The 245,063-nt window shown below is 35.7% G+C and overlaps 6 protein-coding genes across 27 annotated transcripts; 3 read left to right on the top strand and 3 right to left on the bottom strand.

Annotated features, from left to right (window-relative positions):
• Positions 1 to 8,056: 8,056 nt before the first annotated feature.
• On the bottom strand, positions 8,057 to 36,268 carry tfeb (transcription factor EB). Its single transcript, XM_051122754.1, is given in 11 exon segments — positions 8,057 to 11,597; positions 13,537 to 13,684; positions 13,779 to 13,854; positions 14,366 to 14,422; positions 15,194 to 15,311; positions 17,948 to 18,040; positions 18,757 to 19,044; positions 23,265 to 23,444; positions 23,447 to 23,532; positions 33,847 to 33,939; positions 36,137 to 36,268. Coding segments are annotated over 9 exon segments (1,518 nt in total). The 5' UTR covers positions 23,468 to 23,532; positions 33,847 to 33,939; positions 36,137 to 36,268; the 3' UTR covers positions 8,057 to 11,060.
• Positions 36,269 to 51,105: 14,837 nt separating this feature from the next.
• On the bottom strand, positions 51,106 to 56,148 carry tmem183a (transmembrane protein 183A). 2 transcript variants are annotated; one of them, XM_051122761.1, is made up of 8 exons: positions 55,816 to 56,148; positions 55,617 to 55,706; positions 55,051 to 55,215; positions 54,638 to 54,797; positions 54,294 to 54,474; positions 54,137 to 54,217; positions 53,903 to 54,058; positions 51,106 to 52,244 (listed from the first exon to the last, which is right to left on the bottom strand). In XM_051122761.1, the coding sequence occupies exons 1-8, from the start codon at positions 55,877 to 55,879 to the stop codon at positions 52,059 to 52,061; spliced, it is 1,083 nt and encodes a 360-aa protein (XP_050978718.1). In that variant the 5' UTR covers positions 55,880 to 56,148; the 3' UTR covers positions 51,106 to 52,058. The 2 variants fall into 2 exon arrangements, with proteins under 2 accessions (XP_050978718.1, XP_050978719.1); XM_051122762.1 differs by lacking the exons at positions 55,617 to 55,706; positions 55,816 to 56,148 and adding an exon at positions 55,294 to 55,384.
• Positions 56,149 to 57,440: 1,292 nt separating this feature from the next.
• On the top strand, positions 57,441 to 188,313 carry ppfia4 (PTPRF interacting protein alpha 4). 13 transcript variants are annotated; one of them, XM_051122747.1, is made up of 30 exons: positions 57,441 to 58,397; positions 139,172 to 139,273; positions 141,748 to 141,912; positions 143,507 to 143,581; positions 146,423 to 146,506; positions 152,576 to 152,797; positions 154,396 to 154,530; positions 155,944 to 156,078; positions 158,454 to 158,537; positions 160,640 to 160,771; positions 163,031 to 163,093; positions 163,582 to 163,673; positions 164,519 to 164,651; positions 164,960 to 165,165; positions 168,624 to 168,852; positions 168,979 to 169,014; positions 169,225 to 169,355; positions 171,641 to 171,759; positions 173,552 to 173,633; positions 175,307 to 175,388; positions 175,581 to 175,781; positions 177,105 to 177,167; positions 177,538 to 177,564; positions 179,691 to 179,866; positions 179,951 to 180,048; positions 182,672 to 182,847; positions 183,019 to 183,087; positions 183,170 to 183,350; positions 183,616 to 183,709; positions 186,418 to 188,313. In XM_051122747.1, the coding sequence occupies exons 1-29, from the start codon at positions 58,149 to 58,151 to the stop codon at positions 183,672 to 183,674; spliced, it is 3,606 nt and encodes a 1,201-aa protein (XP_050978704.1). In that variant the 5' UTR covers positions 57,441 to 58,148; the 3' UTR covers positions 183,675 to 183,709; positions 186,418 to 188,313. The 13 variants fall into 13 exon arrangements, with proteins under 13 accessions (XP_050978704.1, XP_050978700.1, XP_050978699.1 ...); XM_051122743.1 differs by having other exon boundaries at positions 164,939 to 165,165; XM_051122742.1 differs by having other exon boundaries at positions 164,939 to 165,165; positions 183,613 to 183,709.
• Positions 188,314 to 189,403: 1,090 nt separating this feature from the next.
• myog (myogenin) lies at positions 189,404 to 192,738 on the bottom strand. The gene is made up of 3 exons (XM_051122763.1): positions 191,480 to 192,738; positions 190,166 to 190,271; positions 189,404 to 190,037 (listed from the first exon to the last, which is right to left on the bottom strand). The coding sequence occupies exons 1-3, from the start codon at positions 192,014 to 192,016 to the stop codon at positions 189,919 to 189,921; spliced, it is 762 nt and encodes a 253-aa protein (XP_050978720.1). The 5' UTR covers positions 192,017 to 192,738; the 3' UTR covers positions 189,404 to 189,918.
• An 18,363-nt stretch (positions 192,739 to 211,101) lies between these two features.
• On the top strand, positions 211,102 to 220,322 carry LOC127173104 (uncharacterized). Of its 6 annotated transcripts, XR_007828716.1 has the most exons (6): positions 211,102 to 211,361; positions 211,673 to 212,124; positions 212,236 to 212,300; positions 215,175 to 216,501; positions 216,749 to 216,846; positions 217,099 to 220,322. XR_007828716.1 is itself a non-coding variant. In XM_051122756.1 (4 exons), exons 1-4 carry the CDS (start codon positions 211,181 to 211,183, stop codon positions 215,719 to 215,721), a joined length of 1,245 nt encoding a protein of 414 aa, XP_050978713.1. In that variant the 5' UTR covers positions 211,102 to 211,180; the 3' UTR covers positions 215,722 to 220,322. The 6 variants fall into 6 exon arrangements, 1 of the variants encoding a protein (XP_050978713.1); XR_007828715.1 differs by having other exon boundaries at positions 215,175 to 215,926; positions 216,151 to 220,322; XR_007828714.1 differs by lacking the exon at positions 216,749 to 216,846.
• On the top strand, positions 215,732 to 229,725 carry LOC127173105 (zinc finger protein 660-like). Of its 4 annotated transcripts, none has more exons than XM_051122759.1 (5): positions 215,732 to 220,500; positions 220,659 to 221,104; positions 221,208 to 221,272; positions 227,633 to 227,705; positions 228,427 to 229,725. In XM_051122759.1, the coding sequence occupies exons 1-5, from the start codon at positions 220,320 to 220,322 to the stop codon at positions 228,589 to 228,591; spliced, it is 930 nt and encodes a 309-aa protein (XP_050978716.1). In that variant the 5' UTR covers positions 215,732 to 220,319; the 3' UTR covers positions 228,592 to 229,725. The 4 variants fall into 4 exon arrangements, with proteins under 4 accessions (XP_050978716.1, XP_050978714.1, XP_050978715.1 ...); XM_051122757.1 differs by having other exon boundaries at positions 227,633 to 227,754; positions 228,427 to 229,724; XM_051122758.1 differs by lacking the exons at positions 227,633 to 227,705; positions 228,427 to 229,725 and adding exons at positions 225,418 to 225,534; positions 226,733 to 227,587.
• The last annotated feature ends 15,338 nt before the right edge of the window (positions 229,726 to 245,063 follow it).

Raw genomic sequence — 245,063 nt, 5'->3', positions numbered from 1 at the left:
CTAAGGCATCTACCTGAAGGAAGAGGTGAAAATAGATGTCTAGCTGGATGTTAGGAATCTTTCAAGATTGTTAGACCTTTTTTTTTCTGCAAACGTGAAACATAGATCTCATCAATAGTGGGAAGATCACACCCAATAATCTTTGAAGCAGCCTGAGTTGTTACTAATCTGACTTCTTTGCGGAGCTACCAAACCACACTATAACTGAAAAAGTCAGCACACTTTCAATGACAGATCTATAAAAGTTGAACATACCAACTTTAGATATGCCAAACTATTTAAGCTGTCTTAAGAAAAAAAGCCTTTGATGAGACTTTTTAATAATGCCTCTTAGGTTGTCGTCCCACTTTAACGTTGCAGAGATGGTAGTCCCGAGAAACATTTTCAATAACCTGACCATTAATAGTCAAGGGCAAAACAGCATTTGTCCCCCATCGAAAATCAAATGCCATTTCCTTTGTTTTTAGGACATTCAACTCCAGATTACTATATGCATCTTTAGCAATCTGAGTCTGAAGGTAGGTGAATAATCATGGGGCAGGACTTGAGAGAAGGCAGACCACCAACAGTCCACACTCGCACAGGACTTTCTTCATGCCAGTGTCCAATTTGATGCAGATGGTGGCTCGAAGAATGAGTGTGTGAGCTTGTATGTTCGTCCAAGTGCACAGCAGGAGGACACTCCACAGTTTTAAAGATACAATCTCCAACACCTTTTACTTTGAGAGATGAAAAATAGACCACTCTTTCACTGTTGGACATTATTTTAGTGAATAAAAAACTGCACGCATATTCTACATACAGTACAATGGCCATTTTTCCAGGTCCAGTCAAGTTTCAAAAGTGCTATTCTTTTATGTTTTTTTTTTTTCTTTCTCTCTGTTTTGCAGATTCCCACACTCCATGGGAATCTGGACAAATGGCAAGACTGCTGGGGTATGCCAGTTTTTATTTAGTTTTTAAAAGGCCTTTTAGAATAACCGTACATGTCCACCTTCGGGTCATGGCACATTTGTCGTTTTGCAATAACCTTTGTAAGTAAGTTTCACTGGACTAAAGGAACTTTTTTTTTGGATTATCACTTTTTTTTTTTTTTTTTTTTTTTAGAAAAGTCATGTTAAAATGTAAATAAAAATATGACTTTTGTTTTTTGATTTTGAGGAATGTTTATTTGTACATCACTAATCATCATTGTATTGCACTGCATTATATGTTTTGCCCCCACAATGAAAACTACAAAGATTTGATTATAAAACATAAAACAAGCATTTAAATATCATCATAATAACACATACAGTTGTACTCATAAATTTACATACTCCTTGCAGAAAATGCTAAATGTTAATAATTGTAACAAAATAAGAGGGATCATGAAAACTGTATTTTATGAATGTAACATACAGTATGAATGTTTTCATCTTTTGTAATAGTTATGTATGAGTCCCTCAGTTGTCCTCAGTGTGAAAAGATGGATCTCAAAATCATACATTCAATTTCGGAAAGGGTTCAAATATGCAGATGCTGCTGGAAAACCAAAGAATGTGCAGGAGCAGTAGGATTTTTCTGAAGAACAGCAGGCAGCTGAACTGCTTAGGGCCAACAAGGGATTCATGAACAACAATCACAAAACATAAAAATAATTGTGGATCATCCAAGAAACAACACAAAGTATTATGCTTCAAGGGTATGTAAACTTTTGAACAGTGTCATTTTTATTAAATATATAAACATCTGTTATGTGAAATAGCTTATTCAGGACAATAATAAAAAAAAAAATAACATGCAATTTTCATGATCCGTCTTATATTGTTCAAATTATGAATATTTTGCATATTCTTCAAGGGATATGTAAACTTATGAGCACAACTGTATTAATAGTAGATATAGAGTGACAAGTGATATTTGTATGCGTTTTTTTTATAAGTAGCCTGTTATTAAAATATTATTGATCTACATTACAAGCTACCAGAATTTAATCCTTAAATCCTTTTTGACCACTGCCGAACACTGTACCTGTTGTACTTCACTGTAATTTGAAGTCATATTTAATTCTGAAATACTGTAAAGTATTTACAAAAACAATATTTCATAACTGCTCCACTACAGGAAGTGGGGGCAAAAAGAGAATAAAAAGCGTGTAAACACTGGAAACGGGAATGAAAATGTTTTTCTATTTTTAAACAGACTATTTAAAAAATCAAATAAATAGGATTTTATATTGTAAAAAATGCTTGGAATAATAATAATACATTTTACATAATAATAAGTAATTCTTTTATTAACAATAATAAAATAAAAGATAAGTATGTGTTACTTGGTAAGTCTGTTTCCCACGCATAATAGTGATTAAATAAAATAGCTGGAAACACTGATGTAAAAAATGTAAGAGGAAACTGGCCAAATAAAAGTTCGGAATGTAGTAGGGATGAAGTGATCTGACAGCTCAGCAGCACATTCCCTTCCATGAATAGATTCCCTTGTTGCTTGTTTTTTTGGGGCAATACAACGACAGGTTTGATTATTTTCTTTTATGTGTGTTTACATACGTGTTGTTCTCCTCAAGCCTACTTCCGCATGCCATCTGAAAGCTCTTCCAGAGCACCAAAAGAGGCTTTTTTGCCAAGTGCCAGAGCAGGCAGGAAATTTACAGCCTGCCCAGGCCACCTCCAGGGCAGACATGCTTTAGCCGTGCTAAAACCTTGTGGTGTAACACAAACCCTCCTGCACCTTAATATGTGTTTTTTAAGTTTGATTTTTCTCCTCCTCACACCTACAAGGTTTTTCGCCAGGAAACCACCTGGATGTATGTGTTGGTCAGGCATTTTCGCATGTGTTTTGACAACGAGGAGCCGGGGGAGGAAAATGAGTCGAGAGATGAATGAAGGAATAAAGGTGTATGTGTGTTGAGGGGGGTCGTAGGGGGATTCCAACAAGCGAGCCATAACATCTCCACACTTCAAATCTACAGGGATTTATTAGATATGGAAGTCCATTAGCATCATAAAGAACAAACAGAGAATGGCGTTTCGGCAGGGCTGGGGCCTGAGGAAGCTTAAAGACACATGGACGTCTGAATCTGAATAAGCCGATTTGTCTTAATTTAAGCCTGGGAAGGGCTGTTTAACTCAGATATGCATCTTCAGCAATGAGTCTGAAGGAAGGTGAATAATCATGGGGCAGGACTTGAGAGAAGGCAGACCACCAACGGTCCACACTCGCACGGCAGTTTCTTCATGCCAGTGTCCAATTTGATGCAGATGGTGGCTCGAAGAATGAGTGTGTGAGCTTGTACATTCGTCCATGTGCACGGCAGGAGCAAATTCCACAGTTTTAATAATACAATCTCCAACACCTTTTACTTTGAGAGATGAAAAATAGACCACTCTTTCACTGTTGGACCTTATTTTAGTGAATAAAAAAACTGCATGCATACTCTACATACAGTACAATGGGCATTTTTTGTAGACCACACTCAATGGGAATCTGGACAAATGGCAAGATTGCTGGGGTTTGTCAGTTTTTATTTAGTTTTTAAAAGGGCTTTTAGAATAACTGTACATGCCCACCTTCGGGTCATGGTACGTTTGTCATTTTGCAGTAACCTTTGTTAGTAAGTTTTACTGGACTAAAGGAACTTTGTTTTTGTTTTTTTGATTATTATTCTTTTTTTTTTTTCCATGTTAAAATGTAAATATGATTTTTGGCTTTTGATTTTGAGGAATGTTTATTTGTACATCTCTAATCATCATTGTATTGCATTGCATTATATGTTTTGCCCCCACAATGAAAACTACAAAGTTTTGATTGTAAAACACAAAACAAGCATTTCAATATCATCATAATAACACATACAGTTGTACTCATAAATGTACATACAATATGATAAATGTTAATAATTTTAACAAAATAAGAGGGATCATGAAAACTGTTTCCTGTGTGATCCACAACTGTTTTTATCTTTTGTGATAGTTGTTCATGAGTCCCTTGTTTGTCCTGAACAGTTCATCTTCCTGCTGTTCTTCAGAAAAATCCTCCAGCTCCTGCACATTATTTGGTTTTTCCATCTTCTGCATATTTGAACACTTTCCAAAAGTGACTATGATTTTGAGATCGATCTTTATACACAGAACAGTTGAGGAACTCATACATAGCTATTACAAAACACTGTAAAACCCAATAGTTTACCTTACTTAGTTACAATTAGTTATCTTTACTTAGTTACTATACTTACTAGGTTTTATTAAGTTACAGCTACTTTCAAGGCAAATAAAACAATTTACTTACTTGCTTTGAGTGATGTTTACTTAAAATATCCAAGTATCCACAAAGAAACCAATGACATTAATAAACCAGTGAGAGGCAGCAGTGCACTAATATGTTGCTAATGTGCAACATAACAACAGAAGAAGAAGAAAAAGTTTTTGAGATGGGGCAATTTTTAGTAGACTTTTCACTCACATCTTTCTTTCACTACTTGAATTCACTCATTTCCCAAAGTCATCTTGAATGTTGAATTTTCAATACAACTGAAATATTATAGAGAACATGACAATTTTTTTTTTTTTTTAATACTCACCATTATAGTGAATAGTGTTACTTTTGGTTGGGCACTTGGAACTTTGTTTATATTACTGTAGTGTTCTTTCTATTGTTGCATCAATGCAACATGAAATCAGAGTTCTTTGATTTCAAAGAAAGAAAAGTAATAAATACCTTGTTTTTAGAAGGTGAGCTATATTCTAATTAAATCATTAGGTTGCATACTTTTCATGTTGATTAATGATCTTTTATGGTTTTACTGTTTTTCTATTTTTTTTGAACACTACAAGAAGCTTGTATCTGTGTTGATACAATCTTTTAATATTTGGGGTAATGTGCGTGAGTCACACACAGACTTCAACATTCAGCATGTGAATCACAACAATGGTAACAACTCAATTTTATTTATTTTTATTAACTGTATCAATAACCATTTTATGAGCTTTTTTTTTGTTTGTTTTTTGTTGTGCTACTACTGACACAAGACAGCAAATGAAATTGGCAAATACAAACAACAACAGTAAAGCAAAGCAATTGCATAATTTATTCATGTCGCAATGCACTCTGGGAGTCAGTGAGTACCTATTAGAGGAATGGAGTAATTAGATAAATTAAAAGCATTAAGTAAATTCAACTTAAAATGGTTGTTAAAATGACTCTTATATTTAAGTAATGATTACTTCAAGTTTTCCAGTAAACGTTACTTAAATTTTTTAGGGCAACCAGTTTCCTTAAGTTTTTTAAGTAAATTCAACTTAACCGGGTTTAGAGTGAAGATGAAAACATTTACTGATGCTTAAGAAGGCAACACAATACATTAAGGGGTAATAAATGAACAGGATGATGATGTATACATTTTTTATGTTAATAAATCTTATTTTATTTAAAGATTTTTTTTTTTCATTTAGTATTGCACTTCAGAAGCTACGTAAATATTTACATGTCTCCCAGAAGACAATATAAGTACAATTTACCCTGATCATCCAATTCAAAAAGTGTACACTCCCCAGCTCTTAATGCATTGTGTTGCTTTCTTGAGCATCAGTGAATGTTTTCATCTTTTGTAATAGTTATGTATGAGTCCCTTAATTGTCATCAGTGTGAAAAGATGGATCTCAAAATCATACATTCAATTTCTGAAAGGGTTCAAATATGCAGATACTGCTGAAAAACCAAAGAATATGCAGGAGCAGGAGGATTTTTCTGAAGAACAGCAGGCAGCAGAACTGCTTAGGGCCCACAAAGGAATCTATGAAGAATGATCACAAATGCAAAAATAATTATGGATCATCCAGGAAACAACATAAAGTATTATGCTTCAAGGGTATGTAAACCTTTGAATTTTATTTTTAAATTTGCTCTCTCAGTTTGGACTTCTGAATAAAATTGTGGTGCCCCCCACTCCATATTCTCAGTGTATCACACGATATGAGCCATAAAAGCCTAACGTATCAAATATGAAACAAAATATAAAAGATAACTATTATTGTTGTTATTATTATTTTAATATTCTGTTTGGTAAACTATTCAATTTTTAAAAATATTCCCCCCATTTTTCATATTTTTATGTCAGGTTTTACAGGGATAAACAACTGATCTTTATCATTTTACAAACCTTCTACACCTTGAATCATAAAACAGCTTTTTGATTAATGTTTAAAAAAAAACTATTTGGTAATATTGAATACATGTAACATAATACAGAACGTATATGAATAATAATAATCTACAAATGCATTAGTCATTTAGAGTGTGAATACAGTGTGCATTTGTATTCAGTTAGCATGTTAACCTCGGTCTAGATCAAGGCCTGTACCGCTATATAGTGATAATTGGATGTGATTATGTTTTCTTATATAAGCACTGAGTCATGTTTATCTTTGATACGTGTTGAATTCCTGTTTGTTTTCTTTAGTTGATATATCAAGAGGTCAGTTTAATTGACGGCGTGCATTAAGAGCACATTAATTCTTTGGTTCTTCTGAGTCTCTGTTTACAGTTAACTCATTTTAATGAAGCAACACAGTTCTCGGCCAAAGCGTTTCATATGCATGAGGTAGCAAGATGACTGCAAGCTAATTATTCCTCACCTCGTCCTATTTTAAGCCTATCTTTATCTGGGATAAACTGCCCTAATAAAATGGTATTTAAAAATAGGTTAATTGCATTGCAGTGCTGTTTCTGTAATTGTTACAGGAAATAAATGAGGTTGCACTGAGGGAGTTTCACGGTTCTCTGGTGCCCCCTAGAGGATACAGCCTTAGTTTTTTTTCCTGACTGGTTCAGTCATACTTCCCACTGAAGATGATCTCTTGAATCAGGAGTGTAGGGGAAAATTAAGTGGTTATGGCAGATTAGCCAAGACTGATGCTTGAATTAAGTAATGAGTCCAAGTCCACATATAATATCACTAAAACATTAATAATTTGTGCAAAACCAAATAAGTATAGTGCGTAAGACATCAAGCTGCTGTCGATTATAATAAAAAACAAAAATTCAGATATAAGGAAATAGGTGGGTAATATTGTCATAAAGCACAAAACAAAGAGGTCAGCTCATGAAAAACCATTTCCTCTAATATTTTACGCTGATAGTTAAATTTGTATAAAACCTCAAAAGTGTTTCCCAGGGTATATTTTTATTTCTTCCTCCATTTGTTGTATATTGTTCCTCTTAACAGAGCTTTCCTTATTAAAAAAAAAAAAAAAATAATAAAAAAAAGAAAAACATTCTTATAACTACAACTAAACCTACAACTGTTTTTAGTATTTTTTAAAAAATTTAAATACATGAAAAATTTAAACTTAAAAAGTAAAACTGAAATAAAAATTAATTAGAGCTATGTAGAAAAAACAAAATTAAATTAAATTAAATTAAAATGTAAAATCATAAAAGAAACTATAATTAAAAATTAATAAATTATCTAATAGTATATAAATAATACTAAAATAACACTGTTATCTACTTCATTTGCTAAACCTGGATCTTCTTAATATTTCCTAACTCATTTGATTAAACTTCCCGGAAGCTAAACATAAAATTGAATTGGAAATATCTGTGTAAAGTAATACATAATACTTAAAATGACCATTTACTAAATGAATTAAACATGCAGTGTGATGAGATCATGTGACAATTTATCGTCTGAAATTTTTGTTAATACATTATAAACATACTATTATTATTATTAGTATGCAGTATACAGTCTATACTGTTCCTAATTCAGTCAGCATTGCTAACATGGTTAGTCATTTACCTGTTTTAATTCATTATGCTGGTGTAGAGCTCCCTCTCATGGCATCGCAGAGAATCGTATGACCATAAAAACCCATTATAAGTGCAAAAACTCAAGCCAGACAGTATACCATCAACTAAAATACATTTAATGTGAGGTGTCATTTACTTCCAGAGATTTCTGAAAGAGCAAATCCCATAAACATGACACATCCACAGTACTGAAACATTCTCAAGGCCTTCAGAGGGTTTTGGTAAAAACTTGAGACACATTCTCCCTGTATTGTCTTTCAGCATGCTGTAAAATGAACTGCCAAAATGTGTTTTTTTTTTTTTTTCCTTAATCATCAAGATATTTTACCAAAGCATACTCTTTACTTCAAGTGATTTATCTTCATTCTTAAATGGCAAACCTTCTCATTCCTGGTGCATGGCTAAAAACCAAAAAAAAATGTCACACAAGCAAAAGTAGAAGCCCCTTCCCATAATGCTATCTAAAATGCCCTTGCTTATTTGCTACGCTATGCCTGTTCTAGCTAACCAAGTCAAAGATTTGCATAGAGTACCCAAGTCTCAACAAGAGCTGTCGGGTTGTTTTAACTTGGCTGAATTCTGTGCAACATCCAGGCAGTTAGTCATACACCTGCGATAATAATAATAATAATAATAATAAAGCATAAAATACACCTGTGGTGTCTCTCCTGTATTTTCAAAACTAATTCATGAGGTTTAAACGATGCCATTTTAGCACCTATGAACCGTACCTTTAAAACAATAAAGCAGTAAAACAGGGAGAGGTGGTTAGGGTAATAAGACACTGGAGGTGCATCATACGGCGCTTAGGTTCTATTAAAGCTCATGTTCAACACAGGCAGTTTTACAAGCCACCTTGATTTAACTGTACAATATGTAAAATTCACATTCTCAACGGTTTAATTAAAATTGAATGAAAACAATGAATCATTACTCAACAGTATCACTTTTCCTCAAATGTCTTTTTCTTAAAAAAGGAATAAAATCAATATAAAAACAACATTACATATGTTCTTTTAATTTCAAAGCCTAATGTGTTTTAACGATTTTGTACAAAAAAAATTGAAAAGAAAAATATATGGCTCTGCACTTGCCATTTATATAATAGAATGGCAGAAATATCTGTATATTTCTATGGCTCGGCAGTGATATAATAAAACTAGGTTTTAGAAACAAAAATAATACAATGAAAACAGATAAAGTACATTTAAGTGGCTTAGTGGCATAAACATTTGAAATTAAACTCTCTTCATAAAATCTTTATAATATCAATAAAATTAAAACAGTTTTTTTTTTCCAGTGCTTTGGGAAGAGAGAGAAAAAAAGAGAGAACCTATAATAATACATGTATATTTTCTACATATTCAACTTCTTTCACTGTACAGCTCAAAAGCTGGATCAAATTTCATGTTGATCCAGATTTCCTGAAAGGCACCTTGGGCTGTATGAACTTCAGTTTGGCAAACAAGGCTCACAGCTGTCAGCTTTATTTTACTGAGTACCAACACGAGCATTTGAGAGTGTGCTTCTTGAAGAATCTGGCCTTGGCTTTAAGGCACCTCATTAGGAGTGTGTGGCAAATAACAAGTTAATTTATACTGCATTCTGCTGTTCCGTCTGCTGAACATACTGTCTCTCACACGAGCACCTGGTCTGGCCTGTTATATAAACAGAACAGCAGCTACATAAAAAAGCATGTGTAACGCTAATGCTAGGGTGATATGGCAGGTTTCTTTTGATAGATATCTCTGCTTGTTTGTGGAGAGTCACACCTGAGTATGAACTAGTCTAAGCATACTGATGTTTTTTCCTGTAATTTTTTTTGGATCTGTTGTTGTTAGTAGACAAGGACCTTTAAGGACTGTTTTGTGAATCTATTTGGCTGATTCATTTTAATGAACCAAATCAAAAGAATGATTCACTCACAGCTGACTAAATTATAGGTTTTCTTTCCAGGTTTTCCATGGCTGTGGGAACCCTTTCCTTCCTACTTATTGATAAGCTTTCGAAAGACATTATTGATATTGATAAGCTGCCTTTGCATATTGCTCTGATACAGCAGGCGTTGTGTTTAAGAGCTCAGATGTGGCGGTGTATTTCAAATTCTCCAATAATCATTAATGTCTGGATTTAGAGGACATTAAGTGAGTGTGACAGTCTCACATGGGGAAATGGCTGACATATGTTAAAGCAGAAAAATATAATTCTACAGAGAGAGAATGTGAGAGTGTGGTTTGGACTGTAAAAGTGGTTATCTGAGTGTAAAAGCTGACTCAACATTTTTCACAACCTTTGAAAGGATAGAGTTCACCCAAAATGGAAAGTTTGTCATCATTTATTCACCCTCATGTTGTTCTAAACTAAAGAAGTTTGGTAACCAAACAGTTACCAGTAGCCGCTGACGTATAGTATTTTTTTTTTCAATACTATTGAAGTCAGTGGCTACAAGGAACTGTCTGGTTACCAACTGTTTGTGTTAAACAAAAACACGAGGTGAGAAAACTGACAAAATTATCATATTTGGATTAACTACACTGTAAAAACAAATTTGTAGAGTCAACTTAAAATAATTTGTAACCTGACTGCCTTAAAATTTTAAGTTCAGTCAACTCCAAAAAAGTTTATTCAACTTGAAATGTTAAATTATACTAAGTGACAACTTAGATATTTGAGTTGAATCAACTTAAAATTTTAAGGCAGCTGGGTTACTTACCTATCTGTTAAGTTTAGCAAACACAAATATCTAAGTTGTTACTTAGTACAACTTAACATTTCAAGTTGACTAAACTTATTTTAGTTGACTGAACTTAAAATTTTAAGGCAGCGGGGTAACAAATTATTTTAAGCTGATTCAACAAATTGTGTTTTTTATTTTTTACAGTGTATCCCTTTATGGCAATCTGTATGTGTCTAAGGACATATTTTTGTACAAAACATCCAATATAGGCTAATTCTCTGTGACAGAATTCAAGCATCTCAGTTCTGTTTGTTCACTTAGTCTATATTGCATTTATCAATATATGCATATTTTCATTTCCGTGACAAAAACTGTTGCACTAAAACCATGTTTCTTGTATTGCATATCATTCTTAAAGGATAAAAAAAGTAGCTAAACTTTCATTTCAGGATGGCAGGGTGCATCAATATCGTACCTTTCCCTATTAACAGTGTGCCAGACTAAATGCAACATCTGTGTATGTGAATACATGTCGCATCATATGCGCATTGTGCAGCGACATCTAAGGCTGTCCAGGTCACAGTATGTCTGAGTCCTCAATGCTGAAGCTGCTACGGCGGCTGCTGTCCACAGAAGCCTCAGGGGACATGGCGGACAGTAGCGGGTCTCCTCCCAGCGGCGACAGGGCCTCTTCCATCAGCAAGAAGCCCAGCTCGCTCTTCTTTCCCATTGGCGCGACACCTCCGCCCAACGAGCTGAGGTCCCCAATGCCCCCCATGCTATCCTGATATCCTGGGATGCCGCCGTCGCACAAGTCCAGCGACTGGGCATAGTCAAAGTGCTGGGAGCTGCCCACGGCCGGGTACTGCAGCGGGGGCTGGGGGTGAAGGTGCTGGTGTTGGTGCTGGTGGAGCTGAGCGTGGGGCCGTGGCTGCGGCTGACCCTGGTGCTGTTGATGCTGGGGGTAGTGAGGAGGGAGATGGGGCTGGTGCAAGAGGTGGTTCTCCTCAGGACTGTTCTCCTGCTTGATGAAGGGGTTGAGAATCTCAGTGTTGTTCAGACCGGATGGAGAGGTGCTGGGGAGGCCATGCATCCGGGCCTGCCTCTCAAGCTCCTGAAGAATGAGTACAATAAGATCACAATAAAATGATCAGTCTCTTAAAATATATACCATTTTGGTTTTGCTGCAATTTTGTTTTATTGATATTATTTTTTGTCTGTAGCTGCTTTTCCATTACCCTTCAAATTGCACAAACTGAAAATATGCCCAATGGAAACTCAAATTCACAAAAACTCCAAAACTGCAAAAAAGCTTTTACGCTCACATGAGGTGGTTTTTCAGGCAATTCAAAACAGCTGCAACAGAAAGTATATATATATATATATATATATATATATATACACCGCACTAGGCATTATATCTACCAACATCCCTTGCCATGACTTCTCGCAAGAGGAAAAATTTACATTTTAGTCGCATAATATCGGTTAATTGAATCAATCGTTTCAAAATTTTTTGGTGCTTTTTTGAATTAAAATTTTGATACACTCTTAAAAATAAAGATTCCAAAAGGGTGTTTTGTGATGCCATAGGAGAACCATTTTTGGTTCCCCAAAGAACCTTTCAGTGAACAGTTCTTAAAAGAACCATTTTGAAGAACATTTAAGACTATAAAGAACCTTTGAAAGGTTCCATGGATGTTTAAGGTTTTTCATGGAAGGTCCATTGATGCCAATAAAGAACCTTTAATTTTTAGTGTGTAGGACAGTGTAGAGCTGACAGGAAGCGAAGTGGGAGAGAGAAGGGATGGCATGTGGAAAGGTCCTTGAGCCGGGATTCAAACTCTGGACACCTGTAGTGCAACTTTTGGCGCAGATTTTTCGCTGTATTTTTTTTGTTGACACTTACAAAATATCACAAAAGTTTTGCGCAAATTTGTAATGGAAACACAGCTAGTGTTATTTAGGTATAATTGAGATTTATTATAGTTGATTGTAGTTTATTATAATTGAGATATATTATAGTTTTATTAATAGTTTGAATCATTTTTTTATTTTACATTTCTATTTTATTTTTTTTAAGGTTTTATGTTTTTATTGTATCTATATAATTTTTTATTTCAATTTTAGGTATTTTCTGGTTAAACTAAAAGAAAATGAAAATGCTTCCTTGGCATCTAGCTGAAATACAATAAGTATTTTATATTTATTTCTAATATTTAGTTTAAGTAACAAAGGTATGTATGGTTTTAGTTTTAGTTAACTATAGTAGTCAACATTTGAAGTGGATCAAAACCTTTCATCAAAGTTGTCCTAAAACCAAAACAATACCCATTTCTTGTCTTAGATGACTTTGAACTTTTTTGATCCACTTCAAATGTTGACTACTGTATGTCTATAAATTATTTGTGCTCAATATCATATGGATTATTTATGCTGGTATTTAATGCTTATTTAAAGCTAATCTTGTAAGTAACAAAAAATTAATTAACGCTGGTTAAATACTTTTTAGCGAATCTAAAAATGAATAAGAAACAATGCCTAAATTCATCCAATCCCATCAATATTGATCTTATTTTTAGTGTATTTTTTTTCTTTTTTTTTTTTTTAAGTGGCCATAACAGTAAAAAAGAAATGAGCAGATTGACAGTACTTTCGAGGAAACCTTAACACTTCTTTTTCAGTACTTTGTGATGAACAGGAAGTAAAAAAAAACCCCAGCAATTACTTGAAATAGAAATCTACTGTATAAATGTCTTCTTTACTGTCACTCTTGATGCAACCTTTCCAAAATGATGCAACGTTTGCAAAAGATGAATTTCTAAAATAAAAAAAAAGACCCCAAAAGTTCTTGCATAAGCGAGGAAACAAAATAGGAAGAACTAGAAACTGATAAGTGACTCAGAAAAAGCTTTATACTAAGGACATGTTAAACGTTCATCTTGTTGCTACGTAAAATGTTGTAACAGGCTATTATTCTTAGTGAATCCTATAAGCTTTAGGTTTTATTTTTGTGACAAAGACCGTCACATAAGTGCTGAATGAATGATCACCTGAATGCGGAGCCACAGCTGTTTGTTGGCCATCTCCATTCTCCTGAAGTTGTTCTCCACCTCTCTGGTTCTCTGGATGTCCTTCTGCATGCGTTTAATATACTCCACAGAGGCCCTCAGAATAGTGCCTTTATTCCAGCGCACATCCCTGAATGCAAATGGATGACGGTCAAGTGTTTATCATTGAAAATCTCTGACAAAATATGGCCATCGTTTATATGCTTGAATGAACAAAAACTTACAGGTCATTGGTTTTAGGGATCATGGTGCCCAGCTCCTTAATTCGATCATTGATGTTAAACCGCCTCCTCCTTTCAACTAAAGAAAAAAAAAAGGAGAGAATGAGCAACCAACCACATACAGACACTCAATTCCATAGCATTGCTTCTTTCTTTTTGTCAGACCTTGACCATTGTGTTTTTTTATTTGTTTTCTGACTTGATCTTTTGATTATGATGGGAAATGAGGCAACCGGTTCTACGCAATACCATCTCTGCGTGTAAATTGTTTATGATGCTCAAGATATGGAGCTATATTCCATTCTAAGCCAAAGTATTTGGGAACGGGCCAAGCTTAGCAAAGCTCTGCAGAATTACTGTCCTGTTGTACAACTCCAATACTTGTGAAATGTCACAGGCAATTACATTTTAATGCCACGGCAGCAGGATCTGTCCGAGTTAACGATAGACCAAAGTGTAGTGCGCTGTCAGCTGAATTTGCCCGGAGGTGACAGGGGGTGTCAATGGCAGGGCACTAGCGGAGCAAGTGTACTTTAAACTGTGAGAGGTTATAAACTGAAAGAAATGAGGGGGAAAAAGCGCATACTCACTCAGGTTGTGATTGTCTTTCTTCTGCCTCTCTTTAGCCATTGCACGAGCTTCAGCATCTTGCCAAAAACAAAAGGCAATACTGTGAATCAACTACTACCATTAACATGTTATGCTATACATGCAAATGCCGTCTGTACTGGATTTATGAGATTTTGTAATAGCGCTGATCAGTGGCATTTCCTCTGAAACTCTGCTTAGCTTTTATCCAGCAGGGTTATATAATAATGTTTCTCTCATATTTTTCAGTTGTAAAGCAGTGTTGTTCAGTTTTCTGTTTATTTTTTGTTGTTTCTATGTCAACACATTATAGTAAAACTTTGCATAAGGTTTCTTGAGATGTAAACCATAAAGACAACACTGTTTGAGTATAATTTACATTTCTTAGCCATTTCCCGTTGTTTGCCATAATTCATGTCAGTCATGTCACTCTTAATGGCATACAGTACTAAGTAAACATTTAGATAATCTTGACTAAATGTGTTTTTTATATCATGTACATTGATAAAGATATGATAAAGATAAGATAAATTTTAATAATTTCTACACATGAAGTTCTAAGCAAAAACCAAAAATGTAAATGTTTAATAAATTGTTTTGTTCGACCAAACAGAAAAAAATAATCAGACAACAAAACAAAACAAAAAAATGTTAAAAGAATTCCAAAATTATTATTTTACTTTACAAATTGCATTTTTAATTGTGTTATTTCACATGACTTACTTGTTGACCACTATTGTTCTAAAATGGTAGAAAATAGTGTTAATGAAGATGCTTCCAAACTTTTTATGCCAAAACAAACTTTCGTATGACTCTAGAGATTGCTCTACCTGACAGTTCTCTCTTGATGGCTAGGTTGGCAGGACAGGAGTTGCTGGTCATGGCGATAGCTGATCCGGACATACCTGGCCCCGTGTACACATCCAAATGGCTGCTGGACAGTGGAAGCTAGGAGTGCACAAAAGAGATATATGCGTCTAGGTGAGTTAAAAGACAACAACAGACAATTTTTTTTTTTTTTATAGAACTGAATAACAACTGAACAAAATCATGAACACAGTAAGCTTTAAACTGTATTAAAATTCTGATCAACATAATACACTGTACTAAAAGACTAATGCATGTCCTTACTGCAGTTTATGCATTCGTTACTGGACAAGATACAACTAGTTTGTCTTGCAAATGGCACTTTTATGAAGCTATATTCAGTGTAACTCTGGTAAATCATCACAATCACTAGATACCCAATAAACACTCAGCTTATCTCTAGCGAAGCCATAAACGCTAGAGATACTGGAGATAAACCGCACAAAATATCACACTCGACTATTGCTTCTGGGTGAGAGAAATGATTGACTATGTTCTTTCTTATCTGGGTCTTTATGGTTTTACACCAGTTGTATCTTTTATTCCATCTTGGTGTCTCAGTGTAATTGTAAGCAAGCCGGCTCTGAGCTCCTAATGAGCCATGACAGATAATTCAGCTCAGATACCTTATCACAGAGGCTACTGTGAAGCAAGCCAAACAAACACAAATCAACAGTAAAAAGTCAGTGATGGAAGCCCGTTATACAACGTATGTGATGATTTGAAATGTGTATGCACAATGCAAAATGCCCTACTGGTTTCGTGAATTCCATCTCTAGAGGCTTTAATCACTGATCAAAGAAACAATGATCAAAGGAGGGACATGGTCAACAGGGTCAGAGGCGGCCTTTTTAGCCTCATTAGGAGTCTGAACCCCCATGTCTCTTCTGACCTTCAAAATCCCTAATGTCCCTCTGAAAAATATCGTTTTCACACTAAATATTAAACGAACTGGCCAGTGCCCATCATATGCATCACATCTGAGACTATTCGCCATCGTTTGCACTTTTCAATGGCCCTATTACAAATCCACGAGGATTAGGGATTTAATAGCTCTGTGGATAAGCATAATAATGGCATTTATCAAGGAAAACCTTTGCATGCAGAGAAAATAGCAACATCCAGGATGGATTCAGGTAAATATGCTTCTGGTAAACAGAAGAAAAATAACAATGGCACTTCCTGATATGATGATTGCTAAATGCAGATCAAGTCAGAGAGTCTGGAAACAAAGATCAATCATTACAATGGAAAACAGATCTCCAAGAACGCTGATCAATCGGGAAATCAATCAGATGCATTCACTCAATACTGCAAAAAACAATACTGTTAATAAAGTAAATCAATAAAAATTCTATCAACATTTACTTTATTTCAAACATTTTCTTCCTTCTCTCGAACACATTTTCTGTACAATGAAAATCAGTGCAGTTCAAAACAACTCTGAACCCCATTTACTTCCATTGTGTGGACAGGTTTGAAATGCCATGAGACATGAGAAATTTTAATTTATGCATGAACTCACTTTTAACAGTTGAAACAGTTGCTTTCCTGCAGGTCCACTTAAACTACAGCCATAAACAATGATCCATTTACAGATATATGAGTACAACATGCTACTAGCCTATGGCTTAATAAGTGTTGCAAGGTTACCGGTGTCCTTAAAGTGCCCAAGGCATGTGCTCTTTCTTTCTAGCCCCTGGAGTTTCCAGGAACAAGATGCACAGAAACAAATAGCTGCAAGACTAAACAACCCCCCCCACCCCACACTCAATACAAGGAGAGTGATGGGAAAAAGACGGCCTTACCAGCTGAATCTTTTCTCCATCGATAACCTCCACGATTGCATATGTTTTATTTGTGTCTTTCATACTGGCCTCTGAATCTCTCATAGCTGCACGGTCTTGTCGTTCACCCTCGACCTCCCCGGAGAGACTAACCTGAGCCGCACCGGGACCTTCTCTCTTCTACTTTCTCTTAACAACTAAACACTGAACTTTCCCCTATCTGGACTTTCAGCCTCCCCTCCCCAGCTCTCTCTCTCTCCCAAACCTCCCCCCTGCTTCCCCACCTTCACGAAATGCCTTGTAAACAAGTTGAACTCTAACTGAGAGCGGCTTAATTGTTAATGTCGGGCAGTTACTTTAAATACAAAGCACAGTGCTCCCACTTTCCTGATTCCCAACGCAATGTCTTTCCTTGAGTGAATCAGGCCACAATTTTAAGTCAATTAAACACTTTAAATACTTAAAACATTTCCCCCAAGGCATGCCGAAGAAAGCTAAATATCGGTTATCCAGTAAATCGAGCACAAAAAAATCACCAGCCAAAGTTCTCGATGAGTCCAAACAGAAAATAAGTTGTTTCGAGGTCGCATGAGAGAAAAACAGTTGCATCATTTTACTGAGACGGTGCTTTGCTATAATTAGACGTGACTTTTGGTAATCAGACAAAGATGCTTTTCATCCCTATAACCCTGATAAAAAACAGCACAACAAATGGATCCAGTATAATTCCTCCATTGTTAAAGTACAAGGTTGGGGGGGGTTTCAAAAATAGACCTATTCATCGGCAATAAGACGCAGCCTGTACATCATAAACAGGAATTATTCACTCAATTTTCTGCTTACCTTCTGGGATTCAGCGATCTGTATTAGTCACAGTGATCAGTAATGTCAACGACTAAGAGGCCTGAAGTGAGTGAAGCAGTTACTTACTGTGTTTGGCATCTGGACCACAGGGTCAATATAAGCCTGGATGTCATCATAACTGGACTGCAGGCTGATGATGTCATCAATAACCTCATCCATCTTGTCCAAAACAAACACATAAGAAGAATTTAGACGCTTTGTGCATTTGCGTTCTACACCTTCCTTTGATCACTAAAGATTTTCTCTCATTTAACCCTATTTCTAAAGAGCATATTTCTAGAGAAAATTAGAAGAAATTACCAACGAAAGATGTATTCCTCTCAACAGTCCTACAGACATAATCCCTGTGTAGTTTAGCTCACAAAAGTAGTAAGTATGCCACAAGCACACATTCACTTAGGATCCCATAGGATCTGTTGGCATTGGAAGCGGAGGAAGGAAGGAAGGACCAAAGTCTGCTACGTTCCAAAGGGCCGTCCTGCCTAAGGTTCCCTGTCACTCTTTAATCTGTAATTATACCTCCACGGCCATAATTGGCCACTTAAACTCCAATGACAATGGAGTTAAGTTAGTTAATACCCTGACCTTTGTGTGCACATGGGGAAATAACACCCACCAGGGGTGAGAAATGTTTAAATCATAAAGGTTGTGGTGTATGAGAGATGAGCCAGACTTTGTCATTTACTGAACTTTAGGTTTCTGCGAACGCAAAGAGGAACTACGGTGCTAAATATAAACCTGTAACATATATACTAACTGTAAATTAAATATCAACAAAATGAATCACGATGAATGTTGTGAAAAGGGTTTCTTTCAAACATGCTTGAACATGCTTACATCCACAACCGTATGAAAAATAAGAAATGCTGAAATACCTCATTCTCGTGGCTGGAGCCGATGTTGAGCATGGCCATGGGACTGTTGGGTGCGCTGTTCCCAGCAGAGGTCATGAGCTGATCGGTGCGCATGCATGGAGAGGGCATGGGTGGTGGGACGGTTCCTGTCTGAGCCTGGGGCATGGTGGGCGGAGAGGGCTGTACCAAGCTTGTGACTGCATGTACAGCCTGCTTGGTGGCGTACGTGGTGGACAGGTACTCCTTGACCTGCTGCCGCTGAGACTGTCGAATGTGGTAGTCTGTGGGGTTCTCAAGATGAGTCTGTACCTGTAAACATTATATTACATTATATAATATTAAAGTATTTTTTATTATATATTTTGTCTTTTAAATTAACATTGTTTTATACATATTTTGGACTATGGGGGGGCGCCATTATTTTAATGAGGTGAAATGGTTGCACTCAGTAAGCTACAGGTGCTACCTGTTGCTATAGTTATCGCAACACAACTCGAAAAATAAAATACAATATACGTATGAAAATATGATACGATGACCACAGCTACTAAAAGAGCTTACAGTGATGATGGATATAAGCATAGGCTTAAACCAAATGGCGTACTATCTTTTTTTTTTTCACACAAATTCCCCTGGATATCGAGAAACTCCTTCAGTGGCTGCGGCATCATGACAAGCGTCGGCATGTTTACATTCTGCCAGGATGGCATCTAGCGTTTCTTGTCTCTGCCATTTGTAAGCTCTTTCAGTAGCTGTGGTCTACTTAAAGCCTCAAAGGCATCAGGGCTAAAGTGGAGAGAACAAAGACACAGGTCTTTAGGAAGTTTTATTAGTCCACAGGCATCTTCCCATTTTTTTCTCCTCTTCTTATCACTAAGAAAGCAGTGAAGACTTCTCTTGTTGTCCTTGATGCCACACAATGTGGCATCTTATCAGTATTTTGTTTTCTGAGTTGTGTTGCGGTTAAAATAGCAACAGGTAGCGCTCGTAACTCACCAAGTGCAACCATTTCATGTCGTCGAATTAATGGCGCCCCCCATTGACCAAAATATGTATAAAATGATGTGGATTTTTTAAAATATCATACATCTTTCATGGGTTTTCTATTACATATTTCAGTAAGAGACATAATTTACGTTATATTAAGCCATACAAGTTTTAATACCTGGGGTCTCTTTAAAGAAATGAATACTTTTAGTCTGCAGGGATGCATTCAGTTGATCAAAAGTGACAATAAAGACATTTATAAGGTTACAAAAGATTTCTATTGCAAATAAATGCTGTTCTTTTGAACCTTTTATTTGTCAAAGAATCCTGAATAAATATGTATCATGGTTTCCATAATTATATCAACTATTTTCAACACTGATAATAAGAAATATTTCTTGAGCATCAGCATATAAGAATGATTTCATGTGACCCTAAAGGTGTAATACTGCATTTTAAAACATATTGAATACAGTTCTTGTAAACTGTAATAATTTTCCAAAATATTGCTATTTTACTGTATTTTCTAATCAAAGAACTGCAGCCTTGGATGAGAACAACACTCTTTTTTTCTAACTTTTGAATAATAGTGGAAATTTGGCTGATATAAAACTGTAAGTTGGATATTTTAGCTGATATAAAACTGTAAGAATCCACACACTGAGAAATAAACAGAACAGAAGTATTAAAAAAATAACAGTATTATTAAAAAAAGTGCTCGCACAATCTGGCATCATCATATCTCATGACTTACTCTTCCAGTGGAAAAGTACAGTGTTTTTACTGTCACCATTACACATTACAAATGAAATCAAGCCAAAGCTTCCAAGCTCAGCCAGCTATGTTTCAGAGTCACAGTCATAGATAGTTATGTAACTGTGGGGTTTAAAAGGGGTCATGAACTGCCTTTTTATTATTTTGTACTGTTGACTGAGGTCTACTTACAATGTTAAGATTTAAAAAAAAAAAAAAAAAAAAAAAAAAAAATTATATATATATATATATATATATATATATACACATACATATATATATATATATATATATATCTTCTACTGTGGAGGCAGTGTTTAGCCACACTATAATGTCATAAAGCGGCACTTTCCACAGCCTGTTGTTTTGGCAGATTGGCGTCAATATAAGCTGTTTTTAGACTAATGAGAAAGAAGTTCTGAAACTTACAGGATGTTTTTATAGTACAATGACCAAAAGATCAAGGGGATTTTGATTTCTCAGTTCATGACTCCTTTAAATCTAGGCATGTATGGGGCATACAAGGGCCAGACAGAGCCTCCAGTGCTTCACTGAATCACACAGGCACCTGCTGATGGAGTTACAGAATAGTTACAAGTTACATCTGACCAGACCGGTCTCATTCTTTCACTTCAAACCGGGTGATTCAGGACACAAAATTGACACATGAAAGTGCAAAAGATGTGCACTGATAAAAAAAAAAAAAAGAAAGAGATTTAAGTTTTAATAAAACAACATATTGTCTTGTGCATTTATGCACAACTGTGCTTAAATCCGAGCAAGCATACTTATCAACAAAACTTTGTCTGTATACTGATGGAAAACATTAGCCATAATACCACATTCCTGAATGAAACCAAGCTCAGGATTAGTGGATGAAAGCCAGTCCGAGCACTTTCACTTTAACATTAAAAAATATGCTGGAGCAAGTAAAACTTTTACAGGCTGGATACAAGACTCCAATTAACACACAAGCTGTAAAGTTGGGACACTATCTGGGAGGACATTTCCCTGCTGTTAAATCCCTCCATGAACACTATATGAAGGCATTTTCGGGTAGGGCCAGTTGCTCTGAACTCTCAGAGGTGAAATTACAGAAGGTTAGTTGTGGTTAGAAGTTCATCTCACATGGAGCTCTTCATTACAAACTTTTATTCGATCTAGGAATGGTGGTGGTAAATGTCCAGCTAAATGATACAGCACTTTGTGAAACAAGAGTTGCTGTTGCTTGATCCTGAGATGACACATGGTTGGCGGCATGGGAAGGCCGCAACAACATGCTAGTGCCTAAAGTGCCACTTGCAATCAAGAAAAACAACAGTGCAACTTATATATATCAAAGAATCCTGGAAAAAATGTATCCACAAAAAAATATTAAGCAGCATGACTGTTTTCATTAATCATGGTTCATGATGATATTGAAGACTGAAGTAATGACTGCTGAAAATACAGCTTTACCACCACAGAAATAAATTACATTTTAAAATTAAAACAGAAAAGAGTTATTTTAAATTATAATAATATTTCACAAATTTTTGATCAAATGAATGCATCCTTGGTGAGAATTTTTTCAAAAACATCTTACTGACCCCAGACATTTAAAAAAAAAAAAATAGTGCAAGAGTTTTATTTCTGCGTTTTAGTTTTAATAATATTTAGTTTTAATAACATTGGCAAAGTGCCAGTCAAAATGATTGTCAGTCTCAAAACTTCTTAAATCTGATGTTCAGTTTGAATGATTCGGTTAATTTGTCAGAGATTACTGTTTTGGAGGAAGTTGAACAAACCTTGACAATGTTTTTAGTTACACAAGCAAAGTTGTTGAGCAAGTAATTTAATTGAAAACAGAGACTTTTACTGTCTATTCAAAGGAGCACAAGAAGCTTTACAGTTCCAAAAAACTGTGGGGCTTTTTGTCAAGCGTTGAAATCAGAATGAAAGAAAAAAAAAAACATCTGGCAAAAAACCTACTGTAGGTGCAGTACAGTTTCATAACATCACACACATGCAAACTCAAAATTCCACGTGTACACTGAGGCTTTCTTTAAACTAACTGATAACAATCCAGGAAAACAATGGCAGAATCACAAAGAAGCATGTCATTTCTAAGAAAGTCTTTGTGTGTGTTATCTCTCAATACGTTATGTCACACCAGCCCCTCTTTTTTCTGTCTTTTTCCTCTTACCTGGCTGCAGTTCCACCGCATTCTTCTACAAATGTTCCTCGCTTTGTTTTTGATCTTGGTTGTAGTCCGGCACACTAAAGCTGTGGTCAGTCCTGCACGACCCACTGACACCTGGACTTTGCCCACTACTCTTTCACCGCAACACGAGAGGAGATTACAAGTGCACCTAATCTTGCCTAATTTGGTCTTCGTGCACTCCTTACAACTCATTCATCCTGTTGGGACCACTAGGGTGGCCGGAGCGCTGAACTACCCAATGGAAGGCAAGATTAGGGTCTCATGGGGAAGCTCATTTATACTCCAATATACAGAACCGCACAATAATCAGAGGGATTTTGGCGGAATTTATGGGAGAGGGCATATCCCACTGATAATCAGTCTCTGCAAAGTATTTTCACAAAAATGTACCAGTATCACAGTTCTCTTGCACTCATGACAGGTTTCGATGAATGACTCATACTGGTTAATGTGGTCACAAGACCTGGCATTACTGCTGGCTCTTCGACGAATTGCAGAACGAGTTGTTCTGGATAAATTGTCTGCTAAATGCATAAATGTGAAAGTAATGTAAACTGCGCTTACATAAGCTGATGGATATGCCTACCTTTAATACTTCGACAGGCACCTGCATGGGTGCCTGGAAGTGTGTTGGTGCGCTGATGGCTGGCGAGGGTGTTGGTGGGCCTGGCATGCGTTGCTGCATGTAATGCATGGATGCTGCCTGCTGTTGCTGCCGCTCCCGCTGCTCCTCCTGCTGCATTTGGTCCCGCATGAGCTGCAGGCGCGCAGGCCGATGCGTGACGACATGGCTGGGGGACGCGGGGGGCGGGCTGCTGTCACTGTGCAGTCCAGCCCGAAGAGTGGTGGGGTGTCTGTAAAGGAAATAGTTAGAGGAAGTGAATATGAAAGAAAGAAAGAATCCTGAAAAAAAGTATCTATTAGGGGCCAAGATGTATATATCCGATTTCTTTTTCTTCTTATTCCACTCATGGTGTCTATGGCGACCCATAGAACCTCTTGAGGGTAAGTTATGAAGTTTGGCACTCAGATAGAGGACATTCTCAATATTAACCATAGCGAATTCGGAGTCTCTAACTCAAACTCTCTAGCGCCACCAATAGGCCAAATTTGCAATCATAATTCTGCTAATAACTTTTGAACCATAAGGTCTAGAAGCAAAATTCTTTTTTCCTCTGATTCCTTGCCGAGTCAAATGTATAACAAAATGTAAATTTCAATGGGTGAAGATTTTTCGCAATTTTGAATTTTGCGAAACAATTACGTTTTTAAACTCGTCCTAGACAGTTTGTCTGATTTTCACTAAAATTTGCTCAGATCATTTTCAGACAATGCTGGCCAACAGTTATCAAAAGCTTTTCGTATACCAATAAACCGTTTCCGTAAAGTGTGTTAACAAAATTGACAAAATGCACGCAAAAACTGCGGGCCAAACTTGGTTTGTGTCATATCAAGCATGACGTAAGGGGACATGAATAGTTTCAGGACAGCGCCACTTACTGGTCAAAAGATCATAATCATTTTGGGTTTTGTAGTAAAATTTCTATAAACAAATGTCTTTAAAGGATTAGTTCACTTCTAGAACAAAAAAATATACAGATAATGTACTTACCCCGTTGTCATCCAAGATGTTCATGCCTTTCTTTCTTCAGTCGTAAAGAAATAGTTTTTTGAGGAAAACATTTCAGGAATTATCTCCATATAGTGGACTTCAATGGTGCCTGCGAGTTTGAACGTCCAAAATGCAGTTTCAATGCAGCTTTAAAGGGCTCTAAATGATCTCAGCTTGTCTTGTCTAGCTCTGCGATGTGCATGCATACTCTGTGTAATCTGGGTCAATAAAGTTACGGTAAAAGTTAAAGTTACGGTAAATCGAAAAACTCCCATCTTATTTTCTCCTCAAAAATTCAAAATCCTACATCGCTGCAAAAACTGGGTCGGCACTTTTTTACGATTTTAAAGTTGGAAATAAGGTGGGACTTTGTCGACATACCCTAACTGTATTGCACAGAGTATGCATGTGCATGGCAGAGCTAGACAAGACGAGCATTTAAGGTTAAAAAGTATATAATGTTTTATTTTTTTTAGAAAATGACAGATCGTTTCGCTAGATAAGATCCTTATGGGACATTCAAACTACCAGGCACTGATTTAGCATTGAAGTCCACTATATGGAGATAATTCCTGAAATGTTTTCCTCAAAAAACGTCTTTACGACTGAGGAAAGGAAAGGAAGTATGAACATCTTGGATAACAACGGAGTTGTTAACAAAATGGCGATTTACCTTTTCTACATAAAATTTTTAATCTGCATTTACAAAAATGATGAATAAAGAATGTGCATCATTGTGTTTTTGCTTTTTTTCTGTTTTTTATTCAGTTTATCAAGGTGATGTAAACTGCACCATTATATATTCTATGGTAATTATACAATAATATAATATTCTGCATATGTAACATAGTTTTATTGTACATTACAAAAAAATAATCATTTTATTAATTTCAACAAATTTACAGTCAATATGGATGCTGCATTTCTATTGTCTTGCATCCGACACGTTTTTTCACTGACACGCCCCCAACTCGGAAACTCGGGGCTTAAAGAAAATGTAGAGTTTCCCACTCTTTGAATTTCAGTTCAGGGTTGTGCGACACTCAATCGCCATTTACGGATACCATAGGAATGAATGGGAAGTAAGCTGTAAGCTGATTCCCACCTGTCCCAAAAAATCAGTGACTTCTCTTATAAAACGGCATTTTTTTCTGCATAAACTCTAAAAATAGTTCAATCCAAAAGTATTGTTTAGTGTAAAACATGTTGAAGATTAGCCGATAGGCTGTTGATTCAGTAAATAATAAGCTATTTCCTCTAAAAAGATGTTTATTCAGCATAGTGAAGCCTCTCCTTCACTGACTATTTCCCTGCCCCGCAGCGTTAGCTTTAGCCATTACGTTTTTTTTGGTTAAAGGTTGCAGGCTTGCCTTCTAGTGGCTTTGGTTCAGGGCTACTTCACTGGAACTTACCTCTGCAGAAAGCAGTAGCTCTCTTTATTGAGTAATTAAAGACAGCTCCTTCGCTCTTCACTTTACCGCTGTTGTGCTTGGGCCTTTAATTGCTGTTTGCAGTTATATTTATATAATTACTTGAAGCCATCTTCAAAAAAAAACAAAAAAACAACAACTTTACCAGTTGCACCAGCAAGCTGGTTGCATATCTCTTTAATAATACAATAAGTCACTTGTTAAATAATAAAGTTATTTAATAAGTTATTAAGTTGTTTAATAAGTATTTGTAAGGTATAATCATAATAAAAAGCCTGCAGTTAAAATGGAAAACAGAATAACATGTATACATAAGGAACCTAAATATAAATCATACAGATTGGCATTTCCTAAAATAGAAAAAAATCCCATTTAACCACCATTTGATGCATTTATTGGCATTTTCCTCAAATTGCCTATAAGATCATCAACAGCCTATGGCATTTCTTTAGAGCTGTGCTCCATTCCACAAGGAGGCCGATGGCTCAAAATAAATACAACTCAGAAGTAACGATGAGTGTGATGGGGAAGTCATGTGAGGGTCAGGTGGTGTTTTTCTTTTTTATTGAAGCTCATGTGAGTGGCCTTTTCAATTTGGAAATGCCTCCTAAACATCCACACCCCACAAAACAGAAAGGTCCACACCCTGTTTCTTCTGCGGTCCTGGGGAGTCCCTAAATGGAGAAGTTCCTCTTTTTGGGGTCCTACAGAACACCAATATGCAAACAAGCATGACTTTGCTGTTATTTGACATATTGCAACTAAGATACAAATATGAAGTGGAATTTAGGTGTACTTCTTGAAAAAGATGGGCTGCTGAGTATGCACGCTAGTGTCTGGTGGATCTCAGTAGCACCATATCACAAACTATACTGTAGATAGCCACGAGGTGGAAAGGACAACCCAGAGGGACTGGTCAGCCTATGGAGAAAAGCTTATTGTACTAGAGGTACAATTAGCAAAGCAGCTCCTATTGAGATGGCACTGAAGCAGTATTTAGCCCACAGTGTACATTTCAGCGGTGGAGGGGGGCACACACACTACAAGCTTTGTGGTTCACACTGGTCAGTGGACACTTTCAGGCTTTGTCACCAGGGCAGTTGCCAGAGGTTGACTCAGTTCCAAAAGAGCAGAGCTTTGGGACGGACTGTCTCGCAAACAGCAGAACCAGATCACCGGGGTGGTTGATAATCTGCTGGTATTTGATTTCATAATTAGCGAGGCAAGATCAAATACGGATGTTGCACCAGAGCTACATTATTATTTTTCTAAAAACACTCCAATGCCATGTGTCTTTATATAGACTGTTGAATGCTGCTCAGAGGTGGCAAGAATGCATTTACACAGTAATCACAAATGTATACTTTAATACTAAGGACTGAGGTAGGTCGGAGCTGGAATAATTTAGTCTGGCTTTTATCTGACATTGAGTCTTTACACTGAATTTTGGGCAAACACAGGGCAGCCCTAACTCAACTGTAGAGGTGAGCAATATATCAGTAGAAATTTGTCAGCCGGTAGAGATTTTTGACTCACATGACGTTGCTGTTTTGAAGCATTGTGACTTCAAGCCTTCAAGTGACTTCAAGCCTTTGAAACGCAATCAGCAGCGAAAGAGAACTCATTTCACTATATGCGTGAGCTGTCTGAGAGACTGTTTCTGAGTGCTGACAGAGAGGAGCGTGCAAGTGAAGACAGAGCTCGTGGGAGTATTAAGCTGAGGTTTTTTTTTTTTTTTGCCCCTTTATAGGCCTCGCATGGTTAAATACACACATTTGTATGTGTCAAAATGCCCGTTTTTGCAAGTATCCTTATAACCACAATAATTTAGGTCATTAGTGGAAGCAAACAGCTGAGAAAGAAAATGTGTAACGGTATATTGGATTAGGGCAGCTCTTAAAGTGACAGCAGTCTAATATTCCTGCTGTCTGTCATTCATGTTAATCAAAAGAACAAAAGAGAAAAATTCTCTCACTGCTCTTGAATAACTCACTTTTGTAACTTTAATAAGAAGAAATAAATATATAATTTACATAAAGAAGACTATGCAGTGTTTGTATACATTTGATTACTTTATGCAATGTATGTTGCATTTCTTATTTATTTGTTCTACTGTAGTTTTTTTGTCCTTTTGCTTGTAACTAGTTTCTTTTTTTAATCACTGGCTCTTTTCTTGTCTCCAGTGAGCTTTAGGTTTTAGGTTTAATTTTTCTGTGATATCGGCAGTGGTGAAAGGAATTACGAAATTTCTATGGTATCAAAAATTTTGTGAAGACCTTTGGATTTCTGTTTGTATATGATATGATGGTGTTTTTCTCAAAAGTAACGGTATAATGTTCATGAACTGACTCTCAGAGATTGTTAATTTGTTCATGTCCTCACACTCTGAGGTGGCAGAGGCTGAAAACAGCACAAGCATCACGTGTTCTTCAGTATGTGTGTATTAAACGATACTGCACATTCGCGCCATTGATTCACACAGAGACACACAGAACATGCAGAATTCATACTTAAAAAGGGAAATTCCATGATATTCCGTGTTATACAGTAAATTCTGTTTTTATGACTGGATCCCGCGATAAACAATGTTTTATTCAGGATTTACGATTCTTATTAAAATGCATTCTTAAAATACCAGTACTAGTAAAATGCGGAATCGTACTGTTTTTAAAAGCAGGTTACCGCGATACCTTTTTAGTACCGGTATATTGTGCAACACTAATATCGCCCACCCCTACTCAACCGTGTAAAGACGCCTTAAAATATTCTGGTTTATATATATAACACGTGTAAAGGTGTGGTCACATTTACTGTTGTTTTGGTGAATTTTAATTTAAATAAATTTCATTTTCCAATGAATATTTCATAATGGGTTCAAATTGGTCACAAATATTTGCTGCATTGATCGACAATAGATCTTTTTACCTAAGAAACTGTGTTAAAATTTTGCTAATGTGACTGTATCTTAAGAGTATGCAAGATACTTTGCTCAAATGCAAGTCTGACTGCTTGGAAAAACAATCTAACCAAACTGCCATTGGTTAACAGTTAGTCCCACCCGCAAACTCCCACCATTGGTTGAGTCAGTGTTGTTATGTCCGGCTGATTGGGATTCTCAAACAAACAGAGCAATGTTTTGATAGTATCACAGAGCCACAGTATTTACACTCACAGTATAGATAAACAGATCATTATTTTTTTATGATCTATACTAAAATGATATATTATTTTGTCTAAAAATAAAACTTTAAAAAGTAAAATCACTCACTGCATGAGCAATTGCTTTACCAAACACTACTACTGAGTAACTGATCATTTAGAACTGGTCAAATAATTGGTAAACATTTCTCAGTTCTTCCAGTGATGAAACAATCTGATAACTTGACTGTTTCTCAGAAGTCCAAGTCAAGTCAGAGTTGGGGCGTTCTTGTATTACTGTTGTATCAACAGAGCATTTGCGGCTCAGCTCTGAACATGGTGACGTATACACTCGGCATATATTGACGCTGCTCTGTGCATACGCCACCTCCTCCAGTGACGTTGCTCTCCCACATCGCCCATCGGCGAATACCAGGCATACACTGCCCCGATGGAGACGCATCCAAACAGAGCCAGCTATCAAAGTGCCCTATTGTCACAGCCGCCAATGAATTTGTGGCATCTCTACATCAAAGGATGAAGAAAAAATAGAAAAAAAGCGGGCCACAAAGCTTATTCACACACATAAACACACCTGCAGTGCTTACTGTGTGCCACAATTAATGCATCAAAGTACTATAAAGTATTACAAAAAAAAAAAGTAAAAGTATCTATTATGATAGAATTTCCAGGTATTACTGTAAATTAAAACCTAATAAATTGTTACATTTTTAATAAAAAATATTAAAGTAAATAAATATATTTTCTGGAAAATGAAATCAGTTTTTAAAAAAATCAAATTATGATTCTTTAAATATTATTTTACTATCAAAATTATTGGCGCCGTTGAAAATATAGGCCAAGCAGACAGAAATAATCTTTACTGTCATACCCTGAGATTCTCACAGACGCATTTCCAGCCATTTAGAAGCTTTGATTGCAAACATTTATTTGCACAGTAGAAAAGTACAAAGACAGTGATAAATGAGAAAGGAAACAATAGGGTGGGCAGAGAATCAGGAAATTACAAACACTCAAACTCACACTGCCTGCACGAGCGCCATTGTGCAACATATCAAAGCACATGCACTAACCGCCAGGCCAATACCTCAACAAATGTCCTAAACACAACAATTCTAAGAAACATGCAAATCTGATGCTCTCAGAACACGAATACATCCCGTGGGTCAAGATTTACAAATTGCTACTAGATTGTAAATAAACCAAAAACTGGTGATTCAAAAGTGTATTCAAAACGGAGTTAAAGTTTACAAAAACGAACACCACATCCTACAATGCAAATAGCATTAACCAACGTAGTGTGCAGAGGAAACAACTGATCATTTAGAAAACAATTCTGCAATATTCACAGCTCTGAGATTTGGTGAGCAACTGCTTATATGCAAATATGAATATAACGCTCAGGCTTCGTTGGGGTTTTGGACACTGCATTAACCTGCACAGGACAGGGGTCTGGCAAAGAGCCAGATTATGTTGGCTCCTCTGCCCCTTCCCACTCTTGATTTACTACCCACCCTGTCTAGCAAGTCAGTGAGGCAAGCGGAACCAAAAATAACACCCACACTTTCTGTTCCTGTTTGCAGAGACACCCTGTTCCCTCGGGGTAACAGCCTGCCGGTGTGTAAACTCAATGCCTCTGCAGCACACAGTGAACTTTCCATACTCTGGCCAACTCATCTGGCATGTTCTAAGGATTCACACTCGCACATGGGATTAACACTCGCCGGGATAGCATTCGGTGGGATGGGCAGGGGAAGGACGGCTCTCAAAGTAGGAGGATAAACCTTCTGGCAGTGTCTTCACAGCACCCTTTTCCTTCCTCTTTTGCCTCAAGATAAGCAGTAGCGTCAGTTCTAGGAAAAGCAGTTCTTCTTTGGGTTTTGATTTGGTACAAAACAGATCACAAACATTTCAAGGAATTAAACTGGAGCTGATAATGACAAATAGCAGACATTAAAATTCTATGCTATCGTTGAAAAAAAATGAAAACTAAATAGTAAAAATGGCAATGAGTTTAAATGCTGCAAGTGAATTTAGGCATTATATGGAAGCTTATTTCACAATTATGACTTTTTTATTTATTTGTTTTATTTATTTTATTTTTATTATTATGTGGAATGGCGAGATATAAACGTACTATTTTAGTGTACTTTTTTATACAATACCATTTTATTTTTTTAATTCCTCTGTGAAAATGACAACTCACATTTGTGAAATTAAAAGTTAGCAATTATTATTATTATTGTTTTTTTAATTCCCTGATGGAAATAAACATCCATAGCAATATAATGTACAGCATTAAAAACTGATATTCATATTGAAATTATTTAAAAGTGTTATTAATTGTAAAAGTTGATCATTACTGATATGATAAAAAAACATCTTCAATAAAACTTAAATATGATAAACGATATGATACCAATATATCACACATTTTTGTTTAAATACTGTACAATAAATTACAAAGATGACTGAGAAATCTTTTATAATAGCACAGAGCACTTCGGTTAATGCTCTGAATATTATGTGGGGTCCCATGATTTCAAGAAAATAATTAAAAAAAAATCCCCAAATGATGCTTGTGTCATGTGCCGTGCAGTCATGCTTCTTGGCCTCTCATCAACTAAGCGATTACCTCACTCGCAAACTCATGCAATCAAGTAAATAAACATCAGTCAAACTTCTGCTTTTTCTGCTGTCCTCATTCCAAAAGTAATATATGCTGTTTCATTTAACCATGGATTGACAATGAGAAAAGAGAAAATGTCAATTCATTAAATATCAAAAGAGAACAGACACTTTGAGGTTTTCCGGCTTTCACATGAGCAAGACACATTCATGACCTCATTTACTTTTAAGTAAATGCTGGTCATAACCTAGATTAAATGCCCTTTAGTCCAAGAGACAAAGACAACTTAATCCCAGTGTTGCCAAATCCTGCGGAATTGGGCTGTTGGGTTGCTTTTCATGTCCGTAAGTTGAAGCGACCCCATTAACATGATTTTTATTCATGTTAGGAATGTGTATTTTACCAGGGGAACCTCGCTAAAAAAATGTGTATTTTACCCCCCGGAATGCAGGGGGAATTTTACTTGGGGACAGTTTTTTGAGCTAGTTTTAAATAGCAAATGAGTAGAAATTTTCCCAAATATTTCTTATTATCAGTGTTGAAAACAGTTGCGCCACTTACCCATTTTTTTTTTTTACCACATTCTTAGATAAATACAAAGTTCAAAAGAACAGCATTCAGCATTGTTGATTCATTTTATTTTCTGTTGTGAAGATAGAGAAAAAAAAAAGTGGAAATACACATGCCAAGTTCTGTCATGAAACTCTAGGTGGAGTAGGCTTCCGGGTTTTTAACACAAACTAATGATGATCATAGCTGCGTATATTACTTACAAATTGTAATCCAATACTGATTACAGATTGCATAATAAAAAGTTTAGTTGGTAACAATCTGGGTTATTCATTTTAGGTAATGTATTCTGACAGTTTTTTAGATTACTTTTTTTTAATCAAACTTGTTTTAAACTTAACATCAAACGTACCATATAGATATAAAAAAGTGAAAAAAAAGAAACATAGAAATTCTTAAACATAGAAATCAATGACATTACACAGCTAAAGTCTTCCAGATTTGAAATATTTTTGTCCAGACTTCCAGAGAAATGCTATTTACTATTAAAATCTTAAACACAATTTAAAATTTTTTTGTAGGACATTTGTGTGTATATTCAAAGCTAAATGGTATGACACAGTAGCGTTTTTAGAATCAATAAATTATAAATAATTCACTGCTATTGTGTAAAATAATAATAAGTAATCTGATAAGCATTTAAAAATGTAATATACTCTAATTACAAGTACTTAATTTTTGGAATCTGATTATGTAATCCAGATTACATGTATATATCATCTGATAATGATATTCACAGTGTTAAACTACTTGGCACAAGCGGATTGGTTTCTTTTGCATACGCATACGCAGCCAATGAGCTTGCTGCTTTACATTTAAATGGCTGGTTAGCATTCACTAGAGCATTTCGAAACCCTCCACCTCCCCAGCTCCACCTGTATAGATCTGCTACAGGTTATTTTATATGCTACATGTGCAGCAGCAGTATGTCTTAAATACTCACAGTAGTATGTATTGGCAGTAGGAAGTTGTTGTACTTGCTATGTGGCAGCAGCAGCAATAATCTACAATAACCAACAGCAGTTCAGCAGCATAACAGATCTATTCCGCCAAGACCAAATACAGTAACACTGTCATATCCATTACCATAGTAAAATCTTCTGAGAGCTGTCATAATAGAAATGAGAAACTCCTACCTTCCTGAAATGTCACTGTTTTGCATATGTATCAGGATAAAATCTAGAGCATTGTCAACCTCAGTTATGTGCTAGTTTAACTTGATTAGAATCTCATTTATTTAGCAACTACAATGACCTGTGGATGACTTGTTTCAAAATGTTCAAAACACAAAAACAACACAACTGCTTCATTTCTACTGTCTTTGGCTAATTATTGTCTGACCTCTTGACTTCGAAGCATAGGAAAATATATTTGCTGTAGCGTGCAGTCAGAGACATGTGCAAAGATTTTCATGGTTTGGAAGGACCATAAATAGTTGTCTGCCATACAGTGTATGATTAAAAACAATGTCAAATATGCACATTTTCTTTATATAAACCTTTACTTGGGTGATTTTATACTGAGAGGGCACTTTATTTACTCAACCCTTGTCAGTGATTGCTCTCTCGTTCAACAGGAAATCACAACCCCGTAGCGACCCAATTCAACTTCCAACTTTGACGGCGCTTACGGGAAAATATACAAACGACCGAATGGATTTTCCTAACAGACAGGCCCAGCTGCGTTCGGACACGCACTGAATAGTGTATTCTCCACGGCTTTCTGTGCCTTTATTCATTTCTCTCTGTGAGAAATATCTCACAATTACCTCTTTGTGTAGAAAGTGCTGAAAGTGATCTGGGTGTCCTCCACGCGCTGCTCTCTACATGACTGGGTGCCTGCCTATGAGTGGGCTGAAAAACTGGAAAAGAAACACAGAGATTTGTATTAGTGGCCATCCTTTGCCCGGTGAGTAACATGAAGAGGTGTCTGTGGCCGGATGAATCGGAGTGATGACAATGCTGCAGATAGTTGCGGCTGTGCTGTTTCTAGCGGTCAAAGTAACAAGGCAACAGGTGCAGATATCTATTTATATGTCCATTTGATATCTAGGTTAAACCATGAAACATCTAATTAAACCTCTTTTCAAATTGTGAGAATTAAACTTTAGCAGTGCATTTGTATTTATAGACCCAACAAGTGAGGAAAGTTATTCTACACAATGAGGTGTACAAAGGTGTATGTGTATCTGTTGATGATGAAGATACATTAATATATCTAAATACAACCATTCTATCCAATGAGAGCAAACACCTCCATTACAGAAAATACACGCATGTTGTTGTTGGACATAAAAATACCTTTCCAGGGATAAAAGTTGATATGTATATGTTGATATGTTTTAGTTAATGCTGGTAATATTTAAATGCTAATATTTTTAGGAAATTGTCCCTGTAAAGTAAAATAAAATAAAATAAAATAATAGGCACTCTAGCTGAAATGTATATCTTAGTTAATACAGCTAATTTTTAAATCCTAATATTTATTGGGATTTGTCCCTGTAAAAAATAATAATAATAATAAAAAAATAAAATGATAAAATAAAATAAAATAGGAACTACAGTTGAAATGTAACTCAGTTAATACTGCTAACATTTAAATAATAATATTTATTGGGAATTGTCCCTGTAATAATAATGAAAACAACAACAATAAAGAACCAAAAAATTACCCATTTACATTTCTGTCTAAAATTTTGAATAATTTTTAGTTAATACTGGTATTATTTAAATGCTAAGATTTTTAGGGAATTGTCTCTAAAAATTGTCCTATTGTCCCTTAATAAAATAAAATAAAATAAAATAAAATAGGCACTATCACTGACATATATTGCTTAGTTAATACAGCTTATATTTAAATGCTAATATTTATAGGGAATTGTCCCTGTAAAAAAAAAAAAAAATATATATATATATATACAAAATAAAATAAAATAAAATAAAAAAATAAAATAGACACTACCACTGACATACATATCTTAGTTAATACAGCTAATATTTAAATGCTAATATTTACAGGGAATTGTCCCTGTAAAAAAAAATTGAAAATAAAAAAAAATAATAATAAAATGTTAAATTAAATTACATTTAAATAAATTAGGCGTTACAGCTGAAATGTATCTCTTAGTTAATACAGCTGGAATTTAAATGCGAATATTTACAGGGAATTGTCCCTGTAAAAAAATAAAAAATGAAATAAAATTATAAAATAAATTAAAATAGGCACTACAGCTGAAATTTATCTCTTAGTTAATACAGCTAATATTTAAATGATAATATCTACAGAGAATAGTCCCTGTAAAAATAAAATAAACTAACATAAAATAAAAATAAATAAATAAATAAAATAAAATACAGCTGAAATGTATCCCTTAGTTACTACAGCTTTAAATGCTAATATTTAAAAAATAATAACTAAAATAAAATAAAATGTCCCTGTAATAATAATGAAAACAACAACAAAGAAAAAAAAAATCACCCATTTACATTTTTGTCTAAATTTTTGAATAATTTTTTTATGCTTTTTTAATTTAAATTGTTTATTTTTTTGCTGTTTTTATTGTTATAGCCCTATTTTCTGAGTGCTGTGAAACAGCCCTAAAATGCATTGCATCTTTCTCCAAAGTACAACAATGTAGGTAAGCAACTGTCATATCCCCATCTCTGTTAAACACATTTTACTACATTTAAACCTAATCTGCAGATTTTTGTATTAAAATCAGCACAGAAAATACCACAAAAGTTCACTGATTCCATCCAGGTTTATGGATCTCTGCCACTTATTTATCTCACAAAAACAGACCATCACAAGTTAATACCAGTCGAAATGACGCATGATCTGTTTTATATAGCTACACAACCATGTTAAGAAACATGCTTAACAAGAACCTAAAGCAACACTTGACAAGCCAAGCAGATCTCAGTTAAGTGTGAGACTTCCAATAAAACACGTTTCCCAACCACTGAATATGTGTGTCCAACAAAGTGAATATTCAATCCTGTTATGGATCGTTGATATCAAATTATACACAAATCTTGGTAATGATTTACGCTCCATACCTTATACGCAGTTGTAGACAGGCAGTGCAAATGAAGACAGCCGGTCAATGATTATCTCGTCCTATCCGTCACAGATACACAATCCTCAAGTAAGTCTAAACCCCAGTGGCGTCCTAACAGAATACTGAGCCTTCATGTTTAAGCATGGCTCTTATACTAGAGGCTGACAGCGCCGCCACTCGTGACCAACAGACACAGAGAAAAAGAGAGGGAGAGCGATCAACAGTCACAGGGAAATCCTTAGTCATGAAGTCTTACAGTACAGTGTCCACAACTTCTCCTCTTCTGTCTATTACCCCCTTCAGTTCCCCTAAATGACCTAAAATCCTGTGAGTGTCCGTGAGAGAGGAACAAGGGGACTTCATTGTCCCTCATCCCTTTCCTTAAGTCTTCTTCCATCTCATCTGACTGTGCCGCTGAATGTAATGAGACTGGAGGAGTGTGGTGAATCACTGGTTAGGTTGGGTCAGCAAAAACTCATGCGGACATCTGAAAACACACTTCACACGTCACGCATTAATACTTTTGGGTTACTGTAAATTATAAGGGAAGTCACTCTTAATCGTTGCACGGTGTTTTGACTGCAGGTTGAAACGTGCAGATAAACGTGAATGTCATATGATTTCATTCGGCTGAAGATTTTATGCAAAGAGACTTGCATTCAAGGTATTTTTTTAACCCATGACACTCAAGTTGCTATCACTATGCTCTATCAGTAGCAGACGGTGCTCTGACATTGTCACATGATGATGATTATGGTGGTGGTGGTTAAAGGGATAGTTCACCCAAAAATGAAAATTTTATGTTTATCTGCTTAACCCCAGGGCATCCAAGATTTGGTGACTTTTCTTCAGTAGAACACAAACAAAGATTTTTAACTCAAACCGTTGCAGTCTGTCAGTCATATAATGGCAGTCAATGGCTACCAAATCTAGGAGAGTAAAAAAAAACATACACAAACAAAACCAAATTAAACCCTGCGACTCTTGACCGTACACTGATGTCCTAAGACACCAAACGATCGGTTTGTGCAAGAAACTGAACACTATTTTTGTCATTTTTTACCTCTTATTCACCGCTATGTCCTACTGTCCTAAGTACATGCACAGCATCTGGCGTGTGAAGTGTACGCGCTCTGGTATACGCAAGCAACAAGAACACCACCAGTTTTGAAGAGATCTCTGTCTCCCATCTCTCTGACTTCTTGCTCTGAGCAATTGTGATCTACTGAAGAAACAAAGTCACCTACATCTTGGATGCCGTAAGCAGATAATTTTGGGTAAACTATCCCTATAAACCTTCGAAAATTGAGTTCAAAAGTTTGGGGTTGGTTAGACTTTCTACTTTTTTTCTTTTTTTTCTCTCTTATGCTCACTAAGACTGAATTCATTTGGTAAATACAATAAAAACTGTAATAATACAATTTAAAAATATAGCTGCAAGCAGTGATGACGGGCCCAAGCCATCAGTGCAACCACCACCCCGGTGGCTTTAGAAAAACGGTGCACAGCGGGCACATGCATTTACAGTAACCCTCTGGCAGTCTGGTTTTAGGGTTTACAGCCTGTGATGGCAACACCAAAATTTCAGCAGTCACATTATCCTTTACAAATCATTCTAATATGCTCATTTGATGCTTAAAAACCATTTTTAATTAGCAATGAACATAGTTGTGCTGCTTAATATTTTTGTGGAAACCGTGGTACATTTTTCAGGTTTCTTTAATGAATATAAAGTACAAAAGAACAATTTATTTGAAATAGAAATCTTTGTAACATTATAAATGTAACATTTAATCAGTTTAATGTATTTTCAGTTAATCAGTTAAAAAGTATTGTACAATTATTGTAGGTGAAAACAAAAAAGTTTTTTGTTTAGAATGCAGAAATTCTGTCAGTGCCTATAGCCTAGTAGTTAGCACACTGACATATAGCGCAACTGTGTCTCTGGCCGACCTGGGTTTGGATCTCGACCCAGGGACCTTTGCCGATCTCGCTTCCCCCTCTGCACCTAGCACTTTCCTGTCAATCTTTACTGTCCTGTCATCAAAAAGGCCAAAAAAAAAAAAAAAGAGAAGAATGCAGAAATTCCCACTCACATGTCTAAATTCAGTCAGTCTAATTGAGTCACACCCTTACAATGATTGAGACTTGCTTCCTTGTGTCAGTCAGAACCCATTTTCTTGTGTGATACACAAAATAATGTGTTTAATATCAAAACACATTATCAAAGCTGCTCATTCTGTCATTTACTCAAAAGAAGATACAATGAATGCCACTGGGATTCACTGATGGACCCCTTGTTCTTCAAAATACCTTCTTTTGTGTTCTGCAGAAGAAAAAAGTCATAGGGGTTTAGAGCAACATGAGGGTGAGTAAATATTCTGGCAAAAATGTGAACCTTGAATGTAGCTTTGGATAAAAGTATCTATTAAATGGGTCATTCTATGGAAATGTCTATTTTTCTGTCCCTAGCCTTTACAGAAATATTACACTTGAACAACACTTTAGGATTACAATTTCTTTATATTTTAAAATGAAACAATATGTTATTTGAATAATTACACCTTCATGAGCAATTAATGTGGCAGTATTTGTTTTTAAATTAATTATACAGAATTCAAAGAACCACAAAACTGCTCATCCCCACAGCCAACGTGCTTTATTTTGAGGTCAAAAACCTTTTCTGTATTTATAACTATCAAATATATGATCTAAATTGCATTAAAAAAAACAAAACAAAACAAAAAAAAACTAAATGCTGAATAAATATTATAAAATATATAATAAAGTAGTGATCCCCTGGAGTTGTCACTGGTGTTACTGTTTAACAAAAATCGTTTATTTTGAAATAAAAATCACATTGATGACATCACTTGACTTCCTTCTTCCTATTTCCTAAAGATCTATGAAAAAAGGCCCATGTCAAGTCCTCCGTCTCTTTTCAGTTATAAGAAATTTTCTCACTTATCTGTAAAAAACGAAAATACAAATGGATTAAACTACTTAATTTAGTGAGTATACCATGATTGACAACATGTGGTTTGATACCTTGCAGCAGCATTTTGTAAAATGCATTTTTTTCATGAAAATTGTCACTGGTGTTACTGTCACTGGTGTTACCTTCCTTGCAGTAATAATCAGTGTATCAGGTCATATGTATGTCACTGGTGTTACTGTGTTTTTTTGTCACATTAAATAAATAAAACATAATCTCCTTATTTCTTGCATTTTCATTCTTTTTTCTATAACTATGACATGTGCTGAAAAATAATATTTTATAAAAACCTTTAATATTGCCAAAGAAGGTAAACCTGTGACAAAAAATGGTACATGTGGTCTTTAAATAATTGGACAAAAAAGATTAAAAAAAAAAAAAAAAAAAAAAAAAAAACCTTAAACACTAAGCTGCCATTTATATGTATTCATAAAGTCAAAAGGGAATCTAATAATGTGGTCTAAGTTTAAATGTTAGAAAAAGAAATATATTTTAAGACATCTTGCCATACCAAAAATGGACATTTCTGTAGAATGACCCAAATTGCAAATGCTTTGTCATTTAGGTAGTGGGAAGAGTGGTGAAAAGTCATATGTAATGGAAGTTGCATTGCTGGAATGCAGGAAACGTGATACACTGAGAGCTTTCCTAACACGTTAGACCTTAAGAAATGTTACATGAAACAACTGCTTTTAGAATAAAAATAGCAGCTGTTACATTGTGTCTCCCCCTAGTGGTCATAAAAACAGACATGACATATTATTATAAGCTGTTTATATTCTGTAAAATGTTCTATAAAGTGCATTTGGTAAAAGGGCAGATGCATTTTAAGTAATGACACCAAGAAATAGTCCAATGTGCATTCGGTGGACCATCATTTTACTTACTCCACATAATGAATTACACTCAGACAAAACAAAGTCTGATGGAAGGGTGAGTTAAGAGGAAGCGAGATGTTAGTTACAAGAAATGAGTATTGCATTATGCCTGAATAATTCCCACCTCTGCTTTAGATCATGTGCGCATAAAAAAAAAAAGATTTCTGCATTATGGGGTTATGTGACATTTAGATTGACAGGATCAAGCTTTATACTGACATTTTAAAACTTACAGTTAAATGTCTTAAATTGTCATGAATAGCATGATTTCCAGTATAACAGTAATTCTCTAACAGTTTTGTCTCAGGATCAAAATTTTACACAATAGCAAACTTGTTAATTATAGAAAAGCCAAAAAAGTTCTTTTTAGGGAAATGAAAATGTGTTAAATTAACTATGTATGATATACTTAAGTATTTTACTGTATTTTGCAAGGATGTATTAAATTGATCTAAAGTGACAGTAAAAACATATTTCAAAAACCTATTTCAAATAAATGCTGTTATTTTGAACTTTATTTTGAACAATCTTAAAAAAATGTATCACGGTTTCCACAGAAATATTAAGCGATATTAAACTGTTTTCAACATTGATAATAATAATAAAAGAAAAGTTTGTTGAGAGCTGAATAAATTATATAATAAATACATACCAAAAAGTTATTTTACTGTATTTTTGATCAAATAAACAGCCTTGTTGATCATAATAATAATAATAATTCACAGACCCAAACTTTTTAACAATAGTATAAGAATGCTAATATGCACATGGATTATCATAGGCTAGGTTAAATAGGAAAGCTGACAAATTTGTAAATGCATAAACAATATAGGTGTTAATAACCGACCTAACATATGGACAAACGCTGAAAATGGAAATTGGTAAATGTGAAGTGTTTTAATTGCCATTTTTGCTGCTGTCCATGACCCACAGTACAAATCCGACAGTTGAGAACCACTGTATATGCCATATTCATGACAAACTATTCCAGTCTGTCTGTCTATGTGGGTAATTTCCAGGAAAAATGCATTCTAAAACAAAGAACTACTTTGTAATTGTATGTGTGCATTACTTTCTAAAGGCTAAACATCAATTTAGGCCACACAATGAAATGACACATAAAACAAGACCATGGCCATAAACCAAGGTTACCAGAATTACAATGAGACAGCAAAATGTCTGTGGACATTTATGGAAGTTTACAGATTTTACAGTTTTAATGCCAAACTAACATGAAACTGCCCACTTGTGATATAATGAAACTTTAATAATGACAAACCAAAACAGTTTATTTTCAAATGTTCATAACCCTTTTTCTCCACTGTATCCAAGACTTTTGTGATCAATTCAAAGCTCTATTTTTTCCATTGCTTTGTTTGTAAGGTGCATGATGGGAAATGAAAGGCCGGATGGCATGTGTTTCCATTCAGGCGGTGTGACCTCTGCAAAGTGCTCAAACCACCAGTGACCTTTCCTCCAAAAAGACCTCGCTGGGGGGCTTTTAAAACGATAAACACAGATAGAAAGCGTTTCACAGATGCAAACTGTAGCAAAGTGGTTTAAACGGCTTGTTGACAGTCAACGTGCGAGACAAGACCGGCCTTGTGCATGCACACTGAGGCAGTTTAATAAACTAAATACAGACAACAATGTATTTACAGTAGTATTTTGGGCCATAGAAGGAGCGCCAGACACAAAACTGCATTTCATTGGTCCAAACAGCTGCGGGCCTGTTGCACTGCTCTAGCTCCTGTGTAGGAGGCCATGTTTATGACCAAGGAACTGTTGTGTTCCTGACAATAGCCTATGGAAAGGAGGATATTTCTAGACCCTGACTATGTCTAAACCAGCTGGGCTGGCATTTCTATTATTTTCCATCAGCTTTTCTGATCAGGAGGGAACTAAAAACTTACTCATGCATTTTGCAATGACATTAAGATGTATAAGGGGAATCCCAAAGTTACATATTCACAGTCCGCTTGATGAAGAGTGTTTTTGTAATGAAGTTGTTTTAGCAAGACTAGAAAGAAAAATAGGTCACCTACATTTCTTATCCCTCTTGTGGTCTTTGGTCAAGTGTCGAATTATTAAAAAATTTCACTTTAGCGGAAACTTGGTAACTTTTGTGGCACTTTCTATATGACCACAAATTAGTTGAATATTCTAAGTAGTCTTTAAAAATAGTGACACTTGTGATCTTCATATAGGAAATGAATTTAAATATGAAAATACAGAGCATTTGTTGTACAAACGACAAATCAGCCATGATAAAGTAGTTTTAGATAATATCTAAATACATATCTTAACCTATGTAACTATGGCTGATAATACTCTTACATGGTAATGTATAATTGTGATTATAATAATAATAATATGACTTACAAATTATTTTATGAATAATACTTTATTTCTCCCACCAGATAACACCATATCTGCCTTACATGCTTTGAATTTTAAATACCTATGCTATATTCTTTAAATAATCACTGTATTCATTGAAAATATATATTTTTTCTAATATTTTGTATATTTGTTCCATATTTGCATTGGACGCTTTGGATTTTAAATACCTTTGCTATATTTTAATGTAATCACTGTATTGATTGAAAATATGATTTTCCCCCCCTAATATTTGTATGATTTAATACAGATTATTTAATACATATCTGCCTTATATGCTTTGGATTCTAACGTAATCACTGTATTCACTGAAAATATTATTTTTTCTATTTGTATTATTTAATAGACATGCTGCACAATTAATTAATTAATTAATTTATTTATTTTATTAGTGTTTTGTTGTGTTCAAATTTGTCTATATAGTTTTTATTCATTTTTTTTTATTTCATTTTAGTTTTAGTTACATTAGTACATCAAGTTAAATTAAAATAAAATGAGAAATTTTGTCTTGGAAAATAGCTAAAATAAAATGTTCACCTTTTTTTTTTTTTTTTTTTTTTCAGTTTAAATTTATTTCAAGTAACATTTTTTATGGTTTAATTTTAGTTTACCTAAATAACAAACATTATTGAAACAAAATATATTACATAATTTTTTATTATTACTATTATTATTTTTTATGTTACTACCTTGACCCCTAATACAAGAGGGTTCATTTGTTGGCAGTGGCTTAAACAAGAATCCTTAGAGATCAGCCATGGCCAAAGGGGTCTTTAGGAGATATGTTGTGAGATTAGGAGCGTTGGTAGAGGCAGAACAGTGTTTGCGATTGTCAGCGTCACTTATGCTGCATTACAACGCAGGATCCACCTCCCTCTCTGGCTCCCCCACTCAAAACTAGCAACGTTTTACTCGACGGTATGGCAACTATGCCCGCCTTTGGCCTATCTGGCATGTGTATGGAGAGAAAAAGGTTGGGAAAGAGAGACAGGATGCTTTGGGACCTTAGTCAGAGGGTAAAGAAAGCAACCATGTCCATGTTTAGCTGTGTGAGAATTACAGGGTGACGCTGACATAAACATTGTACACGCTAGTGACAGACAATGTGGAGATGAGAACAAACACATTTCAATTGTTTTTATTATACAAAATGTTAACTGTAGACAACTGTACACTCTCACAAAAAAAAGTACAAAAGTTGTCACTGGGGCGGTACCCTTAAAAAGGTATACCTCTGTAACTTATTTACTCATAAAGGGTGCATATTTGTACCTAAAGTGTTCTAGTAAAAAACTGGTATAAATTAGTACCTAGAGTGACCCATATCAAAGGCCTAAACTCAGTTTTGTTTTAGAAAAATCAGACTGGAACTGGAGATTAACCAACACTTCCCATTTTTTATGCAATAACATCAGATGGTCAGTAAACAGACTATGAGTGAGTCATAGATTCCTAAAGTTTTTGACCCCATGGCCTGTCATTGTCAAAGACAATATTCAAAGGTCCCCTAAGATATTTCTAGCACTTGTGGTGTAATGACAAAGCTGCTCATTTTCTAAAATAAAATAAATAAAATAAAATAAAATGTACCAAATCTGTCAATATATTACAATAATTAAATAAATATTTATAATAACTACATATGATTAAAGTACTATATTAAAAAATAAAAAAAAATAAATAATTCAATTCCATAATATTTTTCTATATTTGTGTCTTCATTAATAACCGTATTACTATGTGCTACATATTTGATCTCATAATAGGGTATTATTTTATATTTTAATCACCAACTTCATGAGTATTTTAGGGAGATAAGATACTGACTAGAAAAACCGTCGAGTAACATCAACAACAAAGCATTGGTCTGTTGGGTAAAGACATTACGTAAGCTTAAAATACATTTGCGTATCACTGTTACCCTTTTTTAACTGTCCTAGGGCCAGGGGTACAGCTACAATAATGAACAGCTATAAAGGGGCAGGTACAGGGTACATCATTCTGCACATCCTGATCTTCACATTCCCCAGTACACTGAGTACACTACACCTCTTACTGTTTCCACACTGCCTATGTTCGCTTGAATATACCTTTATTTCCTGAGGACTACAACACTAGCTTAAATACTCTCCAAGAAGTGCAGCCACTTACTAATGCATACAAGATGAAGCTGGAGTTAAACAGGATATTACGCCTGTATACATAAGAACAGGACCGCCTGGTCTGGTTTCAGGTTGGATTGCACGCCAGCAGCTACCCGGAGTCCTGAATTTGTCTGCTACACTATGAAAACGAACTATTATGCAATTTGCACATTCATTACATAATAGATCAAATCTGGTACACCAGTGTTGGTTTAGCATTTTAATTATTACTTCAAAGGGGTTTTAAAGTTTATTATTTTGTACTGTTCTGAGGTCCACTTCTAACTTTGAAAAGATTTTTACATCAAAAAACATAATTTAGAATAGGCTATTTTCTGTCCTGTTTTGACCCCCCCCCCCCACTCTTTACTAACATTGGGATCAGAAGGAAGGCAAAGACTGTGTTTTTCCACAACTTGGTGCTGCACAACGTCGTCTTGTCTTTGAAACCATCTATATCATTTGGTTTCTGCGTAGACCTGCCTTTCGTTATTTACACTACATGCAAATCAGTGGGCGAAGCTAAACAAGCAGTGATGTAGAAGCAGGGATTGATTGTTGGTTAGTCAATCGATAGTCGATGAGAAGAGGCTTGGTTGACCAAAATTTTATTAGTCCCTTAGTTGCAGAAAAAAAAAATTCTATAGTCCGTGACGGACAGATCGTTAACGACTGGTCCATGTGGTAATATAGTACTAGGGGTCGGCCGATTATCGGCACCGATATTAGGCATTTTTATGATTATCGGTATCGGTCATTTTCAAAGCCGATTCGCGATAGAATAATTTAATTTTGAAATGCGCTATTTGGCTCTGATACTGATGCAGCCTGTTGGAACTCACCACTCTGTGGCCGAGAGCAGTCTCCACCCACCACCAATCTGATTTGTTGAGAGTCACAAGTCCGACCAATCAACACGGAACACTCTCTCACACCGAAAGTGCTTGCTAACCAGAGGCTTCAGTGAACACTCTCACTTCAGTTGTCTTTCAAAGTTAAGGCAGCAGCAGATGTTGCTGAAGTTGCAATAAATCTCAATCCACTAACGACATGCTGAAGTTGCAAAACACCTCAATATTATCTGATTTCTGCGATGCGGAAAGCGCGGATGGAATCGCGGAATTCAGTCATAAATGTAATTTACTGTACCACGCAGAATGTCATGGAGTTTGTCAAAGTTTGGATGAGTTCATCAAAAGTAGGTCAGCAGTAGTGCTCTTAGCCTAGATTGAATCGCGATATGAACTAGTGTCTGTGAATATTAAGCCATTTAAATATGCTTAAATACCATTTAAATATGCATCCTGCATGTTCTGCGTGTCTCTGTGAATGTGAATGGAACAGACGCAGGGTTTTGTTTATACACATATGGAAGCGTGTGATGATGCTCGTGGTGATTTCAGCCGCATCTGTTGTCTCACTAAATGAGGACATAAATACATGAACAACATCTTCAGATCTGCTCTGAGGGTCACTTCATGAGCATTCGACCGTTTCACATGAGTAAATCTATCGTCATATCATATAATAGGCTACAGAAACTCAAAAGGTCCTCATGGCAACCCATCAAAATATAAGTTCTGTTTAGCTTAAATAAATTGTCAGAGATATATTACTGTGGTGCAGTAGAATATACGTAATACTACTACTACAACAATTATTAAATTTTTTTTTAAAGAATAATCATCAATTTTAATAGTAAACCCCTTTGTTTGTCAAAAATAAAGAGTTTAATTCTCATTTGATTAAAAGATAAATGAAATTGTTTTATGCCTTCATTTGCACTGTACTCTAAATTGAAATTTCTAGTGTCACATAGGCACAAAATGAAGACAAAACTTTATACATTTCAATAGGCTATTGAACTAAGTGTGCCTATAATAAACTTTTATTGTGATTGCAAAGCATCAACTATTTTTGTCCATTCAATTAAAGTCAGTGAGGTCCAAGATTTTGGACAATCCTCTCTATCGCGGTTACATGCTAATGTGACGTTGCTGTGCTATGTGGTGATGAAAACTTATTGTTTGCATGCATTTTTAAGCATTGCAGTTTAAAACAAGTGATTTTTAGCCATTGAAACACAATCAGCACTAAAAGAGAACTCATTTTGTTGTATATGCGCACTGTCTGAAAGACTGTTTATATAGAGTGCGGGAGTATTGGAGTTATTTTTGCCGCTTTGAACGGTTAAATACACACATTTGTATATGTCAAAATGCCCGTCTTCGCAAGTATCCTCAGAAAACAGTAATTTAGGTCTTAAGTGAAAGCAAACAGCTGAGAAAGAAAATGTGCAACAGTATATTGGATCCGGGCACTTTTAAAGTGACAGCAGTTTAATATTCCTGCTGTCTGTCATTCATGTTAGTTAAACAACAAAAGAGAGAAAATCTCTTACTGCTCTTGACTAAATCACTTTTGTAACTTTTATAAGAAGAAATATATATTTTATTTACACTGTGAATAATATAGTGTTTTTATACATTTGATTACTTCATACAATGTATGTAGCATTTCTTATTTATTTATTTATTCTACTGTAGTTTTTTTTTTGTCCTATTGCTTATAATTAGTTTCTTATTCTTTTTTAATCACTGATTGTTTACTTGTGTTCAGTGAGTTTTTTTTTTATTTATTTATTTTTTTATCATTAAGACCTAATTTAAAGCAAAAATAACTATATCGTGATATATATCGTCACTGTGAATTAAATTACTCGTATCGTAATATAGGATTTTGGTCATATCACCCACCCCTAAGCAACAGTAAATGTGACTGCACCTCAAAGTCTGCGTAAATCTAAGTTGTGACCAACTTCACTTCAGTATTGTGAAGTATTTCCAAGTGAAACAGAATATTGAATGAGAAAAAAGCAAAAGGTGAGCTCTCTCTAGCTCATTGCAGACTGGCCAGAGGGGAGTTTTTAAGGATGTCAAACTGACCGAATCATAGATTGAACACCATTCAAGAGGGGAAACAAGTCATATTTTGACTAAAGATTACAAAGACTAACTTGCATTGATTAATCGTCCACCATAAGACTAAAAATCTGCACCAACAAAGTAAATAGTGCCAATTTTAATTTCATATTCGACTTTATGACCAAGATTTCTTCCAAAATGCAAGAAATTGTGACCATGTAGCGCTAAGTTGACCAAGACTGCGGATTTTTTTTTTTTTGTCTTTGCAACAACCAAAGAAACCAACAATTCCTGAAATCAGTCCCAGGCGGTAAACCTTTGGCCCAAATCTGTGCACCGGGCTTTCGAAACAGAATGGGGAGCTGTATTTGTACACGTCCACTGACCGTACATTCTGCTTTTCTTAGTCAGCTATGCCTCCGTCATTGTTGAGAACAGCTGTTGCATTAAATGGCCCACTGCTCTTTCTCTCCCTCTCTCTCTCCACGCTCCATCAGCTTTAAGTATCGCCTCAGAGTAGCATTGTGAAAACAAGCAGAGAGGAACAAAATTTGGTTTCACATTTAAAGGAAAGGGTTACATCTACATCACATCGCATGATTTGGTGCAAGATCTAGCTAAAAAAAGCCACATCTTGGCGTTAAAGTGTTGAACATAGTGTGCTGGTTGTTCAACCAAACAATGCTGAATTACAATTACATCAAATGTTGATACTACACCAGTCAATTTTATTTTCCTTACATCACATGAAAAAAGGAAGGAATTCAAAACATTGTTCATTTGTGTACACCGACGTATTGTTCCACTAAAGTACCTTCAGTAGCAGCTCATTTTCAGTCAAGACTGTGGAGTCATGTCTAGAATTAACGCAAGTGTAGTTTATGTATAACTAAAATGCTCGACTCGGAGGCAGCGTAATGGAAACAAACCAACAGCAAGCCAACCCAAACACCAATGCGCAGCAACAAATGTGTTTACCGTTGTCCTCGCTGCTGGGTGTTTATGTGTCTGTGAGTGTGTGGGAGAGGTGAGCGTTCCGGAGTTACCTTTTATCAGCCATACTGTCTTCCCTTTGGTGCATATCTGATTCAAGTCACTCAGTAGCATCAAAACAATCACATAACTGCCGCCTAATGCCCTGACTTCGATTGGATTACATGCACCGGTCAAACGTGTCGACGCGTGTGATGGACAAGGCTGCGGTGCCACACCTGCGATAGGACCGTGTGTTTATCTCTTACTATCTGAGGAGAGAGATAAAACCTCCAGCTCTCTGCTGTGTTCTGATATAACCTGTGGGTGAACTTGATTTTCTGGCATGTCAGAAAATCTCTCTTATGGGTGATTCAGCTTAACTATAAAGAAAGCAGCAGAGACAACATTTAGACAGGCCCAGCCAATTCACTGAAAAGCACAAAGCAGAAATTTCCACTTCTGTGAAAGTCAGCAAAAAAGGAAAAAAAAAAAAAATTTTTTTTTTTTTTTTTTTTTTTAACTGTATAGAACTTAGTTTAATGGAACCATCTTTACTTGTCTAATTTTTTTTTCTGACTAAAGATGTATTTCAATATTGCATCAACTACCAATGTTTCTCATTTGCCTTAGTGGAGGTTTGTGTACTTGGATGGCAGAAGGGAAAGACACGCAACAACAAACTAACAAAGGATTGGCTTGATACTATCAGTTTCACTGAGCCAAAAACCTCTATACATTGTTCACGTCTTTGCTCTACTAAATCTGAATACGGGATTATATGTAACCATGTACCGGTTTTTATTGTCAGGGTTATCTGATATTTGAATAAACTAAACCAATGCAATCTTAAATACCCATAGCTATTACAGCTAGATCTTTAAAACAGCTCTGTGGTTAGTATTGTCAAAATATTGAACTAAAAAATAACAATGACTGCATTTACCTGCACTAGAATATTCACGTTAATATTGGTGCGTTTTACATGTATATCTTCGTTTTTTCTTTAATATGGATCTGCATACATAGCCGTACTGAAGCTGTCTCAGATAGACTAGGAAGTATATTCACAGGCATTACTTATGCTGCCTATTAATAACATGCACACTATATTTGTACGCTACGTGTAAATAACTAACACTTTTATAGGGAGCACATATGTGAGGGTTTGCGTTGCGCTGTTCGCATTACATAAGACATATCGCCAACGCTGTTTATACATATTTAGAGTTTATGCATATCGGGTATCAGTAAAACAGCGGTATATGGCTGTGCGCCAACTATAAAAGCACATCCAACTTGAAAGGTTTACGTATTACATTAACTCATAAGCAGCATTTAAAATGTACTTATATACAATATTTACGTCAGGGAGAAAATATAACTTATCATTTTAAGCAAAACTGAGTTTATCATTATACAGTTTTGAGTCAGTTCTCTCTCCAGCCAAATTCAATGACTTTCAAAAAAGGGAAAGCATACGCACCAGCTTGGGTTCTGTTTTCTGTTAACATGTAGGCTAAGCGATGTATGTAAATACTGTCGCTATGGAATAAGCTGGAAATGAATACAAGTCGAGCAGAGGCAGACTTATTTAGACACAAGAGTGGAGCGCAATGGGCTGTATCACTTACCCGCTGAAGGTCAGAAAGTACAAAGTTGGGACGTAGTTTTTGGAAAGGAGCGGCAATTGTGCAGTCTTAAAGTCAACCTGGTATCAGTTCCCTCTACGTTCGTATGGAAGCGAAACTGCAAAAGAGCACCGTTTACAACTTCTCGATAATTTCAGCAGAACTCACTCCCCTGTGTGATGTGCGATTTGTTTTCTGACTGCGCTGTGTGATGTGACAGCGCTGTACACCAGTCACCTGTAGGCTCTTGTGACAGCCGTAGTCACCAATCACAGCGCTCACAGAGCATTGTGGGAAATGGAGTTCAGCTTCATGTAAACGTTAATGAATTAAAAAAACAATTCAAGTCTAATCTGAAAACATTTTTATATAATTGTAATATTAATTCTTATTAAAAATATATTTTTTTTTCGTATATCTTAGTTAAAAACCATTTATAGTAGAAAGTACACATTTTATATTGTTTTTTAAAGAATTCTTTTCTGCTCACCAACCCAGCATTTATTTAATCCAAAATAAAGCAGTAATATTGTGAAACATTACTATTACTAATATTACTATGAATTACTATTTAAAATATCTGCTTTTTATTTAAATACAGTTTAAAATGTAATTTATTCCTGTGTTTAAATCTAAATTTTCGGGATCCTTACACTAGTCTTTAGTGCCACATGATCCCTCAGAAATCATTCTAATAGGCTGATTTGCAGTTCAAGAAACATTTATTATTATTATCATCATCAATATTTAAAACAGTTAAGCTTTCCATTAATCCAGGAAACCTGAGGAAATTTAGTAAATCAGAATATTAGAAGAATTTCTGACTAGAGTAATGATGCTAAAAATTCAGTTTTGTCACAGGAATAAACTTAGTGGTTGGGTTCAGAAGTTGTTTCAGATTAGCCCACAGGGTGTCAGTATTTATCCCATTCCCCCCCTCCCCCTCCCCCTCGAATAAGGAAATACATTAACTTTGGTTTTATCTATAAATTTAATAACTCCTCTTGGCCAGAAACAATAACATTCTCTTAACTAAAGACACTTTAATATCTACAACATGTAGAAACTCCCTCACCAATGCAGTCAATCAGACGCAATTTAACTAGGCAAGCATGCACAGTAGCAAAACTGAACTCAGAAAGGCCCCACAGATAGCACAGATTACGTAAAATCTTAGCCTTTTCTCCCTAAATCTAACACCAAGCTAAAGGGTATTCAAAATGAGTTACACTACACCTCTTCAGAGCTGACCAGCCTTTTATTTAATTCAGAGACTTCTTATTTTTAGATTGAATGGTCATCCTGTTTACGGATTTAGAAATTTGCAGAGACAGAATAAGAAATCTACAGAGTTAAGGTGAATCTTGGGAATGCTATTAAAGAAAAAAACAAAAACCAGCGACAACTGACTATTAAATCACATATGATTCAAGATTAGAGTCATGCAAACCCTGCTATGCAATAGTTATAAACCACTCAAGGGGCTAGAAAAGCATACCGTGTACTGGAGTAGATGCCATATTTAATTTGAAAAGATTTTTGCCATAAAGACTGAAGGCGGCATACAGAGTCTGTTCTGAGGGTCGTAATGTTGTGCACTTGGAATTTGATCATTCAAGTGGAGAAAAAAATAAAATAAATGGATTTCTAAGGGAACATAGCAACATGACATATTGAGCCTCCCATCTTGTGTACCTTTATCTTGTAACCAATTTGTTTTAATTTGTATCGAATTAAATATGGCAGCCACCCAGACTATCAAATTCAATCGCCACATACATTGTCTTGAGACCTTGAGTTTGGACAGATCAAAACTAAAGAGTCCATAAAAGCAGCACACTAAGTGCAAAGTGTAAAATTCAACAGAAAAAAAAAAACAAAACAAGATTGCCAAGCCAAAACACAGGGTTGGTCGAAACGGGCCTGAATTGTCTTCTGCAATGTTTCTGCAATTGAGAAGATTGGAGTTCATCATTCTAATTGTATGAGGATGTTGGGTACTGAGGGTGCCACCAGTCCATGAGGCGCACACTGTGTACAGGGTCCAGCACTACCTGCACCCCCTGTTCACCCCGAAGCTTCTTCCCTCGAATGACTGGCGAATCCTGGAACTCCAGGCGCACTCGATGGTGCCTCATGTCTGTGCTCACATTAATGGTGAACTGAAAGACAAGGAGCAAATGATTCAGTGCCACTTATGACATCAGCATGACTTGTAGTGAAAATACAAGTAAAACAGCTGGGTCTGGAATGCGAAGCATCATCAGTTATGACTTCCACTTTCTAATAAGAATACAATGCTGAAGTTCATGAGACTACAGATTCAAACACTAGGCATCATACACTACCAGTCAAAAGATTTTGAACAGTAAGATTTTTAATGTTTTTAAAAAAAAAAAAAAAAAAAAAAGAAAAAGAAAAAAAGTCTCTTCTGCTCACCAAGCCTGCATTTATTTGATCCAAAATTTAGCAAAAGCAGTCATATTGTAAAATAACTGCTTTCTATTTGAATACATTTTATAAATGTAATTTATTCCTGTGATCAAAGCTAACTTTCCAGCATTGTTACTCCAGTCTTCAGTGTCACACGATCCTTTAGAAATCACTCTAATATGCTGATTTGCAGTTCAAATGATAGAAATCAATAATTTTATTTAGCAAGGATGCTTTAAATTGATCAAAACTGATATTTATAATGATAAATGATAAACATTTATGTTACAAAACATTTCTATTTCAGATAAATGCTGTTCTTCTGAACTTTCTACTCAAAGAAACCTGAAAAATTCTTCTCAGCCGTTTTCAACATAATAATAATAATAATAATAATAATAATAATAATAATAATAATAATATACTACTATTAATAATACCTTTTTTGAGCAGTAAATCAGAATATTAGAATGATTTCTGAAGGATCATGTAACTGGAGTAATGAGGTCAAAAATTTAAATCACAAGAATAAATGACATTTTAAAATGAACTCAAGTTAAAAGCAGTTATTTTAAATAGCAAAAATATTTCACATTTTTACTGTTTTTGCTGTACTTTAGATCAAATAAGTGCAGGCTTGGTGAGCAGAAGAGACTTCTATACATTATATGTATCAAAAATCTTAAAACTAAGGCTCACACACTGTCAGACTTGTTTTGAGTGTGTTCCAAACCCACTTCTCTCTTTTTTTTCTTCCCTTTTTTGTGTGAAACCATTGCATGTTTTGAATCTCACAGTTCTGACTTTCTGACAACTGCAAGCTTATAACTTGCAATTCTGACTTTTATTTTCAGAATTTTGTGATACAAAAATTACAATTTTGAGTTATAAAGTCAGAAAAGCGTGATATTAAGTTGCAATAGCGAGAAATAAAGTCAGAATTGAGATATAAATTCACAATTGTCTTTTTTTTCTTGCAATTGCAAGTTTATATTTGTGAGATAAATTCACTATTGCGAGTTATAAAGACTTAACTCAATTCTGACTTAACTCATTTGCTCAGTAATAAAGTCAGAACTGTAAGACATAAACTCACAATTTTGAGATATAGAGCTGAAATAGCAAGATATAAAGTCGCAATTGTGAGAAATAAAGTCAGAATTGAGATATAAACTCACAATTTCAAGTTTTAAAATCCAATTCTGACAGAAAAAAAAAAAAAAAAAATCTTGCATTCTGACTTTATTTCTCAAAATTCAAACTTTATTTTTTGCAATTGTAGTGTATTCCAGCCTTAATGACCTGATAAGAAACCCAGCAGCATGATTACGCATGTTAAAATCCTGTAATTCAACAATGTGAAATTATATGATATCTCATCACTTACCAAAGTTAATGTCATGCCCATAACAACAGAAGTGAAAATGAAATTGAGGGTAGTGACCCGCAGCAGATAACAGTCCGAGTCTGGATTAGTGTGAACATCTTTATACTGCTTGGGCAGCTGAAGATTCAAACCACATCCGTTTTTACCCTTGGTTGGCTGAAAAAGAAAAACCAACCAAATTAAAACAGTGGAATCATCTCATATTCTACTTTTATGACAGTGTGGTGAACATACCAGTTTCACAAACTTGAAGTTGAATTCCCACATTGGCTCTGACCTACTTCCAGATACTTTGTTGACCCAAAACAACAAACACTGTGGGAACAAGAAAGACATCAACACAAAAATCCTCACATTAAATGGGTTTAAAAATTACAGTACATCTACACACCTTGGAATTGAGGAGTGTGGTAGGCGTAGATTCAGGCAGAGGAGGGCTTTTGGACACCCGCAAACTAAAGGGCTCATATAAGTGAAAAAGCGAGCGAATCACACGAGCACGAAGACAACGCATCTTCGCAATAGAATCAGGTTGAAGGCGATCAGGGAGGTCTGCATCAAGATTATAATGCCTGGGTAAAAAAAATAATAATAATAATAAATTATATATATATATATATATATATACACACATATACACACACACACACTTTTTCAGCAGCCTTGGCTCTGGAAGTACTTTTCCCCCATTCAGTCTTTGTTTTAAGAGTTTAATACTAGTTTTTGGCTGCCTACCTTTTGTAGAGTCGTGTCCAAAATGCAGCCGTGCACGTCGCAGTCCAAGCATTCTTGCAGATCAAAGAGAATCTGCAGACGTCTTCTGGCCGAATGTATGCAGCAAGCAGAAGCCAAATATCAACAGGATACTCCTCTCCATCTATGCTCTCGCTGTTTTCTGACATTTGTAATGAGAGAAGTTTTTTAAAATCTCAAACTCAAGAATTGCATATTCACTGGTGTTAATGGTCAAATGACATGCAGGTAAACAAATGAACTGTTTTTATTAAATCTTTGTTTGTATTTTAACTTTACATTTTAATTCTATTTTTCCTCAACTCACAAACCCTAGTTTGGGATTAACCCTAGATCTTAACAAGCCCTACATCTCTGCATTAACACACTCACTAGGCCAATCACTCTTCAGATACCTTTGCGTCTTTTGTTTTTCTTTTTGCGGGACCCTTTGATTTCATCCCCTTCCTCTGAGTCAAGTTCATCACTGCTCTCACGGGCTGCATTACTCACACCAACTGCAGAGGAGAGCACTTCCTGCACGGGACCCTGGGATGCCTCAAGCCCACAGAGTAATTTCACTAAAACAGAATAAAGATTTTGAATATTTTGTATTTTAAAATGTCAAATGGCATAAAAGAAATTTATTTTGAACATACTGGATAAAACCATCTTCTAAATGAACTGAACCAGCTGTTCAGACCTGCTTTTGGAGATTTTGGGTTTTAATCAAACACACCTGTATCAGCTAATTAAGCTAATTAAAGGTGTTCAGTGGTCATTGTAAAGTACAGGCAAGGAATATGAGAGCTAAACTGAGGAGCTTCAGGAGCAAGAGTGAACATCAAGTCTAATCCAAGGCCGTATACAAATTATGACATGAAAAGTCACAATTAAGACTTCTGTCATAATATTTACCAAAACATTTTTTTCGTTCTTAAGTAGCGGAATGGGATTGCATACGTGATATTTCTGAATTTACCTTCTTTTTCAATTGCGTTAGCAACCGCCTTTTTAACTCTCCCCGACTTCACGATGGCGGGATCGGCGTTGGCATAGTCAGCCACAGTTACTGTAAGAAAATATTAAGGAAAACAAGAAAAGTAGATATCCTAAGAATGGACTTTGGCTATAACACGCAACACACATCATAACATCAGCCCGCCTCGCTCTGCTATTACCTGACTCCGAGCAAACATCCTCGGCCTTAAATTTCAGCCGTTTTCGGTTCCCTTTCTTGGGCATGACGACAGCGGGGGTCTATGGCCGTTTATCGAGGCTGTGTGCCCTGCCATCTTTCCAGCAGAGGTAACGAAAATCCGATAAAAATGAAGGTGAAATTAAAGAAAGCTCCTCCAGGATCTTCAGCCATCATGGAACTGACGCTCAAGGTCGCGTACATCATCGCGAGATCTCAGAGAGCAGACGACTCACCAGACTGACCGCTAATTGGACACAGAAATCATATGTGAGAAGATTCGTCCAATCAGACGGTGTATATTCATAACCTCAGGCTACAGCGAAAAAATGGTTACGTTTAAGAAGACAAACCATGACGTAATCTCAGCTGTTTTTTTTTTTATTGTTTAAAGTGTCTTGAGGTACCGAAAATAGTACAAATAAATATACTGGAGAATCTCTTTAAACAATAAAAAGACTATCGAAGCTCAAGAAAAGTCGCATGTAATTTGAATGGAATCCTTTTAGATTAGGTATTTCTGATAAGATTCATGAAATGCAATAAAAGATGATTCATTATTCCTAAGGCTTTTGTAAGCACATTTGATTAAAAATAAATATTGTTCGTTTCGCAAGGGATAAGAAACATTAAGTTAAAATCATTTTCTTTTAATTTTTGAGGAAAAAACTCAGAGTTGTGTTTTCTGTCTTTTCTCTTATTTATTTATTTATTTATTCTTCCATCCATCACCTCTGGTCAAGAAAATATTAGCTGCAGACAACGTCCATATACATAAAAGCAAATGTGGCTAAATGTGTTTATAACTTTTTTTTTATTAAAACGAGCAAACAGTATTTAAAAATACAACAAAGTTGGAAAACATAAGAATAATAGGATATGAGATTCTGACTCTTCTTTGCTGTTACTTTTTTATTGTTTAAACTGTCTTGAAGTAGCAACAATGGTACAAGTAAATATACTGGAGAATCTCTTCAAACAATAAAAAGATTACTGAACTTCGAAATTTTTCACATTTTCAGTATTTCTGAAAAAGTTCATGAGATACATTAAAAGATTATTCATAAGGCTGTTGTAAGCACATTTGATTAAAAATAAAAAGGGTTCGTTTTGCATAAAGGAATCAAAAGCATTAGGCTTAAATTAATTTTGTTTTTATTTGAGAAAATATTATTTTATTTATATTGTTATATTTATCTATCTATCATCTATGTATGTATGTATGTATGTATGTATGTATGTATGTATCTATCTATCTATCTATCTGTCTATCTATCTATATATCATAATCTCTAAAATATTAGCTGCAGAGAACTTCCATATTAATAAAAGCCAGTGTGACTAAATGTGTTTTATAACCGTTTTTTATTATTAAAATGAGTAAACAGTACTCAAAAATACAACACAGCTGAATAACATTTAAGAATAATAGAAATATGAGATTTTTAAAAGATAATTAGATTTCCTAACAATGAGAAAATTTCGTTTTTGGGGTTTTTGATTAAAAAAAATACATGGGCACTTCATGATAGGTCCGTCGTTTCTATGAACCTGCCTGCCGCCAGAGGGAGCTGCGCATGACACCATTTCTCTCACTGGCCTCTCGTGTATGACAGTCATGTAGTCGCGTGGTGCTGATGTGAGGAACTCCGGTTTTACGCTGTTTGGACGAGCTTTATAGAGCCACGCCGGGTGGATATGATTTTCGCCGACGACGTGGGAGACGTTTAACCTTGACGTCCACCAAAGCGTCGGTGCAGTTATATTTTAAAACATGCGCGAATGTTTGTGGAGATAGCGGAATCGCTGTGTTCCAAGCGGGAATGAGCTCGTAGAGGGAGGAGCGCTTCGCTCGGCTCGCCGTGCAAGGAGATGATGATGATGATGATGGTGGCAGAGGGATCTGGAGGATGCGGCAGACGCGAATTTCACCGTTTTCTGAAAGGCTAATGGCAACTGGTGGATGTTAAAGCGAAGGGCGCCGAGGTTCAATCAGCTGAAATCGGAATATGTGTGCCACGAGTCCTGTGATGAGCGTCCAGCGAAATGCATTGAGTTCCAAGTCAAACTAGGTGGATAATGTCAGAGCGGAAAAGGCCGACAGTCATGGACCAGAGAGGTCAAGGTGTGTGAAGAATCTAGACAGGGATGCAATTAGTCCAATTAGAGGATGCATTTTCATTTAAAAATACTCGGACATGTTTAATGTGCATTTATATGCCACTACATATTAATAGTGCACTTCAAATCTGAATTAAAAAAAAAAAATCAAAGCAATTTCTAATTTGACTTAGACTTCATAGAACACCGAGCAATATGATGTGTGAAGTGATGCCAACCATAAATGAGGGGGACTCGGTGAGTTCCCAGAGAGGCTCTCAGAACGGCACGGATGCCGAGTCTAATTTTGAACAGCTGATGGTGAATATGTTGGATGAGAGAGATAAGCTGCTGGAGTCTTTACGGGAGACACAGGAGACCCTCATCCAGTCGCAGACCAAACTCCAGGATGTGCTTCATGAAAGAGATGTGCTTCAGAGACAGCTCAACTCCGCGCTACCGCAGGTAAACTCACATACCTGACACAGGTACACAGGAAGTTGCGTAATGGCTTACTGTGGAGATCATTATTTACGCAAAAAAATGTGGTTTTACTGTAAAACTTTAAACTACTGGAAGTTAAAAAAAATGCATGAAGCTAGCGCTGATGTCCTTTTTATGAACAGCTAGCTTAAGTTTAACAGTAGATTAAGAATAAAAGTTATTTTCAGCTCATTTATTTGATATCGCCTGAGAAGTGTGTTCTTTCTTTAAATGTCTTTCTATAGTTATCTTTATATGTTTATATCTTTTTATATATTTGATGATGTATTTCATGTTAAAACATGAATGTTTTTGGTTCTGGAGGTGTTTTTCCCAAATAGGGATTTTAAAAAAGTTACTAGCCAAACCTCTCAAAAAATGCTGAGTTAAAAACAACCCAGCGCTGGGTAAAATATGGACAAACCCAGCGATTGGGTTGTTTTAAATGTTTAACCCAACCTTCTGGGTAGCTTCATTTAACTCAACTATTACTTAAAAATTAATGTATTTCTTGCTTAAAATGAACCCAAATTAAGTTGGAAATTAACATGTTAATATGTGATGTGTTCAATAAATGAACATTTCTTAATAAGTTGAATAAATAATAAATAAATAATAATTTTAAAATTGATCATTAATAAATGTTCACCTTTTGATTATTGTTGATGCCTTTAATAATTATGTGTCTGATTTTAAGCCAGCTATGTAGTAATTTTTAAGCAACAGTTGACTTAAATACAGCTGGGTCAAAACAACCCAATCACTGGGTTTGCCACTATTTCACCCAGCGCTGGGTTGTAATTAACCCAGAATTTTTTAAGTGTATGAGTGGAATCGCATGAATACAAACTTTGATTTGAAACAAAAAAAGTGGGAAAAAATTCTTGTTAAACATTGTGAATGGGGTATTCTATTCCATTATCAATTAGCTTGGCAAACATTTTTCCTCAGTCTCCACCCAGGTCAGGAATCTTGGTGTTATTGTGGATTCTGAACTCTGCTTGACCAAGCAAATAAATGCAGTTGTTAAGAATAGTTTTTATCAGTTACGGATCATTTCGAGACTGAAATCATTTTTGTCTTTTCAAGACCTGGAGAAGGTCATTCATGCTTTTATCACCTCTCGTCTTGATTACTGTAACTCATTATATTTGGGTCTTCCTCAGTCATCCATTGCACGTCTACAGTTGGTACAAAATGCTGCTGCAAGGCTGTTGACCAGGGCAAAGAAAACTGATCATGTTACACCAATTTTAGCTTCTCTTCATTGGCTCCCTGTCCATTTTAGAATTCAATTTAAAATGTTGTTGTTTGTTTTTAAAGCTCTTAATGGTCAAGCCCCTTCTTATCTCACAGATCTGCTTACTCCTCTTTCATCCTCTAGATCTTTAAGATCTTCTGATAGGGCTTTTTTTAGTTGTCTCTCGATCACGATTGAAAACAAAGGGTGATAGGGCTTTTTCAGTCGCCGCCCCCCCGTCTTTGGAATCAATTGCCACTGGATGTCCGCCTTGCACCATCTATTACAACTTTTAAAACGATGTTGAAAACACACCTTTACTCCCAGGCTTTCTGATTGGATTTTGTTTATGTTTTACTGTTTTATTGTTTTACTCTTTGTTTTATTTGTTCTATGTTTTTATCTTTTGATTTTGTTAAGCGCTTTGGTCAGCTCGCTGAGAGAAATGTGCTATATAAATAAACTTTACTTACTTACTTACTTACTAGTACGTGTATTAAGTCTCCATAATTCACAGTGCTTCATGGGAGTGGATAGGCGCAGTTTACTCATTGGTGGGGATTTCTTTGCAGAATCACGTGTAATGTAGGTTTTCACTTGGAATTTTGTCGTTGAGCATTATTATTTTAAAAAATGATTTGAAATAATGCAGGCTGATGACTTCAACAAAAGCAAACACCAACCTTGTAGCTCACAGTAGGACTGCCTTTAACAGTTATTTTTTAAAATCAAATCCCCTAAAATGAATGGATTTTTACTTCTGGATCCCAACTGTTGCACTGTGTAAAATGTTCAGTTATCACATCAGTTTGTACTGAAAACAATTAAAAAGCGAATTTTCTGTGGGTTGGTTCGCTTGCTGATTTTGCCTGGGTTTTTGAAATAGTGGGTTTCTGATGTCTGTGGTTAAAATTACTTGTGAATTTTGAAGCTGCTTTGTTAAAAACAAGATTTTGTGAAAACTGTCAGTGTAGCCAAATGAATATGGCAGTGAGAAAACTGAGGGCTTAAAGGGATAGTTCACAAATGAAGATATTTTTGATGAAATTTGAAAGCTTTCTGACCTTGCTTAGACAGCAACGCAACTGACACGTTCAAGCGGTTCAACCTTAATGTTATGAAGTTACGAGAATACTTTTTGTGTGCAAAGAAAACAAAAATAACAACTTTATTCAACAATTTCTTCTCTTCTCTGTCAGTGTTTGACACATGTTCACAAAAGCACCACTGCTGTCACGTGGACTATTTTAACAATGTCTTTACTACCTTTCTGGGCCTTGAATGTATCAGCTGCGTTGCTGTCTACACAAAGTCAGAAAGCTCTCGGATTTAATCAGAAATATCTTAATTTGTGTTCTGAAGATAAACTAAAGTCTTACGGGTTTGGAACAACATGAGGGTGAGTAATTAATGACAGAATTTTCATTTTTGGATGAACTATCCCTTTAAAGGTTTCCTCATTGTTTCTGACTTAAGTAACCATTAATATGGTATTATGTGGAGGAAATGTCCAACAAATATGTAGTTATATAAACTAATTGTCTCAGAAGAAATGTTCCCAGATTAGCTGTTTTCAGCAGAAGAGCTAAAACTGATCTATTATTCATTTTAGGTTTAGCAGTTTCTCAGACCCACTCAATTATGAGATGCATTGTGGTACTGCTGGTGCCAGGTAAACGCTTGTTTTCACAAAGGTGCATCATTTACTGGAATTTCCTGTGTCCCAGAAACATCAGCGGTGGTGATTGTGCTTGTATCCCAGTCAAATAATGGCAACAAGGTCACAGTTTAAAGAAAAGTCTTACATTTTTGCATTTCAAAATGATTTAATTTTTCCTTCTGAGGTGTATGCACTTGAGTTGTAGATAAAGCTTCGGTTCAATGACCGTAGAGGGTTTGCACTAGTGTCTCTTCTTCTGTATCATGTTGCTCTTTTTGGTCATTCGCCAAGGACACAAGTGATATATATCGATTCATCTGAGTATCCCGCCCCATCCTTCCTCCCGTCTCCCTCCTTCCAATTTTACCTTCCAAATAAGTGATGCAAAAGCAGCTTACTTCTCAGTTTACGTCACCCAGCTCATCCAGCCACTTAATAGGTGGGATAATATGAATCTTCAAGCACTCTGTGCCTGTGGGAGATTTTTAAGACTCTGTTACTTGCAAACTAGTTTTAAAAGGAGGTGACTGAACCCTGGAAACGGAGACTGGGACTAGCTTTTGTAGTTGAGAGATGCCTCACTCGTCTGTCTCTAGAGGAAAATTGGACTTCCTCTCTTGCTGCTTGCATGTCTAGGACAGTTCAAAGCAAAATGCCTGCTTTCATCTGATGCTCTGAAGCATGTGAGACTGTTGCTAAGAGGCCAATTAATCTAGTTTACAGCTAGCGTTTACATTGAAAACCACTGATTTAACTTATTGCCTGTATAGTCTTATCCTCAGATGACACAGGACCTCAGAGTGTTTGCACTTTCTTGACCTGGCAAGCTGTAATCTTATTGGCTGTCTTGATGCAGTTTCTGGGAGTAAGGGCATGCAGGGCTTTTTTTATCTGAGTCATGTTTATAAGGTATTGAGATGATGCATGCAAAGAATGCTTTTGAGGATGATAAGCTAGTTAGTAGTAAATTGTGGTTTTTTTTTTTGTTTTTTTTTTTCAGTTTTAATTTTTCTGGATTCTGTTTTTCCCATTTTAATTTTTCTGAACTCGCTCTCTTTTTTTTTAATTGTTAAATTACATTTTATTAATCAAAAAGCAAGTTTAATTAATTACATTTATGAAACTTATACAATTAACATTTATTCAAAGTTTAAAGGAGAACTCCACTTCCAGAACAGCAATTTACAAATAATTTACTCACCCCCTTGTCATCCAAGATGTTCATGTCTTTCTGTCTTCGGTCGTAAAGAAATTATGGTTTTTGAGGAAAGCATTTCAGGATTTTTCTCCATATAATGGACTTCATTGGTGCCTCATTGTCAAGGGGATGAGTACATTTATTTGTGAATTGTTGTTCTGGAAGTGGAGTTCTGCTTTAACAAAAATGATATGTTTAGGGCCCTGAAAAGGTGAAGACCTACTGGCATCTGGCTCTCTTTATGTTATTTATTTCCTTTCTGTTTGTGACCTGAGTTGGATGCATGCTTAAGTACATTTTCCTTGTGCGATCCCCATGTATGTGGATGAGTGTATTGACGCATGAGGTTGTTTTATTAAACTCAGGAAAAATCCACCATTTTCTCATCTCCCGTGCCTTATTAGCACCACACAGTTTTCTTGTCTGGGCTGTTAAACATTTAAACTCGGTATTGTAGTAATGTTGTCTCTGGGTGTCTTATCTGTGTGCGTTCATGCATTCGGAAGGCGTGGCTTTGGACGGTAATTTGCCGGGAGGGTGGGATGTTCACTCTCAGTGCTATCAGGCTAAAGTTAGCATTTTCCAAGATCTCCTATTGCGCCTTTAATAGTCTGTAGTAGTGCTGTCAAATCAATTAATCACATCCAAAATAAGAGTTTTTGTTTACATATGTGTGTACTGTACATATTTATATGCATATGTGAATGTATACACATACATGTATATATAAGTTTTACTGACCCCTTTTAAAGAGTAGAATATATTTTTAATAATCAGTAGTAGTGCTGTCATAACAAAGTTTATGTAATAAATGTGTGTGTACTTAAGAAATATTTACATGTGTGTATGTATGCATGTATGTGTGTGTATATTCTGTGTGTATATTCTTAATACTGTGTAAGGTTACCTAGATGATCTACGATGTTTTTTTTTGTTTTGTGATGGTTGTTCATGAGTCCCTTGTTTGTTCTGAACAGTTAAACTGAGCACTGTTCTTCAGAAAAATCCTCTAGGTCCTGCAGATTTTTCAGTTTTCCAGCATCTTTTGCATATTTGAACCCTTTCCAGCTGTGAATGTATGATTTTGAGATCCATCTTTTCACACTGGAGACAATTAAGGGAATTAAACACAATTTGGGTTCAAACATTCTCTAGAAGGAAACACGATGCATTAAGAGCTGGAGGGTGAAAACTTTTTGAATTTGCAGATTTGAAGGTAAATTGTACTTAATTTGTCTTCTGGGAAACATGCAAGTATCTTCTGTTGCTTCCGAAGGGCAGTACTAAATGAAAAAATAATGATATTTCAACAAAATTTGGACATCTTCATCCTGTTCAAAAGTTTTCAACCCTTAATTCATCGTGTTTCCGTCTGGAGCAGTTTGAACCTTTTTTAATAGTTTGGTTTGAGTTCCTCAATTGTCTTCAGTGTGAAAAGATGCATCTCAAAATCATACAATCACTGCTGGAAAGGGTTCAAATATGCAAAAGATGCTGGAAAACTGGAGGATTTTTCTGAAGAACAGTACTCAGTTTAACTGTTCAGAACAAATAAGGGACTCATTAACAACTATCACAAAACAAAAAAACAGTAGATCATTCAGGTAACCACACACAGTATTAAGAACCAAGGGTTCCCGAACTTTTGTATGGGTTTATTTTATTAATTTCAGCTATTTTTTTGTCTTGTGGATTATATGTAAACATCTTTAATGTAAAATATACATTTTACTCAGGACAGTACTTAATAAAAAATAACATGCATTTCGTATGATCTCTCTTATTTTGTTAAAATTATTTACATTTTCACAGATTCTGCAAGGGTTTCCCAAACATTTCTATATGATTTATTATGTCGTGATTAATCAATTTGACAGCACTAATCTGTAGTAAATGTTTTTGGACAGATAGAAATTCTTATCAGAAAGTCTCACTTTTTAACATTAATTTCACTGTATTTTATTTAAAACAACCAAGCCAGTCTATTACTGTGTAGTTTAATTCAGTACTTGACTCTCAAATCAGGTAACACAGAAAATTGTACAAATTTTAAAATATCAGTTCTTTCACTTCAGCCTCTTCATGATTCAGTGAATAACTCCCCGTTTGTATTGTGCTGTAGTTTCATAGACTGCTGTAGGTGCAGTAGACTGTTTCTCTTTGATAGTCATTTAGAGCACACAACCTTTTATTTTGTCTGTAGTGTATGAAGCTAATTATGCCTTGCCATGGTTGATCACTTCTGTTTTGGTGGTCTGTAATTGCTGTCAGGCAGCTAATATGGGTAGGTTTGCAAACACAAAGCTGTGCTTTTACTCTTAGTCAGGTCTTGGAAATTCATCAGCACTGTGTTATCGATTATGAGTGTATTGGTAATGCAGAGCATGATGACAGTATTGATGATGGTGATGATACATGAACAGTATACAGACTTGATTCTGCAGAGTCATCTTAAAGACAACTGGCGAGGACAGCTGACTGAAATATGTGTCCTGTGCACTCATGGGGTTTGCCACAGTGCAGAGTTAGCATCCTCCTTCTCACTCTTAAATTATAGTCTATCAGGGATGTTGGCTTCTCAGCAGTGCCGTCAATCAGACGTGTTTGTCCATTCAGGGAGAACTGGAGTGCAGATGAGGGCTGGTGAACTGGCCGAATGCCATGCAGTGAGCGGGGAGTAGAAATGCCAGACTGTCTCTGTCTGCTGGAGGGAGGAGCTCTGTACCCTGTTTATCTGTGTGATGCTCAGAGGAACTGGCATGTGGAGATGGTCCCTGAGTTGAGCAGTTAAATCCTGAGTCATCTGCTCACTTGTGTAGAATGGAGGTCAAGTGTGGGATTGTTTTATTTGTCCACCACACCGAGCAGTTGTTCCAAGAATCCCTTGAATAATCTGCTGTGGTAAATAGCAAAAGAGATCCGTTTGATCACCCTAACGCTATGTGTGATCTGTGACGGGGTGGATTCTGCAGCAGTCTATGTCTGAAACACGAGAATACTCTGTCAAGTCCTGCCCAGGAGAGTTGAGACCAACTATTGAGCATTTCTGCTTTTTTGTGCTTGGGTATGTGATGAATACTGCCTTTTTATGTCATTTTCCCTGTTTAAAATAGATTAAAATCAATTTCTTTTTAAAACTGTCACAACGGCAGTGTGATTTTCAGCTTTTTGATAAAATTTGAAGTTTAATGGCTTCAAAGAGTGACTGGTTACAATTAGAGGAACCAGCATTTTAACCACACAGGCAGTGTGGCCAAGCAGATTCAGAATGTTGAATGCAAGGAGAAAAATGCAGTAAAAAATCTAGTTAAAATAAAGCAATGAAAATACAAAGAAAAATATTTAATTTTTATTTCATTTAAGGCAGAAAAACGCTACCAGTCAGAAGTTTTTGAACAGTAAGATTTTTAATGTTTTTAAAGAAGTGTCTTATGCTCACCAAGCCTGCATTTATTTGAGTACAGCAAAAACAGTAAAAAATTTTTTACTGTTTAAAGTAACTGTTGTCTACTTAAATATATTTTAAAATGTAATTTATTCCTGTGATTCAAGCTGATTTTTAGCATCATTACTCCAGTCTTCAGTGTCACATGATCCTTCAGAAATCATTCTAATATTCTGATTTGCTACTCAAAATGCTACTTTATCATCACCTTTGATCAATTTAAAGCATCATTGCTAAATAAAAGTATTAATTTCTATAACATATGTTATCCAAACTTTTGAATGGTGTAATGTATAATGTTACAAAAGCTTTTTATTTAAGATAAATGCTTAAATTTGACGATAACATTGGCAGGGAGCGGGCAACAGAGCGGAGCAGGGAGTGTGTGAATGGGTAGGTGTCTGAATTCAGAAAGGCACGGAAAACAAATAACATGTTCAAATAAAATAACATGAGCCAGTAAAGGGACATGGTTAGCTGCTTGCTAGCGTAGGCTGTTACATTACAGTATATAAAATTTCACTTACCACATAAACACAGTAAGGAGAGATGACTGAGGACAATAGTGAACAATTTGCAGATCCTGAGCACCACTGACAAGCATCTAATCTTGTAAGATTTGCGGCAAAAACTGCCGCTCTAATATACACAGAGCATGTGCGATCGCAAATCTCGAAAGTGAAAGTAAAAAGCAGTTGTGCATTAAAAAAATAAAAATACACATACAACCTACTATTATATGTAAAATATCTATGATACTATCTGAGCACCACTGACAAGCAGCTAATCTTGTAAAATGTTTGGTAAGTACTGCCACTCTAGTAGGCCTATACACAGAGCACATGCGATCACAAATCTTGAAAGTGAAAGTCAAATATGATTTCAAAAGCAGTTTCAATGCCCCGTGTATTAACTTTTTCCCCGCCATTGAGATATCTCATCAATTAAGAGTCCGCATTCTAGGTGTGTTACGGTAGAGAAAGCCCTGGCGCATTCCCCGAATGAGTTATGGGACTTCTGTGTCTTCCAGGTGCGAATACAAGATGATCGGCGTCAATGGAAGGGTCAGAGAAAATGTAGACCATATTACATATAATAATGAAACTAATAATGAAACATCTAAACACCTAAACAGACACTGGAGTTGTTGATGGACTCAAACTCTGATCACCCATGTTTTAACCATTTTGAATCGGATATGGAAGAAGTAGTCAGTGAGGGAGATGCCTTAATAGATACTGAAACTTACAGTTGTGTCGTAGATAGACCGTTAACCTGGCGATTTGGATATGTATATGTATGTATGTTTGTATATATGTGTGTGCGTGTATATATATGTATATATATATAGAATATGTATTTATGTGTGTGTGTGTCTGTTTGTTGAATGCAATTTCAATTATTCATATAATTATTTATAGGTGAAAGAATATGACATCTGAATGATTTTGCTTGAAAATGCACTGCTTTGATAAAAATGCATTTTTCTCAGTTATTTGTACAAAATGTATTTCTGATGAAAACTATCTGCACTAATAGGATGATAAAACATGAACACATGAAGATAGAATAAAATAGTGTTTTTGTTTAAAAGCATAGGCTCGGATCTTTATTTTGATATATAAAATGTTTATATATTCATAGCAGAAAATATTCTGAGGGCCATCAAATTTAGGTGAAAATCACCAAAAATGCTGGCGGTGGCTGGCAACTTTTTTAAAAAAGACTGGCGGGGAAAGAGTTGCAGGGTCAGAATTAAAAATATCTTAATTTGTGTTCTGAAGATAAACAAAAGTCTTACAGGTTTGGAACATGAGGTAATTAATGACAGGATTTTCATTTTTGGGTGAACTATCCCTTTAAACATACATATTATTAACTGAAGTGATTTTTGTACTTTTTTCTGAGTGTACAGTATCTTAATCCTCACATTAATGCGTTTATGACAACAGACCCCGGAAGATCCTATTAACCCCTAGAATAACATTAGCTGTACTTCACTGACAACCCAACTGCTCTTCCTCACCCGTCATTGAGCGACTCAGCATTCCCCAGCTCTCAGTGATAGATGAGCCTGATCAATAGATGCTATTTTCTCATCACTGCCTCATTGGAGGATGTCTCAGTTTTGCAGACTCTCTGAAAATTTACACTCTACTCTCAGAGAACAGTGCGATCCAGCAGACAGTTTAATTTTAGGCAGCTGGGCCAATATTATAGAGATAACATGATGCAGAAAATGCCACTGTTGTTTCTCACACACAAAATTGACAAATTCAGTTTGCGCTTGTTTATAATATGAGAAAGAAACAGTACTGGCTTTGTTTTCTTAAACTAAATATCCTCACACCATTGCAGACTGGTACCGTGCCAGCACAGGTGTGAAAACAGCATCACATGGCTTTTGGCAGCTGCCGTAATCTCCAGCATGACACCTCTGAGCCACCGGACCCTCCCCCAGCAGCTGCAGGCGATTTGTTGATTTAACCTCACACATGCACACGATTCACTCCATTTCTTTGTTTGGATGAAGCAACACTCTATTATTATTGATTTATGTTTACTGATATATCGGAACAATATGTCAAGCATACGTAAATCCATTTGCTATGTATTCTTGTGTTTTTCAGAACAAAATTTTTTTAAGCCAACCACCTTGACATCAGAGTATGTCAGGCATTTAGCACCGGAAATCTTTTGGGTCAGCTGGCTCGTGGTTTCTATTGCAGCTGATTGAAAGGAAAAGAAATTTGGATCCGCCCCTTCACGTCATTTTTGTTCTGCTACAAAATCGCACTGATTTTTTTTTTTATGTGCATGTAATTAAATTAAAATGGAGCACCCCGAAGCGTGTGGCCGGCTTATGTCTGAAGTCATTTGCGCACTCGAGCTTGTACCGCACAGCTGACTGTACAGAAGTGCTGGAGGAAAGGACAATATTCTCAAATGATCTTCAACAACACTTTCACATTAAGGTCTTTTACCCAGACAGCTTTACAAGTGCAATTAAATTAGAGGAGCCATGCTCCTGTGTTCCTAGACAAAGTAACTTGTGTCAAGCTGCTTTTATCGAGTCTTGCACTACACTCTTAAAAATAAAGGTTCAAAAAAGGCATTTTTTGCAGTGATGTCAGAGAACCAGTTTGCTTTCTCCAAAGTACCTTTCAGGGAACATTTTTTTTTATTTAAAAAACAAAAGAACGTAGTATAGAGAAGATTTTACCAATTTAAAGGGATAGTTCACCCAAAAATGAAAATTAAATATGAAAATTGTCATTAATTACTAAGGAATTACTAGGAGTCCTAGGAGTAATTAATTAGTAATCTAATTAATTACATGATGTTTCGATTAATTAATCTAATTAATCGCAAAATAAATTTGACTGTGAAAATACCCACAAAAGATTAAAGTTATTTTTGTGTTAAATGAGAAAGTATCAAGTAGACATTACAAATTGTAGCTTTAGAAATAATCTTTTAATTTGATTTAACATAGAATTTATTACACATAAACATTTTTTTAGTGAACTATCCCTTTAATGTTTTTATTTTTATTCCACTTTTTTTTTTTTTTTGAAATGATACTCTAAACAAGAAACTAAATCTGCCAGCAGGTAGGGGTAAATGTCTTTATGTGTCCTTTATTTATTCATTTGGTTTGTTCAAATGGCTGATTCATTCAGGAATGAAGTAAATGGCTCTCTTTATGAATGGGCTTTTGAATCATTGATTCACACGATTCGCTCAAAACGCTGATTCATTCAGAAACTAAACGGCGCTGTGTTGTTTGGAGACGCACAACAATTCTGCTATGGCTACAAAGGTAATATGTTCTCTGCAAAATTGAGCAAAAACATAATATTGTGTTTAAAATATAACACAATATCAACTTCTTATTTACTGAACTGTTGTATAAAATCATATTTAAGTTTGTGATAGATTGGGACAAAATTAGCACTCATGTCATATTGCTCTTGCTGCGATATTGTGTGATATGTGCTATATATAAATAAACATACAGGGGCATTTTTTGTACATTTTAGGGCATAACTGAATTTTTGGAGTTTGTTGGTCTGCATCATATTTGTCAACAGTCAGCTATATTAAATATAAGATGATGTACAGGTCTGGGGGCGGGGCAGTGTGTTAATGGTGTTAAAACATTTTAATCACATTATTTTTTTTATAACTAATTAATTAAGTTAATGCATTAAACTGACAGCCCTGTTAATTACTCATGTCGTTCCGAACCCGTAAGACCTTCAGTCATCTTCAGAACACAAATTAAGATATTTTTGATGAAATCCGACAACCTTTGGACCCTGCATAGACAGTAATAAGACGATCGTTTGGCATTAAAAAGTATATAAATTGTATTATTTTTTAATAAAATAACTGATCGTTACGCTAGATAAGACCCTTCTTTCTCGGCTGGGATCGTTTACAACCGCATTTGGGATCATTTGAAGCCGCATTTAAACTGGATTTTGGAAGTTCAAAATCGGGGCACCATATCAGTCCATTATATGGAGAAAAATGCTGAAATGTTTTCCTCAAAAAACATAATTTCTTTACGACTGAAGAAAGAAAGACTTGAACATCGTGGAAGTTTTACCGTTTACTGCACGTTGTTATTCTTCTCATTATTTCCCTACAGCTGATAATGACTGGCAAGTCTCACCCATAGGCTTACTTCTGCGTTGAAGAAAAAGGTGGATAAGTCATTTTGCTATCTATAGCTTAATGTTAACATCAGCTGTGAGAAGAGACAAGGGCCCTTGATATAATAGAAGGGAAATTGATTTGCAATTTCTCAAGGACCCTTTTCTTTAAGACTTTAACAGCCGAGGACAGAGTCTGAGCATCTCTTGTAGGGGATTATGAGATCTAGGCTTGTAGAAGCAACCATATAAAAATCAGGAAGATACAGTCATGGTGGTCTGGGTTTATGATTGTCATGCCAAAGTTGGTCATGTACGGGCCCTTGAGGAATTATATGTGAAACTGGTCTGTAATCTTTGGTGTGTTTTCCTCCAGGCGTGATATGAGCGTAATGCTGCTCAGATGCTGTGGCAGGGGATTAGGAAGAAAGCTTTGGTGACTTGACAAATAGTGAAAGAGTGTAGCAAAGTGAGAGGAAGAGAGTCACAGAGCAAGCGAGAGAGTTTTTGAGTATCTTAAGGGATTAGTCTGAGGGCAGTTACTGTGTGCAGAGGGGGAAAAAAACTGTGAAATGTTGGAGACAAGGTGAGAATTACAGAGCTTGGGAAAAAGTGCGGTTTGACAGCTTTTTCTAGGTCACGCTAAAATGTTGACTTGTGTCACAGGCTAAAAATGAAAGCGTTTATGTATATTTTAAGGACACTTGCACTGTATAGGCGAGCAAAGAGGAGAACGTGAGGAGTGTAGCCTCGCATGACTTGCTCTATTTTTATTTTTTGAGATGCTGTGACTTCTTTTTTTGTATGTGTGTGTGACTCATTTTATGGCAGCATTTGTATAGGTAGGAAATAAAGAGGCAAAATATCTGCCTATTTCGACATTGTGATAAAGTAAAGTGATCAAAAATATGGGGAAAATCTAAAATCGCTGTCTCCTGTTTGAAGCAAGGGGTAGGACAACCCGTGAAACAGATGACAAGACAGTGTTTTATGAGAGAATATATTTATTATATCTCCCATGTCTCTGTGTTGAGTATTTGCTGAGTTTTAGTTCCTTTTAGTGACGCATTTCTTAATGACGATCACAGCAGACTGCACACCCTGTTTATTTTCTTTATTTCACAAAATCACGGAGTGTTGTTGTTATTATGAGTGTACACAAATAAAAGTAGATTCCTTACAGATTTGATTGATGTATTGCTCTTATCTGTACGATCAAAAATGACAGAGTAATTGAAGTTCTTTTTGGCATTATCAGAAAAAATTTTTTTCGACCCCAGAGGGTTAAAAGAAAGAGTACAACTTACCGAAATCTGTATCCGTGGAAAGACATTAATTTAACAGTTCATAAACGTCACGTAACGTCACATTTACCTCGTCACATTTATCTCAGAAAACCATATTCGGTGACCATACATTTTTAATCAGATAGAAAAATGAACTCTAGAGAGTAGTGTTTTGCTAAATATATGCACAATATAACATATTCACTCTTATTTTAACTGTTCTTCAATGTTTAATTTATGTTTGAATAAATCCTTCAGGTTTTTATGACAGCCACCATATAAATGTTTGCATTTTAAAAAAACAAATTGGAGTAAAAATATAAATATGTAATTGAAACTATATTATTATAAAACTTCATTGAGTGTAATTTAAGCGTTTGTGTACAAATCAGTAAATTTCAACCTTCAATATTATAGTAATGTCATACTAACTGACTCTCATGTATATTTTACAGCATTTTTTTTCCCCTTGAGATAATTTGGCATGTACTGTACCTGATATATATCCAAAATAATCAATATTGGATCAAACTGGAAAATCGAATAGCAAGTTTATATATCAAAATCGTATAGAAACATGAAATTTGTGTGAAAACCCAGCCTTAAAATGTATATAGTCTAATCATGTGTGAAAGTAACAGCACAACAACCCATATTCAACAAACTACTTAGTCAATACCAGTAAAGTTACATGATTCTTCATAGGAACATACTACAAAAACAAATATGCTATTAAAAACAAGTAATTAAGAATTGTAAAAAGACAACCAATACAAACACAACAACAATGATGCAAATGATAAACCATCCATTGCTTTTTCTAATTTTAGTATCAACGTACCAATACTTTTGACATCCCCATTTTAAGGAGTAATTCATGTCGGCAGCAGAAACAGGGCTGGTCAATTTAGTCGCCAGGCTTTAGTAGTAAGGGTTAAGGTGGTTCTTTGTTGTCTGTGCCGCTCTGCCACTTCTGTGTCTCACTGCCACACCCACGGCTGGTGTCTCGTGATGTCCCTGCTGTGCCGCACACAACCCTAGCCAGAGTTCACTCCTTTGTGCGTTCACGTAAAGATAAGATTCTTGAACACTAATGAAATATTGCTGTGAGTGCTTTCACGCAGCTTGATGCCGTGTCTTAGCCTCTGTAGGTTTGCCAAACCATCTGCCACCAAAGGCTCTCAGCGCGATTAGCGCACCGAGATGCCAATTTGTCCCTTCTTGCCATCAGACGGGGTGAATATTAGCAGCAACATGGAAACTGTCACACCTGAATGAAGAGCTATAATTCGTGGGATTTTAAAAGATTACCACTTTGCATAACCTTTTAAGAACCCATTTTGGCCTATTTATCTTTAGCAAAACATATAATTTTTGTGTGTATTTCTTCATACAAATTCCTCCTGATGCATTCCTGAAGCTTTCATTGTTCAGCACTTACCCTTCACTAGTAAAACCATAAGCAAAATATGCTGTGTCATTATATGCTGTTCTGCCTGGTAAGCTTCCAGTGTATGATCTGTCAGTATAAATGTCCAGCCTTATATTACAGAAGCACATAATATGTCAGGCATGTTGATCTGTGTGCAGTACATTAACTTCAGCTGTCCGTCACTCAGGCCAAGAACAAGAAAGCATTTCCCCTCTAGAGCTTAACTGTCAGTGTGACTGCAGTTTTTCAGAAAACAGCCCGTCTCGAACCTTCTGCAACGCTCCGGCAACATCAATGGAGTGCCAACCCCTTCTGAGGCCCAGCGCTCTTTAAAAAGTCATAGTGGTAGCATTAGCGCATGGTGAGGAGGCTGTATGTAGGGTATTTAAGGATAAGATGTATAATTAATGCTTATTTGATTTAGCATGAGAGTTCTGAGAGATGGATGGAGAAATCAGATGAGGATATTGGGGGAAAAATACACTGGAAGAGACTTATGAGCATTTGACAGAGATGGTTTTTCACTTGTGCTTGCTCTTACACAGTCCTGTTTGCTAGGAGAGAGTTATAGTTTGATTTACAGCTAGTTTTTATCTCATCTCACCTTGTCTCAATATGTCAGTTCTTCTCTTCTTCTATCATTTGTCTTTCTCTTTCTTGTCTCATTGCATTTAATCTCGTTGTCCCAAGATTGAAATGATTTCTAAGATAAGAATGGCTTTGTTCAGATTAGGTGTGGGCGGTACCGGTAGAGACAATTAACCGGCACAAATGTGTCAACTAGTAGAAATTTTAGACTTTCGTCTCTATCATGGTTACATGCTCACGCGACGTGGTCATGAAAGCTTATCATTTGCACACGTTTTTAAGCATTGCGGCTTTAAAATGAGCATTTTAAGCGTTGAAATACAATCTGCAGTAAAAAAAACTCATTTTGCTGTACCTGTGCACTGAGAGCACAGGAGTATTGAACATAGTCATTTTCACTACTTTTTAGGTCTTGAATGGTTAGTACACACACTTGGATGTGTCAAAATGACTTGGCAAGTATCCTCATAAACACAGTAACTGAGGTCTTAGGAAAAAGCAAACAGCTGGGAAAGAAAACGTGTAACAGTATATTGGGTCCGGGCAGCTCTTAAAGTGACAGCAGTCTAATATTCCTGCTGTCTGTCATTAACGTTAATCAAACAACACAAGAAAGAAAATCTCTCACTGCTCTTGACTAAATCAATTTCGTAACTTTAATAAGAAGAAATATATATTTCATTTACATAGTGAAGAATATGCAGTGTTTTTATACATTTGATTACTTTATACATAGGGTTGAGTATCGAAAACCGGTTCCATTTTAGAGTATTTCGGTTCCGCTTAACGATTCCTGCGCTCGCATTTTAATGTGATTTTAAAGATTAAAAACAAACGATTTAAGCACATGAGGGGAAAGAAGTTGTGCACCGTTTGTGTGCAGCGCACACATCCGAAGCGCGAGCAAACAGCGGCCCTGGTGCGGGTTCTCAAACTGTTCTGTGCATTTCCACTGAAGAAAAGGTTGTTCCAGGCAGGATCTGACTTCTCTTTGACATTTACCACCCAATATGCAGAACAGTGCGTCAGTATATCATTATAAACACAGCCGTTTTTTGCCGAAAGTGAAAGTAAATGAATGAGAAAGAAAATGCATTTGTAACAGTATTTTTAAACCAAGTGCGTTCGGTGTTAAAGAGACAGCAGCTCATTAAATGTGCTTCCAGTCATTAATCCAAGAACAAAACATTCACTGATCTTGACTGAATACCTTTCGTAACTTTAATGAGGATTAATGTATGTTTTATTTATGAAAAGAAAACTATGCTGTGTTTTTAAACTTTTGATTTAAATTTCTGTACCTGCAATTTGTTCAGTTGTATTTATGCTACTGCTAATTTATTTGATTGTTCCTATTTTATTACTGACTGTTTACTTGTCTTTAACAATTTAATGTTTGAAATTTATATTGGTCTAGTTGTTTTTGCTGTGGTATTTTTTGTTAAAACCATAGGCCAAAGCTCCTCTTAGGCCTAAGTGCTCTTATTCTTTTTTAATCGCTGACTGTTTACTTGTCTTTGATGAGCTTGAGTTTAGTCTAGTATTAGTTTTTTGTAATATTGACACTGGTGACAAGATTTATGAATTTTCTATGGTATCAAAAATGTTGATATCATAAAGACCTTATTTAAAGCAAAAATAACTGTGCTGTGATATACACTACCGTTCAAATGTTTGGGGTCAGTAAGACTTGCAATAGTCTTTAAAGAAGTCTCTTATGCTCATCAAGGCTGCATTTATTTGATTAAAAATATGGAAAAAAAAAACAGTAGTAGTAAAAAAAAAAAAAAGTAGTAAAATAATGTTTTTTATTTTAACATACTTTAAAATAGAATTTATTCCTGTGATGAAAAGCTGAATTTTTATCAGCTGTTACTCCAGTCTTAAGTGTCACATGATCCTTCAGAAATCATTCTAATATGCGGATTTATTGTTAGAAAGATCAATGTTGGATAATATCAACAGTTGTGCTGCCAAATATTTTTTACAACCTGTGATTTTTCATGAATAACAAGTTTAAAAAATACAGTGTTTATTCAAAATATAAATATTTTATAACGTAATGTAAATTATTTATTATTAACTTTTAATAAACTTTTAATTATTAACAATACATCCTTGGTGAATAAAAGTATTAATTTCTTAAAAAAAAAAAAAAAAAAAAAGAAACAATAAAAATGTACTGACCCCAAACTTTTGAACGTAGTGTATATTGTTACAGTGAAATAAAATTACTCATATCGTTGTATAAGATTTCTAAATCCCTGGTTCAGATGTAAGGGCCTGTGAGTTAATGTTGTGAAAACAGATGTGATCTATTTCCTCTAACTCTATTTTCTTTCAAACTTTCACGTATCATCTTATTGTAAACCACAATTCTCTTGAAACACAGCGTCCAAATCCTTAACTCTGTGATGTCTCTGCAGAGAGACACATCTGCCTTAAGCTCCACATTGTCTATTGCATTATTTATAATGTCAGATGATTACTCAGGATATTCACCCCACATGTCACATCTCTTTGAGCTAGGCCTCTGGAGAAAAAGTCAAGAGAATGCTGGGTACCTTTTGGATGATATCTGCTGCTGCGATGCACTCGTATTTCCAGGCCAGCTAAAGGTATACATTGACGTCCTAATAATGGTACCTCCCTCAATAGCTTATCAATACCTTTTGTGGTCTACAGTGTCATTCAGACACCATTATCCTCATCCATGAATTTCTGTTTTCTTCTAAACAAATTGCAGCACAGTAGTAGCTCACTAATGCACTAGTGTGCATGTGCTGTAATCAAAACACCCAGTTCAAAGCATAATCTGTCATTGTTTGCTCGCTGCTGCATGAGCGCATAGTAAAACTATTTCAGTGTTTGACAGCACTGTGATTAATCGCTCAATGTAGTCATTGAGGCAGTCAATTTGGAGTCCAGTTACAGTAATATCATCGGCCCTCACAGCCGCCCCCACAGCTAAGCCAAACATGGATGTGATAGCCTCATTTCATTGAGGAGCCAATAAAAAGCAACGCCATTTGTTACTGGACTGAAACAAGGTGACAAGGAAGATTTCATACACAAGATGGACCATTTGAAGTTGCTTCGGATCCTTTTAGGGGGTCGAGTGTGACTCATAGTGGCATCTATTTTAAAACCGGATCAGTGGAGAGTGGGTCAAGGGCAGGAGGGGATAGTGGGTAAAGATGTGTCAGTGGGTAAGCGCCCCTAAATTTAGCAAACTGTGCACATTTTTTTTCAGTGTCTAGAAAAGACTCATCATACACAATTAAATGAGAGATACATGTGACAAAAATGATGTACATTGTTTTTAGTGCTGGAAACATCACTTTTTATATGACAGATTAAATTAGTTTTATGTCAGAGCAAATGGATACTGATTTTAAAAAATATTATACATGTTGGTGAATTGCCAATGTACAAAACCATGCAAATTATTTGGCTAAAGGTTAGACATGAATTATTAAATGAAGCATTTTTTTCCAAAATGCTAGCTTGTGAGTGCTTTGGGATAAGCTGTGCCAGTGGTTTGTTGCTGATTCGGAAATAGTATTACAAATACTCCGTTCTGAATGTTACATTTTCATCTGTCTAAAAATGCAAATTAAACCGAATGCAAAATAAGCATTGGGAACATGGCTGAGCTCTATCTATCTGTCTATCTGAAGAAGTCATGTTTTTATGGTCCTAGGTTAAATAGTCTTTTCTAACTTTAGTTGATAGTAGGCATCCTGAAATATCATTTGGATTATTACTTTAACCTCTGTCTGATCTGTCGTTTCTCCTTGCTTTGAGGACAACTTAAATACAACTTGGGACACTCAGGACTTGCACATACATTTTTGCTCACAGGAGAAAATTCACTGTCCATCAGGTATATTTTACTGGACTGTAATTCTTCTACGCCTTTAAGGAACTTGTTTTATTCTGTTGATAATTTTAAAGGGAACCCTGGATATTAAGACTTGTATGGCTTGATATAACATAAATGATGTCTCTTATTGAAATATGTAGTGGAAAACCTACGAAAGATTTACGTTATGTAATAAGTCCACATCGTTTTATACATATTTTGGTCTGTGGGGGCTGCCATTATTTTGATGACGTGAAATGGTTGCACTCGGTGAGCTACTGGCACTACCTGTTGCTATTTTTATCACAACAAAACTCGGAAAATAAAATAATAATACGATGCCATATTGTGCAGCTTTTGGTTGTAATTTTCAGTTGAAGAGCAACAAGCAATGTAAGTCTTTACTGCTTTCCTAGTGATAAGAAGAGAAAAGAATGGGAAGATGCGATGAATATGTGGATGAATTAACTTCCTAAAGACCTGCGTCTTTGTTCTCTCCATTTTAGCCCTGATGCCTTTGAGGCTTTAAGTAGAACACAACTACTGAAAGAGCTTACAAATGGCAGAGACAAGAAACGCTAGATGCCATTCTGGCAGGATGTAAACATGCCGATGCTTGTCATGATGCCGCAGCCACTGAAAGAGTTTCTCAGCGTGGATTTCACTCCAAGGATGTTTTCATACTGGTTTAGAGTCCTTGTGGGGAAAAATCTATGGTACAGTATGTGGTTTAAGCCTACACTTATATCCATCACCACCTGTAAGCTCTTTCAGTAGATGTGGTCATCGTATCAGTATTTTATTTTATAAATAGTGACAGTTAGCGCCAGTAGCTCACGGAGTGCAACCATTTCACATTACCGAAATAATGGCGCCCCCCATTGTCCAAAATATGTATAAAATGATGTGGATTTTCAAAATAACATAAATCTTTCATGGGTTTTCTACTGCATATTTCAGTAAGAGACATAATTTACATCATATTATACAAATCTTAAAGGATTAGTTCACTTCCAGAACAAAAATGTACAGATCATTTATTCAGCCCTTTGTCCTCCAAGATGTTCATGTCTTTCATTCTTCAGTCGAAAAGAAATTATGTTTCTTGAGGAAAACATTTCAGGAATTTTCTCCGTATAGTGGACTTCAATGGTGCCCCCAAGTTTGAACTTCCAAAATGCAGTTTAAATGCAGCTTCAGATGGCTCTAAATAGGGATGCACCGAAACGTATCGGCCGAAATGCTTGCGCGTTTTGTCAGTAAAGCCGGTTCTGTAATCAGCGGTAAATGCCATCAGGTGCGTGATTTCACACAGCCGTTGTTCACTGACGAGCTGCGCAAATTCACACTGATAATGAACATGGATTTGCGCAGCTCGTCAGTGAAGAACGGCTGTGTGTAGTATATACGGCTCAACGTGAAATCACGCACCTGATGGCATTTACCGCTGATTACAGAACCGGCTTTACTGACAAAACGCGCAAGCATTTCGGCCGATACGTTTCGGTGCATCCCTAGCTCTAAACGATCCCACCTGACAAAGAAGGGAAACGATCGGTCATTTTCTAAACAAATTGACAATTTATATACTTTTTAACCTCAAATGCTTGTCTTGTCTCGTCTCTGCAATCCGTAATCCTGGTCATTACAGTTAGGGTATTTAGAACCCTGAAACTCCCAACTAGTTCTCTTAAAATTCAAAATCGTTCTACATTGCTGTTTTACCTTTTTTTTTTGTAAAGGCGTTTGATCTTCTTTGCATGTTCACTTTGTAAACACCGGGTCAGTACTTCTGCAGCGATGTAGGATGATTTTCATGCAGTTCACGCAGACCTAGACAAGATGGCCGTTTGAGGTTAAAAATTGTATAAATTGTCAATTTGTTTTGAAAATGACCTATCGTCTTGCTAGATAAGACCCTTCCTTCTCGGCTGAGATCTTTTAGAGCCATTTGAAGCTGCATTTAAGCTGCATTTTGGAGGTTCAAACTTGGGGGCACCATTGAAGTCCACTATATGGAGATAATTCCTGAAATGTTTTCCTCAAGAAACATAATTTCTTATCGACTGAAGAAAGAAAGACATGAACAACTTGAATGACAAGAGGGTGAGTAAATTATCTGTATATTTTTGTTCTGTAAGTGAACCACTCCTTTAATGCCTGGGGTTCGCTTTAAAAATGTTTTAAATAAATAAATCTTAAATACTTTTATTTTTGAACAGTTAAAGCTGGTAAAAAAAAATAAAGAATACGACTTGGGTGGCAGAGTTTACCCCTCTCTCTCCTAATTCTTGGGCAGACACATCACTTGTTAAGTTTTCTTTCTAGATAGCATCTGTGTTATTTTCTTACACGTTAACGATCCCTCTCTACGACAGGCTTGTATTTGTGAGTTGGTATTATCTCCCACCAGCCTGTCCGTTCACTGAGCTGGTTTACTGTGGCATGTCATGGAAGACACAACAATTATAGGCAGCCACAGCTGAATATTCAATTAGACGCTGTCTTATTTCCTTCATGACTTTCACGGGGAAAATAATCCAATTTAATTACATTAAGATGAGCTCTTTTTTCGCCTGTCATAGACATTGTTTTGCTCACGCATGCAGTGGGAAATATGTTTACTTAATAGTATTCGAGTGTTTTAAAGCATTTCCAAATCCTCGGCTAATACGCGTAGCTCTGGCATATCCTTGAAAACAACCCCCGAGACATCAAGACGCGCACGTTGCCAAGAAGGTGCCAAGCTGGACTCAAAAATCAATGGAGAGGAAAATATCTCAAGGAGGTTCAAGTAAATTTCGCCTCTGTCATGCTAAATAGGTCATCCACTGAGCCAGACGGCTCAATTTTAGCATGCCCAAAAGGTATAGTAAGAAATGAAGAGAATATGAGCAGTCAGACAAGCTCTGTTAGATGAACCGGTTGGTTTATGTAGCGTAGCGCTCGTGTGGACCATTACTAGGCAACATGGGAAGCGTGGGAGTGTGGCCTAAGATGTTTGATTATAATTGTTGAATAATTTAATTCTTTAAAGTCAGGCTAAAGAAATCTACCTAGGCAGGCGAGACTTTTAATGAGGTCTTAACTAGGTTAATGATTCCCATTGGGAGAGAAGACGTAGAGGAGATGTTACCACTTCAACTTTTTTATTGTATTTTGTTGAATTTTTGGCCTCAAAAATATGTTTGTGCTACAACATCATTCAGCTTCTTCCCAGAGCACCCAGTGCCGCTTTTGCATTTACTGGCAGGAAAGTGCTTCAGTTGCAGCCAGAGCCAGTAACACGCTGCTGACCCACCAAAGCTTCAACCTCCAACTGTCCTCAGGAAAAAAAACACTTGGCAAAATTTAATACTTAGTTTTTCCACAGTAACATAGTTACTTTCTCTGCATCACATGCACAATGATGGATGCTTCTGTTCGTGCCAAAGCAGTTCACTGTGTAAAGAACTGCCAAAGTCCAACACAGTCCTTGTAAGCCAAATAGCCACCCCCTGGCAGCTATTTTCCATGTAGGAAAAAGACATTCAAGTACAGCTGCGGTGAAAGAATGAAAATTCTGTCATTAATTACTCACCCTCATGTTGATCTTAAACCGTAAGTCCTTTGTTCATCTTCACACAAATTAAGATATTTTTAATGAAATTCGAGAGCTTTCTAAACCCTGCAGCAACACACTACCATGTTCAAGGTCCAGAAAGGTAGTAAGGACATTGTTAAAATAGTCCATGTGACATCTGAGGTTCACAGTAATGTTGTGAAGCAACGAGAATACTTTTTGTGTAAAAGGCGAGCCTAAATAATGACATTTTTCAACAATTTCTTCTTATCCGTACGTTCACGACAGTCCCACAACAAAGAATTTTTTTCTTTGCACCCAAAAAGTATTCTTGTAGCTTCATAAAATTACAGTTCAACCACTGATGTCACATGGACTATTTTAACAACAACGACAAAGAAGTTTATTCAAGTTTGCTATTAGTATATTTCTTTAAAACTAAAAATAGGAAAGTATACTTTGTCTACTTTTTATGTACTTCTCAGAAATGTGTTTTGTATACTTCAAGTATACTTAAAATTACATTTAAGTATACTTGACTTGTACTTAGAAAAAGTCTAAATATATTTGAGCTATGCTTGTGCTCTGAGAATCCATATTTTCACTGTTATAGGCTAGGGGCACTATTACACATCTTCTGTACAGAATTTTCAAAACACAAGTAAAGAAGAAACCGTAACAACAGATGTTTCCACATGTAATCTAAAACAATCGTCAGACATAAAACAGCATAAAAACCGTGGATATGTAAAACTGTGTAACTTTATGTAATAAAATGTTTACGCATGAAGAGGTAATAATGACTGTCAAGCTAAGGGGTGTTGATCAACTCCATCTGTTTATTAATTATTTATTTATTTATGAAACCCAGGTGTTTATATAAAAAAAAAAGAATGCATGAAGCTAGAATAAAATGTTTTTGTTTACAAGTAGATACCCTGTTCTTTCTCTTGATGTTTTGTATGTTCAGATATTCGTGTAACAAAATATATACAATTAAAGCCTAAATAGGGACATAGTAGTATACTTAAAGTATGAGGTAAAGTTCACTTAAAGAAAACTTATGAGTATACTAGCCATATAAAACTACTGAACTAATAGTTTATTGAGACTATACTTCAAAGTGTAATAAAAATGCATAAAAAAGTATTTAATTAGTATACCTATAAATTCAGTTTTAGTATACTTGCAGTACAAACCAAAAACATAGATGTAAACTTGTGTACTCAAACTATAAGTATACTTTTATATACTAGAAAGTGGGTCAATTTAGTCCCAAGGAGTATTCAAATAGTACACTTAAAAGTATACTACTAGTACATTGATATTTGTATACTTCCTACATAAACTATGCTTAAAATATACTTGAACTTTACTTAAGTATAATTAATAAAATAAACTTGAAGTATACTTCTTTTTGGTAAGGGAATGTCCATACTACCTTTCTGATTCTTGAACGTGTCAGTTGCGTTGCTGTCTATGCAGGGTCAGAAAGATGAACGAAGGTCTTACAGGTTTGGAACAACATGAATGTGAGTAATTAATGACAGAATTTTCATTTTTGGGTGAAATATCCCTTTAAGAATGCATTTCTATAGCATGTCAGATCTACAGGTGTCATAAATTTAGCTTCTTATGCTACATCATGCTCTTAACATTATTTTCCAGAATGGTCTAGCTAATATGCATGTGTATTCTATTGTGAAAGAAAAATGTTGATACCCCTATCAGAAGGCATTTGGTTCCATTACCATAATAAGTATCGTAATACATTTTTCTTTGAGCTTTGCTGTCTGCTCTTCCTCATACTGTCTCTGATATCACTCACCAAGTGGTTAAAGACAAAGTCTTTTTTTAAGCATGTCAGTCCACCCAGTGGCCTTGGTAACGCTCTCAAGCAGCTATTTTCATTCATAGAAACCATTTAGCTCGTATTTAGGCTATTTGAACAGGCAAAAAACTGTTTCTCAGTTTAAAACAGTTTTTTGAGATTGAGTTTTAATAATATGATTTGTGAGATGACAAAGCACCATTAAAATGTATGATAATAATTTATATATTTAATTTTATATAAAGTTTTATATGTTTTTGTGTTCCCAGACAAATTAATTTCTATAGATACTCTTTTTAGTTTTCAGTTTCTATATTTGTTATATTTATGTATACATTGCAACTTTTCAAAAGCTTGGTTTCTGTAAGATTTATTTTTTTTTAATGAATACTTTTTTCATCAGCTATGCATTAAATTGATGAAATGTGACCTTAAAGACATTTATAATGTTACAAGTTTTTTTTTTCCTAAGTTTTTATTCATCAAAGAATCTGGAAAAAAAATGCATTGCTCTTTTCACAAAAATATTGTTTTTTTTTTTCATTGATAAAAGTAAGAAATTAATCTTGAGCAACAAATGAGCATTACAATGATTTCTGAAGGATCATGTGACACCAAAGACTGAAGTAATGATGCTGAAAATTCAGCTTTGCATAACAGGAATCAATTACATTACACAATATTCAAATACAAAAATATTTATATTTTCACATTACTTGTTTTACAGATCAACTAATTGCAGCCTTGGTGAACATAAGATACTTCTAATAAAAATCTTACAGACTCCAAATATTTTGTGGAAAATAAAAAAACAAAAAACAAACAAAAAAAAACAAAACAAAACAAAAAAAATTGCATTGTAGTCATTAAATATTTGCTTGATTGTCTGTATAGATAATTTGTGTATTTTCTACAGATGTAACGATATCAAAATCTCACAATATGATTATATTTCAATACAATATTTATTTATTAAGACTTAAAAATAGAAGAATTTAACTTTAAAATGTACAAGATTTTCAATCTATGCACTTTGAGAGTTCAAGATTAAGGGCTGCAACCCATGTTCTTATCTAAGAAAACTTAATAAAAAAATAAAAAAGTCAGTGAATTGACTTGTACCTTAACTTTAAAGGGGACTCTTTATTTGTGGTATACTGTCTCAGTCTAAATTACATTAATTCTGTTGTTTTAGAAAGCCAAACAAATTTAGAATACAATAATAATAATATAACAATTTTATATTAGTGTTATTGACAGTAATAGCCGTATATTGTAAAACAGTTGCACTGTAAAAATAAATTCAAATTAATTTTTCGTAGGTATATTGTTTTTGCTTTTTGCTACAATTGAAAGAGATGTTTTGAATTTGGACTGCAGTAATGTTACCCATTTAAAGCACTAGGTGTCAGGAATTCATACTGCCCTTTTAAGCTTTTATTATGACGGAAATGACAGTAGAGCTGTTATTTTGAAGGAAACTCAGTGAAAACAGGCTTACAAAAGCGCATCTCAAACTCATGAAATGCTGTAATCATCTGCCGTGAATGTAAAGCATGAACGGTGGGCGTTGTGTTCCCAAAAGCGCGATAAACTCAAGGCACATGCAGTAATGGAGTTCACTGCATTCACTGTGAACTGAGCCGTTCTGAGGAACGGAAAACAACGGATCATGAGCTGATTGCCTGGACGAAGTGCGTGCTTCCCTTTGAAACATGCAGCGAAAACAGACTTGATGTAGGGATTAAGCCATATTGATCCTTCGGTTTTAGTTTGACAGATACTGTGCCTGAGCATAATAGCCTGAAACACAACTTTAAAGACCTTTTTATGTTAGAATAAGAAGTTTAAATATATTTTAAAAGCTACAGTTTTTGCCTGGAAGACCTATAGTTTCATATCGTCATGTGACCACGATGATATCAAGACCGTTTTGCTATCGCGATACCATGATATTGATAATAACGTTACATCCCTAGTATTTTTTAGCTCATACAGTAAGCTTGGTGCTATATATGGCAATGTCTGCATGAAGTGAATGTATGAACTGATAAAATGTGTATCTTGGATGTAATGTAAGTTGTGTTCAGTAATTAACAAGGCCGTTTGATAGCTCAATCTTAGTCATCTTTTGATTTCAGTCTTTTTGAGTAATGACTGGTGGCTTAGGTAATGTAAACTTGTTTTAGAATACTAAAAGGCACATGAGATTAAACTCGTGGCTTCTGGGCCCTCTGAAAATCAAGCATACCAACAAGTAAAGAAGAAATTAACTTAGCTAATGAGACTGTTAACCTGCTCCACTAAAGTCCATGCAATAAGCCATGTGATTCATTTGATTAGGGGTGTAATTGGGATGTGTAGCGGCCTTAGCTGTGCTAGCAGGGCTTCCTGAATGTGCCCAGCACAAGGCTTGTTAAGAGAGACGGCCTCAGTAAACATTGTGTCAGGCCAAGTCATGTGTACTGGGAATTCAGTTTGCTGCAATAAAACTGAAAACTAAATTTTTTGCATTCTGGTTTTGACATTAGAAAGATTTGCCTCCATACAGAAGTGAATGCATTTTAATGCATTTTTAGGATTGTCAATTGAATTCATTAATTTGATTTAAATGAAATAGTTTAAAAAATAATAATAATAAAATTAACACAATCATTTCCCCTCCATTGCTTGTTTGACAGGACGTGAGCTATAATCTCAGCCTTATGTAAATGTAACATTTATGAGATGTTTATTTTGGGTCTTCTCATTCAGTACGCTATTTTGGACCTCCAGGCTTGCCCAGAAGATCAATACAAACCCATTCATTCACTGTCCAGCTTTGGTGGGTCAATATAGATCTCAACACTTGGCTCCGGTCCTCAATGTGAGAGAGGAAGGACAATACAGCCATGAAGGAGATTAAAAGGCGGGAAGTGACAAAACTGTGTGCATTTCATTAATAACAAATATTAGCCCTTGAAAATTTACAGTAATCCCCTCATGTGACCCCTTCTCCTGCCGCCATGAATGTCAATGTTGTTTTCCACAGTGTCCCAGTCACCCGAGACGCTGGGCCTCTGTACTGTATTTCTCAATCACACCGCACTCTTTTTAACTACCTCTTGAGATGTTTTGCTTTTAATAGAGGCAGAAACATGGCCCCTCCTTCTCATAGTTTCACTGTGATCTCTGTGGGAAAGCACACTTCAAACATTCTCTGAAATGTAATTTTCATATCAATCATTAATATGCTACTTTATTGATAGTTAGCATCTATGAAATATAAAGTCCTTGTCCACATTTTCTGGGCCTGAATAAGACTTTCTTCCTTCAGATGAACACAGTGGGAGTTATATGAAAAAATGTCTTGGCTCTTCCAAGCTTTATAATGGCAGTGAATGGCTGTTGAGATTTTGAAGTCCAATAAAGTGCATCCATCCATCATAAAAACTACTCCACACAGCTCTGAGGGGTTAATTAAGGCCTTCTGAAGTGAATCGATGCGGTTGTATAAGAAAAACATTCATATTTAAAACAGTATAAACCGTAATCTCTAGCTTCCGCTAACTGTTGTACGCCGTTCACGATATTGGCGTTCCAGTGGGTGAAGTAGGATACAGAATATGCTAATCTCACGAGAACCAAGTTTTGTTTACAGCACAGGAAAACAGGTATGCTCTTGGCTTATATTGCATTCCTTAGACATTTCCTTTACAAATCCTCGTTTTGTAACTAATTTGTGACTGGTGTTTTGTTCAGTATCAATGCCCCACCCTTTTGTTTTGACAACATGATCAAAATAAAACGGTCATTTCTAGACAAAGCATTGTGAAATCATTTACTTACAGTTTGCGATGCAGCTGCAGTCAGATCTAATACTGCTTTCAACAAATGTTTCTTTGTGAACTCTCCATGACACTGTGCCTCGATTACAAAACAACATGCTCAGAAGTACGAACAATCCTCTGACACGACTCAGGATGCCATTACATATGAGCTATCCACTTGTTTCTTACGCTGGATCCTTCTGAAATCTGTACAAAGATGCGAACAAGCTGTTTAAACCAAACGCGTGAAAGCGAACATACTTTCACTCTGTTTGTCCAACTGACAACAGACTCAAGTGCGTGAACTGTGTCAGAAAGTGAGCGTGCATCTGTATATTGTATCCAGTGTAGACAAGATAGCGGCAGTGATTGTAATTGGGGTTTCAAGTGCGTAACGCTGAAACCCTATTGTAATTGTTAGAATGGTCACTGATCAGCGATTTCCACATAAAACTGATCATGCAGACCAAACCGCGAGTCATAGAGACTTTAAACTTGGAGGGATGGTAGTACTCACACCCTTTACAGTGTGACCAAGGCTTGCCCCAATCAACCTGACGGGGGCGCTACAGCGATCAAAAGTATATAAGTATATAAAAGACCATAACTCCTAAACTACTTCTAATTTGTGACTGGTGTTTTGTTTTCCTCTCTCCACTGTTCTTGAATGTTTGTCATCTCCACGTTTGCTTTTTTTTTTTTTTTTTATCTAACATGACACAGGCAGCAGCTTCAGATTTATTGCATAAAAGTCAAAGGAAATTCCTCTCTCTGTCAGCAGTACCTGCATGTGATCACACAAGAACTCTTCTCATTTTTGTATTTCTTTAGCTCTTTTACACAGATTTTTCACTGGCCTTCTCTCTAGGTCTCTCAGGGTTAATCAATGTTTTCCTTTTTGTACGCACAGGCATCAGGGTGTCCTTTATCTTCAGGGCAGACACACAGGCATCAGGTCACTTCCACATATTCACTTTCTCACACACATACACACAGGGCAATGCTCTTTAATTGTTCCAGATTGAATGCGGTCACTGGCATGTAAACTAGAGACACTGGCAAGGCGCAGGGAGGAATTGAAGCATTCCTCTGATTCGTGCCATTCTTTTCCGCTCAGATTGCCCGACTTAATTGGCATTCATAAGACTCACGTGACTTGTGTTTGTGTGTGTGTGTGGTCTTGTAACCACTACAGTTTAGACTGAAATAGACCTGTTCCAATCTAAACATATGCCTGTGTCTTTTTGCCTGTTATGGATGATAGTTATTACATTTCCATATTAAAAAAAGACACAGTATATGGAATTTTAGTGTGGCCTGCACGAATAAACATGGCCCGATGACTTCTTGGCATAAGCACCTTTGCTCTTTTGTGATAAAATATATCACCGTCTGATCCTTGCAGTGCCAAACTGTTTCCATGGTAGCCATCTTAAGATTAATACGGCTCCAGGCGCTCTCGACGGCATCTTTTTTAAAACATCTGGTGACTAGGCTAAAAGCGACTATGAGCAAGTGTGGCAGGATGGGTTTCTGCAGACCATGGCATGTTTGAGATCACTTTAAATGATGCTCATTTGGAAGTCAATGTTAATGATTATGCATTAAGCATCCTGACCCTTAAATAAGGAATTTTAGGAGAGAAGTTAAATATGGAGTTGTAAAAATTGCTGAAATTTAGACTAAAAATGTTTGTGTAATATGTATTCTTAAAGAGGTCATGACATGGATTTCTTTTATTATTTTAATATGTTCCTTGAGGGTTTATTTCTAGTGTTAATAAAGTTTTTTTTTTTTTTGCTCAAAAACAAATAAACAAATAAATAAATATGTCAAATTCTGACCCTTTCTCTGAAACAACCTGCTTCAAGGGGCAGGTCCTTTAAGACTTCAGTCAGTCATCCACCACTATTATGATTGACTAATGTCATTGCATAGAAAACAGTATCAATGCCCCGCCTTCTCGCTATTGCATGAGTGTTTTGACAACATGATCAAAATAAAACAGACAAAGCATTCTGAAATCATTTGCTTACAGTTTGTGATGCAGCTGCAGTTAGATGTAGTACCACTTCATCTTTCAGCGAATGTTTCTTTGTGAACTGTGCCTTGATTACAAAACAACATGCTCCGATAGTCCGAACAATCCTCTGACACGACTCGGGATGCCATTAAAAATGAGCTATCCACTTGTTCCTTATGCTGGGATCCTTCTAAAAATATGTACAAAGATGCAAACTAGCTGTTTAAACCGAAAGCATCAAAGCAAATGTTCTTTCACTCCATTTGTCCAACTGACAAAAGACAGCATATGAACTGTGTCAGAAAGTGAACACGAATCTGTATACTGTATCCAGTGTAGACAAGATAGGGGTAGTGATTGTAATTGGGGGATCAAGCGCGTAACGCTGAAACCCTATTGTAATTGTTAGAATGGTCACGGATCAGCAATTTCCACATAAAACTGATCGTGCAGACCAAACTGTTTAGTACTCACACCACCCACAACGTGACCTGATGAGGCGCTACAGCGGTCGTGAAATTTTCGGGTATTTTGCTTGTATTTAAAAAACCTACGGTTGCGAACTAGTCTTAGGTTTTTTTTGCCTGATCAGAACCAAACCAGTGCAGAAAGATTCTCTGGAGAGTGAATATCATTAGTTATCAAAAAAAAGTTGAGCTTGCGCCTCACCGTCGCAAAGGGACGCCAAAATGTTCGAAAGGGGCAGGGCCACTTTTAGTAAAATGCCTCCTGAAAACTCCTGAATGGAATGAGATATCTTCGCCGAACTCAGAACACTCAGGTAAGAGCTCAATCTGAGGTCACAGAAAAAAAAATGCAGAGCTTGGCCACTTGGTGGCGCTATTAGAGGGAAAAAACATAAAAATGTCTTTAACTGCGCCACTGTTTGTCCTTTCAACATGAAAATCTGTGTGCACAGTATTGGTGTCTACGAGGACATTTGCATATCTCAAAAAACATGGCCGCCACTGACCGATGAAATTTAAGCACCTGTTTAGACAAGGTTAACAGAGGCAAACATATTTTCAAATACATTCCGAAATTCCGTGGGCCTGTTCGACTCATGGCCCCAAAGGTCTGAGAGAAATTTGAAAGAAATCGGCCACTGGGGGGCGATATCACATTTTTCAAGGACGTAAACAATTGTACGTTGTGGAATTTTTCACTCATACGCGCAATATTTGTATAGTTCGATAGAACTACTTTGAGCAACTTTGAGAACCACTGCTCTCAATCAAATCATTTGTTAAATGATTGATAAGATGTCAAAAACCTACTTTTGCAAACTAGTCCTAGGTTTTTTGCTCAAAAAAAAAAAACACAGAAGTATAATTCTCTGGACTCTCTAGGTCAGTAATTATCAAACAAATGTTGAAATTTACCCTTTGGGAAGCTATAATGGGGTCATTCAGAAAAGGGGCCGGTCCACATTTACCCAAAATCACATAAAGCCTAAAGGAAAACTCAGAATTTCACAAAAACTGGTGAGCACATGAGAAAGATGACTCTAAACAGGCATGCAAAGTTTTAAGGAGATTGGACAACAGCTGGCACTATAACAGTCATAAATGCTAAAAAACATTTTTTTAGTGTTAAATTACCTGGTTTTGCCAAAAATGCTTTTTTTTTTTTTTTTAATCGTTAATTTAGGTGGTTACAGGCTTACTACATAATATCTCTTCTCATATGTGCTTAAAGGGGTAATCGGATGCCCATTTTCGACAAGTTGATATGATTCGTTAGGGTCTTAATGAGAAGTCTACAACATACTTTGGTTTCTCAGTGGTAGTGTAAAAAACACCCTTTTTACCATGTCAAAATCAGCCCTTTTTAGAGTGAGCCATATTTTTTTTATTCAGTGTAATCAAGTGTCAGCCACAGAGTGACTAAACACCAGTGGGCGGGGCCTATGGTGAGAAGATGAACATTCGTCGATGTCTTGCTCTGGAGGCGGTGTTTATGCAAACGACAGCACCCGGGTGATGTCACCCTGGCACGCTGGATCCAAACGAGCCGTTTATGGACCTTGATTACATAAATGCTTTGTTTATAATGAGGAGGAGGTTTTAAGCTATAAAACATGCAGGATGTTTTAATGGTGCAAAATCCTCTTATATGGCAAAAGATCAAGGCAAATTTGATTTCTCATGACCCCTTTAAAGCCCACATAAACACTGCAAAGTTTTGGGAATGAAAGCTGCATTCAAATGTAGATGTGAATCCCCTAAATTATTATGCAAATGTGTGTATAGTATAGGAGTTACTCCTGAACTCACAATGGCTAACATTAGTGGTGATAAGTGGTGTTTTGGTTATGAACTGTGTTTTTCTGTATTTTTGAAGAAATCTTTTAAGTTAATAAATCCTTCTAGTTTACATGCAGTAACTCATTTTTGTTCATTCAAGTTTCTTCATTTTAAAGCTTGTGACTGCTTTCAAAGCCTTACTACAGTGAGGATTTGAGTATGTGCTGTGTGTGTGTGTGTGTGTGTGTGTGTGTGACTGTGTGTGTTAAAGGGATAGTGCACCCAAAAATGAAAATTCTGTCATTAATTACTCACCCTGTCGTTCCAAACTTTGTTCATCTTTAGAATACAAATTATGTATGTATATGCTCAAGGACCAGAAAAGTAGTAATGACATCAATAAAACAGTCCAGGTGAAATCAGTCGTTCAAACCTAATTTTATGAAGATACGAGAATACTTTTTGTGCACAAATAAAACAAAAATAACGACTTTAAAATTTCTTCTCTTCCGTGTCAGTCTTGGTGCAGAAATTTACATTCGCATCCTAACTAGTAATGCACGAAATACCGGTACTTAAAAAGTATTGCGATATCCTCCCTACCTTTAAAAACGGTACAGTTCCGCATTTTACTAGTACCGTTACTTTAAGAATGTTCTTTTTTTAAAAGAGCCGTATTTCTGCGTGTCTGTGTTAGTGAATGGCGCAGATGCGCAGTTTTGTTTACTACACACATTCACGTGACACTCGCAGTGTTTTCAGCCTCTGCTGCATCATGATATGACTACATGAACACATGAACATAATATCTAGAACTGCTCTGAGAGTCACTGTTTATTTTGTGGAAAACTATGATCATATAATATACAAACAGAAATCTAAAGGTCTTCACAGAAACCCATCAAAATAAAAGTTAGGTTTAACTTGACAATCAGAAATATATATTACTTAATGTAAAGATAGTACTACTACTACTAATAATAAAGAAAACATATTATTAAAAAACGTTTAAGGAATATTTACCAGAAAAAAATATTCACCAGAATTTTTTTTTATCAAATCCAATTTATCAAATCCAATTTTATCAAATCCAATTATTCTTTATAAATTCATTAGACATGCTTTTGATTATTAAAATTATTTAAAATAGAATCCAGAAAATTTATAAAGAAAAATAATAAAATGTATTATTTTTGTTAAACTTTTAATAAACTGTTAAATGCTTTTGATTATTAAAATGTAATGAAACATGCTTTTTGATAAAATTTTTAGAATCCAGAAAATTCATTAAAACAGAGATTCTAGAAAAATAAAAATGAATTTGAGAAAAAAATAAAATGTATTTCATAGGGCCTTAAAAACGTAATTTTTGTTAAACTTTTAATAAATTGCTGTTAAATTCTGCAAGTTTCATGATTTGAATTAATTAATAATAAAGATAAAATAACAAAAAAATGACTATGTCACAATATAAATTGTTGTTGTGAAATAAAATGACTATATCATGAAATAAGATTTGGCTTTATACTTTCAGCTAACTTACCAATATAGCAAAGATCTCTACTCTTTTTAGCTCTCTACATAATCCTGTGTTGTGGCACTGGCATGTGATTATTATTTTTATTATTATAATTTTTTTTTAAGGGGGGATGAAATGCTTTGTTTTAACAGATAACTATGATCTCCATTTGGATCAACTGTTATTCAATTACTTTTCCTGTTGTTCTATGTGTTTTTCATAGTATTAGTTCAGTAGTAGTATTATGATATTTTAGGCAGGTATAGTATCGAAGTCAAAATTTTGATATCGTGACACCACTAATCCTAACTCAAGCTACTGTCAAATGTGCATTTCTAAAAGACAAAAAAGTAATATTGTTAATATTTCAGTATTATCACTGTAAACTGTGCTGAAGATACACATCATCAAAGTCAGGCGACACAAACCTGTATAATGATTTGGAACAATATCACTCATTAGAACATGCAGAAACTAGAATATTAATTTCTCTATTAAAGAATTCAAAAACGTGACTTAATTGTCTTGTTCTCATAAACAGTAGTTTAAAACCACAGTTAATAGTCTTGTTTCTACAACTTTCACTTAGGAACAAAAATCAGCCTTTAAACTTTAAAGAAATAAACATTTAAAACATATTCTGATAATTATCAGTATCGACTGATATGAAAAATTTTATCACGGTAATTTTTTGGCCATATCACCCAGCCTTATAAAAAGTGAAGTTAATTCTTTTTAGTCAGTGTTTTCCCTCCAGTTTGTTTTACCGTTGAAGTGCCTAAAAATGCAGCTCTAAATCCTCCACGTTGTCCAATTAAACGGTTAAATACAGTCAGTGCTCTCGCTCTGTCTCTTCCTCTTCCCTTCCCTCTTTCCCCAGATCTCTGTGACTAATGTTCTTTACCACACAACAGTAATCTCCATTGTCGGTGTAATGGGCTCTTGTTGTGTATAACTGATAGTGGGTGTGCTGATCGGTGTGCCAGACAGGGATGGGCTGTAATTAAAAAAAAAGGGGCATGTGTGGCACCACAGGCCGTTCTGGAATGGCCGTTGCTGTCTGGATTGGTGCTCAGTGGGACTCGATGACAGGGTCATGTCATTCGTGCTGCTTCTGGGAAATAGTGCAGGAGGTTAGGATAGCGGCACTGCTCTGCCAGGGGCGTTTTCGGAGGAGGTTTTGGATGGGAATTCAAATGTAGGCCGCGTAAAGAGTCATTAAAATTGGAAGCAGTTGTTGGTTTTGAAATAGCGAGGTGCATATATAGTCTAATGTTTTCTCTTGAGGAAAGCGTTGTATTGTTTTGATGGAACAGTTGAGCACTGCCCTTATGGGCTATTTAAAGCTCACGACAAAGAGAGGCTCGTCTATTTAAGCGTACACAGTATGTAAACACGACCGGTATAGCATGACTCTGTATATTGGTTAGGTATGCTGACCGTTTCACTATTCAGATGTCATATTTGGTAAATCGTGCCCTGCCTCTTTGCTCTCTGCACATTTGTCTCTCTCTTTCCTTGTTTTTTCAAATGGCTCGTGTCCAGGGGCCCTGAAAAACCCGTCTCCTTGGAAACAGCGAGACGTTGTGGCAGCTGAAGTCAACTTTACATCTCCCATCTACCCCAAGAGGTGCAAACAGTCAGCGACTTCCTTTCACAGATGCACACACGAGGAAACAACCTCACCAGATTTTACTATTGATGGGTTTGTCTCATGCTAATATTGGCCGCCAGCATGTCACATGTCAGAAAAATGCAATCAGGTATAGACAGAAAAGAAAAAAAATCTGTCAATATTTACTTACACTTCAAATGTTTCATATTTTTCATCTAGGGGCCGTCAAGCTCCAAAAAAAACCCTATAAAATAGCAAAAAAGCAGAACAAATGTGTCATCAAAGTAGTCCATACAACTTCGCTCCGTATTTCATGTCATTTGAATCTGTATGATATAATTCTGTTTGAGGAACAGACCAAAATTAATCAATCTTGACAACATTTTTGGATCTGTACATGGATGCAAACTCGAGTAACAAGTAAAATGTCAGTCTGTTTGTTACACAAAGCTGTCATATGCATTTGGAAGAATTGCAATGTAATGTTTGAACCATATGAAGTACTCTTAAGATTTGTTTTGTAGCATTTTTGTCCATTTTGGAGCATTGAAGATGATCACTGTGAACTGGCATTGAATAAGAAGCATAATAATTCTTCAGAAAGAGCACCTTGGAGTAGTAATATATTGGCAATTCTACAGAATTGGTCTGAAATCAGAGTTGGAAATGTCTTTTTCCAAGAAATTGTATATGCAAATTGTATAATATCCAAGGTACATATTTCTAATTGTACAGTTAATTCTCCTCTTTTTTTTTCAGAATGTTTTAGAATATTTGTCCTCTCCCCAAATTTGTCACCACTGAAACACAGTAATAAAAATTTAATTAGAAGGGTTATATTGATCTATTAAGATTTGCTTACTACAATGTAAATATATTTTTTTGCTTTTTTATTACAATTTGTTTCAGAGGTAAATCAATAGCGATTACATTTTTAACAACATTTCAGGTGTAATGTATTAGATTTGTTATATTTTGAATCCATTTTTTCTTTGTAAAAGGCAGAAAGTTGATCATACTGATTTTAAAGTTAAGGATTCATTAGTTTGAATATACACTGAACCATCGTAACATCTTAGTTAATAGTTCAGAATACTTTATACTTTATTTTTGACAAAACATCCCTGTTTCGGTATCGATTGCACATTTTCAGTAGTGACAGTAATGCTTTGGTAGCGACCACATCACATTATAGAATTTTAACTTGCATACTAAAACACTACTAAAACAAACTAAACTAAAAAAAAAAAAAAAGCATAACTGTACTAAAATGTTGTTTATTTCCCTCCAAAATAAGGATTAGTTGTTTCCTTTTGTCACTACCCAAACAATGATGACATATTTTGGCCCAAAAAAACAAAGATGCCACTACCGAAACGCCACCAAATGTTTCGGTAGTGACATTTTTAGATACTTTTGAACCTAGCTTAAAGATGCTAATCAGTACATGGCTCTGAACAGTTGTACACACATAAAAACTAAATGTTATCGAATAATTTCCAAAGAAGTGTGCAGAAAAGAGGTGCTTGGTTACACTGTTTCGGTAGTGACATGAAAAATGCGGGACACATTTTTTTACATAAAGTTTCATAACTTACAAAGAAAATATAAAATAAATTTTGAATAAATTTGAACTTCAAAAAATACTTTTAAAAACAACAATGGAAAAAAAGTCGATATCATTTTCCTAAGTTGAAATTTAAGTGATACCCAGCTGAAAGTATCCAATAAATGATGATTTTATGTATTTTAAATATTATTATTGGTTTCAAAAGATAATCTAAACATCTAAGATTTGAATACTTGAATGCTTTTAAATATGTTTTTTTGTCATTAATTACTCACCCCCATGTCATGTCCAAAACTGTAAGACCTTTGTTTTACACCATAAAAATACCGGCTCCTGCGTCAACAGCACCACACGCATATGTCGTGGTACTCTTTGCCCACAAAAGTGTTCTCGTAGCTTCATAACATTGCAGTTGAACCACTGATGTCACATTTATTGTCACTATTTTATTGATGTCCTCACTACCTTAATTTGTGTAGCGAAGTCGAACGAAGGTCTCGTGTTTGAAACGACATGAGGGTGAGTATTTAATGACACAATTTTCAATTTTGGGTAAACTAAACATAAAGGTGAGTAAATAAAATAATTTGTATTTTTGATAGAAGGTGCAACACATATTTTCTATGCCTAAATGTCAAGTTTTAAGGCTTTTTTCGGATTATAGGGGCAGAGCGAATTACATCATTCTCTTTGTGCCATTGTCTGCATGTTGATCGTCAGCCAAATTCTGAGTGCATTTTTGGGACACGGTCAAAGTGAATTGCACATAAAATATGAATCCTGTGGAAGAATGTAGTTAAAGATCCGTGAAATGTTTGATTCACACTTCCTAAATTGAATGCTTAAACTTGGAGGGACTCATGAATTATTCAAAGCGTGATTATTTATACTGTAAGACATTTTCCTTAAAGCTTTTTACAGCTAATGCCAAGAGTGCGTTATGTATGCGCTGTGTTTATAAATGTGCCATTTTAACCCAGTTAGCCTGAGGTGCAATCATACATTTACATACAAACTGGAAAAAGCAAATAAGGGACAATCTTTTTTGGATCCTTCATTCAATTAGGCATACTGCACTTGTAGTATGCAATTTGTGAGTATTATATAACACGCGTTGTTTAAGTGGGATTCATTTTTTCATCATCCTATATGAGTACTGGATCAGTTCTGTTTTTATAGCTGTCCTGTCCGGACTGATATAGTCGGTCGTGCATGAGTGGGGTGTGGTGTCTCTAGTTTCAGACACAAAGAAACAACACTGTCTGCCAATTGCAGTGCCATGCCAGTCCAGTAGGGGGTGACACGGAGTTGACATGTGCTCCGACCACACCTCTGTACTGTATCTCGGTGTGGTCTTGCTCGCCCATAGAGGAGAGAGTTGTTAGATTACATTTTGCCACCTCATGAGGTGATGTTTGAAGTTTGTCGCACTTTGATATTCCAAAGACGACTTTTGTAGCTCCAGTTTACGATATTTATGTTGGGAATTTGGAAAGTAAACTGGCCCAGTTTGGGGCCGACAGAGGGAAATTTTTCTTCCAGCCTTGAGAGATAAAGACAACGTGGTACATAGTAAAAAAAAAAAAAAAAAAAGCGCTACATCGCTCCAGAAGCATTACATCATACTAATGCTAATCCACAGTCTGGCTGAGTACTGTGTCTCTTCATTATTCATGGAGTGAGTGCAGAGGCGCTAGAGCTGTGCTCATGGGCTGTGCTGTCAGTATCACGAGCTACACCAATCCTGGGCCAAAAATACCATCCAGATGCCTCGGTTAAGACCTTGAACTGAAAAAAGCGCAAATGTATGACTTAAAGATGAAATTCAAAGGAATGTCCATATCTGTTCTGTAGTGGAGAGATTTTAACAGTTTCTTATAAAATAATTTTAAATTCCACAAGGATGGTATTTGCAAATTAGATATTGTTTTGAATTCATTGCTCTCAGATGACCCCTTTTGGACATTAAAACCTAATTACTCCATAGGATTATAATGTAAAACAGACGCTGGCAGTTTGAAAAAAGACGCTAAGTGTGAACATAGCCTAACTGACCATGTTTACTTATAAATGCACATTTTTGGTCTTGATTGATATTGATATTGGATATTATACTTTGTATTATAATCTTTTGATGCCTAAATTAGTGTTAATTTAGTATTACTTATCTTTAGTATAATTTTCATTCTATCTGTTGTTCTGTCGTTCTATCTGTCGCTCATTCTATCATCCATGTATCCATTTATCATTCTGTTGCTCTATCTATCCATCTGTCTATCTGTCTATCTATCTATCTATCTATCTATCTGTCTATCTATCTATCGTTCTATCGTTCTATCTTTCTGTCGGACGTTTTATCTATCCATTTATCCATCCATCTATCCATCTAGCATTCTGTCGCTCTGTTGTTCTGTCATTCTGTTGTCCGTCTGTCTATCTATCTATCCTTCTATCTGTTGTTCTGTCGTTCTATCTGTCTGTCTGTCGCTCGTTCTATCGTCCATGTATCCATCTATCATTCTATGTCTATTTATTGTTCTGTCTATCTATGTATCTATCTATCTATCATTCTGTTGTTCATCTATCTATCTATCTATCTATCTATCTATCTGTCTATCTATCCTTATGTTGCTCTATTGTTCTATCATTCTGTTGTTCATCTATCTATCTATCTGTCCGCCTGTTATTGTTCTATCTGTTGTTCTGTCGTTCTGTCTGTCTGTCTGTCGCTCGTTCTATCATCCATGTATCCATTTATCATTCTGTCGCTCTATCTATCATTCTATCTAGCTATCTATCATTCTGTTGTTCATCTATCTATCTATCTATCTATCTGTCTATCTATCCTTATGTTGCTCTATTGTTCTATCATTCTGTTGTTCATCTATCTATCTATCTGTCCGCCTGTTATTGTTCTATCTGTTGTTCTGTCGTTCTGTCTGTCTGTCTGTCGCTCGTTCTATCATCCATGTATCCATTTATCATTCTGTCGCTCTATCTATCTATCTATCTATCTATCTATCTATCTATCTATCTATCTATCTATCTATCTATCTATCTGATTGTTCTATCATTCTATCATTCAATCCATCATTCTATCGTTTTATCATTACAACACTGACCTAAATTCATTTTTAGACTTAAAGCCATTTTAGTTTTTACTGTTTGATTTTACATTTATCTAGAAAAAAATAATATAGAATTTTAATATTGACCATGTATTAGTTATCAGCCATAATTTTTTTATTGGTTATCAGCTATAATATTTTCAGCCATGATTTTAATATCAGTGAATCCCTGTTTGTAATCTTTATTTAACTGTAATATAATGTATATTATCTTTTTAAATCGACCCTGAACTTTTGTATTTCTCATTGAATATCCTGTTTCACTTTTAAATTCCAAAGTAAAATGCATTGCAAGCTATTTTATTTATTCATTTCAAGAAAATTTGTAATAAACACTGGACTGTATCTTACATATGGGAGATGCTACACAAATCTTCTATTATATGAAGTATAAGGGTTTTTTTTACTTGCAAATACTGTCCTTCTATAATGAAGGGTGTTTTGACTAGACAGCCCTCAAGGTCACATAACTCATCACTTGTCTTAAATGGAGAACTTCTCAAGAGTCCCAGCTGCACCGCTTGGCTGTCCTCCAGAACGGTCCTGTAACAGTGTAAGGGCTTATAGGATCACTTTGCACAAGTTCACATGTTCACATATGCTGTCGTGAAAGCAGAAATACATGCACGCATAATTTATTATGCTCATATTCTCTTCCCCATCTCTTCACTCACACCCAGACTTCTTCATCCACCTCCCCCAGCCTCCTTCTCTCTCATTGGACAGACACACAGAGAGCTGCAGAGTGCTTTAAATACAGCTCTGAAGTCATATGTCTCAGATGTCTCTGGGTGGCCGTGGCGGATCTCAGCAGCACGGCTGTAGCTCTCTCCCTCTCGGGGAGCGCGTCTGATTTATTTATTAAATGTGATTTTTCTCTTCCGGCTGGGGAACTGAAACTTCTCGCAGGTTAGCGCTGTTGTCTAAAGGCTGTCCGGCGTGAATGCCGTTAAATCAAATAGACTGAGGTATGACAGACGCTGTGAAACAGGAAATAGCCAGACCGTTATGGCCAGTGATTTTATTCCCAGCTCTTTTACCTCACAAGTTACAGTTAGCAAGAGGGCCATTAATATTCCGCAGCATCAACATAACCGCTTTTTATTGATGTTAGAAAAATGATATGGGTTTTAATGAAGTCATTTCTTTGAAAAATGATAGAGCTTTTTGTGTTCTAATGGCCTACGAAAAATATGTCTGACTCAATGAGTAGGACGCTACAGTCACTGAAATAAATGAACCCCATTGAAGCACATGCATTATGATCAGCATTTACCATTAGTCAAGTGCTTAAAGTGATAGTTCCTAAAATATGTATCGATCTGTCTATCTATCTGTCTATCTTATCTGTCTGTCTGTCTGTCTATCTGTCTATGTGTCTGTCTGTTTACTTCCATTTGTCTGCCTGTCTGTTTTTCTATCTTTTTTTCTCTTTTGCTTTTCTTTTGCTAGTTCTACCTTTCACTCATTCTTTCTTTCTTTCTTTCTTTATAAATTCTGCTTTGTGTCTGTCTGTCTCACTTTGAGTTTGAGTGATGTGAGAACTTGTGGGGAGAGACAATTTAAAGGGATAGTTCACCCAAAAATGAAAATTCTGTCATTAATTGCTCACCCTCAAGTTGTTTCAAACCCGTAAGACCTTGGTTCATCTTCAGAACACAAATTAAGATATTTTTAATGAAATCCGAGATAGACAGCAACACAACTGACACATTAGTAGGTCTTATGGGTTTGAAACGACATGAGGGTGAGTAATTAATGACAGAATTTTTATTTTTGGGTGAACTATGCCTTTAAGTCTCTTTTAAAAACATATCTGTTCTCCATGGCCTGTTATTTTATTGTGGTTTTTCTGTCTGTAGTTTGTCTTTAAGTGTTTATATCTTCATTTTATTTGATCTTTTTGTACAGCGGTTTGATCAGTCTTGTGGCTGTTTATAAATGTTCTCTATAAATAAATTGAAACTTGAACTTGATTTTTCTCACAAGCTATTATATGGCTTTGGGTGTAAAGAAAAAAAAGAAGAAAAGAAAATAGAAAATAAAGTTGAATAGCTACATTGACCCTGTCTGCGCCACCGCGTTGCAACAGCTTGAGCTGCTGTTGCCAGTCCATTAGTTGTTCATGTCAGAAGTAGCACAAGTGTCATAAATAGAACGGGGCATCAGTTTACTGTCGCATCGCTCTGCATCCAGTGTCGTCAGAATCACTGATTATTATGGACTCCATTGGGTTTTGTCATGTTATGTCATGCCATGCTGCTTGCATCCAGTGTGGACACTTTGGTGGAGTTTTGGAGTGACGTGTTACAGATAAGTTGGTGATGAAGTGTAGGACTGCGCAGGACTAGTATTTGGACCGAGAGCATAGCCGAGGATGAGTAGGGCCATGCTAGTGCTGTAATGTCCTAGAAAGGACACTCTGTCATCTAGGATGTCTCCTGGGGTTTATTTGAGGTAATGACTGAATTACTTTTGACCAAGATGGAAAGAGCGTGAGAGGGGGAGGTGGTGGCTGGGAGGTAGAGGAGCTTAGTCTTGTCAAGGATAATCGTGAGGTGATGAGTAGTCATCCAGGTCAATATGTCAGGAAGGCATGCCAAGACCCACTCAGAGAATGTAGAGGAAGGAAATGGGATGCACAGTATCATCAGCTTATCCGTGATAAGAGAATCCATGCAGTTGGATAACACTGCTAAGAGATCGAATAGATTGAGCCTTTCCAGCTAACTTAGTGTGAGCTGAACTAGGCAATAAACCAGGAAAATGCAGATTGAATAATATTCTGCAAGCTCAAGTTCAAAAGTTTATTATTAATTATAGGCAGTGGACAGATCCAAATAAATCAATACAGAGTTTACTAAGCATGTTCTGGCTGATAATATAATTATGTATTAAAAACATTAAAGGGGACATCAAGATGCCCATTTTCCACAAGTTGGTATGATTCTTTAGAGTCTTCATGAAATGTCTGCAACATTCTTTGGTTAAAATTCCTCAATGGTTGTGTAAAACAGCACCTTTTTTACGACCCATTTTGGTGCATGTCTCTTTAAATGCTAATGAGCTCTGCTCACCCCGCCGCTCTCTTCCACTTTTGTGCGTTTGGTAATGCGCTACCGTTAAAAAACAAAATGCTAATACAGGACAGTCAAAAAAATCAAGCTGAAGCTCAGAAAAATCAAAACGGCTTGATAATAGAGACTGTTTAGGTATTTTGGGGATTAAAAAAAGGAGTTAATGGATATTTATCATTGTAGGGTGGTTGTGTCCACACACTGCTAAGACACATTATATGCAAACTGGTGGTGTCAAAATTAATGCATTAACGCAGGCAAATATATATTTTTTTCAATTTAACGCGTTAAAAATATTTAACGCAATTGACGCAGGGGTAGGTTTGGCCATCCCACTCACACCTGGTGTTGCACGATATATCGGTACTTAAAAAGTATCGCGATACCCTGCTTTTAAAAATAGTACGATTCCGCATTTTACTAGTACTAGTACTTTAAAGCTGGGGTCACCAGACCCGGTCCTGGAGGGCCGGTGTCCCTGCAGAGTTTAGCTCCAACCCTAATCAAACACACATGAACCAGCTAATCAAGGTCTTACTAGGTATACTTGAAACTTCCTTCAGAAATATATGAATATATTACTTAATGTAAAGATAGTACTACCACTACTAATACAAATATTATTAAATCAATGTTTAAGGAATATTTACCAGAAAAAATATTTACCAGAATTTATTCACCAGAAAATTGTAAATACACAACACAGTATTTCTGAAAAAAGAAATAAATAGCCTATAATAAATTAATTCTTTATCAAATCTAATTATCCTTTAAAAATTCATTAGACATGCTTTTGATTATTAAAATGTAATAAAACAATTAAAATAAAATCCAAAAAATTCATGGAAAACAGAGATTCACAAACAAAACTGAATTGGAGAAAAATAAAAACATGGCCTTAAAAACATGTAATTTTTGTTAAACTTTTAATAAATTGCTATTAAATTGTTCAAGTGTAATGATTTCAGTTAATTAAACATGCTTTTGATAAATATTGTTTTTTAATGTAACCATTAAATAGAGTCTAGAAAAATTAAAATGGAATTTAGGAAAAAATAAAACAGATTTCATAGGGCCCTCTTTATTTCATTTGTGTCTTTGTTTTATTGTAGTTGTCCTTTAGTTTGTTACTTGCATCTAGGTTCTTATTATTAATAACAAAGATAAAATAACAAAAATGACACTGTCATGATATAAATTGTTGTTGTGAAATAAAAAGACTATAGCATGAAATAAGATTTGGCTTTATCGTTTAAGCTAACTTACTAATATGGCAAAGATCTCTACATACCTGTAGGCTTGGTAGTTTTTCACCATAATCCTGTTTAGTGGCACTGGCATTGATTAGTATTATTTTATTATTTTTTTATTTAAAAGGGGGGATGAAATGCTTTGTTTTAATAGATAAAATAACTATGATCTCTATTTGGATCATCCATTATTCAGTTACTTTTCCTGTTGTTCTATGTTTTTTTTTTCGCAGTATCAGTTCAGTAGTAGTATTGTGATATTTTAGTCAGGTATCGATCAGTCAAAATTTTGGTATCGTGACAACACTACTCACAACTGCTAAAGAATTGCATTTATTTAGACGCGGATCGTCTTTACGAGCACATCAAATGGGAGACTTTTGTCAGGCCATATGTCAGTAAAAACGAATCTCCCTGTCCTGTCAGCGGTTATACTGTGCTCGTTACACACACGTGGTCTTCAAGTGCACACACAAATGTACCACAGCGTGCTGTATTAGACTATGTTAAGGCACTGTATCATATTCAAACCCAAATGAAACTATGAGTATGTAATGTCTTATGTCGTCAGTTAAGTCATAAAGTTGCTTAAAAGGCGTCTTAAAAGCTGCCTTAAAACTGTGCATGTAATTACTTATTATTTATGAGTCACATTTAAAGCAGTGTCAGATCTGCGTCAAGTTAAGCAGCGGCAGCTTTTCAAAGTAACAGCAGCCAAAATATCCTAATAACCAGCTGCTGTGATGTCTGTTAATCAAAAAAATTAAATTAAAAAGAGGAAATCAATAACTTCTGTAGTTTTAAGCTTTATCTTTATTTAATTTAGAATGAAGTGTTTGATAACTTTATTAAATTAGGATATATTTTCTTGAAGAAGGGCACAGGTAGCTATATGACATTTATTATAATGGGTTTATGTGAAGATTGTTTTTAGTTCAATTCAATTAGAAGTTATTTTGTAAAGTCTAATAAATGTTAAAGTGATAGCTCTCAATTATACTGTAATGTTGAATGGTTATAGTTAATAGTTAAATATTAGTGGAACAAAAATCATAGAGACATGAGCTGGTATCAGTGATATTTGCCTTCAGTCATAAAAAAAGATGGCATTAAACAAATATAAAAAATATACATTCTTTATGTTGTTTATACATTAATTTGAAGATTGAATGTGAGATTATTGCAATATAAAAGTATAATACAAACTTTAATTTTAGGTGGTATTAATTGCAATTAATCGCAATTAATTTCAGAAAAAAAATGCGTGATTCATTCATTTGTTTTCATCAATTGACGCCACTAATGCAAACACCATGTAAAATTGAATTTTGCATTCAATATACTCTTTAATATCCCCTCCGTCTTAGAACGGCATATCTGAGGACGTGTGCAATTTAGTAATTCTTCCTGTCCAGCAAACTGTCAGACAATTAGCAACCATCTGATCAAATATCGACAACAATCTAGTCAATTCACAATGGACAAAATACCAAAAGAGACCTGCCCCACAGTTTTCCACCATTTGATAGGCCATTTCACTTACATGTACATCACAATATGTGAGAAAAAACAATTGCAATTTCAATTTCATACCAACTTTAAGGATTCCAGTTTTTATGAAGAAGGCAAGTGTGATTGATAATAGTCATGCAGCTTGTTTTCAACAAAGGTTGACATTTAGTTGAAAGCAGCGTACTCCAAAGTTTGGACAGAGACTGTCTAGCAGACCTTGATAATAAGGGAATCGAATTTGGGTTTCTCCATCTTAAAATGTCATTCCATTAAATAAAACATCAAACCGAACAGCACATTTAAAGAAATGTAGCAGAACTTTTTTTTTTGTCAATCATGCAAAGGTCACTAGAAATCAAAATGACACACAAATGTTTACAGTGAGATGTGTTAGCATCTGTATAATATTAATGAGAAAGAGTGTGATGTGCAGACATTAGAAAGAGTAAGGTCGCAGCACCACCCTAGCTTCCTGCCACATGACCTTCTCCTTCCTCTTCAAATCCCATAAGAGAGTGTAAGGTTTCATCGCAGCATACACGTTCTTGCGGTGCCCCTGGGAGGATGCGAGTAGCTGTAGACTTGACCTCTTCTTTATGTCCCAGCATTCACTTCCATAAACACGCCTATATAAAGACATCAGTCCGACCATGCGCACTATACATACCCACAAACGCTGTGAAATGTGTCTTTAACCACTCTCGCTTGAGTGAACTTCCTCTCTCTCACCCTTCCTCCTGTTTCATCTCTTCCCCCTCCTTCCTCTTCTTGATAAATGCGATGCAGGTATCAGATCATGTCCTGTATCAGATTACACAGCGGAGGCTGTTCACTAATAGCACTCACAGATTACATTGGAGAGAGCGTTCAGTGATATTAAAATCTGATTTACTAATGAAATTGAGCGTCTAGATAATAAAATGTTATTTGGAGTGACATATGAAAAGCTGTATCAATGGGAACAATTATCACCAGGCAGATCCACATGGAATCTGTGCACGTTTTGAGGGAAAATGTGTGGAATTGTAAAATTGGATATTTTGAGTCTGTTTGACTCAGATGAGATGATACTAGGGATGTCACAATTCTCAATATAATATCGAACCGTTCCATACGACATCCACAGTTTAATACGCGCTTGTGAATTGCGTTTTTTCGGTTTTGCATTTAAATAACTTCCTTGTTTTATTTCTCTCGGAATTTGCTGTATGTGTTCCCGCAATTCACGTACTGAAATGAGGAAATGCTTCCCCGCTTATATTTGAAAAAGCAATACACGCAGAGCATCTTCCATTCTAATGACATGCAGTGATAAGCCTTTCTAAACCTGTTGTCTAACAAAAGAGTTATAAAAACAAGTTATGAAAACCATTATAACTTGTTTTTAAGTCAAGTGTTTGAAATAACTTCCTTATGTGATCTGATGTGGATTCTTATCACAGAATGAGGCAGACAACAAATACTGTACTCATTCCATGTATGTTGATTAGCAATGGCTTATGAAAATACACGAGATGACTTGAAGAACACAGATAAACCATATATTATTGCAGACGAGTGTTAATTGTCCTTACATTTCATCATTCAAAACGTTTAACGTTATATTTTGTTTTTATTCAGTTACAGCGACAGCGATGCCTTTATCCATATTAGAGAAGCTGGAACGGAACGTCATCAGTGATACTTCTTTGGCGCATATGTGGATTTTCTGCACGAGGGCGCCATCTGGTGTCCAGTATGAATGAAACCCATTCTATTTTGCCCAAAAATAAAAAAAATCATACTTCTCTCAAAATAAAAATTAAGCAGACATATACTAAAACACGCTTTTTCTACTGTACAGAGGTTTACGGGAGTATTTTGTTATTTGTTGCAAAAAAAAAAAAAAACCCCACACTGAAGTGGCAAGGTATCAGAACCGAACCGAACCGAAAACCACGGTTAAAAAGCGAGGTACGTATTGAATCGTGGACTAACTGTATTGTTGCATCCCTAGATGATACTATTTTAATGTTTTGGCAAATAACCAATACAAATAGCCAATAAATGGCCAGTGTTTCCACTGAATTCCACGAAAATATTAAGCAGCACAACTCAACCTTCAGAACCGATCATATTAGAATGATTTCACAGAAAACACAAGAGACAGTTTTGTAAATGACAGTTTGTGTGGAAATCTGTGGATTTACAAATTCCATGTGATCCTTTAAAAGGGAAAAATGTTCAACATAACAGACCTCAAAAAGCATAAGTGGGAATTTCACATGCATTCCTGCGCTCGGTGATTGTCACAAATTTGGACAAGCTCTTGAAACGGAAGGGCTTTTTTTTTGTGCTGTTATCTTGTCTATTGATAGCTTCTCCAGCGTTGTTGTTGGCTTTTCAATGATTGAGGCTTTGAAAAAGGCAATTTTACTATTTGGCTTTGGAAACACAAAAAAAGATTTGGAGAAGGAAAGGAAAACACACATTCGCACACCCTTGAGAGCTTTAATGGCTTGGCCATGTACTTGAAAGTCTTTTTTAACAGATGACACAGTATGCATGTGTAGAAACTGCTGGGTAGATATAAGAGTCAAAGAAAGAGAGAAGGTGCACAGGAGATGCACATGACAGCAAAGAGACGGTTGAACCGTCTCTTGTGATAATTGCATGCGACAACTGGATAGGAGGGAATATGCCATTTGCTTGGATGTGTCTGAGCTGTTTTGACTTATGTAGTTCATTGTGTGGAAATGTGTTTGTGTGTTATGAGTCTGCATGAGAACGTAGGCATATTTGTTAGTGGCTGGCAAATATACTTTTTTTCTTAATGTTTAATGCTGATATCTAATATATATTGTGAAGTGTAGGATTACAAGTACAAAAAATAAATAAATAAATAATAAAAAAATGAACATTTGGAGGGGGAGTAATGGCAATAGAATTAATAGAATTGAATAGAATCTTAGTTTTGGAGAAATCTACAGTATCTTTATTGTAAAATCTAAGACTAGTTCTAAGACTGTTTTTCTAATTGAATAGAATTTTATTTTTGGAGTAATGGCTGCTGAAAATTCAGCTTTGTCAAATATACATTTTTGTGGGCAAATATAAATTTTTGTATTATTATCATTACTTTAGTGCTGATATCTACAGTATCTTAATTGTACAGTCTAAGACTACAACTTTAGCCATTAATATGTTTTTTAAGATACTGGAAAAGCACACGTCAGGACGTGTCAAAACTTCTCCAGGGCCCCAAAACACCCTCAGATCCCAGGGGTTTAAAAAAAAAAAATATATATATATATATATATTTCTAATTGAATAGAATTTTAATTTTGGAGTAATGGCTGCTGAAAATTCAGCTTTGTCAAATATACATTTTGGTGGGCAAATATAATTTTTGTAGTGCTGAAATCTACTGTATATTTATTGTAAAGTCTAAGACTACAAATAAAAAAAAAAGAAACTATTTTTCTGATTGAATAGAATTTTATTTTTGGAGTAATGGCTGCTGAAAATACATTTTGGTGGGCAAGTATACATTTTATTATTATTATTATTTTTAGTGCTGATATCTACAGTATCTTAATTGTAAAGTCTAAGACAAGTAAAAAGTAAAAAAAAAATCTAAATGAATAGAATTTTATTTAAGTAATAGCTGCTGAAAATTTAGCTTTGTCAACTATACATTTTGGTGGGCAAAATATATATATTTTTAATGCTGAAATCTACAGTATATTTATTGTAAAATCTAAGACTACAAGTAAAAAAAACTATTTTTCTAATTGAATAGAATTTTAATTTTAGAGTAATGACTGCTGAAAATTCAGCTTTGTCAAATATACATTTTTGTGGGCAAATATACATTTTTGTATTATTATTATATATAAATATTTTTTTAGTGCTGATATCTACAGTATCTTAATTGTAAAGTCTAATACTACAAGTATGGATTGTTCCTTTAAATGCAAATGAGCTCTGCTCGCAACGCATCTCTCTTCTCTCTGTGGAGTGACGAGCTGTGCTCAGAGAGATTGTTTACTTTAGCCACATTTAGCGCGTTTAGCCACAAAACTTGCTAACTAGCACGTTATTAGGAAAGGTGATTGCAGAGATTCATTAAAAAACCCTTGTACTCACTTCTGCTGTAGGTGAAACTGGATCACGAATGATTTGCGCGAACATAGACACATTTATGTAGATCGGGAGGCGCATTCCCTTCACAAACAAACGTAATCTACTGCATCTTCAGCAGCTCAGATGTCAGGAGTAAATTACGACCACTATGTTCATTATTACATCCAACAACAGAACACCTCAATGGCTCAATCTGAGATATTCTTGTCTAACTTACATCCCTGCTCCGGCATCGATGCAGCGCAGAGAGCCATTTATAGGATGCTTCAACAAGCCGTGGGGCAGCTGGTATAGACAAGCATAGAGTGGCCACATCAGACCTGTAACGTGACGCAGACGTGTGCAGTATAGGGCGTCAAAACACATGCCTTCACTAGAGTGGCGATCAGCTCCAGTGGCCACGCCAGAGCTGTAACGAGCCACAGACGTGTGCAGTAAGAGATTTATTCATCATACAGTGTATTTAGCTTCACTTATAACGCAAGTGTTTTTATAAAATGCGTAAACTTGCACTAGACTAGGCTAGGCTAATCAGTGATGATGTTCTTTGATAATGTTAATGTTCTTTGCTCGTTTTCTGTAGCTGCTTTTTGAATAACTAAGGAAATGTAAGCATTATAATTAGTAACTTACAATGTTTTTATCATGTTTTTGTCATGTTAAATATAAATTAAGTCATATTAAAAACATTAGGCTACTTTTAGCTGGTTTCGGGCAATGAAACTATGTAAATAATTAAATAAATTAACATGATAATATCATGTCGCAGGCTGACGAAAGGACCCAACACTACTGTAGCGTATTATTTTCTCACCCTTCATGCATCCTAGGTGTATATGACATCCTTCTTTCAGGCGAATGCAATCAGAGTTATATTAAAAAATATCCTGGCACTTCCAAGTTTTAGAATGGCATAGATGGGTGTTTCTCTTCATCAGTCCAAAACAAGTCCAATAAAGTGCATCCATCCATAATAAAAAAGTGCCTTACACAGCTCCTGTACCGATGCGTTTTTGTAAGAAAAATAACCATATTTAAAATGTAAGAATCACTTTAATCTAGCTTGTGCTAACAGTTGTACACGGAACTTGATGCTTTGGCAAGGGGCGTGGCAGTACTGAAAACTGTCGAAGCTGTTCGCCAATCGCAACGCACTGGGACAGCTAACTAATCACAACACATTTAGGTTTTTTGAACCACCAAACATGAGAGCATATTCTAGTAGACCCCCAAAATAAAATCAAGACTTTGTAAAAGAGCATAATAGGACCCCTTTAAATAAATTAACACTATCATGTATCAGCAATCTGGCAGGCTGACGATGGGACTGAGAGCATGAGAGCATGTTCTAGTACACCCCAAGAGCATAGTAGGACCCCTTAATAACATCATGGACACCCAATAACCTTCTCGTGCTAAAATAAAATAACTCACTCACATCCTGTTCTCTGCAGTACAGACTACGAGTGATTAATGGTTTGCTTATGCCATTTTGCAATGATGGATGGGTGGTTAACCAGCATCTTTTCTGACAGACGTGATGCACAGAAATCGTACTTTATGAGAAGATATGAAGCTTGAGCAGTCCCTGAAATCGCAAGGATAAATGTTTTTTAGCAGGTGAATTGACCTGACCAGAGCCACCTCAGGGTGTGGCTGCAGTTATTGTGTGCCTGTGAGTTTTATATGTGGCTGAGTCTCCGTTTTTGTGCTGACACCGGCAACTGGGCGTTAACGTGCATGTGCATGTACAGTATGTTCCTTGAGAACCGTGCTGAGCTGTAAAATGGCTCCCCAGTCATGCAGTCACCGAGTCCAGCATAAGGAGATTATCTGGAGAGGTGCTTTAAGAAAAGCCACAGGAAAGAAAGATACGTGGTGAGGGGTAAAAGAGATGAGAAAGGGTGGGAATAGATGAGCGAAAGCTCTTGCTGGAGCTGCTTGACATCATGCTGCCTTGTGGGGAACCCTGTCTTCTTATCAGAAATGTGTCTCTTTCTTCACCTTATGGTGACGAGACAGAAGGAGTGATGGGAGTCTCACCAATGTTTATGCAACTAAAGCACTTACTAAGAATATTTATAAAATGCCAGTTATTTTGTCCTTGTCATAGAGCTTTGTTTTCTCATCATCTGTCTAAAAACCCATAAGAACCTCACTCATCTTCTAAACACAAATTACGATATTTTTGGTGAAATCCAAGAGCTTTCTGACCCTGCATAGACAGCACTGCAACTGACTCATTCAAGGCCCAGAAAGGTAGTAAGGACAACATTAAAATAGTCCATGTGACATCAGTGGTTCAACCTTAATTTTATGAAACTATGAGAATACTTTATTCAACAGTTTCTTCTCTTAAGTGTCAATCTTTGTCATCTTGTAGCTTCATAACATTACAGTTGAACCATAAATAAGCTAATTATTTTAGGAAGAGTGTCATTTGCAGCAGGAAAGGTCGGGGGAAGCATATAAATATAAAGACCTCAAAACACCAACGAACACTGGACTAAAAATCACATAACTGAAATTTCATCATGTTTTTAAGGGTGTCTACTGGAATTTTATCTGCTCTCAGTCTGTTTAGAGCATCATGGGAAGTGTAGTCAGAAACGGTCCCCTCTACGTCAGCACTTGCACCTCCTAGTCACAAGGGGGCCTAGTCTCATTACAAATGATGGAGCAGGTCTCCAACGGTGGCTGTAGGGGACAGGCAAGACCTGAGGGGAGATTTTCATTTTTCATGTCTGAACTTTTACTTCACTGCTTTTCAAAGTGAGGTCATGGTGATATTCTCCTCTCACCCGTTGCCTTTGAGTGTCCAATGACAGCAATCTGTTTTACTGATGCATTACTGTACTGTACTGCCAGAGCCCTCCAGCATTGGCCCAGTCTGGCCTCCAGCCCAAACATGCTGTTGTTATTTCTCATTAGATAAGTTGCTTCACTAAAAGCTATGTTGGTTAAGTGTCCTTATTCAAGCTCAATTATTCCTTCAGTGACTTTCTAGAGCTCCAGTAACAAGTTCAGGATAAAGCTGCTCATTTAGCTTGGTATGTTCATTGTGTGTGTTTTTTAATAGAGACTGTAGTGCTGCTCTCCTGCAATCTCCGTTTCTCAGAACCAGATTCTAACTTGGCATAGATTTGTTACTGTTTCCTTGACAACTGCATTTAAGTGCAGTGTGTTTGAACTGACTCAACCAGCCAGGATGTTCTGAAGATGTAAGGTTGGTAATTAGTTCTCGGTTGAACTAAAACAACATTTTAGATGAGATTTTGCCCTTTCAAAATACCGCTTGTGCTGTGATCTTACAATTGTTTGAAATTGTTTAAACTAGTTTTAATGTCATCCTGCATCCTGATTGACTGTACCGTCATTTTGTGAGTGTAGCACTATTTGTTAACTTTTACAAAAACATTTATGTATTTATTTATTCTTTTTTTTATTTACTCATTGCACTTTCAAATTGGTAAATCTGATCTGAATCTGTGGTTTTTCATGAATCAAACCAGAGGTTTTAAATAGATAGTTTACCCAAAAAATTAAATTCTGTTTTTACTCACCCTCATGTCGTTCCAAACCCGTAAGACCTTCATTCATCGTCGGAACGCAAGTTATGATATTTTGATAAAATACAAGAGCTTTTTAATGACTTTATTCTAGGACTACAACGATTCCCGATTCTATTAGAGTATTTGATTTTAAAAAATCCTCGATTGCATTTTGCTTGGGAAGAGTAATCGGCAAAATTCCGGAAGTGGCGTATTCCACATATTAAACCCATTTAAAAATCATAACGCATAATGCTATTAAGAATGGTACAATTCAATTAAATATATGCAATGCAAGTTTAATATATGCGCTTTAATTATTTACATGCGTGCAGGTTACGTTTGTGCATCTCAGAGCAGCTCCGTTCACAATAAATGCTGCTATACAAACTGTTATCATTTACATGTATGGAGCATCTCAAACTCTGCGTGTTGTTGTTGTGAGTTTATTATAACGTTCATCTGGGAACGCAATGTGCGCCATTTCATCAGATTTGTAAGGTAAATCATATATAAGCCTACGCGAACACAGGAGAATATATCAGTATCTTTCTCAGTATGCTAACTGTTAATTGCAATTTCAAAATAAAAGCTCAAACCCTCACTCTGAGTTTACACGTTTTGATGTCCACATGTTCAAGGAATTACAGTGGTTGCAACATTTCTTTCATAAAGAAATGGGCAATTATTATTTTTAGATTAAGTGGACATTTGAATTAAGTTTTGCATCAATAATACACAAGGATCAGATTGCGCTGTAACGTAGTGTGTGTGTGTGTGTGTGTGTGAATGTGAATGTGTGAGTGTGTCCCAGCGCTGGGGTTGCATGGGTTAGTGCACTCTCAGGGCTGGGTTGCAGCAGGAAGGGCATCCGGTGCAAAACGTGTCAGATCGGCTTTGTGGATCACTCCGCTGTGGTGACCCCTGAAAAGGGCTGCAAGCCAAAGGAGAGAGAGAGATTGCGCTGTAACATGTAAAAACAATCGCCAGGCCGTTGTCGCCCTCTGCAGGCATTTGTTATGATGCACAATGTACATTGGCTCTATTGTTTGTAAAACATTATGGTTTTTTAACAGTTTTTTTCATTAAAATCATATGCTTACTTGATTCTGATACTTTACTTTTAATAATTATTATTGCCTCATCACTATTATATGTGTAACGGAGTGCGCAGAGATGAAGCGTGAAGCGGGCAGATCCAATTGCATACTTTTATTTAAAGGACGAGACAAAGACATGGTCAAGACAGGCAGGGTCAGACAGAGGCAAACAGGTGTATAGACAGCAAGACAAAGAGTAATCCGTAACACAGGCGAGGGTCAATCCACGGCAAACGTTATCCAAAGGGCGAGACAATAGAATAATCCAGACAGGCGAGGGATTCAAAAGGCAGGTGGCGAAGCAGACATGACGATATAACAATGCAAAGGATCAAGACTCGGATGAATAGGAAGAAGACTAGACTAGACTAGTAAACACGACTGAAAATAGACTGACTTCGGATCTGTACAGTTGCTAACACACACACATATAGTGTTAAACGCAAACCAATACTCGGCAGTGACTGACAGGAAGATCGGGGTTTAAATAGTGTCTCTGATTGGTTACAGGTGATGGCCACAATGGCTGATGGGGAACGTAGTCCGGGATGTGGTGTAACAGTTAGTGAGATGTAAATGTCATAGCGACCTTTGGTGGCAGACAGACTGACGTTCAGGTGTGGGTTCGTGACATATGCATTTATGTCATTTTTAGGCTATTGTTTACTTAGTTCTACAAATAAAATAATTATCGGATTACTCTATTAATCGGCAGAATAATCGACAGATTACTTGATTACCAAAATAATCGTTAGTGACAGCGCTACTTTGTTCAGCACTTTCATCTCTTCTAAATCAGTCTTCGATACGCGTTAACGAGAGTATCACAACGTATACGTGTGGTGCTACTTTTGCAGGAGCCTGTGTTCTGATGTAGAACGTTCATCTCTCTTAGTTCATCATCTGTATATTCTGGTTCAAATAAGTCAGGCTTGGCAAAAAATTGGAAGTCATCCTCGCTGTCGAAATCTTCAGACATTTTTACCACTGTTTTATGTACAGGTTCTACATCAGAACGCCGGCTCCTGCATCAGCAGCACCACACGCATGTCGCGTTACTCTCTTGAACGCACGTCGAAGACTGACATGTAACAGAAGAAATTGTTGAATGAAGTTGTTATTTTTGTTTTCTTTGCACACAAAAAGTATTCCCATCGCGTCATAAAATTAATTTTGAATCACTGATTTCACATGGACTATTTTAACTTATTTTAACCTTGAACGTGTCAGTTGCATTGCTGTCTATGTAGGTTAAGAAGGTCTTGGATTTCATCTAAAATATCGTAATTTGTGTTCTAAAGATGAACGAAGGTCTAATGGGTTTGGGATGACATGAGGGTGAGTAATTAATGACAGAATTTTACTTTATGGGTGAACTATCCCTTTAAATTATAGTCATAATACAAAAATAATTATCAGGATTTTGGTATTGGCTGGAATTTTAGAATTTTATAGTTTGCATAGCAAATTATCTGCTTAGCCAAGATAATTTGGTTTTTGATATTGATCTCCCTATTGTTTTAACTGGGATCTGTTGAGGCTGGGATACCCTCATCTTCACTGGAACTACTTTGGCTTTCCTCCATTGATCTGGTTCTAAGTGCACGTTCTTGTACCGCCCTGGTAAAAATCTTTGTGCTTTCCTTTATTCCAGCCATTAACAGCCACATGTGGGATTCTCCAGTGTCAGGCACCTGTGATATCCAGTGCTAGTGCATCCCATTGGGTGTTTTGTTTTGCAGTTCCACTTCCTGTTTTTCTTACCTCTCATCCAGTCTCCTCCACAGCATGTCTCTTAGCCTAATCATGTCCCCACATGGTCCCAGCAGACGTCTGTCACTCTTCATCTTCTCTCTAACCAAACACACTTCTCCCAGATCAATTTAGCCTTTCAGCACACGCAAGTCTGGACTAGAGGATCTTCTCCTGCTTTTCCTTAAACATCCGGACTGTTTTCTGTTAATTTCAAAATGCTAAGCATCTACAAAATGTGGAATTCTAGTACTTCTATGTCTGTTGGGTGAAATGGTGTGGTTTAAGACATGACAGTGGGAAGAAAAACAGTAGAAAAAGACACACAAATAAAGATGAAGGGCTTATTTTCTGCAGAGTGAGCTCTGCTTCAATATCCATTCACATCTTCTCTGTGCCTTGGAACATGGTTAGGGTTTTTTCTTCTGCTTCTTGGAAACTTTTTTCCGGGTAAAGCTTTTGGGAGGACCATTTTACTGTCACATTTACTTAAAAAAGCCTTTGAGCTGTGTGTTGTGAGCTGAACAGTGCCTGTATGTCTAACCCAGAAACAGAAGAATATGATGCTAATCCCCTTCCCTTTATAGCAGCTTCTGTTTTTGTTTGCAGACAAGTTGCTGTATTATTGGCTTGTATATCAGTGCAAGTATATGTCTTGCTATAGAACTACTGCCTAATGTCATTTGAGGTTTTTATGAAAGCAATTTTGTGTTAATTAACTTGGCTCGGGGCTTGATTCGTCACAGATCCATGTATCACGTCAGATACTGGACCACTTCATGCACTTGACACATTCTAAGAGTTAGGGTGCACTTTTCCCCCCCTTTATTATTATGTAGCACAGTGGAGATTTTGATTCAAAAACAGAGGAAGAGAGAGGATAAAAAGTGGCTTCAGGACATGACCCAGGTCATTACTCTATTGCTCCTTGATCTATTATTGTGGTGTCATTCATGTCAGATTTACCTGCCCCTAAATGTCACATAAAAAACAAAACAAGCTAGGGTTGGTCATGTTATATGTTGCTCAGTCTCTTTCTGTCTAAGTGGGCAGTTCCGATTCATACTGTGTGAGAGAAATATTAAGTGAGATCTCATTAAAAAGATAGTTCACCCAAAAAATGAAAATTAGCCCATTATTTACTCACCCTCTGGGCATCCAGACAAATGGAATCAGAGTTATATAAAATGATCCCGGCTTTTCCAAGCTATATCTTGCCAATGGACGGGTGTTTCTCTTCAACAGTCCAAAACAAGTCCAATAAAGTGCATCCATCCATAATAAAAAGTGCCTCACATGGCCCCGGGAGGTGAATAAAGGGCTCCTGTAGCGAATCAATGCATTTTTGTAAGAAAAATATCCATATTTATAACATAATATTTACTTTAATCTAGCTTGAGCCAACTGGTCATACATGGAAGCAGCTCCGGGAGGATGACGTAGGACATCGGTGGTGCACATGTGCCTGTCTTGTCTTGTGAAAACCAACGTTTGTTTATAGGAGAAAAGGAAGCAAATTTTCCCTACTTTAGCAAAGGAAAACCAGTCTCCTCTTGGTTTATATCAAAATCCTCAGACATTTTCCTTGCTTCCATGTACGACCAATTGCATTGATTTGCTACAGGAGGCTTTTTTATTCATGCCCCAAAGCTGTGTAAGGCACTTTTATGGATGGATGCACTTTATTGGACTTGTTTTGGACTGTTGAAGAGAAACACCTACCCATTGCCAGCTTGGGAGAGTCAGGATAATTTTTAATATAACTCTGATTGCATTCGTCTGAAGGAAGGAAGACATATACACCTAGCTGTCTATCTATCTATCTATCTATCTATCTATCTATCTATCTGTCTGTCTGTCTGTCTGTCTGTCTGTTTATCTATCTATCTATCTATCTATCTATCTATCTATCTATCTATCTATCTATCTGTCTGTCTGTCTGTCTGTCTGTCATTCTGATCCATCTATCTGTCTATCTATCTATCATCATCTATCTGCCTGTTGTTCTTTTCTGTCTGTCTGTCTGTCCGTCCGTCTGCCTGTTGTTCTGTTCTGTCTGTCTGTCTATCTGTCTATCTGCCTATTTATCTATTTATCTATAATAATAATAATACATTTGACACTGCGCAATAAGTTACAAACAAGACAAAAGATAACAAACAAGAAATCCCATATACACAGACGAAACTTAGAAATGTAGGAGTAAACAATTAAAATTTAGGTGAGATATGCAATTGTAAACAAATAAGACTTGAGTCTGGATTTGAAAGGAGATAGTCAATATTTTTGATGTCTGGTGGTAGTGAATTCCAGAGCCGGGGAGCAGAGCAACAAAATGCCCTGCTGCCCATAGTAGAGAGACGAGCACAAGGAACAGTAAGATGAAGAGAGGAAGCATATCGAAGAGAACGAGAGGGAGTATGGATGTGGAGAAGATCAGAAGATCGAAGGGGCAAGATCATGAATAGCCTTAAAAGTGAACAAGAGAATTTTAAAATCAATCCAAAACTTAACCGGAATCCAGTGAAGTTGCTGCAAAACAGGGGTGATGTGGTGAAAGGGGGGGGATTCTGGCGATAATACGGGCTGCTGAGTTTTGAAGAAACTGAAGCTTATAAAGGGATTTGTGGGGAAGACCAAAAAGAAGAGAATTACAATAATCGATGCGGGAGATGACAAGACTGTGAACAAGAATAGCAGTAGTAAGAGGGTTAAGGGAGGGGCGAAGGCGGTTAATATTATGCAGTTAAAAATAAGCGGACGGGGTGATATTGTTAATATGTGATTGTAATGACAGTGTACTGTCCAGGATGACACCCAAACTCTTAATCTGAGTGGAAGGAGCAACAGTGGAATTATCGATTGAAAGAGAAAAAGTCTTGGTTTTGGATAACGTTGATTCAGTGCCAATTAGAAGAAATTCCATTTTGTCACTGTTTAATTTGAGGAAATTGGAGGACAGGATTTAAGCTCAGTGAAACAGTCAGCGAGGGCAGAAGGAGGGAGAGTGGAATTAGGTTTGCTGGAGAGGTAGAGTTGGGTGTCATCTGCATAACAGTGGAATAGAATGTCATATTTGCGGAAGATATTGCCAAGAGGAAGAAGATAAATAATGAAAAGAAGGGGTCCCAGGACAGAGCCCTGAGGCACACCAGTATTAACGGGGGAAAGTTGGGAACTAAAAGATTGTAACTAAACAAACTGAGTGCGCCCTGAAAGATAAGATTTAAACCAGTCTAAAGGTGTGTGAGTGATGCCAATAGAGATTAGCCTAATGAGAAGGATGGAGTGAGAAATAGTGTCAAAGGCCGCACTCAGATCAAGAAGGATGAGAATAGTGGCTAAACCAGAATCGGCTGCCATAAGGAGGTCATTAGTGATTTTTATGAATGCAGTTTCTGTACTTCTGTATATTGATTCTGTTGATCGGTCTGTGTGTCTGTCTATAATACAATTTTAAATCTTTTTTTGGAAAAATATATTATAATTAAATGAATATTAAATATCAGAAATATTCTTTGTAATTTTTATCATAAATGGATGGATTGTTTTTTTATTGTAAAAAAAAAAAAAAATAAATAAATAAATAATAAAATAATAAAAATGGCTGCCAGTAGAATAAGATAATTGTGCTTATTCTCTGGATTCCTGGAGAATATAAACAGAATAAAATATAAATAGTCATAAGATCAAATTCATTGTAAGTTAGAGTTATCAAAATGCTCTTGGTTATTTTGTGCATTTCTGACCTTTTGGGAGTGGAATAAAATATGTAATAAGATCAAATTCATCCTAAGTTATAATTATCTAGCTATTATTATTATACTATTATATGGTATGATATTATACTAGTGTCACAATACCTGAGGAGGAAGGTGCAACACAACGATGGAATGCAATGTAAAGTATTTAATATAATCCACACAGTTAAATCCACAAAAGGGAGACAGGAACATACGTATTCATTGACGAGACCGGACACAAAGCATTGAACTCAAACAACTTATAAAGGGTGGCTAAGGATACACAAACAGGTGATGGTGATTAAATAATAAATGACAATAACAAGGACAGGAACACTATATATGGGCACATGAGGGAAAAAACAATACAGATAGTACAGGGGTGTGACAGTACTCCCCCCTCCCGGAAGGCGCAAACTCGCACCGTAGAGAACAACAACAACAACAACAACAACAACAACAACAACAACAAAAAAAACAGGGATGGACGGAGGGGAGTTAGGAGGTGGACAAAGGAATGGACGTGGGATGGCAACAGGAAGTCAGTGTAGGAGGAGGCTGTGGCGGAGGACGGACTCCCGGGAGGAGGACAACAAACAAAGTCTATGGTGGTGACGATGGAGGGAGGAGCCAGGGAGTAGACAGAAGGGTCCAGGGTGGATCAGATGGAGGAAGAAGCCAGGGAGGAGAAAGAGGGGTCCAGGGCGGATCAGCCATGATGGCAGCCCACGGCGGAGCCGACAGAGCCATGGTGGAGGAAGGGCTGACGACTCCAGAGGGGCGACCGACGGTGGCGGAGAAAGTGGAGGTGGAGTCCGAGGCGGAGACGGAGAGTCCAGGCGGAGCCGGAGTGACAGAGGCCTGAGGCGGAGCTGGAGGGAGGGAGGAGCTCAACAGAGCCGGTGTGACGAGGCGCAGCCAGAGGAGTGGAATCCTGAGGCGATGGCGGGACGACGACCGACCAAGGCGGAGCCTGGAGGGACGTGGGAGCCCAGTGGTGCTAGTGGGCCAACGGGCGACGGTGGAGACGAGGGAGCCAGGAGCCGTGGTGAGCCGTTGGGTCTGAGGGCCAAAACTCCAGGACTCAGAGGCGGAGGCGAGGGATCCTCCAGCCACAACGCGCCAAATAAAACTGGTAGACCCGCGGCGAACCCACCGCACAGATGGTGGCCTGGGGGTGAGCAGTGAGGCTGTCAGAAGACAGAGGTGGTGTGGCTGAGGCAGGGATAAGTGGATGAGGCAAGAGAGGGAGGGTGGGATGGGAAATTCAGGCAGGCAGACAGAGTGTTCAGACGAGGATGGGAGAAGGATGGGTAACTCGCTATCAAAGTCTATTAAAACTCCCGAGTCCAGGGTTTGCCCATGCCCAGCGGCGGTGTAGTGGGCGGGGCTTTCCACAGCCCCCTCACGCTCCACTGTAACTCCCTCCATCACGTGTGATGTAGCCAGCTCTCGCACCTGGTCAGACAGGACGGGCTCTTGCTCCGCAGCGATCCTCAGCTCTGTCGCTCCACTTGGGGATGGCTTGTCGGTCGTGTTGGGCTCAGGCTGTCCGTGCGTGGTGGGCCGGGCTCATGCTCGAGGGTGATGGTGGGCTGGTCCTCTGGGTCAGGAGTGGGGCTGGTGTCGTCGTCCGCGATGTTCACAGTCAGCGAAGATTGGCAGAACACCAGCACCCACACCACAAAGGCTGCAAGGCTCTCTTAAGGACCGTTCTGGACAGCTGCGCTCGTGTGGCGGTGTTAAGTCCAGTGTGATAGAACGTGCAGAAGCAGCTGTCCGGGTAATGTGTTAGGTTGGCCAGAAACACAAAGTCTGTGGTGTGGTCCAGCAGGAGGACGAGGACGGCAGGGTCATTCATAACAGCAGGGAAAAAATAAAACACTGATTGAAAACGAAAAAATAAAATACGCTGCTTTACTGTTTGTGGTCCGGCCTTCTGTCACAATACGTGAGGAGGAAGGCGCAACACATCGATGAAATGCAATGTAAATGCAATGTCTTTAATATAATCCACAAAGGGAGACAGGTACACACATATTCATTGACAAAGCATTGAACTCAAACAACTTTTAAAGGGTGGCTAATGATACACAAACAGGTGATGGAGATTAACTAATAATGACAATAACAAGGAAAGGAACAGGAACACCATGTATGGGCACATGAGGGAAAAACCAATACAGATAGTCCAGGGGTATGACAACTAGCAACTCTAAATGATCTAAAAATATATATATATATATATATATATATATTTTTTTTTTAACTTTGACAGCATTTAAAACATTTTGTAAAGATGTCCTTGCAGCCCCTGCACCCACATTTGAATACCTCTGTGTTAGAATATGGAAATATTTTGGTTCATTATAAACTGTTTAAAATGTTTAGGCTTAATTTAGGATGAACTGCTTCCTGCTTAAGCCTGTCTCATGTCTTTTTTTTTTTTTTTCTTTGGCTTATCTGCACTTTGTGCACAAATGTGAACTCCTAATAAAGGCCGCATGACAAAGATGGTTGTCCATCTCCAAATAAAACCATGTCAGTCGACACCAATGCTGGTCAGAGTAGAGTAGAGTAGTCCCTCCATGGGAATGTTTTGATGAAGCCATTACAAGATTTGGATGTCAGTGACGGGAGGCCAGGTTTTGATCTCTCTCTGTCTCCATGTAAGCAGTAAACGCTCTATTAAAACTCTCTGTTTGTGTCCCTCCTGTCTTCATTCTCTGTTGTCTCTCTCTCCTCCGACACATCTCTATCTTTATCCTGTCCCTAGTTCTATTTCCCTCTCCGTTTGCACTGTGTAGCATCCTTTTTTCCTGCTCCACTCCCTCTCCTACCCCTATTTACTCACCCCCTCCATGTCTCTCTCTCAGTCTCTTTCTCTCGTTTCCATGTGGGTATCAGTCCGCAGAGTTGTGCGCCGCTGTCTGCTAGGCAGAGCCGGCATCGAAGACTTTAATTTATTCTCTAGCTTACTGTCATCCATCAGGGATTTAGAGACAGAGTTCTGTTCTCTCTCTGTCTCTCTCTCTTTCTCTCTCTCTCTCTCGGTTTCCACCCTCCCCTTCTCTCCTCGCTGCGGGGGGCTCGCAGATCCAAACCAGATTCTGATATGATTCTTGCGAGATGAACCTCACCTCTCCGAAGATCCAACTACACAATGGGATCTACTTTAGCACATACATGTATCAGGTAGGTGAGGGGCGGTGACCCATCCTGCCATTGGCTGGCTGCTTAAACATGCACGAGGTGCTTCTGAATGGTGCGTCAGCTGTCCGAGGTGTTCCTCGTTAAAGCCTTTTGCCTACATGGGAATTCTTGTGCGGAGTCATTTCGAAAAGAGTTTGCAGAAAGGAACGCAGACTAAGTGGCTGTTTGACTTGCTTACATTGCAGGTTCAGGGAGCATTAATTAACTCAAAGCAGGGAAACAGGCCACTCTCAATGGCGTATTTAAACTTTAGTGTGTGAAAGTGTGTATGTGTGTGTTGAAAGTGTTATGTGTGAGGTATTTATGTTTGTATGGTTTCCTAGTAAAGATATAATCCCTAAACAGGATATAAGGCTTATTTAGAGAATCTCTTCTTCTATTTTTATTTTAAACTTAATTGGTTTGTTTTTCATACCTAGTTGACAGATTTGTTGATTTATGCATGAACCTAACTAACATAAACTTGAGATTTAATTTCCTTAAAAGTCTTAATATATTATGCAGTTTTCCTTTTCAAGTAAATTGATCTTGTATTAAAGGGATAGTTCACACAAAAATGATAATTTTCTCATTAATTAATACCCTCATGTTTTTCCAAACCCATAAGACCTTTTAATTAAGATATTTTTGATGAAATCTGAATGGTTCAACCCTAATTTCATGAAGCTAACGAGAATACTTTTTGTGGGCAAAGAAAACAAAATGAACAACTTTATTTAACTTTTTTTTCTTCATTCTTTGCTGTGTGTGTGTGTGGTGCTGCGAATTTTTTTTTTTTTTTTTTCCCCATAGTTGACAGTCTTGTTCACAGTTGAGCTCAACTTTATATAAAGTGGCCTTTTGAGTATCTGTACACACTGTTCCATACTGTCATTATTACCGTGCCAGATCCACATTTAGGCCCAGTTCAGTGGCATCTTTCGGTGTCCAGTATGTGTGTTACTGCTAATTAAAGACAAGCTGTTGTCTTCGGTGCTATGCTTCTAAATGACAGCTGTCTGTATGTGATGTTGACTGTTGTGTGTAGGCTTGTTACAGTGCTTGCAAGGCAATTAGCAGTTGGTCTTTTCATTGTTAACCTTCTATAGCCGCCCTTACAAAGGACTGGTGTTGCATTATGTGTCATACACAGCTGAAACAAGTTGCACACTAATGAGTGTCATGTCAGAAGCAATGGAATAAACATTTAATTTACATAAAGCCAAAGCCTGAAACTTAAAACTTGCTGACCAACATAGTTTTCTTGGAATTATACTGACATGTATTGTCGTGAGAATAAAAAAAAAAATCACCCATAATTATTTTATGCATTATTTTTTAACTGAAGAAGACCAATTGATCTATAAAAACATCTCTGAAAGTAAAGGTTTCTCTGAGATTTTAATTTTAATTGACATTAATTGTATCTTTTTTAAGGTAAACGTTTCTAGCAAACCTTAAAGAGATAGGGACATTTAAAGGGATATTTCACCCAAAAATGAAAATTACCCCATGATTTACTTACCCTCCTAGGTGTATATGACTTTCTTCTTTCAGACGAATACAATCAGAGTTATATTAAAAATATCCTGGCTCTTCCAAGCTTTATAATGGCAGTGAATGGGTGTTGAGATTTTGAAGTCCAATAAAGTGCATCTATCCAGCATAAAAAGTACTTCACATGGCTCCGAGGGGTTAATAAAAGCCTTCTGAAGTGAACTGATGTGTTTGTGTAAGAAAAATTCCCATATTTAAACCTTTACAAACTCTAATCTCTAACTTTCGCTAACTGTCGTACGTACGCTCACAAGAGAATGATGTTCCAGTGGATGACGTACAACATAGGCATAGCATAAGCTCTGGTGAGAATATGCTAGTCTTTGGAGAACCAAGTTTTGTTTGCTTATATTGAAATCCTTCAACATTTTTCTTTACAATTCCAATTTTTTTTATTTCTAATTCATGACTGGCATTTTGTTTTGCTCTCTCCTCTGCGCTTCCGCTTCGCCTACGTCCTAAGTCATCCGCTGGAACGTCACTCTCTCAAATACACGTACAACCGTTAGCGTAAGCTAGAGATTATGTCTTATAAAGTTTTAAATATGGATAATTTTCTTACCAAATGCATCAGAAGGCCTTTATTAACCCCCCCGGAGCTGCGTGGAGCACTTTTTCTGATGGATGGATGCACTTTATCGCACTTCAAAATCTCAAAACCCATTCACTGACATTATAAAGCTTACAGGACATTTTTACATATAACTCTGATTGTATTCGTATAAAAGAAGAAAGTCATATACACCTAGGATGGCTTAAAGGTGAGTAAATCATGGGGTAATTTTCGGTTTTAGGTGAACCATCCCTTTAAAAGCCAGCAATTAAAAATTCGACAAACATGTACACTGTAAAAAATGACAGTGAATTTAACGGTAAAAACTGTAAAAATGCTACAGTAAAAACCTGTTAAATGGTTAACGGTAAAAGAGCATAACATTTACAGTGAATAACTGTAAATTGTCATTTACAGAATTCCCTGTGTTACATTTTTTTAAATTTGATGTTTTTTTGTTGTTGAAATAACTCTTTCTTCTTAGTTTTCCTTAGCTGTTTTGTACATTAGGGTTGTATGTTACATCTAATGTTGTTAAATTAATGTTTATTTCCTTATTTCAGTTTCATGTGTGTTACCATGATGGTTTTTAGTGTTTGTGTGCATGATACTGTGCACCTATACACTGTAAAAAATAAAGAACACAATTTGTTGAGTTAGCTTCAAATAATTTGTTACCCTGCTGCCTGAAAATTTGAAGTTCAGTCAACTAAAATAAGTTTAGTCAACTTGAAATGTTAAGTTGTACTAAGTAACAACTTAGATATTTGTGTTTGCTAAACTTAACAGATGGGTAAGTAACCCAGCTGCTTTAAAATTTTAAGTTGATTCAACTCAAACATCTAAGTTGTCACTTAGTATAATTTAACATCTCAAGTTGAATACATTTTTTTTTTAGTTGACTGAACTTAAAATTTTAAGGCAGCTAGGTTATAAATTATTTTAAGTTGACTCAACAAATTGTTTTTTTTACAGTGTATATGTTAATATTTAAAAGCTGTTTATGGTGCGCTTTGGTTCATCACCACCTGCTTTTGGTGGTTATCTGTGTATTACAAAGGTACAAAACAGATTTCAGTGCTTCAGTAGGTTGGTACTAAAAATATATCAGTTAATGAAATTACGGTATTTACCTGTAAATTGAAGTGAAAACCAGAAAACGTAAAACGTTTTTTTAGCGTAGATTTTACAGTGTAGTTTTGTATTACACTATGGCTCTAACTGGCTAAGCCACAAATGCCATTATGTCTAGCGATGCCCCTGGTGGTATGATTATGGATATGCTTTTATATAATGTAATGCTAATATGCTAACAATATTCACAACAGCTTGTCCGTAAACCTCTTTGCTGCATGTTTCTTTGTACATAGAGACGCAGTGTCCTGTTCCAAGACGCATTCTGAAGCCATACATACCGCAGTGAACTTTTTGAGCTTTTTCTGTCACCTGGATCCCCAGAGAGAGATACACAGAGAGAGAGATTTGGAGGGAGTCCAAGCCAGGTTTCTTGAGAGAGAAACGTTCATTTTGTTGTTTAATAATGAGGAATACATGAATGAAGTTATTTTGGTTGAGGCAGAGAACAAAAGGCGAGATGGAGGAGGTGAGTTGATATGAAAGCTGTTGGGGAGAACTGACGTCGGCTCTGTCAGGAGTTGCCATCTTCTGTGTTCTCCAGTGTATCTGATGACGGATATTCTCTCTGTGTCTCACCAAAGGCACTTTTAAGCTTGTCAAAAACAGAACATCTGTGATGCATGAAAGAGCGAAACTCTAGACAATTTTGGAAGAGCTGATTGTGTGGATGTGACCGTTCCCTTGGTCATGTTCTGTCACATCACCTGAAAGATTCGCTTTCAGTATTGGAGGCTCAGTTCAAGTCTTGTTATATCTTTACCTGTAATCCTCTCAGGCAGACTATCTAGAATGTGTATTTATATTCCTGCCGAATGCAAGTTCATGAGTTTGGTCTTGTTCTCGGTGGCCCTGATGACTGTGCTGGACGTTACTGGAGTTCACAGATGAGAATGACATCTGTCAGCACCTTCACAGCATCTGCCTCCACTGGAGTGTGACTGACAGATTGGGTCTGATGAGAGATATATCTGTTTGTGAACTCTATGTTTCACTTTCTCTGTATGTGTCTCTCTGTATGTGTTTCTCTGTCTCACTGTCTATCTCACTCGCTACATTTTCACAGCACACATCCAATATTTTGACACATATCCAGATTCATCCAATCTGTTTATACTCCGTTAAATCTTAGGTAGTGATACGCACATTCTTGGCTAAACCAAAATTTCTGGACACACTGGGATGAAAACCAAAAATGCATCATTACTCCAGTCTTCAGTGTCACATGATCCTTCAAAAGTTATTCTAATATGCTGATTTGCTCCTCAAGAAATATATAAAAGGAATGCCGGCTCCTGCGTCAGCACAAAAGCATTCTCGTAGCTTCGTAACATTACGGTTGAACCACTGACGTCACATGGATCATTTAAAAATGTCCTTACTACCTTTCTGGGCCTTGAATGTGATAGTTGTGTTGCTGTCTATGCAGGGTCAGAAAGCTCTTGGATTTCATCAGAAATATCTTAATTACGAAGGTCTTATGGGTGTGGAATGACATAAGGGTGAGTAATTAATGACAGAATTGTTATTCCTGGGTGAACTATCCCTTTAAGTATTCTAATTATGTTGCATTTGAATTTGGATTCAGTCAGACAAGATCCGACCTTTGCCAGATTTAGATGTAACTATCAGAGTTGCTTTACAGTGTGGCCTCACTGGCCTTTGTCTGTGTGGTTTTCTGTTCTTATCCTCTCTCTCTCTCTCTCTCTCTCTAACGCTAGCTGTCTCTCTCCATAATCTCTGCTTTGGGCTGTAGGATCAGAACCGGTCCCATTGAGCCGTGTCCCTGTGTCTGTGATACACTTCAGTAAATGTGCGTCCTGGCACTTTGTCAACTCAGCTTTTGTTGCCTTTGCTCCTAATTAAATTTGTGTAAGACTGATTCATACTTGAGGGCCTGTGCCAAAACCTTTTTCAGTTATCAGGTGCCTGCCTCTTCTGACATTTTTCAGAGCCACACATAATTCTATTTTTTTTTAATTACATTTCTTGGCAGATCTGTAAAGGAATGAATAACTGAGCTGGATGTTACTAAATATTTTTGATGCATTGACTTGTTCAGTGTAATGTTGCTGTTGACTTCAGTGGGTAAGTGAGATGGCAAACAAAGTTATGTGAAGGGTGATGTATGGTCAGCAAAAAGAAAAAAAAGGGTGATCAGACACTTAAAAACACCCAAAAAAACTTTTTAGAGCTTTTTCAACTTTATCTTATTTTATTATGTAACTAGATTGAATACATATATATATATTTATATATATGTTATATATATATATATGTTATATATATGTGTTATATATATTTTTTGAGTGGATCTTGTATCATCCTGTGGTGTGATTTGTGTGATTTATTAAGCAATAATGTCCGTCTGACTGTATATTATTCTTATTAACAGACTAAATATATATTTTCTGACTGTATATTATCCTTATTAACCAAAAACAGGAACATAAAAATAAAAAAAAAAGGTAAATGTCCTCACAGAATTTTACTGACATTTTCTTTAACACTAAAACACAACATATTTCTATGTGATTCAAAATATAGATAAAACACCTTTGTGATTATGAATTCCTTAATTTTAATACTGTATATTTGGGTATATTTGGTCAGTATTTTGGTATACTTACTTTGGTATACTGGTTCATTAGTTAACATAAACTAAGAATAAACAATACTTCTACAGCATTTATTCATTTTAGTTAATATTAATTGCAACGTTTACTAATGCATTTTTGGTTGCGTTTGTGAACATTAGTTAATGCACTGTGAACTAATATGAAAAATGATGAAGGACTGTATTTTTATTAACTAACATTAACAAAGATAAATAAATGGTGTAATAAATGGATTGTTCATTGTTAGTTAATGCATTAACCAATGTTAGGGAACAGTTTAGTAGTGGCACAGGCCGTTCTCTGTTTCTAATGCACAGAAAGTTCAGGGAGGCGTCGCTCTCTGCTGCATTGGCAAGGGTGATAACAGCGGATGTGTTCAAGCCACCGTTACCATGGTACTGATATAACACCTCAGAGGGAAGTGGAGGTGCTGAAAACACTCATTTGTATTTACATATGCATCCTGTTTTTTGATCAGCTGAGTCTCTTTAGCATGTATTGAATTAGATCAGCAGTGTTATGGGACAAATCTGATCCTAGATCAGCACCATGCAAACATGTTAGAGATACACATTTCAAAGACATGTTGTACTTACATATTCGATTAGTTCACTTCCAGAATAAAATTTCCTGTCATGTCCTGTTCCTTACGTTTTCTTTCTTCAGTCGAAAAAAATTAAGGTTTTTTGAGGAAAACATTCCAGGATTTTTCTCCATATAGTGGACTTCAATGGGGATCAACAGGTTGAAGGTCCAAATTGCAGTTTCAGTGCCACTGCAAAGGGCTTTACACAATCCTAGTGAAATAAGGGTCTTACTGTTTCTAGCAAAATGATTGGTTGTTTTATTAAAAAAATTAAAATGTACATACTTTTTAACCACAAATGCTCGTCTTGCACTAGCCCGACGTCACTCATTACGTAATCACGTTGGAATGGTCACACATGGTTAGTTCTGCGTCTGTGTATTTCGGTTCAGAAAGGTAGGGTGAAAAACTTAATTTTCTCCTCCAACTTCAAAATCATCCGACATGGTTGTTTTTTTTTTTTGTGAGGGGCCTTTGACTTTTTCTGTATGTTCACTTTGTAAACACTGGGTTGGTACTTCTGCCTATAGATGTCACATACAGAGGTTGTGGTAGACTTGAACATTGTCTAATTTTAATATATTCTAATTTTTATGAGCCAATATCGATTTGTAAATCCTAATCGATCTTTTGGTCTATGCTGTTTGTTTTCGGTTGATGATTGAACAGTACATAGTTCGCCTCCCATCCAATAAATTGCAAAAAAATAGGCTAAGCTTTGTGTTACTTCTGATATGAAACAAAGTCTCAGATTTCAAATTCTGTCCATTTCATTAGATATTAGAAATTTGAGCAATAAATACCGTTTTGGCGCTCTTTAATGTGACGTGATAGATTGTTGTAGCTTCTGTGTACTCACCTGTGCATGATCAAACGCATAGCAAAGGATTTGTGACAGTTTCATTTTTATTCTGGAGAGCACTCGCCACCAACTGGACAGGGGTGGGAATTACAGTTACAAGTTACAATAGATCACCCTAGTGTAATCTGTCAAAATGATGGACGACCTTTAGATTTTTCCGTCACTGATACAGAAATTCCGTCAATGACGGACAGTTTTCGGTTAATGCGACCTCTGGTCACATGTGCACTTTCTAAAATGACTATGTACTGCGTGAAGTCGGGCTACTGCAAGATAAGCATTTGTTAAAAAGTATATAAATTTATTTATTTTTTATAGAAAATTACTCGTTTTGCTAGATAAGACCCTTATTCCTCATCTGGGATAGTGTAGAGACCTTTTAAACTGCACTGAAACTTTAATTTGGACCTTCCCCATAGAAGTCCGCTATATCGAGAAAAATCCTGTAATGTCTTCCTCCGAAACCTTAATTTCTTTTTGACTGAAGACAAGAAGACATGAACATCTTGGATAACAAGGGGGTAAGTAAATTATCAGGAAATTTTAATTCTGGAGTGAACTAATCCTTTAACCTTGGTAAAAATGACTGTAACACATGACCTTGAGTGGCTTAGCGATTTATTCTGTCCTTCAGTGACATTTTATAGTTTTTTCTGCAGTGTCAGGTTTGATGTTACTCCATATTGTCACCCAAGGGACTCGCTGTTGCCAGTGATTTATAACTTTTCTGTGACCCTGACCTAGACAGAAGTCTTTGCGTCAGGTCAGGGTTATCATTAGCCCACATTTGACCAATCAGGGAGGAAAGTGACGTGCATATTTTGCATCTTTCAGTACTTTAAATACTGCAGTGATGAGTGATTGGTGTAATTTTCACATCAGTTTGTCAGTGAAACCATCTGTGCTGCCAGCAGTTGATAGAGCGTTAACTGCTCTGCCTTTACTCTCGCCTTTTCTTTTCACATTTCATATTTGTGCCATGTCATAACTGAGCTGGCATGAGTTTATTTTCCATGTGTTGTGTCAAAGACTGAGCAAAGTGACAGAAAGTGGTCATTTTTTTTCACTTTAGCTTGGAAAGGTTGAGAATAAAATCCTTTTAGGAAATGATTGGTGCAAGATGTTGGTTTCTGACTACAAATGAATTATTCTAAGAGTGTCTTGATCATCTAAAGTATGAACCCACTGCAGAGTCATTCAGAATGCAGTGGGACTAAGATGAGCTCATTAAATGCCTTTCTAAAAGTCTAGCCCCTCGCCTCTGCTTCACCTGTTCCAGTGCCCACAGGCATCCTGTCAGCATTCAGGCCACTGTTGTCCAAACCCTTGCATGCCTCTACGCTCTGCCCGACTGATTCCAGCTCTGGAGCGCATGGCCCTAATCCGGCCCGATCCCACAGGAGATGCGTGTTTTAGAAGAATCAATCCAGTAGCGGCTAATTGTGCACCAGGTTCTGCGTATTTTCCAACAATTCCCTCTTTACACTGGGCCAAGGGGAAGATGAGCCAAAGAGAGCAGCTGTGGCATGAAATAAACCAACATCAGGCCTTACTAACCCATCAACACCAAGCCAACAGATTCAGTCTGCTTTTTATACTCTGGAATGCCAACTGGAGATGAGCCATCAAGATGTTAAGATATTTAAAGCGATATATCCAAAACATAAAAGGCAAAATTAGGAACATTGCAATGATTTTAATTTCATTGTTGGCTACTCGTATCGTGACTTGATTTTTCAGTAGTGCCTTTGATTTAAACTTTAGTTATTAAAGTGTTTTTTTTTTTAATTAATTTATTTCTATGAATCAGTTCGGTGTGTTTTAGTGAATTGATTCATGTGATTCTGATTCAGCAATTTTTTTTGCCCTGTTCAAGCACACACTTTGCTAACAAGGTCTACATTGAAAGGATAGAACATGTGGTTTGGACACCTGTGCTATTACAGTACGATTTATCATATTTCACAGGCTTTCCAGCATGTAAACAAGCTAATTGAAGCAGACGCCCACTGAGCAAAATGAAGATGGAATAGATTGCTAGTATGAGCTGACCGTCTGTACATTGTGCCAGATAGCCATCTCACTGATAGCTTGAGGTGATTAATTAAAGCTAATAGCTCTAATTTCCCTCCCATCTCCAGACATATTCACTTATTCAATTAGATGACTGCTAGATGTTGGATTATTTTCTCTGCGAAAAGAAATCATGATGATTTTTAAGATGTCACATCTTATTTGCTAGCTAAGTTCCCATGATATTTATTGTTTGTGGGACAATAGTACAACTGCAAGTTAATGAAGCTTTATTTGCCGTCTTGTGTAGAGCTTCACAGTTTGGTATGGGAAACAACAATACAGTCTCATGCCAATTCATAACTAGTTTATGTTTTGGCAAATTGGTGGCTAATTTGTATGAATTTGTAGAATCTCACTTGTATGTTTTCGTAAGTTTTCTGCTGACGCCCCCAGTGACCGTTAGTTTGACTTTAGTGCTTCTTTAGAAAAATCATACATTTGTAAAATTCACATTGTATGAATTCATATGAAATCACCACCTTTTTGAAACATTTTTATGCACAGAACAGCTGGTGTCTGTGTATTTGTTCATTATGTTACAGAAGTTATGGGCTGGTGAGATGACCTGTGGACTGGCTATCTAAACTCAATTCATATATAAACATTTAATGGGAGAAAAAAAAAGTTTAATAATTCACAGCTTGAGCCTTCGATCACCAAAACACATCATATTTTGACATTTATGTAATTTAATAATGTGAAGTAGGTTGTGATGGTCTTAATAATTTACTCACCCCCATGTCATCCAAGATGTTCATGTCTTTCTCTGTTCAGCTGCAAAGAAATTAACGTTTTTGAGGAAAACATTCCAGGATTTTTCTCCATATAACAGACTTCAACAGGTTGAAGGTTCAGTTTCAATGCAGCTTTAAAGGGCTCTGCATGATTCCAACCAAGGAATAAGGGTTTTCTCTAGTGAAACGATTAGTCATTTTCTTTATATACTTTTACTTATATACTTTAATTATATACTTTTTAACCACAAAAACCTGGCAGAGCAACAATGTCAGATGATTTTAAAGTTGGAGGAGAAAATGAGATGGAGTTTTTCCCACCCTACCTTTTTGAACCGAAGTACACAGGCGAAGAACTAACTGCGTGTGACCTTTCCATCGCGATTACATAATGCGTCGCAGATGCGCATTGCAGAGCTAGTGCAAGATGAGTATTTGTGGTTAAAAAGTATATACATTTTTGTTACATTGCATTATTACATTATTGACCAATCGTTTCACTAGATAAGACCCTTATTCCTCGGCTGGGATTGTGTAGAGCCCTTTGAAGCTGCATTAAACCTGCAGTTTGGACCTTTAACACATTGGCTCCCATTGAAGTCCACTATATAGAGAAATATATAAGAATGTTTTCCTCAAAAACCTTAATTTCTTTGCGACTGAAGAAAGAAAGACATGAACATCTTGGATGACATGAGGGTGAGTAAATTATCAGGAAATTTTAATTCTTGAAGTGAACTAATCCTTCTTAATAAACATTCTTCACATTATTTTTTTAATGTCATTGAGTGCATTTACACACATTTACATTTGCATCTTAAACCAGATATGGTTAAGCCAACATTATATTCTTTCATTGTGGTCACTAATGATGTCTGAAAAACTCAGCGGACACATTTTTGCTCATTATCCTGATTTAGTTCTGCATTTTGACATATTACATATGCACACATTTGATTGCGGCATCAAGACTCGAGCAAAAATCTGATGTAAACAAGTTTTTCTTGCATTGTTGGTAATTCATTGCCATGTAAAAACAATGAGGTTGTTACGATGAGCTGATTTTTGCTAGCTTTTTGTTGTGCGTGTAAATGTGCTCATTGAGTAGGAAGGCTTGACTGATTTGTCTCAGCAACAGAGAGCAGCTAAAGATGAACAGATGTTTGTTGTTAGTTGAGAGGCCTTTCTTCTCAATCCTTGATTGTCAACATGTTTCTTTATTCAAAACCCGTTTAATGTACAAGAAAACAACATTGTTATGGATTTGGGGTAGACTATGAGAAATTGGCTTACTGTAAGCATGTCTGGTGGAGGTCTGGAAATAGTCATGTGCTTTATTACTTTTGATATGAAACAAAGTGTCAGATTTCAAATTCTGTCCATTTTATTACAACATTCAAACAATAGATGCCGTTTTGGTGCTGTTAAATGTGAAGTGACAGATCGCTGTATTGCCTCAGTTCGAGAGCACGAAGTGCACATGAACTGATCTTCTCCTCTGCTTTAATATGCGTTACAGCACAAAATAAACATGGCTTAACATTTGAAGGTATGTTAAAAGAAAAAGTACAACTTATCGAAATTCGTATCCTGCCTCGTGTAATCACTCAATTAGTGTTTCAGCTGCAGATATTATCAACATAACAGCTTGTAAACAATGTCACATAATGTCACATTTACCTCAGAAAAACATATTCAGTGACAGTAATTTATGTTTGAATGAATCTGTCAAGTTACCAAGAAACCATTTGTGGCGTATTGAATAGTCTCTCTATAATGTGTGTGTAAGTGTTGTCTGTTGGTGTTTGTAGTAATACAGACTGCAGTATGACTTAATCCTGTGCTCAGAAACGCTGCTGTATTTGGCAATATTCCTTCCATTCCTTAATCCCAAGGCTTTTACCATTCAAACAGAGAAATCCCTGGAGCTGTCTGAGCTCAAGACTGCTCACCTGCCGACAGTCGTTTCACAAGGTCACACCTTCTGGCCGACACTTTGTGGATTTTTCTTTCTTTCACTTTTGCAAAAAGTTTTGACATTTTAGAAACCCCTTAGTGAGTTTAGCTGCAGTTTCTTGATTTGAAAGTGTATTTTCTGGCCTAATTTTTTTTTTTTTTTTTTTTTGCCCCAAAAGTGTTTTAAATAATGCAGGAAGGTGGTTTATAACTGAAAAAAAAATATGGGTTGTTAAGTTTGTATCTAGCATTTTAAGCACTAACAGGGAGCAAGAGTGTTCTCATGAGACAAAATGATACAGAACAGCACTTACACCTCATATGTTATCACCTGATAAAAACTATAATTTCACTGTTTTAACATGATAGATAGCCGTAAAATGACCTGTAATTAGCAGTGTTCCTTTCCTGTGGTGCCTTTTTTTTCTTTCTTTTGAGGAAAATGGTAATTATGCCAGCCTTATAATTTCCTCTGCTGATAAAATGGTTTTGAAACACAAAGACAAGTTAACTGTGGTACCTACAGTGGAGCATAAATGAAGATGTGTTTCCAGAGGCACAGCTTGCGAAATATATCTCAGTTAGATTGTCACAGAGTTTTCTTGTTCTATGCTTGTCAAGGAGATAGAGTTATCACAGCTGTTGCAAAAGTTTTACTACCAGTAATATTTAAAGGCACCTTTTTAGTGTTTGGAGGCTTTTTAGTATGCATATATATGTTAGGGAAGTACAATATGTTGATAACATATCAGTAATCAGCTATTTTTATGTTGCAGATTGCATTACCGTTATCTATGGAATCCCATTTTTCTCAGAATTGTAATATAAATGAGATATGAACTTTCAATTCTGAGAAATGAAGTCAAAATTGTGAAATATAAACTCGCAATTCAGAGAAAAAAAGTCTCAACTCTGAGAAAAAAAGTCAAAATTGCGAGATATAAACTCAGAATTGTGACTTTTTTTCAGAATTGTGAATTTATACCTGACAATTTTGACTTTATAACATGCATTTGCAAATTATTAAGTAAGAATTGTGAGATATAATCTCGCAATTCTGAGAACATATCGGTCTTTTTCCCCCTCAGAATTGAACTTTATAACACACAATTGCTAGGTATAAACTCAGAATTGCAAGAAACAAGTCAGAATTGCAAGATATAAACTTGGAATTGCAAGAAAAATCAGAATTGCAAGATGTAAAGTCAGAATTGTGAGATATAAATTTAGAATTGCGAGAAAAAAGTAAGAATTGCAAGATGTAAATTTGGAATTGTGAGAAAAAAAGTCAGAATTGCAAGATATAAACTCGGAATTATGAGAAAAGTCAGAATTGCGAGATATAAATTTAGAATTGCGAAAAAAAGTCAAAATTGCGAGATATAAACTCAAAATTGTGGAAAAAGTCAGAATTATAAGGTATCAATTCGGAACTGTGAGAAAAAAGTCAATTGTGAGATATAAACTCGCGTCTGTGAGAAAAAAAAGTCAGAATTGCTAGATGTAAACTCGGAATTGCGAGAAAAAAGTCAGAATAGTGAGATGTAAACTCAGAATTGCAAGAAAAAGTCAGAATTGCAAGATATAAACTCAAAATTGGGAAAAAAAAAAAAAAAAGTCAGAATTGCAAGATATAAACTCAGAATTGCGAGAAAAAGTCACAATTGTGAGATACAAACTCGCATCTGTAAGAAGTAAAAGCCAGAATCGCAAGTTTTTATCTCGCAATTTTTGACTTTATAACTCGGAATTGTGTTTATGTCATTTTATATAATTTCAAATGAAGTCAGAATTGCGAATTCTGAGGAAAAAACAAAATAATGTACACTTTTTTTTTTTTTCAAAATTGCGAGATTTGTGACTTTATAACACATTTGCGAGTTATCAAATCAGAATTGTGAGATATCTCACAATTTTGAGACCATATCAGTCTTTCCCCCCCCTCAGAATTGAACTTCATAACTCTGTGAGGAAAAAGTCAGAATTGCAAGATAAACTCAGAATTGCAAGGAAAAAAAGTCGGAATTGGGAGATATGCAATTCACAAAAATAAATAAAGCAAATTTTTCTCACAGGAATTGCGAGAAAAAAAGTGAGAGTTGCAAGATATAAACTTGGAATTGCAAGAAAAAAGCTCAGAATCGCAAGTTTAATCTTTTATTTTTAATTTATTTCTTGCAATTCCGAGTTTATATCCCGCTTTTTTGACTTTGTAACTCGAAATTATGAGTTTATATCATGAAATTCTAAGAAAACGTCAGTACTGTGAGTTTATATCTCGCAATGCTCACTTTATAATTTGCAATTGCGAGTTTAAATCATAGAATTCTAGGGAAAAAAAGTCTAAGAAAAACATTTGCGAGATGTGAACTCACAATTGTGAGAAAAAAAGTCAGAATTGCGAGATATAAACTCAGAATTTCAATAAAAAATGTTAGAATTGTGAGTTAATAAAGACTTGCACATTTTTTTATTCAGTGGTGGAAACGGGTTATAATTCAGTAACACCTTAAAATGTAATCCTTAGCAAATACAAAAATAATATTTATTTTTCATATTGTACAGTAGAATATTGTAATGCCTGCATTTCCTTGTAATATTTAGGAAGACTTTTTTTATTTATTTATTTAATGTATTTATCTATATATATTGACAATTTATTTATTATTGCATCCCTCATTCACACAGCAGGAAAACTTCTGGATTAATCACATGCAAGTATTCATTACCAGATATCATAACCACATTTGAAAGCCTAAATCGAACACAAAATCTGATGTGGTATCAGTCTGTGCCACATTGCAGTTTAAAGTACCATTTTTGCAAAGAAACTAATTTGTTGCATTGATAGTTGTTGGGGTGAGCTGAAAAGTTTACTGCAACCACATCTGAGCAGTACCACAAGTTCTAGATGAGAAAGTAAGTTCAATACTGAGGGGATTTCAGCTTTTCACGCTCAAAAGTCACAATACAAATATAATCCTGGTTTTAAATGCAAAACCTCGGCACAGAAAATCCTCTTGTGTTACTTCTATAGTTGGGAGACACAATTTACCTTTGAATTCAGCACTGAAACAGCAATCTCTGATGACAAACGCCAAATACATGTTTCCAATTTCTTTTTGTTTATTCTCAAGCATAGATTGAGGAGCCATGGCAGATCGAAATAGAATTGCTTTTCTTGATACAACATGTTTTTAGTTTTATTTATTATTTTTTTTCCACCCATGCCTTGCTATGTTAGAAAAATGCTTGGGGTTTTTGGAGACGGTTGCAATGATTGAAAGAGGCGGGAAGGTCCAACATCTGTTTGTGGATTTGAACTTGCTTCCTGCCTATTCCTCCACTCCTGTGAAAAAAAAAAAAAAAAAAAAAAAAAAAAATCAAATGAACGCACTGACCCATTTTCCTTTTCCTCTTCCCCCTCCCGGTCCTTTCTGCCCCTACGTTTCAGTCAAGCAGCGTTATTCAAAAAGCAGAAAAACAGCACACTAACACAATGTGCGACCTCAAAAGTGTTCATTTAGCATAAAAATCATAGCTGACTGAATAGCCTAAATACAGTTTTTTAATATACACTCACTGTCAGTGTGGTCATCTCTTCATTAGTAAGAATTAACAGTCATTAAGACATACAGAACAGAGGTTTCCATATGGACAATGTGATGCTCAATTAAAGGCACAGTGCACCCAAAAATGAGTTTTGTCATCATTTACTCATGCTTATGTCATCCAACACCTGTATGAATTTCTTTTTTCTTGTGGAACACAAAAGAAGATATTTTGAATGTCTCGGGTGTTTTTGTCCTATAATGAAAGTCTTTGGGGTCTAAAACAGCAACATTGGACCCCTTTGACTTCCATTGACAAAGTCATTTTATGTTCCACAGAAAAGAGAAAGATATACAGGTCTGGAGCAACATGAGGGTAAGTAAATCATGACAGAATTCTCATTTTTGGGTGAACTGTCTCTTTAAGAAAGCATTTATGATCATGTTATCCTGGGTGGTAAATCCTTATGATTTATTTTCAAAGCTGAGGTTATTTTATTTACTGTAAGTCATTATAATATTTAAACCTCAAACATCCTAGGATTTTTAATACTCTACTATCGCAAAAGAATTTCTTATCCCCCCGTTGCCGCAGCATAGACGACAGTTCTGTCCATTTCACCATCTGTGGAAGATCCATGTGACTCTTTTTTTCAGCCCCCTAGTATTTTGTGCACTTGAATTAAAGAGCGTATGAATGCATGTATGCTGAAACAGGAGGGGGTGTTGACATGCTTCAACAGTGCCCTGAAAGTTTCCCAAAAGACTGCGATGAACAGCTGGGTTAACTGGGACTAGTGCCAGAGGCCCGGCCGGGGCACTTCGGAGAACAGAGCAATTGAGCCATGCAAGACTGCAGCCCGGATGCCGGCGGGACTGAGAGGCAGAGAGCTGAAATCAGAGTGTATTGTTTGTGTCTGTTTAAAAGAAAATGAATAAACGAGGTCTATGGATGACTTATTAGTCATATTATCTTTCTGTGAGCAGATCCATATAGTCCTGAAAGAATAGTTCTGAAAAAAAATAACAAACATGTCAAACCGCATTAGGAGTGTTGCGTATTAGTTTGCTATAACAGTACCATATTAGTGTGAATTATTAATTTCAAATGAATGAATTCATCTTCTTTTTTTTCCTCTCTTCTTGAAGGAGTTTGCTACCCTGACTAAGGAGCTGAATTTGTGTCGAGAGCAGCTTCTAGAAAAAGAGGAGGAAATATCTGAGCTTAAAGCAGAAAGGAATAATACCAGGGTGAGTATGTACTCTGTGTGTTGAAGGATTAGTACACTTCCAGCATAAAAATTCCCTGATAATCTCACCCCCATGTCATTCATGATGTTCATGATGTCTTTTTTCAGTCAAAAAGAAAAATTCCATGATTTTTCTCTCTATAGCAGACTTCGGTGGGAGCCAATGGGTTAAAGGTCCAAATTGTAGTTTCAGTGCAGCTTCAAAAGGCTCTACACGAGGAATAAGGGTCTTATTTAGCAAAACAATCTGTCATTTTCTTAAAAAAAATATATATATATATATATATATACTTTTTAACCACAAATGCTCGTCTTGCACTAGCTTCGCATTACATAATCACGTTGGAAAGGTCACGTACAGTTAGTTCTTCATTTGTGTACTTCAGTTCAAAAAGGCAGAGTAGGGCGAAAAACTCCATCTCAGTTTCCCTTCCAAATCTTAAAAATCATCTGCGTTTGATTTTCTTTGCATGTTTGCTTTTTAAAAAACTAAGTCGGTACTTCTGCATACGTCACGCGTGACCTTTCCAACGTGACTACTTAATGCGTGAAGTCGAGCTTGTGCAGGACGAGCATTTGTGATTAAAAAAGTCTATAATTTTTAGTGGTTTTTTTTAGAAAATGAACAATTGTTTTGCTAGATAAGACCCTTATTCCATGGCTGGGATCGTGTAGAGCCTATTGAAGCTCTGCAGTAAATTGTTAGGAAATTTTTATTCTGGAAGTGAACTAATACTTTAAGGTGGCCAGACATTCCAGTACAAACAGTACAGTCTAGACAGCTATGTTTTGTCCCAGTATTTAGTTTTAGCTTTTATCTAAGGTTTTCTGTCATGGATAAAAATGGCTATAGAGCAGTGATAAAATAATAAACTGTAAAAGTTGTCATTTTTTCATTATTATCAGCTGTTACAAATTAGCTCTTGTAAGGATTATGTACACTACTGTTCAAAGGTTGTGGGTCAGTTTTGGGTCACTCAGCAAAGACTAGTGTTAGTTCACCCCAAAAAATGAAATTTTTTTCATTAATTAATCACCCTTGTGTTGTCCCAAAAGTTTACAGGTACCTGTTGTCATCCAAGATGTTAATGCCTTTGCTTCTTTAGTCATAAAGAAATTATGTTTTTTGAGGAAAACATATAATGGACTTCAGTGGTGCCCGCTAGTTTGAATGTCCAGAATGCAGTTTAAATGCAGCTTCAAAGGGATCTAAACAATCCTAGCCGAGGAATAAGAGTCTTATCTAGTGAAACTAAATGAAAATGTATATACTTTTTAACCTCAAATGCTCGTTTTGTCTAGCTCTGCCATGCGCATGCGTACTCTGTGTAATCTGGGTCAATACAGTTAGGGTATGTTGAAATACTCCCATCTCATTTTCTCCTTCAACTTCAAAATCGCCCTACATCGCTGCAGAAGTAACAGCCCAGTGTTTATGAACATGCAAAGAAGGTCAAACGCCCTTTACAAAAAAGGTAAAACAGCAATGTAGGACGATTTTGGAATTGGAGGAGAAAATGAACTGTATTGACCCGGATTACGCAGAGTTTGTATGCGCATCACAGAGCTAGACAAGACGAGCATTTGAGGTTAAAAAGTATTTAAATGTTTGTTTGTTTTTTAGAAAGTGACCAATCGATTTACTAGATAAGACCCTAATTCCTTGGGTGGGATCATTTAGACCCCTTTGAAGCTGCACTGAAACTGCATTTTGGACGTTCAAACATCGCAGGCACCATTGAAGTCCACTCTATGGAGATAATTTTTAAAATGTTTTTACTGTATTTGTGATCAAATAAATGCAGACCAAGTGGGCATAATAGACTGCTTTAAAATATTTTAAAATCTTACCGGACCCACACTTTTGAGTGGTAGTCTGTTTTCTAGGGAGTTGCAAGACTACGCATTTTTAATAGTCAGCTACTTCTCCTGGAAATTAGTCGATGGGTAAATGTTCATGTAAATGCTTCGCCATACATTGTGCCGCATCAGCGGTCTTTATGTTTCTGGCAAAGCTGATGCTGTGAGATTGTGTGAATGGCGAGGATGTTCACACAGCTGAGATGGTGCATGTGAAAAATGGAAGTGTGCATATCTCCATTGCCAGATTCATGCTGCTGCATTGTCATGAACATTGCAAAAGATGTTAATTCGCTTGTAGATTCTCTTAGCCCTTAGGCCACACTTGACTCGCTACAGGGAGATTTGCAAGAATTTTGGCTTGTACGGTATGTGAGCACCCCAGTTGAACTCACACCATCTATTGTCGCAGTGTCAGTTTGTTTTGCTTACAACATGCTTTTCCAATGTAAAACACCCAAAGTTGACTATATTTTCACTCTTGAGTGATTCTAAAATGTACTGGGCTATTACATATAGTTGTAGTAACTACAACTGAAAATGCACAACTGAAATCATGAGATGGAGATATGTTAACATGTGCTTGTGTGTAACTCCATTTTTATTGTTCTATAGCTTCTTTTGGAGCACTTGGAGTGTCTGGTGTCACGTCACGAGCGTTCGCTGAGGATGACTGTGGTGAAGAGGCAGGCTCCACCGCCGTCCGGGGTTTCCAGTGAGGTGGAGGTGCTCAAGGCTTTGAAATCCCTCTTTGAGCATCATAAAGCTCTGGATGAAAAAGTGAGACTTTTTAAATTAATTTTGTCTGGTAATTAGGGATGCAAGATACTGAAAAAACTAATGTTGTATTTTGGTTTCCTATGAGATATATATTGCAATATGAAATATGAAAAATACAGACATTTTTCCCCAGATGAATCGTTATGTTTGAAAATAATTATTCACTAGAGGTGTGATTTTATTGGAGAATATATCTACATAGAAAATAAGCATTTAAAAGCATTTAAAAGGTGAAAATGGTTTAAAAACGTTATAATAAGTTAGAATAAAGTTACATAAGAAATACGTTTCAGTAATATTGTCAAATTATATTAAATACTAAATAAAAAATGAATTAAAAAAACAATTCACTGTGAAATTACATTACTAATATTTACATCTTAATTTCTTTGTTTTTAAATTGTAAACATCTACTGTTTTATGCAAACGTTTGGGAGCCCCTTGCAGAATCAGTGAAAATGTGAATAATTTTCACAAAATAAGAGATCATACAAAATGCGTGTTATTTTTTTATTTAGTAATGTCCTGAGTAAGATATTTTACATAAAAGATGTTTACATATAGCCCACAAGACCAAAAAATAGCTGACATTATTAAAATAACCAGCAGTGACTGTATGGTTTTGAGATCCATCTTTACACACAACTTTTCAGGACAATTGAGGGACTCAAACCCAACTATTAAAAAAAAGGTTCAAACATTCACTGATGCTCCAGAAGGAAAACTTTTTGAATTTGAAGATTAAGGTAAATTATACTTAATTTGTCTTCCGGGAAGCATGCAAGTATCTTCTGTTGTTTTGAAGGGCAGTACTAAACGGAAAAAAAATATATTTCAACAAAATAAGAAAAATTTGGACATCTTCATCCTGTTCAAAAGTTTTCACCCCCGGGCTCTTAATGCATCGTTTTTCTTCTGGAGCATCAGTGAATGTTTGAACCTTTTTTAATAGTTGTATTTGAGTCCCTCAATTGTCCATAGTGTGAAAAGATGGATCTCAAAATCATACAGTCACTGCTGGAAAGGGTTCAAATATGCAAAAGATGCTGGAAAACTGAAGAATCTGCAAGACCTGGAAGATTTTTTTCTGAAGAACAGTGCTTAGTTTAACTGTTCAGAACAAACAAGGGACTAGATCATCCAGGTAACCACACACAGTATCAAGAACCAAGGGTTCCAAAACTTTTGAAGGGGCTTAGTTTAATAATTTCAGTTATTTTTTGGTCTTGTGGACCATATGTAAACATATTTTTATGTAAAATATCTTACTCAGGACAGTACTAAATAAAAAACAACATGCATTTTGTATGATCTCTCTTATTTTGTTAAAATTATTCCCATTATCACAGATACTGCAAGGGGTTCCCAAACTTTCGCATAAAACCGTAGATTTTATTTTAATGCTGCGATACCGATTTTATTTCAATATATCATGCAACCCTACTAGTAACATTTTAAAGAAACAAATTAATGCTTTTCAATAGTACAGTTCAGTAGTTGATCACATGACTGGAAGTGGAATGGATGTTGATGGGGCTTTGTTGACACATGTAAATTTGGCTATTAAAGTGTCTTTTGTTTTTCATTTGCACAGGTGCGTGAAAGGTTACGGGTGGCTCTTGAAAGGGTGACTACATTAGAAGGACAGCTGGCAGCCGCCACTCAGGAGGTACAGCAGTTTTGTGTGTGCGTGTGTGTTTAGGTATGCATGCACACTGGTATAGATTTGCTGATCTCATTAACATCTGTCCAGTGAGCACCTGCCTCCCGCTGTCAGCCCATGCAAGAAATGCACACTGTCTGTTTCCATCACTCACATGCTACTGAGAATTCAAGCAAAGCCAATGCACTTGACGTACTTTAGATTTACACTGATAAGAAAAAAGTATTGACACTTATTCACTCATATTCAGTGCATTCTGTTTTTGTAGCTTATACGTTTTGAAGTAAATATGGTTTTTATGTACCAAAATTCATGGGTTTTTATTTTAGGGGCAAATTGATCTCTATGTAGCCTCACCCCTTTTTTTTAACTTCATTAATTTGTGTTCATTTAATTGGTGATGTAACATTTGTAAATAAAACTAAATATGAATTTCACCTGCTATTCATTTTCATTATTTTAAAATGATAAAAGAATACTAAAAAATGTATTTATTTTACTGTCAAAATTAGCGCGTTAATGCAGGCGATTAATTTTTCCAGTTTAATGGCGTTAAAAATATTTAATGCAGTAACACAGGGGCGGGGCTAGGACCACATCAAACGGGAGACTTTTCAGACGCGCACTCCAACTTTACTTCAGCACCAGGCGCTAGTGAAACGTGTGTGGAAATGGTACAGGTGCCGAGGGAGCTTCAGCAGAACAGCAGTGAACTGCGGTCAGATGAGATGTTGTCAGGCCATATGTCAGTAAAAACAAATTTACCTGTCCTGTCAGCTGTTACACTGTGCTTGTAGCACGCGCCCTTCAATTGCACACACAAATGTGGTGGCACGCGCTGTAGCCTGTTTCATTTCATATTAAAACGTGAATGAAAATACGAGTATGCATGTCAGATCTGCGTCACGTTCAGCAGCGGCAGCTCTAAAAGTAATAGCAGCCAAATAACCTAATACCACAGCTGCTGTGATGTCTGTTCGTCAAAGAACAAAATAAAAAAGAGGAAATCAATAACTTTTGTAGCTGTAAGGATTCATCTATTTTTAATTTTGTATTTAGTTTTCAATAACTTTATTCAATTCCTGTATTTTTCAACTTGCTGAGAGGCACAGATAAATGTTGGGTTTGTGTGAAGATTGTTTTTAAGTTCATTTAAATTAGAAGTTATTTTTTACAATTATTTTGATATCTCTCAATTATACTGTAATGTTAAATGGTTATAGTCAATGGTTAAATGTTAGGGGGAAAAAAGAACATTTTCCTAGAGACATCAGTAATATTGGTATCAGTGATACCTTCAGTCATAAAAAAAATATTTAACAATTTTTAAAAATAGCCCGTCTTTATGTTGTTTCTACATTAATTTGAAGATTGAATGTGAAATTATTGCAATATAAAAAGATATTTAAAAAGGTTAATGTTAGGTGAGATTAATTTTGGAAAAAAAATGTGATTAATTTATGTGTGTGCTTTTTTTAATTAATTGACAGCACTAATTTATTTGTGTTCTTGTGTTCTTTCTGTTCTTTTGGGATTGATATGACATGAGGACTTTCTGGGTGAATTATCCCTGTAATATTTAACTTAAAACCTGAAGTGGGAGGCATATACTAAATATATAGTGAAAAATACAAATAAAATGTAAAATACAATACCTTTATTTAAAACAAACAAACAAAAGGCTTTAATGGCTCAGTTTTGCGCTCTCCCATTGAATAAATCTTCACATCATTCATAACTGTCTAGTGCGGGTCAGTCACCATGTGTGAACACATTGACAAAAAGCAATTTTTCCATCATCCGCTGAGTAAGAAGAGTCTTTGGCTGCAGCCCGCACTGCAGAGGCGAGATGTGAGGTGGCCTCTGGGTGTCATGATGCTGTGTTTAGACCAACGGGAAGATTTTATGCTGTCTCAGTACAAACAGGACCTAATGCTGCAAAGGGAAACAAAGGAAGTGGTCATAACCCCTGTTGGGGGAATTGACTAATTCGAAATAGTTAAAGGGATAGTTCACCCAAAAATGAAAATTCTGTTATTAATTACTCATCTGCATGTCATTCCAAACCCATAAGACCTCCATTCATCCTCAGAACACAACTTAAGATATTTTTGATTAAATCCGATAGCTTTTTGACCCTACATAGAAAGCAGAGCGACTGACACGTTCAAGGCAAAGAAACTGTAACACTGCCTATTCTTCAGTCTGTTTTGTAGCTGTCTTGAATATTGCACTCATACAGTAGAGGGTTTTGAAGGATTTTTATGAAGCGGTATCGCTCGCTCTGTCTCGTCAGTCTCGTCTAATGCTCTAACACAAACGAGCTGTAATAAAAAGAGCCTTGTGAATATGTAAATCACATTCCTTCATCCAAATACTGGCATGCAAATGAATGTGTACATATTTTAATTGTCTTTCTCCAATTTTCACATTCAGTGGGTCTGATATGCGAGGATTCAAATGCAAATGGCCCACCAGTATTTCATTAATACCTTAATAACATGCGGCTTTTAAGCACAATGATAAGTTAATTCCACAAAATGGGTAGTTCGTATAATCTTATCTCCCGCAAGACTCCTAGCCTGCCTTAAGAAGACAGGAACAGTGCTCAAATGCTATTAAAAGGAACGCTATTAAATCCCACTATCACCCAAAATGTACATCTTCATAAAATGCAATTGAAAAAAAAAATGGAGAAGCGCATCATTGCCTCTGCTGTGCTTTGTGAACAGTAATCATGTGCTATGCCATATTAAATGTAGCATGAATGTTGTGTGGTATTGTGGGTTTAACATATTAAACATATCTGTATAAAGAGTGACTTTGTTTGTTTCATTGTTTATCTAGGTGGTCATGTTGAGACAGAGAAAGGATGGACAAGCAGATGGGGATGCTGTGGACAGGATGGACAGCTCTAAACCTACATGGAAGGTACATGTGTTGTACTTGCTTAATGTTGGATTAGCATAAATTTAAATATTTTAAATTTGGATAGTTCTTAAAATAGCCTTGTGTGCTAAAGCGTTCTAAAGTACATTTCTGCAAGCATTTAATTTTTTTTTTTTTACATTTTTAAGGCGGTTATATCATTAATACACCTTTTTACTGAACTTCAGGATCAAAGAGACTGAAAATAGTCATATAAAGTAAAACTACATTGTGAGAGGGAGGAAAATAGTAAAAACTAAATGTAGGATAAGACTTTTTAAAGCTAAATCTTTAATCAGGACATTCTGTTTTTAAAATGTAACATTTTAAATCTATTTAAATAGAAAAACTATTTTCAATTGTACTATTATTTCACAATATTACTGTTTTACTTTATTTTGATCAAATAAATGCAGCCTTGGTGAGCATAAAAGACTTCTAAAAATTAGTGTATGACCCCATAGGTTTTATCATTACTTACACCTTGTAACTGTTTCTATCTGAGGCACTGGTCCAAAAGGAATCCCTCCTGCTTCAATACCTTTCTTACAGATGGTATTTTCTTCGCCACTGAGAAATAAACTGCATTGATTATGCGCCAAGTGCTTTTGCCCTTCAACCCTAAGCACAGGCTGCTAAATTGTCTCCTGTCTCTGAGTGTGACTCACTTCTAGCAGTCAGCCAGCCAGCCAACAGGAGTCTGGTCAATATGAGAATTGCGAATCGCTCTTAATCTTTGATCCTGTGGTTCGTTGTTTAAATATCACCTTATCTTTTATTTATGTATGTGAAATGTTATTGATTGATTTTTCTGAAGCAAGAGATTTATTTTCAATGCAGCATTATTGATTTGCTCATTAGTACACCAAATTAGTTTGGGAGCAGATATTAGATGGTGGTTTCATTATAAAAGTCAGTCTTTAAAGTCAGCATGAAAGAAAAATTCACCTTATTTTCTATCCGTTTTCTTTTTATAGAGCTTATTGTGTTTAATATCATTAAAACTATCATGTTAGATCTGACACTACTTCCGTTTCATCAGACCTTTAAAGACAAACCTAACAAACACAGCTTTCTTTTCATGTTGATGTATTTCCTTTTGAAACAGGAGGTTGTGATACAACATATTTAAATTAATTATATTTATATTTAAAGCTATTAAATGTGTAATATTTAATATTTAATTACTAAGACATTGACTGTTTTTATTAGTTTTCAGGAGTGAAATAGCACTGAAATAGCAATGTCATTAATTACTCACTCTCATGCCGTTCCAAACCATTAAAGGAGAAGTCCACTTCCATAACAAAAATTTACAGATAATGTACTCACCCCCTTGTCATCCAAGATGTTCATGTCTTTTTTTCTTCAGCTGTAAAGAAATTATGTTTTTTGAGTTAAACATTTCAGGATTTTTCTCCATATAATGGACTGGTATGGTGTCCCGATTTTGAACTTCCAAAATGCAGTTTAAATGCGGCTCAAACGATCCCAAATGCAGTTGTCGAGGAAGAAGGGGCTTATCTAGCGAAACAATTATTTTCATTAAAAAACTAAAATTGAAATACTTTTTAATCTCAAACACTCGTCTTGTCTTGCTCTTCCTGAGCTCTGTGTATTCTGACTCAAGACAGTTAGGGTATGTCGAAAAACACCAATCGTATTTTCTCCCTCAACTTCAAAAATCAACCGCATTTGGGATTGTTTGAAGCTGCATTTAAACTGCATTTTGGAAGTTCAAAATTGGGGCGCCATACCAGTCCATTATATGGAGAAAAATCCTGAAATGTTTCCCTCAGAAAACATAATTTCTTTATGGCTGAAGAAAGAAAGACATGAATATCTTGACAAGGGGTGAGTACATTATCTGTCAATTTTTGTTCTGGAATGGACTTCTCCTTTAAGTCGTCCCAAACCCAGGGTCAGAAAACTCTTGGATTTTATCAAAAATATCTTAATTTGTGTTCTGAAGATGAACGAAGGTCTTACAGGTTTGGAACGACATGAGGGTGAGTAATTAATGACAGAATTTTCATTTTTGTCTGAACTATACCATTAAAGAGCAGATTCAACATCATTTCCTCCAATTTTGTTGACTGTCAGTTAGTGTTGTGTGTCAGCATTTTTCTGAAAGGTTTCTGATTATAAAAGGGTAGCTAAAATGTTACTGCTTCTAATGAGGAAGAACATTGCCCTGCTGACTGTTTGATACTTCACTGTGTGATTCACTGTCTGTTCACCAGTCTGTGTGTGCATAAAGCTTTTTAAGTTCTCCACTTGTGCCATTTATTAATAGAGCTCCTCCTGATGTCCACTCATGGTCTGGCTTTCCAGTGTTTATTTTAGATCATCACTGTCAGGTATTTAAATAATCGGAAGCTTAGGAAATGTGGACTGCAGAAATGCTTGTTTTTTATACTTTTTCTGAAAATACAAGAGTTCAAATCATCCTGATGGTTATTATTATAATTTATATAATTGTATTTTAATAGAACAAGAGCAGAACATGTTCTGGTGGATTTCTCCTGGGAATTGTTAGCACCTAAAGGGTAGCGTTTCGTAATATTACACCTTCAGAGGAAGATAATGAAAATGAAAGGCCTGCAGGCTTTTTCCAAACATACCTTTCTTGTGAAATGTACAATTTTAGCAGAAACGTCTTTTTTAATGTAAATTTACAGCTTCAAACTGGATGTGTGATTAGAAACAATGAATCATATAGAGCTGGATGGAGAGGCTGAAAGCAGACGGCAGACGTGGTCCAGACTGTGTGTCTCTCTGGAGAGCTGGCTCAAGCCTCCCTGGAGGGCAGGAATATGGCTGATAGTCTCTGTGGTTCATGGCTCATCAAATACTTAAAGCAAAGATTAGTCTGTCAAAGGCCAAAGTGGGTTTTTCTGCCAGTAAACTCCCAGAAGAGTGACCAAGAGGGTTCTGCAAAATTTCTGATAAGGCCAAGGAAGTCAATGATCTTAGCATATGAGGGAGGTTTTAACTATGGCCCCTCTTGGGCCATGTGGATTCTTCATGTGAACGTTAAACTCTCATGAAACACGCGTTTCTGTGGATATAAGTCAGTGTAATTTCCACCACTTTTCAGGTTATGTATTGCGCTTATGGCACTCCTTGATAAAAGGTGGTTGATATTTATACAGCAGTTCTTACTGGTCCTGAAATCTGATTGAGTGTAAGGAGTGCAATATTCTAGTGATAGCGGAACTCCAACAGTTTCACTGTTGTTTGAATTACTCCATTTATATTTCTCAGGTATTTCTCACAGTGAGTGTCATGGCATACGCCCAAATACACTATAATTTTATAAGTAATACTGTTTTTGGTCACAAAATGTAGTTTTAAGAAATAATGTCTATTTGAGAAAATTCCTCCATTGTTTTCGGAGATGTGAGTTTGAGGGTGTCAGCGGCCGTTCAGCACCCTATGAGATCAGCCTTGCCTTGGCCAGATCTTCTGGAATTTGCCACTGGCTCTGATGTCTCTATAGTGGTTGAATATAAATGCATAAATCTAACAGTAAGTCTTTGGTCTCATTAATCTATTATTTGTGAGGGCAAAATCTCATCACGTTATATTTTATGCAAATGTATATCACTCCTGTATAGCGCTGCCTTTGTACTTTTGACTGAATTGCCTAGCAACTTTTGTGATGGCTGTTGTTGTTTATTAAAAATTATTATTATCAATTTTTCTTTTATTTTCTTTTATTTCTTTATTTTTCTTTTCTCAGATTCCAGATTCAAGTATCTTGGCCAAATATTGTCCTATCCTAAAAAAACATACATTAAACGAGGAGGTCACTTCCAGAACAAAAATTTACAGATAATTTACTCATCCCCTTTATCCAAGATGTTTGTGTCTTTCTTCCTTCAGTCGTAAAGAAATTATGTTTCTTGAGGAAAACATTCCAGAATTTGTCTCCATATAGTGGACTTCCAAAATGCAGTTTAAATGAAGCTTCAAATGGCTCTAAATGATCCCAACTGAGAAAGAAGGGTCTTATCTAGCGAAACGATTGGTCATTTTCTAAAAATTGAAATTTATATTCTTTAAATGCTCGTCTTGTCTCATCTCAGTGTGTTAGGGTAGATCAAAATCGTCTACATCGCTGTTTTACCTTTTTTTTTAGTTTGACCTTCTTTGCACGTTCACTTTGTAAACACTGGGTTGGTACTTCTGCAGTGATGTAGGACAATTTTGAAGTTGGGGAAGAAAACGAGATGGGAATTTTTCAACATACCCTAACTGTATTGACCGTATTGACCTGGAGTTCACACAGACCTAGACAAGACAAGAGTGAGTGAGGTTAAAAATTACATAAATCATCAATTTGTTTTAAATCTTGGATGACAAGGCGATGTCAAGGGTGAGTAAATTGTCTGTAAATTTATGCTCTGGAAGTAAACTTCTTTAATGAAAATTCAGCTTTAATATATAAATCTCCAAAAACAGAAACAAAAAAAAGACTCTTATGACTAGTTTTGTGGTCCATTTTTTTCAAAATTGAGCTTTATACATCATCTGAAAGCTGAATAAATAAGGTTTCCATTGATGTATGGTTTGTTAGGATAGGATCTTGAATCTGACGGTGCAAAGAAAATCTAAATATTGACAAAATCACTTTTAAAGTTGTCAAAATGAAGCTCTTACTAATGCATATTACTAATCAAAAATTAAGTTTTGATATATTTACAGTAGGGATTTTACAAAATATCTTCATAGAACATGATCTTTATATAATTTCCTAATGAAATCAATAATTTTGACCCATACAATGTATTTTTGGCTATTGCTACAAATATACCCCAGCGACTTAAGACTGGTTTTGTGGTCCAGGGTCACATATGTATATATATATATATATATATATATATATATATATATCTGATCCTGGACCACTATTTGTGGACCAAAAAACTAGATAAGAGTTCATGTTAACAATTCATGTTAAAAATTATATATATATTTAACATGAATATTAAAGTTTCTTTTTATTTCACTTTGTTTGGATCATCAGGGTTTTGAAAAAGCATTTTTTTTACAACCATTTGAAGCACAAATACATGTTGAGGCAACAGAATAAAGTCTTTTGGTAATTAAAATGTAACTGTTTTAATAAAAATAAAATGTAGTTCTTTTTACTTAAAGATGGCACTTGCCAATCAAATAAAGTTTTCTGTTCAGAATGTAGGCATATTTTATGATTTTAATGAAAAAGGAAATAGGTTTTAGTGGCACTGTATTAAATTAGTACATAAGGGGTAAATGTCATAAAATGTGAGCGACAAGAAACTGTAAATTAGTTGTCTCTGGCGGACTGCCTGTTGTGCTTCTGAATCTCTGAGCCCTCTCTGAAGAATTGTGTAATTAACAGCATATAATTCAGTTTAATGCCGAGAAGTACATCAGTGCCAATCAGCATTACAGACATTCACAAACAAATATGTCCAAAACCACTTCAGAAAGGCCTCTGTAAAAGTCCCTGTCTTGGCTGATACAGAGCCAAGCACATCATTGAAGCAAACCCCCCTCACTTTAGACAGCCATGTAAAATGTCCTCATTAAATATGCCTCTATGTAATTTTCTTGTCAGCCCCAAACTAGACATTTCAGTTTTGAGAAAGCAGCCAGTTTTGGTGGGCGGGGCGGGAGGGGGGGTGGTGTTGGGGTGGGGAGGGATCCATCTAACTCAGGTTGTATTTTTGTTTCCAGTAGTGTGCAGAGGAACCTTGAGTTTCAAGGCTGGCAAAATCACTAGTCTGGAGGTTTTAATTTACTTGGCTGATGGATGAAATGCACGGTCACGATATGATGCATGCGAGAGAACCTCTGAACTCCTGAGGCCATAATTGCAGTCAGGCTGTTTAACTTGCTGAGCGTGTTCTTTAGACTCTGACTCAGCATATTTTGTCTCTCTGAAAATTATTTAGAAGTTTATTTTGCCATTCTGAAGCTTATTTAGAACCCTAAGTGGAAATCAGGGGACCGATAAACAAGTTTTAAAGTTCTCAACTAGCCCTCCATTGCATCACTAACATTTCTTTGTGTTTGTGACAGAGGCTTCCCAATGGCTCCATCGATGCCCATGATGACACCAGCAGGTGTCTGGAGCTGCAGGAACTGCTGGATAAGGCTAATAAGGAGCTGGCCCAAAACAGAGAGCGGATCAGTGGCCTGACTAATCGCATGTCTGAGCTTGAGACGGAACTGGCTACCGCCCGCAAAGACCTGCTGAAGAGCGAGGAGCTGAGCGCCAAACACCAGAGGGACATACGCGAGGTTAGAATGATTGGGGAGAGAGGAAAGGGACAGAATGGGGACAGAGAGATGAGGGCTTGTCTCAAGGACGATAAAACATCAGGCAGTAAGGACATTTTCTCAGCTCGTCTTAAGAGAGACAGAAGGTTGCAGATAATGCAAATGTGACTTATTCCTGGGCAAGGTCTAAAGTTTTAGGCTATTTAAAGGAACAGTGCCCCCAAAAAATCATTTACTTTGTAAACCAGTATAACTTTCTTTAGTGGAACACAGACCAGAGGTCCCAGGCTCAAATTTTAGATTTTGTTAATTTTTTTCTTTTTAGATAGACAAACATATATAGTGATGAAAGCCAAAATATTAAATGTCACAGATGTATATTTACTGAGTAATCCTCTGTTTTGTAGAGGGGGGGTCAAAATGACAAGTTTCATCTGAGATTTGGAGCTAAGATTTGGTGGCAATTCAAAAATGGCAAAAAGGCCTTGTGTTTTTTGCCTCAAATTTCGTATGTCTGTTAAACAAGAAGTATTAAAGATATCATAATATCCTTTTAAATTATGGTTTGTAACAAATTTTTCTTTTGGTGTTTTCATTTTAAAGGCCCTCAATGATTTAGTCCCAGAGAACTAAGAGATCTTAATGTGGCTCCATGAGTAAACTGGATAACTGTTCACATTTTCAGTGGTCAAAAACCAAATGTGGGTCACTTTGCATTCAGCTGATACTTTTTTTCTTTTAAAGAGAAATGTCTAAAGAAAAAATAATGTTAAAACTAGAAATGAGTATCATTTTGATGATGTGAAATGGTTGCACTCAGTGAGCTATTGGCGCTACCTGTTGCTATTTTTACCGCAAGAGAACTCCGAAAATAATATACTGATGCAATGATCTCAGCTACTGAAAGAGCTTACAGGTAGCGATAGATATAAGCATAGGCTTCAACCAAATACCGTACCATCAAATTTAATCTAAATACCCCTGGATATCGAGTGAAATCCACGCTGAGAAACTGTGAAGTGTCGGCATGTTTACATCCTGCCAGGATGGCATCTAGCATTTCTTGTCTCTGCAGTTCGTAAGCTCGTTCATTAGCTGCGGTCTACTAAAAGCCTCAAAGGCATCAGGGCTAAAGTGGAGAGAACAAAGATGTGGGTCTTTAGGAAGTTTCATTCGTCCACAGGCATCTTCCCATTCTGTTCTCATCTTCTCTTCACTAAGAAAGCAGTGAAGACCTACATCATTTTTCTTGTTGTCTTTCAACTGAAAATTACAACTATAAGGCACACAATGTGGCATCGTATCAGTATTTTATTTTCTGAGTTGTGTTGCGGTAAAAACAGCAACAGGTAGCGCCAGTAGCTCACTGAGTGCAACCATTTGATGTCATCAAAATAGTAGTGTCCCCATAGTACAAAGTATGCATAAAGTGATGTGGAATTTTACATAATGTAAATCTTTCATGGGTTTTCTACTACATATTTCAGTAAGAGAAATAATTTATGTTATATTAGACCATACAGGTTGCAGCAGTTGTTGTAATCTGTTAAAGGTTTTTAAACTTCCCAAGGGTTTTTGTTTTCTCTTACTATGTGCCTGTTTGACAGGCGATGGCACAGAAGGAGGACATGGAGGAGCGAATCACAACATTAGAAAAGCGTTACCTGGCCGCCCAGAGAGAGACCACCTCAATCCATGACCTGAACGACAAGCTAGAGAACGAACTGGCCACCAAAGACTCGCTTTACCGACAGGTACGCCAACCTTGAATGAGGCCTGGGCTGATTTAAAGTTCATTTCAAGTATGAGCGCTGTAGGTCAGTGCTGGTTGATGTCCCATAATGCAGTTGAGATGTTCTGAGAGTCATGTTCCATCTGTGCGTGCGTGTTTGAAGGGCGCGTGTTAGTCAGAGGGGGTTTAATTAGCCCTAGAGCAGCAGACTCATGCTGGAATCCTTCAGCACGCTGAGAAGAGGCATGCTGAGAGGAAGCAGGTACCGCCCGACTGTTTTAATATCCAGATCCATCAGCTGGAGAAAGAAAGAGGATTCCCAACTGCATTGATGTTGGTGCCAGTTTGGACAGCGTGTTTGTTATGAACACAGTGGGTATAAATATCTCAAAAGAGATAGAAAAATCAAGACATCTGCTCTTGTATAGACGGCATGTGTTTTGTGATTTTGCGCTGTGGGCTGGGCTGTCGTCAAGGGGACAACCAGGAACGTTACTTTGGGTCCTAGCCCACTTATTGGGCAGACCTAGTAAATATGTGAATATTCACAGTGGCCCTGTTTAAGCAAATGAGAATGGAAAACTGCATTACATCACATTGATTTTACAGTGTTAGATGTACACTTCTGTTAAAAATTTGGGGGTTTGTAAGATTTTTTAAAGAAATGGATACTTTTTTTAAATCAAAGATACACTAATTTGATTAAAAGTGGCAGTAACGACATTCATAATGTCGCAAACAATTTCTATGAACTTTCTATTCATCAAAGAATCATAAAAAGAAACTATTAAGCAGCATAACTGTTTTCAACATTGATAATAATAAGAAATGTTTCTTGTGCAACAAATCATCATATTAAAATGATTTCTGAAGGATCATGTGATTTTGAATTCTTGAGTAATGGATGCAGAAAATTCAGCTTTGCTTCACAGGAATAAATTACATTTTAAAATATATTGAAATAGAAAACAGTTATTTTAAACTGTAAAAATATTTCACAATATTTGCTGTATTTTTGATGAAATAAATGCAACCTTAGCGAGCACTTGGTGAGAAACATATATATTTTGCCAACCCCCAAATTTTGAACAGCAACATATAATCCAAAATTGATCATGTGTATGTATTTTGTGTGTATATGTGTGTGTGTGTTTGTACACTGGTGGTTTGTTTTTATGTGCACTTATTTATTTCTTATTGTATGTGTGCTTCCTTTTCATATGTGTGGTATGTTTTCGTTCATGTGCGTATGTTTTGAGTACTGTGTAACTTTGTGTGGGTCTTAATATCGTTTTTGTGTGAATACATATATTGGGTGTATTATATCTCAATATCTGTATGTTCTAAAATTGGGGTGTTTATGGTGTCTACATGAGTGTACACCCTCTGTTTGTCTTATTTTTGTGCGGTTTGTGTGCGCGTGTCTTCTTATCAGAGCGAGGAGAAGGTACGACACCTCCAGGAATTGCTGGAGTTGGCGGAACAACGGCTACAGCAGACCATGAGGAAGGCGGAGACTCTGCCCGAGGTGGAAGCTGAACTGGCCCAGAGAGTGGCCGCGCTCACTAAGGTGAGTACTCAATCACTTCCTCCAGACAACAGCAGTAGAAAACAAATGAGAGAGTCAGTTCGTAAGATTATTTTCTGTCAGGAAAACACCCTCTGAGATGTGATGAAGGAAAATGATAAGGTAAAGAAGGGCGGAAACTGACATGAAAAGATAACACAGCAGGATTAGATAAGAGATAAACAACATAAGCTGTTCAAAAGATGTTTTAGCCAATTGAGACATGATTTAGAGAAACATCAAAGTTCTATAATGGGTCAAGACCAAAATTTGGGTAGCAGGTACATTCAAATGGATCACGGAAGTGAGGGACAAAAAATGCCCAAAGCTAAACAATTAACATATTAAGCAAATGCCATCATGGTTTAACACAAACTATATGTGGTAAAAGTAAATACACCCCACATTACATTCGGTTTGGTCCCATTTTAGTTTTAGTAGATTTGTTTTGTCATTTTGTTAAAATTTGAAGTTTATAATTATGTATTTATTTACTTACTAATTTCAGTTAAAGTTTTTCAGTTTAAGTTTTAATTGAGACTGACATTGGCTCAACAGGTAAATAACATTTTTGTTTATATCATGTTAAAGGGATAGTTCACCCAAAAATGAAAATTCTGTCATTACTCACCCTCATGTTGCTCAAACCTATTAGACCATTGTTTATCTTCGGAACACAAATGAAGGTATTTTTAATTAAATCCAAGAGCTTTCTGACCCTGCATAGATAGCAACGCAACTGATACGTTCAAGGCCCAGAAAGGTAGCAAGGACACCATGTAGTCCATGTGGCATCAGTTTTTTAAAGCTACGAGAATTCTTTTTGTGCACAAAGAAAAAAAAACTTATTTTATTCAACAATTTCTTCTCTGGACTAATTTAACAATGTCCTTACTAACTTTCTGGGCCTCAAACATGGTAGTTGCGTTGCTGTCTATACAGGGTCAGAAAGCACTCAGATTTCATCAACAATATGTTCATTTGTGTTCCAAAGATAAACAAAGGTCTTATGGGTCTGAAACAACACGAATCAATGACAGAATTGTAATTTTTATGTGAACTATCCCTTTAAGAAGTTTTAATTTTTTGGACCTGTATAGTTCATAGTGATTTGTGACCCTGGACCACAAAACCAGTCATAAGGGTCATTTTTTGAATGAGATTTAATTGATTAAATAAGCTTTCTGTTGATGTATGGTTTGTTAGAATAGAACAATATTTGTTCGAGATACAACTGTTTGAAAATCTGGAAACTAAGGGTGAAAAAATTTAAATATTGAGAAAATGGCCTTGTCTTAGTAAGTTCTTAGTAATGCATATTACTAAACAAAAATTAAGTTTTATATATTTACGATAGACATTTTATAAAATATCTTCATGGAACATGACCTTTACTTAATATTCTAATGATTTTTGGCATAAAAGAAAAATCAATAATTTTCACCCATACAATGTATTTTTGGTAACTGCTACAAATATACCTGTGCTACTTAAGACTGGTTTTGTGATTCAGGGTCACATTTATGTTCTGATTTAAGAAGATTTTTGTTTTCAAGCAGTTTTGGTGAGTTTTTACTCTGTTGGCTTTCCACTTGATGTCCAAAGTAAAATCTGGATCTTGAAGTAAAACCAGTTTAGGATCACTGATAAAAGCCATATGTATTGGTCCTGAGGCCTAGCATCACCTAACGTGTTTTCCGACAGTTTAAGTCTGGCATTATTTCTTTATCTTGTTTCAACACCTTTTCCCATCAGTTGTGTCCCTTCTCTTGTTAAAAAAAGAAAAAATACAGCTGTACTGTATATAACAAAGCACTCCATTGCATCAGCCATCAAAAATCCACAGGTAGAGCAGATATTTCTCTTCTACAGGCTTCCATCTCCTTCTTCTGCCAGTTTAGATAATCCTCACTCTGTAGCAGTCATGTTTCATCTGAACATCAGTTGAAATTGTGCATGACAGTGTTTTTTCTGAGGCAGCCAAATGTCTTGTCAGAGTAGTAGAGAGGCAGTGGGGTTTTGTTTATAGTCTCGCTAATGCAGCTAATTAAAAATGGCAACTTTTGTCATTCTCAGTCAGTAGCATCCTGTCATACACCTCATGTTCCTGATGATACAGATCCATGGCTGGCCTTAAACCAGAAACTTTTCCTTCCAGAGATCCCATTTATATGCCATCATTGGGCTATGGACCTTAGTCTCACAGCCTTATATTCATTTTGAATGTTTTATAAAAACAGATTTTTCCAAATAATTACAAGCATGTTTCTTCAATAAAATACAAGCAATTTACAGTTACATCTTAAGGTAAAGTGTATAGTCTGTGAAGGTTTTAGCTCTGCTGTTGCTCTTTATACTAATGTCAGTGTTTCCTGCAGGCGGAGGAGCGTCATGGCAACATCGAGGAGCGTTTGCGCCAACTGGAGGCCCAGCTGGAGGAGAAGAACCAAGAGCTGGGCAGGGTGAGGACTGGGTTGGGGTCATAAGGCCAAATGAAAAATGGGATGCTGATTGTGTCACTGAATGAGTGAATGTTGGATAGAGGAAAGATGAGATTGCTTAATTGAAGGATGATGGAAGGAAGTAAATGAGGGAGTGTGAGTGGTTTGGTGCTTCATTACGCTGCGTGCATGTGATTTTGATTTGTTTAAGTGCACATAAGAATGAACACTATAAAGTGTCACCAGTGTTTTTTGTGCGGATGTTCATATGTGTGGCCACAATGTCTAAACAAATCTTGAAATTACCTACCTCAGATGGTTCCTGTTAGGGAAAAAGCTTAACAAATGTACTAAATAAAATATTAAAATGAAAATGTAAAACAGCAAATGATTTGGCTCAGTTTTAAAACAAAAGAAGCTATATTGTCCCAAGCACTTGCAAGTAACACTTCACAATGAAGTCACATTTGTTAACATTGGTTAACTACATTAGTTAACATGAACTTGAATGACAAGCTAGAGAATGAACATAAATTTATAAATCTTATTTTACTGTATATTAATTCTAACATTTACTAATACATTATTTCTGTTCATTTACTGATAACACTTCATGATAAGGTTCATTAGTTAACTTGTACCAATAATGAACAATACTTCTACAGCATTTATTAATCTTAGTTAATGTTAATTTCAGCATTTACTAATGTGTTATTAAATTAACAAGTTGTTTGTCAACATTAGTTAATATAATATGCATTAACATGAGCTAACAATGAACAACTGTATTTTTTTAACTAATATTAACAAAGATTAATAAACAGTGTAATAAATGTATTGTTCATTGTTCCTTCATGTTAGTTAATACACTAATGTTAACAAATGATACCTTTTTGTAAAGTGTTGCCATATTATTTAATGAATCTGTATTTTTAATAACTAACATTAGCAAAGATTAAAAATACTTGTGTGTTAATGTTAGTAAATGCATTAACTAATGTTAACTAATGGGACCTCACTGTGTTACCTTAATGGATTTTAAATATATATTTTATTTATGCTATGCTAAAACAATATAAACTAAGTCTATGGTCCTAATTTCTTAGTAAGTATGTGTTTGTGTGTGTGTGTTAAGGAAGACATGTACCTGTTGCACAATAGGTCTTGACCAGGCCTGCAGGCGGTGTGTTTGACCCCACTGTAGGGACTCTGAGGGCTGACCGCTCTGATTAGCCTGTGCTACTATGTGTCTTCTTGTGTTTTTTCCACACACCACAGAGGCACACGAAGATCGATAAGCTAGCACTCCTGTACAAACACGTTCACATACTCATGCTGCTGCTCTGAGAATATGGGACATTTTTTAGCTCATCTTGCAGATGAATTTCCCCACCCCCAGTGAGAGAAGAGCTGTAATTGGCTGCTATATTTGGATTTGGAATAATTCATGCATGGTTAATTTCCTCCTGTGTGCGAGCTGATGGTTGTAATGACTTAAAGCAGTCAAAGAGAGTCCTTATGCTCCTTCAGCCTTAATTAAACCTTGATACTTACACCTCAGACTGGGCTTTAGCTTTGGTTCTTTTCTGATAATCACAATGCTCCGTGCTGACTATGTTTTAAAGACCGTTGCCACCAAAAGAAAATTAAGATTTTGTTGCCAGGCAACTGAGTGCCCATATCCCACCGCAACTGTGTTTAAAAGTCATCACCCTTGCATTCAACCACAAGGACAGTCATTATTCATTTTCTAGAGGGATTATCACAAAATGCACGCCAAACACCCATAGAAAAATGTGAGAAATTAGTATGAAATGCTGAAGCAAAATGTGAACTCTTAGAGGCAGCTATGTGTTTTAATATCATGAACTAGATTTAAAAATCAGCCAAAACTCCTAAAATATGATCACAGTACTTCAGGGTGTAATACTGCCCTCTATTGGTACTACCGTGTGTAGATCATCAGAAAAACAAAATTCTATAGGCATCCCATATACCAAGCTATATCTAGGAGCCAGATTATGTTCTGAAAAAGTAAAAATCTAGTTGTACTCTTAAAATAAAGGATGTTGTTTCATGTATTCATTTTTTTTCTCTTTTTTTTCCCCTTTGCATTCCCTCAGGCTCGGCAGAGGGAGAAGATGAACGAGGAGCATAACAAACGTCTGTCTGACACTGTGGACCGCCTCCTCACCGAGTCTAATGAACGGCTTCAGCTGCACCTGAAGGAGCGCATGGCTGCGCTGGAGGACAAGGTATAGATTTTACCAGACCCACCTGCACATACTGTACACATTTGAGCAGTATCATCTGCTTTAAACGCATTGAAACAAACTGACAAACAATCAGTTTTCTCCAACCCACGGGTTTCATTACTGACTGGTTTCCCAGGCCTAATTACAGCAGATTTCAGATTTACTAAAATTACTCAATTACTAAGAATTTTTTTTTTATTTAAAATAAATTATGAACAATGCACATTTTATAAGAATGAAATGTTCATTTATTTGCTTAATGCACATTAATCTTAAGAAATTATTTAAATTATTATATAAATTATTCACTAAATTGAAAATTCTAAGTATATTTATATTCTGCCTTCATCCTAGATTATAGAGGTCGGTGATATGACCAAAGTCTTTTATCACGATATGAGTAATTTTATTTCACAGTAATGATATATCACAGTATAGTTATTTTTGCTTTAAATAAGTTCTTTACGATATAAACATTTTTGATGCCATAGAAATTTCATAATTCTTGTCACAGCGTCACAATATCACAATAAACTAATACTAGCCTAAATGTAAAAAAAAAAAAGAAAAAAAGAAAGAAAAAAACTCACTGAAGACAAGTAAACGGTCAGCGGTTAAATAAAAATAAGAAACTCATTACAGGCAATAGGACAAAAATAACTATAGTATAATGAATCAATAAGACATGCTAAGTATATTCTATAAAGTAATCAAATATATAAAAACACTGCATATTTTTAAATAATAACATTAATTTCCTCTTATTTAAGTTACAAAAGTGATTTAGTCAAGAGCAGTGAGTAGGGCTGGGTGATATGGCTGATAAGAAAAATATGAATATTTTTCTTATCAGTCAATATAGATAATTATCGCGATAAATATTTTTATTTTTGCTACACTGTGAAAGTTCTAAAAACCATAGTTAATTGTGGCTTTAAACCATTCTTTATCGTCAGATATGACAAACACTTCACGTTTTCGAATTCTTTACACTTTTTCCAGTCATTTTTCCTTAAAATAAATATCTTAATAGAAAAAAAATATTTCTTAGTTCTGCATGTTTTAATGAGTTTCAAATCAAGAAACAAGTTTGTGTTGCCTGATAATATTAATAATAATGTAACATTTTTTTTTTGTCTCTTAGAAATACACATTTGATAGTAGCTTTAGTTAGGATGCAGATGTAGATTTATGTTTATTAGAAAAATCAGTAATATCAGTAAAAATTGTACCAACCTAATTTTTATATGGTGAAATGTAATTATTTTTTAATATATATATATATATATATGTTTTTTATTAACCATTGCTCTTCCATAGTAGCATACATTTATGTCATGATAATAACAGTTAAAACCACAATTATAGCACTTCAACACCATGTTAAAAATGTAATATGGTTTCTAGGTATTTGTCTAAAAAAACAGTAGGCTAAATACATTTAGTATACATTAATAAACGCTATTGCTTAATCACAAAAAATACTGTAATTATATTCGATTACTCCTCCTTCAATAGGAGACTCATCAGCAAGTAAGCACATCTGCCCTAGTAAGTTCATTTTTCGTTTGAACTTTGATCCGAGCGGATAAACGGTCCGAGTGGTGCGCTTTAAATGACTAGTGCTCTTTCGTTCCACTATTGCTGCAAAAACATTACATCGAACATTTATCGAACTCTTGTTTATCGAGGAAATTTATATCGCACGATAATTATCGTTACTGATTTTCTCTCTTTTGTTGTTTGATAAACATGAATGACAGACAGCAGGAATATTAGACTGCTGTCATTTTAAGAGCTGCCAGGATCCAATATACTATTATACATGTGTTTTCTTTTTTTTTAGCTGTTCGCTTTCTTTTAAGACCTAAATTACTGTATTTATGTGGATACTTGCAAAGACGGGCATTTTGACACTTACATGCGTTTTTAACCATTCAAGCCCTTTAGTCGAAAATCTCTACCGGTTGACAAATTTCTACTGGTTAATCGTGTCTACATATATCGCCCACCCTTACTAGAGAGTGCACAGAGTGCGGTTCCCCTATTCACCTTGAATGAATAGAACTCAGTTCTTCTCTCTTTTGAGCTGTGAGCTGAGAGGACAGAACAGACTGTGATGGAATGAGTGGCCAGATGTGAAGGGACAGGCTGAAGCACCACACGGAGAATGTGCAGGTTATCTTTGGCACAACCTGCTGCTTTAAGCTTATTCTCAACTTTGTTTTGTTTGTCTGTTTTTCCCATTTCCCCATCAAGAATGCACTCATCCATGACCTGGAGAATTCCCAAAAACAACTGGAAGAGTTCCATCATACCAAGGTACAGTACTACTGCTCATTAGTATCACACAGATCTGCAGAGCAAGAGCAGCAGCCAGAGGTGTTACAATTTTAAGCAAAAACTGAGGAACATAACGTGTCCATGGATTTAATTAACATCATGAGTTTTGGTCTTGATTTGTTTAGTTTTGTATTTTAATATTTTTTAACATTAAATTTATTCCTGTGATACAAAGCTAAATTTTCAACATCATTACTCCAGTCTTCAGTGTCACATGATCCTTCAGAAATCATTCTAATGTGCTGATTTGCTGCTAAAGAAACGTCTTATTATTGTAAATGTTGAAAACAGCTGTGCTGCCCAATATTTTTTGTGTGAATATTTTTGTCAGGATTTTTTGATGAATAGAAAACTAACTAAATATGTTTATTGGTCTCAACTGTAATTTTCATAATAATTCTTGAAATATAAAAAAATTATATTGCTTTGAGATTGTTTGATTATTCAAGTGTTTTCTGGTTGTTTAGGAGAGGCTTATTGGTGAGATTGAGAAGTTACGAGCTGAACTCGATCATTTGAAGCGCAGGAGCGGGGCATTTGGAGACGGAACGCATCCTAGGTGACATCCAGATTTAAAACAATGATATATAAATATACTAAAATTAAAGCCCTGTTTTTATTCGCTCATTAAAAAAATAGTTCACCCAAAAATGAAAATTGCCTTATGATTTACTAACCCTCAAACCATTCTAGGTGTATATGGCTTTCTTCTTCTAGATGAATACAATCAGAGTTATATCAAAAGAGGTCCTTCCAAGCTTTATAATGGCAGTGAATGGGTTGAGATTTTGAAGCAAAATAAAGTGTGTCCATCCATTTTAAAAAGTACTCACATGACTCCTAGCGGTTAATGAAGGCGATGTGTTTGTGTAAGAAAAATATCCATATTTGAAATTTCCAGCAGATGACATAGGACATAAGCGTAGCATAAGCTCTGGTGAGAAGTGAACATGGAAGCGCAGAGGAGAGAGCAAAACGAGGATTTGTAAAGAAAAATGTCGGAGGATTTCAGTATAAGCCAGGTTTTCCTTTGATAAAGATTTAAATATGGATATTTTTCTTACTCAAATGGATCAATTTACTCCAGAAGGCTTTTATTAACCCTGCAGAGCTGTGTGGAGTACTTTTTATAATGGATGGATGCACTTTATTGGACTTCAAAATCTCAGCACCCATTCACTTCCATTATAAAGCTTGAAAGAGAGGACATTTTTTAAATATAACTCTGATTGTATTTGTCTGAAAGAAGAAAGTCATATTTACCCAGGATGGCTTGACGATAAGTGAATCATGAGGTAATTTTCATTTTTGGGTGAACTATGCCTGTAAAAGTCATATTGCTGTATGTCCTAAATAAGGTGTCTGAGCCTCTTTATCTGTCTCTCTCTGTTGGCCCTGTCTCAGGTCTCATGTTGGCAGTGCCACAGACCTGCGCTTCTCAGTGGTAGAAGGTCAAGGTGACCACTACTCCTCCACAGGAGTCATACGACGGGCTCAGAAAGGTCGACTGGTGGCACTCAGGGATGAACCCACAAAGGTGTTAATGTCACACCTGCACCTCCATCTGTTACCGTTTTAAACTAAAACTGTTCTAGCATGTAATATGTACTATACTGGTGACCTTTGCCTTGTTATAAACTAATTTCTCTGTATTCTTTTTTATTTGCCTCTTTGGATGTGTTCACTGTAAGTTCCGGGTTCTCTAATCCACAATAAAAATGTTTATAGGAATTTGAATCTTACTAAAACACTAATATCTGAAAGTCTGATTTGTAAAATCTACAAAGTATTGGTTTGTGCCCTCATCCATGTCTTTATTCCCAGATCCTGGCGATGGTGGAGCAGGACTGGGATCGCTCTCAGCCTTCCAGCTTGCGGGCCAGCCGTACTCACCTGATGGGAAGCGACACTGAACTGTCTGACCTGGACGATGAAGACCGCGAGACCATTTTCAGCTCAGCCGATATGTTGTCCCCCAGCGGGCACTCAGATGCCCAGACGCTTGCCCTCATGCTGCAAGAACAGCTGGATGCCATCAATGAAGAGATTAGGTTAGGATATAAATTATTAAAAGTGACATAAAATAGAAATCTTTTTGTTTTGTTTTGTTTTATCTTGGCAGCAAGCTTTGCTTGAACTATCCGCCACTCACATTTTGTTTCGAAAGCTGTTTAAAGCTGTTGAAGCGTACAGTTTATGACTAAGTGGTCGTTCAGAGTGCATCATAGTTAAGATGTCAGAACTATCAACACATTAACATGTGAACACCCATGTTTATTTATCAACACTTATTCAGTATTCATCGTTATGATGGGGGTGTCGTTACTCATTTAACTTGTGAAGACGTTAGCCCATCGACAGAAGTCATTTGCATAAGTCTTAAAGGAACAGTTGCTAAAATAGGCTGTTTAATATGTTGCTGCAAATGTGTTGCATATAGGCCGTATAACTACTGTCAGCTAAACACACTCTTAAAACAGTAGAAAAGCCCTTTAACAGTTCAGGGTTATACTTACAATACTTGCTTTAGTATATGACTGCTTCAAATCTGACATATCTTGCGACTTGTGTGAAACCTAATCATCTGCCTCAACTACATCAGCTCCTTAAATGTCACATTCATTTGTCTTATTGATCCAAGCTTGTGCTTTAAACACATGCTTTGTTGAACACAGTCTGGAGAGTTACAGCCAGAGCCAACTTTCTTCTCAAACTCAATGACCTTTTTCGATTTCAGAATGGCTTAGACCCTGCAGGCAGACTAAAAGAGCACCTGCGTGTCTCTTTGCTCTGGCGGCCCGCAGATATACCCAGAACGGTAACAGAAACTGTCAGGCAGGCCAAAAACTTCAGTCTAAATCCAAACAGTGCTCTGAAGCTTGTCCTGATACTGAGCTGTCTGGATTCCTTACAGCAGCTCAAAGCGCTGGAGGTAGACCATCTGTCATATATGACAATATTTGTGAGACTGTAAGTTGAATATGCCCATCAGACAGATTGATTCTGAGTTGTGGATGAATATAAATGCCAGACAATAGCAGAGCTATCACCTGGAATGTGCAGCAGTGTGCAGATAGTGATGACTCAAGACCTGAGCTGTGGCTTAAACTCATGAGGTTTCAACAGACTATACTTCCACTGCATGAATATTAACATATATCAACAGTAAGACAAGTCCCGTTGGCATTTTCTTTGAAGGCTGAATACATAATACACTATAAAGCTATTAGTAATGCATTTTATGGCTTCACTAAATTCTAGCCACAGTTATAATATATGCACCGTGTATATGAGCAATATCACACGAGTAGCAGTGAGATATGGCTGTATAGGCCATAGGCTACAGGCAAGGCTGCTCTCGGCCAGCTCATGAGTGCTAAACGGCCGCTGATGCCCTGGAGCTGACATCTCTGAAAACGTTGAAGCAAATTTTCAAATAGACGTTATCTTCATTAACAAACCGCATATAGTCTAAGCAAGTAAATTCTCGCCTAAAAGACTCTTATAACTACATTCTGAGACAATAACAGTAGGATTTATAAAATTATAGTGGATTTGGGTGACCACCGTGACACTCGCCATATCACTCAGGAGTGATACAAACGGTGAAACCGTTGGAGTGCCGATATCACTAGAGTATCACTCCTCTCGGCCCATCAGATTGGAGGACCAGAAAGAACTGTAAGTAATTTTGTAAGATTCATTCAATAATTTGAATGATACTAAATTTAAAAAACACAAGCCAATAAAATAACCATACTTTTACAGAAAATAACACAATACAACTGGACAGAAAATATAATATTAAATATCAATATATTATTTTTATTTAGTTCTGTACAACAGAATCAGGTACAACTTTTTTAACTAATTATCCAAATAATCTATAGTCGTACAAAGCTATTATTATTAAAGCTACTATTATAAAGCATGTGAGCAGAGCATAGCACGGGAGCAGATCAGAAGGTAGGGTCATTTTACTAGCGTTGCCCAGTACAGCTCTACTACAGCATGTTACAGCAGAGTAGTGCGACTGCAAACAGAAACAAGTATACTACATAGAAATTTCCTATTGGCACGCTATTTGAGGTGACTTTGCTTTTCCGGTGAGCATGAGCGAGCGGTACACGAGTGGAATGCACATTCATACAGCAGAATATTGAGTGAACGATGGCTAGAAGAGAGAGAAACTTGCGTGAACACTGCCAGGCGGTGCGGCCGAGCGCAATATATATAGGCTTATATATTATTCATCTAAATATTTTCGCCTCATGTTTTCAGCCATTTTTGTCTTTCAGCTGAAAACCGAAAATGCAATTATCAGCCAATAATTTTCGGCAGTTGAAAATTCGGTGCATTCCTAATTTTTAATACATTATATTAATTAAAACTATAAATCAGAGTAAATTTTAAAAAATGTGTAGTCAACATTAATATTTTGTAATTTTGTACAACGTTTGTAAGATTTTCTTGTTTTATAATTATTATGCATGCTGACTTTATATTACTTCAAAGACTTAATCAAATAGTTTTTTTTTTTTTAAATTAACACATCATTTGACTGTTTAAAATGAACTATTAAAAGCAACAACATTATTTAAAATGGCAATTAAAATGAAATTGTAACCAGTCACAGTATGTGAAACACTTGCTCTTTTCTCATATAAATAAATATATTATTATGTTATATAATATATAATATAATATATATTATATATAAAAAAAATATTATGTTATGTTATTATGAAATAATTTAAGACTATATTATTAAAAATTCAACAATAAATAAATATAACATTAATTATAATGTTTATTTATTATGTTTTTTTTAATACTGTCCCAAATGATTTCAAATATACATTTTAATTATAGTTTTGAATTATTTCTACAGTTGCATTTGGATGTGTGATACTGACAAAGAAACTGGAAATTGCATATACACTACCAGTTAAAAGTTTTGAACAATACGATTTTTAATGTTTTTTTTAAAGAAGTCTCTTCTGCTCACCAAGCCAAAATACAGCAAAAGCTGTAATATTTTGAAAAAGATTTTAAAATGTAATTTATTCCTGTGATCAAAACTAGATTTTCAGAATCATTACTCCAGTCTTCAGTGTCACATGATCCTTCAGAAATCATTGTAATATGCTGATTTGCTGCTCAAATAACATTACTATTTTACTCTTTTTGCTGTACTTTTGTTCAAATAAATGCAGGCTTGTTAAGCAGAAGAGACTTCTTTAAAAACATTAAAAATCTTACTGTTCAAGAACTTTTGACTGGTAGTGTATATTCTCTTGGATGAAAAAAGACAAAAAAAAAAAAAAGGTTGGAAAGGATGACAGATGTGCTTATGCTCTTCAGACACACTGAAGATTTGAGTTTGGCCTTGATTTGAAGTGTATTCTTCAGAGAGTATGTGTTGTCTGGGGATATTTGTGTATATTTAATGTAGGGCGTTTGAATTCTTCCTCTCCATGTGCTGAGTCTCTCTCTCCTTCTGTTCCAGAATGATCCAGGTAGAGAGGGAATCAGCGGAGCTCCGGGCGGATGAGATTGAGAGTCGAGTGAACAGCGGCAGCATGGATGGCCTCAACGTGACCCTACGGCCACGCTCCTCCATCCCCACCTCCGTCACCGCCCTCTCTCTGGCCAGTTCATCACCTCCCGTTAGCGGCCGATCCACGCCCAAACTGACATCCGGTTCAGCGGCCCACGAATTGGGCATCATGACCCTGGTGAACCTTGCTTTGCAATGCTTTTATTGTATTAACCCTGTTAAACTGCCTTTTTCTAACACTGACAGCACATAATCATCTGTCACCTTGCATCTTCCTCTCTCTTTCTTCCTGCTAACACTTCAGCCTAGTGATTTAAGAAAACATCGCAGGCGAGTGGCTGTAAGTGTGTTTTTATCTCTTAAAGACTTCACCGAAGACCGGCTTGCTTGTGCTGATTTAGTGTGCCTGCGTTAGATAAAAAATATGAAAGTGTGTATGCGTGTTTTTATGTAGGTGACTAAGTATTAATGAGTTTGTACTCAGGGACATGTGGGAAATGTCATTTTTTTATCATGAGGCAATGAGTTTGTTTGTGTGTTTTTGTCCCAGTCCCCTGTAGAGGCCCGAGAGGACAAGGCCACCATCAAGTGTGAGACGTCGCCCCCGTCTTCGCCCCGCAGTCTCAGACTAGACCAAATGAACTTCGCTCAGCTGACAGGAAGCCTTGAGGATGGCCGAGGGTAAACACACACACAAATCTACAGACGATCACGTCTCAGGTGCTAATAGATCCCTCTTTGATTGAACTGGATGAGGCATAATTTTCCCAGCAGGCACACTTGAGGACAGATGAGAGTTTGTTATAGCCAGTGATTCTCCCACACACACTCAAGTGCTCTTGAGACTATGACACTATGAACTAGTTAATTACTGTCAGCTTGCCTTTGTTTAAGTCACGTGCATCCCACATTTGTTCTGCAATACACCTCCAGGTGTGTCATGCGCAATACCCCACAGATTTGTGAACCAAGTAGATAACGTAAATCTTTAAGATGAAGTAATACGTTGATTATTGTAGGTTAAAAAGGGTTTTCATTTCAATTTAAAGGGATAGTTCACCTAAAAATGAAAGTTACCCCATGATTTAGTCACTCTCAAGCCATCCTAGCTGTATATGACTTTAGATGAATGCAATCAGAGTTATATTAAAAAATATCCTGGTTCTTCCAGGTTTTATGATGCTAGTGAATGGGTGTTGAGATGTTAAAGCAAAATAAAGTGCATCCATCCATCATAAAAAGTACTCACATGCCTCCGGGGGATAAATAAAGGCCTTCTGAAGTGAATCGATGTGTTGGTGTAAGAAAAATATCGATATTTTAAATAAAAACAATATCACTATAGTCTCACTCACAAAGTAGTGCTTTTTTGGTGGGAAGCATCATATTTAGCCGTCATACTGTGTTTTTAATTATGTTGCTCCAGATGTTCTCTCCAGAGCTTCATCTACTATTTAAGCTCTGTGAGGTTTTAGCTGTGTGTGGATGTTTAATACGGCTAATTTTAATGATGAACTATCATGGGTATTGTCGAATACAAATCACACTTTTGTAGTCTGGCTAATTTAATTTAACTAAGAAGGTGTCCTGCACACATTGATTTGAATCAAAGCAAGAAATCAAACCTAAAGTGTGGTTTTTCAGTCTCGCTGTGTCCTTCCTACTCCCACATCACTGTTGGGGAGTTAAACTGCATCTCAGAGCAGCCCAGCTCTATCACGATTGAATGCTTCACACAGATTTATGGTGATGTCAGGGGAGGAGTGATTTTAGTACAATTGAATCGGCTTTGATAGAACCAAATAAGAGTACAGGAATAACAAAGCATTTCTCAGCAGGGCAGCCAGTTAGTCTGATTAAAAGACTGCAAACAGAAATAATCATGCTTAAGGATGTTATACAGTGCAAGGCAGCTTTTTTTAAGGGATAGTTTACCCAAAAATGAAAATAGGATGTTTATGTGCTTACCCCCAGGGCATCCAAGATGTAGGTGAAGAAACAATTCTTTAGTAAAACACAAAGATTTAACTCAAACTCAAAAATATAATGTCAATCTAATGTCAGGCTTTGAGAGTCAAAAAAAAAAACATACACAGACAAACCCAAATTAAACCCTGGAGCTTGAGACGATAAATTGAGGTGTTAAGACACAAAACAATTGGTCTGTGCAGGAAACAGTATTAGTATCTTTTTTACTTCTGATCCACTGCAATGTCCAACTGTCCTGAGCGCATTCACAACAGCTGGTGTGTGAAGCATCAACGTGCTTTGGCAAAAGTTGGGAGTCAGTGAAAAGTCAACACTCCTGGATGAGTTCACGCAAACAAATGTGATCTTTTAGTTTTTAATTGGTTGCAGCAATCAGAATAAGCAGTTACCATTATGAGTAGCCATCGTACCCACAGTCTCACTGTATAAACAATGAGTGACGTATACGCAAGACAGAGGTAAAAAAAATGATATAAATACTGTTCTGTTTCTCACAGAGACTGATTGTTTCATTGTTTAACACCTCAATGTATCATCACGAGCCGCAGGATTTAATTTGGTTCTGTCTGTGTATGTTTTTTTGACTTTTGTTGTCAGTGATTCAGTGATTTATGTCAGTGTGAATAGCCCTTAAAGGGATAGTCCACCAAAAAAAATAAATTCTGTCATCATTTACTCACTTTACTCACCAATGTCAATTCAAATCTATTCAAAGATATTTTAAAGAATGTTGGTAACCAAACAGTTTTAGTTGTCATTGACTTCCATTGTGTTCTTTGTCCGTATAATGGCAGTCAATGGATACGGAAACTGCTTAATAACCAACATTCTTCAAAATTTCATACAGTAAATCATACAGTGTCATAAGGTTGAATAAATGATGACAGAATGTTTATTTTTGGGTGTACTATCTCTTTCAGATGCTTTACGTCACACATTGCATCTCCTTCTCACTTTCTCTTTTTCTCTCTGCTTAGGGGCAACAAAAAGAAGGGCATAAAGTCCTCTATCGGCCGTCTCTTTGGCAAGAAGGAGAAATCACGTTTAGATCAGCCTTTGAGCAAGGATGGCCAGTTGACACCACCTGTCATTCCAGGTAGCATGAAATAAACATACACACATTACATGCAGAAAATACCATGTTTGTATCACTATTGCTGAGAACTACTTCAAAAGTCTTAAAGGGATAGTTCACCCAAAAATGAAAATTCTGTCATTATTTACTAACCCTCATGTCGTTCCAAACCGTAAGAGCTTAATTAGATCTTTGGAACACAAATTAAGATATTTTTGATGAAATCCAAGAGCTTTCAGGCCCTGCAATGCAACTGACATGTTCAAGGCCCAGAAAGGTAGTAAGAGTAGTATGGAGTTCATTCATAAAAACTATAACACAGAATGTCACGGAATTTTCCAATTTTTGGAAGAATAAATCAAAAGTAGGTCTGTCACTTAATTCGAATCGCAATATAGACTACTGTCTGTGAATATTAAAATGCATAAAAGTTGTTTTAAATATGAATCCTACATGTTCTGCTTGCCTCTGTATATATGAATGGCGGAGACGCGGGTTTGTTCACATCACAAAACAGCAGCAGGAGTCTGATTTAATTTATCAAGTGAGTCGAGCTGACTGATAAGAAGAGTGAGATGAGTGACTAAATGCAAAAGCGCCTGTTTGGCAATATTTTGGATTTTGAAAAACCTGTTGCCTTTTGCCGTTTATCTAAGGTGATTTTGGAAGGTTTTTTTTAACTATTTGGGTTTTTTTTTTTTTTATTTGATTCCACAGTGTTTGCTGCTTTTTTCTTTATTTAAAGTTTGTGTAATTTACGTATTTCATTTTACATCAATGTTTATGTGGTGCCTTCAAGCTTTCTTATTCGTTTTGCTAATAAACGGTCTATGTTTCTTGTTTATTTGGTTCCACAGTGTTTGCTGATTTTCAGTTACCTAGGCTATTTAAAGCATAAATAATTTCTTATTTTCTATTAGGCATATAACATGGTGCATTTTTATATTTTTATTTTTGTTGATTTTGTTAATCAAAGTTCTGAGTTTGATGTTGTATTTTGTTGTTGCTTGAACTGAATCGACGGCGAATTGCCACTAATTTGAAAGTGAAAGTAAAATGCACACAGCGCTTTTACAAGCTATTTAAAAGTGAAGGAAAGTGAGGAAAAGAGGAAAACCAAAATGAACACTTGCTTGAATTGCCGCAAATTTGAAAAAAGAGAAAGAAAAGGAGGAAAAGAGGGAAAACTCAAACAGACTAACCTGTTTTGGGCTTATTTTTAAATTAAAGAAATGTTTTTGTTATTACACAGAGAGTAATGTACCGAAAAAAGGTACCAATACCGGTACCGTACCTGTTAAAATGTGAACGGTACCCAACCCTACTTCTGTGTCAGTCTTCGACACGTATTCATGAGAAGGTCCATCTCTCTTAGTTCATTGTCTGTATATTCTGGCTCAAGTAAGCAAATATGGGCAAAAATTACAAGTCATCCTATCTGTTGAAATCTTCGGATATGTTTATGAGTAAATGCATTATTTTTGTTTTCTTCGTGTACAAAAAGTATTCTCAAAGCTTCATAAAATAACGGTGATTGAAGTTATTTTGAAGGTCAGTAATTGATGACAGAATTTTAATGTTTGGGTGAATTATCCCTATAAATTCAGTTTTATCAAATTTAAGGCTATTAAAAGTCTTAAATACCTTAAATGGTATTACTAAAGTCTTACTTCAGACAGCATTTGTTTCATTTGTACAGGTGTTAAAAAAGTAAATTAAATTTGATTTAAATACTTCAGACACCCTGTAACGAAGTGAATGAAGATCGTGTACTCTTTAACTAACTGTATTTTAATATGTTGTGACACTTTAGATTTTGAGATGAGCATTGGAGATACCATGACCTTGAGCAAACTGGGCACACAGGCAGAGCGAGACCGCAGGATGAAGAAAAAGTAGGTCTTCTGTGCTTTCTCCCTCACACAGCTCCTTCACTCTGACTCCCATCAAATCGCCCTGAGACATTCGCTAATCTGACCTAATCCTTATTACCTAATTACACAGCTCAATTAAAGCAAATGACCAATCAATTGGATGGCGAAGTGCCATTTCCTGCAGATAAACAAGTTACAAATAACGCTTAATAGTACACTAATAACATGGCCTCATTTGAGTGTACTTTTCCATCTTGTAGAGTCTGTCCTCATCTCCACATCTTATCTCTGTCCCCTGACCATTAGCGTGACAGAAAAAATAGGTTTCCTAATTAGCACCTGCCATGTGGATGAGTTTGTGTGTGTGTGTGTCCATTCTTTGGCACTGTGCTTAGAACAAAATGTGCTTCTTGTTTGGGTGTTAGACGAGGAAAAGAAATTAAATAGCCTTTGCAGTCTAATAAAAATAAATGATGTTAGAAGAATAGCCTAGTGCTGTTCTCTAATACAGTGAAAATCTGATTCAAGTAAGTTCATATAAATGAATAAAAAATAATAAATAGATTTATTCAAATAATTGAGTAATAAGTAATGTCTCCTGAAATTTCAGCGTTGCCATCACATGAATTAATTATATTTTAAAATAGAATTAAACATAAAACAGTTATTTGAAATTGTAATAATATTCCACTATATTAATGTTATTACTGTATTTTTGATCAAATAAATGCAACCTTGGTAAACATAGTAAATCTTACAGAGCTCAACTTTTAAATGGTAATGTACATAATATTATATTATATTATATTATATTATATTATATTATATTATATTATATTATATTATATATATTATATTATATTTTATTATATTATATTATATTATATTATATTTTGATTTAAATGAATTAAAAATAAAACTAAATAAATACATCCAGACTTGAGTACTGGCCACTCCAAAGTTTAGTTTTGCCATTACAGGAATAAATTACATTCTAAAATAGAAATTAAATAGAAAACAATTATTTTAAATTGTAATAATATTTTACAGTATTGATGTTATTACTTTATTTTTCGAATAAATGCAGCCTTGGGGAGCATAACAAATCTTACAGAGCTCAAACTTTTAAAAGGTAGTGTATATAATAAAATAAATTATTATATTATATTATATTATATTATATTATATTATATTATATTATATTATATTATATTATATTATATTATATTAATACATCAAGACAAGTAATGGCTGCTGAAAATTCAGCTTGCCACCACAGGAATGAAATTACATTTTAAAATAGAATTAAACAGAATGAAAAAGTCATTTTAAATTGTAATAATATTTCACAAAATTAATGTTATTACTGTGTTTTTAATCAAAATAATGCAACCTTGGTAAGCATAATAAATCTTACAGAGCTCAGACTAAGTGGTATTGTATATAATAAAAATATTTATTTTATTTTATTTTAGGTTAGGATTTGAACCTAGGTCCACTTTCATGCTATAACATTAAAAATTTTAATGTGACATTTGAATGGCAGTGTATATCAGCCAGAACTGTAATGAACACTGGCGTTAAAATCCACATTTCATTTAACTGTATATTAACATATGTTCAGACTGATGTGAATTTGATGTTGCTGAGGTTGTGTTTCCTCTAAGCTCTGACCTTTCTTTGTCTTCTATGAGACATGAGCTGTTGGAGGATGCTAGGAGGAAAGGGCTTCCTTTTGCTCAGTGGGACGGCCCGACTGTGGTCTCCTGGCTCGAGGTACAAAGACATCAGCCACCATCCCTCCCACAGTGCAGTAATGAGCACAGCACTCATGATCTCCATGATTATAATCACACAAATCATGGGGGGGGATACGGATGACAATAATTACGATAATTACTTACTCGTCTGATGATGATAGAGATAACGAAGATGCATCTTGACGGTCTTCTCTCTGACATCCTCCAGCTGTGGGTGGGCATGCCAGCTTGGTACGTGGCGGCGTGTCGTGCCAACGTGAAGAGCGGCGCCATCATGTCGGCACTGTCGGACACGGAGATTCAGCGAGAGATCGGCATCAGTAACCCGCTGCATCGGTTGAAGCTGAGGCTGGCTATTCAAGAAATGGTGTCGCTGACGAGTCCGTCAGCTCCTCTCACCTCACGCACTGTAAGAGTCCTGCTCATTTTCACATATACAGTCTCAAACTGAAAACAAATATGAATCAAAAGTTAAGCAGTGATAGTCATGTTTCCATCGCCCTGTTTTTATGAGCATTTTGAAGTATCACATCAGAAACGAGTGATGGAAACACCAAATTTTGGGGAAAAAATCCCTTAATTTATATTTTATTTATTTACTTATTTATTATTAAAATAATTTATAATAATTAATATTTATTTATTGTTTTAATATAAATTCATAGTAATTCTATATTTTATTTCATTATTATTTTATAAATGAAATAATTTTTAGAATGACAGTTTATGTTAAAAAAATTTAATGTTTGTATACATTTTTTTATTTTATTATTTTAGAATTAATTAATACTTATTAATAAGTAACTAATTAATTAATTAATTAACAAATAATTCATTATAATAATGAATACAATTATTGTTGTTTTAATTTGTTATTTTTTTACTTATTTGTTGTTTTATTTATTTATATAAATATTATATAAATCATAATTTTATAAATTAAATCTTTTTATTATAACAATTTAAAAATAATTTGTAATTATTCATTGACAAGTTAATAATTAATTGTATTGTATTGTATTATTTTATAAAATTTTTATTATTAAAGTAATTGATAATGAAAATATGTATTTTTTTATAAAATCATAGTAATTTTATATTTTATTCAATTATTATTTTATAAATGAAATAATCTTTATAATAACAATGTATGTAAAAAATGTAATGCATTTATATAGAATGTATTTTATTTTATTATTTTAGAATTAATTAATACATAATTTATTATAATAACTTATAAAATTATTGTAATTTTATGTCATTATTATGTTAATCATTATTTATATAAATATTATATAAAAATTGTAATAATTTATAAAATGTGTTATTTTATTTGAAATAATTAATTTACAAATGGTTAATTATTTATAATGATTTATAATTATAAAAAATTGAGAAATATTTTTGTTTAATTAGTATTTTAATAATTGGTAAAATAAAATAATTATATATAATTATATATATAATATTATATATTAATTATATATAAAATATTGTTATCAAAATTATTTTATTTGAACACAAACTCTTAGTGATTTTGGTCCCAATTTTGATTAAAATAGGCACCTGCACACCTAAATAAAGACACAGAAAATAATTGCCTGGGACTGTTAGTAACCTGACTGCCAACTGGACCAACTTGCCTTAAAGGGACTTTGCTGTAAAGGTGCTTATGAGGACTGTGCCATGTGTGATCATTTATCTGTGTGTGCGCCTCTTTTTCTCTGTTCAGTCTTCCGGAAATGTGTGGGTGACTCACGAGGAGATGGAAAACATGGCAACCTCGACCAAAATGGTTAGTCCATCTGGGTGACTCCCTTGTGCCCGCGGTGCCATGCATATGCCACGCTTCCGCAGCCCTCACAACCCCCAGCCTGCTGCCCCTGAATCCACCCCCATCCCCCTCTGCCCTGCAAACTACCTAAAGAGTGCGCTTATTAATCCTTTTGCATGTTTCAGTGTGACTGCTGTCCTGTTGCTTTGCACAATTTTTCCATATTTAACTGCATTTGCGATAAATGTTACTTAGTAACAACCACAGACGCTGTTGCTTGGTATGCACTTCATCTGCTCTGACTGGACTGAGCTTGTTTAGCTGGAAGAGAGCATTGTTAACACTCTCCTCTGTGCTCTAACATGCTGACACTCTGGCCTTTGACTGACAGGAAAATGAGGAAGGAAGCTGGGCTCAGGTGAGAGAGCAACCAAGAGCCTTCCAGTAACTTCTTTTATGTGGTTTTCACTTTCCATTCATTTTGAAAGTCTATTAGCTTGATATGTTAATGACGTAGGCTTTTGATATGTTTATGGTGTAAATATTTACAGTCTTTTCATATGAAATTTTTGGGAAAAACTCAAATTGTTATGGAAATGTATGCAGATATTCTGTATGTGTAAGGAAAACAGCAGTATTATGACATTTTTATGGATCAAAATACATTTAAGTTATATAATTAAATATATAATACATATAATGAATTATTTATATAATAAATTATTATTATTATTAACATTATATGAAATGCTAGTATTATTTATATATATATATATATATATATATATATATATTTATGTGTATTTATAATTTATAATATACGTATTTTTTATACAATAATATAAATATAATAAATAACAATTTATTATATTTTTATATATAATACTAAAAATGCTATATATTAGAATTATATTTAATATATAGTAGATATACTGGATAATATGGAGGCCTGTTTCTGCAACTGAATAAAAAAAATGTAAAAACTCTCAGGATTGCATGATATAAACTCGTAGTTCTGACTTTATTCTCAAATTGTGAGATACAAACAAAAAATATCAGAATTGCATGAAATAAAGATTTTTTTCTTGCAAATGTGAGATTATATATCACAATTCTGACTTTTTTCTCACAAATCTGACTTTTTTCTTAGAATTGCATGATATAAAGTCAGAATTGTGAGAAAAAATTTGCAAATGAGTTTATATCACAATTTCTTCACAATTCAAATTGTTTTCTCTGAACTGCGTGATATTAACTCACAATTACGAGAAAAAAGTTGAAGGGTCGCAACTGACCCTTCGCAAAAATCAGCCCTTCTTAGTTACTGTTGCTTTATCCGCTATATCCTGCAATGCCGCTCTTACACTAAACATCATATTCTCACTATTGCGGAACAAATAGGAAACTGACAGCGATGTCTTTTTTTAAGAAATTCAAACAATAAATACCGTTTTGTGGCTCTTTAAAGGGGTCATCGGATGCCTGTTTTCCACAAGTTGATGTGATTCTTTAGGGTCTTAGTGAAAAGTCTCTAATATACTTTGATTCAAAATTCTCAATGGTTTTGTAAAACAACACCCTTTTTACCGTATCAAAAGGAGCTCTGCAAAAATCTTCTCATTCTAAGGGGTGTTCCTTTAAATGCAAATGAGCTCTGTTCACCCCGCCCCTCTCACCGATCGTATTTTTGTCTTTAATTAAAGCACGAAAAAAAAAGAATGAATATCAGAATGTATTTTATCTCATCTATGGAAAGACGTCAATACACACAGTTTTTCAAGTTTAAGTCCACCAATGTTAATACACTTTCCTATCTGAATGGCAGATTCAGTGATATGATTGGTCAGATCGCCTGCAATGTTTACGAAAAGGCTATTTACGAAAAGTCAATTCTGACTTTTTCTTGCAAATGCAAGTTTATATCTCACAATTCAGACTTTTTTCCGGCCTGTGGTCCCCACACTGTTAAAAAATTATTAAAAATAGTAAATGATGTTTATCTGAAAATGTAACGATGCAAACATGTTTCCTGTAAGGGGTAGGGTTAGGGTTAGGGTTGGGTTAGGGGATAGACAATATCGTTTGGTCAGTATAAAAACTATAGAAGTCTATGAAAAGTCCCCACAATTCACAAAAACAAACATGTGTGTGTTTGGTTTATATATCCTGGTGGGGACTTAAATACACACACACTTATGGGGACTCGTGTCACGGTGGGGACCTAAATTAAGGTCCCCATGGGTACAAAAGCTTATAAATCATACAGAATGAGTTTTTTTGAGAAAGTAAAAATGCAGAAAGTTTCCTGTGAGGGGTAGGTTTAGGTGTAGGGTTTGTGTAGGGCGATAAAAAATATGGTTTGTACAGTATAAAAACCATTACGCCTATGGTTACAAGGATAGCTGACCAGACGTGTGTTTGTGTGTGTATTATTTTTAATAGTAACATTTTTATTCATATGATGTAATTAAAATGACTAAACTAAACCCATATAGGATCCAGTCGACATTGTCACAGTGAAATAATATCTCTTTTCTTTCTTAGACGCTAGCATATGGTGATATGAATCATGAGTGGATTGGGAACGAATGGCTGCCCAGTCTCGGCCTGCCTCAGTACCGCAGCTACTTCATGGAGTGCTTGGTAGACGCTCGTATGCTGGACCATCTTACTAAAAAAGACCTGCGGACACATCTCAAGATGGTGGACAGCTTCCACAGGTAAACAATAGCAGTGATTGCTCATTTTTAACAACCACAGTGTAAACCACGGAATGGAATGGTATATTCGTTATATCCTTACAGGGCTAGTTTGCACTATGGCATCATGTGCTTAAAAAGGCTGAACTATGACAGGAAGGAGCTGGACCGAAGAAGGGAGGATTTTCAACATGACATCAAAGGTATGAATAAATGATCAGTGCACTCTCTGGGCTCATTACTGAAGGGAAGAGCACTATCTAGTGGCCGTACCTGTTATTTGCATTTTGGTGGCAGGAATGCGTGAGGTCAACAGCTGAGCTTTTTAGTGTCAAATCCATTTAAAGGGACGGCGCCCGGCTGAACTTCAGCATAACACATGAACTTGACACAGCTGTCACAGCTTTTTAAAATCTTTCATCTTCATCGCTAAGGACACACGCACCAACTGCTTAAGACACACACACTTAAGCACATTACGCTCAGGATTGTACAAACAAAAAGCAGGCTAGCCAGCTGTGCAAAATGATCACACTCTACATATACTGTTACCTAAACACAGATATTTCCAGTACTGGTATAAACACAGACCTCTTCGAAGATTCGCTTCATTAATGTTTACTGCATGGGCTAGAGGTGGTCTGATCAAAGTCATTTCATATCACGCCAACTGTATATCACAATACGCATGTTGTTGAGAATTTAACATTTATGTTTTATAACAGGAGTTCCCAAACTTTTTGTCAGCCGAACCCATTAGATGTCAAATATTTCCTTGAAGTATCCCCTGAGATTTCAATAATTTAATGACACATTCACATTCATGGACATGCATGTTTATTGCATATTTAATCTTTCTTTAGTTTTTATTTGAATTTTGACATTATTAGCTGGATATTTTGTTTAGTTTTTTTGTGACAGTGTCGCAGTTAAAATACATTTATTTCATACTAAGTATACTTCAAATCTATTAACATTTAGTGACATATGACTTAAAACTTCTATTATATTGTGATATTAAATTATAATTAAACTTCATTTGGGGTATTTCTTAATATTATGCTTAAAATGTGTTTGAATATCACTATTAAAAAGGATTGTATGATTTCTGTATAACATCAGTCTTCAAATGCAAGATATTTAAAGTGTACCTGAAGTATACTTGCAATAGTTCCACTTTAGCAAAATCAAATATACTTAAGTATAACTTTAGTTTGACTTCAGCACTACTTCTGCACAATTAAAGTGCATTGAGCACAAAATTAGTTGTTCCAATTTAGCAGACATTAGGTATACAAGTTTAGTATACCAAAATGCAGGGTATTTTTATTAACCATATAATATTCAAACGTATTTGTAGTATACTTGGCACAAAATAATTGTATTTCAAATACATTTTATTTTATTTATTTATTTATTTTTTAAATTACATTTTTTAATTATTTTTTTATTATTATTATTATTTATTTATTAGGCTTTAACTGTGATTTACAAAAATGAAGAAAGAAATATAATACTGTACTGTAAAAGAAAATATTATATTATCATTTATTTATTTATTTTATGCTTTTTTAAGTTATAATACTAATCTTGACTTTCAAACACTGAAAGCTTTAAACTTTTCAAAAATTTCTACAATCATTTCTACACTACCAGTCAAAATTTTTTGGACAGTAAGATTTTTAATGTTTTTTAAATAAGTCTGCTCACCAACCCTGCAATAATTTGACCCAAAGCACAGCAAAAGTAGTAAAATTCTGAAATATTTTACTATTTAAAAGAACTGTTTTCTATTTGAATATATTTTAAAATGTAATTTATTATTCCTGTGATTTCAAAGCTGAGTTTTTAGCATCATTACTCCAGTCACATGATCCTTCAGAATATTCTAGAAAGATCATTCTAATATTCTGATTTGCTGGTCAAAAAACATTTATTATTATTATTATTTTATTATTATTATTATTATTATTATTATGTTGAAAACAGCTGAGTAGAATTTTTCAGGTTTCTTTGAGAAAGTTCAGAAGAACAGCATTTATCTGAAATTGAAATCTTTTGTACATCATAAATGTCTTTATCATCATTTTTGAAAAAAAATAATAAATAAATTACTTTATGCTTTTGAATGGTGTAGTGTATAATGTTACAAAAGTTTTCAGATAAATGCTGATCTTGAACAGCATATCAGCATATTCGAATGATTTCTGAAGGATCATGTGACACCGAAGACTGGAGTAACGATGCTGAAAATTGAGCTTAGATCACAGAAATAAATTATATTTTAGAATATATTCAAATAGAAAGCAGTTATTTTAAATGGTAAAAATACTTAACAGTATTACTGCTTTTGCTGTGTTTTGGATCAAATAAATGCAGTCTTGGTAAGCAGAAGAGAATTCTTTAAAAAACATTACAAAACTTTTGACTGGTAGTGTGTTTTGTCAGACTTCTGAATATTTTGTAAATAAATATGTAAATATTTATTGTGTTCCCAAATGCATGTTAAACTTGCAGCACAGTTATGTAATTCATTCATAGCCTTTGATTTGATAGCTGATGTATGCTGTATCAAGATCATTGTGCAGGGCGTTACATTAAATTAAAAAAAATAATAAAATGATTGCCTTTTCCCTACTGTAGGGAACTCCCTACAGTTCCTTCACAAACCCTCAGGGGTTTCAAGAACCCTGTTTAGGAAACTCTGTATGTAATCTAAATAATATAGCTCTATAATGAGTCCTGAGTCAGTTTAATATGAAACCAATGAACCATTTTGTGTCTAGCAGTCATAATAGCAAATGCATGTATCATTGTCACTCTCAGATACCCTGGTGTGGACCAATGATCACGTGATGCAGTGGGTTCAGAACATCGGTCTTAAAGAGTACAGTAATAACCTGCTGGAAAGTGGTGTGCATGGAGCACTCATTGCCCTAGATGAGACGTTTGACTTTAGTAGCTTGGCCCTCATCCTACAGATCCCCATGCAGAACACTCAGGTGAGGAGCACACAGATGATTAAAAGTAGTTCAAAGCCACTAGCTGGTCCATACCTCCTGACCACTCTTGGAGATCACAGAATGATGCTCTAGCATAAAAAACTCACTTGTTGATATGGAGGTTCAGAATACTGGGATCTTTCTAAAGTCCTATATCTCTGTGTCTTCCAGGCCAGGCAGATTCTGGAGAGGGAATTTAATAACCTCTTAGCATTAGGAACGGATCGACGTCTGGAAGAGGTTGGTGAACACTTGGATTCTGCAGTCATAGTTTTTGAACAGTATCCTAACGCAGTTGTTGTGATGTCATCCCTTTCAACAGTGTGATGACAAGTCATTCCGAAGGTCTCCATCGTGGCGTAAGCGCTTCAGGCCGAGGGATGGTCAGGGCCTGGGTATGATGCCAGGGTCTATAGAGACTCTTCCCGCTGGCTTCCGCCTCAACACCATGTCCATTCCCCCTTCCATGGCTGCTGTGCCCAAGAAACAGCTGCAACCAGAAGGTAGAAAGGGGGGCAGGGTGTTACAAGGGTGAAATGAGTTCAGCAATGCCATTAACACATTGCTTTTTAATGGTTGCGGTACAGTACTAACAAGTAGTGCCTTCTCTAACTTTTATACAGTATAATATAACACTAATGGCAAAACGTGAATGCATATTGACTGTGAAAGCATGTGTTTCAAGTAACTAATAATAATGGCGCAGGTCAGGGTCCTTCACTTTGTCACTGCATGTTTTCTCCCTTCTGTGTCTCTGTGGTTCAGCAGCCGGTCCCCCGGCCCCGCAGAGACTAGACCCCTCAGCTGTCAGGACTTACTCCTGCTAACTTGCTTTTACTAATCACTGCACTCACACTAACAGGTAAGCTGGTCACTGCAACCTTTCAGCTCAGATGGAAATGTTTAATGATATTCATATTCATTTGTGGTTGGCTTTTTTTAACTTTTTGTACACTCTAAAAAATGCTGGGATAAGAACAACCCAGCGCTGAGTGAAATATGAAAAATTTTGACCCAGCATTTGGGTAAATATATAACCGAACCTTCTGGGTCATTTTATTTAGCTCAGCTGTTGTTTAACTATATTACTATATATGACTATGTGATTATTCTATGTGGTGACAAAAAATACAACTGAAATAGGAAGAAAGGACGGTACATATCCAGCAGTCCTGCCCCCTTTTTAGTGTTTCGTTTATATCACAGCTTGGCCCAGAGCCGCTGAGCTCAGTAAAGCCGCATTTGACAATGGCAACCACAATCTCATTCAAATATATGTCAAATATGTCAAATATATCATTCAGTGTAGAATTCAAATGGGTCCGATACGTTTTATGGGGACTTCCTGGGGACTTAAAAACGTTTATTATTTTATGATGATTTTATTTTTATGATCATTTATTGAACATATTAATAAATGTTAATTTCCAACCTATTTTGGGTTCATTTTATGCAAGAAATATAGTAGCTTTTAAGCAATAGTTGAGTTAAATAAAACTACCCAAAACAATCCAAGCTGAGTTTGTCCATATTTCACCCAGCGCTGGGTTGTTTTTAACCTAGTGTTTTTTAGAGTGTACAGCATATGAATCGTCACTTTTCTTTTTTATGAGTTAATGAATGCAAAACTTATAGGATTAGTTTACTTCTAGAACAAAAATGTACAGATAATTTACTCACCCCTTTGTCATCCAAGATGTTAATGTCTTTCTTTTTTCAGTCGTAAATAAATTATTTTTTTTGAGGAAAACATTTTTCCTCCGTATAGAATTATCTCCATATAGTGGACTTCAATGGTGCCCCCAAGTTTAAACTTCCAAAATGCAGTTTAAATGCAGTTTCAAATGGCTCTAAACGATCCCAGCCGAGGAAGAAGGGACTTGGGGGCACCATTGAAATCCACTATATAGAGATAATTCCTGAAATGTTTTCCTCAAGAAGCATAATTTCTTATTGACTGAATAAAGAAAGACATAAACATCTTGGATGACAAGGGGTGAGTAAATTATCTGTAAATTTGTGAAAGTTCATATAATCCTGGCAACACACCAGGAACTTCCTAGCAGCCAATAAAAACATAATTTGCTATGCAGCAACTGCATAGGAACAGCCTGGAATCCATAAATGTCATACTAATTGGATTGCATTACTGCACTTCATTATTTTATTTCAGTTTTTAATGTCTTTTAATGTATATTTATTCAGTCTCATGGATTATATGAACATGAGCTCATTACCTTTTTTCTCTTTACATAATTTAAGCATATATTTAGTTTGTGTGATTATATATTATTGAAATGTCACATTTTATAATTATGTTTGTGTAAAATGTTCTTCTGGGTTTGGTACAAGCAAAGCTAAACTGTTAGAATTTGTAGCATAATGTTGGTCACCACAAAAAATTATCAACTATTTTAAAGCAGAAATTGAAGCTATACGAATTGGCCTTTTTTCATTCCACTTCCCTGCTTTTACATTTTGTTCTTTTTTATGCTCTAGACGGACATGTTTGACACTTGTGCTTGCATCTTTTGCAGTGTCTCCTGCATGACACAGCATTTAAATGATGTCTCTTACTGAAATATGTAGGGGAAAACCCAAAAAAGATTGTTATTTATCGCTTTATACATATTTTGGACTATGGGGGGGCGCCATTATTTTCGATGACGTCAAACGGTTGCACAAGGTGAGCTACCTGCGCTACCTGTTGCTATTTTTACCGCAACACAACTCAATAAAATAAAATACTGATACGGTGCCACATTGTGCAGTTTTGGGTTGCAATTTACAGTCAAAGGGCAACAGGAGAAGCAATGTAAGTCTTCCCTGCTTTCCTAGTGATAAGAAGAGGAGAAAAGAATGGAAAGATGCCTGTGGACGAATAAAACTTTCTAAAGGACCACGTCTTTGTTCTCTCCACTTTAGCCATGGTGCCTTTGAGGCTTTTAGTAGAGCACAGTTACTAAAAGAGCTTACATACGGCAGAGACAAGAAACCCTAGATGCCATCCTGGCAGGAGGCAAACATGCCGACACTTGTCATGATGCCTCAGCCACTAAAGGAGTTTCTCAGCGTGGGGGGAAAAAAAAATTGTACGGCATTTGGATTAAGTCTATGCTTATATCCATCACCACCTGTAATCTCTCTCAGTAGCTGTGGTCATCATATCAGTATTTCATTTTCCGAGTTATTTAAAAAATGTGGTAAAAATAGCAACAGGTAGCACCAGTAGCTCACAGAGCGCACCCATTTGATGTCATTGAAATAATGGCGCCCCCCCATAGTCCAAAATATGTATAAAACAATGTGGATTTTTCCAATAACGTAAATCTTTCATGGGTTTTCTACCACGTATTTAAGTAAGAGACATAATTGATGTTATATTAAGCCATACAAGGTTAGGTTGTAGGTATTGCCAGTAATCAAAAGATGCATGATATGAGGTGGTTTTGACTGCTTTTTTATCATCTGACATGCGTTACATGAACTTGTATCGAACCCTGAACATACATATTTAAAAGACTTCAAAAATATGATTTTGCTTCTGTTATCCTCTCATTTCCCTGCCAGTGCATTCCCACTACCTGTACGGACACATGCTTGCGGCCTTTCGAGAATGAAATATGCCAAAATCTGGGGACACCTTGAAAGGACAAGGGAAGGGTTAACCTCCGCCCCTCCCCCTGTCCTGAACAACACCAGAGCTTTCTTGGACACCGTGCAATAGAGGGGGACAGAAAGATGACTTTCAAACTCTGAGCGAGTGGAACGCGTAGAAATTTCGTCATATCAGTCGTTTCCCAGTAATCCCGGTTCTATAGTCTTTGTGGTGGTCGTACTTAACTGGTGTACTTGGCCCTGTAGTCTGTCAGTGCTAGTCTGCTCCTTTGGGTGTGCCGTTGGCATTTTACTGTATAAGGCTTTCTCCCCTTTGGTTATGCAAGATATTAATCAACGTCTCTGTATATATGAAAAACAGAAAATTACGCTATTATGTTTTTTATGGAAATATATATCAGACTTGTATATGGAGATGAATATATCATACAAATTTTAAAGTCTCAGTTGTGACTGTTTCCTGTCAGTTAGACAGCTCCATCTGCTAGAACGCTGTTGTAGTCGGTGACTGAAGAAACGTGCGTTTGTGTTCACATCAGCAGTGCTTATCCACCTAACACACTTCCAGGACTTCGAGAACTATAAAGCCATGATGCTAAATATCGTCGAGCATCAGGGAAAGCAATAGACTTCAGTTCACTTAGCATCAGGAGAAAAAAAAAGATTTCCAGCACGTACTGTAGGAACATGTGATCTCCGCCACTTGAAATTCAGCATCACGACGGAAGCAAATGATTCTCGAGAAACCTACCTACCAAACCGGTTAAGAGCGCGTGTCAGTGTTGGGCATTTCTTCATTTTTTAAAAAACAGTATTTTCTGTAATTCACAGGATGTATCGTGCTATTGTGGCAGCTACTGTACTGTGTGGATATGTGTGTATGTGTATTACAAGTGTTACACAATGCTGACAAATCATGTTCTTACTTTAAAAAGTGCTCTCTATTAAAAAAAAAAAGAAGTATTAATATAAGTGACTGTTTTTTCATTTTATACACAAAAAGAAATCATCATCATTCTTACAGTAAGTTTGTCCTATGAAATGAATGATTGAAGTCTCGTTTGTGCTGTGTGGGTCACTGTTGGCATTGGGGCGTCCGGTGGAGCATGCATGCCACTAAACTTGACAATCACTGTAGCATCTTATGCCTCTCTTTCTCGCTCTCAGTCGACATTACCACAAACCTAAAGGAATATGTCATAAATCAAACACTTGAACTTGAAATCCTGTGGTGTGCTGCTCTTTTTTAAGCCTCAATCTGCCAATTGTGCCTAGCTTTTCACAGCCAGTTTAGTTGGTTCTGCTTCATTTTTAATGCCTCTTTTGTGTTCAGCGGATTCGCTGATCTATTTGATCTTTAAGTGGCTTGCTAAAAAAATGCCTTGACGAGGACCAAGTTAGTACAATGACGAGACGTTTCCCTGATGCGACGGTGGTGGAGAAACTGAAGCCTCTTGCTTTGCAGCGTGTTCTCTTGTGATGGTCATTTTTACGCTAATTTGTTTCTGTAGCTCTTGACAGTAATGTGAACTGTAAAACAGGTGCAGGTCTCTCTCTCTTTCTCTCTCTCTCTAGCCCCTTCACAAGCTCTCTTTTCTCTTTTGTGTGCATGTAAGGTTTAATGTGTGTGTAAATAGCTGATTTATGTATATAATTCTGTATAGAGTAGATGCAGATTCCACATAAAGCATGTGGTTGAACAAGTGAGATTTTTTTTTCTTTTAATGTGATGTTTGTTTAGTACTGCTCAGAGTTTTTTTTTTCCACTTTAAATGTAAAAAGCTGTCACAAATAAATAATTCTATATGAATATATAAAATAAATATTTACCTTATGTATTATAAATAATTTCATGGATTTTTATTGGTGTTTCTAATGCTTTCTTGCACACAAGTCTAAGGCTGAAGCATGTTTTAAAGATGAATGGAAATTCTGGGAGAGTACTTACCAACTAGGGATGTCAATTTTCGATCATTCCCGTGATCGATCGATGAATTAATCGATTAATCGTTAACATTAATACTGCAAAATGGGTCTATTGCAAAACAGTGTTGCTCATATGAAACATTTTTATGTGAGTGTTTTGACACAAGTGTGGTACAAAGCTTTGTTTATAAGAGAAATAATGGCTAAGCAGGCAAATGTTAGCCTATATCCTATATCGCGACCACGCTTTTGGATTCGTGCCGTTTGAGCCTATACATTTAAAGCCATACGCGGCTTTTTGTTCTGTTTTGTCGGTTGGTCACGAATTTAATAATATTTATTGTTTCTTTTCCCAAATCTATTTAATTCCATCATCTCACCCTCTAATTTCGCGTGTTTATTGTATTGTCTTCACTTTTAATCACTGTTTTCGCATCTCTTACTGTTGTAAAGGTGGGTGGGAAATGAAAGGTTTCGTGGCCATTAATTAAGAATTCGTCCCTACGACTTATTAATTCGTTCCTTTATCTTAGTTAAATCATGAGCTATCTAGGGAACAAAGCATTGAAACATTGACAGTGGATTACATCACTTATCCTGCTTTTTCTTAAGGTAAGAGTAGGCGCGGCCATTTGTAAATGTTATGGGTCTGGCTTCCGGTCTGCATCCAGCTATTTTTAGCTGTACAAAACAGCTGGTTTTGCTGCTTGATATTGCAAATTGGTGTGTCTTACTGTGTTATTTTAATGTGTTATTTTCATTATGAACACACTGGTCTGTAGTGCAAACTGTTTTGCTGTTTACTGCATGTTGTTATTCTTCTCATTATTTTCCTATAGCGGCTAATGAACCGGAAGTCTCACCCATATTCTTACTTCTGCGTTGAAGAAAAAGGTGGATAGATAATTCATTGATTGCTGATTAAACGCTGACATACCTATTTCCAAAAAACCCCGATAATTTAGATGATCAAATCGGCAAATAAAAAAAGAAAACAACATGAATATATACAAATACACAACAATCTTTATTATAAAAGTCAAATAAATTATTCCAAACACCGAAAAATACAAAATAAAATAACAAAACCACTCTGTAGAAAAGAGGAACATATTTACATGACTGGCATTCGGAACTAGTTTAAATTAAGCAGAAATTGGTCAAAACCAGAAGTAAAACATTGGACCCACAAATGTTTTTTTTGTTGGTAAGCATAAAGCACACACAAACAGAATGCAAAAATAAAGGAATCAAGAGGGAAAAAGTACAAACTATGAAATTATGTATCGGCCTGTCTGACTGTCTTAAGTTTAAACAGGAATTAGGCTTAAAATTCGTTCTTATTCCCACAAAGATAAGAAAGATTTGGAAATATATTCATATGGACCTCAAGATTTGTCTGGAAATTAAGCCCCCAAGGCTTTTAGGACTTTTAAAAGGTTCTTTGTTCACCTTGGGTGTCATACATAGTGCTGTTATGGTCGGTGAAAGCTGGTCTGAACATAATGGTGCCATCACCCTCCTCGTTTATTTGCTTATGTCCACTGAATAGGCAACCGGAGTCACCTCTGTTCCTGTAATGCTGTCCACAATAGACGTCAGGGACCTCAGGTTGGTTTGCTCTGAGGAGTCGTCGTTCAAGAGATCTGAGGGAATTACAGAGCAGAGCACTGTCACATATCTGCCAGGCAAGTTGTTTAAACCTCACTTTTAATGTAAAGTTAATAGATGTTTTCAAATGTCAGGCTAGTGAGTGTAAATGTGGTGGTCTTACCCTCATGGGTGGAGCTGTAGGCGGGGGCGCAGTGCTCAGACGCACTGCTCCACTCTGGACTGCTACAGCAGGTGCTGCCCGAGCCCTGATCGCTAGAGGACGACACCTGTTACACACAAACACACATTACTGTCAGTCACATTATCAGCTATGCTACAAGACCCTAACAACCGTCATAAACCAGCTGTGAATCAAGCACTGTACACGGCAACCTATTATCCTTCACACATTTGATTTGATTGATTTTAAATGGACATTCTAATGTTTACGAAAATAGAATTTGCAAATTATTGTATGACAATATGGACAATATGACAAACATAAATAATTTTTGTAATTAATAAATTAACTTTAGACATCTTGACAAACACTCTCAATAATGAGTGAATGAGAAAATCTAATTTAGTTATTTTTTAAGGTAAATTTATTTATTTATTTATGTATTTATTTTATTTTATTTTATTTTATTTTATTTTATTTTATTTTATTCTTTTGTAAAGCATTCTGCATTTAAGGCTGTATTTAGCCTTAAATTTCTGACATCTTCACAAATAATCTCAATTGTTGAATGTATTAAAAAATTAAATTCAATTTAGTTTTTTAAATTTCGATTTCAATTTATTTTGTAATTTAATTTTTTTCTTTAATTGCAATGCATGCCCATTTCTTATTTCTGCATTTAAGGCTGTATTTAGCCTTAAATATCTGACTTTACTGCCATCTTGACAAATAATCTCAAACAGTATATGAAATTTTTTTTTTAAATTTAAATGTATTTATTTATGTATGTATTTATTAATTTTTTGTAGTTTTTTTTGTTGTTGTTTTGTTTTATTTATTTTTTACATTTCAATATAAATACATGTTTTTTTGAGACTGTATTTAGCTTTAAATTTCTGACTTTACCAACATTTTGACAAATAATCTCGATTATTGAATGTTTGACGAAATGCAAACAATTTTTTTTATTTCAATTTAAATACATAATTTTAACATTATATACACAATTTAAATGTTTTATTTATTTTTTTGCAATGCATGTTCATTTCTGACTTGAAATTTACTGTCATTTTGACAAATATTCTCAATTAATGAATAAATGACAAAATATGAATTTGTTAATTTTTTTATACTATTTTTTTTTTTTTTTTTTTACAATAGAAAAATGAATTAAATACCTTAAAACTATATGATTAATTCATGTGAATCCAATTATCGTGCCGGTTACAGAAGTGCAGTCCTTTTTGACAGCGTATATGTCATTGCAAATAAGCCCACCATACACCTGCCCCTGATTCCCCAAGCTTCACTCACCCCTTGAGGAGCCGCGGCTCTGTAATGCAGGTTTCCCTGCTCATGTTCCTGCTGGTTGAGAGAGCTGACCAGCGCCTGGAGCCTCTCGATGTACTGGATGGCGCTACGCAGGATTTCCACCTTCGGCAGCCTCTGGTTGGGATTCATGAGCGTGCTTCTCTTAAGAGCCTCAAAGGCCTCGTTGACTTTCTTCAACCTCCTCTTCTCCCTCAAAGTGGCGGCTTTCCGTCGATCCATGGTCACAGACTTGCGCTTACACACCTTGCAGGCCCAGGGCAGACACTGACCCGGACAGTGCTGCTGCTCCTGGTGAGGAGACATGGACAGAGCGAGGCTAGAAGATGGAGAGGGTTTGTCCTCCAGCCCCACTCCGTTTGACAGCAACCTTCCGTCTCCACACAAGCCCATCATGGAGCTTCGGTCCTGATATCCAGCTTGGTCGAAGCCTCCGGTCAGCCTGGACTGGAAGTAGTTATCGCCGCCTTCGTAAAAGCGCTGGTCTGCGAAGAAGTAGGGGTTGGTCTCGAAAAGCTCCATGTCTTGCTGGAATTAGAGTCCACTGGCTCTGCTCTGTCTTCTCTGAAAGCGTTATAGGTCCTTTGCGGTTCTTGCGAGCGTGTGTGGGTGTTTCCCCCCGGAGCTGAGCTCGTGCTGAAGAAGATCTGTGGACGACAACTGCTCCACACCAACTGCAGTGGTGGCATTTAAACTCTCTGCCTGGTGTTAGATCAGTAGGTTAAATATAGCCAGGGCTCTGAGAAACCTGACCCTGCGTTTAGCTGTTGCCACACATCTAAACTTTACATCTCTTTTCATTCCCCAATCTTCTGGGGATTTGGGACCCGTTTGCTTCAAGAACGGCGTCAGGCCGCTGTTGAAAGTCCAGGAACTTGATCTGGGTGCCATGGAAATCAAACAGACTACAGCAGATATGAAAGATCCACTATGGCTCCTTAATTAACTGATCTAAATCCTTGTCAGACAGGATCACCTTCTCTTCTAAAGCAGAAAAAATGTGGCGCGACATTTTTTCTATTGTTAACAGTTTCTAGTCTCTGTAACAATTCATTATTAAGGCTGTCTTTTTGAAAAAAACATCAAGATAAATTGGAAATTTTAGATAATATTGAATATAATAATAAATAATCTCTCTCGTGCTCTCTCTGTCTCTATTTTTTTATTTGTGTGTGTGTGTCTGTGTGTGTGTATTGATGTATATATTACATATATTACACACATATTTGTCTAAATTTTCTGCTTTTGTCATGCCAGTCTTCGAGAATTAGTCATTATTTGCTTATCTAGTAATAATTTGCTGTAGTTCTAATAATAATAATAATAATAATAATAATAATAATAACAATGCTTTTTAATATACTATAAAATATAATAATATAGTCATCAATTATTTAATTATATATGAACAAAAATGTTTAATAATGTAATAATGGTGATGATAATAATAATAAATATACATTAATATATAAAATAATATTCTTATGTCATAATACATATATATATAATATATATATAATAATATATAAAATAATCTTCTCAATCTTAAAGTGCTATTTATATATTATTTTTTGTAAATATATAATATAAAATACTTAAATAATTATAAATAATAATAAAATATAATAATATATGAAATCAGATCAATCTTATGTACTGTGAATATAATAAATATTAAATTTTAATAATAGTATATTCATATATGAAATTTTTAAATAATAATAATTATATATTAATATATTATCTTGTCAATCTTATAATGTACTGTGAATATAATAAATATTAAATTCTAATTAAAAATTGAATATAGAAATAATATATTAATATATAAAATATTTAAATTAGTCATCTTCTAAATCTTTTCCAATTGACTCATAATTTGCTATTAATTAAAAAAATTATGATGATGATAAATAGTATAAATTAATATATTAATAAATCTAGCAAGAATACTAATTTTTTTTTAAATAAATATTTATAAATAATAAATACATAAATATATTTTAAATTATCGTCTTCGTAATCCGTATTCTATTAACAAATTTTATTAACACTTTGGGGTTTATTTTTGTTGTTGTTTTGTTTTTTGGCTGCATGTTTCTGCTAAAATCTTCATAGTAACTGATGTGTCTATACATTCCCCTGTAATGTCCGGCACTGCCAAAAGATAGACCTTTGTTGTCCCTGACCCCTAAAAGTGAGGTAGGCTCTCCGGATGCTGGAAATCCCTAATGGACTCGCCTGGGCTCATTGCTCACATGCTAATTCAGAAGAGCTTCCGCTATGTCCCCTAATGAATCCACAGGCTTATTTATGGTTACTGACACCACCACAGCTATTCGAGGTTCATGTAGTACATGGTGAAGGGGGTTTTCACTATGATATTTTCCCTAAGTGACAGTATGCTGAACACTTCTACAGTGTCATTTGTGAAAGTGACCCTTGAAAACTGTGATTGTTTCCTTACATATCTATGGTTGAAGTGGGGGACCTGTTTCAGAACTTAAAGGTACCTTCTGCCCTTGTCCAGGACAGGTTCGAGACGGGACATCCTGTGGTGCTCTCGTCATGGTAACCCAAGCTTCCATCCCTGGCAGGATTAGGAGGCTGTGCAGTTGGTTGTCAGGTTAAAATGTGATGGATGATCACTGATGGTTGAGGAGCACAATGGGGCCTCTGTGGCTGTCCAGGCTGCAGGAGAGCAGTGTGTCCGAGTCACTCACCCCGGACCTTCCCTCAGCCTACTGTCAGCAGAAACAGAGGATAGCAGGGTGACAGGTCCACGCAACTACAAACACACACACACACACACCACCCAGGAACTCTTTCTGAAGAGGAAAGCACTTTCTCAGCATTTTTAGTAAAGAGGTCAGGTTGCTAATGATATAACACAGTTGTCTTGCTCAAAAAGGGTATCACAAATAAGAATGTCTGTGATAAATATCTTTTGGGGAAAAAAATATTAGAAATGTACTGCATTCTTTGTTTTCACATTGTTTCACCATTGTTTCACATGTTTTGAAAAACAATTATTGTATTTACTTTTACATTTTGAATACAGTACATGAATTACTGAATACTTGATCTTATTTCATTTTTTAAATTATGATCTTAATTATTTTCAAAAACACTTAGTTTAAACACATTTTTTGGAGAAAAACTTTTTTCCTAAACCTTTTTCTCAGTCTTTGAGAATTAGAAATTATTTGCTTTAGTAAAAATAATAATATAATAACAACAACAACAATAATAAAATGCATTTTAATATATTTTAACATACTAATATAGTAATTCATAATTTAATAATAATATATTAATAAAATGTCTATTAATAATAATTAATACATAATGTAAATAATAATAATCATATAATTATATTAATATAAAAAAGAATCTCAATCTTATAATTTGCTGTGAATATATAATATAAGTAATATAAATGATTAAATTACATTTAATCATTTAAAATTTTTATATAAAATATTAATATAAAATATAATATAGAAAATATTTAAATTGGTCATCTTCTCAGTCTTTTCAAATTTACTCATAATTTGCTATTAATATAAATATTAATATTAAATAGTGTAGTTTAATATATAAATAAATAGAGCAATGTAGAATATTATATTCTAAAATAATAAACATTTAAAATAATTATAAATAATACATACATTAATATATTTTAAATGATTGTAATCTTTGTCCTATTAACATAATTTGCTGTGCATTTTTTTTTCTTTTGGCAGCATGTTTCTTTTAAAATCTTTTTAAAAAGATCTCTATGTTATCCTGTAATGTCTGACATTGGTTGATCTTATAATTATTGATTGATTGATTGATTGATTAAGTCACTTTTTTAAACACATTTTTCAAGTTAAAACATTTTTTAACCCTTTTCTCTCTTTGAGAATTAGTCATTATTTGCTTTAGTAATAATTTACTCTAGTTTTAATAATAATAATAATAATAATAATAATAATGCATTTTAATATATTATAATATATAATAGTCATTCATCATTTAATAATATAGTAATAAAATGTTTAACAATAATACTAAATATATAAATTTATATTAATATATATTAATATAATCTTAATCTTATAATGTACTGTGAATATATGATATATTTAAAATGTAATATATTTTCAAATGTAAAATACAATAAAATAATAATATTAATATTAATATATAAAATATTTAAATGGGTCATCTTCTCAATCTTTTCCAGTTGACTTATAATTTAATAATAAAAAATAATAAACATATATAAATAATAATAATAATAATAAATAATATTTGTATTATTAATACTTAGAAATAATAACCACATCAAGATATTTGAAATGATCATCTTCATAATCTTTTTCCTTTTAACACATAATTCACTGTTTTTGCTACGTTTCTTCTAAAATCTTTAAAATCTTTTAAAATTCTTTAAAAATCTTCTGCATCTATACATTAATCTTACAATTATTTGTTTATTTATGGATCTTAATAATTATTTTTTTAAGGGGTCATCGGATGCCCATTTTTCACAAGTTGACTTGATTCTTTAGGGTCTTAATGAAAAGTCTATAACATGCTTTGGTTCAATGGTAGGGTAAATAACACCTTTTTTACCTGGCCAAAATCAGCTCTGCAAAAATCATCCTGTTCTGGTCGAAGTTGCTTTAAATGTTAATGAGCTCTGCTCACCCCGCCCCTCTCATCTCTTTGTGGAGTGGCGAGCCTGTTTACTTTAACTGCTAAACTTGCTAACTTGCACATTATTAGGAAAGGTGATGCCAACAGGCATCTGAGAATGGCTCGTTTTGAAAAAGGGGATATTATTTTTACAGATTAATTAAAAACCACTAGATGTGTACATTAATGTTCAAACAACATGTAAAAGTGAACTTTGCATCCGATGACCCCTTTAAACACTTATTTTTAAGGTATAATGTTTTTCACAATAATAAGTGATACTTTAGAAATGTCATTACAATTTTGGTTAGTCACACCATAACATTTTATTATCTGAACTAACATTTACTTTTTCCTTTCTTTCTTTTTTTTTTTTTTTAATATTTCTAGGCAGTTAAGCAGTTTTGTTAAGACATTATTAAATAAGACATAAGACATTATATAAAATTATTTTAAAAATATCAATGAAATATTCAAGACTACATAGTTGTTCACAAATCATATCTAGGAAACAGACCATAATATCATAAGACAAGCGGAAGACAAGCAAAGCATAGCAATGCACTGGTAAACACTGGCAATATCTTGATGTTTTGACAATATCATGCATCATGAAAGCAACTTTTGCATAAAAGACTAGTTTAACTATTTAACTATTAACTGTTTATCTGTTATGTTAAAAATCTGACTATAATTGTTATGGTTGTGGTCAGTGACCAAAAAAACTACAATATGGTGCTGTTCCAGCAACTGATATGCACGAACTGAGAAAAGTGTGCACCTTTAAAGCAGTGTACGGTAAGTTTGCTTGGATAAAAATGTCAGCCAAACAGCTGACATGAAACCAACAAAATACATTTAAAATATTTGTGCAGCTACCGCTAATATTCTCATTCATTAAACGTTACTACTTTTATGTCTCTTTGTGAATTGACTTAATAGTTGGCATTTTATTCACTATTTCTAAGCTTTAAAACTCCTGTATGAGTTAACAATTGCCGTGCAGTCAATCGTTTTTATGCGACTTCACCTACTTAAAGCCACAATGAGCTGTATCAAGTTCAAGTGTGCCTGACTACCGGCGAGCAAGCTAGAAACACAGGTTTATCATGGGGGATTGAGTAGATCCTTGACCAGACAGATGATATCAGTCTATTTGAGAGGGTCTTAGGTGTAAGGCGACATGGTGTGCTGCCCTGTCACTGAAAACAGTGCGCCACTTCTCTTCACTGACAAGCAGCAGCACATTGCGGGACAGCTGGCAGAAAGGGAGGAGGAGAGAGGGGGAATTGGCTTCTTGTGAAGAAATGCCCAGAACGTGGCTGCATTAGCCATGGAATGCTCACTCTTCACTCATATTTGGCTCTCGAGCCCTAGAAAGATATTATGCCCTGCGTTATTGCTTTTAGGAGAGGGAGTAGTGACTGGAACAGATGCTCGGATCCTCTGGACTGCAGCGCTGAGCTGGGCTAGCAACAGGTTCAGGGGGTTTTGTCAGGGACTCTCTCTTTTCAAGCACCTCTGTTATGACTTTTAAGCACGCCTCGTCAAATACAGCGGCCCCACAAAGTGTTTGGACACTTGAGACGCAGTTAAAAGTGTAAGATTGTGATTACATAAGAAAATATTAAAGGAAATGCCATTTATTTTACAGAAGGACAAAAAGTTGAGTGTAAAAAGGTCTCGTGTCACATGTCCAAATATTTTGGGTGCCATTGTAAATGCCAAAAAAGGCACTAGAAACTGAGCAGGCGTTTGTTTGTCTGTCTGCCCCTCCGTCAAAACACTATATATGTATGTATATATAAATATATGTGTGTGTATGTGTTTTGTTTTGTTTCTCAAGTTTTTCCTATTTGCCTGCAAATACTAATAATAAATAAATAAATAAAATATTTAAACATAAAGATAAGATAAATATAATGGAGAAGCAAAATTGCATAACATAAATCTTATGCAACTTGTGTTTTTTTTTTTCTTTTTTTTTTTTTTTTTAATCATAAATCTTTCTAAAGTGAAGTTTAGATGGAGAATAACATTTATTTTTGAGGATGGACCATTTATTATACAGTTTTGCTTGATTTTATTCAGTCTGTGTGCATTATTTGAATAACTATATGTCTATTAACTATATGTCCAAATACCAGTACCCGTGTTGTTATTGTTAACTAAAACTACAACTAATAAAACCTTTTTCATTAGTTGAAAAAGCTGAAATAAAATACAAGTATTTAATGAAAAACTTAAAAATTAGAATGCCTTAAAAATTAAAATTAGAATCAAGTACAAAAATAAAATGTACAAAAAAAGTACTTAAATGACTAAAACTGAAATGAAGTTACATTTAATTTAAAAAAAAAAATTACAAAAGTACATAAAATTATTGAAACTTAAACTAGCTAAATATATTTATATTATATTCATATCTAAATGAATGTAATATACAAATAAAGGCTATTTCAAAATATGAATGAATACTAAAATAACACTGCCTGGTACCTGTGTTTGTACTGTCTTTAGGGCTCTCAGTCAGAAAGAAACAGTAGTGGACAGGGCCTTACAATGCGATAGTCACTGGTCTCTTTTATCAGGTTATAATCCTCTACAACAAACAGAATGGAAAGCATGTGCATGTGCAGCTGTCGGTGTCTTAGTGCAAGTGGTGTCATATTAAGTCACAGGAATGATCCTGGCTCTCTGAGCACCATGACTGCCTCACCCCTCAGTGGCACGCTACTCACTGTTAGTAAATGCCTCTCTCCAAGAGACCACAAACAAATCGGCCTCACTGTAGGAGCGGAAAGAAGAATACCACATAAAAATGATTTGGTGCTTCCACCTCCATATTCTGTTCTACTGCTTTTAATGTGTAACACATAACATAATATGAAAGTGACATATGAAAGTGTTTGAATAATAAAAATAATAATAAGTTTGTCCCTCTGACAAAAACAAACTGTTTACTTTTAATATGTTCTCATAAGATTAGAAACCAGTAAGATTACATGAAACATATTTACATTATAGTATTAATAGAAACAGTACAAACGTATTTAAAGGAGAAGTCCACTTCCAAAACAAAGATTCACATATAATGTACTCACGCCCTTGTCATCCAAGATGTTTGTGTCTTTCTTTCTCCAGTCGTAAAGAAATTATGTTTTTTGAGGAAAACATTTCAGCATTTTTCTCCATATAATGCAGTTTAAGTGCGGCTTCTAACGATCCCAAATGCGGCTGTAAACGATCCCAGCTGAGAAAGAAGGGTCTTATCTAGTGAAACGATCAGTTACTTTCATTAAAAAAATATAATTTAAATACTTTTTAATCTCAAACACTTGTCTTGTCTCGCTCTCCCTGAACTCTGTATTCTGGCTCAAGACAGTTAGGGTATGTCGAAAAACTCCAATCATATTTTCTCCCTCAACTTGAAAAACAATTTCAAAATCATCCTACATCGCTGCAGAAGTACCGACCCAGTCTTTGCAAAGTGAACATGCAAAGAAGATCAAACACCCTTAACAAAAAAGGTAAAACAGCGATGTAGGACAATTTTGAAAAAGTATATAAATTGTATTATTTTTATGAAAATAACTGATCGTTTCGCTAAATAAGACCCTTCGCTCTCAGCTGGGATCGTTTACAACTGCATTTGGGATAGTTTGAAACTGTATTTAAACTGCATTTTGGAAGTTCAAAATCGGGGCACCATAGCAGTCCATTATATGGAGAAAAATACTGAAATGTTTTCCTCAAAAAAAACATAATTTCTGAAGAAAGAAAGACATGAACATCTTGGATGACAAGGGGGTGAGTACATTATATGTGAATCTTTGTTTTGGAAGTGGACTTTTCCTTTAAAGGAGGAGTTCACTTCCAGAACAAAAATTTACAGATAATTTAACGGTGCCCCCAAACAGCAGTTTAACAATCTCTGAGAAAGAAGGGTCTTATCTAGTAAAACGAAGGGTCATTTTGTAAACGAATTGACAATGTATATACTTTTTTAACGCTCGTCTTGTCTAGGTCTGCGTGAACTTGTTTTCTTACCCAACTTCAAAATCATCCTACATCACTGCAGAAGTGCTGACCCAGTGTTTACAAAGTGAACATGCAAAGAAGATCAAACGCCCTTTACAAAAAAAATTGAAACAGCAATGTAGGATTTTGATGCTGAAGAAGAAAACGAGATGGGAGTTTTTCGATATACCCTAACTGTATTGATCTAGATTACACAGACAATGCATGCGCATCGCAGAGACGAGATGAGACAAGAAAAGCATTTGAGGTTAAAAAGTATATAAATTGTCGATTTGTTTTGAAAATGACCAATTGTTTCGCTAGATAAGGCCCTTCTTGCTTGGCCAGGATCGTTTAGAGCCCTTTGAAGCTGCATTTAAACTGCATTTTGGAAGTTCAAATTTGGGGGCACCATTGAAGTCCATTATATGGAGATAGTTCCTGAAATGTTTACCGACTGAAGAAAGAAAGACATAAACATCTTGAATGGCATGATGCTTCTCCTTTAAGTATGTTTCCAAGCTACTGAAGAGGTCTGCAAATACCACAGGGAACAGAAGTGTTAAAAAAGAAAAGCCAGCAAATCAGGAAATTGGAAATTAACGAGGGCCTGTGGCAAAAATGCCACCAAAATTAATAAAAACGCCCTATAAATTCAATACAAAGGGCTGTTGATTAAAATGAAATGTGAAAATGCATGAAGTGTCAGTGTGCGGAATTACATTTAGATTAGCTCACACTGCATCAAATTGCTTTTACACTCTGTTTTGTACAGCTTTGAGCCTTATAATCAATCAAACGTGTTTCAGTTGAACTTAAGAATTCATTGGCCAATCAGACTATTATTCAGAAATTGCCCTTACAAATATACAAAATACTGTATTTTTGTTTATACAAAATAGTGCCCCTTAATGGAAAAGTTAATTCCTGAAGCTGCAGCAAATGATCTGTCCATTTCAGAATTTTTGCTGTTGACTCTTGAGTCGATTTTAGACTCATATTCTCAATTCTTAAAACAGGGAAAGAGAAGTGAGACTTCACAGTAAACAATGCAATATAACGATATGAGATTGATAGTGTCACTAACGTGTTACAATAATATATAGTGGTATTCTCAATGTTACTCAGAAAACAGGATACAGGTTTAATTCATTTGAAATAATTTTGCTTAATGTTACTCTGCCAGATATGCAAAAGAAATCTCTCCTATCTCTTGTTTTAGCTACTGTGTATAGACCACCAGGGCCATATACAGATTTCCTATAATTTTTCAGAACTATAATTTTGATAAAGTGCTAATTGTCTGAGATTTTAACATTCACGTTGATAATACAAATGATGCGTTAGGACTTGCGTTTACTGACCTAATAAACTCTTTTGGAGTCAAGCAAAATGTCACCGGGCCCACTCATTGTTTTAATCATACGCTAGATTTAATTATATCGCATGGAATTGATCTTACTGATATAGATATCGTACCTCAAAGCGATGATGTTACTGACCATTTCCTTGTATTGTGCATGCTGCGTATCACTGATATTAACTATATGGCTCCGCGTTATCGTCTTGGCAGAACTATTGTTCCAGCCACCAAAGATAGATTTACAAATAACCTGCCTGATTTATCTCAACTGCTTTGTGTACCGCTTAATACACAGGATCTAGACAAAATGACTAGCAATATGGGCACCATCTTCTCCAATACGTTAGAAGCTGTTGCCCCCATCAAATTGAAAAAAGTTAGAGAAAAACGTATTGCGCCATGGTACAACAGTAATACCCATTCTCTCAAGAAAGAAACTCGAAATCTTGAGCGCAAATGGAGAAAAAAATGGAAGTTTTTAGAATTGCATGGAAAAACAGTATGTCCAGATATAGACAGGCTTTAAAAGCTGCTAGGGCCAAGCATATCTGCAAACCCATAGAAAATAACCAAAAAAATCCAAGGTTTTTATTTAGCACAGTGGCTAGATTAACAAATAACCAGACCTAACCTAACCAGACCTGACCTAAATATTCCTATACAGTTTAATAGTAATGACTTTATGAATTTCTTCACTGATAAAATAGATAACATCAGAAATACAATAACCAATGTAGATTATACTCCATCTAATATGTCAACTACTTTCGTCACACCCAAAGAAAAACTGCAGTACTTTACCGCTATAGGACAGGAAGAGTTAAATAAACTCATCACTGTGTCTAAACCAACAACATGCCTAGTAGATCCCGTACCCACTAAATTACTAAAAGAATTGTTACCTGTGGCAGAAGAACCGCTTCTCAATATTATCAGCTCATCGTTAGCGTTAGGTCACGTCCCTAAACCATTCAAGCTGGCGGTTATTAAGCCTCTTATTAAGAAACCACAACTAGACCCTAGTGAACTGGCAAATTACAGACCCATTTCTAATCTTCCATTTATGTCTAAAATGTTAGAGAAAGTTGTATCTGCTCAACTGTGCTCATTCTTGCAAAAAAATGACATCTATGAAGAATTTCAGTTTCAGGCCCCATCACAGCACAGAAACTGCATTTGTTAAAATCACTAATGACTTGCTTCTTGCGTCAGACCAAGGCTGCATCTCATTGCTAGTTTTACTTGATCGTAGTGCTGTGTTCGACACTATAGATCATGACATACTAATAGATCGACTACAAAATTATGCAGGTATCCAAGGGCAGGCTTTAGATTGGTTTAGATCCTACCTGTCTGATCGCTACCACTTTGTTTATTTAAATGGGGAGTCATCTCAGTTATCACCAGTAAAGTATGGAGTGCCACAAGGATCTGTTCTAGGTCCTCTACTATTTTCAATATACATGCTGCCCCTTGGTAATATTATTAGAAAACACGGGATTAGTTTCCACTGTTATGCTGATGATACTCAACTATATATCTCTACAAGACCAGATGAAACTTCTGAATTATCGAAGTTAACAGAGTGTGTTAAAACTGTAAAAGACTGGATGACCAATAATTTTCTGCTATTAAATTCAGATAAGACAGAGATATTACTTATTGGACCTAAAAACAATACACAGAATCTTTTGACTTACAATTTACAACTAGATGGATGTACTGTTACTTCCACTACAGTCAAAAGCCTGGGTGCTATATTAGACAGCAACTTGTCTTTTGAAAATCATATTTCTCATGTTACAAAAACAGCATTCTTCCATCTTAGAAACATTGCCAAGCTGCGAAACATTTTACGTTTCTGATGCAGAAAAGCTAGTTCACGCATTCATGACCTCTAGACTGGACTATTGTAATGCACTACTAGGTGGTTGTAAACAAGCTACAGATAGTCCAAAATGCAGCTGCTAGAGTCCTTACCAGGTCAAGAAAATATGATCATATTACCCCAATTTTAAAGTCTCTGCACTGGCTACCTATTAGGTTCCGCATCAGCTATAAAATAGTACTTCTTACCTATAAGGCACTTAACGGTTTAGCTCCTGCGTACCTAACTAGTCTTCTACCACGCTACAATCCATCACGCTCCCTAAGGTCACAAAACTCTGGACTGTTGGTAGTACCTAGGATAGCAAAGTCCACTAAAGAAGGTAGAGCTTTTTCACATTTGGCACCCAAACTCTGGAACAGCCTTCCTGATAACGTTCGGGGTTCAGACACACTCTCTCTGTTTAAATCTAGATTAAAGACACATCTTTTTAGCCAAGCATTCAAATAATGCATCTCATAAACTTTTCCTGCAGTTATATCTGATCAAATGTTCATTATTAATCTTTTAGCTCTGGTTTAATAAATCTTCCCTTTCTTAGTTTGAACAGCAGCTATGCTAATTATGTTCCTATTTGTTCTCTGTTTTTGCCATGGGATTGACATCCCATGGTAACTAGGAATTCACAAGCTCCATTCTGGATCCAGAACACTTAAGAAGAGATGATGCCAACCCCACAGGGGACTTCAGATGATACCAACCCTGAAACAACATACAGCACTATCGAATTCTGCTACTAATTTATAGTGTTCTTTGTCTGTTTGATTACGTCATTAATTGATCTTTACCACACATCTCTGCCATATGTACATCAAGCTACTACAACATATATTGTAAAAATGTCAATTTGGTGTAAAGTTGCTTTGCAACGATATGTATCGTGAAAAGCGCTATACAAATAAATTTGAATTGAATTGAATTGAATTGATATTTCCTGTTTAAAAGTCAAATATTTATAGCCAGACAGCTTAACTTGACAATCTCTAAGTAGTAAATAGGCGCTGAGGTGAAAACCGCTGTTAGCATTGGGAAAGTTCTGAAATGAACATTGTTGTCACCTTTTTTTCTGCCTTCAGTGCTGCATATGTCTATACGTTACCTCTTTTCAAAAACAGGAGTCGCGTATACCAGTATATAATGGTCATGTAGCTTGCCGCAATGTAACGGGTAAAGTCATGTGATACCTGGACACGTCAGGCCTTTCAGTTCAGTCGACTCCATTCCGGATTCAACTCTCGATTCTCAACGCCTCGGAAACCGGTTGCTGCTGGAAGGTATACAGCTACGGCTGCAATAAATAAAATTTGCTACCTATTTGTGTTTTAGTAAAACAACCCTAAACCTACCCATTAGAATAATGCTAATACAGGTTAGGCAAGAATAATGCTAATACAGGCAAGGCTGAATTTTCTGCAGTCATCACTCCAGTCTTCAGAACTGCATGATCCTTCAGAAATCATTCTGTTATGTTGATTTGCTGCTCAAGAAACTTTTCTTATTAATCAACCCTAAAGGCAGTTTTTATAAAGGCCAATTCACACTGCACAGACAAACGACAACAAACACCAACAAACAAGTTGGCTTTATTTGGCTGTTGGATTTAAAATTTTATGAAAAATAACTGTCATGTTCACACTGCCCAAACAAGAGTCAAGTAACACCACATCTACACTGAACGCGACAGTTGTCGCATCGCACCGCATCCAGTTTAGACAGCGTCACTGATTATAATCAGTAGAACCTCTATTGTATTTTGTCGCGTCGCACCGCGCCGCTCGTGTCTGGTGTAAGTTTGAAGAAGAAACTGATGATCTTGTAACCACAATCAAAATGTTACTTTTATTAGTGTTTATGCGTGTCATGTGGGTGCAGCACGCTTTAAGTGAAATATGCACATCATCATGGCAATGGTTCGTTACCACGTTGGATTACTTCAGAGTTTGTTGTAGTTTGTTGGAAAATCATTTCACACTGCTCAGACATTCCACAACCCAGCAAACACAGATTAATCATGTTCAGTCCAAACTCCAACCAATGCTGTTGGTGTTTTTTGGCATTTGTCTGTGCAGTGTGAATTGGCCTTAAGAGTTCTTTAACTAATAACAAAAGTTCAAAAGACAGCATTTATTTGAAATAGAAATCTCTAAAACGTGTATTTAAACTGCATTTTGGAAGTTCAGACTTGGGGGCACCATTGAAGTCTATTACATGGAGATAATTCCTGTAATGTTTTCCTTAAGAAACATCATTTCTTACCGACTGAAGAAAGAAAAACATAAACATCTTGAATGACAATCTTGAATCTTGAATCACACATGTAAAATACAAATGTCATTATTGTTATATTTGATCACTTTAATTCTTGCTTAATGAATATAAGTATTAATTTTCTTTAAACATAAAATGAAAATTGTACTGATCCCAAATTGTAGTGTGGTATGTCCTAACGGAAACTAATATATTTACAGTTAACACCATTCATTCTCTATAACATCAGAAGTGTTATAATTCTATACAGCTAATTTAGAGATTATTTCCATAAGTCATACTGTGTCAAATTAGCTCGTAGCCTGTTCTACAACAGTACCAAACTCATGTGGCAAACTATTAATCACCTTCTTAAATTGTGGCAGTGTGACTGCGGTCTCTCATGGGTCATTTAAATAGACCAGACAAGCCGTTAACGATACATCACTTTCTAAGAGCACAATCATGGCGGTCGTCCATGTGGGGAGCAAGTGGAAACAACTCTTGACAACAGCATCATAGAACAGCTGACAAACCCATTAAACCCCATAATGATGCTGTACTGTCCTTCAAGAGACTTCATGGAAAAAGAAACCCTCTGCATTTTCATTTAGTGTAGGCCTATTAATGCTAAAAATGGATCACCTACAGCATGACCTCCCTATGAATTGTTTGCAGTGCCGGTCAAGCTCAAGATTGGATGTCTATTCTGTGTTTTCCACAGGGTGTGTGTTCCTGTTGAATTCCATTTGATTCTCACCCACAGACCTACAGTGATTCCTCAGTGCCTTGAACATCCAGGAATAGCATCCTTTAAATACTTTTTCGCTACAGTGTATGAAGCTAATATTAGTCTATGGAATTTGAAATGTAGATTTCAAAGACATGCATCCTCCTCATTCCAACAGGACAGAGGATATTTTTCATTCTCAGCAGTTAACGGCAATCATTCCACAAATGAATACAAGGAAATCGTGACACTTTTCGATTCAAACATTTGTGGTCGTTTGAAAAGGTGGGGCCGGGATGGGACCGCATTCAAATGTTTTCTGCGAAAACTATGTCGGCAATGGTCCTAATTTTGTTTGTCTTCCATGTCTGGATTCCAGTTGGGACGTTAAGGAAAGTTGAGCCTTGTCCCAGGCTTTATCGGCGAGTAAAAATACGGCCTACGAGCTTCTCTGCTCGTCCCTCACTGTTTATATCTGACTCTGGGCTCCAGTGACCTTCTCCCATGTCATCAAGAGCATAAATTTAGCACTTTGGTTTCTGGAGCGACCAAATAGTTAGACAACATTGAAGACGGGGTGAGAATGCCCGTGATGCAGATACGGTTACTCTTACTTGAAGAGACATAAACGGAATCTAGTGTAAACATCCCAGTCACTGGAATGCAAATCTAGGAAAGTGACACAGATACCAGGCATATCCCTGACTTCAATGACTTGATGAACAAAGACAGGTTCCAGTCAAGGCAGCTTCCTACATAAACATAACACAACCTTCATACTCATTGAGAGCATAAAGGCTTCTTTACGACAGAACTGAGTTTTACGAGTCGCTGGTTAGAGTGGCATGTTGCCGAGTGTTTTTGTGGGGCGTTGGGATGACACAGAATGACAGTTATGTTGTAGCTGTGCTGACATGTCTGTGGCATGTTCGTGCCAGCACAGTGGCATCTGATGTGTCACTGCTCGGACACTAAGCTGTTTTTTTCCAATCTTGCATCGATCACTGTGTTTTAAATAACCCACAAGCTCTGACTGATTTGCAATGCTGATGCAACAGATAGAAAACAACCCACTGATATTTTTAAGATACATTCTATGATATAAGCATTTTGTATGATGTTCTTTCATACAGTAGATTACAATATGTAGATTATTTTATTTAGTTTTTTACGTTTATTTAGTTTGGGCTTTTTTTATATAAAGTATGCACCACCTTCTGTACTTCAAAAGTAGTGTGTTAACATAGACAATTAATTTTTCTAGTTTAACAGCATTAAAAATATTTAATGCAGTTAACAGGGGCTGGCCTGGGGCTGGCCACCCCACTCACACTGCATCTGTCTATTTTTCTTGACAAGAAGTGCGTTTATTTAGTCGCAGAACATCTTTACGACCACATGTTTTCAGACATGCACCAGGCGCTACTCAAACAAGCACGGAAATTGTACAGGTGATGAGGGAGCTTCAGTAAAACAACATTAAACTGTGGTCAGATGAGATGTTGACAAGCCATATGTCAGTAAAAACGAATTTACCTGTCCTGTGAGCCGTTATACTGTGCTCGTAGCATGTGCTGCTCAGTCGCACGCAAAAAAGTTCTATTAATCAAAGAACAAAAGAAAAAAAGAGGAAATCAATAACTTTTGTAGCTTTAAGGATTCATCTATATTTAATTTAGGATTGTATTAATAGTTTCATAAATGTGTTCAATTTCTGTATATTTTCTACTTGCTGAAAGGGCATAGGTAAATAATGGGTTTTATCTAGTGATGGGAATAACAGTGTTATAAAGAAATAGCGTTACTAACAGCATTATTTTTTTCAGTAACAAGTAATCAAACGGATTACTGTTTCCCCCGTTATAATGCCGTTACCATTACTGGCAGGGGCTGGCCTGGGCCTGGCCAAAATGCGGTGTTACTAGAATTGAGCTCACTGAAGTGTTTTTCATCAGGTTTTCATCATTGCGTTCTTCTTCTGAGGTAAATTTTGGCTTATTCCTCTCAGCGCTGCTTCTTCTAGAAACGAAACATAGCCGAGATTAACTTGATGAATATTTACGGAGGTGCTGTGGGTGTTTACCTACATGTCTGCGTGTCTCACGTGGATGATTAAAATTGAAAAAGCAGAGCCAATTGTGGATGTTTACATTAGAAATAATGAGTTTAGACAGGAAAAACTAGAGCTTGCGTTGGTATCATACGGATTACTTTATCAGAGAATATTTGTTTTCGACATGACTTACTTGATTTTCTTAAAGTAGACATTTTTCAAGCTTTCTATACATATATGTCTATGAGGCAGGTATTCACTGAGATTCAGGTTTTATTTACGTGTCTGTGAAGAGAGGTCACAGAGACCCTGTTTTTTTTCTTTACAAAAGCACATTGTTTTGTTGTTATTATGACTATTGCAGTTTCAAATGAAATGTAGCCCCTGGAAGGTGTCTCTCACAATGTCCCACAGCAACATGAAAATAGTGTAGATTAGTGTACAATGTTTTATTCATTTAACATATTTAATATTGGTTGCATCCAAGTTATTTAATGTATTTGAACATTTAAAAAAATAAAAGAATAACACAATAGTTACTGTCCCTGGTAATTAGTTAATTTTATAATGATGTAACTCAGGTACTAACTTATTTGTGAGAAGTAACTAGAAACTATAACCAATTATTTTTACATTCCCAGCACTGGGTTTATGTGAAGACTGTTTTATTTGAATTAAATTGGAAGTTGTTATTTTTTTTTAAAAAATCTAATAAATGTTAAAATTGATAGCTTTCAGTTATACTGTAATGTTGAATAGTTATAGTAAGTGGCTAAATATTAGGAAAAAAAGAACAATTTCCTAGAGATATTAGTAATATTGGTATCAGTGTTTCGAAACTTTACTAACCAGCCCAAATAAGCACGAAATACAACAATCAGTGATACTCACCTTCAGTCTTTAAAAAAATATTTAACAAATATTAAAAACAACTGTCTTCAGTTGATTCGAAGACTGAATGTGAAATGACTGCATTATAAAAGTGTATTTAAAAACTTTAATGTTAGGTGGGATTAATCACAATTAATTATTTTTTTTAATGATTGACTAACCTATTTATTTATTGCAAAGTTGAATTTTTAGCAGTCATTACTCCAAGTCTTCGCTGTCTAATATGCTGATTTGGCACTCAAGAAACTTGTCTTGTTATTGTCAATGTAAAACAGTTTATGGAAACTGACAAATGTTTTGATTTGTAATAGAAATTGTGAACTATTTGAAAAGTACTGAACAATTTAAAATGATTCATTTCTTTCAAAAATATTAAAAATATACATTAAAGTATAAATAAATAAAAAAGAAATAATAATAATTTTATTGACATCAAGCTCATAAACTGTAGTATATATTCTGCAAGTCATGATATTTGGTTCTTTGAAAATTATTCAAGAGCAGCTGGCTACTTGTTTTTTACCGAACAATACAAAATGGCAATTAGCAAGAAAGTAATGTGTTTTGGCACTAATCTGAGGTGGTCTGAAGAGAGAGTTTGTGACCATAGTTGGAGAATAGCAGGCAGGTGGCCAGGCAAGGCCTGTCGTGAGGAAGAGTGGAGCTGACAGCTGGCCCTGTCAAACAATGACTTATTCTTCACCATCCATTGCACCATAAACCTGCTCTCAACTGCACACACACTCCATGAGCCCCTGTGTGTTTGAGTGCATGTGGAATTACTACCATTTTTCTCCTCTGACATGGCATAAATTCTTGTTATTTAAGTTAAGTGTCAATATTTTACAGGCAATTTAAGGCAGTTTCTATTATTTAAACCCATTTCAGGTGATTTAAAAAAAAAAAGTTGAATAAACCTATTTCTAACTGTTGAAAGAATAGCTCATTGGATTTGGTTGCCATCAAAATCTAATGGTTTTTATTTAAAAAATTACCATGGCTGCTCCAGTACAGTAACACAAACTATAATGATGATGGTATTTTGGTGGAAATTTTGTAGATTTATGCTAAATCATTTATTAGGAAGAAAAAGAAAATCACATCCTTTTTTATTATAGTCATTAAACGTTCTAAATGTGTTTCGATTGCAATTTTCATAAAACCATAAATGTATTATAAGAAATCATATTACACTGGTGTTTCCATGGTAACTGGAAGCCACAGGGAGAGGAAGAAAAAAGGATGTGAGATGTTATTTTGAAGGTAAACAGTGTGAACTGGTTTGCGGAGGAGAGAGAGAGATTTTATGCGTGTATTTGTTCCTCACATCTTGAACTCTTGAATCAAAATTACATGGTCTTAGATGTCCACTGTATTATCAAAAATTTTGATTTATAGTTTGTAATAGACCAAAGGGCTTTTTAACAGTCATTAAGTGAAAACATTTCACAGCTCTCTGGAATGATTGATTCTGACTGGTAAATTGAACCATTCAGCAGTCAGATATTTTCAGTTTTATAAGTACGAAAACTAAGCGTTTTTCGTGGCAAAGCTGTAATAAATTGTTAAAATTAAAGGGCAATTTGCCATTAGTCACCGATAATAGGTTCATTTTTAAATATAAAATATTATGTAAGGATAAGAAAAATCGGTTTATATGTTCAGGACACATCCAGACCAGCAGGTGGTGCTGATTATCAACCAGCAACAGCAGGATGAACGGAGACAAAACAACAGACGAGAAATGTTATAGATGTGGAAATAAGAGGTGGATAAACACTTCAGTGACATTTTATCAAAGCACAATGTCTACGTTACAGCTTTTAAGTGATTTTTTGACAGAGAGATTAACTTTAGCTGCGCAGGAGATATTTAAGGCTGTGGAAGACATATTTTCAGAATATAATGAGGAGATTTGTCGCTCCAGACAGGAGATTGAGCTGCTGAAGAGGAGACTGCAGCAGGCAGGAGTTCAGATGGACTCTGGTTAGTCAGTTCACCTTAAATCGATACGAATACTTATTATTTTCAGGTTATGTTTTTTATAAACACGAATATGCGTTTACTTAAGAGGAAACGTATACCTAAGCACTTATCAGCCACGCCCCTTTACCTATTTTACAGTATTTATGTTTAGATCATCCCAATAGAGCCAATGAAGAAAACACTTTGCCTTACTATTATGCAGCGTTCTTTGTTATTCATGTTTAAGTTTTGCTAATTTACGCTTGTCATGTATACACACCTGACATTTATTAGAACTTAAGTATGTTTATTTATTATGTTTATTCATACAGAAACACAGCCTTGCTCCTCTGAGACTCAAGGACAGAAACACACCCAGACATCTTCAGAGGAATTGAGATCTGAACATGACTTGAAGGATACAGAGATGCACATGATACTAGAAGTTTATACAAAGCAGGAGAATGAAGAGCAAATGCCTGTGTACAGTGAATCAGCATCGTTATCACCATGTATGGACATTTATCATGATCAGACGCCCAGCAAAGACACTGAACCCCAAATGATGGACCGCAGTGAGAATAACTTTACCTTTATTAACCAAGGACCTAAAATTAAGACTGAATTTGAGAGTAATTCTGAAACAGGTACCACCTGTCAAGTACAGCAGCACATCACAAAACACGGCTTGGATGATTCAGGAGGCAGTGATGCTTCCAGTGACAGCAACACAATCAATGTTAGACACATTGGCTCCACCAGACATGAGATACAAACGTTTAATGTAAGTCTGTGTATATGTAGAAAACTCCTCTTGAAGTGAAGTTTTATTGGTTTAATTTAATTTAAAACTTTTGTTCATAAATGTGAGCTAATGGATGTCATTGTTTTTCAGCTGCAACTCAGAAATCAAGAGATGTTGATGCAGCATAGGATGGAGCTGGCCCAGATAAGACAGAGGTACTTGAATTGCTTGAATTGCATTTTTCCTCTGTGCTGATTTGAGTTGACATTTTGTAATTGAGTCAAAATCTGCTGAGGGGTAATAATAATAGAACAACAGTTTCAAAAAGGATCTGCATTTTCATGGGTTTAAATAATTTTTGCTGCAGAAGACAATAAAAACAAAAAAACACTCAAGCCAAACATGTCAGTCACTAACATGTAAGATAACTTTATTTAATTTTATTTTCTGTATATTTTATTTAATTTTATTTACATTCTATATAACAAAAGTCATTTAAGGTTACCTTTCCTCTAGAACAGGTCTTGTTCTTTTATTAAACAAACTAAATAGACTTATGTTATTTATCTTATTTAGACAACGGCATGTCATTTCTGTCTCTACATGAAGGCGAATGAAACGCAAAAAGTTAAATATAAATATCTGCATGTTCCGTTTGCCCCTGTATATATGAATGGCAGAGACGTGGTTTTGTTTACTAAACACGTGACGAAGCACGCGTGACGCTCGCGGTTATTTTTCGGCCTCTGCCTCTCACTATATGACGACATGAACACATAAACTTAATCTTGCTGTGAGAATCACTTCATGTGAATTTTACCATTTCATTTGAAAAAAAAAAAACTAGCATCATACCATACACAGAAACTTCACGGCAACCTATCAAAATATAATATATAGTATAATGTAGGTGTTCATAATATTCCTGTTTCTGCCAAACTGAACTAAAATATTAAATGATAAAAATAAATATTACAACAAGATTAACCACTTATTTGCAGAAAAAAAATACTACAATTATTAAAACTTTTTTAAACTGAATGTTCACACAATTCTTCCATGTATTAATTTTAACAGTAAACCTCTGTTTGACAAAAAATAAAAGGGTTTAATTTTCATTTGATTAAAAATAAATAAAGGGGTACTATTATGCTTTTTCACTTTTTGAATTTTAGTCGGTGTGTGGTATGTATCTTTGGGCATAAAAAAAAAAATATCTACAAAGTTACAAATCTCGAAATCCACTTCAAAGGGAGATGTTTCGTTTTTAGAAGATCTCTTTCCAAGAACTACAATGAACGGCTCCTGTGGACTACAGCGTTTGTTTTCCGCATGCAATGAGGTCACAACGCGGTCCATTAGAGTATCATTAAATTTAATCCTGCCTACGGAAATTCAGATTGTTGGGGGGAGTGTAGGGACGAGATGGGGGATTAGCCAAACTTTAGCATGGCGGGTATAAACACATGCATTGACTAGAGTGACCGCTTCAGAGCAGTAACGCACTGCAGACGTGTGCAGTACAGTGGGTCGAAACACATGCCGAAGCCGTGATCTACTCCGGTTGCCGCGTCGGAGCCATAACGCTCCACAGACGTGTGCAGTGTGTGGTAGGAGATTTATTCATCATACAGTGTAGCTTCACTTATGTACTTCACTTCACTGGTGTTACCTTTTTTTGGCAATATTAAAGGTTTCCATGAAATATTTATCTATGATTTTTTTTAGCACGTCATCAAAGTTAAAAAAAATAATGAAAATGCAAGAAATAAGGAGATTATATTTTATTTAATGTGACAGAAAAAAAAAAAAACACAGTAACACCAGTGACACAATGAATCACCAGTGACATATGTAAGACCTAATATACTGATCTTCCTTGTTGTTACCCATAAGGAAGGCAACACCAGTGACAATTCTCATGAAAAATGCATTTTACAAAATGGCTGCTGCAAGGTATCAAACCACATGTTGTCAATCATTGTATACTCACTAAATTAAGTAGTTTAATCCATTTGTATGCTAGTTTTTTTACAATTCCTTAACAATGAAGTAGGTCACACCAGTGACTTCAACTAAAAGCTTCATATGAAATCATGAGATAAATGAGAAAATTTCTGATAACTAAAAAAAGAGACACTGGGGCATTTTTTTTTGTTTTTTTCTCTCTCAAAATAAACTATTTCCGTTTAACAGTAACACCAGTGATACAGCTTCTGGGGACCACTACTTATTTTACATTACACAAGTGTATTCAGCATTTAGTTTTTTTATGCCATTAACATCATATATTTGATAGTTATGAATACATTATTGTATTTTAAGTGGTAGAAAAACCTGTTTTTGACCTAAAAAAAAAAAAGCACTTTCCCTCTTTACATGGCTTTTAAAATATAAAGAAATTGCAACCCTAAAGTGTTTTTCAAGTGTATTTCTATTAAGGCTAGGGACAGAAAAATGGACATTTCCATAGAATGACCCATCTATATTTTCATTGTCAGGCTATCTGGGATTTCAGTATAGAGTTAAAGGTTAGAATTATAATTTTTTTGGTAGTATTAAATCACATTGTGAGTGTATATTAGCACCATTTGTTATTTTCTCGTGGTATCTGATAGAACGTTTGGACCCGAAAACAGTGATGCGTGACGTCAGACTTCAAACAGATTGCTTTCTGAAAAGGAGAAAAATATGATGATCATGTACATATTACATAACGCATATGATTATATATGTGTTATTCACTCTCTGAAACTGAGTGAAATACTTCACATTACATGCTAAAGAGAATAAATGGCAAAAAAAAACTTCCTAGGTTAGTGAACGTCATTTAACAAGTGTTGGTTCTGGACAGAAACAAGAAGTAGTTATATTTTGACAGACATTTTTTATGCACAAACAACGTATTCTGGTTCTGACATTCTTGATTTGAATATTTTCAAGAATTTTGTATTCTTGACAGTTCTTTTTCTCATAATAGATATATGTATATATATATATATATATATATATATATATATATATAAGGCTCCTCCACCAATGTAAATGTTGAATAAATCATATAAATGGTGTCAAAATTTTCATTTCAGAATGTCTTTGACAATCCAGCCTTGTAACTCTGAGCGTCAAAGTAAGGAAAGTCAGTCGTCTGTCTATCAGGATGAAGTGTCAAAATATGACGAGCGGAAACCCGACAATGCAAGATACAGTCAGGCCTGGAGGGATCGTTTGAAAAAAGACCCTGTAAAATTTGCTGACTTCAAAGCTTTGGAAGCTGCAAGAGCAAGAGAGTATAGAAGAAAGAGGACTGCTACTGCTACAGAAATTGATAAGGGAAATAATCGTGAGCGACAGAGAAGATTCAGAGCCAAAAAGAAGTTACAAAAGTGTGAAGATCCTGATAAGCCTCCATCACCTAAAAAAAATAAAGTTTTAACAGAAGAAGAGCGGATGAAGAAACGGGAGTATAACAGGATAAGGAAAAGAGAGGAGAGGGAGAGGATGGGAGCGGAGAAGAAAAGACAAATCCGTGAAATAGATGCGTCCCGAAAGAGGGAAAAAAGAAAGATGAAAAAGCAAACTGATACTCCACATACAAATGTTGGCTTTCTAAATAGTACAGCTGGATCTGAATAGGCAGAATGGATGGCAGTGTCGCAGATGTGGAAAAAAATGCCGGCTGATGCAGAAAAGTGTCCAGACTTCATGCATCGTTGTACTCCATGTAAACAAGCAGCTTTGAAAGCTTGAGGTCTGAAAACAGCTTGTCGATCAATAGATTTGGATGATCCACAAATGAACCTCTAAAGAAGAAGAAGGATACTACATCCGTGGAGAAGAGGTGCCTGATTGTCACTAGTTTGATACCACTTGCATGGATGCTGTGAACAACATTACTGCTTTCTGTCATAAATCTAAGGTTGCACAAGAATTATTTTCTTGAGGACTGTACTGTAAAGAAACAATAACAAAGATTCTTCACGGAGATCTCTCTACAGAAGGGCTATGAATTTTGGAAGCTGGAAAATCCCGAAAACAATGTTGTCCTTTTGTGTTTTCTTACAGCTTTGACCTTCACATGTTCTTCTTCAGTGTCAGAGTTTTACTGAATCTTCAGAACCTGAACAGAAAGTTCTCCATTCTGTACGGTGTGTTTCTCGTGGGGTCCTGGGTACTCGCTTGTATTCATGCTTCTGTGATGACTGTATGAATGTTGATGATGGAAGCCAGTGTTCCAACTCCAATTATGTCTTTCCCTGACAACGACGTACCTTGAACATAGATGCTAAAATAATTGATTTATACCTGTGACTGAAGAAAAGAACGCCTTTCCTGATAATTTTGCTATAAGTACAAGTAAAGATGACCAAATTCCAAGTGAACAAATAGATCTCTAGATAAAACCTACTAACCCAGGTAAGGGCTCCATTTCATAATGGTTCCAACTTGAACATACTATGTATTCTTGACAGTTGCCTTACTGTTGTAGCTATATCTAAGTCCTAAAATGCTAAAACTTCAGATTTAAGGCTTAGGGGCCGTTCACATAGAATGTGTTTTTCCATTCCAGTCTGCTTCTTTTCCATTGTTATTCTATGCAGACTCGCTAGACTTGTATGGTGCGTTGTGCATTTAAGACGCCATTTCATGTTATGAATTTCAGTGTTTAAAATCAGCACCGCCCATCAGTGTCAGTTCCAAAACAGTGGACCAATCAGAAGACCCTAGAGGCGGGGCAAGTGTTGACAGCTTTTGTTTACAGTAAGCAAGTTGGCATGAGAGCTGTTTTATTTGACAATAAAATGATGGAGGAGGCATTCTGTGCTGCTCTGTGTGAATGGCCCTATAGATAAAGCTGCAGTAGCAAATTAACTTAAAGCTGGATCACTTTTAATTGTTATGTTCTGTGGAAGAAAATGGGCTGGGCCCTTGTGAATTTTATTGGAACAGTGCACAGCTTTAAAAAAAATGATGGCACTTGCTAAAGCAGTATTTATTAATGTGTAATTTCAGGATTTGCAGATAGAAGTTCTCAGAGATTACGTCATTCTGTACACCCATCCACCCAAGTGATGCTTGAAACCAAGTGATAAGAGCTCTTGAACCAACAGCTGATAGAGGAGTCCAGATGAAGTTTTTGGAGCAGCGTGGATTATGCAAACATTTTTTTACCTGACCAATGACAAACGAAGCCTCACTTTCTGTCTGGTCATGTGCTTAATTCACTTTGTGTGTCGGAATGTTTGAACCCCCAGATCTTACTTTACTTCACATTTTCATTCTGACTTATTCTCATTCTGACATTTTTAAATCCAGCGGGGTTCAAGCGCTTAAGGCATTTTAGCATATAAGGAAAAAGACATTACATACAGTTAGCAAGGCTGTACCCACCTAAATCAATGATTTAAAAAGGATTTTTGGCAAATACAGATAATTTACCACAGAAATATAATGTTTTTTTATGTTTATAAACTGTGATTTTAGGTAAATTTGTGCAGGCCCCTTTTCTAAATTACCCCGTTATAGCTTCCCAAAGGGTAAATTTCAACATTTTTTTTATTAAAAAAAACAAACAAAAATTATACAAAAAAAAACATATGTGTGGTTTTTTCCAGACTGGGGGAAAACCTAGGACTAGTTCGGAAAAGTAGGTCTTTTACATCTTCTCAGTCATTTAACCAACGATTTGATTGACAGCAGTGGTTCTAGAGGCAAAGTTGTCCGGAATGAGAAGTTATAACGTATGATAGGAATATTGTGCGTATGTGCGGAAAAACTGCTCGATGTGCAGTGGTTTACACCCTCGAAAAATGCGATATCACCCTTCAGTGCCTAATTTATTTCAAATTTCTCTCAGGACTTTGGGGCCATGAGTTGAACAGGCCCATTGAGTTTCATTCCGATTGCCCTCCATTAACCTTGTCTTAACAGGTGCTCAGATTTCATCTGCCAATGGCGGCCATATTTTTTTTTGAGCTCTTACACCAGTTTGGCGGAGATATTTCATTTTGTTCCAGAGTTATAGGCATATTACTAAAAGTGTCCCTGCCCCTTTCAAAAGTTTTTGGCACCCCTTTGAGACAGTTCAGTCGAAAGTTCAACTTTTTCTGTGAAAGAGAAGAGAATCTTTTTGCACTGGTTTGGTTCCGATCAGGTGAAAAATCTAGGACTAGTTTGCAAAAGTAGATTTTTCAAAAAATCCAAAATACCCGAAAATTGCGTGAGGCTCACAATCAAATCTGATGGCATGCGTTTTGTCCGGCATGAGCCAAGAATTCTACTGTACATAAGACACTTAAGCCTGCGACTGAAGGTTTAGGAGTTATGAAAGATTTCGTACTTTTGTTCGCTGTAGGGTTCCCGTCAGGCCAAATGGGGCGAGCCTTGGTCACGTTGTCTGTGGTGTGAGTACTACCAGCCCCCCAAGTTTCAAGTCTCTACGACTTACAGTTTGGTCTGCATGATCAGTTTTACGTGGAGTTTTTCATGACCATTCTAACAATTACAATAGGGTTTTAGTGCTATGCGCTTGAACCCCAAATACCCAATCATACGTAATATGAAGTAATATGAAGAATACAAAATATTTCAGGAAAATTAAATATTTGCCATATGCAGTTCATATATGTACATTATTCTCTGTTACATCATATTGATATTCCTACTCACATTTAACATGAGTCATTCTATGGAATGTGTGGTAAATGCTTCTTCTGACAGACCTTCTTTCACAAGCTTTTGGCTGCTTTATTTTTTACTAACCACCAAATAGCAGTTTTCAACATTCTGAAAGCTTTGAATCTTTTCCCGAAACAGTCAGAAGAAAGTCTCAGTGCTTCAGGAGGCTTCCATTTGCCCATCACTACTGTCAACTGTTGAATGAATGTCATGTTCCACTTTGAACTGGAAGACACTCACACTTTTGACACAAGGCCTCATGGGGCGTAGGAAACTACCCCTAGTAAGGGGTAGTAAGGTGTAATTTAAGTAAAATTTTTTGAAATTTTCAACATGAAAAAATCCAACATTAATAGTGAGCACACTTATGTGTGTTATTTCTGATGGACACATTTCATAAAATATACATTTTGAATTGTATTTTATAAAATATGGCCGTCAGAAAAGTGTGCTCACCGTTGGATTTGTTGGATTTTATTCTGGCTGATCATAGTAAGGTCCAGGAGGGTTTTTATGATATTATTGTAATATTATTAAGTATAATATTTTGACAGTGAATTATTTTCACAATCTACTGCCCAGTACTATAAACCTCCTCTCCACTGCACACACTCAAGAAGCCCCTATATCTGCATGTGGAATTGTACAGTTTTTTCCCTCCGACATTGCATAAAATCTTATTTTAAGTATTATTTAAGTATTAATATTTTACATTGTTTAAGGATAATATTTGATCTCTTTCAGGTAATTTTTTATTTTAAAATGTTTTATAAACCGTTTCTCCTAAAGACTGTTGAAACTGTTGAAAGAATAGCTCATTTGATTTGGTTGCCAGTTGCCATCAAAATCTAATAGCACATATTAAAATTTTACCATGGTTTCAGTATGGTATCACAATCTGTAATGACGATGCTATTTCGCTGGAAATGTTTTAGATTGATGGTAAATAATATTTTAAGAGAAATAAGAAAATGAAGTCCTTTTTTATTACAGTCATTGTAGTTTCTGTATGTGTTTAGGTTACTGTTTTTCATAACTACCATAAAAGTGTTAAGAGATCCTGTTACATTCATGTTTCCATGGTAACAAAAAGCAGCAGGAAGAGAAAGAAAAAAGGATGTGAGATGTTATTTTGAAGGTGAAGGGTGTGAATTGGTTTGTTGAGAACAGAGAGTTTATTTAGCGTATGTTTCTCATATCTTGAACTCTTGAATCAAAATGATATGATCTAGTAGGGAGATGTCCACTGTATCATCCAAAGATTTAGATTTGCTGAATCATTCAGCAGTCAGATATTTCCAGTGACAAAACTAATAAAATGCCAAAATTAAACAACGGTAATTTGCTTATGAATTTGTAAACATAAAATAATTATATTTTGTAAGGATAAAAATAATCTGTTTTTATAAATATGGAGCACACATCCAGACCAGCAGGTGGAGCTGATTATCAACGACATACAGCAGTATGTACGCAGACAAAACAGACGAGAAGTCTGTTATGGATGGGGAAATAAAAGGTGGATGTACACTTCACTGACATTTTATTAACGCGCAATGTCTAAACTGCAGATTTTAAGTGTTTTTCTGACTGAGAGATTAACTTTAGCTGCGCAAGAGATATTTAAGGCTGTGGAAGACATATTTTCAGAATATAATGAGGAGATTTGTCGCTCCAGACAGGAGATTGAGCTGCTCAAGAGGAGACTGCAGCAGGCAGGAGTTCAGATGGACTCTGGTTAGTCAGTTCACCTTAAATCGAATTGTTTTTATGTTTTGCTTATTGGGAACACGAATAATTAAGTCTTTAATACGTTTACCACAGCCGTTTATGCAGCGTTCTTTGTTACACACGTTTAAGTACTACAGTATGTTTGTTTGTGTTTATTCATACAGAAACACAGTCTTGCTCCTCTGAGACTCAAGGACAGAAACACACCCAGACATTTTCAGAGGAATGGAGATCTGAACATGACTTGAAGGATGCAGAGATGCATATGAAACTAGAAGTTTATACACAGCAGGATGAGAATGATGAGCAAATGCCTGTGTACAGTGAATCAGCATCTTTATCACCATGTATGGACATTTATCATGATCAGACGCCCAGCAAAGACACTGAAACCCAAATAATGGACAGTAGTGAGAATAACTTTCCCTTTATTAACAAAGCACCTCGAATTAAGACTGAACTTGAGACTAATTCGGAAACAGATACCACCTGTCAAGTACAGCAGCACATCACAAAACACAGTTCGGACGATTCAGGGACCAGTGATGCTTCCAGTGACGTCAAAGTTAGACACATTGGCTCCCCTAGACATGAGACACAAACCATTAACGTAAGTCTTTGTAAATGTATCTTAAAGTGAAGTATTATTATTTTCATTGTATTATCAAACACTTTTCCATAAATGTAGATTGATGGATGTCATTGTTTTACAGCTACCCCTTAGAAATCAAGAGATGTTGATGCAGCATAGGAGGGACCTGGCCAAGATAAGAGCGAGGTATTTAAATTTAATCTTTACTGTTTTATCTGTGTTGATTTGATTTGACATATTGTAGTTAAATGAAACATGCACTAGCTGGACTACACAATAGTTCACAATAGCTGAATGTTACATTTTTAACAAGACAAACATGTCAGTCTCTAAGTAACCTGTTAGTTACTTAAGCCACAAAATAAACTAAAAATTCTGTAAAGTAAGTATAATGAACTATACAAAAAGCATTTCAGTTACCTAAAAAAACAAACATAGTTCACCTTCATGGACATTATCACGTCTGTCAAAAATTGTTGTTGGAATATTAGAGATAAAAACCTCAACAACACATGAGCATCAATGACTTCACTGAATATTTTCTTGCTAATAAATAAATAATTATTACTTTATGATCGATGAGTTTTCAAATCCACATAATTTGAATTTCATAGCATCATTAACTGTCAAAACATAACATGCACAGTTACACAGTAGTATTTACAAGAAGCAGAGGTCCAGGTGATTATTCTCAGCTGTTTAAAAGATTAAGGCAATTTATCAAAGTTTGATAAAATGATATCTAATTTTCCAATAAAAGATTTAGCAGATTTTTAAATAAATATATATATTGGAGAGATTTTTTTTTTCTTAAATATGATTTAGTTTCTCCTGTTTCAGTCTGTCTGCACTGTTATTAATACAATAAAAACATCTAAAAAAACAAAAGAAATAATCGGAACTTAAGTGACTGATGAAAGGTTTTGATGCTTTTCCTGGGCGATTCTCATATACGCATCAAAACATATCCAGATCAACCACATCATAAGTCATGTTACTTTACTGTTGGTACTATTACTGCTTCTAATTTCAGTCTGTGACTTTCTTTACTGTTTTATCAAAGTTTGATCAAATTATATCTAATTTCCAATAAAAATATTTAGCAGATTTTGAAATAAATATATATTATAGACAGATTTTTATCTTAAATATGATTTATTTTCTCCTGTTTCAGTCTGTCTGCATTGTTATTAATACATTAAAAAACACATCTACAAAAAAAAAAAAAAAAAAATCTAAACTTAAGTGACCAATGAAAGTTTGTTTTGTTTTGTTTTGTTTTCCTGGGTGATTCTCATATACGCATCAAAGCATATCCAGATCAACCACATCATAAGTCATGTTACTTTACTGTTGGTACTATTACTGCTTGTAATTTCAGTCTGTGACTTTCTTTACTGTTGCACATATTTCTCAATACAGCATAGTTAGATGGCTTTAATCTGTAAGGCAAGTGCTAAATTACGTCAGTGAGAACTTCATGTTAAAGCATAATTGATGGTAATATTTGTACGTAAACATTATTAAATAAATTACACACTAAAGTTTGGGGTCCATAAGATTTGATAAAAAAAAATCAGTCAAAATGGTTACATTGTAAAATATTATTTGAAATAGCTGTTTTCTATTTTAATATATTTTAGAATGTAATTTATTCCTGTGATGCAACGCTGAATTTTAAGCTGTCCATTCCACCATTTTTTTTCAGTGTCACATGATCCTTCATAAACTATTCTAATATGCTGATTTGCTGTTTAAGAAACATTTCTTATGCTAATAACTGTTGTCTTGCTTAATTTTTGTGAAAACTGTTTTTTTTTCTTAATCAATAAAAAATACATTTATGTGAAATATAATTTCTTTTTTTTTTAATATATAATTTTTTTTGTAAAATTGTAAATGTATTTACTGTCACTTTTGATCTGTTTAATGCTTCCTTGCTGGATAAAAGTAATGATTAAAAAAAATAATAATACAGGTCCCCAAATTTTGAAAGACAGGTAACGATATTAAAATCTCACGATTCGACAATGTTGCGATATGAAGTCGACGATACAATATTTACTTATTCATGATATTTAGTACATTTTAAAGTTAAATTCTTCTATCTAATGCACTTTGACAGTTCAAAATTAAGAGGTCCAACCCATGTTCTTAACTAAGAAAACTTAACTCGAAAGTCAGTAAATTGACTTGTACCTGTAAAGGGGGACTCAACTGTCTTTTTATTTGTGGTATATGGTCTCGGTCTAAATTGCGTTCACACTGATGTTTTAGGAAGCCAAACAAATTAGAATATTAAAATAATAATAACAATTTTATATTATTATTAATAGCCATATTTGAAAACAGTTGCACTGTAAAATAAATGAAAATTAATATTTCATAGGTGTATTATTTTTGCTTTATCTTTCTACACTTTGAAAGAGATTTGGACTTACTTTTTTAATTTTTCCTTTTTAATTTTTCATATTGTTTACCCATTTAAACCGCTTGCTGTCAGCAATTCATACTGGACTCATGTTGTTTGAACATTAATGTGTGTTGGCAGTGTATGTACAAATCTACCCTATAATGATAAAAATCCATGCAGTGGTTTTTAATTCATCTGTAAAAAATAATATCCCCCTTTTTTTTGTAAATCGAGCCATTCTCAGATGAGGCCGCCCCACGATAGTTTGACATGAGCGTCTTACCTCAGATCAGCTGTAACAGTCCAACCTCCATTGTTTCGATGCCGGAGCAGGGATGTAAGTTAGACAAGAATATCTCCGATTGAGCAATTGAGGTGTTCTGTTGCTGGATGTAATAATGAACATAGTGGTCGTCATTTACTCCCGACATCTGAGCCGCTGAACATGCAGAGGATTACGTTTGTTTGTGAAGGGAATGCACCTCCCGATCTACATAAATGCGTCTATGTTCGAGCAAATCATTCGTGATCCAGCTTTACCTACAGCAGAAGTGAGTATAAGGAGTTTTTTTAAGAATCTCTGCCATAACCTTTCCTAATAACGTGCTAGTTAGCAATTGTCGCGGCTAAACGCGCAAAATGTGGCTAAAGTAAACAGTCTCTCAGATCAGCTCGTCACTCCACAGAGAGAAAAGAGGGGCGGGGCGAGCAGAGCTCATTTGCATTTAAAGGAACAATCCCTCAGAATGGGATGATTTTTGCAGAGCTCATTTTGACAACGTAAAAAGAGTGTTGTTTTACACAACCATTGAGAATTTCTAAGTATATTACAGACTTTTCATTAAGACCCTAAAGAATCATATCAACTTGTGGAAAATGGGCATCCGATGACCCCTTTAAGCTTTTATTTTGAAAGAAAACTCCAGCTTCAATGAAAACAGGCTTATAAATCTAGTGAAATGCTGTAATCATCTGCCGCAAAAATAAAGTGGAATTAAGTTTTGAAACGCGCAACGAAAACAGGTTTGATTAAGGGATTAAGCCTTATTGTACTTTCGGTTTTAGTTTGTTCGACAGATACTGTGCCAAAGCATAATGACTCAAAACACAACTTTAAAGACGTGTGATGTTAGAATAAGAAATTTAGATATATTTTAAAAACGACACTTTTTGCTCGGAAGACGTTTCGTTTCATATCGTCATGTGACCACGGTAATATGGAGGCAGTTTTGCTATCGCGATATTGATAATATCGTTACATCCCTAGTTATTATTTATTCAAGCAAAGTTACTATATTATATTTACAGTCACAACTAAAAGGCAGTCGTGCTAGACTACTCACTCCCTTTCAGTCATACGCATATAAATGCACATGCTGGCATCCCACTAGCTAGTTTTTCAGCAAATTTCCAGGTTGTTTTATGTGTCTGTGGCTACATCCCTCAGCAGGTGGGTGCTAATAGCCTCAGTGACTCAACGTCCTACTGAGTTAATGGCCCTGCTTAGTCTCTGACAGTATCCAACATGTCTGATTTTATCTCTCAGTCAGACATTCGTGGCCCAGGAAGTAACCACTGGAAAAAGTCCCGTTTGGATCTGGCAACACTGATTGTTTTCCTTTGTGAATGTGTAGTAATGCGTTTTTCAGGGCTTTCCTACATTGCATCTACGACAAGACCTGGATGGATAAACAAAATCACACTCACTCACAGGGCAAAGTAAGTCAGAGGCAGTGATTTAGCTGGTTAACCCTCTTCTCTTCTTAAGTGCATGACAGAGCTCTAACAGAAAAGAGTGAGATTTTTAGCTGAAATAGTCTGTATTCAGTTTTTTCGAGTTGGCTAGTGGGACGCCTCCCTGCAGAGGCAAATGCTTATGATAGTTCCTTTTTAAGGTCGAATTTTTCTTGTTGTTTAGATTGGCAGATGAAGAGCGAAGGAAGGCTGCAGCAAAAGCTAGATCCCTAAAGCACAAGCAGAAAGTATACGGGAATCCTGAGCTTCATGAGGCATACAGGAAAAAGGAGAGAGAGAGGTATACTGCAGCTTACATGAGGAAATACTGTTCAGGAGTGACTGTAGGTTAGATTCTTTATGACCAATGCAAGTACATATGCATTGTATTACGTACTATACAACAGATCATGTACACTACCAGTCAAAAGTTTTTAAACAGTAAGTTTTTTTAAAGAAGTGTCTTCTGCTCACCAGATCTGCATATTTGATCCAAAATACAGCAAAAGCAGTAACATTGTAAAATATTTGTACTATTTAAAATAACTGCTTTCTATTTGAATATATTTTAAAATGTGAGCTAAATTTTTAGCATCATCATTCTTGTTTTCAGTGTCACATGATCCTTCAGAAATCATTCTAAAATGCTGATTTGAATTGCTTTTAATTGATCAGAAGTGATGATAAAGACAGTTCTAATGTTAAAAAAGATTACTATTTCTAGAATACAAAGTGCTGTTCTTTTGAACTTTCTGTTCATCAAAGAAACCTGTAAAAGTTCTACTCTGCTGTTTCAAACATATTATTATTATTATTATTATTATTATTATTAATAATAAGCAAATCAAAATATTAGAATGATTTCTGAAGGATCATATGACTGGAGTAATTATGCTTTGAAATCACAGGAATAAATGGCATTTTAAAATGTATTCAAATAGAAAACTGTTATTTTAAGTAGTATAATTTCAAAATGTAACTGTTTTTGCTGTACAAATAAAAAGCCTTCTTTAAAAAACATTAAAAACCTTACTGTTCAAAAACTTTTGACTGTCAGTGTGTATGTAATATATTACAGTTTAAAGGTTTGGGGTCAGTTAGATTTTATTTTTGTTTTTTTATTAATACTTTATTTAGCAAAGATGCATTAAGTAGTTTAAACGTGAAGGTAAAGACATTTAGTAATGTTACAAATATTTATTTCAAATAAATGCATTTGAACTAAATTATATTTAAATAAAAGTTATTTACTTAATATTTTAGTAATATATATATATATATATATATAACTCTTAGTTTAGTATTACAGTAATATTCTGAAATATTTTTTTATTTATGATCAAATAAATGCAGCTTTGGTGAGCATGAGAAATCTTAATAAAAAATCTTATAGACAACAAACTTTTATATGTAAGTTGAATTGGGATCTTAATGTGAAAAGCAGCTTTAGATTGAGCTTTTTAGAGACACTGACTCACTGATATTTCTCATTTTTGTAGATATCAAAGGCGAAAATCTCAGGGGAAAGTGAGATTCGCTAAAGATCTGAACCCAATAGAACTGCGAATGCAGCAGCAAAAGTGGAGGGAGAATTCGGCCGCTTACAGGAAAAAGAAAGCATTTCAGGAGGTTTTAGTCAACATCAAAGAAGACATTATTGAAGTCATCCCAGAGCCAGCGCCATCCACTTCCTCTGCTCAACCTTATGGTGTTTTTTAATGGTCACTGAAAAATATGGACAAAATATTCTTGTATTCCTCTTTCTCAACTGATTATGAGTATGTCACTAGCCGGTGCCAAGGTCATTGGTACGATTCCCAGAAAATGCTAAAATCAATGTATTTAATGTCCTTTATGTCTGCCAAATGCATAAATGTAAATATTCTATTAAAAAAGTGAACTGCATGCAGTTTCTGACTGAAATACTAGCACATACATATTTTTCTATGTCGTCAGTGTAATAATTTCCTTAAAATTTACTTTAGATTATATAAATGACCAAGTATTTATACATTTTTATGCTCTTAATGAATTTTGAAATAAAAAAAAAAGTGAACAAAAGCAGTACCATGCAGTGTGCTTGTTTTGTTTTTTGTTTTTTTCATTGTCATAATGGAGTCTTCTTGATTGTAATGAGTGGGGGAAAACACACTAGAAATGATAAAGGAAATATGGCGGTTATCAACATACAAAAAGTTTAGAAAAATGCTTATATATATTAGTACTTTTAGCACAGATCAGTTGTTTCAAGTGTAACTATTTACATTATTTGGACACTTGTTTGTGAGAATCACCCAATGAAAATAGTTTGGCTCTAAGATTTTTCCAATAAATGTCATTAGTAAATCTGTGTAAATTCTTTCCAATCTGAAGTAACATGTATTTCTTTTTTCTACAAGAAAATTGCAATCACAGCAGGAAAGGAACAAGAAGAATAAGAGTGAAAATGAGGACATTCACAAAGTAAAGAAGGTCAGACACACTGAAGAAGTGGCACATGATAAACAACAGCAACAAACACGTAAGGGCATTTGAATGATCCACAGCTGTTTTGTTTAGTGGTAGTGGTTTATGAGTGGTTCCTTGTTTGTCCTGAACAGTTAAATTGCCTGCTTTTCTTCAGAAAAATCTTTCAGGTCACACAAATTCTGTGGTTTTTCAGCATTTTTGTGTATTTGAACCATTTTTAACAATGACTGAATAATTTTGAGATCCATCTTTTCACACTGAGGACAACTGAGGGACTTGTACGCAACTATTACGGTAGGTTCAAACGCTCACTGATGCTCCAGTAGGAAACACAGTGCCGGGGGTGAAAACTTTTGGAATTTGAAGATCAGTAAATTTAACTTATTTTGTCTTCTGTGAAACATGGAATTATCTTCTGTAGCTTTTGAAGGGCAGTACTAAATGAAATATATAGGCAAAATAACATTCTGTTCAAAAGTTTACACTCCTGGCTCTTAATGCTTTTGGAGCATCAGTGAGCATTTAAACCTTCTGTAATAGTTGCATATGAGTCCCTCAGGGTTCAAATACACAAAAAGCCTGAAAAGCCACAGAATTTGTGGGACCTTAAGGATTTTTCTGAAGAACAGCAGGACAAACAAGAAAAAAAAAAATTGTCAGATACTGTTTCACTTTTCTTTTAAACACAGGGTAAATAAAAACTGTAATTTTACATCTTTTCTAGAATCCAAAACAAACCTGGCTGACATTTGTTTGGATGACGTTCAGCATGAAGAGGAACTGTCTGAGAGCTACCCACCACATCATGATATTCACGGAAATCCACACGGCACAGGGGAGTATTTGTGTGTCGTGTGTCGCAGAAGATTTAGCTCACCAGGACTGCTGAAAATTCATCTGCGAGTTCACTCTGGAGAGAAGCCTTATCACTGCAACTTTTGTGGGAAGAACTTTAGACAATCAAGTCACCTGAACACACATGTCAGAATCCACACAGGAGACCTCACATCTGTCAGAACTGTGGAAAGACGTTTATCGACTCGAGCGCAAGAAACAGACACTTCAAAAAATGCATTCTTATCTCTCTGCAAGGACAATGAAATCACCTGTTGTTGTCTGTAGTTCACTGAATTGGAAATGTCACGGTAAATACGTTACTTGCAGGGCTGAAATGACAGCAGCATTTTTAAAATGGTGTTTCAATCGATAATGGATCGCCTGATCCATTGTCATTAACAACATAACCACTGCAAGAGTGATGCGTCAAGAACAGCTCCTCCTTCTGTCTTTAAAAAGATTTTCCCTTTTTTATTTCACCTGAACTCACTTACAGTGGAACATTTTCCACAGCAGGCCTAATTGAGGTTTTTGAAAAAATCTGAACTGAGGTATGGCTTACATTTTAACCATGTAATGCAGTGTTCATTTACTGAGAAAAAGCTGTTTGTGCTTCCAGATTTTCTTTTTTACTTCTACTTAGTATAAAATGTTTATTAGCTAGCTTATTTATAAGAAAATGTACTAATTTATTTATCACTGTTTTTTAAGCAAACAAAATATTGTATTTAATTTTTATGCATTTCTTTGGTCTCATTTTTCCACTGTTAGAATATAATGTAATGGGTGAATTTTTCTGTAAAATCTTAAATTACAAATTACTGTACGTCGTCTTCTATTTTATTATTATTATTTTTTACAGTCTTGTTTAGTTGTGAGGCTTATCTTCATATAGACAGTATTTTTTACAACTGAAAAATAAAAACCATGCAAAAAAAAAAAAAGTAATTAAAAGTTTTTTTTTTTTTTTTTTTTTTTTTTTTTTTTAGATTTATCCAATCCAGGGGCAGCAATTTGTTAAATTTAGCATATTAATTACAAAAAAGGACCAACCAGATCACAGTTCTTAAAACTTGTAATAAACATTTTGGTAATACTTTACAATAAGGTGTTAATTGTTAACATTAGTTGATGTATTAACTAACATGAACAATACATTTATTACACTACTTATTAATCTTTGTTAATAAAAATACATTTGTTCATTGTTTGTTTATGTTAGTTCACAGTGCATTAACATTAATGTTCACAAACACAACTTGTGATTTTAATAATGCATTAGTAAATTATGAAATTAACAAATTAATAAATGCTGTTGTGTGTATTCTTAGTTCATGTTAATAAATGAGCCTTATCATAAAGTGTTACTGACATCCAATTTTCACCCATTTTTTTCAAATGGATGTGACTACTCCGAATTTTCCTAATTGCAGTCAATTTAAAATCTAATTTTATCTATCTAAAAGCAGCTTCTAACTGGAATAGACTGATTTACTAGCTTTTTGTTGGCTGCTTTAACTATCTTAACCTCTAGGGGGCAGAAGTGATCCACTGTCCTCTTTATGATCCTATAAATTGTTTCAATGGCGTTCCTTTAAATTATAAAAAGGAAAATCACCAAAAGCAGACGTTTTCACATGCCATTCAGACAGCCTATGTCCCATGCCTTGTGTAATACGATTGCTAATGCAACGTATTAGCAGTCACATCTTGTCGAGACCTTTTCAAATGAAAAGCTTTGACTGTGAGCGCTACACCACGAACAATCCACACAACACATTTGCATTCACACAGCTCTAACGTCAATACTACAGTCAATAGAAATCTACATTACGATTAGCCTTGCTAACCCACATGCCTCCCGGCCTGTGAATGATGCTGGAAGAGTCATACAATCTGTTTACCGCGTAATGAATATACTGTGTTAGTAAACCACTGAAGAACCGTTCACCTACAGCCTCTTGAACTTTATAAACTCCCTAAATGAAAATTCGCATTATGGCGTTGTTTATTTAGCCTTGTGGTATTTCTTTCTGGTAAGTCGGTTTTGACCTTCAGGAGTACACAGAAATAAAGAAAATACGGACGAAAAAAAGAAGTTTTTTTTTTTTAAATGCTTGTGTAATTTCTCATCCGCACCGTTTCGTTATTGTGAGGGCCTTAGATAGAAAGCCATGTGAGGAAGGATGTTCTTGTTTAATGCCTGATAAAAAGAATTTAAATGATTCTATTAAACAAACAACAAATATTGCTGCAGGGACACAGATAACTTCACACTGGTCTGACCACATTAATTTATTTCACATGAAGAATGGAACAATAATCCACTAAGCTCATTAGTTTAAAATAACAAGCTCAGATAATAACACGTTTTTTTTTTTTTTTTGTATTTGTTGTTGTTGGTTTGGTATACTTAAGAGTTACGTCATCATTTGTTCATCTCTGGTCTGCTAGTCACTTTGCTTTCAGTCCAGGTCTTCAGCCCATGTCAAGGTCAATGGTATGTTTTATTATTATTATTATTATTGTATTTATTTTTTAGCTAAATGGCTGTATTTTCTAGAGGTGTTCTGACATTTTCTGACATTTTGACACTTTCCAACTGTGTGCATAATTTTGAAAACCGAAAAGAACACAAATCCTGCAGTAAACTCTCGGCCTGTAGCTCATTGGTATTTTCACTCGGCTGTTGGCTGTGAATCGCCTAAGGCACAGTTGAAGGGAAAAACACATTAAAGACCTCATAAAGTAGCTTTCTGAATTCTATATGTCCCTTTTTTATTTTTGCCTCTTAAAAAAAAAGCAAAAAGTGATAGATAGAGATAGATAGATAGATAGCATCTATCTATCTATATCTATCTATGCTATATATATACAAAGTGAAATAGCGTATTTTCTTATAGTGATGATAGATATAGCATCTATCTATATCTATGCTATATATATACAAAGTGAAAATAGCATATTTTCTTATAGTGATAGATGTACACAAAGTGCAAATAGCAATACACTATGTAAATATAGCAGTATTTTCTTTGCAATAACATTAGTTACATGCTATTTATACTGCTTAGTGCACCTATTATAAAACAGTATACAATAATAACGTATTGAGTGTATTGACCAAAAGCTCTTGCTACACCCCAACCCTAACCAATAAACACCCGTGAGGCACTTTATTTTCCACTTTTCGATCATTTTCCTTATTTTATTGAAAATAAATACTTTTCCACCGATATGTAATGTGAAAAGGGAGAAGAACGAGTTCCATAAAGGTGGATTCGAACTTGGGTCGATCGCGTCAGAAAGCCACCGCTACTTTTATGCCACTAGAGCTGTTTAGCAGGCGTCTTTCATAATATTGTCTAGTCCAACCACACGTTGGTGGGCGTAGCTATATAAATAGCCTCTGCCAACAAGGCGGGCTATTTACACTTAATGTAAATAGGCACTCCGAAAAAGAAAACGCAGCTGATGTCCTCATAGTATCACTGTAACATAGGCTTTTTTGAAGCCAGTTATATGCTATTATTTATAAGCTATATATAATACAGTATTTTTACAAGCTGTGCATGTGGTCAATATGAAGGGCGACTGAATTTATAACATCATCATGTTGTTTTCATTTATCCTAGGATTTTCTCTCTAATACCCAGGTTGTCTCTGGTCTGTTTTCCCCGCGGTCAGACCTCCAGGCCAATCAAACCCAAGGCCTCTCGTTCGCTGAAGCCTTGAAGTACCGTTTCTATGGCAACATCTGCCTGTTTGGTGAGTGGAGGACTGCGCCTAATTTTTCTTGCAATTAAGAGTTGAACTGCTGTACACAAAAGCCCTGCAGGCTTAGTTGTGAGCTCATACCTCAAAGGACTCGCGTTGTGGTTCACTGCTGCCGTTAGTCGACGAGACTTACACTGGATCAACACTAAAAGAAAAATCCACTTCATTTAGTCGTTCAGTACTGGCATGTGAACACGTGGAAGAAAGGTAAACTTATTTTAGCAAGTCTGATTTTTGAGACTTTGTACATGGTGAAAGTTTGTCTCTGTCGTGGCTCCCCCTCAGTCGTCAAAGAAGCTTCCAGCCATCCAGTCTCTCTAGGGTCCTGTTATCAGTGGGAGAAAGCATCAGTCTGAATAAGTCAGCCTGCTGATTGGGCTTGTGGGACTGCTGTCCAGAACTGTTTTCTGCCAATGGTGACTAACAGGCCATTAAGTGTTATTGTGTACTATTGTGTATTATTACGCTTTAAAAGTTTGGGGTCAGTCATTTCATTAAATTTTTTCAGAAATTAACATTTTAATTCAACAAGGATACATTAAATTGGTCTAAAGTGACTGTTTCATTATTACAGAAGATTTCTATTTCAATAAATGTATCACATATTCCACAAAAATATTTAGCAGCAAAACTGTTTTCAGCATTAGTAAACAAACGAATTGTCCGAGTCTCTAAAATGATCCAAACTTCCCATCACTACTACAAATCATGTCTAAGTTCATCGTCTGTGTACTCCGGCTAAAAAAGGTAGAGTATGGTGAAAAACTCCATCTTATTTTCTCCTACAACTTCAGAATCGCCCGACATTGCTGTACCTTTTTGTTTGTAAACAGCGTTTGACTTACTTGCACTTTCTTAGTCTTTGCGCGTTCCCTTTGTAAACACTGGGTCTGTAGTTCCGCCTACGTTCGGCGTGACCTTTCGACATGATTCAATAGTATGTGAACGCACATCCCAGAGCCTGTGCTACACAAGCTTTTGTGCTTAAAAAGTATACAAATTTTTATTTTTCGAAAAAAAAAAAAAAAATGACAGATCGTTTCACTAGATTCTTCCTCGGCTGGGATCATTTAGAGCCATTTGAAGCTGCATTTTACATTTTGGAAGTTCAAAATCGGGGCACCAATCAAGTCCATTATATAAGAAAGAAAGACATGAATATCTTGGATGACATGGGGGTGAGTAAATGATCAGGAACGTTTTATTCTGAAAGTGAACTAATCCTATATAGAAGGGTTATTATATAGAAGGGTTGAATTGGATTGTGCACAAGTCGGTCTAGAACCTGAGCCATGCACATGCTTCTCAGACATTTTTTCTTTTTTCTCCCAACTCAGATATCACATAATCTGACCTTAGGTTACTGATTAATGGATGATTCTATAAAAGTTAATGTGAAGCACTCTTATGGTCCAGTCTGACTCGATTAATATTCACTCTTGTGAATGTGCTGCCCTCTTGCTGCCTGCCAGCTATAAAAAGAGAAGCCAAACCGGTTAACAGGATCAGCCTTGAGTCCATGACACACCAATAACCAGTCAGAGAGAAAGGGTGAGAATTCTGTACCACATTCACAACGTGTATGAGAGCAGTATCTTCTCCATCTCATTCAGGAGTAGTTCTATTTAATTACCTGTGAAATATTTAATCAAGGTTGGCTCCATGAAGACCCCAAGAAATCAACATTTTCATTTTGTGGATTTCTGTTTCCTTTTTTTTTTAAACTTAAAAGCCTCTTTTATTCTAACCTACTCCTTAGTTAACAAAAATAACAAAATGGGTAAATGTATATAAAATGTACAGAAGCAGCTGTACAGAGATGTTTGCAAAAGCAGAGATTGCAGGTTGGATACAAGCCGAATTGTTGGCTGCAACCCAAACACACAGTGACAATATCACCCAAACATATTATTACTGATAGATCGGAAGCCTGTAATTGTCAACATCTGGTCTTTCAGATTTTTTTTAAACTATTAAAAATTCAAAAGATACCTGTTTGTCATATATATGCACTGCCATTTAAAAATGTTGTTAGATTAGTACAGTGTATTATTTTTATTTGTGTATTCATTTATTTATTTTTTTAAAGTATACTATTTTGATTTTCTTTTATTAAAAGTATTTTATGCTCACAAAGGCTGCATTTAATTCATAAAAATACAGTAAAAACAGTAATACTCTGAAATAATACAATTTAAATGAACTGTTTTCTATTTGATTTAGTGCTGTCAAATTGATTAACCACAATTAATCACATCCAAAACATGTTTCATTTGTTTACATAATATATGTGTGTACTGTGTGTATATGGACCACAAAACCGGTCATAAGGGTCAATTTTTGGGAATTGAGATTTATACATTATCTGAAAGATGAATTAAGCTTTCCATTGATATGTGGTTTGTTAAAATAGGGCAATATTTGGCTGAGATACAACTATTTGAAAATCTGGAATCTGAGGGTGCAAAGAAATAAAAATACTGAAAAAATCACCATTACAGTTCTTAGCAATGCATATTACTAATCAAAAATTGTGTTTTGATATATCTACAATAGGAAATTTACAAAATACCTTCATGGAACATGATCTTTATTTAACATCCTAATGATTTTTGGCAAAAAAAGAAAAATCGATAATTTTGACCCATACAATGTATTTTTGGCTGTTGCTACAAATATATCTGTGCTACTTAAGATTGGTTTTGTGGTCCAGGGTCACAAATCTACATAAACGTAACCCAAAAGATCATCACACAAGATTTTCACACAAGTCCTGAAAGTTGACAAAGCGAATCCAATCAAACGAATGAGACAAAAAAAATATACTTTGTCATTTATTCTAGAAAATGATCCAGTATTACATATCTGTGAGTGGCAAAAGTATGTGGATCTCTAGGATTAGCAGTTAATTTGAAGGTGAAATTAGAGTCCATCTCTTCAGAGGTGTATTTAATCAATGGGATGACTATCCAGTGTCAGTACGTGCCCTGTTTTATTTAAAGAACAGGGATCTATCAGTCAGATTATGTTTGTAGAAGTGAATCATGGCACGAACAAAGGAGATCTCTGAGGACCTCGGAAAAAGATTTGTTGCTCATCAGGCGAGAAAAGGTTACAAAACCATCTCTAAAGAGATCACAAATCCACAGTCAGACTGATTGTGTACAAATAGAGGAAATTCAAGTCCACTGTTACCCTCCCTAGGATTAGTCAACCAACAAAAGCAAGACGTGTAATAATCTATGAGGCTGCAAAGGACCGCAGGCTAACTTCTAAGCAACTAAAGGCCTTTCTCACATTGGCTAATGCTAATGTTCATGAGTACACCATCTGGAGAACACTGAACAACCATGGTGTGCATGGCAGAGTTGCAAGAAGAAAGCCTAAAGATCATGTAGATATGCCAGAGGACTATCAGAGAAATGTATTGTGGAAGAATGAGACCTTTTTGGTTTATATGAGAAGCGTTATGTATGAAGAAAGAAAATGTTGTATTCCAGCATAAGAACCTCATCCCATCTGTAAAACATGGTGGTGGTAGTATCATGGTTTGGGCCTGTTTTACTGCATCTGGACCAGGACAGATTGCCATCATTGATGGAACAATAAATTCTGAATTATACCAGCAAATTCTAAAGGAAAATGTCAGGATCTGTCAGTGAACTGAATCTCAAGAGAAAGTGGGTCATGCAGCAAGACAATGATCCCAAGCACACATGGTTAAAGAAGGACAAAGTTAATGTTTTGGAAAGTCAAAGTCTGGACCTTAATCCAACTGAAATGTTGTGGAAGGAGCTAAAGCAAGCAGTTCAGGAGGAAACCCACCAACATCACAGAGTTGAAGCAGTTCTGTACTGAGGAATGGGCTAAAATTCCTACAATTCCTAATTGGCTGTGCAGGACTGATCAGCAGTTACAAAAAACTTTACTTGCAGTTATTGCTGCAAAAGGGGGTCACACAAGATACTGAAAGCAAAGATTCACATACTTTTGCAACTGACAGATATGTAACACTGGATCATTTTTCTCGATAATGTATATATTTTTGTCTCATTTGTTTAAATTGACTTTTTTTACGTATTTTAAATAAGTTTCTAATGCTCAGGCTGTGCTTATTTGATCAAAAATACAGAAAAAAAAATTTATATTGTAAAATATTATGATGTAAAACAACGTTCTTCTATTTTAATATACATTAAAAATCGAATCTATTTCTGTGATCAAAGCTGAACTTTTCAGCATCATTACTCGAGTATTAAGTGTCACATCATCCTTCAGAAATCAAATATACTGATTTATTATCAGTGCTGAAAACAGTTGTGTTGCTTAATATATATATATTTTTTTGGACCTGTGATACTTTTTTCAGCATTCTTTGATGAATAAAAAGTTATATATAGAAATGTTTTCTAACAATATACACTATTGTGCAAAACTTTGGGGTCAGTACATTTTTATTCTTTCTTTTTTTGAAAGAAATTAATATTTTTATTCACCAAGGATGTGTTAAATTAATAAAAAGTGATAGCATAAATTTACATTGTTAGAAAAGATTTATATTTTGAATAAATGCTATTCTTTTAACTTGTTATTTATCAAAGAATCCTGATGAATATAATATGTATATTATGTAAACAAATGTTTATTTTGGATTAGATGCAATTAATTACGAATAATCAATTTGACTGATTGATTTTTACATTTTTTCTGTGATGACAAAGCTGAATTTTCAGCATCATTACTCCAGTTTTCTGTGTCACTTGATCCTTCAGAAATCATTCTAATATGATGATATTTTGGTCTAGTAACATTTCGTATTATTATCAATCAGTGACAAGAGCAGAGATGTATTACTGGTCCCAGTTGCTGAATAAAAGCAGTAGGGCTAGTCACAGCCATCTGTGTTTTGAGTTTGACTCACTTTGTACTTTAAATGGCTCATGAGTGGCATGACTTTTTGCCCAAACAGCAGCACTTATTTTCTCTGTCTCTCTCACACATATGAGCATCTGTGCTTTCACTCCCATACTGGAAAGTGGGAGACAGTTGCACGTGTCACTAGCCATGGATAGTTGCTAGGCTACTGTGCTGGCGGAGGCCTGAGGCCTGCAGTGCTTCTGTCAATGGGAGGAGTTGACCTCTAAACTCTGGGTGATGATGAGCTGGGTGCCAGCTTTACTGCATCACAGAAAAACAGGTTGCTGAGAGTGATTCTTGTTTTTACATGCGTTGTTTTAGAACCACTGTTTTAGTTTCACTGTTAAAAGAGGAATAAGGGCCTTTTTTTGAATTACAGCTAGCTAAATCCACCTCTCTATTTCTCATTCCACTTAGGAATAAACAGGAAATATTCTGACATGTTTTTGATGTAAAAAAATAAAGAGAAAATCCGAATAATGCTTTATTTAGTGGGCAAAAACACATACCCCTTACTTCAAAGGAGGTGGAAATCGAATTTCATTTGACATACTGAATAATTCATCTGCCTGTGTGTATCTGCTTAATTATATGCTAAAGGAAAAACTTGACGTCAATGAAAGGAATTTACACTGATGCCACATTCATATATAACACGGATTACGTGGCCCATGGGATGGGTAGCAACTAGCCTCGTTTTCAAGCACAAATCTTATTTATCCAGCAAATGACAGGTACAGGCCAGGGTGACATCAGATTTGATCTCTAGGAACATATTTCTCATGAATGCTGGGCAAATGTGAAATTAAAGGTGATGGGTTCATATGAGTATATCTGAGTATATACATGAGTATATCTGTAAAACAACAAAGCTGCTTGTTTTGGCCACTTATTTGATTAGTATCATTTAGTGATTAGTATTATAGTATTTACATTCCATGTTATACAGAATATATATAAATCATTACAATGGAAGTAACACACACACATACACACACACACACACACACACAAACATACAGTGGAGATCAAAATTAGAGAACAATTTATGAACACTTGAGGAGAAACTACTTAACCCGTTTTGCTGTGTGACAGGCAGCACTGTCTTGCATTAAAATTGCAGGCTGATTGGGAGATGCTTGCAGGGAAGGCACCGCATGTTGCTGAAGGAGTTTCTGATAAACATCTGAATTCGCCCAACTGCTGCTGCAGAAAGCATCTCCCAAACAATGACACTTCCTACTCTACTATTCACTGACTTCCTTACGCACTTGGGATTCAGTCTTTCCCTAGTTTAATGACAAACATAATATTTCCCATCAGACCAAAATAAATTAAACTTGCTTTTCTAACATGGATGACCAGCGTTTTTGGGGGACTTGAATGAGTTAGTGACATCGTAAAGATGCAATATTCTTGAAATCACATTTTTGGAATGACCAACTTCTCTTGCTATGCCTGCTATTGGCCTTCATCTATAATAATAATTTATTACATTTATATAGCACTTTTCTGCTTTTCTAAGCTCTCAAAAGTGCTCTTTGAGTGTGACAGCAGCCATAGTGTGCCAGAATGCCCACCACACACCAGCTTATTGGTGTGAAGGTAGTCGCAGCCTCAGATGCCATGGAACGTTGGCTAAACGTCTGATGCATAAGGCACACTTAGCTGGAAACACTTCAGGAGTTTCGAAGTCGCCATTGGATTGGTTAGATTATACAGGATTTCATGGAGATGTGCGTGTCACGTTCTTTAACGTTCCACCTGAAAACAAAAATCCTGGGGCGCCAAACCCCCTCATGAAAGAATAAAGCTGTTGTGTTTACATCTGTGACAACGAGTGCTTATACGGATCAACTAAACGCAGGATTTTCAAAAGTATGTGAAAAATGTAAATTTTGCAGCATAGAATCTTTAAAACATGTCAGAGAGTTTTACACACCGGTCTGTTATTGTGGCGACACTTCCACCCGCCTAAACATGATGCGGCACAAAAGGAAATGTGATTGATTGCTGTACCTGTCAGTCATATGGCCTCTTGGGCAGTCCTTGGCCATTCAAAGCGGCCAAAGTTCCCAGACCTTCTGCCGTCAGACATCCTGGGATTTTTAATGACCACAGAAAGTCAGGACCTCAGTTTAACGCCTCATCCGAAGGATGGTGCTTTTTGACAGTATAGTATCCCTATTACTATACTGGGGCGTTAGGACCCGCACAGGGGGGGCATCACTAGGTTTTCCCAAAAGGTCTCCCATCCAAGTACTGACCAGTCTCAACCCTTCTTAGCTTTAGTGCGCGACCAGTCTTGGGCTGCAGGGTGATATGACTTCTGGGCTAGACAACCTGCTGTCGAAGTGTTTCAGTCACTTTAGGACGGCTCGCCATCTTGCAAAGATACTGAAAACTGGAAAGTTAGGCTGCCAGTTAAATATGATTTTTAGATAATTAAGGAAAATAGCACTATACTTAACTCTTTAATTTAATGCTTAAAAACTGCGCTTTTACTCCTGCTAGGATAACTTTAAACAGGACTAAATCAGTGACCTCAAAATTTAGGAAATTAAAGGATGTTCTCTAGTTTTGATCTCCACTGTATTTATAGATAGATGATACAAAATAGTTACATATTATGCATATTTACACTATTATTCAAAAGTCTGAGCCCTTTATTTAGCAAGCATGCATTAAATTGATAAAAATTCTATAATATTACATACAAATTTTATTTCAAATAAATGCTGTTCTTTTAAACGCTAGAAATCAAAGAAATGTAGTTTCCACAAAAATATTACACAGCACAACTGTTTTTGGTGTTAGTGTCTTGAACACTAATGCTGCATATTAATGATTTCTGAAGGATGATGTGACACTGAAGACTGGGAGTAATGACGCTGAAAACTCAGTTTTGTCACCACAGGAATAAATTACATTTTAAAATATATTAAAACTGAAGATGGTTTTTAAAAATGATACATTTCAGTGTTCCTTTATGAGCTGCAAGTAACTGCACTGAAAGTAAAGAAACAGTAAAAAACAGAACAGTCTTTCAAATTCAGTCTTTTGACTTCCACGGCAAAAAAAAAAAAAAAAAGTCACACAGGTTTGGAAGGACACGAGGGTGAGTAAATGATGACAGAATTTTCATTTCCACTGTTATCATGTGTCACGCAAGAACAGACAAAATAGATAAATAGATTTTAAAACACCTAAGATGTTACATGAAAGATACTGACCTTTTTCTGAAGAAAGATATGAAATGTTTCCAACAAAGCCGAAGTACCAAATGATATCTGGAGATGTAACAAACTCCATGGACACTGAAGAGAGATTCAGACGTCCTAAAAACAGAGGAAAAAAGTGTGTAATAGACACAATTTTGCACAGTGGGAGATATGACGGACATGCAGTACCAAATATAATGCCCAGGGGGAGCTGGCATTCAAAGGACCAAGTGATTAAATCATTTTAGCCAATGCAATGCTGCAACATGTATTTGTGAAATGCCTTATTTCACGCCTAGATCACTGCGAAGCACTATGGATAAACAAATGTGTCTGTCATTTTGCACAGTAGGACAAGTTTATCAACATCCTTGTTGATCCAGAAACATTTCTCACAACTCAGATTTTAGTGATAGGAAAAGTTCAAAGTTGAGGGGTTCAAAAATATTTGTATTGGCTATATATTTAATCTGCAGGAATCTTAAAAAGGAATGTTCTTGGTGCATAAACAAAAAAGGATAAATCCAGAAAAAACATTACATTTACCTTTCAGTGTTCTCTCAGTGTCACCTGTTTGCATAAAGCAACAGGACTCTTTCTCAATTCTCTGAGAAAGTGGCATTACGCAATAGACCTGCAAAGACAAACCCGATAGCTCATGCACGGAGGTCTTAGATTGACTAAAAAACACTGTTTAATGCAATTGTCCTTCCTTACACTCACCCCTATGGCCATTTAGAAAAACTCATCCTGCTATTGGATTGCAGCAGCCCCTCCACCTGAGAAAGATTCTCTGCAATTGCCATGGAAACTGTCTGAAAAGAAACCAGCAGCATTAATACCTGTTGCCATTTTCTCTCCCTCCTACATCTACATCCACATAACGGTAGAAACGGCAACAACAACATCAACAACAAACTCGCATTGGCAGGAAAAAGCTCCAAGCAGCTGCTGCATGCCAAACTGAGGTTACACATATTAGGCTATGCATATGTGAGGGGGTGGGCCCTGCTTTAACACGATAAGCAAACGAACAGATCCGCTCCGATGCTGGTGGTACATCCATGCTGGTAAATCCAATAAATGTTCTTAATAGGGTATAAGAGGACTACGTTATCTTGCTTGAAATTGGGAGCAGGCAAAATTATTCCCAAATGATCATTATGCGAACACATAATATATCTATGCTTGTGGCGTGCAGCTACTTCCCGAGAAGATATAGTCCAGGGTTTCACCGCCTCATCTCCCTAATAATGTGAAACATTCATCTAATGCTAAAGACAGAACTAGCCCAATCCTCCAACATCAGCTTCTATTTTATTATGCTGGAAATGCTGCTTACTGGAATTGGTTATTACTTTACCTGATTACTTACTACATGGTGTTTTGGAATACTTGATTTTGATTGGTCAGTCATGGCATTCAGTGGTCAGATATTTTCTAATGTTCTCGGGTGTCCATGGCAATGCTCTATATCAAATTACTGAAATTTGCACTATTTTCATGTCTCTCGTACTGAACCACACCATGGACTCGCTCATTCTTGTTTCATACAAATGCAACTAATGGCATCTTGTGTCAGGGTTATCATAGTTAAAATACTGTGATAAAGTTGCTGTTTTCATCTTGTTACTAGGCTGATTATTTTGTAGCCTACATTGTAGTGGACTATTTTTGGTTGCACTTTTTTTTTTTTCAATAGTCCACTTCAGACATTCTACTAACTATAAGTAACTTTGCAACTACTAATTAGGGTGATTAGACAGCAAAACAGCGATTACTTTCACCAGCAGAAAGTACTATGAGCTAGGGGTGCCGCTATGGTTTCTGGACCCCCTGGACTAGAGCTGAAGATCTTTGCCCGAACCCGACGAAACCCGACGGGACCTGACGGTTTCGGGCTTAATTTCTATAATTTTACACGGGCTCGGGCTTGCGCTCCGGCTTGCGCGGTAAATGAGCGGTCATGTGATGCGTTTTGATTAGCGTGAGAAAGATGCGAAAATGGATGCTGAGGAGATGAAACGGAGACTTGCCTCTGGTGATTATGTTTTGGCAAAATTAGGACCGCACTGAAGCTACAGTGGATTCAATCATTTTCCACCACAAAAACATGTAGCCTAATCTTGGTGAGTAAAGGTTTTTAAAATTATAACTAAATATTAATTGAGTCTTAAATGCATAATCAAAATATACTTGTCGGGCTCGGGCCGGATTCTGTTGGGCTCGAGCCCTGTTGGGCCTAACTTTTAAGGCCCGATTACAGCTCTACCCTGGACAGCATATTAACCGGGGCCCCTGTATTCCCGGGTAGAATTCCGTAGAATTTCAGTAGAAATTACTTTATACTTACTTTGTCAAAATCTTAACTACAGTCAGAAAATGTTAAAATATTTGTTAAAGGAGAAGCTCACTTCCAGAACAAAAATTTACAGATAATTTACTATGTTTCAGGAATTATCTCCATATAGTGGACTTTAATGGTGCCCCAAGTTTAAACGTCCAAAATGCAGTTTAAATGCAGCTTCAAAGGGCTCTAAATGATTACATCTAAGGAAGAAGGGTCTTATCTAGCAAAACCATAAGTCATTTTCGAACTCCCCAACTTCAAAATCGTCCCAAATCGCAGCAAAAGTACTTACCGAGTGTGTACAAAGTGAAGATCAACCGCCCTTTACAAAAAAGGTAAAATAGTGATGTAGGACGTTTTTGACGTTTCAAGAAAATGAGACAGGAGTTTTTCGACATACCCTAACTGTACTGACCCAGATTACACGGAGTATGCATGCACATCACAGAGACGAGACAAGACGAGCATTTGAGGAATTTGTTTCGAAAATGAACGATCGTTTCGCTAGATAAGACCCTTCTTCCTCGGCTGGTATCGTTTAGAGCCCTTTGAAGCTGCATTTAAACTGCATTTTGGAAGTTCAAACTTGGGGACACCATTTAAGTCCACTATATGGAGAAACTGACTAGTCACAAATGAGCGACCTGTGGAAAAAATAAGTCTAGAGCCCTGGTCAGTCTGCGTCAGATTCTGAAGCAGTGGCGGCAATAATTAAGGAGCGGCAGCCAGCCTGCCACTATTGAGTTAATTATTTACATTGTAGAAACCCAGATTAATCCTCTGTTTTATCGATGTTTGTCGCCTTTCGTAGGGAAAGTGAGGGGGATGGATCGGGTCACTATGAATCTGGGGGGTCATCTCCCCCTCCGTCGCTAGTGTCATCTGCGCCCCTGTTGGGGGTGCATCAAAATAAAGTGTTAGCAGATATAAAGCACACAGTCTACTATACACTCTAATGATTGCTAGTTGACATGTAGATACTTGTATTTCTTACAGAAAGATTTGACACTCCTAAAAATAAGGATTCAAAAGGGTTTGATGCTACAGAAGAACCTTCTGGCTTCCCTAAAGAACTTTTCAGTGAACAGTTCTTAAAAGAACCAGTTTTTCTTAGCGCAAAGAACATTTTAATAATCTAGAGAAACATTTTCCAGTATAAAGAACCTTTTGTGGAATGGAATGATCACTTCACTTTTAAAAATAATGGTTCTTTATTGGCATCTACGGTTCTATGAAGAAACTATAACATCCATGGAACCTTTCAATTCCGCAAAAAATAGAAAAAAAGTTCTTTAGATTATTCATATTTTCTTCATACTGAAACTTCAAATATTTTACAAGACTTTAAATATTAACTGATAATTGTCACTTGAAGTTAATCTTCATAAAATGATTAATAACTTATTTTCACAGCTTTAAGATGACAAATTAGACGTAACTATAGTTTATGCCCAAAGATGAAACAGCTATGTCATCCATACAAAGAAGGAGCCATCAGAAACCTGTTGTATCTGTACAGGAAAAAAGCGACTGAAAGCTAAAAAACACTACACGACTTTTAACATTAGAACAGATTTTTTTAAAACACCAGGCATCATACACATACCAACTTTGTAAATAGTCACATGGGAAAACTGGCCATAATACACTAAATGACTGAAGATCACACTACCAAACTTTAAATACCTTGGGATCACAACAAACTCACACAGAAACATGCACGTTGTTGCTAGGAGATGCATGACAAAGGAAAACAATATGTGTTCTGAAACTGTCTGAAAATATCAAACATGTTTGATCTGTGACTATCGTACACTACGCGATTTTCTATGAAATCTGTCGACTGAAATCTGCAGACTGACTCTGACCTTTGGCAACTTGTGTCAACTTCTCCAGACTGTAAATTGGTGGAAAATTGGGGTAAAAATCATGTAGTGTTGGTGTATTCCAGGCTTAGGAGAATATAAATAAGTTGACCTCCATTTAATAAGAGGCTTAATAATGAGGCTAGTTCCTGTGTTTATCCCCATTAATTAAATGTTTTATTGGTTTGTTTTGTTACTTGATTTTTTAATATGTGTTACTTAGCTGAATGTGGACTAGTCTAGATGTTGCAATGCGTTTTTTCGATTATTTTTTGAAAAGGATGTTTAAAACGAAACAAGAATTTTTAAATAAAACATGATGTGAGCTTATTGGGAACAGGGGTGTGCTTAAAGGGTACAAAAATGTACAATGACCGACTGAATGTACATGAGC

The sequence above is a fragment of the Labeo rohita genome, chromosome 11, assembly GCF_022985175.1.
Source record: "Labeo rohita strain BAU-BD-2019 chromosome 11, IGBB_LRoh.1.0, whole genome shotgun sequence".
In the NCBI taxonomy this organism is placed as follows: domain Eukaryota; kingdom Metazoa; phylum Chordata; class Actinopteri; order Cypriniformes; family Cyprinidae; genus Labeo; species Labeo rohita.
Note: the sequence above shows the minus strand (reverse complement) of the source record. Positions and strands in the feature narration are given on the sequence as shown.

Bases quoted from the DNA above. Each gene is read 5' to 3' on its own strand.
- ppfia4 (XM_051122739.1), top strand. From the start codon at position 58,149: ATGATGTGTGAAGTGATGCCAACCATAAATGAGGGGGACTCGGTGAGT. The intron at 143,582-146,422 runs GTACAGCAGTTT...TTGTTTATCTAG, and splicing joins TGGCAGCCGCCACTCAGGAG to GTGGTCATGTTGAGACAGAG. The intron at 163,094-163,581 runs GTACAGTACTAC...CTGGTTGTTTAG, and splicing joins AAGAGTTCCATCATACCAAG to GAGAGGCTTATTGGTGAGAT.
- tmem183a (XM_051122761.1), bottom strand. From the start codon at position 55,879: ATGCCCAAGAAAGGGAACCGAAAACGGCTGAAATTTAAGGCCGAGGAT. The intron at 55,216-55,616 runs GTAAATTCAGAA...ATTCTGTTTTAG, and splicing joins TAACGCAATTGAAAAAGAAG to TGAAATTACTCTGTGGGCTT. The intron at 54,475-54,637 runs GTAGGCAGCCAA...TTTTTTACCCAG, and splicing joins TGGACACGACTCTACAAAAG to GCATTATAATCTTGATGCAG.
- LOC127173105 (XM_051122757.1), top strand. From the start codon at position 220,320: ATGTCTAAACTGCAGATTTTAAGTGTTTTTCTGACTGAGAGATTAACT. The intron at 221,273-227,632 runs GTATTTAAATTT...TTTTTCTACAAG, and splicing joins CTGGCCAAGATAAGAGCGAG to AAAATTGCAATCACAGCAGG. The intron at 227,755-228,426 runs GTAAGGGCATTT...CATCTTTTCTAG, and splicing joins TAAACAACAGCAACAAACAC to AATCCAAAACAAACCTGGCT.
- LOC127173104 (XM_051122756.1), top strand. From the start codon at position 211,181: ATGTCTACGTTACAGCTTTTAAGTGATTTTTTGACAGAGAGATTAACT. The intron at 212,125-212,235 runs GTAAGTCTGTGT...ATTGTTTTTCAG, and splicing joins ATGAGATACAAACGTTTAAT to CTGCAACTCAGAAATCAAGA. The intron at 212,301-215,174 runs GTACTTGAATTG...TTTTCATTTCAG, and splicing joins CTGGCCCAGATAAGACAGAG to AATGTCTTTGACAATCCAGC.
- myog (XM_051122763.1), bottom strand. From the start codon at position 192,016: ATGGAGCTTTTCGAGACCAACCCCTACTTCTTCGCAGACCAGCGCTTT. The intron at 190,272-191,479 runs GTGAGTGAAGCT...TGTGTGTAACAG, and splicing joins GAGCCGCGGCTCCTCAAGGG to GTGTCGTCCTCTAGCGATCA. The intron at 190,038-190,165 runs GTAAGACCACCA...TAATTCCCTCAG, and splicing joins CTACAGCTCCACCCATGAGG to ATCTCTTGAACGACGACTCC.